Source organism: Anabrus simplex, chromosome 8, assembly GCF_040414725.1.
Source record: "Anabrus simplex isolate iqAnaSimp1 chromosome 8, ASM4041472v1, whole genome shotgun sequence".
In the NCBI taxonomy this organism is placed as follows: domain Eukaryota; kingdom Metazoa; phylum Arthropoda; class Insecta; order Orthoptera; family Tettigoniidae; genus Anabrus; species Anabrus simplex.
In genome coordinates, this window is record NC_090272.1 from 67,483,098 (window position 1) to 67,771,455 (window position 288,358).

Consider the following 288,358-nt stretch of genomic DNA (forward strand, 5'->3'; position numbering starts at 1 on the left):
ACATCTCCCTGTCTTAGTCCTCTCTCCACTAAAAACTCCTCTGACAGATCTTGCTCCACTCTCACCTTGCATACCGTTGTTTTCAAAGTCATTTCTGTTAATCTAATCAATTTCCTTGGGATTCCAAATTCTTTCATAATCTTGTAAATTTTACCCCTATCTAGACTGTCATATGCCTGTTTAAAATCAACATACAGCTGATGTAGCTGTTTGTCATATTCATAAAATTTCTCTAGCACTTGTCGTAATATAAATATCTGATCCAGAGTAGAGCGATGTTTTCTAAAACCTGCTTGGTAATCCCCTAATATTCTTTCCATCCATAATTCCAATCTTAAGGCTAGTACCTTACCAAAAACCTTGTACGTTCCATCCAGCAAGGTGATCCCTCAATAATTTCCACATACTGCCTTATCTGCCTTTTTATGTAATGGGTAAATTATACCCAATGTCCAATCCTTGGGTATTTCCTCCTTTGTCCAAACCTCCTTAATCAATTCATAAACAGCCATTTCTATTCCCTCTCCCCCATATCTCAACAGCTCTGACTCCATTCCATCTTCACCTGGGGCTCTATTATTCTTTAATGCATTAATTGCAGCTTTGACCTCTTCTAAGTCTGGCTCTTTTACTGATTCCTCTTCCAATTCTCTTTCTTCCCCATCAACATTTATATTTTCCTCCTCTCTATCATCTTCATTATTTCCATTGAGTAACTCATAAAAATACTCCTGCCATCTTCCAAGCACTTTGCTTTTATCACCCAGAAGGTTTCCATCTTTATCCTTGAAGAAAACAGCTCTTGGTTGAAACCCTCTCTTAATGTCTTTTGTTCTTTCATAGAACTTTCGTACCTCGTTTCTATCCTTCATTTCATCCAGTTTTTCGATTCTCTTTCTTTCAAAAGCTCTTTTGTTATATCTACATATCTTATCTGCTCTTCTTCGTTTCTCTCTATACTCTTCTACTGTTTGTCTTGTTCTCCTTTGAAGCATTCTGTTCCTAGCATCATTCCTCTCTTGGATTAATGTTGAACATTCCTCATCAAACCATTCTGCTCTCTTTACCAATTTCTTCTTTCCCAGGGTACTATCTGCAACTTCACTGATAGTTGTTTTCAGTATCTCCCATTTATTTTCCACTTCTCCTTTCTCCCATAATTCCCTTTTTATTGCCAAAGATTCAGCTATTTTCTTTTTGTATTTCTCTTGCAATTCCTCATTTTTTAGTCCTTCAATATTGTGCTTTGCCTTTCTTGTTACTTTTTCCGTTCTTGCCAAATCTATTTTTTGTCTGTACTTGACTCTAACAAGATAGTGGTCTGTATCTGCATCAGCACCTCTGCAGCTTCTAACATCCATAATATCTGATGCATGTCGCCTGTCTATGATAACATGGTCTATTTGATTTCTTGTCACACCATCTGGTGAAATCCAGGTCTCCTTGTGAATGTTTTTCCTAGGATGCCAAGTACTTTTAATTATCATCTGCTTTCCACTCACAAAATCAATCAATCTCAATCTGTTATCATTACTTACTTCATGCAGGCTTTCTTTCCCTACTAAGTGTTTGTACTCTTCTTCTCTTCCAATTTTTGCATTTAAATCTCCAAGGATAATTTTCACATCATGCCTTTGAACTTTATTAATTTCTTCCTCCAATTTGGTATAAAATGCATCTTTCTTCTCATCTTCTGCCTCCTCAGTAGGGGCGTACACACAAAACACAGTTACGTTGAAGAATTTTGCCCTAATTCTCACAGAGCACATCCTATCATTGATTGGAGTAAAGTTGATCACGCTTTGCTTTACTGACTTATGTATGAGGAATCCTGTGCCATTACTGCCTGCTTTTTCTCCACTGTACATCAAAATATGTTGTCCAGACATCATCATCCCTTGCCCTTTCCATCTTAGTTCCTGTAGAGCTGCTATTTTCACTCCATACTTATCCATTTCATTCCTTAATACTTTTAACTTGCCAGGTCTCTTCAATGTCTTAACATTCCACGTTGCTAATATAATATCATTTTTCCTTCTCTTTAGCCGTTTTTCTCGCCGGTTCGTCACCAAGTTTTCCAGTCCTGCATTATTCATTCTTAAGGTATCCGTAACAGTTGGTTTTTTTACGAGGTAGGGGAGTTAACCCTACGCTCAACCCCCAACCTGGAGGACCAGGGTATCACTCTTAGTCTGGATCATCACCTTAGACCTGTCCGGCTTGGGTGGCCCTACCAGGAGCAGATGCTCCCACCGGCATAGCTCTAAGGATCATTTGACCACGCAAGCCTCCAATAAACACCCGGCAAAATATATTTTGCCTTCGTCAAGGTGGTGATACCTTCGGGAGGAAGGAGACATCTACTAAAAAATAAAAACAATATATGCACTCTTGGGCTTATGCCTTGTCAAGAAAACAAAGTAAAACTCTACATTTTGCAGAGAACTTTGCTCCGCGTCTTCAGAAGAAAATCTCAACTGTTCACGAGGAAGACTTCTACAATAATGAAGGTTTGAATTTAGACTATAGTAACAGAAGTGTAAGTGGTATGTTCATTCATCATCAGATGGCTCACCGTACGCAATACAGCGTTAGCATTCGAAGCGGAAGCCAACGGCACTATCAGAATCGGTTTGGGAGGGGGGTGTACAACTGGTGTACACACATATGAAGGTATGATCCTGACACAAGCCTGGAATGAAACATCTGGTGATTAGGAACGTACGAATTTGGAAAACACTGAAATTAAATAATGGTAGTGAAAGGGCAGGGAAGAGAACTACCTACGTAAATCCTTATTGGCTGGCAACCAGGTATTACTTAATTGATAGCCAGTGTCCCTGTTGAAATTGTGAGGATTTCTACATATTTCCACAACTTCTCGTATAATCCTGCACCTGTAGTGTCTAGTGTGGAGAAGAGCTCGAACATCTTTTTATACGACATCATGACCTGACGATAGGGCGTGCTCAGCTATTGCTGATTTGTCTAGCTGGTTGAGACGGATATTTCTTAGGTGTTCCTTGATGCGAATCCCAATGAACCGGCATGTTTGGCCAATGTATACCTTGCCGCAATTACAGGGAATTTTGTCCACCCCAGGGTGTAATAGTAGGGACAACTTGTCTTTGCTTTTACCTAAACTGTGAGCAATTTTGGTGACAGTGCCAAACACGGTTTTTATATTGTGTTTGCGGAGGACCTTGGCAATTCAATCTGTGTTCTTGTGGATGTAAGACCGTGAAAGCATCAATGTTAACATTAAAAGAAAAAATGCCTATCCATAAATGCAAAACTAAAACACTACAACACAGTTATAAAATCGGAAGTCACATATGCAACAGAAACACTCTTCCACCTAAAAGAACAATCGATCGAAGACCGACAGACTCCAGAAGATGGAAAGAAGAATTGGAAGAACCTGCATCAATAAAAAAATGCCAGGAAGATGGACAGTGGCAGACAGTGCCCAACAAAGTTATATACAAAGAGTTGGAACCTATTACTGATACTATAAAATGAAATGGCGTTTGGCTTTTAGTGCCGGGAGTGTCTGAAGATATGTTTGGCTCGCCAGGTGCAGGTCTTCTGATTTGATGCCTGTAGGCGACCTGTGCATCATGATGAGGATGAAATGATGATGAAGACGCATACACCCAGTCCCTGTGCCAGAGAAATTAACCAATGATGGTTAAAATTACCAACCCTGCTGGGAATCAAACCTGGGACCCCTGTGACCAAAGGCCAGCACGCTAACCATTTAGCCATGGAGCCAGACACTGATACACATGATGAGAATGCAGGACTCGAGACTTCTGAAACAGCTGGTACAGTACAATCTTGACTCAAAAAAAAATACTACAAGAGGATGCAGATGGATCAAAGAAATATGGGAGCATCTGAAGGACACTGGCCTTACACCAAAAGACATCACAGAAAAGATAAAATTCAACACACACACAAAAAAAATTCCAGGACGCAAACATCCACTTCACACTCACAAGAAAGAAACTTGCAACATGAATATTTTCAACACTAGAAAGGGCATGAAGATTGGAACATATGAAAAAGTACTGGGAGCACTGGAAAACATGAACAGTCCCTTCAAAGAGACTTGGATAATGAACTGACTAATGTGATCCTATTTAAACCTCGTGATGGCAAATAAAGTTTAAAAAATGCCTTTCCTTGACCAAGTTCAGTACTGGAACTTCACCAGCACCATCGTATCACATAAGCAAGTAACAGGCCACTCCCTCGAGTAATCACTACCTCCGAGTCACAGCAACAACAATGCACGACTTATCAGATTCCGTTATCTAATCAACAAGAAGGGAGCATCTCACAACAATATCAGGATCAAAAATTCAGAGGGCAAGAATAATTTCTGAAAAATTAACATTAACATTTAGATTTGGTAATGCTGTACTGCATCTAATGCATGCATTGTATCTTCTTGTTCTTCAACTTAGCATTTTCCCCACAGGTGCAGGGTCCACTCTTTGGATAGACGAACGCCATTTTAGACGTTAAGACACAACGTTCGTTGTCAGCTAAGCAATCTTCATGTCTGCATCTAGGGTGTCTTGCCATCGTTTTCTTGGCCTTCCATGTGGGCGCTTACCATCAACAGCGAAGTTGTATGGATCACGAGCTATGGTACCATTTGCCGCTCTCAATATATGGCCGTACCATGTCAGATGCCCTTCTTGCATTTTTTCTTGAATGGGAATAACTTCCATCCTCTGCTAGATCATGTTGTTGGTTATGTGGTCAAGGAGTTAAACTCCACGAGACCAACGTAATATGCACATCTCCATGGTGTACAGAGAATGCTGGGTGCTTTTGGCGACTGGCCAGCTCTCAGTTCCATACAATGCCGCTGGATGAACTACAGTGCAGTACATCTTTGATCTGAGGTGGACCAGCACACGCCCATTGCATAGCACTCCTGTGACTCCCCTCCATCTAAATCATGCTGCATTCACTCTAGCTTGCACGTCCTCATCAATGCCACTGGTCACTTTGCAGACAGGATCCCAAATATTGGAAACAGTTAGTTTTCACCAGGTCTTGATGGTGGATGTGCTCGGTTTAGTTTCCAGATACTCGGTCTTCTTAACATTTAGATGCAGGCTGTACTGGCTTAGTACTGGCATGCATTTTATCATTAAATACATGTAATACATGATTCCGTTTTTGAAGTTTAAACTCTAAAAATGAGTACAGATTTATTATATGAATTGAGGTAAGGTCCATTTATTTAGACTGACAGAGGTTTTGCTGTATCTCTATCCGTGGCAGCTCTTGAACTTTGAAGCTGGTACATATTTTTGAAACTATGGTCATAAAATGAAGGTTAGCTCGAATATTAAAATAAATAATTGATTTTAAAAAATGAATACAAATAAATAGGTAATTATGAAAATGAAGTGATTTGTGGTGTGGATTCCTGTAGTCAAACCCTAGTCCAAACCATGGTCCTGAGAGTTGGCATACCAGTTGCCATGGAATAATGGTGGGCATGTTGGACATGCCTGGGTCTCCTTGTACTCAACCAGGTATGACTACCCAATCCATCAGAGTCTCTGAACCATTAGATTGAAACTTTTTCCACAGGAACTATGTGGAGAGCCAGCAGCCTGATTCTGAGAAATTTTTGGTTCAAGCTTACAGTGTCCTTAACCAGCCTCAGACCTGTGGGAGTGATGCAGTCCCTGTTCCATTTGACTAACCTTGGAAACAATTCAGTAAAAATGGAATCTGATAGAGTGCTATCAGTATTATTGGAGCTTTTGGAAGAAGAAATGTAGAACTAGCTGAATGAGCAAACAGGAGTTAGACGTATCAGAAGGAGAGATCAAGGATTAAATTACATGATGTTCTTAACAAGTGTTAAAATGGAAAAGACACATTATGGAATGGGATTATTTAATAGGATAACAATAATATGCAAGGTATATAAATGAACAAAAGATGTGGATAGACTTGGTTGGTTGCAGGAACTATACTGAAAACCTTTTCAGATATTCATCACATAAAGGAGCTGATGAGGATGAAGTGGACAAGCTTTATGAAGCACTGAATGACATTATGGTCAGGGTCAACAGCAAGGATAATAAGTGTTAACCACTCAACGTGGAGTGCCGTACACTGCACGCAGACTCCCCAACGCTCTCTGTCGCGGAGTGATGTGCATTGCACGCGCGTAGCAGTTTCCGATTTGTGCTTCCATCTAGCAAATATTTCTTGAAGTACTACAAATGTAGTAAGATATATCTACAGACGAAGCATCGATCTTTCATTTGATATGTATATCTATCGAATTTTTATCGATTACATGTGATATATCGCGTCTGAAAAACCAACAAGTTCTGTTGTTGACATCATAGTAGCTAAATGTTTTCTTGAGATTGCGAATTCGAAAATTAACGATGTTTCACCGAATGATGATATGGAAAGTTTAGTTTCGTTAAGCAAAGACTAGGATATATCATTTGAGAGTGAAAGTAGTGATCGTGACACTGATGTTGCTTTTGATACACAGGAAAATATCGGCTGTAATGCTGTTGATTGTGGGTTTGTGTGAGAAGACATGGATAATTATATAAGGCAAAGGGAAATATTTATGGCAAATTATGTGTCCCAGAATGCTGCAAAGAACTGCTTATAACCTGTGTGAAAATTTTCAGTTGTTTTCTACTGCCGAGTTCGGTGTGGCAGAAATACGTGACAAATTTCAAACGTAAATAACTCAGCAATGCAACAAGGCATTTAATGATTTATTGCACAGTTGGAAAGAGTACAGTTTGCCATTTGCATCACATACACACTAGGTTTTGAAAATAATGTCATCCAAATGCCGACCGTCCTGTTCGATGCACCTCTGAAGCCTCTCCTGAAGTTCCGCATGACTCGCTTGAGCATGTCTTGTGGTATTGCCTCGTTTTCTTCACAGATGGCAGCTTTCAGGTCATGTAGTGTTTGCGGCTTCTTACGTTGGAAGATGCAAGCCTTCAAATAACCCCAGAGAAAAAAAATTGCTCGGGGTGAGGTCAGGGAAACGGGCTGGCCATGGAACGTCACCCCATAAGGAGATGCGACATCCTGGAGACATTTCTCTGAGGAGACCCATCGATGCCCTGGCTGTGTGTGCAGTGGCACCATCTTGTTGGAACCACACAGCAGGATTCCCTAAATCGGTGAGTATCGGCTGCAGGAAGTTGCGTAACAGCTGTAAGTAACGATCCGATGTTACTGTTACAGTTCTGTCCTCCTCTTCAAAAAAGTAAGGGCCTGCAATTCTGAAATCAGCAACAGTGCACCAAACAGTAACACGCTCGCTGTGGAGAGGTCGCTCATGGATCTGTTGAGGATTGGTTGCAGACCAGTACCGAAAATTTTGTTTGTTGACGTAGCCTGTCAAGAGAAAGTGCGCTTCATCACTTGCCAGGGCACTGGTGTCAGCTGCTACAGTTTTCAGGATAGTCTCACAACACGCTCTGCAGTTGGCTCAATCACGTTCACTGAGTTTCTGAACACCCACCATTTTGTACGGATGGAACTTCATGTCTGTGTGTAAAACCCTCCTTACGGTGCGATCCGAGAGTCCCAGAGCATGTGAATGCCTACGCACTGAACGTTGAGGAGATTGCGTAACGGCGTGTCTCACTGTATGGGCGGTCTCTGTGTTCGGATGCTATGAGGCCTACCAGGCGGCTTTGTTTTCACACTCGAATCACTTTTGCTCAAACTGTTGACCCATAACAGAATGGTGTTCAGGCTCGGAACTTTCTCATGTCGATCTAAGCTAAAGTGTCTGCGAAACAAACGCTGTGTTGTGGTAATAGAGTCGGCATTTTTGAAATACTGTCTCAATCGCGAAACCTTGGTGTTCACTACTCCACACCATGCTAGCGATTGGCTGGCTGACTGACTAGCCCGGATGAGACGATGCACGTGTTCTCTAAGGCCAAGACCGCGCGCGCCACAACAATAACACTTGTTTGAAATCTGTGGCCAATACGACCTTTAGTTCGCTCCAATCTACTGTATGTGACATAAATGGCAAATCCTGCTCTTTTAAACTGCGCAAAAAAATTGTGAATGGCTTGTTGCGTTGCTGAGTTATTTACGTCTGAAATGCATCAGGTATTTCTGCCGTACCCTGTATGATAGTAGAATAGGCAGATATTTATGCTCAACATTGCATGCGGTCACACGGTATGTTATTTCCGTTTCAATCGAGGGTAAATGAATGTGTACCAGTTACTGTGGAGGAAATGTATGTAGTTTTTGCATTGTGTATGTTAATAAGCACAGTACAGAAACCTGTACTGGGATCTTACTTCTCAAAAAATTCAGGTACTAGCTACTTTTATATTTGGTTCAGCCATCTCTCTTGTTTGATTTGAAAGCTCAGAAGATTCCTCCACTTCATTGACCTTGGATAATTCCAGTAAATTATACTGTTTGTGTGTTCATGCAATAACAACAAAATGAACATTTTGGTAAAATCCATTGAACCGCTTGTCATTTACGCCTGATTAACTAAAATCCTGCACTCATAGCATGCTTGGTGCTATACTCCTCCCACAGTACAGGATAGCCAGGTAGTGAAAGTCGTTCCACGCTGAGAGGTTAAGAGGTGATTTCAGTACAAGAATTAGAAATAGAACCGAAGGATATGAAACAGTAATGGGAAAAAGTGCAGAAGATTTGGAAGTTAATCAGAACAAGAAGCATTTACTGGACTTCTGTACTAGTAGGGGATCAGCTTTTCTTTTTTTGAATTTGCTTTACATCGCACCGACACAGGGAGGTCTTATGACGACTAAGGGATAGGAAAGGGCCAGGAGTGGGAAAGAAGTGGCCGTGGCCTTAATTAAGGTACAGCCCCAGCATTTGCCTGGTGTGAAAAAGGGGAAATACGGAAAACCATCTTCAGGGCTGTTGAGAATGGGGTTCGAACCCACTATCTGCGGGATGCAAGCTCACAGCTGCACGCCCCTAACCTCACGGCCAACTCACCCGGTAGTATGGGATTAGCAGTTGCTAATTTATGCTCGAGCATAAGGCTACTTACCACTGGTAAAGTACCAGATCCATGATGGACTGCATCACAATAAACAAAGTTCAGGAAGCTATAAGGATTGTATGAAGGGCAGTCAAATGAAAACCGAACACCTGCTACAACGTGACTATGGAATGGTTTTATTGAAAAGTAATTACCAAAAGCATTAATACATTTATCCCACTGGGAGACGAGACAATCAATTCAAGTTTCGTAGAAAGAGGTAGGTCACTGATGGATCCACAACTGCACCCACTCTTGCACTTCCTTGTCCGAATGAAATATACATCCATGAATGTCTTTCTTCAGCTCATCAAAATTGTGAAAATCATATGGTGAAAGATCAGGGCTGTACAGAAGATGTTGAAGTGTTTCCCAACCAAATCGCTGAAGCGTAGCCTGGGTCAGATTGGAAGTATGGGGGCAAGCATTATCCTGCAACAGGATGAATCCATCTGACAACATTCCAGATGTTTTGACTTTACAGAGCATTCAGAGCATTGCAGTTTCTACAAAGTATCTTCATAGCGCTGGTGCACATTGATTATAGTTCCACGCTTGAGGAAGTCGACAAGCAGAGGGCCTCTGCAACTCGAAGAAGGTCATCAAGACTTTACCGGAACATGTGTGAGCAGATTTGGATTCCTTTGGAGGGGAGGAATTGCGATGTTTCCACTGCTGAAATGGTGGCATCACATTTTGACCCCTGTGTCGATACGGGACACAAATGCATACCTCTTCCTCATGGTACCACTGCATATGACTCAGACATGACGCCATTCTGTCAATCTTTTGTCCCTTTGTCAGTCGATGCGGAACTCATTGCCCACAAATATTGTGGAAATGCAAGTGATCTTTGATAATGGCATGCATAGAATTGTGGCTAATGCAGACCTGAACACAAATTTCTTTGTCCGTGATTCATCGGTTTTCCTGGATAAGACCATCAACCAGCCCTATCACATGAGGAGTAATGGCTCGATAGGCCTGTCCTGGGCGCACAGCATTTTGCAGTGGTGTGTGCTCTTCTCGGAATCTCCTATGCCAGTCGTGCACACTCGTCATAGACATGCAGTGTTCGCCATACATAGCAGACATGTGACGATGAGTTTCGCGCACTCCAGCATCCTCAGTCACTAGAAAACGAACCACACTTCTCTGCTCTTCTTTGCTTGCCTCCATTTCTTCTTCTGGTTGAACACACTAGACCAGTCTGTGCACTGCTTGCAGACAAATACAGGTGGAAAATCTCCAGGACGAGAAAGTACAGAAGTACATGGTATGATTAGTGAAGAGTTTCAAAGAATAAACAGTGAGCAGGTTCAGAAAATAGAAAGAGAACAAGGGTACCATACAAGGCTGCTGTAGATAAACGTCAGAAGAATGCATTCGAACAACAGTATATAAAGATGGGAAAAATTTATGTCTGTTGGTGGAATGATGAAGTAAACATACACAGAAGGCATATAAAAAATTGTTCCAAACAAGAAATGATATTGTTAAGGAAAGGTGTATAGAGGAAATAAATACAGCTGAGCAAATAATTGTAGAGTCCAAAAAAGAAATCATGTGATGCTTTTGGAAATAACCTGGAAAGAATGGCACAGAATCTATTCCGGACTGTAATAAAGAATCTATGAAAGGGAGGAGAATGGGAATTAATCATTACATTATAAAATATGACATGAACATTACAAAAATAACTATTAACAGAAAATACCATATAAGGCAAAGCCTTGTGAGTGGAATGTTACATACATTTAAACCAACAGCATCCAAATACGGTCTGCACTGTGCAGACAGTGTGTGTCTCGGAATAACAGCTGTGCATCCCCTCCCTTATCATACGTTCTTCCTTCCCTTCCACTCCTCGCGGTGGGAGTGTGTCCTCATTCAAGAAACATTTATAGGTCAAATGTTAGGTAACGAATGTATTTTGCAGTAAATGTTGTGGGAACACCGAACTTATTGTTCACAAAATATCATTTTCAATCAATCAAATTGCTTGTCATATGAAGGAAGGGGCTAGGAAAGAATGGCTAAATTATGCTCACGGTAACTCTGGACTGTTTCACGCACAAAATTTATATTTATTCATTTAAATTTCTCCATTCATATGTAAAAAGGAACAAGAATACATTTTTCCACTGTGCCAAATATCACACTATAACAGCTGTACAAAAAAACAAAATACCTAATGTTTCTACAACTGCAAATGTACAACTAATTTTATACACCAGTTAAAAACTAGTACCATACATGCTTGCTAATACACATAATGTTCATTGCTGTCCTCATTTACAATAATTCATGGTTTTTGTGAGTTGAGGGATGTTCCACCATTCAACACATTGCAAAAATATATTAAATTGTAAGAAGACCGGTTTCGACTCCCTTGGAGTCATCATCAGTTCCTGGTGAAAATTAAATTAAGGGGAATCTGATAACAATCATCATAACCAAAAACCATGTACCTATAGATGATTGCATGGAAACACATCACTGAGTTGATAGACATTACCTTGAAATGCAACATACACTTGGCAAGCAGAACTTGGAGCTTAGAAAGTTCTCAGTTCTGGCTCTAACAGTCTTGTGTTCATAGAACACAGAACACTGGAATTACATGTACTGGTTGAAAATATATACAAAACACAATGACACTTAGAATGGTGTGGAAACTTGGCTATCTAAGAGCATTCTTGGATTTGACAGTCCTGTTTCTGTCAGAAAAAGATTGGATGAAATACTCACAATGAAGCAAAATGTACAAAGACATAGTTCTAGCCTAAACTGTCGCGTGTTCATGTACACGGAACACTGGGAACACATGTATTGTTTGAAAACACGCACATTCGAATGAAAACACTTATAACCATATGAAATATTGGCATTACAAGAACGTTTATGGGTTTGACTGTCCTGCTTCCCCTGACTAAACTAGTGAAATTTATATGTATTAAATGTACAAAGATAAACCACTTGGTATTTAAAAATTCTGGTTTTTGGTTTCAAAAATTGTCATGTGTTCGTGAAACACAGAACAGAACTGCTGGTCCTGCTTCTATCTACTGGAAACTAATGCATTAATGCAGTTAGAATTAATTGAGTGAAAGTTTATACACCAATGCGAAACACATGGCACTTTAATGTTCTTGGATCTGAGTAAAAATGCTGTTGTATGTTTACACAACTTGGCATAGACTTGTCGAGCGGTCTTGTCACAATCAACCGGAATATGTGAAACCGGTCTTCTTATAATTTAATTTTGCAATGTGTTAAATGGTAGAACATCCCTCAAACTCTACATCTAAAAAGTTTGCTGACATACGGGGATATTTGAGAAGAGAGGAATTTAAACTTTGTGTCACCTATGTACTCCTGGATGGAGAGAGACAATGTCACTCCCGTAAGGGCCATCCATGGTCGAAGCCTGGACAATGTAGTGAGACAGAAACCTAGCACATCCTAAGCTCTTGTCCACATAGTGAACTCTTATGCAATGCTTGCCACCATCAAATTAGGAACAAGACAACAGCTTATCTTTCAGAGAAGAATTATGAAATTTTGAGGAAGTCCACTTGCATTGCTGACAATGGGAGTACAAGAAGAGTGTACATGACTGCAATCAACAAGAAAAACAAATCATGTTTTATCATTGATCCAACCATATGATTTGAAACAGACTCTGAACAGCCAAAAGAAGTTGAGCATGAGAGGAAAAAGATATAGTATATAAACCATTAGCAGCGTATTTCAAAAAGAAATATGCACTGAAGAAAGTCTCTGTCTTTGGCTTAATGATATAGATGTTGATTCCCATAGGGAATATGAAATATTTGTTCCGAATGAGTAAATTTATAATACCAATATAAATGGTCCGTTATTGGACATTATAAATTTTCCAGGTAACTCATTCCTGGTTGCCAGCGTTTCGCCCCCGTGTGCTAGGCTGGTGGCTACAATTAACCTACGCAGTGGCCTCCACAGTATGCACTAGCCAGCGTCTTGGTAGGTGTGCTAGGTACCAACTGATGAGCCCAGGCTAGCGAACAGGGGTGAAACGCTGGCAACCAGGAATGAGTTAGCTGGAAAATTTATAATGTCCAATAATGGACCATTTATATTGGTATTATTTGGCTTAATGATCAGCAGCTATGGAACAATTCCAAGGACATTTTAAACTTCTACAAGTTATGTTCCTACCGAGCTTGATAGCTGCAGTCGCTTAATTGCGGCCAGTATCCAGTATTCGGGAGATAGTAGGTTCGAACCCCACTGTCGGCAGCCCTGAAAATGGTTTTCCGTGGTTTCCCATTTTCACACCAAGCAAATGCTGGGGCTGTACCTTAATTAAGGCCATGGCCGCTTCCTTCCCACTCCTAGCCCTTTCCTGTCCCATCGTCGCCGCAAGACCTATCTGTGTCGGTGCGACGTAAAACAACTAGCAAAAAAAAAGTTGTTATGTTCTATTTCTAAGCACTAAAATTAAGAAGTGACCATTCTCGCACTGAAAAGTTTAATACAAATTCTGCGGAGTCATTTATATTGTTTACAAAGAAGATCTAGGTGTGGATAAATGCCCGTCACTTTAAAAAAAAAATTACTGCAGTAATGCAATATTACAATTTCAACAATATATATTTACCCATCATTAAAAAGTTACTATGGTGTTACAACTTATTCTAGACTGTCATTTCAGAAATTGTGCAAAGTTATTTAACCCTCCGGTGGGCAAGCTGGCACATGGAGTGCACCATAGCCTATTTTTCATGGGTTGTGTGGAGGGGATTACCACCAGTTTAATATTCCCTGCATATTCCTCCATTGGAGATTTCACCATCATGTGGTGAAGACGTATTTGTGTCAGCTCCATTTAGTGACCCGCTAAGAAACATATTTCTTTTCCTATATTCCACTGGTTTACTGAGGGCACCGCATGCCTGGTCGTGTAAGTAAAGGATATTTTGAACAAATAATATTTTTAGTAAAATTCTTTGATTCATAAGTAATACTCCTAGCTATTTACCATGGCATACTTGTTGTACAGTATAATCAAAATCATGTATGATTTTTTTATGGACATATTCAAGATTGCTCTGTTTCTCATTACACAGATGAAAAAATATTTAAGCCATCTCTCCACAACCTTCAAGTCATTGGTGAAATAGAAAAAATTTGCTAGTTTTCATGCTTAAATTGGTAATAATTTTTCAGGTTGATATTGCTTGATGATGAGGCTATCTATGAACTTTTAAGCAACTTGCAGGATGATCAGCTGGTTGAATCAAGCAAAAAGGACAGTGAAAGTGAATTTTCTAATGCAGAGAATGAAGCAGCTCCTTTTAGTAACCATCAGACTGACTCAGAACAGAGTTGTGACGATGACAATGATGATGCTGGTGAACCTGTATCGAGTGTGTTCTTTTGTGGGAAAAGATAAGGAAACAAAATGGAGGAAAACTTTCTTAACTCCAAGACAAAATGCAAAACAAAAAAACAAAAATATGAAGGAGAAATTGCCTTGCCAATACAAAAGTACAGAGATAATCATAAAAGAAGAAATTGAAATATTTTTACTGTTTATAGAATCTGATATGATAGATGAAATTGCTAGGTGCACAAAGTTATTCAAAACTCGTCAGCAAAATGAAATTCAATACTCTAAAGAAAGGGATGCAAAGGACACAATGAGATGTGAAATAATGGCTGCCTTCGGTGTCTTGTATTTATTGGGCATGAAGAAGCTAAACCATACTAACGTCAATGAACTCTGGACCACAGATGGAACTGGATCCATTCTCCATGCTTGCTTGAGTGCTTAGAGATTCCTCTTTATCCTTTGTAGTATGCAGTTTGATGATGAGGAGACACATGAGAAGTTGAAAAGTGACAGGCTTGTTCCTATTAGGTATGCACTTGACAGGTTTACTGATAAGTATAAAGGCTCGCTCCCACATAGTGGAATCAAACCGAATAGAACAGCTGAAATTTTGTCTCGACCACTCGCATCGAGGGGAACAGAATCGAACAGGATTCTACGGGAAATTTCAGGCTTGCAGTGGATAGTCCAACAGAAGGTGGGAGGAGGCAGAAAATTACAAGAGATCGGAGAAGTTTCTCGGTGCATGAAATTAACAAAAGAGCTGAAAGAAGAGTATTCAAACTTATTTTAATGTCTGTTGTGAGATGAAGCTAAGTCTCAATGGTACTTCAGAGTTACTGTATTTCAATTTCAACAATTATTTCAGATAGTAGAATTTAACAAAAAAAAAGTTCAATTTTACAGGAGGAAATGCTACCTCAGATGCAATGGAGTAAGTGATCATTTTTAAAACTACTTTAATGCAGTAGATTGCATCCCGTGGCAGGATGAAATCATTAATTGAGGTAGCCTCAACATTTTTTTCAATTTGCTTTACATCATACCGACACAGATAGGTCTTATGGTGTCCTTAATTATTTGCCTCGTGTGAAAATGGGAAACGACAGAAAAATATCTTCAGGGCTGCCGACAGTGGGATTCAAACCCACTAACTGCACAGCTAAATTTCTCGGCAATATTAATTAAGGACTGTGAAGTGTAATGTATTTATTGTCCACAGCAGAGCAGTTTCATATGCAGTGCTATTTGTTAGGAACACGTGTACAACAGTTTGAAAGCTAGGGAATTTCACTTACAAAATTGTTCACTGTAAAATATATAATAAACATTGAAAGATACATCCCATGTGAGATGTGATGTCAATTGTTATACTGATATACTGTATGTGGATTCCAACATAACATGATTTTGCGATAAAGTCAACAATAATTATGAAATAAATTGGATATAGACTACAGTAACCTATCACAAAATTGAATATTCTAATAAGTCTGATTTTTCATAGCCTTGCTTAATTCCTTTTTTGCTAGGGGTTTTTACGTTGCACCGACACAGATAGGTCTTACGGCGACGATGGGATAGGAATGGCCTAGGAGTTGGAAGGAAGCGGCCGTGGCCTTACTTAAGGTACAGCCCCAGCATTTGCCTGGTGTGAAAATGGGAAACCACGGAAAACCATCTTCAGGGCTGCCGATAGTGGGATTCGAACCTACTATCTCCCGGATGCAAGTGCTTAATTCCTCCCAGGCATTATTTTTTATATTGCTGTTGCAGTAATACTCATGGATCTTCTTGTAGAGGAAATTATATTTTTGAACGAAACTGATAAGTTTTTCTGTATACGGTATTAATAAGTTGTATAAATTATCACAATGCAGAACATTCCTGACCATATCCAAGAAACAGCTGACTTTCCAGCTGAGGCTAATACATATTTGCCGCCAAATAGCTGTCCCGATCATGTACAAAGTTGCATGAGTCTTGATAATTCTCTTGGATTCCGCTCTGCTAGACTAAAAATATTCTTGCCAGAGAATCCTGCCCATTCGATTTGATTTGACTTGTGGTCATCACCATCTCTATACCCATTTAAGTACCTGATAAAAGCAAATTCTGTTTGGTTCAATTCCATTCCATTAAGTGGAAGCAGGCCTTTAAACAGCTACTTTTTTTACAGCAGCAACATAGAAGTGTACTGCGGGAAGTTGCCAGATGGTCCCTTTTCTATAAAAAACATGCCATCTGCAATTGTCCACAGATTAGTTGACCCAATCAAAGGCTCAAACCAAAATTTAGCAAAGGATTTACTTGAAAAGAACATAACTTGTATTGGAACTGTTAAAAAAAAAAGGAACAGGAATAAACTGCCAGTTGAGTTCCCATCCAGAAAAGGCAGTATTGGGCTATCAAAAAGATTTTACTCTAGTATCTCAAGTTAATAAAAAAAAATTATTTGTTTTACTATCTACCATGCACAACAATGACACAATTGACAAAGACAGAAATAAGTAGCATATCATTCTGGACTATGAAATGAATTGAAATGGCGTATGGCTTTTAGTGCCGGAAGTGTCCGAGGACAATTTTGACTAACCAGATGCAGGTCTTTTGATATATAAACAGGCAACCTGTGCTTTGTGATGAGAATGAAATAATGATGAAGATGACACATACACCCAGTCCCCTTGCCAGCGGAATCGACCAATTATGGTTCAAATTCCCAATCCTCCTGGGAATCGAACATTGGACTCGTGTGACCAAACCATTTAGCCATGGAGCTGGACGTTCTAGACTATAATACCACTAAAGAGGATGTGGATACAGTGAACCTGATGTGATCATCATACACAGTGGCAAGGATTAAAAAAATATAGCCTTTGGTACTTTTTAATGCTTTGATGAATATGGCTGGTATAAATTCCCATTTTTTTTTCAATTCAACAAGAGCAACCCTAAAGAGAGGAGGAGGATTTTCCTCAGAAATCCAGCTCTTCAACTGATGAAAGAGCAACTGAGTATGTGTGCAATGATGTCAAACATACTCGCAGATATAAAGACATTTCCCATCATGGACCGCCCAGAAGGTGTGGAGGAACCTATGCAATACACACAGAAAAAATGAAAAAACATTCATACTACATACCTTTTCTTTAGGTGTCAAGGTGTTCTTGGATAACTGATGGGTGCTCACAGGAATAAGGCCTCTTAAGAAGAAATGTTTATTTGACTGATATCCAGTTACTTTGAATTCAGGATTTTCTCCTTCCTCTGTAGGGTATTCCTCAATTCCATCCACTCGAAACCTGCATTGAGAGGAAAAACAGTAACAATTTTGGTAGAATATTATGTACAGGCTTTGTTGTTGTTGTTGCCTCATGAAAGGATCATGGAATATCTTGATTTTTTATTTTTTACAAGTTGCTTTACGTTGCACTGACACACATAGGTCTTATGCCGATGATGGGACAGGAAAGTGCCAGGAGTACGAATGAAGCCATGGCCTAAATTATTGTAGAGTACAACCCTAGCATTTTCCTGGTGTAAAAATGGGAAACCACGGAAAACCACATTCAGGGCTGCTGACAGTGGGGTGGATACTGGCCACACTTAAGTGACTGCAGCTATCAAGCTCAGTATATCTTAATTACTGCCTGGTATACTTGGTATGTATGAGGCCGGTCTGTTAACCTGTGTTGCTGAGGTATCTTCTGTTATGTGAGTTTGAAAATAACCCTCTTGGAGCCAGGAGCCAATCTCATCGGCCACTCACCATCAGCTGGAAGAGGCCAGACCACTTCCACTCTACTACTGTAAAGTACAAGGCCATTTTTAGTGGAAATACATGTATTTTAAAATTTGCGTATATCTACCGATGTATGGCAAATACAGGCAAAAATTTTTCTACATGTCGACTACACAGAATAAACAACTGATTCAGAGTGATATAAAAAATCAAATACATTTTATTGCTGATATAATGGTTGTCAAAAACATTTATTTTTAGGAAGAGAAAAACATTTTCATACTTTTTCTCTCAATATCTACTTTGAAAAATCATTTGCGATACAAAAGAACATGCATAATGATGTAGAATGTATTTTTAAATATATTTCTATAAAATAATTACTTTGAACGAGAAAAATAAAAACAAAAAATAAAAGTTCAAACGTATGTCACTAGTGAAAACAAGACAATTTTACTCACCAATAAAATCTGTGTATGTATATCAATGTATGGCAAATACTGACAAGAAATTTTCTATGTGCAGACTACATAGTTACAAAAAAAAAAAAAAAAAAAAAAAAAAGCTGATATTATAGTTTTAATTTTCTCGTTTTCGGTTCCAGTATCTATTTGCATGTGTATGTATGTATGTATGTATGTATGTTGGGTATTCAGCCCGAAGGCTGGTCTGATCCTCCACAGTTCCACCAAAGTCTATCATAGAAAGCCTAGGCATCACTGAAGAGGTATACTAGGTGCTAAATCCCTAATGAGCCTTGGCATACCAAGCGACTGCTGCTCAGTCTGAAGACCTGCAGTTTACAAGGTGACACATGGTCAGTGAGACGAATTCTCTTGGTCTTTATTCTCGGTTTTCTAGACCAAGGTTGCCTCTCACCCTCAGATATATCCTCAATTGTAATCACTTAGTGTCACTTAGGTTGAATGGACCACGAACCAACCCTCAGGCCCATGTAAAAATCCTTGACCTGGCTGGGAATCAAACTCATGACCTCCGGGTGAGAGGCAGGCACGCTACACTCGGCCCGCAGGGACCAGTATTTACATAATGGTAGAGAAATTATTTCTGAACAGAATTTTTTACAATAATTACTCTGAACGAGAAAAAGTAAAACAATAAAAATACAAATTCAAATATAGTATGTCACTAGTAATAAGAAGTAAAATGACAAAATATACTCACCGAAAATTGTTGAGATAAAGACTTTTCACCAGATATATAATGTTGTTCAAAGTTTGAGACCACTGTTGAAGCACTTAGGGGTATAAATAAATTTCAGGATACTCAATAGTCAAAAATTACCAGTGTTTCGCCCCAGTGAGGCATGGGTAATTTTTGACGATTGAGTTTCCTGAATTTTATTTAGCTATCTCAATCGGAAGCCATATTTGTGGTCACTTAGGGGTATGGTCGTATATTTACACTAACGCTAATCACTTATCAGTTATTACTAACACTAATAGGAACAATAAGACAATAAAAATATTTAAGCCTATTGCAACTTTGTAAAAAAATCTGCATGTTTTTGTGTGTGACTGGTTGGGACAGCAAGAAGTCATCGAAATCTCTTTATTGTATTTTGAAAAACTCATTGTGTTAAAAAGGAATTAATTATGTAGTGTAAAATATCTATCTCTTCATTGTATTTTGTAAAACTCCTTTGGACATTTGAGAAACGTTTGTTTCAAAAATGTATTAATGGTTTTATCGTCTTGAACTTGTGGAAGAAAAAAAGAACATTTATATTGAAGATTTTTTTGTTGTACAAAATTATTATTATTAATATTTAAAATTTGCGTACATAAATTGTGAGGCAGTGTGTACCTACATGTGTCGCCTTTTGCTGACGAAATTAGTGTGTCACAACAGAAAGATCTAGAAAAACATTGTGTTTAGTAGAAATAAAACTGTTTTTAATTAGTGAATATGGATGTCGGGAGTAATGCGATTTCCCCATTGGTTACCTGGTGGTCGGACCAGTTTCCGTCTTCAGGATCCTCGTGAGAGTGAAGAAAGTTTTCCACGTCTTTGATTTCTGACCGGCCTAGGGAGCAAAAGTGCTTGTCATCTATCCCGTCATGGGGACACCAGCCTCTGGGGTAAGCGCTATTTCTGTTTTTGGACATTAAATGTAAATTTTATTTGGTGCGTCGAAGTTTGCCCTCGGTGTCCATATTTGCCAAATTGTTAGTTGAAATGACTTAGTTTTTAAACTAGTCATTAACATCCTATTTTTGGAGACAATTCCCTTTTTCAAAAAAGGCTTTCACAGCCGCAGATCTTAAAATCACAGGAATAGAACCAGCTTTTGGGTGGTTAGGCCGTGTGCATTATGCAGAGTTTCGTCCAGACGTGCCATTTGGACTCATCAGCTGGAATGGCACGCCCCTCCAGGACTCTGCTTAGCAGTGGCAGACCAAACTGTGTGGTCCCGCCGTGTTAGCAAATCAAGTTTGCTAACCTGCTAAAGGAGAAATGACTTCTCCGTTTAAAAAATGCTCCCCCATAATTTTAAATTGCCATCATCTGTAACTGTTTTTATATTTCTTAAAAGTCATTGGTATGAACCTTGTGTTTCCTAACACATTCATTTCTTTAATTTTAATTTACTGTTTAAGTTGTTCGTTTTTGTCACTGGTGTGTCACCAAGAAAGGACAGCAGAATTTCATTTTGGTCTTTAAAAAATTAGTATATTTTTCTTATTGTGGAAAATGAAGAAATATGGACTCTGCAGGAATTCTTTAGGGTAACTTGAAGAAAATGTTAATTTGCATGTGTTTTGAATATTATTGTAATATTTCTTTTATGCAATTTAGAGTAACCTCAAGAAAGAATTTATATTTTTCTGGACAGATCAAGAAATTATTTATATGTTTGGAACTGTAAATGAACATTGCAAGAACTATTAAGTGACCTTTGTATTTAAATTTCATTTAGTTGTGTTGTATTAGTGTTGTGTATCAGTTATTAATTTCAAGAAGTGTGAAGAAAAGACATTCTGGACTTAAGGAAGAAATTTGTTTTAATGTAACTTGAAGAATTTATTGGAAGTAATTTTTTTAAATTATTGTGTGAAGAAGAACTAAATGATATTATCAATTTATGTTCTGTACTTCAAGAATTGTAATATTGTAAAGTGTTTGAAAAATTTAAAAGGGCTTTATTTTTTAGGCAGCCTATACCGCATGTGCGGTTACTGCTGATGAAAACTTTTGTGTCGCAATAGAAATGTTTGAGAACTTGTGAAATTGCTAACTATCTTAAACTGACCATATATGGTCATGCAATTGTACTGGTCAGAATAACGACCTATCGAATAGGAAAAAAGCGGGACTCTAGAGAAATTCGGTATCCTATTGGTTAATTGTAGGGTACTGCCTGGCCGAGGCGGTAAAGGCGTGCTTAGTTCGAATCCCCGTCAGGAAGTCGTAAAATTTAAGAAACGAGATTTCCACTTGCGGAGGTGCATATGGCTCTGAGGTTCACTCAGCCTACACCAAAAATGAGTACCAGGTTAACTCCTGGGGGCAAAGGCGGCCGAGTGTAGAGCTAACCACTCTACCCCATCACGTGCCGAGGTTAACAATGGTGGAAGCCTTTACCTTCCACTCCTCCAAGGGCCTTCACGGCCTGTACGGAGGTGACTTTGCTTTGCTATTGGTTAATTGTTATTTGTCCATTTCCGGCCTTCTGCCAGCTTTGCGTGTGTGATTCATGTTGTCAGCGTCTTTTCCATCTGACCGTCCTCGTGAGCGCTCGCGCTCGAGGTCTCCCCTTGGGGAACTCCAGTCTCTCCTGGTAAGTGCTATTTCTATGCTATTTCTATTATGTTGATTTTATTAATTTCCTTCTAGTGTTTCTGTATTTTCTCATTTAATGTAACTTTCAGTGATTTAAATTCAACGTGTCAGAGTTTGCCCTAGATTCCCGTCATCACTAATTTCAATTTTCTGAATGACTGTTTTGACAGACAGTCACCTGCATTTTGTTATTGACAATATACTGTAATTCTGTATAATCTTACGATGTTAAACCTTGTGTTTTACAAATTTATTTAAGTATCCTGATTATGTCTTTATTTTGGCTTAGTGGATCTGTATCTTTTGTTAAAGTCTATTTAAACATCCTTGGTTTTAGTATGTTAAGTATCAGCTAATCTGCAATTAATTTATCTGTTTCATTTGAAGTTGTATTTTGTTAATGTTAATAAGTAAGAGTTTGAGTGTGAACATCGTGAACCTCTTCTTCCCCATAATGGCATACTTTCCCATGGACCTCAATAGGGCTTCCTTTCACGTTCCACAATCCTGTCCATAGTAATCATTGTTAGGCCTGTAAGTTATGAGTACCTTGCGTACGTATCAATTTTGCGTATTTGATTAGTTAACCATCACATTTCCAAGCTTAGATGTGAAACTGCCGCTACATTGATATTTTTCTATTTTCCCTATTTATTATATTATTATGTGTTCATTCTTATTTCCTTATTTTCATGTTATTATTTTTATTATTATTATTATTATTATTATTATTATTATTATTATTATTATTATTATTATTATTATTATTATTATTATTATTATTATTATTATTATTATTATTTGGTTTTTGTTGTTTTTAGTATTATTAATATTGGTGTACACACTCCTCAAGTGCTACAGTTTTGTTGTCGTTTTATTTTGTAACTTTTCTTCTGTTAGTTAATTCATTAAATTTAGAGTTTACCAGGATTCAAAAGCATGCATTTTATATTCATTGACTTTATACAAATATATATTCTTTTACCTTATAGTCTACTAATAGAAAAGAGACCTTCCATATTTTATAGGAAATGAAACTGACATTCTTGTATTTGCCGGAGTGGCTTCACAATGCAACGAAAACTAGGGCAATCATTGCCACAGAAAATTTGCGTGGAAAAACTGGAAACAATAGTTCACAGATTCATTTAGCACAAATCCCAGGTTAATTGGACAATAGTTCATGAGAAAGAGTTCATGTACCTTGGGTGTTTCGTTGTTCATTACTTGATCGTGTGCACCATGCGTTCTCATTCCTTATGTTATGTGTCCACTCACACTTCACTCAGTTGTCTTATTTATTCAAACATACTTACCCCTTTCATTCAAACTACAGTGTGCCATATTACGTGCCACACAATATCATATCTCAAAGTAACAGTGTACCAAGTAATTATGAGTCCTAAGAGGTTTTAAAGTATTGAAAGAGTTATAGAAATCCCCACCAGATCATGTCAGCATGCATATCAGTGGAAATATGGTAATTTATACTACCAATCTACCAGGTGTATGCATAAGTCTGCATACTGCATATGCATACTGCTGCAAACAGTATGCAGCATATGAATTTGACACATATGTCAGTTTGTTCATCTGACATTAACCTACCAACACACACAAGTTGAGTCCACCAAACACTAGCACAGTGGTTCCCAACCTTTTGTGGCCTATCTCCCCTTTCTGGAGGTTGACTAACACCTATCGCCTCCTTTTCATTTTCATCCTGTGCCTAATTTTAATTTGAAGTAAACTGTAAATAATAAAGCAGTTTTATTATTTTAAATAATTTTACTACCATACATAAAAGCAACCAAAGCAGTTTTATTCAGTCACTCTTAAATAAAATAGAAAAAAATTTAAATGTACATTTTTACAGATTTTTTAAGAACAAAGAAGTGAAATAATTAACTAAGATCATTGATGTACATTTAAAAACAGGTGCACATGTTTTCATTTTTAAATTGGAATTTGAAAAATTGAGAAAGTTGACAATTAAAATTTGAAAAAATAAAATGTTTGAAAAATTTGTTATTGTTTTATTTTACCTTTTCACTGGCTGCCTTGTGCTTGGTGGATTTTAGTTAAAGAGTGAATATCTGGCTTTATGGTCATCAAGTTCAGGTGCAAGTCTCCTTTGAGGCAAATGTCCAACTTATTTCTTTGTTTTGTGAGGAGCTGGACAACAGAACTAAATCCTTTTTCAACTAAATATGTTGATGGGAACAAAATGAAAAGTGGTTCAGTTTTACCCCACAGTTGTGGATAAGCTTCACACAGGCTAACTCGTAACCACTCTGCTTGAAAATAATTTTCACCTTACAGTCATACTTAAGGTCTAGAAACTCCGTCTGCAAAGAGTTATCAAGCTTATCCACAGCTTCAAATGAGAATGGATCTAGAAGCCAATCCGGAATTTGTAGCTTGATCAAATCTTCAAATCTTCAAATCTTGATTCCATGTCAGTTTTTAACTGGTCAAGGTGATCAGTAAAAATTAGAATTTTGTCTTCTGGGAGTTCAGGAGTCTCGTTATCTGATACTGAACACTTTTGCTTGGTGGATTTGCTAAGAAAAAGAAGTTATATTTGCGAGTAAGTTCACTAAAATCATGTGGCTTTTCTTATGCAGCAACCTAGGCGAGTGGTTCCCAACTTTTGTGGCCCATCTCCCCTTTCTGGAGGTTGACTAACACCTGTCAGCTCATTACAGCCAATATTTACCTTGTGAATATCAAACTTGGCGATGAATGATGAAATAATTCCTTTGGCCTTCATAAGGTTCATCGTGTTTCCTTGAAGCCTTATATTGACTTTGTTCATTTTTTCAAAAATATCTGTAAGGTACGCAAGTTCCAACTTGCGTTCCTTCAAATTCTCACTTAAAACAAAATCAGACATGTTAAGAAACTCAGTAACCATGTCAAATAATTCGAAGAAACGGCACAAACAGTTTCCTTTGGAAAGCCACCTCACGGCCATATGTAGATGCAAGCGTTCGAATTCCTCATCATTTTCATGGCAAAGTTGTCGGAACAGACGGTCATTGAGGGAATTAGCTTTGTTGGCACCAGTAATAACCAGTTTTAGGGTTTCGTACAGGGCACCACTCAATTTTTTTGCAGCTAAGTGTTGACAATGAATGACACAGTGAATATTGATGACCTCTGGCACTTTTTCCTTAAGGTGGTCCAGAAACCCTGCATGATGACCTGACATGACAGGAACACAAGTGCTCATGTTTGTTAGGGGAATCTCTTTTTCCTCAAAATAATCTGCACCACCTTAAAAATCAACGATCTGTTCACATCAGTGATCAAAGTTCTAGCAAACAACATTTCCTCTGTAATTTCCTTTTGTTCATTGATAAACCTCATATAAGCTAATAAAATTGATTTTTTATCAATCACAGTTGATTCATCAATCTGCAGTGCAAATTTACTTTTTTTTCAACAACTTTTCTTTTTTTGGTATCCAGTAAAACAAGACTTTTGCCAATTGTGTGAGGTCTACCACATTTAGCGATCAATAAAGACTCCTCATAAGAAGCAAGAAGACCTTTGGCAAGATCAGTTGCTCATTTTTTAAATAATTCACTCACATTAGGCCGTTTATCAGCTTTAGCTTTGAGGTGTTAAAAATAACTAAGTTCTTTACTCACTTTGTCACTGAGCACTCTTGATAAATGATCTTTCATTCACAAAGGCTTGAAGGCTTCATTACTAGTAATTTTAAATACTCAACTGAGTATTGATGACACTTCATCTTTTTTGAATCCATTGTGCATGAACTTCTACACTTCAAAACAAACACACAAAAACTGATGGTGAGGCACACAAAAGCTAGTTAAAACTGAAGACGAATGTAGGTCAATGGCACGTGTGTAGTGATGGTAGGAGGGGGAGGGATTTGAGTCACCAGTCAGGAACGCTGAGCAACAACAGGTGGGGACTGTGGGTGGACAGGGGTTAGTGCAGTGAACTTGCTGGCTGAGAATAGCCAGTGACTCATGCTGTCCGGCAACTTCTACTGTAGAGCACTATTTTAATTTTTCCTCCTTTGAATACTCATCATCCCCAAATCAACTCCCACTTATTTATTGCCCCCCTGATAACCCAAATCGCCCACTTGGGGGCGATCACCCCCAGGTTGGGAACCACTGCACTAGCACCTGTGTTGTATTGTATAGTGATCATGTCGATATTTGTGCCTGAAAAAGAACATTTGCGGCATGCACTGCTTTTTTTTATTTAATCAAAAGAAAAAGGCTGTGGCAAGTCATCTTTTGCTTGTAAAAACATATGGTAATTATGCTCCAACAATTAGAATATCTGAGACATGGTTTTGACAGTTTAAATATGGTGATTTCAATGTGAAAGACAGTGTGCACTCTGGTAGACCACAAAAGTGGCATTGTGTATTATGAACTCTTGAAGCCCAGTGACACCATTAATGCACAATGCTATCGCCAACAAATAATTAATTTAAATCATGCATTGATTGAAATACAACTGGAATGGGCCAGAAGACATTGAAAAGTGATTCTATTACACGACAGTGCGCTGTCTCACACAGCAAAATCAGTGAAAGACACCTTGAAATCGCTTGGATGGGACATCCTTCCGCACCCGCCGTACTTTCCTGAACTGGCGCCATCTGACTATTACCTCTTCGCATCAATGGGGCAAGCACTCGCAGAGCAGCACTTCAGCAATTTCGAAGAAGTTGGAAAATGGCTCGACGAATGGTTTGCCGCAAAAGACAAGCAGTTTTTCTGGCACGGTATTCATAACTTACCTGAAAGATGCACAAAGTGTGTAGAAGCCGATGGCCAATATTTTGAATAAACAAAAATGTATTTCCCTTGAAAATTACATGTTTTCTTTACCATAAAAACAGGCAAAAAAGTACGCATACACCTGGTACATAAGGAAACATTCTGTAGTGAAACATACATCCGCTAGAATGCAGCAGAAATTTAAGACTGTTTGTTCTCGAGCAGAAAGAGACCAGACTCATTCAAACTCTATAGAAAGAAAAAAGAAACATTGATTTGGGCTGATTCATACACAGAAGGAAGGCAGAGATCTTCAGCTTCAAAGATATACCATTCCCATCTCGAACTTTACACACTAGAACAAAATGAACAAAATGAACAAACTAGAACAGGGGTCAATACAATGCATGAAGGTCAGCAGCATGTGAAGAAAAGTGGTGGTGGTGGTGGTGGTGGTGGTGGTGGTGGTGGTGGTGGTGGTGGTGGTGGTGGTGGTGGTGGTGATTATTTTTTAAGAGGAAGTACAACTAAGCAACCATCCTCTACATAACACAGATCAGAAAGAAAAAATGGAAAGGATCTGACTCTTCAAAAAATGAAGGTATCAGCCAAAGGAAGACAAGGGCCACAAAGGGCGTGAAAATGAAAGACTCCCTAAGCTTACAACCTAATACCATAGAGGTCGAAAAAGAACAAGGGGAGGTGGGATAAGATAGATGAAAGTGAGGAGTCTGGCACAAGTGGAAGCAATGCCAGGACTCAGCTCATGACCCTGTGGTTTCCAACCTACACACCCAAGTTGAGAGCCCCTGATGCCCCTTTTAGTCACCTCTTATGACAGGCAGGTGATAACGTGGTGTTATTCTAACGCTCCCACTCACAGGGGTTTTTGAAGAAAAGGAGTTCTATACAATGTATGGAGATTGGTGTCAAAGGGTTAAGAACAGTATAAGGCAATGGATTTCACACCCATGTCCATAAGTTAAGGGATCTTCGAGATACTCGAGAAAACATTGCATCATGGCGATAATATGTGAACGAAACTGTGCCTGGATAACACAGAAACACATGACATACTGCTACATGGAACACTCGGTACGAGAACGATTAGTGCGCCTGAAACAGTCCGTGTAGGCAGAAGTCTTGGGTACAGCAGTTCTGACTGCATGTTCTGTGCATTTGGTAGACAGTATTCGAGTCATAGGGAAGCAGGATCACACAGCAACAAATGTAAATGGCATTACCTGTGGGCAGATCATCTGCTGATTAGAGGCCAGCTACAGTTAGCATGAGTTGGGCCGGAAGTAGAATGTTGCGCATTTCACGGTTGTGGAGAAGATTCCAAGAGGGAGGAAACATTCAATGGCAGTATGGGCAAGGTCAACCATGTGCTAAACCCCAGTTTCAGTATTGTTATCATGCCTTATCATGCCTGAAGATGAAATGAAATGGCGTATGGCTTTTAGTGCCGGGAGTGTCCGAGGACATGTTCGGCTCGCCAGATGCAGGTCTTTTGATTTGACACCCGTAGGTGACCTGCGCGTCGTGATGAGGATGAAATGATGATGAAGACAACACATACACCCAGCCCCCATGCCAGCGAAATTAACCAATTAAGGTTAAAATTCCCGACCCTGCCGGGAATCGAACCCGGGACCCCTGTGACCAAAGGCCAGCACGCTAACCATTTAGCCATGGAGCCGGACATGCCTGAAGATGTCTAACCAGCACAGCATCTGCATTGGTTAGAGACCTCGCAGCAGTCTCTGGGTCACATGTATTCCATTAGACCGTGTATTGCTCACTTTGAGATGTTGCCCTATACGCTCGGCAACCCTCCAGATGCATTACCCTCACATAAAGGTACCATGTAACTCATTGAATGTGGTGTCTTTTCTACCGTGATTGGACCCAGAAACAGTGGGGGTTGTGTCCTGTTCACAGATGAGTCACAATTTAGCCTGGAGAGTGATTCTTGTCATTTGTTCATCTGATGCTCCCCTGGGACACAATACAACAATGCTGTTATTGTGGAGAGGGGCCAATATAGTGCTCCAGTGTTCTCATCTGGGGAGGTATCATGTTAGGAGCACTTATGCCACTGCGCATGTTTCCTAAGGGTACTGTGAGGGGTTAAGTCTATGGGAACGATATCCTATGACATGTGTGACATTTTTTTGGTGCCTATGGACCTAAGTTCCATCTGATGGCTAGAAAGGCCAGCTTGCTTTCCCGACATAAATCTGATTGAACATGCAGGACATGATCTACACAAAAAGATTGCAGCCCTAACACCACCACCACAGACCATTATTGACCTCCAAAGGATGCTTGTCCAGCAATGGGATGCTTTACCACAAGCCATGATGGGCAGCCTGATCCACATTATGGAGAGCTGTTGTGCATCTTGTATTGCCATGCGAGGTCATCACACCCCATATTGACCTTTTGTATGCCACTGGCAGAGGGACACCACACACACGGTCAGTGCTACTCACTGTCCACATCACGTTTTCCTGTATACCTTGTATCTAACACTCTGTCACAAGTCACATTATTGCCAGGGCACCTTTTAGTGACACAATTGCTGTGCTCCATGTTTTTCCATGGATTTTGAAGATCCCTCAACTTATGGACATTACTGCACAATGAAACATGGTAATGGGTTTAAAATTGCATAGAGATAGAGTAAAATCATCTCAACTGTATGCTATTTAGAAAGGAAGAATGATGACAAAAATAGTGTCCACCTTTTTGGCTGAATGATCAACATAGTGGCCTTCATTTCAGATGATACTGGGTGCTACAGAGCAATCTACATAAACCTGAACTACTTTTATGAGTCATAACATTTGAATCAATAATAGAACAATTGTGCAACTTTGGGGGCTGATAATACACAATTGGGAGATTACACACACACACACACACACACACACACACACACACACACACACACACACACACACGCACGCACGCACGCACGCACACACACACACACACACACCAGTGATCCGGAAGAAACAATTTTTTTGAGATTAATCAGTCAGTAAAGAAACTGGTTACAAAACTTTGTTGGGAAATTCTTCATAGCAAATGTTGGAAGTGCCCTCCACCACCATCCATAAGCAACTATACTTGTTTCGCCATATTCTGCAACATTCTGTGAAGTGTATCCTTGCCATACATGGGCGCCCGCAGTATCTTTTCCAGAAGGGGGGGGGAGGACACACATTAACAATTTTCTTGAATATAAAAACCAATATAGCAGCAACATTAAATTGTTTACAGACATTTCCGGTTATAACAGATGCTAGATGACTGTCAGTAAGTTCCCTTTATGAAATAATCTGGTATGATATTAAACAATTGAACAACATTTTTAGAATTCCAGGGAGGGGCAAGCACCCCCCCCTCCCACTTGCGGGCTCCCATGCTTGCCAATGTTGCTTATTTTGTGCCTAATGGCCTCATGGAGTTCAGCAGTTGTCTGAGGTCTACTCTTGTACACTCTGCTTTTAAGATACCCCTATAAGAAAAAGTCCGGCGAGGTTAGGTCACATGATCTAAGGGGGGTGGGGTGCACAAATTTTTGGAGATGATTTGGTGATCAAAGAAACTGGTTACAAGTATGGAAACATTAGATGTATGGCACATTGCTCCATCTTGTTGGAAATAACCTTCTATCAGTTCGACATCATCCAGCTGCTCCACAAATGTATTGAAGATACCCGTATAAACTGCAGTGTCTACATTCGTATCAAAGAAAATGGGGCGAACAATGCTGGAAGATGACACCGCGCACCACACTCCAACCTTTTCATTATGCAGTGGTATTTTGTGGATGATATGGCGGTTTACAGCAGCCCAATATCGGCCGTTTTGTGTGTTGATGTAACCTGATAGATGAAACCATCTGTAAACCAAGTTATGGAGAGAATGTCTGGATGTTGAATAATGAACCCCTGAAACCATCGACAATAACACATTCATTTCTCATGATCTGTTTCTTTCAATGCTTGCATCATATGCACTGTATGATCGCAACCCCAAGTTATTTGCAGCTCTCTGACCCAAAATGCATGTGTCTCCTAGGTCGATTAACGCAATGATTTCTTTGGAGAGTTTGTGAAGTGTCTTCGAACTTGATCAATAGTCTCTGCACTCAATGATGGTCTATGTTTACCACCATCACTGTTTAGTACACCAGTTGTCTCCAGCTTCCCTACAATCAATAAAATTGTTGCCTTTGTTGGAATTGCATTGAATTCTCTTCGGAATGCCCATTGTGTTGTAACCAATGATTCTGTCTTCCAGTATGTCTTCACAATAAACACACAGTTTTTACTACATGTTTCCATTATGACCACCAGCTAAAAACTGTGAACGAATGAATAATTTGCCAACAGTGCTCCTTATTGTCACGACAATCAACAAAATTGTCAACAATGAGCAGAGGTACTGATTTTCTCAGAATCACTGAGATCATTAAAACAAATTTGCAGTTTCTATGGGCTTTCAGAGGGAAACAAGGGCGCCCATACCTGGGGACAAGGTGGGGTCACGGCCCCCCTCTAGCTCTCAGGGAAAGGCAAAAATGTCACGTGTTTACCTTTCAAGAAAATGACTTAAAAGTCAGTATTACGTAAAAGCAGTAGTACCGTCTCCCACCAACAGGCAGGGGGTACCGTGGATTATTCTACCGCAGAATAGAAATTGCCATTTATCTTCCAAAATATTAAAATTACTACGTACCCCCAGGTGTGGGCCCCCTCTAGAAACTCTCATATGGGCGCCCATGGAGGGAAATTATGACCTCTTAAAGTAGTTCAGGTTTATATGAATCGCTCTGTATTTCTGGTTGGAACAGGCATTTTAACCACAAATAGTTCATTCTTGTGGCTCAGCATCTGGGTGTTTGTGTTCATCTCAATATGCAACTCTTCGTGTACTCATAACACGCCACACTACCAACCACCATAGAGACACACAATAGTGAACGCATCTTTCTATATATGGTTAGTGGCAGGAAGAGCATCCAGTAGTAAAACTGCACCAGATCTGTATGTCACATAATTGGGAAAGATCATGGAAAAGAAGAAGGACATAATAAATGAGGATAATATAATAATGGTACATGGCCTCCAGAGAGGCCTGGTGCAGGTCTTTTTCTAGTATACAGCCTGAAGGCAACCTGCATGTCTGTGAGGAGATGATTTCTAATGATGAAGACAACACACACACACTCAGTCCCTGAGCCATCGGAATTAACCAATGAAGGTTAACAACATCCAAGAATCAAACCGGGACCTTATGGACTAAAGGCCAGCACACTAACTATTTAGTCATGCAGCCGGACATAAACGAAGATGATAATGGTGCACTGTTTGACTTTCATGGATTCTTACCTGGTAAGCTTACCTGTCAATCAGTAACAAAGCAAAACTCTTCAAATCCATGTCAAAATTTGGATGGTGTTCTATCTTTCGAATCAGTTCAATGAGCATTGTCATCGTCATTGGAAGACGATTCTGTCTTTTGTATATTAAAGGATTTTTGTAGCAATCCCATAAATGGTTTGGGATTTTAATTGTAGTCATGTTGTATAATTCTGCTGTTGCCATTGATATACCTGAAAATAGTAATCTTTTGATAATGACAGATTCTGTTGTTATGCACTATACTTGACTAAAATCTACAAATTGTTCTAAATTTAATCTGAATCTAGAAATTAACTGTAATTTACAAAATATGCTACTTAAGCAATACTAGCCAGTGGGGGTGGTGATTGTACAGTATAACGGGAGAACCATCTTCTCTTAACTGTAATCAGAAGAAGAAGAATGAAGAGGACTCACCTTAGAAAAAATAAGTTACGGCCAAGAGGACATGAAACAAAAGAGTACCTATGTCTTGCAAAACTAGACGAGGATAAGAGTAGACAAAGTGAGGTCATATAGGTCTTTTCACTCATGTTAACCACAACATTCTACACTAGAGGTCATTTTGTTAGATTTCCTCAGCATCCAAACTCCTATCTGTAATAGGAGCTAAAAGCCATACCAACAGGTAAATAAATTCAAATCAACAAGTGATGAAAAATCAAATCACAAATCAACATTTAATAATCAAAGTGCTGGAGCTTATGAAATATTATTAAAGATGATGGCTACCATCTTTTATCACTTTACTTTACTTCACAGCTGTTAGTTCATAATGGAGTTCAGTAGCATAAAAATGAGCTAAATATGAAAAATTCATAATGAATTACTCATCTCCTTTTCATTACTTATATTGGCCCACTGAGTTCCTTTATGTGTTTGTCCTGTTTTCTTGGGATTTTTTGCCACCCATACTCATTTTTATCCTTTTGTCTCTTCCTTTTCCTGTGTTAATCCAGCTTTCTTTTTATCCTGCACTCCCCACATCAAGACTGAAGATCTTTCAAGATGGCCCCTCAATGGAATGGAATGGCATATAGCTTTTAGTGCTGGAAGTGTCCGAGGACAAGTTCGGCTCACCAGATGCAGGTCTTTTGATTTGAAGGACGTAGGCGACCTGAGCATCGTGATGAGGATGAAATGATGATGAAGACGACACATACACCCAGCCCCCGTGCCAGGGAAATTAACCAATTATGGCTAAAATTCCCGACTATGCCGGAAATCAAACGCGGGACCCATGTGACCAAAAGCTAGCACGCTAACCAATTAGCCAAGGAACCGGACGGCCCCTCAACGAGCATTGAAGTCCAACCTCCTGATGAAGTTGGGAAGCAGAAAGAAGTTTCTCAGGGACCAAGAATAAATGGGTGTAGATTGATGAGGAGAGAGCCAATATATTTGAAGATATAGGTGAATAAAGAGGTGAAGATTTTTCTTGTCCTTTTCTACTTTCATGTTTATTCTTGTCTTATTTTCTATTATTGTCTCTTCTGATACTTTTTTTTTTTTTTTTTTTTTGCTAGGGGCTTTACGTCGCACCGACACATATAGGTCTTATGGCGACGATGGGACAGGAAAGGCCTAGGAGTTGGAAGGAATCGGCCGTGGCCTTAATTAAGGTACAGCCCCAGCATTTGCCTGGTGTGAAAATGGGAAACCACGGAAAACCATCTTCAGGGCTGCCGATAGTGGGATTCGAACCTACTATCTCCCGGATGCAAGCTCACAGCCGCACGCCTCTACGCACACGGCCAACTCGCCCGGTCTCTTCTGATACCAACCTGTCATTTGTGTTTATTCTATTATGTTTTCCTATTCATTCAACATATGATATAACATGGATAAACTGTTATCAATGGTTGCCATCGTATGTTGAATGGCTATCAGCTTTTAAATAGTATTTATTAATTAATTTTATTTATGTATGTATTGATTGATTGATTGATTGATTGATTGATTGATTGATTGATTTGTTTGTTTGTTTGTTTGTTTGTTTGTTTGTTTGTTTGTTTGTTTGTTTGTTTGTTTGTTTGTTTATTTATTTATTTATTTATTAAGTGGCAAAGTTAGGGCTCTTGGCCTTCTCTTACACTTAACCACATACAATTTTTTTTTTTTTTTTTTTTTTTTTTTTTACAGTATTAATCTAAAATATCATTGTAATCAATTATTGCTATTGAGATAGGCTATGTAAGTCAGATAAGGAATTACAATAATACAATTAATTATGGTTATTGCTGATGAAAAATTATAGGATAAATAGAGAGTGGATAATAACAAAAAAAAAAAAAAAAAAAAAAAAAAAAAAAAAAAAAAAAAAAAAAATTTATAACCTAAAGAATATATCTACAACTAGCTTAAAGGAAAACTTATTCAAATATAAGGCTAAAATAAGTTAACTGAATATTTGTATGTTACAGTCTGAGTGTACTAAAATCGATGTTACAATGTAGGCTATTTCTACGAACAGTCTATAGTCTTAAATGAGATTAGTAAGAACGTAAATGGGATAGCCTAAGAACTTAAATCTAGTACGTAATTTTTGGTTTCAATCACTTGTCGTTCACTTACATTCATTCGAGTCAACTGTATGTACTCTGGAGGAATTTACAGTAGGCTGTTTTAAATGTCCTAAACGAGCAAGACTTTTTCATATCTTCCGGGATCGTATTCCATAACCTCGAAGCAGAGACCAGGAATGAATGGCTGTAGGTATTTGTTTGATGCAGTGCTATTTCAAGTAGTGATCCGGAACGAGTGATAATTTCGTGGAACGAAGAAAGAGGCCTAAAATTGGACGATAGATAGGTGGGGGGCTGTTTGAAGAAAGCAACTGATAGACGAGGGTCATTTGGTGCGTTCTTCTACGGTCAGTTAAACGTAGCCATCCCAACTTTTTGTAGTATGGTATTATATGTGCATCATGTCGGAGCTGGAAGGCATATCGAATGCAAGAGTTCTGTACACGTTATAGCTTTGTTACTTATTCACAGGTTAGGTCAGTCAATAAACTGTCACAGTAGTCAAAAATTGGAAATAGAAGTGTTTGTATGAGTTTTAATTTAAGGTCCAGTGGGAGAACATTTTTATGACGCTTCAAAGGATAAATAGATGCATGTACTTTCCTGCACACATTAGTTATATGCTCATTCCAGGTCAGAGTCTCATTTAAGGTGACCCCAAGGTAAAGGAGTGGAATCAGAGGTAAGGCTTTTTGTGGATGATGTTATTCTGTATAGAGTAATAAACAAGTTACAAGATTGTGAGCAACTGCAACGTGACGTCGATAATGTTGTGAGATGGACAGCAGGCAATGGTATGATGACAAACAGGGTTAAAAGTCAGGTTGTGAGTTTCACAAGTAGGAAAAGTTCTCTGAGTTTTAATTACTGCATTGATGGGGTGAAAGTTCCTTTTGGGGATTGTTGGTAGTATCTAGGTGTTAATATAAGGAAATATCTTCATTGGGGAAATCACATAAATGGGATTATAAATAAGGGGTACAGATCTCTGTACATGGTTCTGAGGGTGTTTAGGGGTTGAAGTAAGGATGTAAAGGAGAGGGCATATAAGTCTCTGGGAAGACCCCAACTAGAGTATGGTTCCAGTGTATGGGATCCTCACCAGGATTACCTGATTCAAGAACTGGAAAAAATCCAAAGAAAAGCAGCCCGATTTGTTCTGGGTGATTTCCGACAAAAGAGTAGCATTACAAAAATGTTACAAAGTTTGGGCTGGGAAGAATTGGGAGAAAGAAGACGAGCTGCTTGACTAAGTGGTATGTTCCGAGCTGTCAGTGGAGAGATGGCATGGAATGACATTAATAGACGAATAAATATGAGTAGATCACAATATGAAGATAAAGTTGGAATTCAAGAGGACAAACTGGGGAAAATATTCATTTATAGGAAGGGAAGTTAGGGTTTGGAATAACTTACCAAGGGAGATGTTCAATAAATTTCCAATTGCTTTGAAATCATTTAGGAAAAGGCTAGGAAAGCAACAGATAGAGAATCTGCCACCTGGGCAACTGCCCTAAATGCAGATCAGTATTGATTGATTGATTGATTGATTGATCGATTGATCAATTGGGAGAATATTAAGCGGGATTCAGAAAGGGGAGATCCTGCCGGAACAAATCCTCAACCTTAAAAATCTCATAGCATACCATAAATCTAGGACAAAAACATATGTCATCACCTTTATTGACTTCCAAAAGGCGTACGACTCACTAGACCAGGAAAGTCTCCTTTCTGTACTCAAAGAATTCGGTCTAGACAACAAAACAACAAACCTCATTAAGGAAACTCTCACTAATACATTTTCCAAAATCAAATTCATGGGAGAATTGTCGGCTCCTTTTGAGATCAAAACTGGTGTCCGACAGGGTGACGAACTGTCCCCCATACTGTTCAATTGCACCTTGGAAAAGGTAGTCAGAGAGTGGGATAAGACAACTAGTGGTGGAATTTGACTGGGATTGGTAAACAAGGGTATCAAGATCAAATGTTTAGCTTTCGCAGACGACATGGCCTTACTAGCTGAGATGTGGGAGGAAGCCAAGGAGCAGTCCTTCGAACTGCTGAAGCAAGCAGAGAAGATAGGTCTCAGAATCGCCTTTGGAAAGACCAAAATAATAACTAACATTAAGAATCCTCCAAAATATTTGAAAGTGGGGGAACAAAAAATAGAGATCGTCACGAATTTCAAACACCTTGGTGAATGGATCAGTTGGAATGGTCTTGAGAATAAAGCAATGGAATCTCGACAAACCAAAATAGCAACAGCCTTCCAGCTTATGAAAGACACCTATAACAAAAAAAATCCCTCTCCTGGAATTCCAAGATCAGATATTATAATACAGTAGTCAAGCCTGAAGCCCTTTATGCTGCAGAAATGCTGTCTATAACTACATATGGTCCAATGGAAAAGTTGGAGATAAATGAAAGGAAAATACTATGAAAAATTCTAGGCTCCAAATTCCATAATAACGAACTTTCACACATCAGTAATGAAACCCTGTACAGGAAATCAGAAAGAACTTCCGACATGATAAGGAAAAGGATAATTGACTTCTGTGGCCACATCCTAAGAATGGACCCAAAAAGGATAACTAAAAGAATCTTAGACTATTTCCTTAATAAGAAAACCAAGCCGAACTGGTTTAAGGAAACTGAGAAGGACCTACAAGAATTCCAAATTACAGAAGAGATGCTTGTAGATGGATCTGCAAAGATAATAACCAAAAATAAAATAAAGAAATTTCAGGACAGGATGAAGCCCAAACGACTATAAAGAATTTGTAAAGAAGAGACGAAGGCAAGATTTGAAAGGATGAAAAAGTACTGGGAGGACAGGAAAACACGACTCACTAACCATTGATAGATCTATCGTACCCCAAAAAGGGTGAACCGGACAAGAAGAAGTTTAGAAATACATTGACTAGAAAAGGAAGTTTTATAAATACTCTTGCTCTTGAGCTGTAGGCTACTGATCAGCATTTAAGTTTTTAATTATAAGACTGAAGTCTAAAACAGAAAAAGAAACCTTGAGTGCAAAGATTAACATCAAATGTAAGCCACAAGTTGGCTATTAAATAATTACAAAAGACCAAAGTTTTCAAAAAGATTAACATTGAATGTAAGCCATAAGTTGGCTATTAAATCTCACAAAAGAAAGAAGTCTGCAAAAAAGTCTGATTTATAGGCTACAAGTTGGCAATTAAATCTCACAAAAATGCCATAAAAGGCAGTTAAACAGCATTCAAATGAATTGAGACATAAATCGTAAATAACTGACATGCGAAGAGCAGTGAAACTGCAGGTAAATTTTATGTGAAGCCATAAGCCAATTAATAAACAATTAAATAAAAGGTAACTAAACAGATCTTTGATTTCTTTTACAAAAAAAAAAAAAAAAAAAAAAAAAAAAGGCTAAACCCAATTGGTTTAAGGAAGTTGAAAAGGATCTAAGAGATCTTAAGATTACCGAACGCATGTTAAAGAATAGTACAGCCAAAACCGTGACCAAAAAGACAAGACTAAGAGGTTCCAAGTTAAGAACAACACCAGAAAACCAATTCAGATATCAGAGGAGGAAAGGAGGAGAAGATCAGTTAGAATGAAGAACTATTGGGAGAAGAAAAGAGCACAAGCATCTAAGAAGTGATTGATCTGACGTACCCCAAAGATGGGTGATTCGAAATGAAGAAGAAGAAATAGAAGGACTAAGTCCTGAAATTGAAAAGCTGTTGAGACTGTGTTAAATCCTACAAAAATGCCATAAAAGGCAATTAAACAGCATTCAAACAGTTTAAGGCTCAACAAAAATGTAGCAAAGCTGCATTAAGAATTATTAGTGTCACTAGTGACCACAAAGTTTGTACTGAGAACAGCTTACAATAATTTTAGGTTATAAAGCTAAAGCAGGAGAAAAGGTGCCTGTCCAGCAAGCATATTCACAAGGATTTTGAAGTCGACTGCATGACGCGTGGCCAAGCTATGCAGACAGGTTCATGCACAGTTGTTCAATGCGAAGGAGCACGCAAAGTCTGACCAACACTAAAGTAGAAGTTTACTGCTTGATAGTATGGGCTAAGTCAGCCCGAGTTTTCCTTATTGCTGAGACATGACATTGGCTTAGTCAGCCCCATAGCCGTTTGTTGAGTGACTTAGAGTTGCAGCATTCTGGCGAGGGCCTGATCAGCCCAAGTTGTCATGCTCAGAAAGTCAGGCGCAGTCCATTATTGGACCTATGGGAATCAACACCTATATCACGTATCACTTAGTCAAACAGCTCGTCTCCTTTCTCCCAAGTCTTCCCAGCCCAAACTTTGCAATATTTTTGTAACGCTACTCTTCTGTCGGAAATCATTCTGGTATTATTCATGATTTGTCATTTATAAGTTTGAATGTCATTGTCAATATACTTCCATTTTGCTTTTTCATTTAGCAGTTTCGTCTGCTAGTATATCATTCCCAGATATTCAGTATTTTTTTCTTCCTGTTATTTCTAGCTTTGTCATACTCTTTCATTACTGTTTACTCTTTGAAAATAGGTTGCTGGCTCTACACATAGTAACTGTAGTTTAGTTTTGGATTAATTTTAAATATCTACTTTACAATAACATTCTACCTTGTGCATACTACTCTGTATACTGAAAGGTGTAAAAGTGAGAAGAAGGATGTTGCCTACTGATATCAGACCTTTATTAATCTATTGTGAATATCTGCTGCTACAACTACTACAACTAGATGAAGAAGAAAAAGAAACACTTGTGAAATATAAACAATGAGAAGAATTGAATAGCGAAAGTAAGTACATATTTTAAAATATATTTTAGAGTCCTTTGGTGATTTTTGAGTAATTTCTGCTAGGTGCTAGTATTCATATTTTGCTATGGTTCCACTACAGTAGTAGTAGTAGTAGTAGTAGTAGTAGTAGTAGTAGTAGTAGTAGTAGTAGTAGTATGAAATATAAAATTTACTTACAGAGAATGGTAAGTACTACCGTAAGCACCCTCACTTCCTTCTTCTTCATGTTGGCTGTTGAAAGAAACCTGAAAAGTAATGCAGTTTTTTTTTTCATCAGATTTAAATATTGAGGCTTGTAGCAAAATGAGAGAATTCGATTTTTCTATACAATATATAGAAAGAGACTGACGAAAGGAGACTGTTACCGAGTCTTGACGGAAGGGGGTGTAGTTTAAGAGGAAGTACAAGTGGGCAACTATTCTCAAAAAGGCAGTTTGAAAATCATTGTCAAATCATACCTGCACTCTGACACTTTGACACCAAGGCTCTTTTACAACTCAATTTGAACAATATGACAGTATAAAGATACACAGGGGATGTTGGAACAAAGGCATGCACAATTTGGCTCCCTGAGCAGCGCTCCATCTCAGGCAGGAAAAGAAGCAGAATATGCACTCTGACGGAAGGTATAGTCTAGCAGCTGCTTGCATGGCTTGCAATAGCAGCTAGGGAAGGGACGGGTATCAAAACAGATTTAAACTTTTAACAGTTTGATTGTGACTAAATCTCTCCTTCTATTCAGTGCAATAGGTTATATGACATGTGATATCTAAATACTCCTTTGACAATTACCTGTAGTCCTGGAAATACAGTAGGCCTACATAAAAGCTTTTTATGAATACAGCATAAACAATAAATGACAAATGAAATGAATGACTGGATTGCATAAGCATAAGATATGCAGCCAGGTACATTGTTGTGGCTTTGCTTGCGCCTTGACTCCATACATCGCCATCTAGTCTTTACAGCACAAACTAGTAGACGTCAGCTGCTCCCGGCTTCTTATAAGCTCAAGAAGCGGGCTCTCTCACTGCCCACTTATGCTTTAAAAGCTCACATTGGGCAGCTAAATAGAACTTATGTCTCAACAGTAAACTATGCTTTGTCCAACAGGATGTGATTTTGACAAATAACTGGACAAACCACTGACAATAAACCAATCGCTTTGTAAGATCAGGTGGCTGCGACTTATACTTGTAGTCATGATATGGCACGTGTATGTTCTAATGTCCAGCCACTTGGATACGAGTCCATTGGCCTTGATTAAGGGTGGTTTGTGATCTTCATTTAATTGTGCAACACAGGGACAGGGTGATAAAATAATGTTATTGCTTTACGTCCCACAAACTACTTTTTTACGGTTCTCGGAGACGCCGAGGTGCCGGAATTTTGTCCTGCAGAAATTCTTTTACATGCCAATGAATCTACTGACACAAGTTTGACATATCTAAGCACCTTCAAACACCACTGGACTGAACCAGGATTGAACCTGACAAGTTAGGGTCAGAAGACCAGCGCCTCAATCAATCAATCAATCAATCAATCAATCAATCAATCAATCAATCAATCAATCAATCAATCAATCAATCAATCAATCAATCAATCAATCAATCAATCAATCAATCAATCAATCAATCAATCAATCAATCAATCAATCAATCAATCACTACTGATCTGCATTTAGGGCAGTCGCCCAGGTGGCAGATTCCCTATCTGTTGTTTTCCTAGCCTTTTCTTAATACCACATTATGTATAAATAAGCAAACCTTCAATCGTAACATATCTGACCGAGGTGCTCATCGGCTACGGTCTTGAAAAAAATATGCACGAGATTTCCATTGAAATAATGTGTCCAACACTCATAACTGTCCCTAACCACTTGCCTTTCAATACTGCAGGCTAAGGTTACTGTATGTTTGCACCTACATCCACGCGATTTTTCCGATGAAGACACCTTTTATTTTTTATTTTTTTATTTTTTAGAAATAGACCATATCAGTCAGCAATCTTTTACGCCACTCAGCCTGGCAGGATAAAACGAAACCCAGTACTGCCACATAAGCTCAAGAACCAGGCTGTCTCATTGCCCACTTATGCTTTAGAAGCTTACATTGGGCAACTAAATAGAAGTAAGTCTTATCAGTGAACTATGCTGTGTCCAAATCTGATAGGAGTATCTGATAAACACTGAGGGGTCTGTCCATCTGACAGACAAATTGCCATCAACACCATTGTGGTGACTCCACAATGGTTTCGAACTGAACTGGGGCTTTTGGTATGTCATCTAGTGATTAGAAACTGTATAACTTCATTGCTGACCAACATTCTTCTTATTCTTCACCTGTCACTTTTCCCACACCGTGGTGTCAATCAAATCAAAAGTCAGTCACTACTGATCTGCATTTAGGGCAGTCACCCAGGTGGTAGATTCCATATCTGTTGCTTTCCTAGCATTTTCTTAAATGATTGCAAAGAAATTGGAAATTTATTGAATATCTCCCTTGGTAAGTTATTCCAATCCCTAACTCACCTTCGTATAAACAAATATTTGGCCCAATTTGTCCTCTTGAATTCCAGCTATATCTTCATATTGTGATTCTTCCTATTTTTAAAGACACCAGCAAACTTTTTATCTACTGATGTCATTCCACATCATCTCTCCACTGACAGCTTGGAACATACCACTTAAGACAAAGAATGTTACAAGTGTTTTATTAATTTCCACCTATTTGATACCAAGTGAGTTCTGGTATTGAATTGGTGGAAATTAATAAACACTTGTAACATTCTTTGTCTTAACGTACATTTCAATATGGACCAAAATGAGAATTGTAATGTGTAACATACCACTTAGTCGAGCAGCTCGTCTCCTATCTCCCAAGTCTTCCCAGCCCAAACTTTGTAACATTTTTGTAATGCTACATTTTGTTGGAAATCACCCAGAACAAATTGAGCTGCTTTTCTTTGGGTTTTTCCAGTTCTTGAATCAAGTAATACTGATGAGGGTCCCATACACTGGAACCATACTCTAGTTGGGGTCTTACCAGAGACTTATATGCCCTCTCCTTTACATCCTTACTACAACCCCTAAATAGCCTCATAACCATGTGCAGAGATCTGTACCCTTTATTTATGTGATTACCCCAATCTTTCTTTATATTAACTCCTAGGTACTTACATTGATCCCCAACAAGAACCTTCACCCCATCAATGCAGTAATTAAAACTGAGAGGACATTTCCTACTTGTGAAACTCACAACCTGACTTTTAACCCTACTGTCCATCTCACAACATTATCGAGGTCATTTTGCAGTTGCTCACAATCTTGTAACTTATTTATTACTCTGTACAGAATAACATCATCTGCAAAAAGCCATATCTCTCATTCCACTTCTTTACACATATCTCTGATTACACTTCTTTACACATATCATTTATATATATAAGAAAACATAAAGGTCCAATAAAAACTGCCTTGAGGAATTCCCCTCTTCATTATTACAGTGACAGATAAAGCTTCGCCTACTCTAATTCTCTGAGTTCTATTTTCTAGAAACATAGTCACCCATTCAGTCACTCTTTTGTTAAGTTCAATTGCACTCATTTTTTCCAGTAATTCCCCATGATCTACCCAATGAAATGCCTTAGATAAGTCAATCGCGATACAGTCCATTTGACCTCCTGAATCCAGGATATCTGCTATGTATTGCTGGAATCTTACAAGTTGAGCTTCAGTGGAATAACCTTTCCTAAACCCAAATTGCCTTCTATCAAACCAGTTACCGCTATTAATTTTGCAATCATGTCTAATATAATCAGAAAGAATGCTATGGGAAAGCTTACGTGCAATGCATGTCAAACTGACTGGCCTGTAATTTTCAGCCTTATGTCTATCAACCTTTCCTTTATACACAGGGGCTACTATAGCAGCTCTCCATTCATTTGGTATAGCTCCTTCAAGCAAACAATAATCAATAATGGTACTATATCCCAACCCATTGTCTTTAATATATCCCCCGAAATCTTATCAATTCCAGCTGCTTCTCTAGTTTTCAACGTTTGTATCTTACTGTAAATGTCATTGTTGTCATAGGTAAATTTTAATACTTCTTTAGTATTAGTCACCTCCTCTATCTGGACATTATCCTTGTAACCAACAATCTTTACATACAGCTGACTGAATACTTCCGCCTTTTGAAGATCCTCACATACACACTCCCCTTGTTCATTAATGATATCTGGAATGTCCTTCTTGGAACCTGTTTCTGCCTTAAAGTACCTATACATACCCTTACATTTTTCACTAAAATTTGTATGACTGCAAATTATGCTTGCCATCATGTTATTCTTAGCTGACTTCTTTGCTACATTCAATTTCCTAGTAAGTTCCTTCAATTTTTCCTTACTTCCACAGCCATTTCTAACTATTTCTTTCCAACCTGCACCTCCTTCTTAGTCTCTTTACTTCTCTGTTATAATACAGTGGATCTTTACCATTCCTTACCACCTTTAAAGGTACAAACATATTTTCACATTCCTAAAAAATTGCTTTAAACCCATCCCAGAGTCTATTTTTATTTAACATTTTCCATTGATCATAGGTACTTTTTAAAATCTCCCTCATGCTTGTGTTATCAGCCAAATGGTACTGCCTAATAGTCCTAATTTTAATACCTTACTATCTTTCACATTTATTTTTAACTATCACAAAAACAGCTTCATGATCATGAATACCATCTATTAATCTGTTGCTTTGGTTTCTCTATAGAGCTCATCTGGTTTTACCAGCACCAAATCCAGAATATTCTTCTCTCTAGTTGGTTCCATCACTTTCTGAATCAGATGCCCTTCCCATATTAACTTATTTGCCATTTGTAGGTCATGCTTCCTGTCGTTCGCATTAACTTCCCAATTGATATTTGCTAAATTGAGATCACCCGCTACAATCACGTTCCTTTCCATATTGTTTCCCACATAGCTGATTATCTTATCAAATAATTCTGAATCAGCGTCAGCGCTACCCTTTCCTGGTCTGTGCACTCCAAAGACATCAAGTTGCCTGTTATCTTTAGAGATGAGCCTTACACCTAGAATTTCATGTTTGTCATCTTTAACTTTTTCTTAACTTACAAATTCTTCTTTCACCAGAATTAATACTCGTCCACACTCCAGTTCCATGAGAAAATTTCTGCATCTATTATATCATTTCTCAGCCATGATTCAACTCCTATTACAATATCTGGTAAGTATATATCTATTAAATTACTTAATTCTGTTCCTTTCTTTACAATACTTATACAGTTCAGCACTAACATTTTTATGTCATCCCTACTTGATTTCCAGTTCCCTGTTCCCTTATCAGCGCTCACTAGGCCACCCCGTTTCCCTGAATGTACCTCCCTATAACCCTTTCAAACAAATTTCCTAACTTATATGTACCACTGCAGTTTAAGTGAAGGCCATCTGAGCGCAGATCCCTATCCCCTTCCCACCCATTAAGATCTAGAAATCTCACTCCCAGTTTCCCACATACCCACTCCATAGTCTCATTTAAATCCACAATCACCTTCCAGTCAGTATCCCTCCTACACAATATTCCACTGATAATAATCTCTGCTTCTTTAAACTTCACCCGTGGTGCATTTACCAGATCCTACACATCCCCAACTATGTTGGTCCTTATACCTGCTTGTCTTACATTGTTAGTACCAACGTGAAACACTACTACTTTCTCCTTTCCCTCCTTCTTCTCTTCTACTTTCCTCAACATCTGCCTCAACCTAATTCCTGGATAATGCTCTACCCTAGTTCCCTTTCCTCCACACACTTTCTCCACATGTCTAATAATGGAATCCCCCATGACCAAAGTCTCAACCCTACCCACCTCATTTGATCCCTTCCCCTCCTGGTCAGTCTTATCTTTCCTGACAGCTGCAGAAGCTACTTTCTTCTCCCTCTTCTCCTTCCCATGACCCTATTCCACCTGTCTTTTCCTATCCACTATTCCATATTTCCCTTTCCTACCTTTTCCCTTCCTCCCAATTCTATGTGAGCAGTGTCTGAATTAGAGAGGAATCGCATGCGAGCGGTGAGCTCCGGTGTTACATGATTATGAACAAGCAGTGTAACATTAGAAGTTATGTTTTGTTCATGATAATAACACTAAAATAGTTCACTTTTGCAGTTAATGTTTACCTGTCTGATGTTATTGTTAATCCCCTGAGGAGAGATCAATTAAAATATTATCACATTCACTTCTTACGTAGTGTTCCCTGCCCGGCTACTCCTTCCTGCCATCTGGCTGATGTAAATTTCTGGGGAGAACACTGAATGTGATCACACAGTCTCTCAAGATAGACTACAAGGAGTTTTTTTTTTTAATGACACCAGTAACTACTGTATATGGTGACCTCAAGTACCTACAGTCATCTCTTTACATATGCATCTACCTACCTTCCAATTCTTTCCAGCATCTTTGCCAAATTCCAAGTGTTAGCTCCAATGGTTCACTGCTAACATAGGGCATTTGGACATTTCATGTGAGATAGAGTTTCATGTGGTTACATTCTGTTCCTGTGTGTTTCTCATGATTATGCTTGTCATTTGAACATATTTCTATTTGCAATGATGATTATTTACAAGCACAAAATCTCCATTAATTGTCAGAGGAAAATAATAATGTGATTTCAGATAATTTAAGGGGAGGTTTTTAAATATTGTCTTATTTGTTGACATTTCATCCTCCAGAATAACATTAACATTAAGTGGTCACTAAGTAAACCACCGCTTATTCCTCGTACAATTAACACGGCTGAGAACACAGGAAACATGGTCCCCGGCAGACATATGTATTATACTGGAAATGGTCCAATCACCACCAAGAGGTGGCTGTTGTCATGTCACGATGATTTTCTGAAACCATCTGTGAAAGTTTTTCAGGAAACAAGCATATTATCAGAACAATGACAGATTAAATACTGTAAAATGGGGTGAATAGGATCATAAAATGATAAAGTTATTGACTTCACTTTTCAACGAGTAAATGACTTTCCATTTTAAAGATTTCCAGCTATATGCAATTATATGCTACTTTCTCCTGCGAATCCAGTGAATTTCATGTTACCTGCCATGACACCAGTACGTTTTCCCATCATTTGTGTCACTGTGACAATATATGTGTGTGAAATAACTTTGTATGGATCTCAGAAACTATTAGATTCCCCAAAATCACAGTGAGCATTTTTTATTCAAAATAATTTCCAGAATCATGTGTGAAATAGGCAATATTTTGCATCTGTTAGGGTTTCTGGAATTTAGGTTAACATCACTTTGTAATTTTTATAGGTGTGTTTGGGGTGAATGGGATCACCATATCAAGAACTTACAAACAAGATACGCATGAAAGGGCTTACAAGAACCATCATCCTGAGAACATACATTTGGCTAAGGATACAATTAGTAAGAAACTAGGGCCAAGGAGAAAGGAAACGCCTATTCCAAAGACTGTTTTCCCATGCCTCTTGAACAAATTAACAAATCTGGATGGGAAGTGGATGTTCCAGCAGCTAACAGTGACATGGTATTTCTGGACCTTCTTTGCAAGGACAGAATTCAGAAAGGAATGCAAATAACCCAATAGAAGTTCCTACTGAGGAAGTTGAAAATGGGGACTGGCTACTGGTTTCTTTTCTGACCAGTAAACCAGGCACCAGTTCCAGTGATAGTCACTCTTTCATTGGTCAAGTTGTAGAGAAGAAAGAGAAGGATCGATTTATGGCCAATTTTGTGAGGCTGAAGTTAATTAAAATTCCAGTGTAATTTTCACTGAATTTTTACTTTGACAACAATGTTTCTTACCCCAATTAATTTTGTTTTAGTTATTTCAGAACATTAAACTATAAGAGAAAGTGTAGTCATGTGTTTTAACTATCAAACAACCGATCTCATTGACCCCGGTTATGATGTGAATGGAATAACTTAATATGCCTGATCCTATTGATCCCAGTAAAGGGGTAAAAAATATCACTTAAAAACTTGCTTAAAATCAAGGAAATATCAAGGAATTTAAGAATATTTGTGCATAAAGTTATAAAACATAGTAGGATTCATGTACTGAAACAAAAAATGGAGGATGATTCATTAATTATTTTGTTGCTATGTTAATGTTCCTCGTGAAAGTGATCCTTTTCACCCCATTTTATGGTACTCTCAAGCTTTATTTGTGTTCAGGTATAAAAATTATATGATTTCTGTTAATACAGAACTACGATACAGCAAAGATATCCACACACATAACACAAGATCAGCAAACCAGTTTTACAAAGATTCCACTAACACTACCAAATACGGTATTAAAAACATTTCTTATTCAGCAAGCACAGCCTTTAACAATCTACCTCACAAATTGAAACAAATCTATAAGTTTTACAGATGAACAATATGGTGGAGAGTAAATCCATAACCACTGTGTACCTAAGTTTATTTAATTTGAATATCTTTTTTTTTTTTCATGCAAAATAATGATATTATGATGTAAATCAATATTTGTAAAACATTCCTTGTTATATGTATACCTTATCAGTTAACTGAAAACTGAAAACTGAAAACTGCCAAGCTGTGATTGTAAAGAGCAGTCTCTCCTCAAGCCACTAGCTGACTGGGACATTCTATGACCGACTGACTGTAAAATATGCTGTGCAAAACTCTGCACCGTACTCAGACTGAATCATCTACTGCAGCTTCAGTCCAGCCCATTCTAGTCAACTCAATTCCATACAGGTGTATGCATCCACAGCTGAGAAAGACAATGCAGAGATCAAGTAGTTCTACAGTCGATCAAAAGCACATTTAGATCAGTTGCATGGAACAAAGATATTCAGAACTTTGTTTTGTAAGCTGTAATAAAAGTGGTTTTCCTGAAAACATCACAAGAAAAGTGATTGGTGAATTTCCACATAGCCAACATTTGCCCATCCTAATTGAAAGTGGTATCACAATCCCTGTAATTAGATCAACACCACAATCTCGTTGGAAGTTTTGTAAAGCTGACTAGATCAATTTCACAACAGAACTTGATAAGTGCATCCGATGGCTTCCTCCTAAATCTAACAATTATAGGCATCTTGCTGGTGCAGTTATAGGAACAACTAAGTTCATTCCAAGAGGTTACCGCAAAGAATATATCCCTGGATGGAATAATGAATGTGAAGCATTATACCAAGACTTTCAACGCTGCGGAGATCCTAACACAGCAACCAAGCTTCTGTCCAGTCTGGACTCATCTCGAAGGCATAAATGGATAGAAACAGTTGAGAGGATAGATTTTACTTGCTCTAGCAGAAAAGACTTCTCAGAAAATTAGGAGGAAGCCCACCAGTCTTCAGAGAACAGGCTGAAGTTACATCAGATCAAATTGACTCTCACATCATTGCAACGTCACGAGTTCTATGTGACAAGAAACACGCCAAATTCATTAGATGACAACTTCAAGTCTTGAATTCAACAGCATCTCAGTCTTCAGAATTTGCAAATCCCTTCACAGTATCCGAGATTGATACAGCACTGAAAGATCTAATAATAATAATGTTATTTGCTTTACGTCCCACTAACTACTTTTTAAGGTCTTCGGAGACACCGAGGTGCCGGAATTTAGTCCCGCAGGAGTTCTTTTACGTGCCAGTAAATCTACCGACATGGGGCTGTCGTATTTGAGCACCTTCAAATACCACCGGACTGAGCCAGGATCGAGCCTGCCAAGTTGGGGTTAGAAGGCCAGCGCCTTAACCGTCTGAGCCACTCAGCCCGGCACTGAAAGATCTAAAACGATTTAAAGCTCCTGGCTTCGATGGAATTCATCCCAAGTTCTGGATCAATCTGGGACAGAATGCAAAGAAATGGCTGACAAAATTTTTCACAGACATCTTACTAACTGGACACATGCAATCGGAGTTCAAAAAGGCTAAGATAATTGCAGTTTTAAAACCTGGCAAACCAATCAATCAATCAATCAATACTGATCTGCATTTAGGGCAGTCGCCCAGGTGGCTGATTCCCTATCTGTTGCTTTCCTAGCCTTTTCCGAAATGATTTCAAAGAAATTGGAAATTTATTGAACATCTCCCTTGGTAAGTTATTCCAATCCCTAACTCCCCTTCCTATAAATGAATATTTGCCCCAGTTTGTCCTCTTGAATTCCAACTTTATCTTCATATTGTGATCTTTCCTACTTTTATAGAGGCCATTCAAACCTATTCGTCTACTAATGTCATTCCACGCCATCTCTCCGCTGACAGCTCGGAACATACCACTTAGTGAGCAGCTCTTCTTCTTTCTCTCAATTCTTCCCAACCCAAACATTGCAACATTTTTGTAACGCTACTCTTTTGTCGAAAATCACCCAGAACAAATCGAGCTGCTTTTCTTTGGATTTTTTCCAGTTCTTGAATCAGGTAATCCTGGTGAGGGTCCCATACACTGGAACCATACTCTAGTTGGGGTCTTACCAGAGACTTATATGCACTCTCCTTTACATCCTTACTACAACCCCTAAACACCCTCATAACCATGTGCAGAGATCGGTACCCTTTATTTACAATCCCATTTATGTGATTACCCCAGTGAAGATCTTTCCTTATATTAACACCTAGATACTTACAATGATCCCCAAAAGGAACTTTCACCCCATCAACGCAGTAATTAAAACTGAGAGGACTTTTCCTATTTGTAAAACTCACAACCTGACTTTTAGCCCCGTTTATCAACATACCATTGCCTGCTGTCCATCTCACAATATTTTCGAGGTCACGTTGCAGTTGCTCACAATCTTGTAACTTATTTATCACTCTATAGAGAATAACATCATCCGCAAAAAGCCTTACCTCCGATTCCACTTCTTTACTCATATCATTTATATATATAAGAAAACATAAAGGTCCGATAACACTGCCCTGAGGAACTCCCCTCTCAACTATTACAGGGTCAGACAAAACTTCACCTACTCTAACTCTCTGAGATCTATTTTCTAGAAATATAGCAACCCATTCAGTCACTCTTTTGTCTAGTCCAATTGCACTCATTTTTCCCAGTAGTCTCCCATGATCCACCCTATCAAATGCTTTAGACATGTCAATCGCAATACAGTCCATTCGAAATCCAGAATCCAAGATATCTGCTATATCTTGCTGGAATCCTACAAGTTGAGCTTCAGTGGAATAACCTTTCCTAAAACCGAATTGCCTTCTATCGAACCAGTTATTAATTTCACAAACATATCTAATATAATCAGAAAGAATGACTTCCCAAAGCTTACATACAATGCATGTCAACTTACTGGCCTGTAATTTTCAGCTTTATGTCTATCACCCTTTCCTTTATACACAGGGGCTACTATAGCAACTCTCCATTCATCTGGTATAGCTCCTTCGGCCAAACAATAATCAAATAAGTACTTCAGATATGGTACTATATCCCAACCCATTGTCTTTAGTATATCCCCAGAAATCTGATCAATTCCAGCCGCTTTTCTAGTTTTCAACTTTTGTATCTTATTGTAAATGTCATTGTTATCATACGCAAATTTTATTACTTCTTTGGCCTTAGTCTCTTCCTCTATCTCGACATTATCCTTGTAACCAACAATCTTTCCATACTGCTGACTGAATACTTCTGCCTTTTGAAGATCCTCACATACACACTCCCCTTGTTCATTAATTATTCCTGGAATGTCCTTCTTGGAACCTGTTTCTGCCTTAAAATACCTACACATACCCTTCCATTTTTCACTAAAATTTGTATGACTGCCAATTATGCTTGCCATCATGTTATCCTTAGCTGCCTTCTTTGCTAGATTCAATTTTCTAGTAAGTTCCTTCAATTTCTCCTTACTTCCACAGCCATTTCTAACTCTATTTCTTTCCAGTCTGCACCTCCTTCTTAGTCCCTTTATTTCTCTATTATAATAAGGTGGGTCTTTACCATTCCTTACCACCCTTAAAGGTACAAACCTGTTTTCGCATTCCTCAACAATTTCTTTAAACCCATCCCAGAGTCTGTTTACATTTATATTTACCGTTTTCCACCGATCATAGTTACTTTTTAGAAACTGCCTCATACCTGCTTTATCAGCCATATGGTACTGCCTAACAGTCCTACTTTTAAGACCTTCCTTTCTATCACATTTATTTTTAACTACCACAAAAACAGCTTCATGATCACTAATACCATCTATTACTTCAGTTTCCCTATAGAGCTCATCTGGTTTTATCAGCACCACATCCAAAATATTTTTCCCTCTGGTTGGTTCCATCACTTTCTGAATCAGCTGTCCTTCCCATATTAACTTATTTGCCATTTGTTGGTCATGCTTCCTGTCTTTCGCATTTCCTTCCCAATTGACATCTGGCAAATTCAGATCTCCCGCTACAATCACATTTCTTTCCATGTCGTTTCCCACATAGCTGACTATCCTATCAAATAATTCCGAATCCGCATCAGTGCTACCCTTTCCCGATCTGTACACTCCAAATATATCAAGTTGCCTATTATCTTTAGAAATGAGCCTTACACCTAGAATTTCATGTGTCTCATCTTTAACTTTATCGTAGCTTACAAATTCTTCTTTCACCAGAATGAAAACTCCCCCTCCCACCTTTCCTATCCTATCTCTACGATACACACTCCAGTGCCGTGAGAAAATTTCTGCATCCATTATATCATTTCTCAGCCATGATTCAACTCCTATTACAATATCTGGTAAATATATATATATTAAATTACTTAATTCTATTCCTTTCTTTACAATACTTCTACAGTTCAACACTAACAATTTTAAGTCATCCCTACTTGATTTCCAGTTCCCAACAAGTCAGAAAATTATTGCCCCTTAGCTTTCCTTACCTGTTGCTACAAACTTTTCAAAAGACTCATACATAACAGAATAAGCAATGCCATTTTACAGCACATTCCCATGGATCAGGCAGACTTCAGACCAGGTTGTAGCTGTTGTGATCAAGTTTTGGCACTTACACCTTTCATAGAAATGGGGTTCCAAAGAAAACTGAAAACATCTGTTGCTTTTGTTGATCTCACTGCTGCATTTGACACCATATGGAGGGAAGGTATGGTCTATAAACTTCTTTGGGTCATACCATACAGAAAGATAACAAGGGCCAATGACCTTAGATGTTAGGCCCCTTTAAACAACAAGCATCATCAACAAGCAAAGATAGCAAGACTCATTAACAATATGCTGAGTGAAAGGAGGCATCAGGTTATCATTGGGAACAATGTGAGCATGGAGAGGAAGCTTAAAAATGGTTTGCCTCAAGGTTCAGTTCTATCGCCACTCCTGTTCAGCCTATATATATCTGATCTTCCTGAAGTTACATCACAGAAATTCTACTACTTTGACTATATAGCATTAGCTGTGCAACACAAAGAACTTGAGAAAACTGAAGAGATGTTAACAAGGGATTTGACCATTTTGAAAACTTATTTCAGGAAATGGAGACTAAGCCCAGCACCAATAAAATGGAGGTGTCTTCTTTCAATTTAAACAATCACTTAGCAAATACTAAATTGAATGTGAGTTTCTGCGGCAGGATACTTCACCACAACTGGAACCCAAACTTTGGATCAAACACTATCCTACAAACAACATCTCCTGAACTCCGCACATAAACTGAAAACACGTAACAACATCATTCATAAACTTTGCGGATCTACCTGGGGTTCTTCGGCAAGCGTTTTACGGTCTTCAGCTTTAGGCTTGGTGTATTCAAGTGCTGAGTACTGTGCTCCAGTATGAATGAACAGTCATCACACAAGACTTATTGATACTCAATTGAATTCCAGTATGAGCATAATAACTCGCACAATTTGATCTACACCAACACATTGGCTCCCGCTTTTATCTGGAATAATGCCATCTGATTTACGCAGATCCACCGCTCTCATCAAGGAATTCAATAAAATTTTAAGGAACCCTGATTTACCTGTACATGAAGATCTATGAACTACCAACCAAAACAGATTACGTTCATGCCATCCAACTTTATGTAACACCTCAGACATGGTGGCTAGAGGCTACAACCCACCTACAGAGTGGAAAAGATGGTGGGAAGCAGCAACAGAGATGCACCTGCAGAGTATGTTCTCGAATGCCAAGCTTCCAAGTGGATTCCAGCTACCACGTAAAACATGGACTGCTCTAAACAGAATAGGAACAGGCCATGACAGATGCAGGGACATGTTGTTTAAATGTAACAAGTTGCCGACATCCGCGTGTGACTGCAGAGCTGCATGACAAACCATACGCCACATTGTCAGAGAGTATGAAACGTGGGCATATATAGGCAGCAAAGTGGATTTTCTGATGGCAACTCCAGTAGCAATACAGTGGATCAATGATCTTGACATTCAATTGAAAGGAGTCTTTTCTTGTTCATTGTTTTCCTGTTATGTAAATATGTATATAATTTATTTTTGTATTCAACTTGATGTATGGGCCATACGCTAAATAAATAAATTGCCAACTTGTATTGGAGTCATAAAGCAGCAGTCAGGACTGAGGAAAAACCTGTCAGAAGAAACAGTTTTCTGCTGTAGTGTTCAACAAGGCTGTATATTATCACCTCTACTATTCAACATTTACTCAGAGGCTATCGTCGCAGAGTTTCTAGAAGAGTGATCTACCATAGGCATCAGTATCAATGGGGAACATCTAAACAACCTCTGTTACGTGTGTAACGGGCGGTACACCTCCACTCCGCTAATTTAAAAATTGCGCCAGGTGAAACTCCTCTGCTGGAGGAAGTCTGAACTTTATTGACAGTATTAATTTTCTACCTTCTCAGAAGATGTCACCACGTGGAAAATTCTGAGTTTTTGAACTGTGTTATTTTTGATGTGTTTTTGTTTCGCTTGAAGTAAGAAGTGTGAACTTTCTCTTCTAGAGGACACTACTGAAGATCTACAATAGTGCAACCTAGTGCGGAGTCAAAGAACTATTTTTTTGGAGAAAATTTAATTTCAAGAGTTTGTTCTTTGTTAAATTTCTTTCTATCATTGTTTAAGTTGGCAATATTTACCCCTTTCTTCCCCTTGTCTTGAACCTAACCAATCCCGAATTTCTTAAATTAATTTCTATCCAATCAGATGTATCTTCCCCCAACTTTAATCGGTTGCGGGGTCCTATCCAATAAAGAGTTTGTGGGAGGGTGTTTTCTTTCCCCTAACGCCTAGAAACTTCCGCGAGAGTATTTAAACTGCTGATTTTTGGGTCTCGAGGCCACTTCTGTTCCATCTTTCAGTGTGTTAAGTACATAGCAGGGGGCGGGAAGCGCCTCTTTCTTCTCCAGCCGTTCAACACAAGGTAATGGCCGATTAATAACTTCTTTCTTTGCTAGCTCAGCAGTTTAACTTTCGGGGCGGGTTCTAAGCGTTCAGCCATGTAACCTTTTCCTAAAATGTAACTACTCCTTTCATATATTCTCTTTTAAAACGACATATTGGGATAGAGAGTGCTAACCCTCTCGAGCTCCCACTCACATTGTCTTGAGGTGAACTTATTTTCTCAACCTATTTTTCGTTAATGTAAAACAAATTGTTCTTTTCTTAAGTCACCTCTTTAGCATGGGATTAGCCCTTGTATTAACAGCCTAGTGCCAAGTAGGTCTTAATCAAAGTGTATTAGGAGTGCAAGTTCGCCTCCTCTCAAATTGTTATTTTAGAGGTCATTTAATTAACCTGCTTTTCTTTTAATAGACCTCAGTAGATTGGGTATTTTACCCCTGTGTTTATGTCCGTTGAGGACAACTTGAAGGTGGAGTTTGGTGTGGCCTGGGAGAGGCTTAAATTTTGAGAGCGAGTGGCTCTTTTGAAAATTCTGGGTTGTATGCCTCATGGAGGTTTTTCAGTGTAATTTGGAGCAAGGGCTCCTAGGTATGAATGGGGTTTTCTCCCCCTCTGTTAAAACTTGTGTTTGGGGTAAAACTGAGCTGATTGCCCAAGCATTGTGAAGTCAGGGCGCGAAGCCCAAATTCTGTAAATATTGTAACTAACCCCTTTTGAATTGCTACCTTGTACCTGCCATGCTTGTTATTTCTTTGTTTTCGAAAAGAAAATATAACCTTGTTAAATTTTAAATTAATTTTACATTGCACTATAATTTCGTAGCTTGAAACCCATTCACACCCGCACCTTCTTTCACCTCTACCTACCACGGAAAAGTCCGTAACAAGTGGTAGCAGAGCGTGGTTGAATGGGTCTCAATTTAGCCCCTTTTGACGGCTAAATATTGTTTGTTCCGAACTCTAACTATTTTCCCAGTTGCTGGAATTTTTTGAGTTTTTCAAAATTGGTCTGTCATCATGCCCGGCCCTCGCGATGTTCTCCTTCTTAACTATTTGCGTAAGGAGGAGTTGATCTATGAATTAACTATCAGAAATGTGCAATCTGGAGGCACGGTTGCAATAGACACTAACAAGCTTAGAGAGTCCCTTGATTTGCCCATTTCCATCCCCAATTTGGGAGAGGAAGAAATTGATGACTCTCTTTCCACGATCACGGAGAATATTACTGGGCTAGCTTCTGTAGTTAGTTTTTTTGATGAAAACGATCCGTCTCCTAATCAAATTAAGCGTGTGCAAGGCAGGCTATATCATTTTTCGAATAGGGTTAACGATCTGTTGTCTCTAAAACTGAATGATGTTCAGAGGAAGGAAGCTAGTAAGCTCCTGGAAAATATTTCCGAATTATCTAGTAAGGTCACTCAATTGTTAACTGGGGAAGTTCCTCCCAAATCTGATCAACCCACCATAGTAAATGCAGGTAGTGAGGAAGCGCCTCCCAAGGGAGAAGTTAATAGAATAACCGTTGCTGCTCAAACTATCTCTGCCCCATTGGACAACGAGCCTGAACGCCGTGCATCGTTGAGTAACATCCGTTCTGAATTAACTTCCTTGCCATTGAAACCTTTACCTACTATGTCACCCGGGTTTAGTAGCTTGCCTCATCCATTGGCAATGTTGCTCAGAGGTATATCTAAGTTTTCCGTTAATACCACCAGTGACGTAATTTCATTTTTAAGATTTCTAGTGGAATTTCAGGATCATGCCCTTGTTTTTTCTCTTTCTCCATGTCAAATCTTGCAAATTATCTATCCGTATGCTATTGGTATTCTCTCTGATAAAATCGTAAGAGCCATTGCCGAGCAATCATCTATTGAGGATTTCCACGCCCATTTGCTAGCTAACTTCATCCCTGCTAGGGCCAGGTCCTCCCTTATTCAGAAGTACTATTATCGTGTACAGCGCTTGGATGAAAACTTGGCTGATTTCATACAGGACATTAAGTTTTATACTAGGGTGTTTGCCCTTCATTTTCCTGAAGATCAGATTGTACAGGCTATTGTAGAGGGAATTTCCCCTCCCTATAGGTCATATTTGTGTTTCGCGGCGTGCCCGCAAACTTTCTCGGAACTTGAAGCATTGGCCGTCTCAGCGGAAGGAGTTAGATACGCCGATTCTTTGCGTGTCGCAAAAGAACCCCCGCCTTCCATTAGTAATACTCGGCCTCCACCTCGCCGATCAGTCACCCCCCGTAAATGTTATGCTTGCGGGTCGCCTGACCATCTGCGCAATAAGTGTCCTCTGATCAAAACTAGTAGGGCAAATAATGGAGCTGGTTCATCCCAAGGCTGTTTTAAATGTGGGGCTTTCTCACATATCGCAAAGAATTGTCCCAATTCGAATAGCACCCCCTCCTGCTCAACTTCTGGTGTAACTTCCAACAACAATCAAAAGTGACTAGTGGCTGCGGCTGAGTCAACTAATTCTGCTTCCCAAGGCTCAGCCCCTGGCAAAAAGGTCGAGAATTCAGGGAACGATAAGTCTTCGAATACATCTTTTGAATGCCCCAAAGAGTGCCTTAGGATCGCGGCGGATACCCCCGCACCTGTTCCTTTACTTAAGATTGAGTTAAATAACGAGCCTATAACTGCTCTCTTAGATTCAGGCAGTGTTTGTTCGATTATTTCGGCTGAATTGTATTCTAAATTGAAATCGGTTTGTAAACTTCCGGACTATGTCTCTTCTCCTGTTCAATACGTTTCGGCTAATTCATCTCCATTAGAAATTCTAGGTTCCTTACTGGTCGAGATTCGTATTTTTAAGTTTACATGGAAAATTAAATTGTTTGTGGCTAAGCACCTGTCTTGCCCCATCATACTGGGAGCAGACTTTATTTCTCACACTGGTCTTGTGCTCGATCTTCAGAGTAAGTCGTGCACATTCAAATTTGCGTCCAATTGTAAAATTCCCTTGTTAAAGTGTAATTCTGTGTCATGTTCATCTATTTCGCCTACCCAGGATGAGATGTTGTTAGACCTTAGACATCTACCTGAGGAGCAGGCTGATAGTATTCGTAAATTATGTCAGTCATTTCCAGAGGTGTTCTCTGATACTCTTGGTGTTACTGACCTTATTGAATACAAAATTGAGGTCACGGATTCGATTCCTGTCCGTTTTCCACCTTATAGGCTATCTCCACCTAAAATGAAGGCTCTGAAAGAAATTATCGATCAGATGTTGAAGGATGGTATTATTAGGCCCTCTAAGTCGGCGTATTCATCGCCTATTTTTCTAGTCCCGAAACCCCAAGGAGGCTTCAGGCCTGTCATTGATTACAGAGCTCTCAATCGGAAGGTGGTGTTGCAATCTGTGCCCCTTCCTGACCTTCATTCTTGCTTTTCATGGTTTCGTAAGGCCAAGTTCTTCACTATCTTGGACTTGAATCAGGCCTATAATCAAATTCCCCTTGCCGAAGAGTCTAAACACCTTACAGCGTTTGCCACGGACTGGAATTTATACGAATACAACCGCGTGCCTTTCGGGCTCCCCACGGGGGCAGCTGTGCTCACTAGGCTACTAGATAGGGTCTTCTCCGACATCAAATTCGAGTACTTATATCACTATTTAGATGATGTCGTCGTATTTTCAGAGACTTTTGAAGAACATCTAGATCATTTGCGAGAAGTTCTCGATCGCCTTCGTAAGGCTGGGTTAACTGTTAAGTTGTCCAAGGTTGCCTTTGCTAAGCCCTCTATGTCATTCCTAGGACATATTGTGTCACCTGATGGTGTAGCAGTCGATCATTCTAGAACACAGGCCATCCGTGATTTTAAACCTCCCAAGGACATTAAAGGTATCGCCAGGTTCATTGGTATGGTGAATTTCTTCAGGAAGTTCATTCCTAACTTTGCTAATAGAGCGGCGCCCTTAAACCTTCTTCGTAGGAAAGGCATCAAATTCGAGTGGGGACCTTCTCAACAAGCCGCTTTTGAAGACCTTAAATTAGCACTTTGTAATGCCCCTGTACTTGCTATGCCTGATTTCTCGAAGAAATTCATCGTCCAAACCGACGCGTCATCGTCAGCAGTAGCTGCAGTCCTTCTTCAAGAGACTGAACTAGGGAGGCGACCTATCGCCTATGCCTCTAGGACCTTGTCGGCTCAAGAAGCCAAGTATTCCATCTATGAGCTCGAAGGTTTGGCAGTCTTATTCGCCTTAGAAAAGTTCCGTCTCTATCTGGAACACGTCAAATTCGACCTGGAGACAGATAATCTAGCATTAAGCTGGGTCTTAGGTAGGCCGCGTCGTACTGGTCGTATAGCCCGCTGGGCTATTCGTATTTCCGCCTTCCAGTTTGATGTTAGACATATCAGAGGTACCGAAAATGTTGTTGCTGATGGACTCAGCCGTATGTTTCATAACGACGTCGAGACCCACGAACCGGTCGACAGTTCATCACCTCCCGAGTCCATACTATCTGGTGTTAATGCCATCTCAACAGATGCTCCCATGCTTTTTAGGGATATTGAGAAATACCAACGTGAAGATCCGACGCTGGCTCCGATAATGGAAACCCTTTCTTCTGGGGAACATGTTGTCCCTTATGTTCTGAGGAATGGTGTTCTATGTTGCCCATCGAGGCATGATAGGATGATGAAAGTTGTCGTTCCAGCTGTTCTGGTACCTATGATCTTCAAGTATTATCATGAGACCCCACTAGGAGGGCATCTGGGTATCTTTAAAACTCGTGAAAAGATTCGTGAAATGTTCATCTGGAAAGGTATGGACGGTGAAATCCGTGAACTTGTAAAAGCTTGTAAATCTTGTTTGCTCAGTAAACCCACCATGTCCACCAAGGTAGGCCTTTTGTCTTCGCATCAAGCGTCGCGCCCCATGGAACATCTGTATATGGATTATGTAGGACCCTTCCCCCAGTCAAAGGGTAATGCTAACAAGTTCATCTTTGTGTGCGTAGATGGTTTTACCAGATTTTCTTGGTTATTTCCGACTAAGCTGGCTACCGCTCAGTCTACCATTACCTGCTTAAATTCTATTTTTGCTTCTTTTGGTCCGTGTCAATATATTGTATCTGATAATGCTAAGGCTTTTACATCTAATTTATTTCGTAAATTCTGTTTTGACTTATCAATCTCTCATGTAACTACTTCTGCTTATTACCCTCAACCATCTCTGGCTGAACGGGTTAACCGTAATCTCAGGTCCGCACTTATTGCCTATCATCATGAAGATCATTCCAGGTGGGACACGTCCCTGCATTGGATAGCTTTTGCTTTGAATTCGGCGGTTCATGAATCTCACAAGTTTACTCCAGCTTCTTTGATGTTCAAGTTTGTTCCCAACTCGCCGCTCTCTAACCTCTGGTCTCTGAATGACATTCTACCCGAGACAATAGATCCGGATAACATTAAAGATCTTTGGAAGAAGGCTAAAGCCAATCTTAAAGTGTCTCATGAAAAGGTTAGGGAAAGGTATGATCGTGGACGGAGACCCACCCCTTTGAAGGTAGGTGACCAGGTTATGGTCAAAAATTTTGTTCCCGCGGGCAAGCTTGCCCCCAGATTTCATGGGCCTTGTATAATTCTCGATTTCCTCACCCCGGTTACGTTGTTATTAAGCAATCCAGCCACCGAGAGGATATTTAGGGTTCACCTGTCACAGGTGAAACCAGTGTAAATTTTGTGTCAACTTGCTTCATATAATTTGAAAGGAATATGAAGGTTATATTTTTTTTTTGAGTTCAACTTTTAAGGCATTCTGCTCCTTCTATTTTATTTTATATGTAAGCATTTTTTGTAAACCTCCCCGATTGTTAAACTGCCATCCTGTCCTTGCCACGGCCATTACCACGCTCCCGTCTCCTGCTTCAATACACACAGTGTCTTGACTTATGCCATGGATATTTTCACGCCGCTGGCCCCTCAACCTCTCCACAAGCCTGTACCCTCAAAAAAGATGATGGTCCAACACAATTCTGCCGCCAAGCTTTAATGTTTCAGTGCCCCCGCAGCCGAGCGGCGCCGTGCAGCTACTGGAGCAGAGGACGGGCCCCCTCGGCCCCAGCGAGGACGACGTGTGCACGGCGAGCCGGAGCTCTCCTCCCGGCCAAGGCTGATGTGCGGCGCACGACCTGCTACTTGCCCGCAGCCTGTATATGTTCACCGCGGGCGCGGCGTGCTTCAACACCTCTGCTCCCCTCATAGTGCGGGCGAGCGGTATCTCAGGGTACTTGAGGGGTCCGAGCGGCCTCCTTTGGACGCAAGCCGCAACGGCCGGTCTTGCAATCCCACTTCATCACCATCTACTACATGAACAGATACCATAAGTAATGACTACACTTGGGAATTCAACTGCAATATTTGGTGGACCTTGAAATTTTTTTTTCTTCACTTTCAAGTATAAAAAGTTATCTTCAGAAATTCAACTTCTACAAATATAAAGACTTTACTTCATCTGCAACAACAAATTTTGAAACCAAATCAACCCCAAATTAAGAAAATCTTATAAATTTTTTGGCAATCAATCTTCATATCCACAGCATAACTTGGACCTTGTTTCAAACTGATTTCATGTGTCATCCCTGGAGGAACTTTTGGGGGGGGAGGTCTGTACCGGGCGGTACACCTCCACTCCGCTAATTTAAAAATTGCGCCAGGTGAAACTCCTCTGCTGGAGGAAGTCTGAACTTTATTGACAGTATTAATTTTCTACCTTCTCAGAAGATGTCACCACGTGGAAAATTCTGAGTTTTTGAACTGTGTCATTTTTGATGTGTTTTTGTTTCGCTTGAAGTAAGAAGTGTGAACTTTCTCTTCTAGAGGACACTACTGAAGATCTACAATAGTGCAACCTAGTGCGGAGTCAAAGAACTATTTTTTTGGAGAAAATTTAATTTCAAGAGTTTGTTCTTTGTTAAATTTCTTTCTATCATTGTTTAAGTTGGCAATATTTACCCCTTTCTTCCCCTTGTCTTGAACCTAACCAATCCCGAATTTCTTAAATTAATTTCTATCCAATCAGATGTATCTTCCCCCAACTTTAATCTGTTGCGGGGTCCTATCCAATAAAGAGTTTGTGGGAGGGTGTTTTCTTTCCCCTAACGCCTAGAAACTTCCGCGAGAGTATTTAAACTGCTGATTTTTGGGTCTCGAGGCCACTTCTGTTCCATCTTTCAGTGTGTTAAGTACATAGCAGGGGGCGGGAAGCGCCTCTTTCTTCTCCAGCCGTTCAACACAAGGTAATGGCCGATTAATAACTTCTTTCTTTGCTAGCTCAGCAGTTTAACTTTCGGGGCGGGTTCTAAGCGTTCAGCCATGTAACCTTTTCCTAAAATGTAACTACTCCTTTCATATATTCTCTTTTAAAACGACATATTGGGATAGAGAGTGCTAACCCTCTCGAGCTCCCACTCACATTGTCTTGAGGTGAACTTATTTTCTCAACCTATTTTTCGTTAATGTAAAACAAATTGTTCTTTTCTTAAGTCACCTCTTTAGCATGGGATTAGCCCTTGTATTAACAGCCTAGTGCCAAGTAGGTCTTAATCAAAGTGTATTAGGAGTGCAAGTTCGCCTCCTCTCAAATTGTTATTTTAGAGGTCATTTAATTAACCTGCTTTTCTTTTAATAGACCTCAGTAGATTGGGTATTTTACCCCTGTGTTTATGTCCGTTGAGGACAACTTGAAGGTGGAGTTTGGTGTGGCCTGGGAGAGGCTTAAATTTTGAGAGCGAGTGGCTCTTTTGAAAATTCTGGGTTGTATGCCTCATGGAGGTTTTTCAGTGTAATTTGGAGCAAGGGCTCCTAGGTATGAATGGGGTTTTCTCCCCCTCTGTTAAAACTTGTGTTTGGGGTAAAACTGAGCTGATTGCCCAAGCATTGTGAAGTCAGGGCGCGAAGCCCAAATTCTGTAAATATTGTAACTAACCCCTTTTGAATTGCTACCTTGTACCTGCCATGCTTGTTATTTCTTTGTTTTCGAAAAGAAAATATAACCTTGTTAAATTTTAAATTAATTTTACATTGCACTATAATTTCGTAGTTTGAAACCCATTCACACCCGCACCTTCTTTCACCTCTACCTACCACGGAAAAGTCCGTAACAACGTGGATAACTTGGTGTTACTAGAAGACAACGCAGAGGACCTGCAGATATTATTAGACAAAGTGAACATGGCTTGCAGCCAAGGAGGACTGAAAATAAACATTACGAAAACCCTGTTGAAGGTCATCAGTAAGCAGCAAGATAACCAAGTGTAACTCGCTCTTGGCAATGAGATCACCGCTAAGGTTCAACAGTATAGAGGATATTACCTCAACTATCATTGGGAATAATAATAATAATAATAATAATAATAATAATAATAATAATAATAATAATAATAATAATAATAATAATAATAATAATAATAATAATAATAATAATAATAATAATAATATTAATAATAATAATAATAATAATAATAATAATAATAATAATAATAATAATAATAATAATAATAATAATAATAATAATAATAATAATAATAATAATAATAATAATAATAATAATCACCACCATTATCATCATCATCATCATCATGTCCGGCTCCTTGGCTAAATGGTTAGCGTGCTGGCCTTTGGTCGCAGGGGTCCCGGGGTTCCATTCCTGGCAGGGTCGGGAATATTAACCTTAATTGGTTAATTTCGCTGGCACGGGGGCTGGGTGTATGTGTTGTCTTCATCATCATTTCATCCTCATCAAGACGCGCAGGTCACCTACGGGTGTCAAATCAAAAGACCTGCATCTGGCGAGTCGAACTTGTCCTCGGACATTCCCAGCACTAAAAGCCATACGCCATTTCATTTTTTTTCATCATCATCATCATCATCATCATATGACCTCAGCTACCAGGTGCAGACATTTCAATTTGATGCCATCTGGCTGTCTGCTCGTGAATTTCGATGTTCGGTTTTACTCTAGGCCTACTAGATGGCAGAGAGAGTAAACTGGATCTCCCTTGGTTGTCTGTGGCTGAGATTTAATTAATTTTGTTGGGTAAACACCAAATATGTCACCAGAGATCTCTTACATGCCAATATCGTATGACATGGAGTGTCAAATGGACTTTTTTTCCGACCTTCAAAAATCCGACTACCTCTGTCGGGTTTCAACCCACTATCTTGGAATCTGGAGGCCGAGACTCCACCACTGATCCACAGAGGTAGCTATCATTGGGAATTAAATAAATACAGATCCGCATAAAGTGTACGAGAAGTATCTTCAAGCAGATAAGGAAACTGCTCGAAACCCAACAGCCTACACCTGAACCTTAGGCTCTATTTGTCCGTACCTACACCTTTCCAACTACTGTACTGAATATTTGACACTTGCCCAGACTTTCTGCAAGAAACTTGAGGCATTTGAAATGTGATGCTCCGCATTTCATGGACAGATAGAATCTGGAATTCCAAGGTGTAGGATCAACTGGGAAAAAAGACTGAAATCAAGTTGACCATCGAGAAGAGGAAGCTGGAATATTTGGCTTTATAATATGGACCTGGTATATGAAGAAATTTATGACCGAAGAATCTCATGGACTGGTACTGGTTGAGCAGTGTCCCTGTTCCACATCACTGCATCCAAACCCAAGATTGCCATGTTGATTGGCAATCTTCGCCAGAAGATAGCATATTAAGAACAGGAAGAGGTCACTAAGACCTTGCATCTTTGTTAGTGTTGCAAATAACTACGCCCATGATATGGGTTAAGCAGCAGAGTTATGAAAGTACAAACTCACCTTTCTTGCTAAATATTCCATGAATTTCCTCTCAAATTTATCCTTTGATGGGGTGATGTGGATAGGAACTGTATGATGAAACTTCTGGAGACTATAAGAGCACAGAATGAGCACAGACAAGATGTCCCACGAGTTTGAAGACAGTATGAAAATCTCTCTCACCTGGGGAACACAAAAACAATGTCTCAGCTACCATAAAGTTCTTAAAACATGACCATGGTGGGTGCAATATTTTTTACAAATAAATAGCCTAATAGTGATTGAAATTGTAATTAGCAGTGAAAACATATCTAGCAATAAACTGAAAAAAGTGATAATGAAAATGAAAGGACGAGTTCAAACTGGAGTGAGTGTGATTAATCTAAGTACGGGCAAAAATCCTCACCTTTATATCTAGTGACTTATGAAATGAAAGAAGGAAGCATCTAGTAATGCAAATATATACTGATGTCTGAGCAGTAAAGATTAAAATAAAAAGGCATTCAAATAAAAATATTTCAAGACAGTTTCAAACGAAGTATTCTTCAAAGCAGACTTAGGTGTATAGTCCATTGGATCCTTACCAGTAACTTTTGAGTTGTAGCAGAGCACTTGCTTTTGTCTTTTAACACACTTAAAAGCCTGCAATTCTGGTAGCATGTTGTTACCAAGCTGGCCCTTGGCTGCTCACTTTCAGTGCATTTGTTTTCAAAATGCTTCATAATAGTCTTAGTTAGAACTTAGACACAGTTAAGTAAAAACCTACAAGAAAAGAACTAAAAAGAACTACAACACACGTGTACTGCTTTAGAAACTAGGATACACTAAAGTCATTGTGGAGGAGAAAAGATATTTGGTAACAACACTTGTTTACAAGAAGCCCACCTGCATCACTTAGAGGATAAGCCTGCAAGGTATTAAGACAAGTATGGCCCTGGTATTATTCGAAAAGAGTAGGCTATGTGCCAGCACCAGGTTTCACCCCTTCTTTTCCTACTACCATATATCACATCTCATTAACTCCTTTGATGAGGTTATAATATAATTATAATCGTGAAAATTGAATTGTTATTATTATTATTATTATTATTATTATTATTATTATTATTATTATTATTATTATTATTATTATTATTATTATTATTATTATTATTATTATTATTATTATTATTACATATTTTGCATCATTATGCCCTACTTAGGAGCTTAATTGAACCAGCTTAGCTGATATGTTGGCCTTCTTCTCCTCCCAAAATCTCTTCATCCTCTTGCTGATGATTGTCGATTTTGGTTCTGAATTGACATATGTCCTGTATAATGTCTTCCAAGATGTTGATTTCTTGGAAATCTGTTTCAATTTCACGAAGCCAGCTGTTTTTTGTTTTAGATGAAAGGGCCAGGTTGAGAATTATTTTAGTTAGTCTGTTACTGTTCATTCTGATAATGTGTCCATAAAATTTCAGTCGTCTTTTCCGAAAAGTGTGAGATATTTTTCCAGAATGACAATATATTTCCTGGGATGATATTTCCTCCATATTCCCTCTATACAAACTGAGCCAAAAATTTTTCTTAAAATTTTCCATTCCTGTTTCTCTATGTCTTTGGTTAGAGATTATTATTACTGAATTTAAAATTAAATTTTAAAATTATAATTTGTTATAATGTGTACATTTAAATCAGGGGCGTATTCTCCTTGAATGCAAGGCATTCATTGCATGCGTTATGATAACACAAAGAACTGTCTGATTTACGATTTTAGGTTGTTTCAGGTCAAATATTAATGATTTAATCTCTCAGAAGTTCAAAAGGTCCGCGCAACTGTACTAGTTCCGTTGCTTGATTACGTGTGGTGCTGGTGTAGTCTCGCCGTCTACTCCACTCTCGGAAGAAAGAGACAGCAAATGCAGGAGTTAACGACGTAAGGCATTCAATCTTAAAATTGCATGCAGTGGCAGACGTAGTTCTGAAACCCTCCGAACGATGTCGCTGCAATTGAAACTTGGTCAGAATTTGTCACCCCATACCCGTGCTACCCTCTGCCATCTGTTAGCAACTTGGAGAAAGTCGACATGTTTACAGCGAACGGGACACACAGATTACCCCCTAGCGAGAACCCAACGTGACGAAACTGACCAATGCCACTGGGGTGACTTACCTTCAGTGCTTAAGTTGTGGCTAACTAGTGAGTTAATTCATTGTGTGTTTTGCTGATTGGTGAGTTCATTCTGTGTGTGTGCTGTTCCTGTGCTATTCGTCGTTTTCGGTGTTTTATTATATTTTGCGCAATGTGGTATTAACGATGGATGACTCTAAAACGGATATAATTGTAAATCAGTTTGAAAAGCCATTTACTGGCCGTTCGTTTGATGAAAAGATGCAAATAGTTAAAGCCGCGAGACCTCTACCTTCCCTTGTAAATTTCTTCTTCTTCTTCTTCTTCTTCTTCTTCTTCTTCTTAATCTGCTTACCCTCCAGGGTTGGCTTTTCCCTCGGACTCAGCGAGGGATCCCTCCTCTACCGCCTCAAGGGCAGTGTCCTGGAGCTTCAGACTCTGGGTCGGGGGATACAACTGGGGAGGATGACCAGTACCTCGCCCAGGCTGCCTCACCTGCTATGCTGAACAGGGGCCTTGCAGGGGATGGGAATATTGGAAGGGATAGACAAGGAAGAGGGAAGGAAGCGGCCGTGACCTGAAGTTAGGCACCATCCCGGCATTTGCCTGGAGGAGAAGTGGGAAACCACGGAAAACCACTTCGAGGATGACTAAGGTGGGAATCGAACCCACCTCTACTCAGTTGACCTCCCGAGGCTGAGCGGACCCCGTTCCAGCCCTCGTACCACTTTTCAAATTTCGTGGCAGAGCCGGGAAGCGAACCCGGGCCTCAGGGGGTGGCAGCTAATTACATTAACTACTACACCACAGAGGCGGACCCTCGTAAATTTAAAAAGAGATAACAAGAATTGTGTACGCACGTTCAATCCAGAAACTTACAGTAAAACTGTTTGGCTCGAGTTCACCTACATGTAATTAGGGTGAGTAGAATTGAAATTTACTTAATACATTGTGTTAACTGCATGGTTACTAGTTGCATGCCTCAGTGGAGATTTCAGGATACGCCACTGATTTAAATTGTGCTCTAATCTTTGCTGCATACTTAAATAATTGCACCATCGTTCGATCTATAGGGCATGAGGTACAATTATATGCAACAAACAAATATATCGGACATTTAAGTTGTTTTCCACTAAAAACATGCCTATGTAAGAGTTTTGACACATCAAGTGCCTGGCCTTGCACAATTTTATATGAGCAGTAGATATGGCATCAGTGTGCCCTATTTAACATGTAATGTCTTTTAAGGTAGAGACTCACTTTTATAACAGCGTAGATGCAGAGTGCTGTCATTATGTCAACTCAGCGCTACCGTTGAATAATCCTGTTACTGGAAGGCCGTAACCAGAATTAATCAGATAGATTGGATTTTGATTGTCACAGAAAATTACTGGATGGGACATGCTCTACTTGTCTCCCTCCGCCCCCTCCAACCCCCTCCAATGATGCCATGCCTCCACTTCCTACTAGGGTGTGTGATAAATAGCAAACAATGAAGAATAATGCTACATTTTTAGCTGAGAATCTTTAGTCTATTAAAAAATTTCTTGGTAACCTGTTGGAAACTAATGTTTTTACTTTCTTTTTACAGTGATAACACCTAGAATGTCACTTCAGTTTGAACTTAGAGCACTGAACGAAAGTCGCTGAGAGTATGGTAGGCTCAAAAATACATTATGTAAATGTACCTAATGCAGGTTTGACCAGAAGGTGATTTGAGGAATAGTAGCAGCGATTGGCAGGGTGAGGGTGGGGGGTGGTGGCAAGTGGGGACACTTGCAACCCCCACTTTGTGGAGAAAACATTACATTTTTATTCAATTTTAGTCGGCTGAAACTAGGAATTGGTATAGGAATTATTGAAAAAAAAAATGAAAACCTACAACCTGTTTTCCAGTCATTGACCAGGTCAGGGATGTAATGAATGAAGCATATATAGGCTGTTAGTATGATGGGGTCGCCACTCCCAAAGTGATTTATTAATGACTGATAGATGCTATGAAATGAGAATGGAGAGTGTTGCTGGAATGAAAGATGACAGGGAAAACCGGAGTACCCAGAGAAAAACCTGTCTCGCCTCCGCTTTGTCCAGCACAAATCTCACATGGAGTGACCGGAATTTGAACCACGGTATCCAGCGGTGAGAGACCGACGCGCTGCCGTCTGAGCCACGGAGGCTCCTATAGGAATTATTAAAACAAGCAATTTGTACATCTCCTGTTGCCTTATCAGCTAATTATTTCCTTTAATTGTTAACAAAATTATTACGCAAAATATATCGTTTATCATGGCTAACCGATTTGTATAGCACCACAGCAAGTAGTGGACACTTTGCATGTGCAGAGAGAAAGGGTAGCAGGGTTTTCTTTTTTGCCAAGCACATTTGTCAGTCTGGCAGTCCCTTTAGTGTATGTTAGTTTTGTAGTGTGTAGTCAAATACTAAATGATTTTTAATTGTATAATCATGCCGGATTTCTATTTAATTGTAATACATGTGTAATATTGTTCCCTTGGCAAGGGCGCCCATACCTGGGGGCAAGGTGGGGCCGCGGCCCCCCTCTAGCCCTCAGGGAAAGGCAAAAATCTAGTGTAGTTACGTGTTTTCCTTTCAAGAAAATTATTTAAAAGTCAGTATTACGTAAAAGCGGTAGTACCATCTCCCACCAACAGGCAGGAGATACCGTGGGTTATTCTACAGCAGAATACAAACAGCCATATATTTTCCAAAATATTAAAATTACTACGTACCCCCAGGTCTGCCCCCCCCCCCCATAAAAACTGTCATATGGGCGCCCATGTCCCTTGGTTAAATTTTTGTTGTACCGGTATAGTATTAAATGAAAATCTCAAAAAACTATTATCACACTTAAGTTAGTGAATTGTCAACCTTTACCGCTCTGTCTAAATTCGCTCAGAGAGCATCAAAAAACTTGCCATTTTGTAGCTTTATTCCACAAATACCGGTACTGATACACCCCTTCTAATTCTCAATCGCCACTACTGTATCCAGATTTCAATAGAATTCCGACAAAATAAAAAAGGCGATGTAACGGGCTATGGATTGACTATGTTCTTGTTATTTCGTTTGAGGCTTGATTAATCGTGACTGATTTGACGCAGAATACGTCTCGCCCGAACGGTCCCTACAGGAAAATGCCTGTTACGATTTCTTTAAAGATTTGAAATAAATACAGTAATAACTTGGTCGCTATGTATCGCGCATCGTTCCTTTCGACAGGACATTTGAAACCACTCTCCTGAGACGCCGTCCGGCCTTGATAGCGCGCGATCGATAAATGTGTCAAAATGGTCGCTGGCGGATCACGTTGCGCTTGGTGGCTTGGACGTTGTTCTTCTTGGTGTCAAGCAACTCAATTGGATCAACTGCGTCGATTAAAACCCAAGTCAAAATCGTGGAATGTTGGATCAAGAACAACGATAGATTGTAGTTGGTTTTGGTTGAATTCGCGAAATATCGCAACAATCAGTTTAGAGTTTGTGAAGAAAATTCACAAAAATTCAAGGCGAGCCCCAAAACGGATAATAAGTGCGGTATTTCCGAAACTTCCAAAAGCGATAATGGGGGAACACAGCAGCTATAAGCTAGGCAATTCCAAAAATACGCCCCCACGACGGCTATAGAGCGTTGCCTATACAGAGCGGAAACGAGCTGACGGGAGCGAGTCAGAGCGCGGAGCCAAACCGAATATTTCGTGGCAATGAGTTGATGGTCTTGGAACTGCTTCTGTCATTATATTTTTTATGTTAAAATCAACTAAAACAAGAATATTGAAAATAAACTGCATTATATGGCAGGGATGTAAAATATCTGGATTTGATGACAAGGCCGAGGGGATCATGATGTTCAATTGTATAGGCCTACTTGTACCAGTACCGTAACGGTAATTACTTCTACTCGTTCAGTACCGGTATGTCAAGAATTCGTATCCTACTTGTACAGTATTCTTGTAACGTGTCGAATCTGTAACACTTCCAGCTAAAGCCATGTCGTAATCAATAAATTGTCCGGCTAAATGGTTAGTGTGCTGGTCTTTGGTCACAGGGGTCCTGGAGTCGATTCCCGGAAGGGTCGGGAATTTTAACCAAAATTGGTTAATTTCGCTGGCACGGGGACTGGGTGTATGTGTCGTCTTCATCATCATTTCATCTTCATCACGACATGCAGGTCGCCTACAGGCATCTGGCAAGCCAAACTTGTCCTCGGACACTCCCGGCACTAAAAGGCATACCGTACGCTATTTCATTTGATTTTTCATCAATAAATTCTTTCATTTCACATCTGACTGTTATGGATTTTAACGACAAAACAACTCGATTATCATCTCCTCGAACTCGAACCGTAGGAGAACGCGAAAGAGTTCCGGTCACTGGAAGAGCGAATGACGTCGGCTAAGGAAAACTGAAGGATTGTGAAAGGCGAGGAAAAAACACCGGTCTAGAAAGCCAAGAATAACGGCCGAGAGGATTCGTCATGCTGACTACACGACACCTCGTAATCTGCAGGCCTTCGGGCTGAGCAGCGGTCGCTTGGTAGGCCAAGGTCCTTCAAGGGCTGTAGTGCTATGGGGTTTGGTTTGGTTTGGTTTTGAGGAAATGAACAACTCCCTAGACGCTGGAAATCTCATAAATAGGCCTACTGCCGGGGTCTGAAAAAGAGAGAAGACTTTACTAGGAAGGTTGGATAGGAAAGATTAGTACTATACGCGAACCTTTTCTTGAGCCCTGAGCTCTCTAGTGCTGAATCGGTAGACCTCGGTTATCTTCGACATCCATATTGGCAACCTTTCAAACACAAACTATGAATCGCTTATTCATCGCTAGTACTGTTGTTTACACAGCAAAGCCAAACTATATAATTCATGCTAGTAACAAGATTCGCATCGAGAAATGTTTTATAATGTTAAATAATGTATGTGTGACACAGTGTTGTTAACGTAAGATAATAAATGTTTAGAAAATTCATATCGATCGATCATATCATCGATTCAATTCAGATTTCATTTCCATTCAGTTGGCAGTATAACCGGAACCGGCAGCGCTCCCTCCTTACTCCTCTCCCCGTAAAAATCGGGCTCAAGAAAAGGTTCGCGTATAGTACTAACATAAATTTGCTTAATATTACTAGGCCGGGCTGAGTGGCTCAGACGGTTGAGGCGCTGGCCTTCTCACCCCAACTTGGCAGGTTCGATCCTGGCTCAGTCCGGTGGTATTTGAAGGTGCTTAAATATGTCAGCCTCGTGTCGGTAGATTTACTGGCACGTAAAAGAACTCCTGCGGGACTAAATTCCGGCACCTCGGCGTCTCCGAAAACCGTAAAAGAGTAGTTAGTGGGACGTAAAACAAATAACATTATTATTAATATTACTAGGCTATAGTCGTCGACCGTCACGTCGTCCTCTGATAGGGTGCTCGAGGAGGGCAGAGGAGAGTATTTAAAAGTGACAACGCTGTGTCGTTGACTTGCAGTAACTACCCCTCTTTGGCAACTCCCTTCAAATCTATAGCAAGTGAAAGGGCGTTACCGGAATATAAATAACATTCTGATCACAATTGACATACATACCTGTATGGTGCGACAATCTGGGAACTGCTGCCTGGGAGAGTATCACATTTGGACTTTACGGTTTCCACATCAAGAACAAATTAACCGTACCATCACACGTCGACGGAGATATACGTTGTTAGAAAAGAGCACTTCATGGCATTGATACGTCTGTCCTGAAAAATGGGGAATGAATTTAAGAATATTATTTGTAGTAAGATTAATTAATTTTTTTCTGTTGAAGTAGGTACCTACGGTACTAGAGATTATTTTAATTTTAACCTTAAAGAAAGCAAAACACTCACCAATATTTTAAAACATTGTGCATTTTGGAAGAAAGTAAAATGTGTTGACATTTCTGTTACTCCAAAGAACTACGAGGAGAGCGGTAATGAAAAATAAAAGCGTAAATTCATCAGAACTAACTATAAATCTTCAACGGTAAAGTAGGTTATTGAAATATTGCCAAAAAAAAAAAAAAAATAATAACAGAATATCGGCTCTTGAAGACAGTTGCCGGCTGGAAAAGCGCTCAAGTGGTATATGCTAGAAAAAATGTTGCGAGTTGAGAAACGGGTTTGGGTGATGATGACAGCGTGTTTCATTCCCCGCCCGAAGGCGGGGCGGGTCCCTTAAACGGTGACGCCGTCTCTCGGGCCAGAGTTGTTTGGAGAAAGGTGGTGTGATGGGAAGAATGTGGTGGAAGGACGAAGTGAATAAATTGTGAGGTGGCAACGATGGGAGGAATGATAAGGGATTTGTGAGAGAGGATGCGTAGAAAATGAGTGGGGTTATACAAGAGTGCCAGGGTGTAGTTGATTGGAGAGGAGTGTGGCGGCGATCTTGTTAACGAAGTGGTGAAGAGTCTGAGAAGGGCAGCTTGCAAGAAGGAACAAATGGAGAGAGGAGGTGGGCGAGCAGAATATCGATATTGGGGATGAGGGGCTGGCTGGGTGCGACGTCGTGCGGGTCTCGGTGATGTTCGAGGAAGGGAGCGGGAGGGTTCAACTTTATGGCGATGACTGAAGATGTAGACTCCGTTGAGAAGAAGATGGCGGATGTTTGCGTCCGTAGGCAGTTGTAGCCTGACCAAGAATGTAGGTTCAGTGGGATTCTTGATTCTAAAAGCTCTGTGTGCCGTAATGCGTGCAGCATGGAGTTCTCATAATATGGTTAATACAGAGATGGAAGGGTCGACACCTCGGATGACGCAACTATATATTTCTGGAGAAAACGGAGGTGGCGCTGGTAGTTGTGCGGCGGTGATATGAACTTGTGGGGTAGCTGGTACGTCTTGGAGTAGCGGACGTTGCAGTTGAGTCGGGCGGTCCGGTGACATAAGTAAAAAGGAAGACATGATCGGAAAAGGATGAGCAGACGTAGTTGTAGTGAGAGAAGCAGGAAGAGGGATTCGACTGGAGGTTGTGGTTGTGGGGAGGGTGGTGGTGATCATTGTGAGAGGAAGGAAAGGAGCCTAAACGGGCAGGCCAACTGCCAATGCGGAGTCAGCCTGTTTGCTCTCTGAGGTCGGCGGGAGCTGTAATTAAAGATGAAGAGCCACCCAGCCGAGCAAAAATAGAAGGAGTTTAGGAGATAGGAGACACCCAATAATAGCGATGTCGACTTGTGCGATGTGTTGCGTGTCGACGGGTTTGGGTTAGAGGTTGGACAAACAACGGCCGGTATCGTACGTCGTATGGGAGAGGTGTCTCTTTGGGAGAAGTAGTACAAAGTAATATTGTCAATTACGCGACAGTATTGGGTGGCGCTTTGGTACCGGTACCCATCCCGCATGCTTGAAATCGTAGAATCGTAGAAAAATGTTTTGCCATCATTATCATTATTATTATTATTACTTTTCTTTCTCAGCACTTCTTGATTTATTCAGGTAGGGATGTAGGACTACTCACTATTGCGTGTTTCGCATTGTAACCGAAGGGCTCGACGCTGACCATGGAACCGTATTATTATTATTATTATTATTATTATTATTATTATTATTATTATTATTATTATTATTATTATGCACACTTTCGTGGTAATGATATTCAAGCAGTTGTACAGATTTTAGGAAATCAAAGCACAATGAACCTTAATTTACGCTACACTTTTACGTAGAATTTGAACCCATAAATTTCCGAACAATTCCAGCCATGGAATTATTATTATTATTATTATTATTATTATTATTATTATTATTAGTATTATTATTTATTTATTTATTTATTTATTTATTTATTTATTTATTTATTTTTATTCGCCGGCCTATCGGTCTACAGGTACGAGCCTACCTCTTACCCGGAGCAAATACAGTAGAGACAATACGCGACACTTACGGATTTAGCCTTGTTAAAATGGGAGACAATTCGACGGTGGCGCTCCTAGTGACTTGACCTGAAAAGTCGCACTAAATTCAAATATCAATGGAAATGCATATACGAAAATGGATAAATAATTTACGTCTAGAAAGAAAGTATTATTGAGATATTAACTTCGAAGTTGCTAAAGCAATTCTGGATAAATGAATGAAGAATTATATAAAAGGTTATTATTTAAAGACTGAAATTAGACATATAAACAAGATGTAAAATGGACTGCTGTGAAATGGCTTGATCTTTCATTTATGCATTAGTTTTTTTTGCTTTAGCATACCTGCCTGAACTTTTACGGTTAGATTTGTCTTTTTTTCTCATTTATAAAGCATTGTATCATCACATTAAGACATTTGTCAATAAAAATATCTGCAGATTCCATACATGCATGATGCAATGAATTAACATTTAAAAGCTGGACAGTTTTCCTCTTTAACATGAAGCCTACTAACAGAAAGAAAATCTATAAAATCCCGGATTTAATCTGAGAAGAGGGATAAAAGAAAGAAAAGTATGAAAATGTTGTCGATAGTGATGCTTTGAGGAATATTTACGTACAGTTAGAGAAACTGTAACACACCCTTGGCTGTATAGTTGAGGATTTCTAAAGTTGCTGGCCTGGAAATGATCTGAACAGATCTTATAATTCTTATATTAGCGTAATGTCCCTTCTTTCTTGTACACCTTATCCAAATCACTTCTGTGACATTTCAAAACCCACATATCACACCTACAACAACACATCGGTATTGAAGGTTTACTGCTGCACTATACAATAAAATATGCATATTATATTTTAAGCCAGTTAAAATACGGGTCGAGCAGGTCAGAAGATTATGAAGTACTATAAAAATCTCTTTGTCACTGGAAGAAAATATATGCAAACTCAATATTACTTACATTTTCTTGTCACGAGAGAAGTGAAAGAAAGACCGCGCATTCTTCTCTACTTCATAGTTACTGCAGGCAAACACAGCACATACCTTTCCCCTCATGTTGAGAGGAGATATCAAGGAATGACACGCGCTACTATTTAATTATGTCAGCTCACTGAAAACGCATAAATAACACCAAAAACTTCACACAAAAATACACGTGGTCTTATGACAGAATCAGTAGTTCTCAGGTCTACCCACTAGAGAGAGCTCTAATAGCTGTTCCTTGATATCTTGCTGAGTGTCGCATATTGTCTTTACTGTAATTGCCCGGAGGACCTAGGTTTGGTTATTATTATTATTATTATTATTATTATTATTATTATTATTATTATTATTATTATTATTATTATTATTATTATTATTCGGACCTAGGTTCAGTTCTCGGCCAGGTCAGGGATTTTTACATGGATCTGAAGGCTAGTTTGAGGTCCACTCAGCTTATGTGAGAACAACTGAAGAACAAATATGATGGCGAGATAGCGGCCCCAGTCTGGAAAGCCAAGAACTATGGCCGAGTCGATTTGCCATGCTGACCATGCATTACCTTGTAAGCTGAAGGCCTTCAGGCAGAGCACCACTTATTTGGTAGGCTAAGGTCTGTCAGGGCTGTAGCACCTTGGAGTGTGGTATTATTATTGTTATTCCATTAGTGTTCATTTATAAAAATTCTACTGTACCTCTTACCTCTTACTACCTTATCCTGTGGGGCATAGCTCTTGAAGAGCCTTGGTCTTCCTCATGATTTTAGCCCATTCTTCACTGTTGTACGTGTTCTGTCTCCATTGTGTCACTTCTAACCATCTCCACATTTTCCAACCATCTCTTCCTGGATGTTCCATCTTTCTCCTCCCTCCTGATTTTCCTAAAAAAACATTTTCTTCATAGCCCAAGTCATCTTGGTCTTGCTTTCTTAATTTATGTAACTAAATCTGGATTTCTTTAGGTTTGCATTTGTTCTTATTCTCCATTCACCACTCTTCTTGTCTGGCTCCATGGTTAATTGGTTAGCATACTGGCGTTTGGTTCAAGGAGTCCTGAGTTTAATTCCTGGCAGGGCAGGGAATTTTAATTCTTCTGGCTATGGAACTGGGAATTTGTGCCTTCTTCAGCATTAGAATTCATCCTATATCGGACCCTATCCTCACAGATGCGTAGGTCGCCCACGGACGTCAACTTAAAGGACCACCAAGATTCTACGGAGACCATACACCATTCATTTATTATCATGCTGCGATATTGCTCCAAATATATTCGTAAGTACTTCCCCTTCCCAAGTATTCATAGTTGCTTAATATCTTTTAGTCTTATACCAACATCCTGTCCCATATAAAAGAATTGAATGTTGGTTAGCCAGTTTGAGTTACGCTGGCGGAAAAACAATTTCATCATCAGAGTATTAGTCAGGAGGCGGTGGTATACAATTTCTAATGACTAGATTGTATGACAAAAGCCTAGATTCAATTCCAAAATATCTCTCCTATGATGCTGTTGATGGTGATTCATCCATTGGATGGAGACGTTAAGCTTTGAGTAGACCCTGAGGTGTTATTCTACAGAAGTAGGCTCTGTGCTGACACCAGGTTTCAGTCTCTTCCTACCTCATTATTACCATCTCACACCAAGATGTGCAGGTCACCCATGTGCGTCAAATATAAACCTCTGCATCAAGCAATCTGCACTTATCCATGGACAGCACTTAAAGCCACACACTAAATTAGAAATATCCTACTTAGTTTGCATTGTTTCCACCTTGCTTGTACCAGCTCCTCACTCTTCTCTTTCCTGTCAGATCTCCCTTGATCAACTATTCTCTTTTGATTCAGATGGAATTATATTTGCAAGGCCCAGGAAGTTTTTGTTTTCATGTCCTTCCCTTTCTTTTGCTGACAGCCATATTCTTCAATGGGTTGAAAAATCTTCCATATCTTCCCCTGATTAGTTGAGAAGGTGATTGCCTGGTTTTTACCTCTTCTTAAAAAATATAACTACTGAGCTCGATAGCTGAAGTCGTTTAAGTGCGGCCAGTATCCAGTAATCGGGAGATAGTGGGTTCGAGCCCCACTGTCGGCAGCCCTCAAGATGGTTTTCCGTGGTTTCCCATTTTCACACCAGGCAAATGCCGGGGCTGTACCTTAATCAAGGCCACGGCTGCTTCCTTCCACTTCCTAGACCTTTCCTATCCCATGGTCGCCATAAGATATATCTGTGTCGGTGCAACGAAAAACAAATAGCAAAAAAAAATAAAAATATAACTGCCATCTTCCATGTCATTTCCTCATGCCTTTATTCATCAAAGGGTCAGAATCCTTCCTTTTACTTTTATGATTGGTGTTAAAATTGAATGATTGCCTCGTTCTACATTCTCTTAAAATTAATGATCACTAAATCTCTGGTGGGTGGGGGCAGTATAATATGTCCACAATATCTGCTGCCTTTCATACACATACACATCCCCTGCCTATTGTAGGGGGTAACTAAAAGAAACTCTCAACTAGGGAACACGATTTGGGGACCACAAGGTATCTAGCTGAGGCTGACATTACTTCCACTTACTTGTGCCAGGCTCCTCTCTTTCATCCTTCCTATCCAATAACCCTTGATAAACACTTGTTCCCTTCTGATTCCAATGGTTTTAGGTTTGCTAGGCCTAAGGAGTCTTTCGTTTTCCCACCCTTTGTGGATCTTTCCTTTCTTTTGCTGATATCTTCATTCTCTGAAGCATCAGACCTCTTCCATTTTCCCTCTGATTAGTGTTAAGAAAAGATGGTTGTTAAGTTGTATTTCCTCTATCCCGCAGAGCAGCAGCAACAACAACAACAACAACAACAACAATTACCACAGTAAACATCAAGGCACAAAATCATACTCCATCACTAGTTAGATCAGGTATGGCTTCATAATACAATCTGCAGACCTGCATAACCATCAGAATAACAGATTAATACACAGCAATGAGCGATCCATCCTTCATATTGTGTATTGTTATTGAGCCAAAGATTGATACCTTTTCACTTACTGGTCATCTGGCAACCTTGCTTGGATCAGTGAATGACAGGACATTAGGACAAAATCATGGCAGCCCACTTAGCCACCTATCGGAGAAAACTGTAGTAAAATGCAAGCTTTGCAGTATGGCTAGCTTATTCATGTGTATTAGAGGAGCTGTGTTGCAGAAACATCCCAATTCCTGGAATCATTGAAACTTACCCCAAGTGCAGCTGTAAATTATACCTTTCCCTCTCTTGAACTATTCACCCTTCTAGGGATGAATTTGTCTTGCAGGATGTGAAAGAAAAGAGAGGCCTTTAGACCTGGCATGATAGTGTGTATTGAAATATCATTGCTCCAGGTTGGCATCTTCTATTAGATTGTGCTGTGGTGAAAAATTAATTCAACAAAGGTGTTAATATACAGTCTTCCAATCTTCATAATACTGATGGCAAAATAAGATAAGCCGTAAAAGTAATTACGTCAGTATCTGAACAAACATTCTACAAGTAATCATGAAGATGTTTCTCCATAATGGTACAGATGAAGGTGAATTCTTCAAAATTAGGTAGGTCTTGTCATGAAAATTAAAATACGATAGTCAGTATCATCAGATGATGATTTCTCCCTCCATTTAGATAGCTGGCTCTGAATGTTGTATAGGCCTACAAATCTCAGAACTTTGTAAATATAGATGTGTTGATACTAGATCAAAATTATTTTCGAAGAGGGAAAGAAAGATGATATAGATGTTGATTCCCATAGGGAATCTGAAATATTTGTCCCCAATGAGTAAATTTATAATACCAATATAAATGGTCCGTTATTGGACATTATAAATTTTCCAGCTAACTCATTCCTGGTTGCCAGCGTTTCGCCCCCGTGTGCTAGGCTGGGCTCATCAGTTGGTACCTAGCACACCTACCAAGACGCTGGCTAGTGCATACCGTGGAGGCCACTGCGTAGGCTAATTGTAGCCACCGGCAGTGCCAATGCAGTATGAGAGACCCTGTCTCACTACTAAAAATTGATGCCTGCCTGGCCATCAGATGATATAGATGTTGATTCCCATAGGGAATCTGAAATATTTGTCCCAAATGAGTAAATTTATAATACCAATATAAATGGTCCGTTATTGGATATTATAAATTTTCCAGCTAACTCATTCCTGGTTCCCAGCGTTTCACACCCATGTGCTAGGCTGGGCTCATCAGTTGGTACCTAGCACACCTACCAAGACGCTGGCTAGTGCATACCGTGGAGGCCACTGCGTAGGCTAATTGTAGCCACCGGCAGTGCCAATGCACTATGAGAGACCCTGTCTCACTACTAAAAATTGATGCCTGCCTGGCCATCAGATGATATAGATGTTGATTCCCATAGGGAATCTGAAATATTTGTCCCGAATGAGTAAATTTATAATACCAATATAAATGGTCCGTTATTGGAAATTAAAAATTTTCCAGCTAACTCATTCCTGGTTGCCAGCGTTTCGCCCCCATGTGCTAGGCTGAGCTCATCAGTTGGTACCTAGCACACCTACCAAGACACTGGCTAGTGCCTACCGTGGAGGCCACTGCATAGGCTAATTGTAGCCACCGGCAGTGCCAATTCACTATGAGAGACCCTGTCTCACTACTAAAAATTGATGCCTGCCTGGCATTGGCACTGCCGGTGGCTACAATTAGCCTACGCAGTGGCCTCCACAGTATGCACTAGCCAGTGTCTTGGTAGGTGTGCTAGGTACCAACTGATGAGTCCAGCCTAGCACACGGGTGCGAAATGCTGGCAACCAGGAATGAGTTAGCTGGAAAATTTTTAATTTCCAATAACGGACCATTTATATTGGTATTATAAATTTACTCATTCGGGACAAATATTTCAGATTCCCTATGGGAATCAACATCTATATCATCTGATGGCGAGGCAGGCATCAATTTTTAGTAGTGAGACAGGGTCTCTCATAGTGCATTGGCACTGCCGGTGGCTACAATTAGCCTACGCAGTGGCCTCCACAGTATGCACTAGCCAGCGTCTTGGTAGGTGTGCTAGGTACCAACTGATGAGCCCAGCCTAGCACATGGGGGCGAAACGCTGGCAACCAGGAATGAGTTAGCTGGAAAATTTATAATGTCCAATAACGGACCATTTATATTGGTATTATAAATTTACTCATTCGGGACAAATATTTCAGATTCCCTATGGGAATCAACATCTATATCATCTGATGGCCAGGCAGGCATCAATTTTTAGTAGTGAGACAGGGTCTCTCATACTGCATTGGCACTGCCGGTGGCTACAATTAGCCTACGCAGTGGCCTCCACGGTATGCACTAGCCAGCGTCTTGGTAGGTGTGCTAGGTACCAACTGATGAGCCCAGCCTAGCACATGGGGGCGAAACGCTGGCAACCAGGAATGAGTTAGCTGGAAAATTTATAATGTCTAATAACGGACCATTTATATTGGTATTATAAATTTACTCATTCGGGACAAATATTTCAGATTCCCTATGGGAATCAACATCTATATCATCTGATGGCCAGGCAGGCATCAATTTTTAGTAGTGAGACAGGGTCTCTCATAGTGCATTGGCACTGCCGGTGGCTACAATTAGCCTACGCAGTGGCCTCCACGGTATGCACTAGCCAGCGTCTTGGTAGGTGTGCTAGGTACCAACTGATGAGCCCAGCCTAGCACACGGGGGGCGAAATGCTGGCAACCAGGAATGAGTTAGCTGGAAAATTTATAATGTCCAATAACGGACCATTTATATTGGTGAGGGAAAGCAATGTTTTAATTCTTGTAACTTTTAACCATTGCTTTCTTTTTTCAAACAAGTCATTTGTTTATATCGTTGAAGTCACTCAAAATAAGGAAGTCTTTGAAATTGAGATGTTTGTTGACCTGTATTTTTTCTGTAAATTTTTGGGAACTTCAAAGACATGGAGGGAGAAGGACTCATTAGGTGTTTCCACGGGGTTGGAGGACAGATCCATGTGAGTTACAGAAAAGGATAAAGGTTTCCACCTGTTCAATACAATAATATAGTGCAGTCATTCGAACATTACATATTTATTATCTTTCATTTTAGGACCAGTTTCAGCACTTTCCTGTGCCATTATCAGCCTAGGAAATTGTTGCAAGGCTTTTTTAAATAGCTGCATAAAGTACTTGTACCAGTGTAAGAACATGAACAGAGCCTTCTATGCTAGGTTGTAAATTTCTTCAACATTAATAGAGTGATATATCTCTAAGGACAGATTTATATTGACTGAAACTGCGTTCAACATTGGAAGAGGTAATGGGGGCATAATTCAACTTTACATTATCTGCTGGGGTTAATTCCAGTGTTAATTTTACACTTAAATCTCCACACAGCATTGCAGCAACCTTTGTCATTTCTTCATATCCAGGGTTCTTTAAAAGTACAGTGGCCATGTTCATGTTTGCTACATCTGTAACTTTACCTGTGCCACGATTTAGTTGTTCCACAGTTTTATTCTCAATTTCACAACTTTCAGAAAGTGAGAGATGCGAGTTTTGGAGCCTTTTCAGTGTTTTTGTAATGCATGAAAAATTATGCTGAATGTAACATAAGTAATTTCTCACACTTATATCGCAGACAACTGTTTTTACGGCTTCAATTGAGGCTGCATCTTCAGAGTCCATGGCATGCAGAACATTCTTAATACAGTCTATATATTCAACACAATATTCAAACGCTTGCAGCCACGCACCCCACCTAGTTAGAATCGGCCTAGGCGCCAATGGAATCCCTGGGTACATTTCTTTCAAAAGATGAACTCTTCTGTGGGCTTTGAGAAAAACTTTTTTTCACTGAGGAAATCAATAAATCTACTTTGGGGTAACTGCCTCTTACCACTTCTGCCACATGATGAAAGGCATGTGCTGCACATGTTAAATGAGTCATCTTAGGATCTACAACACATAATGCTTCTCCGGCTTTTATCATATAAGGTGCGGCATCGCTAATAAAAAGTAACACTTTATTATACTTAACGCCCTGTGGCCAGAGGATACCCATAGCCTCATTGAACAGTTTTGCTATAGTTTTGTTATCACACTTTTCTAGAACATCACAGTGTAAGAGAATCCATTTACAATAATCTTCGCTTAACAAACCAATGATTACATTGCCAATTAGCCTGCCTTCTTTGTCTGTTGTCTCATCAATGGAAACCCAAATTGGACCGTCTTTAATCTCTTGCCTTATCTTCTGAACAGTTTCATCGTATATGGCAGAACAGTATGTTTTTCTGAATGTTGACTCATCCGGGATGGATCGTTTAGTACATTTTGCGAGGAATTCACTGAAGCATTGATTATTCATTTTAAAGAGAGGTATATCAGCAGAGATGAGAACATGGCAGAGATCGGTGCTGAACTCGGACGTTACACTGGAAGTTGCTGGTTCTGTCAGAAACAACTGTCTCTGCTTGGAAACTTGTTGTTTGTTAGCCTGGTGTTTACTGGTTGAAACGTGCTGTTGCACAAGGAACCTTTGAGTAGATGTCACTGTACAATGACACAAATTACAAAATAATATCTTACTGTCAGTTGATAAAATATCTTCTTTAAATTCTGATACATAACTTTTCAATTTTAAACTGGTTGACTGAGCTACTTTAGGCATATTGTAACAACGTTAATGTCTTCAATGAATATCAATATACAACTGCACACACTGAACGTACAAGAACACAATGATCCGTCTCACTGCTAATTCAAACCGTGAATGACTGGTAGTGAACTAGATGGAGTTATGAAGCAATCAAAGGGAATGCCCGAATTACGAACTAATCCGGAAACCACCAGCACATTGTCAATGAATGAGATTTCCCTACTTACGAAATTATGGCACAGACACAGTCGATGTTATGTAATGCAGCTTATCAGTGCTGTAAGTGTGATTCAGATAGTCATGGTACTGACCGATTGATCTCCACCACTTCCCGGCTCAACCTCTCTCTTTCTTCCTACTGCTTATCAGCTTATTTTATCAGCCCAGACATAGACAGGCGTGATAATGACCTCCACACCAGTTAAAATATTAATTTTTCGAATATAGATTTTTAATTTATTTCTCCATTATTGAGAAGACTGCTAATTTAATATAATTTAATACTTTTTAGCAAAAATATGGACTATATTGATTTTAATGATGAATAATATGGAACATATATGCTAAACTCCAAAATGTGGAAAAATATGGAAAATGAATACTCCATTTTTCAACTTCACACGTCATGATTCGTAAAGATAATGCAAAATATAATTAATTTTAGCTTCCTAAAGAGATATGTATTTACATATAAATCCATTCATTGGTGTTCACATATTTCAATAAGACACACTTATAGGTATTATTCTTCATCTAGAGGCACCGGTAATTAGAAATTATATTTTCACAACAATATGCAACTTGCTGTTAAATGAAGTCTTATATAGAAAGATAGAAACATCAAAAGGAGCATATAACTAAATAAATCCAAAAGAAGAGGAAGAAAAGAAATAAAACAGAAAAGGACTATAGATCATTCCATGTTAAGAAAACAGTATTGCTCTTATGGACCAACAATGAGCTAACAAACCCCCTCTTAGACACCCATAATTCCTTGTGATTAAGGAATATTATCATGTCATTTATACTGTATTATGAAAGAAAGAAGGATGTGGCAGTTTTTGCCCATGCATTATCAAAATAACTATTGAAGCTTTGCTATTTCATAAATACATTTGCAGGGAAGAACCACAATGGTGGGAACAGCCACCGCTTTGTTGCCTTCCTTCAGTTTCCTTCTCTGTCGCTGTGGTACATGTAATGCGTAATCCATTACTCTGAGTCCTGGCAGTTTATTATTGTTGTAGAGAAGTCGTCTATTTATGTGATGTGTATGTTTTATCAGTGCATACTTGTCTTGTGCTGAGTGAGTGTTATGTGATTAATTAGCCTACGAGTGCGATTTCTTTCTTCAGCATTAATAGAGTGATATATTTACTCAATGGATGAGGCTGGAAAATAAACCAAACTAAACTGTGCTTAATTTGCAGGTTATTTTCTTCCCCCTTTTATCTTGAACTTAAAAACTGAATTTCACAAATTTCCCATAAAGCTGTTGAGCAGAGCCGTTCGAAATGGCAACCCTGTTGCCATAAGAGGAATACTGTTTTCTTAACATGGCATGAGTTATTGTACAATCTCTACATCTTCAAATGCTGCTGTCTTCAAATAGATTTGGCTCTCTTCTCATCAGTCCTTTGTTTAGGTTGTAAGTTTCAGAAAGAGAAAAGTCCTCTAAGTTTTATTTACTGTGGGGATGGAGGTAAAGTAGTTCATGAGGATCACTATAAGTACTTCCATGTTTTAAAAAGAAGGTTACAGATCTCTTCATATGGTTATGAGTGTAATTAGGGGTTGTAGTAAGGATGTAAAGGAGAGTCAGTTATACATTGGCTGAATGAATCTAGAACTAGCCCCCATATCCAGATCAAAATGCCTGACCAAGCCAAGAATCGAATCTGGAGCCTCCAGGTGAGAGGCAGACAAGCTACTCTTAGACCACGGGGCCAGCTTTTGATATGAATACATTTGAATTATTTAACATGTATACTGTTTGTTTTATTTCTAAACACACAGGGGTCCATGAAATTTTAAATTGTTTTCAAAGAGTCTACAGACTGGAAAGTTTGGGAATGACTAAGATAGTGTTTATCAACAGGACTTTTTTTTCTAACAACAAGTTTACCAGAATTCCTCATATCATAACACAAGGAAATAAAAATATGTCTGACCTTTGTGGCTCTAATTCTTTTACTTTTGACAAATTGATGTTATACTATGTTGAAATGGATGTAAAACCTCAAACCTTAAGGGTACGTTTATGCTGCAGCTTCGCTGCTGGCTCATGGATGCTCGCCCTAGCACCTCGCTGCTGGCTATAACCTCGCTGCTCACCGTGGAGCTTATACCCTACAGCAGTCCAGCGCGCACGCTGCTGGCAGCTCTCAGCTGTAGTCGAAAATTCAAAACAGAGGAACTGATAGTTAAGGCGGTTTGTATTTTGCATAATTTGATTATAGATATAGAGGGCATGAACAATTAGACTACCGAGCTCGATAGCTGCAGTCGCTTAAGTGCGGCCAGTATCCAGTAATCGGGAGATAGTGGGTTCGAGCCCCACTGTCGGCAGCCCTGAAGATGGTTTTCCGTGGTTTTCCATTTTCACACCAGGCAAATGCCGGGGCTGTACCTTAATTAATGCCATGGCCGCTTCCTTCCATTTCCTAGGCCTTTCCTATCCCACCGACGCCGTAAGATATATCTGTGTTGGTGTGACGCAAAGCAAATAGAAAAAAAAAAATCCACTTAGACTACGAAGACGTACTTCCAAGAGCTACCCCGTTGAGGAGAAACAACACAGCTCCAGCTGAAGCTTCTGAAGTGCGGAATAAATTCAGAGATTTTTTTTAACAAGTGAGTCGCAGTTCTGTTGGCGAGTGTATCTTACAATAATTTGGTGTACTGAATGTGAAATAAAAAGTGTAAAATGCTTCGCCTGGATTTTTCAGTGCAATTCTACTACGGGAGTTGATTGAAGAACGAAGCTACAAATGCTTCATTTCGTAATTAAATAGTGTACTTTTGAATAATGTAAAATAGGGGGTTATGGAGTATGTCATTTTGACTTTAGTTAGGTCTCCTTAACAAAATGTGTTTACCGTTTGAAAAAATAACTGTCGAACTTTCCATGAAAAACAAGGTACTTTATATAAATCACCTGCTTGTAATGATAGAGGTCCCCAAAATGGCAAGAATAAAAGAACAAAGTTGACGCAATCGTTCCGCATTCTTTTGCCACGTCATTCCATAGTTTGATGATGATGCTTGTTGTTTAAAGTGGGCTAACATGTAGGTCATCGGCCCCTGATGGTACGAGATGTGATGAAATGGATTAAAAGTTATAATTAACCCACTGACTAGGATTAGAAAAATGCTATTTGCTTTACGTCGCACCGACACAGACAGGTCTTACGGCGACGATGGGAGAGGAAAGGCTTAGGAATTGGAAGGAAGCGGCCGTGGCCTTAATTAAGGTACTGCCCCGGCATTTGCCTTGGTGTGAAAATGGGAAACCACGGAAAACCAACTTCAGGGCTGCCGACAGTGGGGCTCGAACCCACAATCTCCCGATTACTGGATACTGGCCTCCCTTGAGCGACTGCAGCTATCGAGCTTGGTAGATTAGAAAAATGATAATGATGAGGAAAATTATTATGAATTTAAAATAAGCAGTGGATCTAATTCGCAATGCCTTATTTTCTTCTAAAGTTACAAAAGAGTAAAACGTAATAAAATTGAATACGGCACTGACATAGAAGTAAAATAATATATTTAATTCCAATTAAAAATACAGAAAACACATAGTCAATAGAAAAAAAGGTTTTTTGCTATTCGTTTTACGTCGCGCCGACACAGATAAGTCTTATGGCGACGGTGGGATAGAAGAGGCCTCTGAATAGGAAGGAAGCAGTCGTGGTCTTAATTAAGGTACAGCCCCAGAAGTTTTCTGGTGTGAAGATGGGAAACCACAGAAAACCATCTTCAGGGCCGCCGACAGTGGAGTTCGAACCCACTGTCTCCAGGATGCAAGCTCACAGCTGCTCGCCCCTAATCGCATGACCAACTCGCTCGGTAGAGTAAAAGAATAGTTAACAATAAACCAATTAAAACACAAATAGAAACTTTACTTTTAAACATGATAAAACAAGCCACTCTCCCTCATAAAACGTAGGAAAAGGTCTACTGGCCGCTCGTCATCTCGTCACTCCTTTTATCTCATATGAAACTCTTGTGATGATACACATGCCGCTGGCTCCAAATCGCAATGTGTTCGAAGACAGGGTCAGATAGCAAGTGAGCAAGTGATCACTGAACATGTGTATAGAGTGTGAAGAGAGGAAGAGAGGAAGAGTGGGAGAGCGGGTGACCTTGAAAGAACCAATCACAGTCCATGTTACAGGATAGCTGGCGATGGGCCAGGCTCGAAAATCAAACGTGTTTGAGACCATGGATGTGGCAAGGATAGCAGCCAGCAGTGCAGCTATGAGCCGGCCTCCAGGGTAAAAGCACCAATTGAAATCCATTGGTTTGTTTCATCATCGCCTAACATCGAGCAGCGAAGCTTGGCGATGTGCCAGCAGCCAGGCTGCAGCATAAACGTACCCTAATGCACAAGTGGAAAAATGGTTTAAAATGCCTTAATTTTCACAGTCGCTTCCATCTTCACAAGAGTTCATTCCTCATCCTTTGTGTCTTACCAAATGTCTGCCTTCATTAACCAGGAACTGATATATGGTAGGGCTTGAAAAACATGCAGAGGAAACCCAACTTAATGAACATCAATGTACTCCCTGCCTTCATTTGTAGAGAAGCTCCTGTTGGTGTGATAATCAGGGTTCTTCGTCTGGTAAAAGCCATGCTCATATTCAGCAACAGAGATGAGAATGCTCTTGATAGTATTTATTAATGCCAATAGTGTAGCAGACATTTTCTTCTCTGTCAGGAATTCACTAAAACCTCTAACAACCTGTCGTTCCAGAATTCTTAGCCTCGAACATAAAATGTTCACTTCAGTCAGACCAAAAATAACATTCCTTTAAACACTGTCTGGCCAATATTCTGAATACAGCACTTTTAGCCATTTGCAAATTTGCATCTCTCCTGCAGATGGAAGGCAATTTTGAAAAGGCTGTTTCAAGCAGTCATATTTTTTTTAAAAAATTTAAGTTGGAAGGTAGGAGCTGAATATCAATATGCAGAAAACCTTAAAATAACAACCATAATTTCAAATCACATTTACTGCATGGTTTATTTTTATTAAAAAATGTATTTCAAAAACATGTATGAACTTTTACATTGACCTGTTTTCAAAACAAGACAGTGAGAGACTATTTATAACAAACTACAATTGTTTACTGTACAGCTGGAGTAAAATTCTATTTTACTTCAAGGATTAAGTTAATGTGAAGTCAGTCAAAATGGCATCTTCTTTCTTTATTAGAAAGCTTTATTCTATGCAGTACAGATTCACTTTTGTCAATTTGTTTCTATCATTTTATTTACTTTTAAAACATAATCGGTTTGTTCACATTTCAGCCATCTTGATACTGTTCCATGAATTTCTTTTGAGATTTTCTCATGAAACTATTTTAAAATACCAATGAAAACATATCTGGTCCATTCCTTAAGGAACTACTGGTAGGTATTGCATTTCTTGAAATATAAATTCTGGGTGTTAAAACTGCATAATTTTGATCATTATTCAAGAAAATATTTAAACATAATTGACAATGGACTTAAATGAAAGTTGATTGTTTCTTGATTCATCAGTCTTAAGTAAATTTGAATACATTTTAAGAATTATTTTAGGAACATAATTTCTTAATTGTCTCGACCCTTAAAAACAACAACCATGATTACTACCACCACCATCATTTTTCTTCCCTCTCCTCTTTACAACCACATGCAAATAGGATTAAAAGTTGATGTTGAGCACATGGTAACAAAAAGAAAAGAATCCTTTATTTTATTAGTGGACGATGTTATAATTATTTTCCTTACTCTCAATTGAATTCTTTTCATATGCATTGTTAAATGTGCTCTGTTTTTGGTTACAGTAGCAGTACTAGATTTTTAAAACAAATTTAAATTTCATCAGATTTTTTAAATGAAAACAAAATGATTAGTATAAAATTTAAATAATTCTTATAAAGTGAACTAAATATTGACTCAATTAGGAATATATAAATCTAAAACATACAATATGCAAATCTTAGAGAAAACAAATAAATAAAAATGTTCAATCAGTAGTCATATGTCTTAGTGTAAATGCTAGTTCTTCACTGGTTTTATTTTTGGTGGAGGAGATCATTTAAATATTTCTGATAATATTTCCCAAAGGGAAGATTGTTCATTGTGATAAAAGGAGGTAATTTAAAAGTAAAACAACACTCAGAGAGCAAGTCCTTTCCTATGGTTTATGGAACACTCTATCATGGGAAACAATTTTTCTACATTTCCCTCTGACATTTTGTGAACTATGTACAAAATTTCACAAACAACAAGTTATTCGTATAAATATTTCTACTTTTCATCTTCTACATCAAACTAACTGCTTCCAAAGAATGACTTGAGTGCCATCAGCATGACTCCAAGTGTCAGGGTGAAGGGACTGGCTAAGAATCTTCCCACTCCACATGTCAGTCCAGTGTGTGTTACAGTGTACAGCACGTCGTCTAGATCTCTGCAAGCTATGGAAGAGGAAAAAAAATTAAATCAAACAACATACATCATGAACTAGTAAAATAATGCTATATTAAATTTAAAAACTAACTTGAATTGAAAGCAAATTTACAAAAATCTCTTACTAACTTGCTAGGCCGAACATAATCAAGGTTTTTTTCTGTTGGGATTAACTCACTTAGCATTTAGCAGTCCCCTGACAAACCAGATGAATTTACATGGTACAAAGTCTTCATTAGTTTGTCTGGTTTGGTATTGGTCACTCAACCCTATGTCAGGCGGTTTCAAATAGTACTGTCTACTGTCACGTATGGTAGCAGGATGTTCCTGAATTGACCTTAATAATATTGACTACAGTTGCGAATTTTCCTATATCATCAGTTGTGTTATGTTGCATGTTTCAAGTACAGTGAGGGAATAACAGTTCGGTTCGTGAATGATTGACAGAAAAACATGAAAATTCTATGGACAGCAGACAGCAAGAAATATTTCATTAAGAATGATAGACCTAAAGTATGACGATTGTTGAAACTGAAGCTATCAATTGTCTCCCACTTTTCAAATGAATAAAAAAAAAAAATTTAAATAATTCATATAAAGTGAACTGAAATACTGACTCAGTTAGGAATATGTAAATCTAAAACATGCATTATGCAAATCTTAGAGAAAACAGATACCGGTACATTAAAATGAAAAAAGCCTGACATATCATCATCATCATCATCATCCTAAACCATCTCCAGTTTCCCGGGTGTGGTATACGAGCCTCCTCCATCTCATCCTGTCCTTGTACCATTCTTCCTCCACCAACTTGTCCCAATCATGACCTCTCAGCAGTACATTATTCTTAACTAAATCTATCCATTTCCTTTGTGGCCTTCCCAAGGGTCGTCTTCCTTCTACTTTTCTGTCAAATTCCTTCCTTGCAGTTCTGTTTACTGGCATCCTCTTCATATGACCAAACCACTTCAGTCTTGATATCTGAATCTTATTGAGGAGAGAATCATCTATTCCTACTTCTTCTCTAATTTTCTCATTCCTAATCTTGTCTTTCCTGGTTTTCTGGATCATAGTGCGAAGGAATTTCATTTCAGCTGCCTGAAGTTTGGAATTATCTCTATTGGTCAGTGTTGTGGTTTCGAGACTGTATGTAAGAATTGGTGTATAATAGGACTTGTACAATGTCATTTCTGTTTTCATAGGTATTTGCTCATCCCACAGCAGGTGTCTTACCTGGTGGTAAAATTGTGTTGCCTTATTGATTCGATTGTTCACCTCATGTTTTGCTAGGTTGTCATTTGATATAACACTACCCAAGTATTTGAAAACTGGAACGCTGTCCAGTTGGGCTTCATTTAACATGACTATTGGTTCTGCTCCTTCCCCATACACTTTCATCACCACCGTGTTGGTCTTGCTGATGTTTAAACCATATTTTTTAAACTCCTCATTCCAGCTTTGCATTCTCTCTCCCAATTCCTCTTCTGAGTCACTCCAGATCGTAACATCATCTGCAAATGTGAAGGCTTTGATATCTCCATGTTCTTTCCTTTTAATGGATTTCATTACTGACATAAAAAGCCTGACATAAATGAAATTATTGAGGCCATTAAATGAATAGCCGTCAATACAGCCCTGAACTGGGCGGCGTCCTAGTTGGAGCTCTCAAAGATAACATAGGCTAAGAGATTATCACTCTCATCGCTACTACAATGTTATCACGTGAATTCATTCCCCCGTATAGAGTATATGATTCTTAGTATCCGATGGGAGGTACAAAATTTCCTTTAAGGAACTTTTTATCAGAACAACATCAGAATCCAAGTGAAACTTAATTGGGATTTTGTGAAGCAGTGTAGTTTGCCGGACGAGCAAAATTGGAGAAGTAAAGCAAATTTCTGATGTGGCTGAAATAATTATTGTTTTATTAAAAACAACCTCCCAGAATCATGCACGGACTGCCACAAGACAAAGTATACTAAACACTTCTTAATTTTTCATTTTTATTCTATTTTGTTTTTCTTTTTTGTCATTTCTGCCATGTCTATAGAGAGAGTTCCTCAAAATAGCCATTAAGACAGAACTGTTTAAACATCATTCTTTGAAAGAGTTGGAACAGAAGAGGACTTGTTCTTCTAGCTTCTTTCAGTATTCCTTTGATTGTGATTTCAGATAGCTGATACTTCTCTTTGTAGTAAGGAACTGCAGGAGAGTGGATATGTATTTTCTTGCAGTCAACTACTGTTAACTCTCTAAGAATGAGTCTTAAAATGCAGTGTGGGTTCAGTAATCGTTGCAGTCTTGGTTTTTGGTGAGATTGCAATAATGTCAGTATGGTGCATGTTTCCATTAACCTCTCACTGTGGGAGGACTTTTACTACCTGGCTACCCTGTGCTGCAGGAGGAGTATAGCACCAAGCATGCTCTGAGTGCAGGCATTTATGTAGTTCATCAGGCATAACAGACATAAGTTTCAATGGATTTTATCAAAATTTTCACAGTTTGTTAATAATAATAATAATAATAATAATAATAATAATAATAATAATAATAATAATAATAATAATAATAATAATAATAATAATCGTATGGCCTCAGCTACCGTTTGCAGACATTTCGATTTGACGCCATCTGGCTGTCTGCTCGTCAATTTCGACGTTCCGGTTTACTCTGTCTGCCATCTAGCGGACCTAGAGTAAACCGGATCTCTCTTGGGCGTCTATGGCTGAGATTTTAATTAATTTTGTCAGGTAAATACCAAATGTATCACCAGAGATCTTTTACATGCCGACATCGTACGACATGGAGTGTCGATTGGACTTTTTTCCGCCCTTCAAAAATCCGACTACCTCTGCCGGGTTTGAACCCGCTATCTTGGGATCCGGAGGCCGACACTCTACCACGGATCCACAGAGGCAGCTACAGTTTGTTAATAATACATAAACACACACATAGCATAAGTTACTGAAATTATCTATGGATATTTACAATGTGCTGTGAACAATTCCCTTTGCTCTCAGCAATTACCCATGTCATTCCACACAAAACTACCATCAATAATATTATGGCTGATGTTTTCCTGCACATCACAGTTACCATCTCTACTTTCACTCTCAGATTCTATATCCAAGTCCATGTTTAACTAAACCAAAATTTCTGTACTATTATCTGCTAAAACATTGTTCATTTCTGAATCCGCAATCACAAGAACACATTTAGTTGCTATGTCAATGAAAAAATTATCTTGCTCTTTCAGAACTGATGTACATAATAATCGATACACACTCGATAGATATACATATCAAATGAAAGATCGATGCTTCATCTATAGATAAATCTTGCTACATTTTTAATATTGCAAGAACCAGTCACCAGTCGCTGGATAGACACACAAAGCAGACACTGCTATGTGCATGCATGCATGTCACTCTACGACAGAGAGCATTGAGGAGACGGTGTGCAATGTGCGGCAATCCACATTGAGTGGTTAACAGCTACATCATGAACTTCCTTATATACAGTTAGTTAGACTTTCCTTTCAAAGGGAGGAAGTAATGAAAGGTGTTATTTTATTTTGCCCTGTATTTATGTGTTGCAGTTAGGGTAATGTAGCTCTGAGTTAGCTGCCTCTGTGGATCAGTGGTAGAGTGTCAGCCTCTGAATCCCAAGATAGCGGGGTCAAACCCGGCAGAGGTAGTCAGATTTTTGAAGGGTGGAGAAAAGTCCATTCGACACTCCATGTCATACGATGTCGGCATGTAAAAGATCTCTGGTGACACATTTGGTGTTTACCCGACAAAATTCATTCAATCTCAGCCATAGACGCCCAAGAGAGTTTCGGTTTACTCGGTCTGTCATCTAGTGGGCCTAGAGTAAAACGGAACATCGAAATTGACGAGCAGACAGCCAGATGGCGTCAAATTGAAATGTCTGCACACGGTAGCTGAGGCCATACGATTATTATTAGCTCTGAGTTTGCAGCTGTGAGCTTGCATCCGGGAGATAGTAAGTTTGAACCCCATTGTTGGCAGCCCTGAAGATGGTTTTCTGTGATTTCCCATTTTCACACCAGGCAAATGTAAAGCAAATTGTAAAGAAAATTTATGTGTGTTTGGTGGAGCAGCCTGGCTCAGTTTGGATTTGACCTAGGTCAGGCTCGATGCCCTTCCTGTCACTACATGCCAATCCATTAGAAAAATTCCACTGAATGTTGCCAGGATTCAATTCTAGAACACTTGATATGAGAGCCACTGCATCAAGGCATCAAGGCACCACCTCTTGTCCAACTGCATAAAATTATATTAATAATTTTGTAATTGATTTCTTATTCAGTTAATCATATTATATTTATTATTGGTGATCAGTAACTTCTGTTTGTACCCATTGTTGGCGTGTAAGGTGTAATTTTTAAGGCAATGGAAATGAAATGAGCTTAGCTGTCAACCTGGGGTGGTAGAATGCATCCACATTATCTCCTGACCGAGCTCGATAGCTGCAGTCGCTTAATTGCGGCCAGTATCCAGTATTCGGGAGATAGTGGGTTCGAGCCCCACTGTCGGCAGCCCTGAAGATGGTTTTCCGTGGTTTCCAATTTTCACACCAGGCAAATGCTGGGGCTGTACCTAATTAAGGCCACGGCCGCTTCCTTCCCACTCCTAGCTCCTTCCTATCCCATCGTTGCCATAAGACCTGCCTGTGTCGGTGCGACGTAAAGCAAATAGCATTATCTCCTGCCTGTCATTAGAGGTGACTAAAAGGGGCCCCAGGGGCTCTTAACTTGGGAGTGTGAGCTAGTGACCACAGGGCCCATAGCTGAGTCCTGGCATTGTTTCCACTTACTTGTGCTAGGCTCTTCACTTTCATCTATCTTATTGGACCTCCCTTAGTCAGTTCTTGTTTTTTTCTGACCCTGAAAGTATTAGAGGCCTAGGGAATCATTCATTTTCACGCCCGTCATGGTCCTTCTCTTTCTTTGGCTGGAATCTCCATTTTTTGAAGTGTCAGATCCTCTCCTTTTTCTTTCTCCTCTGATTAGTGTTAATAGAGGATGGTTGCCCAGTTTTACTTCCTCTTAAAACAATAATTACCACCACTACAACTAGCAAGCAACCTTGTGAATTCATTTTCAAAGACCTCCTTGTACAGCATTTTGCTGGCAGGTGCTCTGGAATGCATGCTTTAAGACGTAAAAGCATAATTTCCCAGAGAACAATTAAGATTACGAAGAAAATGCATACGGTATGACTGATTTTTGTAGAAAACAGAATTCCAAATACATGCACCGGGTTCACCTTCATGATAGGACTAACCATTTGCCCATTATTTCAGTTTTTAGGAGATAAAACATGTTCAAGTTCATTAAATACTGACATATTAACAACCACCATTTTGGAACAGTTTATTATTGAAAATTCAAGTGTTTGATGTGAATATTTCAGCTCAATTGGTTCTGGAGTTCAGATATGATTGAATGAGAAATAAACAGACACCATCTCATTTTAATCTATTACACCATCTTGTTTTTGTAAATAATTTGAAAAAATGTATTTTCAGGTCAATATTTTCTTATATGAGAATATTTGTACAAAAGTTCATGAAATTCCTTCCAGTGTTTTAGACATGATGTTTCTTCAACAAGGAGACAGGCAACATTTCCTTTTCATATAGAAGTACATGTCCAGCTTCTTGTCTGAATGGCCAGAATAGTGGCTTTTGGCTCAGAGGGCCCCAGGTTTGACATGGCTGTAAATGATAATCACCGAGAAAAAAAGAAAAAGGAAAAAATCCCTGGCAGCAACCAAGCTTTGAGTCTCAGTGGGGTCCAAATCAAGCCATTTTATCAGAAATAAAAGACTATAAGGAAATGTTAAAAATGTATTAAACAACGTTTTTAGCACCAGTATCACCAGAGTTATCTACTACAGGATTAAGTAGACATACCGCCAGTGCCTTAACGCCGAGTGTTGGTCAGCGGTAAGTAACCCGACTCTCTAAAGGCCTAGGGGCGGAGGTGGTCCTTTAGTTGGGTACTGGTCCCCTAGTGGAGGAAATTACACAGCATCTGTTCTTCACGTAAACTTCTTTGAACTTGTCCTACATGGCAGTTTGCAGATCATTGAATTCATTTGCAATGCTGGTTGAGCATCTTCAGTTTCATCAGAAAATGAGGGTTATAGAAAATCCTGCTCCTGTAAGTCTGAGAACTATTTCTTCAGATCATCAAGAGTTGTCATAGTAAACAAGAGTGGAAACTGTCAATCATGTTCACTCTTGAATGACTCACAACCAGCAAAATGGGAAAAAGTTTTCTGAGGAATGTGTCATTGAAAAAGTCTAAAACCTTTGACATGTATATAATGGTCACAGATAACACTGCACTCCCCCTGAATGGAGAACATCATCAGCTAAAAAAGCTAGTCTTCAAAGCCACCCCTTATCAGACAGGAAGTCCACTTTTTTTTAAAATCATTTAGAAATATTTCAATCTCTACTCTCAAACAAAGAAACCTTCACAAATGTTTACACCAACTCAGCCACCTAAACACTGTGTGCCTTGGGAGATCTGATGACAGATTCTACCTTTTTTAGAAAAGACTTGAACTGCTGATATTTGAATCCATGAGATCTTATGAAATTTACTATGGAAATCACAGGATTCATTACACATGACATGTCTACCAACCTCCCACAGAGAGCCTATGCATTTAGTCTTACAATGAAACATGCATTTTTGCCATACATATTTTTTCACCATCTGTTGTAACACATTTGAGCTAAGAAAGAAAGGTGTATTTCTCAGAAAGAAAGTTCAACTCTTCCATGAAAATATCCTCACCTCTTGTTGTACCACGAAGCTAATCAGATCTGCTAGTTCATTAGTAACTTCACACTCTCCACTAACACCTCTAAAAGTAGCAAAACTTGAGCTGTATTAGTGACTTCTCCATACTCGTCCCACGAACCTACTATGCTGGCGTAGCAGGGGAAGAGGTGATACTCCCACGTAGCGCATCCCAGGTGGCGGATAGGGGGTCCTAACCGGTTTGCCGGCGAACTTGAGGGAAATAAAATACCTCTCGCGGACCAAACACACAACCCCCTGTGGGTGGGGGATGCAGACGAAGAATACACCCACGGTATCCCCTGCCTGCCGTAAAAGGCGACTAAAAGGGGCGACTAAGGGATGATTGGATTAGAACCATGAAACTACTTGTGATTAGTACCACCACACGGGGAACACCCTGGGTCACTATTACTTGCACATAGTACCACTATGTAAGGTACCAAATAGGTTTGTGATTAGTAGCACGCAGGAGCACCGTGCGGTCAGGCTTTGCGGTAGCTGTGATTAGTAGCACTATATGAGCGACACCAGGGTTCTGGCTTGCCTATGATTAGTACCCACTATATAACGAACACCACAGGATAGTACGAATCCCTGTGGTTAGTACACTTATGTGATGAAAACCATAGGTTTGCGATGCCTGTAAATGGCGCCGCTATGTGCAAAACACCATAGGTCTGTATTACATGTACGAATTTCATTACCTGTGAGTAGTACCATAATGTGTGGAATACTGCGAGTCTACGATACTTTTGATTAGTACCGCACCATGACAAATACCATGGTTCTACTTCCCAAGCGATAAGTACCATTATGAGAGGCCGATGACCTATATTTTGGACCCCTTTAGTTTGCAAGCATCATGGATTCAGTATTGAGCTATAGAAGCAGTCCCTTGATCAGTATTACTGAGGCATTGTGGGTCAGCTCCACTGATTGTTTTAAATTCATATCCATCCGTTCATTTTTCGTCCTCATGCTTTGAATTCTGGTCAGTGGAGGATTTTGTATTTTTATTTTGTCAGTGCATTTCATCTCATTTCGAACCATCAGGGGCCGATGACCTAGATGTTCTGTCTGTCTGTTAGGTCATCAGCCCAGAGGCTGGTTGGATCCTCAAATAGCACCAGCAAAGGTTATGCGGTTATATGGAAACCCCAAAAACCAATGGCAGCACCAAAATGAGGCGTACTAGGCAAGATGAGGAGTGAGGTAGTTTGCCATACCTAGATGTTAGGCCCCTTAAAACAACAAGCAGCATCTATACTCATTTGGGACTGTTTAGAACCACAGAAATTTTGAAGCCTTTTTGTTAACTGAGTAGAAAGATTACAGCCATTGTCTTCAACTTGCCATGCCACTGTGTTTGCTGAAAGGCTAATTGCCTTACAGCGTTTGATTTTGTTAGCACACATTTCTTCAGTCATAATTAAAAACATACTTTTTTATGTAGTTACTGCTGGTGAATGGCTTGCCTCATTTGTGATGTCTCTGAGAGTAGGTAAATTTATTCCTTTTGCTCTCTTTTTGTATAACAAAATATTAACATTGAAGATACAACACTCACTGTCCACTTCCTTCCTTCTACTCTGAAGCAACATAGTGTACACATAGGCCTATTAAAAAAAAAAAATCTCAGATAAAGAGATAGTGAATACAACTTCCTGGATCGGTTGGTGAAGGTTCAGTTAACACAGTAAAAGAAAGTATTGCAGTCATGATGCTCCTGGCAACGTCTCTTTTATTTATGAACAAGTGAACAAGCTTTCTGGATGGTTGGAGGGACAGCAACACTCATTATAGTGGCCCCTTGTAGAGCTGGACAGACTATAAGAACTGTATGCCACATTTAAAAACAATCTTATTCCCTTGTGTCCCCTGATAAATCTTAGTTTTCTTATTAGTCAGTTTTATAAAAATTTTCTGAGCCAAGGGCTTTTTAAACTTTTTTGCAGGCTGAATGTGACCCACAGGCCATATTTTGGAGATCCCTGTATTAGAATATCAGGGACAATCCTCAAACCTGCACTATTATTAGGAGGTATTCTAACAAATTCTTCAAAAATTAATTAAAGCTTTAAAGTCCAGTAGTGTATTTTAGTTGCAATGAATATTGTTGAGGATCTAGTTTTCCAAACCATCTTCATTTTCAAACTGTATGTATACTTACCACTGTTGGTTGAACAATCATAGTTTCCTTGTGTGTCAATAGACTCCACAGATATGTACAATGGAGGACACTGGAGTACATATTCATAACCACTGCATATTCCAGACAGGTTGATGGAAACTTCACTTGATGATTCACTGGTTGAACATTGAGTACCATCACTACCAGTTGAGTTGTTTGGTAGTTTGGATCTTCTTGAATGACAAATTTTCAGCTTTTTAGAATCGCCTCTAATCTACAAATACAGAAAGATACAGGACTATTAATCTTGGTCAATAACAAAGACAATACATGACACTTCACAGGTTCCCAAAATGTAATTTATGAACTACATCAAATATGAAGGCTGAACATTTTCTACAGTTACAGACTTTGATGATAATAATGATGATATTATTTTATTTATTTATCATATGGCTTTGCCTTTGGGTGTGGCAAGCCCATCGTAACAATAGCCTATATGAATAAAGCAGATATGGTGCCTTGGAAAAGGTTACGGCATCCCCTGCTAAAAGCAACGCACAGCTGTTTGGGTGCTGGGGGAACTGTGAGAAGTGGACAACCAGCACCAAACTACATCAAGATTGAGACAGTTAATATCCTGACATTGACGGGAAAGACAGAAGAACTGGTTGACTTCATGAAAGAAAAAGATATAGCCATACTTGGAATGTGTGAGACCAAGAAGAGGGGTACGGGTGAGATTCCTCTGAAAGAAGGATAGAGGCTGCATTACAGTGGAGGACCTGAAGCAGAAAATGGAGTGGCCATCGTACGAGGCATGTTTTTTAAGTAAGTACGGTTTTGACATTCCGCCGATGCAGCGCTGCGGTCGGCATTCCATGCATTTATTGGGAAGGCTGAGACGCCATTACGGCAATAGTCGCCCTTATGTATATTTGTTGGCAAGCATTTGAAATGGCCTCGCCGATCGAGAGTCCCGCCGACTGTGAAGTCTGGTCTGTTATTCGTTTTCTGAGTGCAAAAGGTTTGAAAGCTATCAATATTCATCATGAGATCTGTGCAGTTTATGGACCAAACATTACAAATATGAAGTTTTGAAGCTTCTACCTAATCAATACATATATTTGTAGAACAATAATATGTAAATATGTGAATATAATAAATACAGAAATGAAACTTATAGATTATGAGGACCAAACGTGATAAGCGATGGAATGGTTAGGAAATGGTTTGATCATTTAAAGGTGGCCGCAAAGTTGTGCATGATGAAGAATGGAGTTGGCGACCTTCAGTCATTAGTGAAGATTTGGTGCGGGCAGTTGACTGAGCAGTGAGAGAAAACAGATGCTTTATGATTACATCGAAAATGAATAACAGACCGGACTCCATAGTCGGCGGGACTCTCGATCGGCGAGGCCATTTCAAATGCTTGCCAAGAAACGTACACAAGGGCGACTATTGCCGTAATGGCGTCTCAGCCTTACCAATAGATGCAGGTACACAGTGCGCATGCACGGAATGACGACTGCAGCGCTGCATCAGCGGAATATCAAAACGGTACTTACTTAAAAAACATGCCTCGTACTTAGAAAAGAAATCTAAGAATATGTGGAATCTACAAATTGCATCAACGATAGGATGATGGTGATGAGACTCTAGTTTGAAAATGGCATAAAAGATCTATTTCAGTTGTATGCCCCACAAACGGTTTGCATAGATGAACATCTAGAGGACTTTTTAGAGGAAGTGTAAAGACAGATAGAAGATAAGGAAGTACTATTAATGGGAGATCTAAATACACAAGTTGGAATGGAAAGGAAGATTTTGTAGGACCCTTTGGATATGGAAATGTAAATCCAGAAGGTGAGTTGTTGGTGGATTTTTGCATGAGGAACCAAATGATTGTTGGAAACACCTGGTTTAGGAAGAAGAACAGTCAGAAGATTACAAGGTATGGTTGGGGAGACAGAAAAACAAAGACCATGATTGTTTATATATACATAGAGAAAGAACACCAGAAGAACCTTTTAAATGTTACAGCCATGCCTGAAGAAGCCTTTGGTGGAGATCATAGAGTTATGATAGGAAAACTGAAAGTGGGAAAGATTGAAAAACCTCCATTAAGAAGAGAAAAAAGAATTAAAGTATGGAAGTTGAAGTAGAAAAGCATACAAAAATAATTTCAAAGGGAAATAATACACTTGGTACCCAGGACATAGATGAAAAATGTTGAAGAGGAATGGAAAAGATTTAAGGAAGCACTGGTGGATGTGCAGAAAAGGTATGTGATAGAACATTAGGAACTACGCAAGACAAAGGCACATTGGTGGAATGATAGTGTAAAAATTACAATGAAGGAATTGAAAATGACATGGAAAGCATGGAAAACATCTAAGACTGAAGAAAGTAGAAGAAAACATGTGGAGGCAAAGAATTTGGCCAAGAAAGTAGTGGAGGAAGAAAAGAGGAAAACCTGGGCCTTATTCACACAAATATTGAGATATGATATGCAGGGCAGCATGAAATTATTGTATGGTATCTTAGGAAACAAAAAAGAGAGATCAAGTAAACACCAGATTTGTGAAGGATAAAGATGGCATAATATTAACAAAGCCAGAAGAAATAAGAAATAGTTGGAGAGAATATTTTCAGAAGTTGCTGAACATGAGAATTAAAGACAGTCATTCAAAGGACCACCAGGAAAGGCAATTAGTTGATGAAGAAATGGATAAAGAAATTAAAATGGATGAAATTGAAATGGCAGTAATAAAGATGAAGAATGGAAAAACTGCTGGAATAGATAAAATTTCAGTGGAGATGATAAAGGCAGCTGGAGCTGTATGCCTGCAGTGGACATATCAAGTTCTTAGGATTGTCTGGGAGAATAAGGAGGTCGCTGAGGATTGGCAAAAAGGAATAATCATACCAATTTTCAAGAAAGGCAATAAGGAAGTATTGAAGAACTACAGGGGAATTACTCTGATATCCCATGTTGCTAAGATAATGGAGAGGATACTGGAAAGTAGGATAAGGTTGAGGGTTGAAATTCAGATACAGGAAAATCAGTTTGGTTTCAGAAGTGGAAGGTCAACTAATGGAAAAGCAAAGGAATTGGACAGGGATTAATAAAAATGGCAATGATAATGGCAATGTACCAGGAATGTTGTAGTTGCGTACAAACACAAGTTGGCAGGACAAGTTGATTCAAGATCATTAGTGGCCTGAGACAGGGAAGTGTTCTATCGCCAATCCTGTTTACAATAGTAATGGATGACATCGTGAGCATCAAAAGCAGCATATGGAGGAAGAGAAATGAACATGTTGTTATTTGCAGATGATATTGTGATTTGGGGAGAAGACGACATGAATGTTCAAGAACAGTTGGATGTGGTGAATGGGAAGATCGAAGAATGTGGATTGAAAATAAGTGTAGAAAAAAATAAAACTCTTGTTACGACTAGAAGGGAAAGGTGAGATTAGACGTGCAGACAAGTCCCTGGAAGTAGTGGAGAAGTTCAAATACCTGGGGAGTGAATTAATGGAGAATGCTCGACTGGATGCTGAAATTAGTAAGAGGATTCAAGCTGAAGCAGTTTCTATCATAGTGAAAGAAACATGTTATGAGACAAAGATGTGCCAATGGAAGAAAAGGAAACTATGTACAAGATGTATTACGCACCCATAACAACTTACGGAGCAGAAACTTGGACAATGACAAAGAAGGATGAGAGTCAAATACAGGCAGCCAAAATGAAGTTCTTGAGGAGTTTGAGACAGAATAGTAGAAGAGACAAAATAAGAAATGAGAAAATCTGGGAAGAAATTGGAGTGGAAAAAATGAATGATAGAATAGTGAAGAGCTGACTAAGATGGTTTGGGCACATAAAGCGAATGAGTGATGGAAGAATGCCAAAAAAGGCGATGGAAATGCAAATATAAGGAAGGAGAGGCTACGGAGACCATGATTGAGATGGAAGGACACAATACAATGCAGTATTGGAGAAAGAAACCTGGACTGAGACACAGTGTTGGAGGAGGAGTGGTAGAAAGACCGAAGAAAGTGGAGAGGAACCATATTTGCTCCTACCCGGCTACAGCTGGATAATGGGAAATGATGATTATTATGATTATAATATGGCTTTCATTGTCGGGAGTGTCCAAGGACACGTTCAGCTCGCCTGATGCAGGTCTTTATATTTGATGCCCACGGGTGACCTGCATGTCTGGATGTGGGATGATGATAATAAGGTAGGGAGAGGTTGAAACCTGGTGTTCGCACGTAGCCTACTCCTGTCGAATAACACCAAGGGATCTGCTCAAAGCTTTATGTCCCCATCCGATGAATGAATCACTATCAACAGTGTTATATGCCCTCACTACATATCTCCCTGTGGGTGGGGGTAGTAAAATAACACTCACGGTATCCCCTGCTTATCGTAAGAGGTGATTATAAGGGGCCCCAGGGGCTCTGAACTTTGGTGCGTGGGTTGGCAACCATGGAGCCCTTAGCTGAGTCCTGGCATCACTTCCACTTACTCGTACCAGGCTCCTCACTTTAATCTATCCTATCTGATATCCCTTGGTCAACTCTTGTTCTTTTCCGACCCCAGCGGTATTAGATGATTCAAGACCTATGGTGTGATTCATTCTCATGCCCTTTGTGGCCCTTGTCTTTCTTTGGCTGAAACCTTCATTTTTCAAAGTGTCGCACCCCTTCCATTTTTTCTCTCTGACTAGTGTTATATAGAGGGTGGTTGCCTAGTTGTACTTCCTCTTAAAACAATAATCACCACCATATGAACACTGTGGAGTGGTTTGAAATCGAATCCAGGCTTTTGATATGCCATCTAGTGATTAGAAATTGTATACCACTACCTCTCCTACCTTGTTGGCCAATATTCTGAAGATGAGATTTTTCAACCAACTGGACTCAAAACCAGCTAACCTCTGTGTCAGACCATACAGACCTGATGCCTTAATGATCATTGCGACTAGGCGGGCTTTTATTTTTATTATTATTATTATTATTATTATTATTATTATTATTATTATTATTATTATTATTATTATTATTATTATTATTATTATTATGGTAAACACCCTCAAATGCCACCAACATCATCTGGGATCAAACCGATGACCTTGGGAACAGTTCCCCGGTGAGGGGGGGGGGCATAGGTTACATCCATGGTACCCTCTTCCTGTCATAAGAGGCAAGTGAAAGGGGGAACTCACAGCAGCTCGTAAGTTTGGAGCAAAGGTTGGTGACCATGGGATTTCTAGCTGAGTCTAGTATTACTTTCACTCACTTGTATCAGGTTACTTACTTTCGTCTTTCCTATCTGACCTCTCTTGGTCAACTCTCACCCTCTGAAGGAGTTTTTTCATTTTCATGCCCTTTACAACCCTTCGCTTTCTTTTTCTGATACCCTCACTCTTCGTAAGATTGAACCTCTACCAGTTTTTCCTTGGATTGCCGGGCTGAGTGGCTCAGACGGTTGAGGTGCTGACTTTCTGACTCCAACTTGGCAGGTTCAATCCAAGCTCAGTCCAGTGGTATTTGAAGGTGCTCAAATAGGTTAGTCTTGTCTCAGTAGTTTTACTGGCATGTAAAAGAACTCCTGTGGAACTAAATTCTGGCACCTCAGCGTCTCCAAAAACCGTAAAAGTAGTTTGTGCGGCATAAAGCAAATAACATCATTAATTTTTAATTTCCTTGGATTAGAGTTAAGAGAAGATGGTTGCCCTATTGCACCACCATTACCACCAGCTCTTGGGAACAGAGGAAGAATGGGTAGCCAAATTTGCAACTGAAATCAGCTTCATCTTAATTTTTCTTTTACATTTTGTTTTATGTCACACTGACGTAGATAGGTCTTATAATGAAGTGAAAATGAAATGGCGTATGGCTTTTAGTGCCGGAAGTGCCCGAGGATAAGTTTGGCTCGCCACATGCAGGTCTTTTGATTTGACGCCCGTCGGCGACTTGCATGTTGTAATGAGGATGAAATTATGATGAAGACGACACATACACCAGCCCCTGTGCCAGCGAAATTAATCAATTATGGTTAAAATTCCAGACCCTGCCAGGAATCGAACCTGGGACCCCTGTGCCCAAAGGCCAGCACACTAACCATTTAGCGATGGAGCCGGACGGTATTATGATGATGATCGGATAGGAAAGGGCTAGGGGTGGGAGGAAAGCAACTGTAGCCTTAATTCAGATAACTTACAATCCCAGCATTTGCTTGGTGTGAAAATGGAAAACCATGGGAAAACGATCTTTGGGACTGCCGACAGTAGGGTTCGAACCCACTCTTTCCTGAATACAAGCTTACAGCTGTGTGATCTAAACTGCAGTCACTTCCATGGTTTCTTCTTCTTTTTCACATCATCGTTATAATTTTTTTAAAGCAAGCAGTAGGTTAGTTACCCCTTGTAGGTAGAGGCCATAGATTACATAAATTATATTCCCTACCTCTCGTAAGAGGTGTCAAAAAGGGGATTTAAGAGGCTCCCAATTTGAGAGTGTGGGGTTAGCAACCACAAGGCCCTTAGCTGAGTCCTTGCATCGTTTCCACTTACTTGTGCGAGCCTTTTCACTTTCATCTATCCTACCTGACCTCCCTTGGTCAGCTCTTACTCTTTTACAACGCTGTCAATATTAGGTTTGAGAGAAGTAGGGAATCTTTCTTTTTCACATCCTTCATGGCCGTTCCCTTATTTTGCTGATACCTTCATTTTATGAAGGATTGGATAGTCTGTTTTTCTTCATTTATATATTAAAAGAGTTTACTGAAAACAGGATTGTCCAGACCGTCCGTCTGTTTTACTGAACTAATTTGCTTCGTTTTTGTTTCATTCTCTCTGGAATTACCTGCCAAAGAATCAACAGGCATTGATTCATCTTGATATGTTGATTGAGAACTCACAAACATGTAATTCTATAGACACAAATGAAACAAAAAAATGAACAACTTAAATATTCATGTTAGAATAATGAGAAGTGCTTTTTTTAAAAAAAACGTTTGCAATTTAAACTCGTGTCAGCAGCGATTACAATTTACAAGCATAATATGTGTATTAATTGTCAAATGAAAAATTATATTATATTATAAAAAATTGATAGTTTAAGGGAGGTTTTTAAAAATAAAATTTGACTTTGACTCCTTTTGTTAATATTTTTAACATTATATCTTTAATATTAGCATTAAATTGTAACCGAGGCCTTACATCCATGTTAGTGTTAACAGATAGTTTATATCCAGTCACAGGAAAACTCTCTTGATCAGACACCTTTCCAATTACCAACTAAGTACTTATGCAAATCATTGAAGGCTATGCAGTATATGAGATTTGTGGCAGTGTAAAGACAGCAGTGGGAATTGATCCAAAATTTCTTATTTTATTGTATTAATTTTTTATAATATTTTATTGTTTGGACTGAAATTTTGGACTTCAAAGAATTTGTTTGATCTCATAAATCTGGACCTATCCTGATCATTTTAAATCATGAAAATCCACAGCCTGTTTCCAGTCATTTGACCAGCACAAATCTCACATGGAATGACCGGGATTTGAACCACAGAACCCAGTGGTGAGAGGCCAATGCGTGCCACCTGAGCCACGGAGACTCATTTTTAAACCATCTGTTTTGAAAACACTTATTTATGGGTTGTATCAACATTTATCATTTTATCTGTGGATGTCAATATTTTCATCTTTGGTCAATTAGTGTGAAACACCCTATACCTACATGCACAGTTCTGGAAGTGCATTTCCTGTTGTGTAAACAATGACTTTTCTCGAACGTGCCATTGTCGCACTCCTCAGGGGCAATGATTAATCAATGACAGATGAAATGAAATGAAATGATATAGGAGAGTGTTGCTGGAATTAAATATGACTGGGAAAACAGGAGTACCCGGAGAAAAACCTGTCCCGCCTCTGCTTTGTCCAGCACAAATCTCACATGGAATGACTGGGATTTGAACCACAGAACCCAGTGGTGAGAGGCCAATGCGTGCCACCTGAGCCGCGGAGACTCATTTTTAAACCATCTGTTTTGAAAACACTTATTTATGGTTTGTATCAACATTTATCATTTTATCTGTGGATGTCAATATTTTCATCCTTGGTCAATTAGTGTGAAACACCCTATACCTACACGCACAGTTCTGGAAGTGCATTTCCTGTTGTGTAAACAATGACTTTTCTCGAACGTTTATTATCACTGGATCAGCAAAAAAGAAGAGACTTTTGATTGGAGAAAATAAAAGTAAATGTAATTGGTGAACGCAAAACTCGAAGGTGAATTCTGTATTCTGATTGATTTTCTTTGGTGATTGCACCATTTCCTATTTTTTGATCTTACCTCACTTCTTCGGTGGGAACAAGGTAGCATCTGTGTCTTTGATCATCTGACCATCTTAGTGAGCGGACATGCTCAGGCTTCAGTCCCCTCGCGGGAAACCCAGTCTTAGGGTCAGCAATGTTCCTTCCTCTGTTTCGGTTTTTAACTTCATTTAAATATGATAATTTACCCTTTTACTTACATAGGAGTTTGCCCTCGAATTTTACGTTCACCACTAAATGCCAAAATGACTTAAATTCTCAGCTAAGATCATATAATATTTGTATGGAGGCAATACCCTTTTTCTTAACCTTTGTATTATGTTGTAATTATCCCTCGGGTTTGCCTCCTGGTATTTCTGTATCACCTTTCATATGTACGGGAAATCTATGCCATTTATCTGAAGTGTTTTAGATATTGGTGCGATTTTACTGTACCTCTATGTTTGGTTTAATTTCTATATTTGTTTGTGTAGAATCGACATGTATCGTCAGATTAAGATTTTGATAGGTTTGAATTTATTGAAAAAAAATTATTTTGCGCACTGTGCATGTCTGCAGGTATTTCTAATAACTCATATTTCCCTTTGTGAAGTCTTTCAATTTTTGAGTTTCTGATTTTTCTCTTTTTTAAAAAATAAATGTTGTAATCCAGGGGCAATTACCCTCTCCAGTTTCTTTCATAGAAAAAGGCTATGTTCCATTACCTCCCAGGTTTCCATGCTGCTTTCCACATCTATTCCATAGTTGTCATGTTTCCTAACCTGTTTGTTTATATTTTGTGCTGCGATGCTTTGTTGAATCTAATTGTTTACTAAGGTTAAAATTTAATTCTTTATTATTATTATTATTATTATTATTATTATTATTATTATTATTATTATTATTATTATTATTATTCAATAATGGTTACAAGATTATTAACCTAATCACTACCTACCAGAATGTTACAAACTGGACAAATATCATCATGCTTCCTACAAACCAGAACTGTGCTAATTCTTAAATCAGGAAACCTCAGTAATATGGAAAATTCTAAATTCCAATGGAGGGAATTAGAAATTTTTCACCAATAGAGCATGTCAAAAATGTCAAAAACATATCAGATGTAAGGCTTTTCAGGCGTTTGCTCTATTAACCAGCGTTTCGACTTAGGTCTTATACTAGACTCATCAGAGTGGGATGTGTCAGTCCCTACCCACTGACACTGGGGTGTATGCAGGTGAACTTATCAGAAGCCCTTATAAGAGGCACAGTCTGATAACTGATAATTGCAGTTCATTATCAGAATGGTGGTCATTCACAGGGAGCCAAACTTATGATGTGAGTGAGACATACAGAACCGTGGTTCACTGAAAAAATCGTACACTATAACAGACTCTGTCACTGTCCTCTTCTTACAGGGAGGTTTAAAATAATTGTTGGATTTATTTGGAGTGCTAAAAAGGTAGTCAAAGCTTAATTCCAAAGTAGGTAGTAAGTACGTTGGCTATTAGATTATTCATTTGTTAGTTTTAATGAATCTTCGTATTATAACTTAGTTGACATGTTGACATTTTGACAGTTAATTCAACTCAGCTCTCTAGCCTACCCTACAACTATAAGTCATGCTCATGGCCACTCAAAATTATCTGTTTTTATTGGGAAAGAACAGCTCAGTATTCTCTCAGTTTGTATGTCGCATCATTGTATAAGAATTCAATCATCGAATCACGAGATCACCGGTGTATGTGAACAATGAGTAAATGAGCTGACCGACGCAATAACTTATATATACAGTATATAAAAGACTTTGAAACAGGCAACCATGAATACAGTGAAATTTCCATGTTCTTTGAAATGATTTAAGGCAAACAACTGATAAGCTAAATGCAGATCATTGATGATTGTGTGTTCAGATATTTTTCATCTTATTCTATACTTATTTAATGGAGTTGTCACTGGGAGTAGAAAGACTTTGTAACATCAAAATTTGATGCGAGGAGGTGGCTGCAGGAGAAACCTGAATCTGAAAGCTGGATGACACATAGGAAAGCAGTTCATAGAATGAAGACCAGATGGCAGCAGCGAACATTGAATGCTGTTGCTGCTGTCTATCCATACACAGATTTAATAGGGGCAGTGACTCATGTGCCATGAATCAGATCACTGTATCGATTCAGTAATGTGAACGGAATCAAATAAATTGATTTGGTAAAATGAATCGAATATCCCATCACTACCTCCCGGTACTTACCAGGCTTGTGAACATTGCTGCAAGAGAATAACATGACAAGAATTGACATGAATTGTAAGTAAACCAGTGTTTTTAATCTAATTAAAGAGGTTATGCAGGGGTCTCCCTTATTGTCACTCTGTACAATTTCACAACAGATTGCATCCTTAAAGAGCTCTGCAAGCACAGAATAGCTTCCAGATTTGGTTAAGAGATAGTACCTGGTTTAAGGCCTCTAATAGCCCCGGAATTTGCAGATAACACTGTTATCATCGCAAAGGACAAAGCATCAGCAAAGAACATCAGATTGACAATTCAGAACTTCAAAAAAAAGTTTGGCCTAGTTCTGCAGCCCTAAAAATGCATATCAATTAATATCATCTAAGGAAAGCTTACCAGTAGAGACCTGAAGGTGTACTGTGACTTTAATGTAAAACGCATTTCTGTTGGGGACACTGTGAAGTACCTTGGTGTCACTTTTTCTGATTCAATCATCTTCAGTACATAGACCATTCTTCGCTAACTCAGAAATCAACTAGAATCCCTTGTCTCCCTTCCACTTTTTCAACCAGACCAGAAATTTTGGATACTAAATACCTCGATTTGTTGAATTCTCATATGAAAACCTACAACCTGTTTTCTAGTCAATGACCAGGTCAGGGATGGGATGAATGAAGCCCCAACTTGTGGCGAGGATATGAATTGTGCTGGCTGCCGAGGCCTGTCGCACTCCTCTCGGACAATGATTAATGCCTGACAGATGAAATGAAATGATAGTGGAGAGTGTTGCTGGAATGCATTATGACAGGGAAAAAACCAGAGTATCCGGAGAAAAACCTGTCCCACCTCCGCTTTGTCCAGCACAAATCTCACATGGAGTGACATTACTTACAAATGACACCAACCAAGCAATACCAAGAAAATTCTTGGAGGACACTAATAAAAGGATCAAATGTACACTGAAAGAAATATTTTGCTTACCATATGACACACCCAATGCAGTGCTCTACAGACATATTAAATTCAGAAGCCTCGGAATTTAGAACTACATGGTAAGCCTTCGTACAGGAAATAAATCCACTAAATGTTTTCACATGGCTAATAACAGTTACTTCAACAACACAAGATGACTTCATGAGGATAGTATCCATTGCCTGCAGGAAGTGGATGTACAACACAACAAAAATCTTTACCATAAGAACATAAACTTCTTCGATGCTAGAAAAGTATGCAGTGCTCTGAAAGATGCAAAATGTAGCAAATGCCATCTCCCTCAGAAAGTAGTCATTATTTTTAAGGAATACACCCAAGCCAACAAGTGGGTTTGAAACTACAAGGTCTCACTAGCAGTGAATGGTGCACTGGCCTTAAGATGGTAGGCAATGTGGCAGCAATACGAGTTATTCCAGACAGGTCCTATGACAGTAAGCGTTGTTGACACTGTCACAACGAGACCAAAACCCTCTCCTGCATCCTAAAACACTGCACACACAATGTAACTCTAATTAATGCCAGGTACCACAGCATTTGTGTCATCCTAGCCAAGAGCTTGAAAGATTGTGGCATGGTTGTCCGTGAAGAAGTTCGTGGCAACTCCACTGCTGATAAGCCTCATCGAATAGATATCATCGCCTTTGACGGAAAAAAAAAAAATCGAGTATACAATCAGCTCAACTACAAACAAGCCAAAAACCTAACATTTTCATGAATTGTTATACAAGGTGTCCGGGTTAAAGATATAATAATATAAAATTTAATAACTTCAGAAATAATGGAGATATTTATTGGTGGTTCATTTCTACAACTAGGGTAACTCAAAATGTTTTCTGTGTTCATTTGTGGTGGCAGTGGTATCACATGCGCATGTGTGTAACTGCGTTGTTCGCGAGAAGCACGCCAGTAACCATGTGGACTCCACAGCAGAAGGTGTTCTGTGTGCTTTCGCTCGCGGAGATAAAATACGTTACACTAGTACAACGTAGATTTCAGTGTGAGTATGGACTGTTACCAACTGATAACGTTCCCACTTATGTAACAATCAGGAAATTGGACAGGCACCTTCGAAAATCTGGGACCTTGCTGTCGAGATCGGGCCGCCATGTCAAGCACGCAGTTTCAGAGGCTACTGTTGATTTAATCCATGAGTCCTTCAAGCGGAGCCCTCATAAGTCAATTTGACAAGAAAGTAGGCAGTTACAGTTACCTCGTTTGACAGTACACAATGTTGTCTACAAAAGGTTGCGCCTACGGGCGTACAAACAGCAGCTTCGTCAGAAAATCAAACCTCAGGACAGGCTGCTACGGAAGGCACTCGTGGAGACAATTCTGGCAAAAATTGATGGAAACGAGGCATTCCTCGATTCAGTCCATTTCTTGGATGAGGCTACAATTGCTGCATATGGGGATCTGAAACCCCCACGCAGTGATAGAGTTGGAATGGGACTCTCCGAAAGTGAATGTGTGGTGTGGATTGTTGAAGGACAGGGTTATTGGCCCATTCTTCTTCACAGAGCCTACAGTTAATGGAACACGTTACCTAGACATGTTGGAGCAGTATGTTGTGCCTCAACTTCCTCGTGATGTGATCTTTCAGCAAGATGGTGCACCTTGCAATTATGCAGAAGTTGTGAGGGATTTCTTGAATCGTGAGTTCCCAGATCGCTGGATTGGGAGAGGTAGTCCATCAATTGCTTGGACCCCTAGAAGTCCTGACATTATGCCACTTGATTTTTTCCTTGGGGGTTTCTCAAGAATCAAGTGTACCAGACACCAGTTCGTGATCTACCAGATCTGCGTCATCGCATTCGTGCAGCTATCACAAATGTTATGCCTACAATGCTGCAGAACACTTGGAGAGAAGTGGAATACCGATTAGATGTCTGTCGCGCCACTAATGGTGCACATATCAAGGTTTATTAGGTATGTAAACAAACATTTTGAGTTACCCTATTTGTAGAAACAAACCGCAAGTAAATATCTCCACTACTTCTTAAGTTATAAAATTTTATATTATTATACCTTTAACCCAGACACCTTGCATTTTAGTTTATAATATGATCGTAGAAACACATGGAAGTATACAACTTGTTTAGCTGACAAGAAGAGTTATTTTTATGTACAGTATCTTAAAATATCCTCTTATTAACATCTTTCATTTTATAGAGGTATAAAATCTGGGCTGTAAAGAACACCACACATGTACTCGGGTTCTAAAATTTGCCACATGTGCTTAAGGGTTAAACATTAGATGATATTTTGAGTGCAGCTGTTACTGGTTTAGTTTACTAGTTTTCTCAGCTCTGTAGAACAACAGAAATGTCTTTCATAGTAGAGAGAAATACCTTCACTTCCTCAGAAAGCAATACATAAATTAGTATTTATAAGGCTATGAAGCTATAAAAAAAAACAAGATTTGATATTCATTAAGTTGATAGTTCATTTCTGAATAAGCAAAATATCAACTTACCTTAATATTGGCATTGCTTGCAGGGAACAAGTATCTAGGACTGACACGGTAGTAGTTGGTACCTTGAAAATTCACCGCTTCTGTGAACTGAAGTGTGTTATATTTTGCATCAGACGAATCTGGACCACAAGCAGGATTCTTGATTCTTCTAGGAACTGATGAGATAGAAATAATTAATTTCTCTTAGAAGAGAACCAGTTTAAGTGAACTGACAAATGTACACAACAGGATCAACTTACTGGAAAATAACAAAAATGGTCTTTATAAAAAAAAAATTAAAAGTTTGTTCTAAAGACTAACAAAGGAAGTGTCACATTCTTAAAGCCAAAATCTACCTTGAAGCTTTGGTGACATAAACAGTGTGCTGTGAAATGGTCTTGGAAGAAGATGTGACAATACTGGGCAAAGATTAAAGTACAACAGTTGAATAAATGTTGTGCCAAGTAAGACTATTTGAAAGAAGAAAAAGAAGAATATAATCTTTGCGAGAATGACTGCCAAGAAGATTTTAGTTTCAGGTAAATAAATAAACAAGTAAGTAAGTAAGTAAGTACGTAAGTGAGTGAGTGAGTGAGTGAGTGAGTGAGTAAGTGAGTGAGTAAGTAAGTAAGTAATTAAGTAAGTATATGGCCTCAACTACTGTGTGCAGGCATTTTACTATTACACCATTTAGGCTGCCTGCACATCAATTTCAATATTCCATTTTACTGTAGCAGGTGGCAGTGTGAACAAGCTCTCTGTTGAGCAATCTATGGCTGAGTTTTCATTTATATTGTTGGATAGTCACCAAATGTGTCACCAGAGATTTTTTACATGCCAACGTCATACAACATGGAGTGTCGAATGAACTTTTTATTGTCCTTCAAAAATCTGACATCCTCTACCAGATTTGAATCCAAGATCTTGGGGTCTGGAGACTGACACTCTATCACTGATCCACAGAAGGAACTTATTTGGGGTGACTCATTTCAAAACAGACTATTGAGATTTAGAATTGTTCTCAGCACAGAACAAGATAAGAGATAAATTAGTATTACCTTGCTTTAACCTTGTGGCCACAGGATTCACATTCACATTTTTACTGTCTGTGTACGTAAATACGTCTGTTGTTCTGTCCACTACAAGACCCTGGACGCTATCTGTATTTCCTGAGAGCAAGTACAGGAATGTGACGTCTGAAAGAAAAAGAAAAAAATTATTAACATTAATCATTCATGAAATTATTAAGAGTAGGCACTTTATCCAATGCATTATAGATACCGGTAGAAATTATGTGGGGGGGAAGAATGAATGAATGAATGAATGAAAAATAAATAAATACGTAGTGCAGTCATTAAGTTTGAGAATTGGCCACATTGTGTCACAGTGGTGTACATCAACAGATAGGTTGCATCTTCTTTGGTTGCATGGATATAGTGTAAACAGAACCGTGGCCTCTTTTATGAAAGGTACACTAGTATCCAAAAGTTAAGCATAATCACTAAACGGGGCCATACTGCCTGATAGGAATGTCAGACAGATTGCTGAATAAACATCTGACTCACACATCATATGTCACACAACGTGTCCAAGAAAACAGTGTGAGAAAGGTGCTGATAGCTAAGGTACACCTTTAACAATAACTAGCAAAACTCAGCAATGTCTTCCACAACAAAATATGCTCTTAATAGGGTGTATGGTTAACCCTAACAGCCACACATGCTTCGCAGCAACGTGGCATGCTCTTTTTCAGATGGTCCAAGAGCTCTTGTGGCAGTCAATCCCATTCCTCCGAAAGGGCAATGCGAAGGTCTTGGAGGGTCCTTGGTGGAGGCTGACGGGATGCAGTTCACCTCCCCAATGCATCCCAGGCATGTTCTATAGGATTCACATCCGTAGACCTCACTGGCCAGTCCATGCGATGAATGTCTTCCCCAGCCAGAAATTCATCCACCAGAGCAGCGCACTAAGAGGAACTCTGGACCAACCGCACCTCTGAAGAGTCGAATATGTGGTCTTAGTACCTCATCCCTGTATCTCCGAGCGTTAACAGTGTTCCTCGGACCACCCATGAAGATGTGCAGGTCCGTATGGCCATTCAACATGATGCCACTCCACACCATGACGCCACCACCACCATACATAGTCCTGTTCCATGATGTTTCTGTGGTTGTATCGGCTACCCGGTTCTCTCCAGATTAATGTGCGACAGGAATCGTTCTGCAAACTGAAGCGGGATTCATCTGTGAAGAGCACATACCTCCATTCGTTCATGGTCCAGTTTCGATGTTGACGGCTCCACAGTAAATGGGCCCATCTCTGTGCTGGAGTGAGCGGGACGCACACCGCTGGTCGTCAGGCAAACAGCCCTGCTGTTCTGAGCCTCCAGTACACAGTTTTCTGGGAAACAATAACCCCTGAGACAGCTGCAAGCTCTGCCAACAATTGTCTTGCAGGTGCACTCCGATTTCGTCGGGTGATTAAGGCCAGATATCAGTCTTGCTGTGGGGTGGTTACCCTTGATCGACCTGGTACTGGCTTACGACTAATATCTCCTGTGTCTCAAAATCGTCTCCAAAGCCTGGAAATGACACTTTATGGCACATTCAAGGATACGGCGACTTTGGTCTGTGTCTGGCCTGCTTTCAGGTAGCCGAGTATTCTACCCTGCTGGCTGTGTTTACCTTGCCGTTACGCCGCTAGTCAAAGCAGGGAACACTCCTTTCCTATACAGAGCAAACACATAAGGTTGGTAGGTGCATATGTCGTGTGATTTGTGGTCTATTTCCTGTTGCTCTGCTTACTCGTAACTTATGCTTAACTTTTGGACACTAGTGTAGTTGGATGTGAGTGAGGTTTTATAATTTGAGAAATGGGAAAATGTCAAGTTCTCCCAAAAATTAGGCAAAACCACTAGCAAAATATTTCAGATTATGAAGCTGTATCGTCACGATGGTATTAAGCCGCAGTTGTGAAGGTCAAAAGGCAAGGTGATATTTGAACTGCTTTTCGAATCTGTCGGAATTGAGCACATGGAGTTTGTTCCCACAAAGAGCAACTGTAAACAAGAACAGTTACAAGGAGATCCTTCACCACCTACGTCATTCAATTTGTCAAAAGCATCCCGAGTTGTGGCTTGGAAAGAATTGGCTATTGTTATGCGACAGCACCACTGCACATTTCTCCATGCTTGTCCAAGAAGACTGGCAAGGCAACGCGTCACCGCTCTGCCGCACCTGCCATACTCACATGATCTCGCACCATGGAATTTTTCTTATCTTTCCCTACTTGAGAGCAAAGCTATGAGGAAGCAGATTTCATTCTACTGAGATCATCACTGCCTCAAGAGCAGTTGTACAGGATCTTCCTGCCAATATCTTTCAGCAGTGTTTCCAAGAGCTATACCAACCTTCGAAGGCATACATAGCTGCCAATGGGAACTATTTTAAGGGATGATGTGGAGCTAAATAAGTGTATGCCATGTTGCATGGCTGCTTAGATTTTAGGTGCCAGTCCAGGAACTTACTGACAAATACAGATGTATCAAAAATTGTTTGATGGTCATTGTGTATGGTACGTTCTGCCACAGCAGACTTCTCTGGCAGGCAAGGACTTAAGTACCTGCGATGTTCCTCAACCCTCATGGCTACCTTCCTACGTGTTGGCCAATATAGAAACTACTTCCACTTGGAATCATTCGTGAGGCAATAGAAATTGCTAAACACCCAAATAATTTTAATAAAAGAGAAGGCTGTATACTGATTAGGTCATGGCTACCCTCCATAGTTAACTCTTCAACATCTTTCTCCTTGACTCTGGAGGCCCCGGAATGAACTACATTGCTAACAGCATTTTTCTATCTTGAGTCTAGATACTATGGAGTGACAATTTCCATTTACAGTTTTCATTCATCTTTGTTATTGCCTCGAAGAAGATGATCTTGGATGAGAGTTTGAAATGCGCAGCATACATTTTTAATTATTACGTGACCTAACATCCCCAAAATAATATAACATGGAGAAACAATATTTGTTGTGGGTATACACACAGGGTTTGTATCTACAGGGTGTATCAGAACTATACCAGCCATGTTCTTTGTGTTATGTTAAGAACGATGGTGCAGTCAGATTAATGGAGAAAATGAGTTAACTTCGTAACTTCCAGGCACGCGATTCAAATTGACAAACTCACTGTATTTGCTATGCCAGAGCACTGGGTGAGATGGCCATGCGATTAGGAGCACACAGCTGTGAGCTCGCATCCGGGAGATAGTGGGTTTGAACCCCACTGCCGGCAGCCCTGAAGATGGTTTTCCGCGGTTTCCCATTTTCACCCCAGGCAAATGCTGGGGCTGTACCTTAATTAAGGCCATGGCCGCTTCCTTCCAATTCCTAGGCCTTTCCTGTCCCATCATCGCCATAAGACCTATCTGTGTCGGTGTGACGTAAAACAACTAGCAAAAAAAAAAGTAGCTATGCCAGAGCAAAGCCGCTGCCTTGCTTCAGGGTAGAGAAGGGGAGGAGGGAGTGAAGTAGGGTGTATGATGGAGACAGATAATGTTCCGCGCATATGCACAAGTATCCTCGTCTTGCAAAGCCCATTTGAATTCACCCATGAAGTGATCTGATTGGCTAACTTCAGTAGCTGATAAAATTACAACGGTATGAGATATCAAATATTTTAAAAAATATTTATAAGCATGACCACCCCTATAATGCTCATATACCCAGTTCACTTTGTTTCTGACCACCCTCTATATATATATATAATATCATTGTCCACTGTCTCAGATGGATAGGTCACATCCGTTGAAAGAGTGAAACTAGGCTTCCTCATCAATTCCTGTATGGTGAACTCTGCTCTGGCACAAGGCATCATGGAGCCCTTTGAGGCATTTCAAGGATCAGCTAATGCATACTATGAAAAGAGCTGGAATTAACACTCAATCCTGGGATATGCTTGCTGAGAATCGTACACTTTGGCACCACACTGTTTCTACATCACTTACGGTGTTTGAAGAGGAACGATGATGACATGAAGAGGATAAACGACAAGCATGCAAGCTCCATCAAGCACAGCCCCATCCTCCCCCAACCATTCCATGTGATCTGTGTGGACGAATATTTTATGCCAAGATGTATGGTTCATGCTAAGTCATATGAAACATATTCAACCAATGCATATCAGCTACCAACTGAACAAAACAAATTCACATACTTCAAACACTCGCTAGCACGACTTCCACACAAGTCTCATCAAAACAACTCCTGTTAAACAATAATTCCACTCCACCATTGAGACTGTTTCTATATGTTACCTGGCTAGGCTTCTAGAAGGATATTACACAACATATTTTCTCGTAAATTCTAGAGTGCCTAATAGCCTAGTTATAAAGTAAAGAACTTTCTACAACTATCTAGTGCCAAAGATACGTTATTCTGGATATTACAGTGTGTTACACAATATTGTACCGTAGTGGATTATACATCATATATATACAGGTAATAATAAATTATATACTATTAATTATGTGTTCTTACATTAAATGAACTCATATTAATATACATGCAGCAGATGTTTCATGACATAACCTCACGACGTAACCTCACAATTAATACAATCATGATTTGTACCAAATAAAGTCCGGACATAACTACATAAATAATAATACTAATAGATGTAATGAATTTCACAGTCATATCTCACAAATAATAATAATAATAATAATAATAATAATAATAATAATAATAATAATAATAATAATAATAATAATAATAATAATAATAATAATAATAATAATAATAATAATGGTACAGTATAATACACTCTTTCTACCGGCCCCGTGGCTAAATGGTTAGCATTCTGGCCTTTGGTCCAAGGGATCCTGGGTTTGATTCTCGTCCAGGTCTGTGATTTTAACCTTCATTGGTTATTATTATTATTATTATTATTATTATTATTATTATTATTATTATTATTATTATTATTATTATTATTATTATTATTATTATTATTATTCAAGCTTGATATTGGCATTATTTACCCATGGGTTGTTTTCAAGTTATATCAACCAGCAGGTGCCACACCTAGAATTTGTCAATGCTAAACTAGTTCCAAAACTCGCCGAGTAAAGTGTAAAAACAACAAATGTTTCACATACATGTGCAATGTTGAGAAATGATCTTTATGAAATAGGTTAACCTCTCAGGATGGGAGCTTTCACTGCATGCATCGCTGGCTAGGGCGGGAGGAGACTGCTACTCACCATCTTTTAGTAGGCTAGTATAAAATATGCAATATTTAGAACTGCTGTGAGTTGATAGCTTCTACACATCTGCACACTCAGTTTTGGTACAGTATAATACACTTTTTAAACCGGCCCCATGGCTAAATGGTTAGCATTCTGACCTTTGGTCCACAGGGTCCTGGGTTTGATTCTCGTCCAGGTCTGTGATTCTAACCTTCATTGGTTAATATTCTAGTCGCTTGGGGGCTGGGTGTTTGTGATGTCTTCAGCATTGGAATTCTTCATAGGTAGGAAACTATTTGTGAAGCGACTGATTAAAGAACAAAAGGAAAAGTGTTGGGCTGAGTTCACTACCAGACTAACAGAAGACTGTGAAAGTAACAGGAAGTTGCTTTATAAAGTAATCAAGAACAGAAGAAGTAAGTAAACCAATATCCTTGCACTCAAAACAGATGATGGGAACCTGGTGAAGACAAATCAAGGCATCAGAAAAGTTATAAAAAAACTACTTCAATACTTTATTAAATAGAGGAAGTATTTGAAATTATACCACTGAAAACTGCAGTTTAAATGCAAGTGATGGAGCACAACACCAGCTAACATGGCTAGAAGTGGAGTCTGAGTTAAAGAACATGAGAAATGGTAAGTTCCCAAGGTTTGATGACCTCATTGTTGACATGATAAGGCATAAAATAGTTGTATGGAGTACTCTCTGTCATCTGGAAAGAGAACAGGATACCAGAGGACTGGATGAAAGGTGTCATTATTCCCAAAGTACAAAAAGGGAAACAGGAAGAAATGTGGAAATTATAGGGGGCATCACTTTACTTTCTCACTCACTTAAACTTCTGTAGAAGATAATTGAAAGAAGAACCAGAAATATAATAGAACCGTTACTGGAGGAAGTGCAACACGAGTTCAGGAAGAGCCGAAACACTACACACCTGATATTTACTGTCAGAATGCTAACAGAGAAGCACTGGGAATATGGTAAGAAGTTAGTGATGGTTTTCATGGACATCGAGAAGGCCTATGACAGTGTGCCTACGGAAATAATCTGGCAATGCCTAGAAGGTATAGGTGTGCCAAACTTCATCACTGATAAAGTAAAGATGCTCTATCAAAAATGCTTTAGCTGTATCCAAGTAGGGGATGGAAGATCATACTGGTTTGAAACCAAAGGAGGAGTCCAGCAAGGAAGCGCCTTGTCATCATACCTGGTTCATCATTGACATGGATCGGATCATAAAATCCATCAAAGAATATTGCAAAAAGCCTAACACTCTAATATTTGCAGATTATATTTTGACCTGAGGAGAAAATGAAGCAGAAGTATAAGAGAATCAAAATCTTTGAAATGACAAGTTTAAAGAATATGGATTAAATACCAGTAAAACAGAAACTGAGGAAATGAATATCAACAGGAAAGGCACAGATTCAAACATTTTCCTGGAGGGAACTCTGTTACAATCTGTTTCTCACTTCAAATACCTTGGACGTTTCATTTCAAAAGATAACACAATACAATGACTTAGCAAATGTCACAGGATAGTCAACTAATAGCATGTGACGCCTCCTCTGGCCCTGCGAACTGCAGTGAGACACCGTGGAAGTGAGTCGACAAGTCCTTGGTAGTCCTCTGGACACAACTGACACCAAATCGTTTGCAGAGCGGCCGCCAATGCTGGTCTGATAGATGTTGATTCCCATAGGGAATCTGGAAGTATTTGTTCCGAATGAGTAAATTTATAATACCAATATAAATGGTCCGTTATTGGACATTATGGCCAAGCAGGCATCAATTTTTGATAATGAGACAAAGTCTCTCATAGTGCATTGGCACTGCCGGTGGCTACAATTAGCCTACGCAGTGGCCTCCATGGTATGCACTAGCCAGCATCTTGGTAGGTGTGCTAGGTACCAACTGATGAGCCCAGCCTAGCACACGAGGGCGAAACGCTGGCAACCAGGAATGAGTTAGCTGGAAAATTTATAATGTCCAATAACGGACCATTTATATTGGTATTATAAATTTACTCATTCGGAACAAATACTTCCAGATTCCCTATGGGAATCAATATCTATCATCTGATGGCCAAGCAGGCATCAATTTTTGATAATGAGACAAAGTCTCTCATAGTGCATTGGCACTGCCGGTGGCTATAATTAGCCTACGCAGTGGCCTCCACGGTATGCACTAGCCAGCGTCTTGGTAGGTGTGCTAGGTACCAACTGATGAGCCCAGCCTAGCACATGGGGGCGAAACGTTGGCAACCAGGAATGAGTTAGCTGGAAAATTTATAATGTCCAATAATGGACCATTTATATTGGTATTATAAATTTACTCATTCGGAACAAATACTTCCAGATTCCCTATGGGAATCAATATCTATCATCTGATGGCCAAGCAGGCATCAATTTTTGATAATGAGACAAAGTCTCTCATAGTGCATTGGCACTGCTGGTGGCTATAATTAGCCTACGCAGTGGCCTCCACGGTATGCACTAGCCAGCGTCTTGGTAGGTGTGCTAGGTACCAACTGATGAGCCCAGCCTAGCACACGAGGGCAAAACGCTGGCAACCAGGATTGAGTTAGCTGGAAAATTTATAATGTCCAATTATGGACCATTTATATTGGTATTATTAATGCTGGTCTGTTCGTGGATGCAGCATCCATGGCACGGAGCCTGCGTTCCAGGAAATCCCAGATATGCTCGATAGGGTTCATATCGGGGCTCCTGGGTGGCCATGGCAGTCGTTGGACCTCCGCTGCATGTTCCTGGAACCATTCCCGGGTGATGTGGGAGCAATGTGGCGGCGCGTTATCTTGAAACACCGCAGAACCGTCTGGGCACTGGAAGGCCAAAAATGGGTGGAGATGGTCTCCGAGCAGCTCAACATACCACGTACCATTCAAAGTCTCATCCAGAACAACTAGGGAGCCCATTCCATACCAGGAAAATACACCCCAGATCATAACAGAGACACCAGCGCCCTGGACCACACCTTCGAGGCAGGCGGGATCCATCTCTTCATGTGGTCTGTGCCATACACGGTGCCTCCCATCGGCATGGTGCAGTTGAAATCGTGATTCGTCCGACCATATCACGTTCACCATTGTTCCAGTGTCCATCCCTGGTAAAACTGGCAACAAATGTGCGTCGTTGTGTCCGATGACGTTGGGTTAACAGTGGCACCCGTGTGCGGCGCTGGCTCCCCTATGCCATAGAACTCATGTTCCTACAGATTGTCCACTGCGAGACATGTCTAGCATGACCTGTGTTAAACTGAGCCATGATTTGTTGCACGGTTGCCCGTCTGTCACTATTGACAATCCGTCTCAGATGTCGCCGGTCACGGTCATCGAGGGTGGCTGGACGGCCGGTTGTTCATCTGTTGTGGACGGTGACACCCGCATTCAACCATTCACGATACACCCTGGACACATTCGATCGTGTGAAGCCGAATTCCCGCACCACTTCCGAAATCGCACTTCCCATCCGTCGGGCACCGACCACCATACCCCATTTGAACGGTGTCAGCTCACGACGACGTTCCATGTTACACTTGTCACATGCACAGCCACTGCTCACAAGATCTCCTATACAACTGCCGCTGGCACAGGGGGCGTGTGGTGCGCAGACAACACACCTGCGCATCAGTGCTCCGCTTTCCCATGATATTTGCTCAGTCAGTGTAAACCAAGAAATTAATATTGAATTTTCACGACCGCATTGTAATCTGAAGCGACTTTCAACCTATTAGGTCGTGTTATGTACATTTAGTACGTGTTAAAGAGATGTTAAGTACAGAACAAAAATAGCCAACCGGACACCAGTGGGAGGTTGTGGGCTTGGATCTGACTGGTGTCCAGTGGGCCATTTTTGTTCTGTACTTAACATCTCTTCAACGCATACTAAATGTACATAACACGACCTAATAGGTTGAAAGTCGGTTTCGAAGCCAAGAAATACTTAATAAGACTGAGAAAGCTTCTCTATTTTATTTTCAAGTGAAAAAGCTACTCTTGGATGATGATAAAATCCCCCCAAAAAGCAAAATTGATAATGTTTCATACCTACATCAATCCAATTCTCACCTATGGACCCAAAACATGTACCCTGTATGACAAGACTAATAGTAAAATCCAGATAATAGAAATGAAATTCATCAAAACAATGACCCAAAGACCAGGAAAGACAAAATTAGAAATGAAGCAAACAGGAAGGAGGCTTGCATCAAAATACCTGTTACTGAGCTTCTAGGAAAATGCAAGCGACAATGGTTTGGGCGTATTATGAGGATGGGCAGAACGAGAACAGCAAGGAATTATTTTGACAGAGAAGTGAAAGGGGGGGAGCCAGTAGGGAGGCCAAGGGATCAATGGATAGACATAGTGAAATTGGAGGTCAACAAGAGCAATGTCAAAAGGGAGGACATAGAGTAACAGAAACTATACTTTGACAGGAAGAAGTGGTGAACGCTTGAACACTGCACTTAGGAAACTGGAGCTGGAACATGATGATGATGATGATGATGATGATGATGATGATGATGATGATGATGATGATGATGATAATGATGATGATGCCTCATCCTCACAGACGTACAGGTCACCTATAAGATGTCAAACTGAAAGACCTGTACCAGGCTTCTCCGGAGAGTATATACATATACTCTATAACATGAGATTCCTTCTTTTATACCATGTGAGTAGACATACCTTCCCACTGGAACACACAGACACCTGTCGCACAGTTCAACATCACGTACCTTCCTTTCACATTCATTTCCATCACAGTAACATCACTTATCAACAAAATATTATCGGATTGAAGATAACCTTTACCTGAATCATCATAACTGTTGTTTAAAAGCAGAGAAACTCTCATCAGAGAGCTGCGCTTTTCCACTTTCCAACATGACTGGTTGTCAGAGCACTAAAATTGATGGCTTTCAAGATACTCAGATGAAAGGAAAAGGTTGGTGAATAGAATCGTGATATCCATCAAAAGAAGGAGGAGAAATACACTATCCCTACGTAAAAGAAAGTTTGACCTTAATTCATAATCACTATGGCAGATGGAAACAGAATGCAGAGACTGCACATTGCATAAAATTACACTACTCCACATCTGCCAACGTTTGGTGCATGCCATACCTAGCAGTGCACTCTGCACTTTTGGTTTAAATCTGAATCTTTTTTTATATAAATTGCTTCAAAAATTGTCAGCAGTGTAATTTGTTGTCATTATTTGAGGTTCTGTCCCCAAAAATTAGTTATGAGTCATTTTAGATATTTTATCATTCTTTTCTGTCAAAAACTGGAATTATTGCTCAATAAACACTTAACCACAATGACTGTGCTGGTACCTTACCAGAAAACGTGAAACAGACTTCTTTTTAAGTATTTTTTTCTCCTTTCCAGACCTTTAACCCATCTCAAAATTGTATTCTTAAAGACAAAATTCAACCAAAAGTTCTAATTGGGAAAGTTTTTAATTAATGCAGGGGAGTATCACAGGACACGTTTCAGAGACTATAAACTATATGCTCATGGTTTATTAGGTGTATACAATCAAAAGTTTGTACTGCACCTCGTACATGGGATTCAGATCTTATTTTATTGGTCTTTTCCTTCATATTTACCTCAGTGGTAATAATTTATAATTGTAGATGAGTTACTATTGAGAACAGTGATCTGATTTCTATAGCATGGAATACTATACCTGGAAGTTTTGTCCTGTAGTCTGTCACAGCCTTTCGAGCAGCTTCTAGGTCGCTTGCAGTCGGAGCAAAAGAACGTGGTATAAACAGGACTACAGTGCCAAAAGTATTTGTGAGGTCCGTTTTCAGTTCACGTTCCCAGTAGTCATTGTAATATATCCTCAGGTCGTCCTCAAGTAGTTTCTTCAAATTCATTCCAGGTTTGCCTGAAAATGAAAGTAGAAGGCATGGTTAGTTAAAAGTAACATTGTAATCCTAAAGTATAGTTATATTTGAAGACTGAATGTCAGGCAGGGAATACGAAACCAGAACAGGTGGTTTGTGATATCTGAAGCCATCTCTTTTCAGTTTCAACCTAGTTAATTTATAACTGTTAGTATATGAAATTAATTTCACTTTATTGGTCCGTATTGATGATTGACTACTTTCAACAGGATGGGTAGGTTCATCTATTCAGTACCATATGTTTTTACTATTATTAAGGTTTATTATAAATTAAGACTAGTTTCAACCTTTCCCTTAGGGGAAGATATAACATGCATACACACTTAACTTAATCTAATATGTCACATTTATTATGTCTACAACTACTTACATACATTAACTTTAAAGTCCATGTAATTTGATGTACGTAGGTGGTTTGAAAAGTTCTCGGAATGCACTAGAATTAAGTATCTTACCTTGGTAGAACTGCTTTTATTTTTCAACATAGTCTCTCTGTAGACTAATGCATTTGGTCCAGTGATGTTCCAATGCCTTGATCCCATCTCGAAAATGAGATTCCTCCAGGCCTGTAAAATACCTCTCCAATTTGGCTGTCAGTTCTTCCCTTGTAGAAAATCTCCGTCCACCGAGGAAAATTTTCAGCTTGGGGAATAGATGAAAGTCTAATGGTGCCAAATCAGGTGAATAAGGTGGATGTGGCAACAATTCGTACCTCTGTTCATGAAGTTTTGCCATGGCAATAACACTTGTGTGCGGCAGAGCGTTGTCCTGATGAAGGATGACCTTTTTCCTTGCCAAAGCAGGCCTTGTTTCACGTGTCTTTTCCTGTAGTTGGTCTAGGAGGTTTGCATAGTATTGCCCCATAATTGTTTGGCCAGTAAGAAGATAATCTATCAGCAGAATGCCTTTTGCATCACAAAAAACTGAGACCATTACCTTTCTGGCCGAACGCACTGCCTTTGCTTTCTTTGGTGGTAGTGAATCAATATGTTTCCACTGCTTTGACTGCTGTTTTGTCTCTGGGGTATAGTAGTGGACCCAAGTTTCATCTGTAGTCACAAACCGGCGCAAAAAATCTTGTTGGTTGCACTGAAAATGGGCCAGACTTTGTTCGGACATTTCCAATCTGGTGCGTTTATTGTCCAATATTGCGGATAATTTTTTCATACCCAATTCTTCGGTTAAAATAAAATATACCCATTCAGAAGACATCCCTACAGCTTCAGCAATCTCCCGCACTTTCAGTCAATGATCCTCCATGACCATTTTATGCACTTTTGCGATAAATTCTGGGGTCGTAACACTTTTTGGCCGTCCACTATGCGGATCATCATCCAAGCTCTCCCGACCAAATTAAACTCGCTGGTCCACTTGGCAATAGTTGAAAATGAAGGAGCAGAGTCCCCCAGTGTGTTCTGAAGTCAACACTGCTCGAATCTCAGTTTTTTCCATTGTCACAAATCACTACGCGGGAACAACAACAAAGAGTCATCACTACCACACTCCTGCAGCTAGAGCACTGACGCGCCACGTGTTCACTCACAAAGGATGTGTGATTATTGCACGGGAACCTCGTTGCTCTAGCACTGACATTTAGCGGTGATTCCGAGAACTTTTCAAACCGCCCTCGTATTTGCACACGTCTTAAAATTCTGGGTTAATATTGTTTGTTTTTGTTTGTCCAACCCTTGTCCTGTTCCTCTACAGGGTCAGTATGAGATGAGATGAATCTGTCGTGGCAGGTGTTTATGACCGGATGCCCTTCCTTGATGTCAACCTCATCAGAGGAGTTAATGAGACAAAATTAATGACGTGATATATGATAGTAGGAAGGGAGAGGGTGAAACCCGGTGCCGGCGCATAGCCTATTCCTATTACATGTGATAAAATTCATTTTTGGGTCCGTATTGAAAGTATTTGTATAAATAACACTAGTATGTTTTTATTATTCTCCCACCTATTCAATACAATACAATCTTAAAAGTTAGGAATTTGTCCTTATCAAAATGTTAACATAAAATTAATACATTAGATGGTACATGTTTCGCCTATCAATAGTAGGCATCATCAGCCATTTTTACCTTAGGAATAGATCAGGTACCTGATTGGGAATGACTTATGAATGCTGTTAAAAACTGTGTCTTGTAAAATGGATTAGAGATCGTGAAACAACTATTACAATTTAAAAAAAAAAAAGTGGTATACTATTACTTAACAATATTTGTGTTAATATTTGAGTCTAAAAATATACAACATAGGTGGTTGGTTCTTGATAATAAAAGATGTTACAATAAAGATAAAAATCAGAAAGTACATTCCATATAATTGTCAAATGACGTGTTAAAAACTTGAGAAAAGTTGAGCATTAGTAATGGTCGTTGGTTCTTGAAGTTAATAAGTATTGATTTTCATTTATATGCTTATAAATTTTGAAGAATTTTCATATGGCCTGGTTCTTTTTAAGATAATATTAGTTGGAATGCTGGTGCCATAGGCTATATTGAAGTTTGTGTAGACGTCATTAGGCCATCTTCTTTAATGTAGTATTTGTGGGAAGAGTTTGTTGTTGAGGTGAGCGTACTAGTCGAAAGGGAACGTTGTTGTCAATCAGTGGATAGCCAAGTGTGTGATGAAATTATATATATAGCCTATTCCTGTTGAATAGCACCAAAGATCTGCTCAAGGCTTAACGTCCCCATCCGACGGACGAATCACTATCAACAGCATGATATGCCCTCAGTCTGTATAAGCATTGCAGAGAGGTTTGGAATTTAATCCAGCCTTTTGGCACTCAATCTAGTGATTAGAAAATTGTATACCACCACCTCTCCTACCCTACTGGCCAACATTCTGATGGTGAACATTTTTTCGACCAACTTCCAATGCATCAAAAGCAAACTATTTCAGAAGCACAGAACTCAGTTTCCACCTGCTGTTACATTGTACAACTAAATACATTTCCAGATTTTGCACAGTAAAACGTTTTCCATTATCTCTCAAAAATAGCAGGAAAATGTACACTCCACACAAGAAGAAGTCATTGGAGCAAACTTAATTGAAGCAATAGCTCTTGGTCCCCATCGTACCTCGTCAGTATCTTCTTCTCCCTGAATTGTTGCAGACACATTCCTCATTGTTGAAAATCAAGGGTTCCGCTGTAGAATTTTGGTGAGCTTGAGTGAACAGGCTGCACCCACTGGTCCTGGTATTTCTTTCTTTGAAATGGAGTCCACAACTTCTATTGCATCTTTTAATGGCAACAATGCTGACTCAACATGCTCAATAGCTGCAAGAAGATCAGAAAAGTGTGCCCTAATTAAGGCAAGTGAAACAACATTCTTGTCTGTGAGAGCTGTTTTAGCCTTCACTATGCAGAGTGCCTCATTGACATCAAAAGAATTTATCATCATCATCATCATCATCATCATCATCATCATCATCATCATCATCATCATCATCAATGTCCCACTCCAGTTGTCCAGGTGTGGTTAACAACCCTCCTCCACTCATTTCTGTCCTTCCACTTTTCCTGCTCCATTACTTCTGCCACATCCAATCCAGCTTCTGTAATGTCCTTCCAAATCAGATCTATCTACCTTCTTCTCGGTTTTCCAACTGGTCTCTTTTCTTAACTTCTCTTTCCAATTCCCTTCTTGCTACCCATTCCTTTCCCATTCTTTTTACATGTCCAAACCATCTCAGTCTTCCTTTTTGTATGTTCTGTACTAACGGTTCTATGTTTAGCTCTTCTCTGATTTTAATATTTTGAATTCTATTTCTTCTTGTCTTTTTAACTGATGTTCTTAAAAATTTCATTTCTACTGCTTGATTCTTACTATCTTGTCTCTTATTAGTTACCGTCAAACGGGGCAATTTCGGATACAGAGGTGGTTTCGGACAGTATGGTAGATTTGCCTATTCTGTCGCATAACGAGCCGCCGGTGCTTTGCACTTCCGCGCGCATTTTAGTTTGACCTTGAGGTTATGTTTCCTGCGTTCTGTGCTTTTTATTACGAATCGACTTCATACTTTGGAAAATTTCCCATGTGCACTGGCATTGTTGAAAGTTCATGCATTATCATTAAGTGGATACTTTCGATTGTCGCAGTCGGAAGGAATGCATTATAACTATAGTTCTTAGTGAGATCAACTAACTGAAGTGTTTATAAATGATTGCTGTGGAATTTTGGTGTGATTTAGTGAAAAAATAGTGTTTTACGCACATTTTACTGAAAATTGAAAGCAGTCAGGGTGATTTCGGACAATGCCTAGAAATTATCAGAGGCAAAAAGAAGCTGCTTTGAGGGGTAATTACGAACCGAAATTATTATAAAAAGCTGTACGCGATAATAAAAGTGGCAAGTTGTCTTATAGGAAAGCATTTGATTTCTATGGTATGCCTTGGTCCCCCCTACAAAATAAAGTGCGGAATGTACATCCAAAAACTGGAAAGACAACCAATGCTAAATTAGGAAGAAGGAAATGCTCAAGGAAGCTCGTCACCCTCCGGCCATGCTCCAACTCAACACAACCTGCCACTTCCCGCCACCGCCGCAAATAAAATGTTCTTCCTGGGAAGTCGATTTTTGGCCGTGACTTCTGCTGAGATGAAAGCAGTGCAGAAACAAGTGATGGCGCTGGCAGCAACAGTGAAAATTAATGCGATGAAGCACACAATGAATGTAATGACATTCTGGTGTTGCAAGAAGAGGCTTTCCTTGTTGCAGATTATAAATACAAGTTGAGGAACAAAGAGCATACAAGCAGTATTTTGGCCTGGCCTGAAATATTCGTTCACGGGATGTGGATGTCATATACTTGTGCCCATATAAAAACAGCAGAAAAGTGGTGCTCCCTAACATCCCTGCTGAGGATACAATAGCTAAAGAATAAAATTTGAAAATACTTCCAGTCCAAATTGATAAGAGAGGAATGTTTATTTTCAAAGAAAACGTGTTTTAGATTTATAGGCCTTGGCAACTACATGTTCATTGTATCGACCTTTTTCTTTGCTCTGAGATTTGTATCGTTTGTAAGAAAAATTATTAAGATTTCTCAGTAGGAGCTCTGTACATTTATAACTATTAATATTTCAATTTAGACCGGAAAACTTTATATTTACCTTGTCAAAAAAAAAAAAAAAAAGATCAGTAACACATTACATTTATCATTACAATGATTTTAACCAGTAGTCATATTTTGGACACCCTCAGAACACTTTAAATATCACAAAACTAAAGCAAAAAGAACGAAGAATTGAAATAAAAGACTATTTATGTCCGAAATCAACTAATACAGTACGCTTTGAAACTTCAGACAGCGGTTTAAAATGCATGTGCATCCGAAATCACCCCGAAGAACGGGGTGAATTCGGACACTACTTTTTGTTTTCTCAGGAAAACCTGCATTGGCGTATATTTTTTGTTTGTAGGGTATTGCATTAATTGGATATATTCCTCATTATTAGGGTGATAAACAATACAATTTAAGATTCCCTTCATGAGTTAAGACGAAAATAACCTCAAAACCATCCGAAAACACCCTGCTTGACGGTACCACTGTTTCTAATCCGTATGTTACAATTGGTATGAAATACTGTTTATATAATGTTAATCAAATCAAATCAAAATCTCTTTATTTGCAAATGAGGTGTCTACCTCAGTGGCAAATGGTACACTAAAATACATTATTGTCAAGCACTAAATATTAAATTACCAAGAGAATAAAATTTTCCTATAATACAATATTATACAATTTACGCTAACAATTTTTTCTATTAAACACACAGCTCATCCTTAATAAATTTATATTGTTTACAAAATTCTACTTATAATATCTACTGTACTACTTACAAATATAGTCTACTGATATACAGTATGTGTAATTACTTCAAATGATACTATACAACTGGTATAAGATTAAACTTTACATTGCATTTATTTACTTTTTTTACCCATTCTGGAACCTAAGTAGCATAACGACCTGCTGCGTCTTAACCAGAGCCCCTTTTACCACCACTTTTCAGAGTTCCTGAAGGGCCTTCACAGCTACCGTAGCGGTCCCAGGGCCCTCGAAGTCCCCACTGTACTTCACCCCTACAGGCAGTCCCCTACTTTGGCTGTCCAAACTCCATGGACCAGGGGATGGAATTAATTTTTCACACACATTTTTTATTTACAATAGCCTGCACTGGTTGAATGCCCTTTAACATTTCATTTATTTTCCCTGTTGTTGTTTATTTTCTTCTTGAATATCTGTACAGATTTTGGAAAAGGATCAAACACTACCCCTGGTAAATTATTCCACTCCTTCACGCCCTTCCCAATGAATGAAAATTTACCCCAATTGCTTCTGCTAAAATTCCTTCTAATTTTATACTTGTGGTCAGTTCTGCCGATATAATTATTTTCCAACTGAAGCCTCTCACGGATTTCTCCCCATGCTTCTTCTCCTGTATAGGCTCTATATAATCTATTTAATTTCATTCTCTTGGGTACTTTGTCATCCCATAAAATCTCTCTGACTTGATGATAAAATGTTGTACATTTACTTAGTCTGTTATTAATTTCAGGGTTGATTTCATTACTTCCATTAATAATGCTACCCAGATATGTAAACTGTAAATTTATAACATTTTTTAATGTCTTCAGAGTGATTGGCATACCCTATGTAGTACACGGCTGCAGTGAGCCATGTCCCCCAACAAGTGATGACAGGTTCAGAGTAGTTTGAGGCAACATTTCCTTGAATGTGAAAATATGGCTAGGAGCATTAAGAAACACCTTTTTCACAAAATAAACAATACTGTTTACCCCTGGAAAATTATTTCTAACCTCCTCAGCCAATCTGTGTAAGCCAAGGGCTATGCAAGTTACATGCAGCATGTTACGGTAGAAACTCTTCAATTCTTCACCAGCTTTGATCATACATGCCGCACTGTCACTCAAAAGAAGTAAAAACTTGTCATCCTGTTTTTCTCTTGGCCAAAGAATCCAAAGAGCATCTTGGACGGTGCAAGCTATGGTGCTATGGTTCGTTTTTTTTCAGCATTTTGCACAGTATAATATGAGATTTACCAGGCTCTGTGGCATCTAATTTACCTACCACAATGTTTGCGATATAGCAACCACAATTATCTGTGGTCTCATCCTCTGAAAGCCAGATATAATGATCACCTATATCCCCTCTTATGTCTTTGATAGTTTTCTCATACATTTTTTCCAAATAACTTTTTCTCAATGTGGATTCATCTGATATCTTACAGCAACTGATGTCCTCAAGAAATTTCTTCAACACAGGATTATGTAGTGCATTCCATGCCATGTTTGCCAAAACCAGAGCTTCACATAAACGGATATTAAAATTATCCACCATTGAAGTGCCAGGAAAACTGGAAATTAGTGGCTGCTGCGATGGAAAATTGCTGATACAATATGTACTGTAGATTCCATGTGCTGCACAAAATGTGATTTTTGGTCACATGTCACCTGGAAAAATACGTAAATAAAATAATTATAGTTTATTGTGGACACAAGGTATGTACTATTTGCTCAACTTTTCATTTTGAGTGGACTCCCTAAGTACAATTACTCATCTGAGGTTTGCTTTGCAGCATTCGTCTTATGAGCTTTCAACTGTAATATTTATGTTAACTCACTTATAATTTTCTATAAAACTTGCTTTTCATTACAGTAATGGGGATTTTTATTAGAGGTATGTTAAATAATTCCTTACCTGCTTTTGGCAGACTTGCATCTGTAGTGAAGTCCAGATTGTTATCAATCCACTGGGGAATCAACCAACTTCGAGATGACTTGCCTTTAGGCATCGCTACTTCTGAGATGCGTAAGCTTTTTCAACTGACTCAATAATTTATTTATAGGGAAAATTAATTTTTTATTTTAATTTTAGTCTGTCACACAGTAATGTGTATAGAGCTAAACAGTGTACAGCGCAGTAGTTGGCGGTAGTCGACTGTACAAAATGAGAGATGCACTGAAGCTGGCAAGTTAGGCAGGCTTGTACCTACTAGATACAGATCAGTGAATGCCAGAGGGCTGCCTCTTGATTTGTGCTGTACCCTGGTGGAATACTATTGTATCACATTGTTTTGCTCACACAAGTTATACTTACAAACCACTTCCAGTTCCAAGAAATGAAGTCGTTTCAAAAAGTCGTGCATAATTTTTATTTTTTAAAAATCATTCCCTTTCATTAATATTTGGTACTTCTATTTCAAAATAACATAATATTGTCTTGAATAGCCCATTTAGATTTTTTTACAGTAGGTTTTTTTTTTTTTTGCTAGGGGCTTTACGTCGCACCGACACAGATAGGTCTTATGGCGACGATGGGATAGGAAAGGCCTGGGAGTTGGAAGGAATCGGCCGTGGCCTTAATTAAGGTACAGCCCCAGCATTTGCCTGGTGTGAAAATGGGAAACCACGGAAAACCATCTTCAGGGCTGCCGATAGTGGGATTCGAACCTACTATCTCCCGGATGCAAGCTCACAGCCGCACGCCTCTACGCGCACGGCCAACTCGCCCGGTACAGTAGGTTTTAACATCTTATTTAGCCATTTTTAGGTTTTATAAGATTCAAGTAATTTACTCCTATGGTAATGAATTGGATAAGTAAGTTAAAATACTGCAGTTAGCTAGCAAGGAATAAAATAGTTAAAAACCTAAAAATCCATACCCTAGTTATGTCCATTCATAGAGCGCGTTGGAACTTGTTCATTGGCTTGATGACTTTCGCCTTCCTATTCTTCCAAAATCTCTTCATGAACTCACTATGTTGCCTCTTCCGTTCTTCTGACCACTTTGTACCAGTCCTGCTACTAGTCTTGACCACAAATGTATGTTTATTTACTGAAGTCGTGAAGACTTTGCAATTTTTTGTGATGTCTTCCCCGTTGTTCAATTTATTCTCTTGTTTTGGGAATTTATTACATTGAATGACCTTTTTGTGAGTCTATTATTTATCCATCCTAAAAGTGTGTCCAAAAAATTAGAACATCTCCTCTGTACAGTACTGATGAAACTATCTGTGTAACTATAGAGATCTGCAGTTCACCTTTTGATCAAAATTCCATTTTCCTGTATGGGCCCAAAATTTTTTTCTAAGAATTTTACGTTCTTCTTTTTCAATATCTGCAATTTTTAGAATGACCTCCTAAGTTAAGGTTTCTGATGCATATAGAGCTTCCAGTAGAATAACTATTCTGTAATGTTTCAATTTAGCATTACATGATATTATTATTAATATTAAATGAAATTTTTGAATTCTACAGTATTACCAGCGGTTGTACCCATCGTTCACTGGTTTATTAGCTTCATCGGGAGATCAGTGGTGGTGTCCGACCCATGATCACGGGTTCAATTCTAACCAACAAAAGAGAAAACTAAACCTGAAAGATTTCATTTCATTTTAGCAAATCTACCTATAAAAAGAAAACTACATTACTCCTGTAACAGCAGCCCTGCGGTATCTTCATACAAGGAAGTAAAAGTAAACAGGAGTGAAATACTAGCACTCTCTTCTCTATATAATTAAGTCAGAAGTATGAGGTGGGGAAGTATATACGATGAGGAACGCATGGTTGTTAGTTAGCAGCGGCGATCTGATGGAGTGAAGCCCAGCACACCTATCCCCTTAGTCCCCGCAGCACTGGGCGAGTTGGCTGTACGGTTAGGGGCACGCAGCTGTGAGCTTGCATCGAGGAGATAATGGGTTCGAGCCACACTGTTGGCAGCCCTGAAGATGGTTTTCCATGGTTTCCCGTTTTCACATCAGGAAAATGCTGCGGCTGTACCTTAATTAAGGCCACAGCTGTTTCCTTCCCACTCCTAAACCTTTCCTGTCGTATCTTCACCATAGGACCTATCTGTGTCGGTGCAACATAAAGCAAGTTGTAAAAAAGAAGTCCCCGCACCTAGCGGACATACAGCAGCAAGCCACGTGGGGTGGATTGGGGGGAGAGGGATGCAAACACTTGGACTGCAATATCAGTCTCTGATGCCTTGCTCTCAGAAATACGTGCAACGTTTTTTCTCATTGCTTTCAAGTTTTGTAATTGGAACAATGTGTCAGATGCTTACAATATAATGTGCTTTAGATTTCCATCATTCTCATTTGAGGTTTTTGGCTACACCATAGCCTTGGTAGCTCTAGGTATACGTCACTGATGTTTTTACTTTCTTCTTATTTTAATGTTGTTGTTAACTGTCCAAAAGTTACATGTGGCACGTGCCAGCTGCAAGCATTGCCAACTCCTCACTTTCAGCACAGTTTCATCAGTCTATATCTTTGAAACTACACCTCATAGGATATTGGAACAAAGTGTGTTATGTTTCCTTTTCAGAGAAGTTTCATGCCTTTTCAGCTTGGGCTACCATTTACATGACACCTGTACATGTTATGTGAGCAATAAAAAATAATGTGGAGTATGTTTGTTTTGTAGTGGCATATAAAAAGCAATAATGGGGCTGTTTACTACCACACTCCAATTGACATTTTTGATATTTTTGCTTCTTACTTACCAACTTGTAATTACCATATTTTTCTTAAGTTTAGTAAAGTTATAAAGGAACAAATAAGGATTCCAAAAAATGGTACTTTCATTTAATTGGATCCAATCCTAAAATTATAACACTAGAAATTGTCTTAGGTGTCCAGAACTGCCCGACCTCCACCTACAGATTTCATATATTCTTTTAAAAGGGACCTCAGCAAAACTTTGACAGTGTATAGTCTCTATATTTATTATTTCATTACTTACAGTTTGTGTAATCTGTATAATTCATGGTCATGTTTGTAGAATTCATTAAATTCTGGAACTCAAAGCCTGAGTAGACAGTCAAGTTACTTCTTCTTGTGGAAACCCTTATTTGTTCACGCAGTGGCCTGGAAAGAAAATAAAACTTTGTGTCAGTCTTATAAAAATGAAGAATTGATATTTATATAACAGTATATAGCAGAGTTCAAGGAATGGAAATAAAGTTCTTAAGAAGTGCATTAGGAAAGATATGGAAAGTTAATATAATTAGGACATAAGGACTGTTTGGAACAAAGAAGTTACTGGATGAAGTAGAAAGATCCAGGATGAAGTGGTTTGGTCATTAGAAAAAATATGAAAGGGGCAAGAACTCCAAATTCAATGTTGGAGTGGAAGGTGGAGGGTAGAAGACCTAGGGGTAGACCAAGGAGTAGGCAGATACAGAAAGCGGAGGAAGCAGTGGAGCAGAGCGTCACAGATGGGCCCAAAGTTGTTGAGGGAAGAGTGGTGGAATAACAGTCGGAAATGGAGGTCGCTGAATCTACACAACTGACAATGAGTCCGATAATGGGAAAAGGGAATAAGAAGGATAGTATATTTGGATCACTCATGTAAAAACTACAGAACAGATAATATTTTGTCCACCCATTAATTTTGAGAAAAGTTTGTTACCTTAATGTTATTGGCCTTAACACTGAAGGATTAAGTTATAATTTTTAATTATTCAAATAGACATCACTTCACCTACAGTGAATGATGATAAGGATCCTGAATACTAAATTTATGTATGGTGGGGAAAGATGATCAGCAACTTGAAGTATGCAGGCAATACGATCAATATAGCATCAAGCACCAGGAAGTTGAAGATGTTCATGGACCAGCTCATGAGAATAAGTGGGGAATATGGACTGGAGATCAACATTGGAAAGACAAAGGTTATGGACCGAGCAAACAATAATAACCAAGACAAGTAACAGACTTTGAGGTGGTGGGTGCTCTTATAACAAGGAATGGGGGCTGCTTGAATAAGATCAGATATGCCGTACAGTGGCATGCAATGCGACAGTGAAGCTAACCAGGATTTGGACAGAGCCATCACTACCAACACCAAACTCAGACTAGTAAATGCTCTAGTTTTCTCCATTGCCACATTCAGGGCTGAGATATGAACAATTAATAACGCCGGCATGAGGTAAATTGATGCGATGGAAATGTGGGTGTGCCACCAAGTTCTATGAGTATCCTAGACCAAACGCAAGGTGAATGGTTCTGTTCTAAAAGAGCTCAAGATCAAGGGTAGACTGATGAAGATCAGCCAGACCTACACTTTGATCACTTATCAAGGATGACTAGAGCGATGGAGAAGCTGATCGTGGAAGACAAAGTGCAAGGAACAAAACCACGGGGAAGAGCTCTGAGGTTATTTGACCAGATGGAGGAGTTGATGGCAAGATCTCTACATCAAGTGATCCATCAAACACAGGATAAGAGAGCATGTCAAAAACTCCACAGTCACACATGATGTGTCACCACACCCTTTCAAGAGTACATGGTAGGAGAAAGTATGAAACAAAGACACTTGAGAGATATTGATTCATTTTCAGTGATAAAAGTTCTGTATAAGCAGGATAAGCCTGGAAAATATAGATAAATATTATAATGCCAGTCATGAATGCCTTAATAGTAAAATTTACTCCAGTATATTATGCTGGAATTTTAAGATTTTTATGATATCCCACATATATTTCATAACACTACCTCTACTTCCAAATAGCTAACCCTTCACAGACCAGTTTTATTTTTCAGGTAGCTTATAGATTTATTTATTCATACTTAGTTTCGTGAGACTGAATAACCTAACAGTTATAGATTAACTGAGTCAAAACTGAAAAGAGATGGCTTCAGATATCATATTGGAAAAATAACTGACAGAATAAGTCAGAGAGAGAGAGAGAGAGAGAGAGAGAGAGAGAGAGAGAGAGAGAGAGAGAGAGAGAGAGAGAGAGAGAGAGAGAGAGAGAGAGAGAGAGAGAGAGAGAGAGTGTGTGTGTGTGTGTGTGTGTGTGTGTGTGTGTGTGTGTGTGTGTGTGTGTGTGTGTGTGTGTGTGTGTGTGTGTGTGTGTGTGTGTGTGTGTGTGTGTGTGTGTGTGTGTGTGTGTGTGTGTGTGTGTGTGTGTGTGTGTGTGTGTGTGTGTGTGTGTGTGTGTGTGTGTGTGTGTGTGTGTGTGTGTGTGTGTGTGTGTGTGTGTGTGTGTGTGTGTGTGTGTGTGTGTGTGTGTGTGTGTGTGTGTGTGTGTGTGTGTGTGTGTGTGTGTGTGTGTGTGTGTGTGTGTGTGTGTGTGTGTGTGTGTGTGTGTGTGTGTGTGTGTGTGTGTGTGTGTGTGTGTGTGTGTGTGTGTGTGTGTGTGTGTGTGTGTGTGTGTGTGTGTGTGTGTGTGTGTGTGTGTGTGTGTGTGTGTGTGTGTGTGTGTGTGTGTGTGTGTGTGTGTGTGTGTGTGTGTGTGTGTGTGTGTGTGTGTGTGTGTGTGTGTGTGTGTGTGTGTGTGTGTGTGTGTGTGTGTGTGTGTGTGTGTGTGTGTGTGTGTGTGTGTGTGTGTGTGTGTGTGTGTGTGTGTGTGTGTGTGTGTGTGTTTTTTTTTTCTGCTTCCCAGCTTCATCAGGAGTGTGGGGCTAACTTGACAGATATTCAGTCTTGATGTGGGTAAGTGTAGAGGATAAGAAGAAAGCTGGATAAGAACAGGAAAAGAGAAAAAAACACTAGACAAAGATAAATACAGGTGATAAAAGAATAGGAACAAAGGATAAACACAAAAGAAGGAAAAGATCCCAATGGGATAATAATGTAAGTATAGGAAGGGAACTAACAAGTGTTTGAAGATCTGTCAAGATGGCCCCTCAATGAGTATTGATACCTGTCCTCCTGAAGAAGCTGGGGGAAGCAGAAACAAGCTCACTGGGGCTTGACAAGAGATGGATGTAGAAGAACTTGGATTGATGAGGAGAGAGCCTATCTATTTGAAGATGGCAGTGTTTGAAGTTATGAAGATTGTCTTTGACCTTTTGTGTTTCCATGTTTTTCCTCGTCTCCTATTTCTGTTGCTCCCTTTTCACACTGACTTGCCATTCTGTTCATCCTATTATACACTAAGTGGCCAAAGGTCATGAGAAAACACAGAATGTGATGCTAATAACAAGTTGCTCCTCCGTGAGCCCTCAAAAATGCAGCGAGGCATCGACTCTACAAGGTGTTGGAATCATTCTGGAGGGATCTGGACCCATGCATCTTGCTCTACTACTCACAATTGTTCTTGTGTTGTTGGTGCAGGGTTCATGAAGCATACACAAGCATCATCAGCATCCCATAAATATTTAACTGATTGGATTAAGATCAGGGTATCTTGAGGGCTAATCCATGGTCGTAACTTCACTGGAGTGCTCCTCCAACCACCTACGTGCCACCACAGAGCAGTGACATGGTGCATTCTCCTGTTGAAACATGGTATCTCCATCAGGATACTCTCGGGCCAGAAAGGGATGCAGATGGTCTGAAAGAATGTCCCCATAACGTGCACCTGTCAGCACTCCCTGCAGCCAGACAATGGGGCCTAATTGCGACCATGAGACCGCTGCCCAGATCAGAATTGAGCCACCTCCCGTCTGGACACAACCTTGTTGACACGCGGGGTCCATAGCTTCATGGGGCATACGCCACACTCTCACGCGCCCATTAGCTCGATACAACTGGAACCAGGATTCATCGGACCATACCACAGACCGCCACTGTTCCATGGTCTATTGCCAATGTCCGCGAGCCCATGCACACCACTGAGCTCTGTGTCGAGGTGTCAGCAAAGGGACACAAGTTGGTCGGCAGGTGGTGAAGCCTATGTGGTGCAGTTCCCTCCTTATAGTCCTGGTAGAAATGGGTTCCTGACTCCCAGCATTCAACTGGGTGGTGATCTGACTCACAGTAGCCCGTCAAGTGCCCGGTATATATCTGCGGAGGCGAAGTGATATCCGTTCATTAAACACCTGTGGTCTTCCTGTGCGGCGGTTTACATGAGTGGTAACAATCTCTCTGCAATATTGAAGATCCACCCTCGACACTTTTGACCTTGGAAACCCAAATTTGTGTGTAATCTCCGCAATGCTATGATCTATGCGCCATGCGCCGATGATCATCCCACGTTCAAAGTTGGTTAACTCGCAATGTGTTGCCATCTTCACGGCACTGGTGTCTGTGACAGTCTGCTCGGCTATGCCGCAGCTAGCCACAATTCTCAGGGGTCATACACAGCACATTTTCTAATGAGGCACCCCTTCCCGTGACTTTTAGCCACTCAGTGTGTGTGTTGCTTTGTTATCCCCTCTGCCTCTCTCTGATTTGTCACTTGTTTGTTCTGTTCCTCTACTTATATAACTGACAGATTAGGGAGACACTGGAGTCCCTTGGAGTAAAATCCACATACAGGCCAATGAAGAAAAATCAAGGTATTACAAAAGTCTGCCAAAGACAAGTGTCATCCTCACACCGCAGCAGGTGTCGACAAGATCCTGTGCAGCTGCAGCCAAGTGTACATAGGAACAACCAAACGCAGCATCACCACCCAACTGAAGGGACACAACTGACACAGCTTACTGGGGCAAACTGCAAAATCATCAGTTGCCTAACACTCGCTTCAAGCAGGCCATGACGTACAGTATGACGGCACCGAAGTACTGTCAACTACACTATTTTATGATGCCCAGCAACAAAGGGAAGCCATTGAGATATTGACGCATTGAGATATCTTCAACTGCAAGGAGGAAGCCTGGTTTCCAGTATTTAAAACCTTGAAACCTTGAGGACATGATGGCCATGGCGGATCAAATAAAGCAATAGGCAATCATTGCTGCATGAGACCAGCAAGTCCCCTACTGAGAAACAATTCCAAATGTCCCCGTTAGATGATTGCACTACTCTGCGGATGATTTTATTCCTGCTCTCTCTCCTCTTGCAATGGTAATTTCTTTCCATGCCACTAGGGTATGCCATACCAGACCATCCACAATATTACCAACATTTTGCCTCAATGAAAAACAGAAAATTTTTCAATGGAAGGAAGGAAGGAGGGAGTGAGTGAGTGAGTGAGTGAGTGAGTGAGTGAGTGAGTGAGTGAGTTGTGCAACTAATAAGTTCCCAATATTTACATATGCAGCAGGTACATGGACAACAACAAAACGAGATGAGAGTAGAGTTCAGACAGCCAAGATGAAATTCCTTAGAAATATTGTAGGGAAGGCAAAAAAACATAGAATCAGAAATAGAGAGATTAGAAAGAGGACTGGAGTTTCAAAACTACAGGACAGGATAGAAACAAGAACACTTAAATGGTATAGACAAGTGGTGCAACTGGCAGAAGACTGAGAGTTCCAAAAAAAGTATTTACAGGGAAACCAACAGGAAAGAGATTGCAAGGAAGGCCTCGCAAAAGGTTGATGGATACAGTGGCAGAGAGTGAAGAGAAGAGAGGAAGAAAGGTAGAAGATATATTGGAAGCAAGAAAAGACTGGTGAATAGAAAGCAATGATGGAGGTCCTTGATTCATAACCTGGCCCAGAAAAGAACTAGAAACAGGAACTGAAAAGAAGATTTACTTTTGGAGTATGATCATTTAAAATACTGTAACTTCCTGCCTTAAGTCTATCGCCCATGTTTATCTTGTGTCCATAATAATAAGCAGTTGGGTTTAACAGGTGTCCAAATAGGTGGTATCAATTATGAAGACATTTTACTGAGTGGTTTGAAGAAGATATAAATGATGTGGAAGAGGGAGACAATGAAATTGAAAGTGACCATAATCCTAATACTCAGTCAGAAGCTGAGGAAGAGTATCCTCATGGGAAGTGCAGGTACAAATGGTCAGTTTAAAGAGAGGTTTTTAAAATAAAAATTGTCATTGATTCTTTTGCCACCCTTGTAGTCTAAGGGTAGCGAGCCTGCCTCTTACACTGAGGCCTCGTGTTTGAATCCCGGCCAGGTTAGGGATCATTAGCTGGATCTAAGGGTTGCTTCGAGGTCCATTCAGCCTTTCATGAGGACAATTAAGGAACTACAGGGCTTTATTTACGCTTGGCAAGGACTTTCTCGCTCGACTTTGGCCGCCGATGACAGGCCGCTACCGGTCGCTGGTGCGCGCGGTTTCTGGCACTTCCTACAGTTGCTGAGAGCTGAGCTCCGAGATAGTAGGGTGTTCAATGAAGCTACTGCGTACTGTATGTCGTATTGTATAGTGTTTTATTGTGATTGTGTATAGTGCTGTAATGTATGTGAAATATTCGTTACGTGAACATGTATATCTGCACAATACTTACATTAAGTGCAGAAAATCGTGCGCTAGGACAAGACAAAAGTTTTGAGGGAAATTTCCAGGGAGACCCATTCCTATCAATCGGACAATAAAACAACTGGCCAAGAGATTCAAACGTACAGGTTCAGTAAACAATAAAAATGGACATAAAGGTCATTATCTCCTTACTGAAGCATGTTTGGTACAAGGATCATAAGTAAAAATCTGTGGCCCACTCGTAGCCCAGATTTAACGGCATGTGATTTTTATTTGCGGGGAATGTTAAAAAATGTAGTTTATAGGAACAACCCTCAAAAACTAGATGAACTTAAAGACAATATAAGAGCTGCAATTGCATCCATCAGTGCTGAAGAACTTGGTAGAGTAACCGAAAACTTCATTAGGAGATGCCGATTATTTTGGCAGCGCATGGGGAACATTTTCAGCATAAACTGTAAAAATGGTGAATAAAATGCATGATAACGATTTTGAGCACCGTATTCTGCCGTACATATGCACACGTGGTGGCCGGCAACTGAACCGTCACTGGCGGCCAAGGTCGAGCAAGAAAGTCCTTGTCAAGCATAAATAAAAACCCTGTACCATACAGGAAGTCAGCAACCATGGTCTAGAAAGCCAAGCCTGACTCTGTGTCACTTTGTAATCTGCAGGTTTTTGGGCTGAGCAGCAGTCACCTTGTACTTCCAAGGCCCATCAGGGCTGTCACACCATGAGGTGTGTCTTTTATTAATAATTAATCCTCCAGGATAACATTAACATTAAATAATCACTGAGACCTCATGTAAATGTTAGTACTACAGATAACCTATCATTGGTAAGAGATAAGAAATAAATATTTTTTCCATACTTACAAAAGAATTCCATGGATCTCATTATAATCCCATTCACAATCGATGACAACCATAAGATCCACATGTGGTATTACTTTATCTAGAGATGCTGATGTAGATGCAGCAGCTAGAGATGCTGATGTAGATACAGCAGAGAATGTTGATGAACAAGTGCTGCTAATACCTGTTGCTGTTAACAGAGTTGTGTAACATAGGTATTTATGTCTATTTTATTGGTAATAACATCTCATATGTACAAAGAAGAATTGAGAAATAAACTAGAACACTCCGCTTAATTCCACAATGACTGGTGCGTACAAGAAGAGGGAACAGCAGAATGATGAGACAAGGACAAATGTGAAAACGCAAGGACAAGTGCAATTTCCATATAGTGTAATCATATTCTGTCCTTTCCATATACACTGACTGACAGAGCAAGAAGGAGTGGTTCGAAAGGGATGAAAGTTGGGGAAAAAACAGAGACGGCACGGATGAATAATTGATGTTTATTTCAAACCGATATGCAGGTTACACAATGCGCACGGCATCGACTCAGTAGGATGTAGGACCACCGCGAGCGGCGATGCACGCAGAAACACGTCGAGGTACAGAGTCAATAAGAGTGCGGATGGTGTCCTGAGGGATGGTTCTCCATTCTCTGTCAACCATTTGGCACAGTTGGTCATCCGTACGAGGCTGGGGCAGAGTTTGCAAACGGCGTCCAATGAGATCCCACACGTGTTCGATTGGTGAGAGATCCGGAGAGTACGCTGGCCACGGAAGCATCTGTACACCTCGTAGAGACTGTTGGGAGATGCGAGCAGTGTGCGGGCGGGCATTATCCTGCTGAAACAGAGCATTGGGCAGCCCCTGAAGGTACGGGAGTGCCACCGGCCGCAGCACATGCTGCACGTAGCGGTGGGCATTTAACGTGCCTTGAATACGCACTAGAGGTGACGTGGAATCATACGCAATAGCGCCCCAAACCATGATGCCGCGTTGTCTAGCGGTAGGGCACTCCACAGTTACTGCCGGATTTGACCTTTCTCCACGCCGACGCCACACTCGTCTGCGGTGACTATCACTGACAGAACAGAAGCGTGACTCATCGGAGAACACGACGTTCCGCCATTCCCTCATCCAAGTCGCTCTAGCCCGGCACCATGCCAGGCGTGCACGTCTATGCTGTGGAGTCAATGGAAGTCTTGTGAGCGGACGCCGGGAGTGCAGGCCTCCTTCAACCAATCGACGGGAAATTGTTCTGGTCGATATTGGAACAGCCAGGGTGTCTTGCACATGCTGAAGAATGGCGGTTGACGTGGCATGCGGGGCTGCCACCGCTTGGCGGCGGATGCGCCGATCCTCGCGTGCTGACGTCACTCGGGCTGCGCCTGGACCCCTCGCACGTGCCACATGTCCCTGCGCCAACCATCTTCGCCACAGGCACTGCACCGTGGACACATCCCTATGGGTATCGGCTGCGATTTGACGAAGCGACCAACCTGCCCTTCTCAGCCTGATCACCATACCCCTCGTAAAGTCGTCTGTCTGCTGGAAATGCCTCCGTTGATGGCGGCCTGGCATTCTTAGCTATACACGTGTCCTGTGGCACACGACAAGACGTTCTACAATGACTGTCGGCTGAGAAATCACGGTGCGAAGTGGGCCATTCGCCAACGCCGTGTCCCATTTATCGTTCGCTACGTGCGCAGCACAGCGGCGCATTTCACATCATGAGCATACCTCAGTGACGTCAGTCTACCCTGCAATTGGCATAAAGTTCTGACCACTCCTTCTTGGTGTTGCATTTGCTCTGTCAGTCAGTGTATTATAACCATATGTTGCACCCATCACTGATGTGCAATGTTGCCATCTCAGCAGATTTTCCGCAAAAATTTGATGGAATTTTAAGTGGAACAGCGGATAAAATTTCCTTATAGCGGACAGCGGAATTTTTGACGGATTTGCAAATGTCTGTTAACAGTTTTCAGCGATAAGGATATCATATTTCATCATAAGGAAAAACAATAACATAGAAACTATATTTGCTGAACAGAACTTACCAGCAATGTTTGCTCCTGCAATTGTCACCGAAATAATGATGAACTGGGTGTGTCGTGTTTGACAGCGTGTTTCTATACCGAAAGGAAAGGTGCAGCAAAGTAACACAAGATGGTTGTCTATTCAAGTCGCAAGAAATGGTGTCCTTTCCGAATGGCTTGATTTAATAATGCATTTTCAAGTAACAAAGTAAAATGAAAAGTGTTTCACTTCCAAACTGATATCAATAAACTTTATCTTGTTTTTCTGAAACCCTCTTTGTCAAAACATTGGAGAATCAATGAATCATTCCAGTCAAACTCTGCAGACAATATCGCCAGAAGAATTGTTCTGAGATACTACAGTGATATTTTGACAGTAGATATTAGTAAATATAAATTTCCTTACATATATCTTGAAAACAATAAAATCTGTGATGAAAGTGAAAAACTCTCGAAATATATTTGAAAATTTCCTTATGTGCCTTGCTGGTGAGCTGCAAACTCGACAGAAAGTTTCTTTGGCTGCTCTGAAAGAGTTAGGATTTTGGTCTAATGCTATTGTTGAAAGAGCTCTCATTAGGTAAAAAAAAAAAAAAAATTTGAATGTCTACCGCTATTGTTTACCATACGAGCAGGATTGAAACAAGGGAACAAGTGTTGCAGTGATCATGACTTTTCATCAGATATTTCGAAAAGGAATGGTTCCATGGCTTCATATGAAACCACAGGAAAGGAGAAGATGATGATGCCCTGTTCTAAAACTGGTGAGTGTAGAGTTAATTTCCTCTATACAAAAAGCTGGTTTATGCTATTTTGATTTAATTCAAAATTTTGTGTAATTTAGCAGATTTTAAACTAACATTTAGCAGATAAAATATTCTTGGGTTGGCAACACTGCTGATGTGCTGGATTTTGTACAATATTGAAAGGCCCAGTGAAAAAACAGGGTGGTTCCGTTTATGCAGGGTGTAACAATAAGGTAGGACACATTCCTCACATATAGAAGGAAAGAAGTTATATGGACATGGGTCCGGAAACACTTTATTTTCATGTACATTTCATGTAAGAAAGAGTTTCATGTGGAATGCTGGTATGTTGTGTTCCTGTGATCAATGTAGAGTTGTAGAGAATGAATTAAACATGGAAATAAAGTATTTCTGGTCCCATGTCTATCATTATTATCATCATCATCATCATCATCATCATTATCATCATCATCATCATCTTTTCCCCTTATCTAGCTCCTGCCGGGTCGGGGTATTTATGGTACTTCTCCATCTTCCTCTTTCCTTCCACCATTCCTCTTCTATAATCTTATCTTCCTTCTTATGCCGCTCTTCACTGATTCAATCCACCTTGTTCTTGGTCTTCCTCTTGCTCTCTTGCTCTCGCACTTTGCCTCCAGCATCTGTCTTGGAATTCTATTCTCCTCCATCCTCTTTATATGTCCAAACCACCCTAGTTTATTCATTTCAACTCTCTCACTTAACTTTCCTATCCCAACTTCCTTCCTAACATTTTCATTTCTCACTCTGTCTTTCCTTGTCTTTCTTATCATACTTCTTAGAATTTTCATCACACTTGCATGAATTCTACTCTCTTGCCTGCTAGTCAAAGTCCAAGTCTCAACTGCATAGATCAGTATGGGTACATACTACATTTTGTACATTATCTCTTTACTTTTCTTTGGTACTTCTTTGCTCCAAACAAGTTTCCTTACACCTTGGTAGAATGCATTACCCTGCTGTACCCACCTGCTAATCTCCATGTCCACCGTAGCATTTTGCATTAATTCACTTCCTAGGTATTTAAAGCTGTCCATAATTTACAGACTCTGACTTCCAAGTTTCACAGTGCCCTTTCCCTGCCTTTCCCCTCTCAACATCACCATAGTCTTGCTTTTCTCTGTAGGCTACTGATTTTCATGCCATACTTCTCAATTTTTTCATTCAGTGCATCTAGTTGTTGTTGCACTTCTTTGCTGTTCTTTCCCCAGATCACAACATCATCTGCAAATAGCAGTATCTCCATCTCTTTATCTCCATAGGCTTCCATTGTTTCCTTTACAATTCCATCCATGACCATAATAAACAAAACAGGTGACAGCACACTCCCCTGCCTTAGTTCAGTCTTATTCCTAAACCATTCTGTCTTTCCAATTGGACGGAGCTCGATAGCTGCAGTCGCTTAAGTGCGGCCAGTATCCAGTATTCAGGAGATAGTGGGTTCGAACCCCACTGTCGGCAGCCCTGAAGATGGTTTTCCGTGGTTTCCCATTTTTACACCAGGCGAATGCTGGGGCTGTACCTTAACTAAGGTCACGGCCACTTCCTTCCCGGTCCTAGCCCTTTCCTGTCCCATCGTCGCCATAAGACCTCTCTGTGTCGGTGCAACGCAAAAAAAAAAAAAAAAAAAAAAAAAACCAACTTTCCAACTGGGGTCAGTACTCTGCTAACACAGTTGTTGTACATGCTTGCACCATTTCTAACACTTCTCACATTTCTCCCCCTTGTCCATATAACATACGAAGGTAATCCCAAAAATAAGGTCTCCTATTTTTTTAAATAAATACATAGACCTGTTTATTTCTACAATGGTTTACATCATTTTACAGCTTGAACATTTAGCTATTTTTCTACATAATCATCATTTTGGTCGATGAATTTTTGTACACGCTGTGTCACTTTTTGTATGCCGATATCATACCAGCTCACCCCCATGCTGTTCAAGAAGTTGTGAGCGGAGCTTCAGGAAACCTCAGGAACCAAAGTGCAGAGATCATCCAGGGTGATCCGCCGATCTTCAAGCATGATTTGCTCAACATTCACGACTGTCTTGACAGAAATTGACGGTCTCCTGCTCCTTCGTTCGTTTGTCGTGAATTTCAGTCCGACCGGCTGCAAACTTTCTACATCACTTACGAACATATTTGACATCCATGCATGACTCACCATATACTTCTGTCAACTGGCAATGGATTTCAATCGGTTCAGTACCTTTTGCGTTCAAAAACCAAATAACTGCGCGCACTTCGTACTTGGCGATATAACATCCAACGGGAGTTCCATTCTCAACGGGTGCCAAGCCAAGACTGAGTACTCAGCGCAGCGTGCGCATGTTTACATGCGAGCGCGGGAAACACTCTTCACAATATTGTGACCAACAGCCACATGAACAGAGTTCTGTATTTATAAAAAAATAGGAGGCCTTATTTTTGGGATTACCCTCATATTTTCTTCTTCTCTGTGCGAGGAATGTTTCCTGTAAGTTCGGCCGTACCTTATTGTCACACCCTGTACAAATTTGTGGCGAATAACAAAAAACTTCCCAGAAAATTCAAATGTTGACTTTTCCACAGCACCTGCTATTTAAGTACTGTAGTTGTCTTACTGCAACATACACTAATTTATTACAGTCTTACATTTATATGGATAAAATGTAGTCAAAAGTTGAAGCTGGTCACCTTTTGTATAAAATGGACAAAAATTTAGCAGATTTTCATTGAATACACTGTTTATTCTACTAACAGTATGAACTACAAGGAGAAAGAAACAGTATGTATTCAGCATAGTTAAGTGCCATATATACAGTGATGATATATCTATATACACCAACTGGCAAGTCACACATTAAAACATCCTTATATTATATTATATTATATTATATTATATTATATTATATTATATTATATTATATTATATTATATTATATTATATTATATTATATTATATTTAGAGGCTGCCTGGCTCAGGCAGTAAAGGGGTACTCGGTTCACCTGAAAGGACGTGGGTTCAATTCCCCACCAGGAAGTGGAAAAATTTAAGAAACAAGATTTCCACTTTTGAAGGTGCACAGCCTACACCAAACGTGAGTACCAGGTTAATTCCTGGGGGCAAAGACAGCCGGGCACAGAGATAACCACTCTATCCAACCAAGTACTGAGGTTACGGATAGTGGAAGTCTTTACCTTGCACCCCTCCAAGGGCCTTCATGGAGAAGACTTTGTTTTGCTTTTACTTTTGTTAAAATTATATTTTCTCTAGTCTGCAAAAACTAAAATGTGCCTATATTCTGTGTGTGACACTGCATTTTTGTATGGTGAAGTTCATTTTATGTGATGAGTAGACGAGTAGAAACCATGCAGCCTAACAACACACATAACTCTTTAAGAAGATCTAGCAAAAATGCAAGCCATCATCCTTGGATAACCAAAACTACTCGCGAAGGTCAATCGACCAGAGATTCCATCGATAAGGTTATGTAATACTAACATACCATTCACGTCATCAGTAAAAGTCCTAGGCGTTACTTTCGATGATGACATGTCATGGAAGGTGCATATTACGAACATTACCCAGAAAACATTCTCTGCATTGCACATGCTGCACAGGTATAAATACTTATTTCCTGAAAAACTAAAAAAAAATGCTGGTAGAAGCTCTGGTTTTCCCTCATTTTGACTATTGTGATGTGATTTATAGAGGTGCTGGGTGCAAGTTATTGAGCAGATTACAATGTGTTCAAAATGCATGTGTGAGATACGTCTGTTACCTATGGTACTATGACCATGTAACTCCTTCATATATGTAACCACCTATCTTGGCCCTGACTAGAAATCCGTTGCATTGTGCGTACCCTATGCCATCTCCATAAAATCCTAAAAATCCATAAATGCCATTTTACCTTACTTTATATTTTAAATACCTATCTTCTTATCACAGTCTTAACACCAGATCTACTAATAATTCCATCCTTGCTTTACCTACCCATAGATCTGCCACCTACGATAAATCATTCACAGTAATTGCCTGCCGTGAGTGGAACCTCCTTCCCGAAAGTATCAGAGGGTTAAGCGCTATTCGTACTTTCAAGGAAGCATTGTGGAGACATTTTATGCACCAGTAAGGTTCATCTGTAAAATTGATGCTGCTACTCACAACCATTCTATTGTCATGGATGTTCTGATAGAAGATTAGTCTAGAATTCTTACCCAATCTGTTTTTCAGATGTTATTAAATTCTATGTACTACCTCTTTTTTACATGTAGGATATTAGTTTTAAGAATTTATCCTTTTATTATATCTGATTTATTCCATCTTAATTTAATCTTATCACTCATCATTCTTGTATTACATCATCATCTTCCTTCCAAGTATTGGGCCATGTGTCCCATTACAGTCTTGCATTTGTCTTTTTGCAAGACTTGAAAGCAATCAAATGTCCTTCTGAGGGGTTGTTAGCCTGAAGGAAGTAAGATCATTGGTGGGGCTGCCACCTCTCAGCTAATGGACTAGCTTAAATTACAGCATTTCTTCCATAATTGATGTAATGGTTATACCGCCGTGACTCGGTCAACAGAGCCTCGTCTGTGGGAACAGGTTTGTTCATCTCAGGAAGGTGAGGTTGGCATTTGGGCAGGAGAGGTTATGTCATCATCATCATCATCATTATCCTTCCAAGTATTGGGCCATGTGGCCCATTATGGTCTTGCATTTTCTTTCCATCGCTTCATTGGACGTCCTATAGATCTCTGCCCTCTTGTTTGATAGCATAGGATCTCCTTTGGTAGTCTTCCAGATTCCATCCTTTGAATGTGACGTTTCCAGTTTTCTTGGTAATCATAGATGTAATTCATTACTGGTTTCACATTCAGTCCCTTAGGCACATCTTCATTTCTTATACGATCCCATTTTGTATAGCCTGCTGTTTTGCGCATGAATGTCATTTCACGTGCTGTAATTCTGGAAATGTCTAGAGTTCTTATTGTTCATGCCTCACTGCCGTAGCAAAAGGTTGGTCTGGCTAAAGTGTTATAAAGATGTAAGCGAGTGTGTTTCTGGACAAGAGATGGCTTCATGATGTGATTTATGATTCCTGTTGTTCTGGTAAATTTGGTTATTTTTGCAGAGATATCATTTCCCCGTGGTAAGATAAATTGTATCCCAGATAATTGAACTCATTGACTTTTTCCAAAATGTTATTATCTAAACAGATTTTACTGGGGATAGGGTCCTTCCCCTTAAAGGCCATTATTTCACTCTTTTGTGGTGAAATGATCATGTTGAATTTTGAAGAGACTTTCTGGAGATTAAATACTGACCACCGAAGATCATCTTCTGATGATGCTACCAATACAACATCATCAGCAAAGAGTATGGCATCTAGATGTGTGAGATATCTGCTGACTGGGATTGATCCATACCTTTCATGCCTCCATTCCTGCATTATGTTGTTATATAGATTATGAACAACAAAGGAGAAAGTCCACAACCTTGTCTCACACCTCTGCTGATCGGTTCCCATTTAGTCTGATGATTACCTAACTTTACTGCAATAAGGTTGTCACTGTACATGTTGTATATGTTATCTATTAATTGTTGTGGGACATTATCTTCTGCTAAGATATTAAGAAGTCTGTTCCTGTTAACTAGGTCAAAGGCTTTCTTAAAATCAACAAATGCTATGTGAGTTTCCAAGTTAAATTCCCTGCGTTTTTCTACTAAGATTTTCAAGGTAAAGTAAGCATCAGCACATGAGCATCCCTTTTGAAAACAATGTTGTTCATTTCCAATCACACTTTCATAATGCCTGAATAATTTTTCTTTGAAAATATTAAGAGTAAATTTTGTAACCTGAGTTGAGTATACTTATCCCTCTGTAACTTCCATAATCTTTCACACTGCTCTTCTTATAAAGAGGAATAACTATAGCTTTTTGCCAATTCTCTGGTGGTCTGTCGCCATTCCAAATTAAATTGATGAATTTGAGAAATCTTTGCTTGAAGATGTCGCTGGAGTACTTGAATAGTTCTGCATTTATTGAGTCTTCTTCAAATGCTTTTCCATTTCTAAGTTTTCTGAGTACTAGCTCCAGTTCTTCAAGTGTAATGGTTTCTGAAGACTTGTTAAGAGATGTTGGCAGGAGAAATGGCTCAATATTTGAACCCCTCCAAAGGTTCTGAAAATAAATGAGCCACTCTGTTAGAGGTATTGCATTAATGTGCGTGTCTTCTTTTACATCATTATTCAGTTTCTTGAGTATTTTATAGGTCTGTGGTTGTGGTCTTGTTATATCAGTCTCCAGGCATGAAACAAAGTTTTCCCAACTCTTTCTGTGCTTTTTCTGCACTTCCCTTTTTGCTATTGCACTCTTGTGGTGATACTCTATTTTATCTTCTAATTTACTAGTTGACAAAAAAAATTTATAAGCATTTCTTTTGTCTGAAATAACTTTTTCAATTTCTTCATCCCAGATTCTTAAACCCTTTTTTCTCTGCCATTTTTTCTTACCTCCCAAACTCTCAAAAGCAGACTGCTTTAAAATTGAACACAAATTAGACCACTCCATTTCCACGTTGTCACTAACTGGTGTCATCTGTGTAAGATTATTAAGTCTGTTCTGGTACAGTCATTTTATACTGGGGTCTCTTAATAGGTTAACCTTGTGAGAAGTTTTAATTTCTTGTGTTGTTTGTTTGTTTCTTTTATACCATCTAGGTCTCAGACGAATAGGTGCCACTAATAGATAGTGATCAGTTTCCAATTCAGGACCTCGATAGACTCTTGTATCCAAGACTAAATCTGCCAATTTACCATTACAAATTATATAATCTATAATTGATTTCTGATTTTGTGCAGACCTCGTGTACTTGTGGCTGTCGTTGTGTGGGAACATTGTGTTCATAATTTTTAACTGATTGAGGACAGTGAAATCTATTAATTTTGTTCCAGTGTTATTACAGGTTGTTTCACCATGGATTCCAATGTGATTCTGAATTTTCTTATTACCAAATTCTATTACAATTAATTTAATTAGTATTACATCTATTATTGTAAAGTGATACAATGTAATATATGAATATTTCAGTGCCTGGTTAGATAGAAGAGAAGGCTCTAGGCCTTAATCTTGCCAGGTAAAATAAAACATTACTAAACATTACTATCTGAGGTCTGGCTCACATAAAATGAACAACTTCACCACAAGAAAATGAGAGGAAGAATGGTTCCGCAGTGTGGCATGCAAAATACAGGCATATTTTAGTTTTTGCAGACTAGAGTAAATATAATTGTAACACTGGATTTTAATGTCAGTGGTTCAACCATTTTAGTTTTTGCAGACTAGAGTAAATATAATTGTAACACTGGATTTTAATGTCAGTGGTTCAACCATTTTAATTTTTGCAGACTAGAGTAAATACAATTGTAACATTGGATTTTAATGTCAGTGGTTCAGCCATTAGCTCTAAGTTACATGTACAGTTTTTATACTACCAAGGATGAAATATCAACATTTTAACAGTTTATTTTGTAGAGTACTAGTACGCAGGATTTTTTAGAAAGATCACAAGAATCGTTCTCTTGGAAGAAGAATAGGAAAGATTTTTGGACTATAACAAAGGGAAACTCTTGCAATATTGTACAAGTTTTTAGTGTGAGTGCTTATTTTAGTGTAAATAGTGTTTTAGGATCAAGTCTAATGGATTTTGGAACTTTGTTTTAAAGATAGCTAAGGAAGAGAACTGGTTGGTTCTCAACATGTTCAGTATAATATGTAATAAATAAGTTATATATATTTGTGTATGTAATTGTATTGACAAGGTGGACCTATTCATAGCCCTGTTTTACAGGATTCCCTTAAGTGATACTAATCAATACGGATCAAATGGAACCAAACATGGTCAAGTTTATTAACGCTGGTGTTGGTGATCTTGAGTTGCTTATGAAAACATCTTCAAATCAATATAGTTGGTCCGTTATTGGACATTATAAATTTTCCAGCTATTATAAATTTACTCATTCGGGACAAATATTTCAGGTTCCCTATGGGAATCAACATCTGTATCATCTCCAAATCAAGTACAAAAAAAAATATATCTGGGTACCAAAATGAGAAAAGTTCTCAGAGCTCAAAAGTGGTACATGAAATATTTTTGTGGTGATGGATATGGTGTTTCATTACATTTCAAAGAGTGCAAGATTGTGACAAAACAGTACAATGGGAGACGAAAAAGACAAGGGAGTTTATTTGGTTGAGAATGGAACCGTACTTATTTTTATGCATTTTTGTATATTAAAAAACATGTTACAGAACTTAGAGTAGTAAAATGTAATACATAAAGTATGATGATTAATTGCTTTTAAAAAGTATGTTAGTTTTTACAAAGTTCCTTTTCCTAATTCTCCTTATATTATCTAACACCCTTACTTCAAAACATGAATTTTCGGGGAATGGGAATGGAGGGGTGAGATATATGTAAGTAAATACGTTATATACTAACTCAAATAGAAGAACATGTAATACTGTATTTAATTAAGCATGAGAAATCTAAATACAAACATGAAAGAGTATACTCAAAATTTACTTTCAAAGTACTGTATTAGATTGTGTTCAGTACATATAGTAGATATCGAAGAGATCATAGAAGGGTATATTTTGAAGAGAGGAGACGTGTATAAACTACATGTAAAACAATTTAGAGCTGGTTAATTGTATAGCAATGACAAAATTGAACTCCTTTTGAGTGTGTTACTATTGGTATCCCATAAAGTAGATCATTTCATGAGTTAAATAAAAGAACAATTGCATATTACTTACGCACAGCACTATTCAGTTTTGAAATGGCAGATTCTGTGTATTGTCTAATTCCATCATCCTTAATGAACACTACATCTGGTGATGAGCCATGTAACATGAAAGCAAAACTTGTTGCCTGCAAAGAAAATTCAAGTTCAGATTAATGAGACATAATATACAGTCTGTCTGTCTGTTAGGTCATCAGCCCAGAGGCTGGTTGGATCCTCAAATAGCACCACCAAAGGCTATGCAGCTATAGGGAAACTGCAAAAACCAATGGCAGAGCCCAAATGAGGCGTACTAGGCAAGATGAGGAGTGAGGTAGTTTGCCATTGCTTTCCTCACTGGACCAGAAGGTGCCACTGCAGCACGACTGATCCTATGAGCAACACCTTTCCTAACACTCGGACACTAGTTGTGCCCCAAATGTCATTACTCAGCACCAACCATACCCCAGCAGCTTCCATATTGTCACAGCCATGGATAAGACTAGGACTTCGGTGGAAGCTACACTTTGCTCTAGCCTATGCCAAGAGACGGATACAAAAATACTGCATCCATCAAGAAATGGCAACAGGCGACAATATACAGTATTATTGTTTAATCACTTCTCATCTGTTTAATCCTTACATGTGTAGAATACTATTGATTATTACTAAACATATTTGATTAAATCACTGAAAACATGGACAACAGGTTGTTTTTCCCTCTGTAAAATAGACATTATTTGTTTATTTATTCTCAACAATAGAGACAAGCATACATATAAATTAGTAGAGCGACTTCATTTTGCGACTATATTAGCCCAATATAAGAACAGTACAGAACCAAAAGGTTCTGTTGTGATTTTAATATATGGTGAGTCTACCAGGTGGTGTGATATTCTGTTATTTATTACTTAGCAAGGCAGCATCATGTCACTCTGTGGCCAGACACGCACAGTGCATGCAGAACGAAGCTCTACTAATCTATATGTCAACTGGTTAAAAGGGGCGGCACATACAAGTATGGTATAAAATATAGATGGTCTGAATACAGGCACCACCAGCCCCATGGTGTAGCGGTAGCGTGCCTGCCTCTTACCCCAAGGCCTCGGGTTTGATTCCCGGCCAAGTCAGGAATTTTTACCTGGACCTGAGGGCTGGTTCGAGGTCCACTCAGCCTATGTGATTAGAATTGAGGAGCTATCTGACGGTGAGATAGCGGCCCCGGTCTAGAAAGCCAAGAATAACGGCCGAGAAGATTCGTCGTGCTGACCAGATGACACCTCGTAATCTGCAGGCCTTCGAGCTGAACAGCGGTCGCTTGGTAGGCCAAGGCACTTCAAGGGCTGTAGTGCCATGGGGTTTTTGAATACAGGCACTGAATTTTTGTGGAGAAAAAGTATTTTAATCTCATTATAGCTGGACTATTAGATTTTTATAACATCAAGACATTAATACCATGTATTTTAGTACGTTCAATATCTGCTGACTTCATCTAGTGCTACTATATATCAGTAGCATAGCCAAGATCACCCAATTACAAGAGGAGTTTGTAGTTCCAAAATGATGATAGAACATAATGTAGGTGCTTGTGCGTGTGTTTTGCGCACATGCATGAGTGTCATAAGGGCACTGATACAAGTATGGAATGAAATGGCGTATGGCGTTTTTGGAAAAGGCATTTAACAGGGGTGAAAAGAAGTGAAAAAAAGTGTTGTATTATTTTTTGAGAAGTTACAGATGTGAAAATTGGTATTTGGAATCTCCTTTAAAAATAAAGAATCATGTATTTTTATGTTTTGCAGAAAATCCACTTAGACGGGGTGGGGGAAGGACTGATAAAGAGGTTGAATTATTTTTATGGGGATACTTATATCTCAAAAACTGAAAATGTTACAGATGTAGAAATAAGCATTTTAAATCTCCTTTAAAAGTATAGAAATATGTATTTATTTTTTTCGACTTGAGAGAAGACTTTTTCTCACATGTACAGTTCTATGTCACATGGTCGTCTTAGCCCCAAAAGGTAATACCACAAACGTGGTTTACAAAGAGTTTCTGGTGTAAATGAAACTCAGTTTTTCGGTGAGTTTTTATACTTTAGGGATTTTCAGATAATGTCTTAGTACAATGCCGAGGAATGATTACTTTTATCAAATTACAAAATCCACGTGAGCAAAGCCGCGGGTAACTGCTAGTCTTAACATATAGTGACCCATCTTGAATGAATAAAGGTATCATTTCATCTGAAGAATAATTCAAACATTCCAATATTAGAACACTCATGATTTATTTCCAAGAAAACAGAACAAGATCTTCAGGAAACTTCAAATTTTTCTACCTGTTTGTCTTATTTCATATAGCATGTGTCCAAAAGACTATCCTGTCTGTTATTCTGGGTTATGAAGGAATTAAATAAGTGTATGTAGAAGTAGAAGCCAGCCCTGTGGTGTAGGGGTAGCGTGCCTGCCTCTTACCCGGAGGCCCTGGATTCGATTCCCGGGCAGGTCGGGGATTTTTACCTGGACCTGAGGGCTAGTTCGAGGTCCACTCAGCCTACATGATTAGAATATAGGAGCTATCTGACGGTGAGATAGCGGCCCTGGTCTAGAAAGCCAAGAATAACGGCCGAGAGAATTCGTTGTGCTGACACCCTGTAACCTTTGGTCTGAGCAGCAGTCGCTTGGTAGGCCTAGGCCCTTCAAGGGCTGTAGTGCCATGGGTGGGGGGTAGAAGTAGAAGTTGTGGAAGGAGAAGTAACAGTGGAGAAGTACCATCAACACCCCAACCTGGCAGGATCTGGACAAGGGGAAATGAAAATGATGCTGCTGATGATGATGTAATTTTCCTAAGTAAAATTATATATTTGAAACTCTTACCTGCTCTTTCATTGTTTCAGTGGGTGCCACTTTGGGAAGTAGATCCTGCCTCTTACATGCTTGATACTGGGGATCAAACACACCTATGGTTGAGTAGTATCTTTCCAGGACATTTGACAAACGTAGATAACCATTTGCCTTTCGATTCCATTCTTTGATGTAGGTAGATAATATCAAACCTATAAAGATTCAGTGAATTACTTACAGGAAAAAGGAAGAATATCAAGTATAGTTATTTCAGTTCAGATACCTACAGGATGGAAATTATCTCTACCATCAGAATAAAGAGAGGAATGAACAATACTAAGTTCCATGTCTGCAGCTTGAATAGTTTGCAAAAAAAGTTAGCATTCACTCCTCTTTCTAACCTGTCTGCCCCTCCATTAGCAGCTGCCATGCCTGAGCTCTTGCAATGCATCACACAGACTAGCTGCAATGTTGCAATTTCCAACTAAATGCATGCAATCGAAACCGACTTTCAACCTATTAGGTCATGTTACGTACATTTAGTACGTGTTGAAGAGATGTTAAGTACAAAACAAAAATGGCCAACAAGACACCAGTGGGATCCGAACCTACAACCTGGTGTCTGGTTGGCCATTTTTGTTCTGTACTTAACATCTCCTCAACACGTACTAAATGTACGTAACATGACCTAATAGGTTGAAAGTCGGTTTCGATTACAATGCGGTCGTGAAAATTCAATATTCATTAAATGCATGCATTTACAACAAATAGACTGGCTGTTAAGGTAACTAATATGCTTCCCTTTCTACGGTCATTTGGCTCGTGTTCTAAGCCATGTGTAAGGAAGATCGATGCAAACATTTGCCAATAGTTATTTTTTTCTACATAATTTTCTACATAATTTGCTATGAGTCATCTATTTGTAAAACCAGGCAGCTCCAAACAAAATTGAAATCGACTTTTTGTGCTGAATGTTTTCTCTGTTCACTTTTATACAAGACAACGAACTATTAGCTGCAAACTCGGCCTCTAACCAGCTTATCTTCTTCGTTGAAAATTGGAGTTAGGCAAAAGATGTTGAATCTCTACTGACTAAACATTTTGGGACTCAGTGGTGAAATGTAGAAGTGTTGAAGTTTTACAAAGAATTCATTGATAATAATAACCTTCAACAAAACAACCCAAAAGATGGAGAAGATGCATGTGAGCACAGTGTAGACAATGGCATTAATTAATGTTTAATTCTGGTTCATTTTGTGTAAATACATTGGCTTTTTACAGTGTATTCATTTCTTTTTAGTTAACTTTTAAATAAAGCATTTTTTTTGTATATTTTCATTCCTACAGTTTCTTTCGTTTGCTGCAAAACTGACCATCTCCAAATTTGTTATTTAAAAATAATAAAAATAATAAAACAGTGGTATTCTGGAACATTCATTACAATCTTATTTATAAGTGATTAAACAAATAAAAATAATTCTAAATCTCATTATTTAGATTTTATACATTTTTTCAGTTTCCTGAAAATTTTAACCATTTGAAGATGGCCGGTTTTACAAATAGACGACTCTGTCATGGAGAATAATCTCGTGGAGTGTGATAGTATTGTTACCTTCCATCCTGTATATGAGTTGATTTATAAGTAATGGTAACTATATTTTATCGTCTGAAAATTTTTCAACATTATGCTTGGAAGCATGTGAAATGTACTTTGTAATGTTGCCACCAGATGGAGTATGAGTTGTCTGGTCTGGAAGCGATTGCACTCCAAACATCACTTGTTTGAAGACAGCAGTGTATAATGGTAGTAACCAAAGTTGAACAGTACAAGGAAGTTGTACTTCACAGCTGCAGTGTGTCATGCTGAGCAGTCATACTAACTACACCCTAGCATCCTACATGAAGTACTCCCTTTCAAGTCAAACCTCAATCTGTGAAGACACATTCTTCTTGAAAAAAAAAAAAAGTTTTTATTTATTCTTCTTCTTAACAAAAAATGGCATAAGAATTTTTTATTCTGTTCCACTCGTTTGATCACATCATCATCATCATCATTGTACAGTTCCAGTTTCCCAGGTACTGTTGATGAGCCTCTTCCACTTCTTCCTGTCCATATACAACTTGTCATGGAGAACATCATTCACTGTCCACCCTCTGGCAACTAGATCAACCTTGATCATGTCCACCCCTTGAGTTTTAGGTCTTCCTGCAGGTCTTTTCCCCTCCACCTGGCTTTCCAAATTTATTCTGGCTGTTGTTATAGGCTCGACCCTCATCACATGCCCGTACCACCGTAGTCTTGATGTGCCGATTCTGTCTAATAGGGATGCCTTTATTCCAGCTTCTTTCCTCACCTCCTTATTTCTTAACTTGTCCATCTTCATCTTCTGGATGGTGGATCTAAGAAATTTCATCTCTGATGCTTGCAATCTTGATGAATCTCTTTTTGTGAGGGTGTACATTTCAATACCATAGGTCAATATTGGTATGAAATAGCTGTTAAACATCATCAGTTTGGCCAGTTTTGGAATCATGTCATCCCATAAAAGTGTTCTTACTTGTTGGTAGAATTCTGATCCCTTTTGCACTCTGTTTGTAATTTCCTTTCTGAACAAATTATCACTGGAGATTACACTTCCAAGGTAAGGAAAACTATCCACACACTCTAGCTGGTGGTCTCCTAGTTTTACACTTGCTGGACGACCTTCTCTGTTGATTGCCATCACCACTGTCTTGGTCTCGCTGATGTTGAGGTTATATTCCTGGAACTGGGATTACCATATGTTGATTCTGGTCGGTACTTCCTCTTCTGTTTCACCCCAAATCATGATATCATCAACAAAGGCCACTGCATTCAGTTCACCTAACTTTTCCTTGACGTTCTTCATTATTTTGTCCATAACAGTGATGAACAGCAGTGGGAACAGTGCACTTCCTTGCTGACTCCACACTTGGTCTCAAACCAATTTGTACACAGCTAGTACAGTCTGTGTACAACATCTGAATTTTCCTTACCAGTCCTTCAGGAACATTTCCTTCCCTCAGGCAATCCCAGATCTTATCTCTTATAACACTATCATAGGCCTTTTCTATATCCAGGAATACAATGGCCAGGTTCTTGCCTTTCTTCCAATACTTTTCCATCAGTATGCGGGTGCTAGAAATCAGATCCATTGTTGATATGTTACTTCTGAATCCATATTGCTCCTCCTCTAACTGTGGTTCAATGACGGTTCTCAATCTCCTTTCTATGATCTTCTCTAGAATTTTTATTGCATGAGACAGCAGGGTTATTCCATCTGCTGCCATTCTGAAACAGGGGAATTATAACACCCTTGCTCTAATCTGCAGGTATTTTAGTGTCTATCCATATGGCATTTAGTACTCTGTGCAGCCATTGTATACCCTGGATGCCTGCTGCCTTAATCATGTGTGCATTCACTTCATCTGCACCTGAAGATTTTCTTGTAGGCATAGATTTTAAGGCTGTCTCAGTTTCTGTCCAGGTGATGGAAGGTTCCTCATTGTAGGCATGGTTTTCCGGTTCTGTATTTTGTTCTTGAACTGGTCTATTCAGTAAGTGGTCGAAATGGTTCTTCAGGACTTCCCTCATTTCACTTTTTGTCCTAACAAGATTTCCATTTTCATATTTAAGTGCCATTATGGTATTCATTGGCTTCCTTTTACCTCTGATAACACTATACAGTAGTTTCTTATTGCCTCTGCTGTCTTCCTCCAGTTTCTGAGTGAATATATTCCATGCCTTGGTCTTTTCTTCTGTAACTGTTCTTGTAACATCCAGTTTCTTGTTTTGGTATAATTGTTCAAGGTTTCTGATTTTTGCCTCATCTCTAGTAAGATTTGGTTTATTTTTCTCCCAATCTCTTTCTTTCCAAAAGAGATTTGTTTCCCTGATTGCTGCTCTCACTCTTTCATTCCACCATGGTGTTTCCTTCTCCCTTGTTTTCATACTTGTCTTTCCACAAACTTCAGTTGCTTCCTTAATCAATGTGTCCCTTATTCTGGTCCATTCTGCCTCTCCATTTTTCCTTTCATCTCTTAGTAACAGGGTTTTTATCTGGTTCTGACACTCAGTTCTCTTATCTGTTTTCTGGAGTTCCCATACTTTGATTTTTGGCATTTTCCTGTTCTGTACTTTTGGCACATAGAAGTTTCTCAGGTCTGCTACTAATAGATGGTCATCTCTGTCAAGACTCTCGCTGGGTATTACTCTGACATCTGTTACCATTCTGCTCCTTTCTTCATCTGAGATGACATAATCAATTACAGTCTTTTGTAGTCCATCCCAACTGTATCATGTTATCTTATGCCTCTGTCTCTTCTTGAACCAACTATTTTTCACCACCAACCCATTCCTCATACAGAAGTCAAGGAGATGTTCACCTTCTATATTTCTTCCACCATATCCATGAGGTTCCATTACGTTCTTATATCCTGTTCTATCTGTCCCAATCTGTGCATTCAGATCTCCTATAATGATTACTCTCTCTTTACTAATAACTTTTTCCAAATCATCAAGAAACTGGTTCTTATCCTCTTGACAACCTCCAGTTTGAGGTGCATACACCTGTACCAAAGTTATTCTTTTCCTAAATGCACAGTCACCTTTATTATTCTCTCACTAACATACTGAATGTCAGTGACTCCTTCTAGACCTTTACTCATTATGAAACCAACACCGTTCCTCATCTCTTTGTCATTTCCATACCAATACAGTGTATACTGTTTTCTTAATTTCTTCATTCCTTTCCCTCTCCATTTGGTTTCACTCAGCCCCAGTATCATTCATTTCCTCCTTTCCATAAAGTCCACTAGTTCTTCACGTTTTCCTGTGAGACTGAGTAAGTTGATGGTCCCAATCCGTGTTAGTCTCCTCCAGGATTTTTGCATTTTTGCAAGACTCTGTCTATCATCAGGCCATAAACTATCATCCCTGACATGAGTCTGCTCATGCTGGCATCTTAATTTAGTTGATAAATGCGTTCCGAGGCTCTTATGTGTTTTGAAAGCAACTTTTTTTTTTTTTTGCTAGGGGCTTTACGTCGCACCGACACAGATAGGTCTTATGGCGACGATGGGATGGGAAAGGCCTAGGAGTTGGAAGGAAGCGGCCGTGGCCTTAATTAAGGTACAGCCCCAGCATTTGCCTGGTGTGAAAATGGGAAACCACGGAAAACCATCTTCAGGGCTGCCGATAGTGGGATTCGAACCTACTATCTCCCGGATGCAAGCTCACAGCCGCGCGCCTCTACGCGCACGGCCAACTCGCCCGGTTTGAAAGCAACTACAACTCTTTTACTGGCTTGCTAGGCCTAACATAATTGAGGATTTTCTTTCGGGGTTTACTCCCTTAGCCTTTGAGGATCCCTCCTCATCTCACAAAGCAGTGGGTTCCATCTGGACTACCCCCAGACGAATGGGTTGCCTCCTCTGCCAGCTCCACCATACCGAATCATAATCTCCGTTTTTGCTGTCGTTGAGGTCTTCACTCGTTACCCTGAGCTGGGACCCTTTGCCAGATGTTACACACTAAGTCAGTGTGCTCTGGGACTCACATAGGCAGGGGTACCACTCCCTGGGCAGGGCTGCCTCTAAGAGGGTCCCTACCTGTTACCAGATCACATCACTTATTGTAATTAGATGTTGGATTATCTAGAATAATGCCACTTAGCTGCAATAACAACATTTACTTCTTAGATAGACTACTTTTTCTATGTTTTTTTTTTTTTTTAATACAAAAAATGCTACTGACCATCTATTCCTCCTCTGATTTCAGCATCTGTCATTTCTGTTCGGGAAGCTTTTCCAATAAAGTACCATTTAGGGATTTTTGTACTGTTCCATCCTCCAGCTACACCTACTTCTACATCACTGGGAGTTTTTGGAACTTGTCTCACTGCAACTTCAGCCAGATCACCTGAAAGAAAACAGAAAAATTAAATACCTTTCAAGTCTAAATTAATTGTTATAATTAGGGTCCGGATGTTTATCACCTAAAAATATTAGAAATATGCAAGCATTTATGACCTTAAAAATATTAAAATATGACAATTAATATGACTTAAACATTTTTTGCCGGCCCTGTGGTATAGCGGTAGTGTGCTGTAATTTTTAACAAAACAAGCTGCATTATAACTGGCTATATGAAAGCTACACCCCTATGACAGGAGGTGCCTCTATATCAAGCACCTGAAGACCAGCTCACGAGTAAACAAAAAAATTCAAGGACGCTAAGACATAGAAGATTTTATTCAGAAAATTCCATATGACCAACCTTCACGTTTTTCGAGACGGTTCTGCAGTATACAAGTTGTAGTGAAATGGAACACAATATTTTATCAATCGCTCAACAAATTTAAGGACTCCACAACTGCTTGTTCATAAGAATATCATTTAACCAATGAATTTTTATTATACGACTGACTTGCAAGTCTTTTACTTGTCATAATCGTTTTTAATGAGTTAAGGTTTTAATTATAGATTTAATGGGATTTCATGCCAAACAATTTAAGACATGTCATGAATTTTAAGGTTGCCCATTTTCCGAAAAAAGCTGAAGATGATGCAAGTACGCGTCGAAACTAGTCCTGTGTAATTTAATATGTTGTAATTGAATAACAGCATTAAAATTGTATTGAATAGGTGGAAATATCAAGTTTATTTATTTTAATTCTTGGTTCAATACGAAAAAATGAAATTTCTTACGTTAACTGCATAGTCTACTGTTGCAATTTACAGTTTAACTGATTCCTGCTATGTTGCTTAGGTTTTTAGTTTACTGACAACTAATGCCCTCTTGTAAGACAGTGGGGAATTTATTATAAGTAGTTCAAGCTTTCCTCTACAAGATAGTGCTAAAATCTCAACTTTTGTCAAATGGCACATTATTTTGAGTTTATGTCCAGAATGTTGGTTTCCTCAAAAGAATGCCAGTGTCTTCTTCATTGTATCACAAAAGACAGATGTTTTGACAGGGGAAGGAAGAGTTTCAATTCAGCAGACTTTGTTTTCAAGTGATGAATGTTTTGGGTAACATTTTACCATCCTACTAATCCAACACAGCTGTAAACACAGGTAGCTGATTGGGCACCAGAAGGAATTTTGGCACCAAGACTTTTGGGAGCAACAAGTGAACAATAGGATCTCCAGAACTTGGAAAAAGAGGAAGATGCCATAAGTACAAGGATTTATGCTTGAAACATGTTTGGAAACTGTTTTGAAAATTAAAGTACTTGGCCTGGCTGTAACTCCTTTGGAGTTCATATAAACACTAGCAATTACCCATGGCTTCGTTCACGTGGATTTCATAATTTGATCAAAGCAATCATTCCTCGGCATTGTACTAAGACATTATCTGAAAATTCCTAAAGTATAAAACTCACCCAAAAATTGAGTTTCATTTACCCCAGAAATTCTTTGTAAACCATGTTTGTGGTATTACCTTTTGGGGCTAAGACATCCATGCGACATAGAACTGTACATGTGAAAAACAGTCTTCTCTCAAGTCGAAAAAATGAATACACGTTTCTTTATTTTTAAAGGAGATTCCAAATACCTATTCCCACATCTGTAACATCTTCAGTTTTTGAAATATACATAAGTATCCCCATAAAGAGAATTCAACCCCTTGATCAGTCCTTCCCCCACCCCCATCTAAGTGTATTTTCCAAAAACAAAAATACATGTTTCTTTATTTTTAAAGGAGATTCCAAATACCAATTTTCTTCAGTTTTTAAGATATAAGTATCCTCATAAAAAATAATTCTACCATTTTTCACTTCTTTTCAACCCCCGTTAATTGCCTTCTTCGAAAACAAAAAGGTACATGTTCCTGTATTTTTAAAGGACTTTCCAAATACCGAGTTTCTTGTCTCTAACATGTTAAGTTTTTGACGTATAATGTAGATATACCAGTACTCATTTTAAAATTTCACCCGCTTTTTCAATTCTTTTCAGCTCCTTAATTGGATTTTCCAAAAACAAAAAATATGTGCTTCATTATTTTTAAAGGAGATTCCAAATACCAGTTTTCATGTCTGCACATATTTAACACCTTCAGGTTTTGAGATAAATGTATACTCATAAAAATAATTCAATTTCTTCTTCTTACACTTCTTTCCACCCCTCTCCCACCTAAAGTGGACTTTCAGAAAACAAACAATATGCGTTTCTTTATTTTGAAAGGAAATTCAAAATCCAACTTTCATGTCTGTAACAGCTTCAGTTTTTAAGATAAAGTACCCTCATAAACATATTTCAACTCCTTATTTACTTATTTTCAACCCCACACACCTTACGTCGATTTTCCGAGAAAAACAAATGCTTGTTTCCTTATTTTTAAAGGAGATTCCAAATACAAATTTTCATGTTTTTAACATATTTATTTTTTGAGATATAAGTATCCTCATGCAAAGAATTCAACTAATTTTTCAATTCATTCACCCCCTTTAAGTGCATTTTCCGAAGAGTAAAGAACACGTATTTCTTTACTTTGAAAGAATATTCCAATATTCATGCCTCTAACATCTTCAGTTTTTGAGATATAAGTATCCTCATAAAAGAATTCAACTCCTTTTTCACCCCAGCCCGTTAAGTTGATTCCCCCCTTCCAAAAATGCGTGTTTCCTTATTTTTAAAGGAGATTCCAAATACATATTTTCACGTGTGTAATATTAAATTTTTGAGATATAAGTTTCTCCATAAAAAGAATTGAAATTTTTCACTTCCTTTCACCCTCCCCCCCTTAAGTGAATTTTACAAAAACCAAAAATACTTGTTTCTTTATTTACAAAGGAGCTTCTAAATGCCAATTATCACAATTGTAACATCTTCAGTTTTGAGATAAGTATCCTCATAAAAAGGAATTAAATTCCTTTTTCACCGCCCCCGGCCCCAAGTTGATTCCCCCCCCCCCCCCCCAAAATGCGTGTTTCTTTATTTTTAAAGGAAACTCCAAATACTAATTTCCCATCTGTAACATCTTTAGTTTTTGAGATATAAGTATCCTCATACAAAGATTTCAACTAATTTTTCAATTAATTCACCCCCTTAAGTGGATTTTCCAAAGACAAAATATTATGTGTTTCTTTACTTTGCAAAAAAATTCCACATACAAATTTTCATGTCTGTAACGTCTTCAGTTTTTTTATATATACGTATCCTCATGAAAAGTATTCAACTCCTTTTTCACTCCACCCCAGCCCGTTAAGTTGGTTTCCCCCCACCCAAAAGAATGCATGTTTCTTTATTTTTAAAGGAGATTCCAAATACGAGTTTCCACGTCTGTAACCTTCAGTTTTGAGATATTAGTTTCTCCAGAAAAAGAATTCAATTTTCTTCACTTCCTTTCACACTTCCCACTTAAGTGAATTTTCCAAAAACAAACAGTACCCATTTCTTTAAAAGAGCTTCCAAATATGAATTATCACGACTGTAATTTCAATGGGCTTGGCAGACTGATATGTAATAGCAATGGCTGGCTTGGTGAGGAAAGCAACGGGAAACTACCTCACTCCTCATTTCCCTAGTACACCTCTTCAGTGATGCCTAGGCTATTTATGACAGCTGTTGGCGGAGCTACAGAGGATCAAACCAGCCTTTGGGCTGAATACCCAACATACACTGTAGATATGCTAATTTTAAAAATTCACCCCTTTTTCAGTTCCCCTTAAGTGGATTTTTTGAAAAAAAATATTATGTTTCTTTATTTTTACAGGAAATTCTAAATACCATTTTTCAAATCTGTAATATGTTACATGTCTGAGATAATTTGCAGATATAATCTTTTTAAAAATTCACCCCGTTTGTCACTCCTGTTTACCCCCTATTCATCAGATTATCCAAAAACACAAAAATATGTGTTTCTGTATTTTCAAAGGAGATTACAAATACCAATTTTCATGTCTGTAACCTTTTTCAGTTTTTGTGTTATAAGTCTCCTCGTAAAAGGTGTTCAACTCCTTTCCCCCCATTTTTCACCCCCTTTAATGGGATTTTCTGAAAACAAAAATACGTGTTTCTTTATTTTTAAAGGAGATTCCAAATACCAATTTTTACATCTGTAAACTTTTAAGTTTTTGAGATATAGATATCCTCATTTTTAAAATTCACCCTCCCTTTCACCCCTTAGCAATGGAATATCCAAAAAGCTTCCCTTAGTGAGCACCTACACCCTAATATAAATGTATGCCCAAAATTTAATTTCTTTATGTCCAGTAGTTTTGGCTTGGCGATGATGAATCAGTCAGTCAGTCAGTCGGTCAGTGAGTCAGGACATGTTCTTTTATATATATAGACTAGCTGTTGTACCAGTGCTTCGCTACGGGATTCTCAGAAAGACTGACTTTGTGGTTTTCCTAACTGAAGTCAACATAGGTCATCACAAAAACGTCAGTAGGAATGTAGCAATTAAAAGCAATGTTATCATATAAAACACTCGATCAAATGAAAAACCGCACATTTTCTCACTTTTAACGAACAGTACTATAGTGCCGATCTAACAGTCCAAAGTTTCAGAGCTGGAATGACCAGGCCGCAGACAGCCGTGAACACTCCTCTGCCATTATTCCGTTAAATATGCACACTGCTCATTCCAATCAGTGCCTCAGAGTAGGGATTGAATAGCTCAAATGCTATGATGAACCAGTGTGTTACGTACGAGTAGTATCAGAAAACTTATGAACCAGAGGAATGGCACACTAAAGAAGAAAGTTATGTAACTCCCCATCAACTTCCCGCCAATATTCAGACAGGCTGTTACACTCGGTACGACCGGGCGTGTTGGCGTTTGTTTAGGGGCGCTCAGCTGTGAGCTTGCATCCGGGATAGTGGATTCGAACCTCACTGTCGGCAGCCCAGAAGATGGCATTCCGTTGTTTCCCTTTTTCACAACAGGCAAATGCTGGGGCTGTACCTTAATTAAGGCCAAGGCCGCTTCCTTCACACTCCTAGCCCTTTCCTATCCCATCGCCGCCATAAGACTTATCTGTTTCGGTGCAACGTACTACAAATTTTTAAAAAATATATGGTATGCAGCAGTAATCCTGTTTATCGGAGATGAGTGGCAACAGAAGACACAAAGCACATCACAACAAACAATGATCAATTTAATGTTATTGTCGATCAATTTTATGAGTTTTCTATATTGTAGGCCTTCACATTTAGTTTTCTTTCGACTCTGTGATATTAGGGCGCCTTAAAAAATATTTATAACGTACACTGTAGTTCATTGTTCTTCGACTTTACATACCGACTTTCATTAAATTCTGTTTACCAATCTTCTTGTGACCCGGCGCTAATATAGACTTAGTCACAAAAATCCAAATTCATGAATATCTCTGTGTTCATAGCTGGTACAGTAACAATGTATAAGACATAAATGATCGGAAATTTAATACTTTAGTCATGTAGTATTTATCGATACGACCACTAATAACAAATATTTGAGAATTAAATTTTTGGCCTTCCCCTAAACTACCATTTTACTCAGCGTGAATAAAATTATTTATAGTCTAGATTGTAGCGACTTATTCTGTGACTTTGCATACCGATTTTAATTAAATTCTCTTCAGCCGTTTTCTCGTGATGCGTGTACATACATACAGACAGAAATTACAGAAAATTTAAAAATGCATTTCCTTGTTACTGTGGGCACGACTGATGCAGAAATACCATCCTTTTTAAATTCTGAGCATTGTACAGAAAAAACTCTTATTTTATATATATATACTGTAGATTAATTTCTCTTCAGAATTATTTTTAGTGCTGGCCCTGCGGTATAGGGGTAGCACTCCTACCTTTTGCCAGAGGCCCTGGGTTTGATTGCTGGCCAGATCAGGGATTTTTACCTGGATATGAGGGCTGGTTTGGGGTCTACTCAGCCTACATGATTACAATTGAGGAGGATTCATCATACCGACCACATGACACCTCGTAATTTGCAAATCTTCGGTCTGAGCAGTGGTGGCTTGGTAGGCCATGGTCCTTAGGGGCTGTTGCATGAAAATTATGTTTTTAAAGTGGTAATTATTTTTTGCCATATTTATTCACATTAATATGGGCATTTCAAACCTAAATTTTAAGAATGTTTTCAATTTACTTTTTCCATTAGTCATTAGACGTAGGGTTCTTAAAAGTCTTGTTGCGGGCTGAGTAGCTCAGACAGTTGAGGCGCTGGTCTTCTGACCCCAACTTGGCAGGCTCGAACCTGACTCAGTCCGGTGGCATTTGAAGGTGTTCAAATATGTCAACCTCGTGTTGGTAGATTTACTGGCATGTAAAAGACTAAATTCTGGGTATTTCAAACCTAAATTTTAAGGAAGTTTTCAATTTACTTTTTCCATTAGTCATTAGATGAGGGTTCTTAAAAGTCTTGCCAGGCTGAATGGCTCAGGCAGTTGAGGTGCTGGTCTTCTGACCCCAACATAGAGGTTTGATCCTGCCTCAGTGTATTTGAAGATGTTCAAATACATCAGCCTTGTATTGGTAGATTTACTGGCACGTAAAAGAACTCCTGCGAGACTAAATTCTGGCACCTTGGCATCTCCAAAAACAATAAAAGTAGTTAGTGGGACTAAAGCAAATAACATTATTATTACTTAAAAGTCTCCAGGATATTGATATAATGTCATTATATTGTATAATATGTTGCTTAATGTAAATGAATTGCTAAAACAGGCTTAGCAATGTTGTTATTTTGGGCCTGCAACCCAGCTAGACTATTCATATTACATTTTCCTTCCTGCCCATCCTGGGATTAACTAGTGTTTTAAAGAGAATTAATTTCCTGATATAGATTGTACAGTTGGATGAAGAAAAAATTAAAATGCAAAACAATGTTTTATTTCACTTTTAAAGTAAAACTAGAATTGTGATACATACCTGCTAGTGTGGCAGCCCACTGGTTGTTCACCTTTATGTCAGTAGTACCATTGTATTTAGTAGGAATGTCAAAAATGGATACTTCTTGCTGGGCAAGCCCAGTTGCAATACCAGCAATGAGTGTCCCAGCAGATACACTGCCCCACCTTGTGTAGACCACTCCATTCTCTACAGGGCATGCACTTTCAGGAAGAGAAGATTTCTTTGTTGGTTGATATGGGACATATGCTCTGTCTCCATCAACATTCATCTGCATGTCACCTTTTTTATCTTTTTCACCACCTTTACTGAAAATAGATTTTAAATATTAATCAACTTAATCAAATAAATATATTTCCACATTTACAGTATCAGGTCTAGCCATCTTAATTTAAGCTGTGGTTTACCTGTTCCCATTAAGACCATTTGCAAGCTACTACATCTATCTACTCCCTTCTCAGCACCACAAATACCAAAATGAATACATACAAAATCAAAATAGATCTATTCATGCATTTTAACAAATACAAAAGCTTATCAAGATTAGGGGCATGGTGTCTATGTTGACTATGTTGCGGCTGGAAACATACAGAAAAATAGAAATTAAGTATATTTCTTCTCCATATAAATTGTATTTCCTATCTACAATCTAAATCCACCAAATTCCCATAACACATGTCATTAATGATATGAGTAACATCTAGCACCAAAGAACTGAACTAATACATAGTGCATACACAAAATGTTTTCCATGTTTTTGATTTACACCACGTGTTTCCTGCAGCGCTTCAATTACAAACTCGCCCAGGCTGGTTGTCAGGGACCTTCAGTGCCATGGTGAGTATGTCGCGCTTGGTGTTGTGCACCGTTTGCCATTTAGACGCAAAGGCAAACGGTGTTTTCTTCCTTCCCCTACAGTCCCCAAAGATGGCTTCTAAATTCACTGATGAAGCATTCTCCTACGATTGTGACTGTGTTACAGAGAATCTATTGAACTGTTCTTTAGGATCATACACATTTAGAGAGAAGGGTAATATTATTTCAAATGGCGGAGGGTGAAGTGAAGTGAAGTGAAGTGAAGTGAAGTGAAGTGAAGTGAAGTGAAGTTGGAGACAGAGGTAATGCTGGGTGCGAATGCACAAGTTTCTCTTTTGTTTTGCATAGTCGCTTCCCAGCCCCAGTAGACAGTGCACTGTTTGTTCTGCACAAATTTACTACTAAGTTATGTGAACCCCATGGAAAGAGAAGATCAACTTGTGCCAAGAATACAGGTAGCTTTCCAGGTTATTTGTGACACACCACTCATCCCGAACAGAGTCCAAAGGTCACTACTACACCGTTGTGAATAGCGCATCGAAGTAGGTTGGTTGATTGATGTTTGTTGTTTAAAGGGGCCTAACATCAAGGTCATTGGCCCCTAATGGTACGAAATGAGATAAAATGAAATGACATCTTAAAAGTCCAAAATCCTCCACTGACCAGAATTCAAAGCATGAGGACGAAGAATGAATGGCTGGATGGATATGAATTTAAAACGATCAGTGGATCCAATCCACAGTGCCTCACATGCACAGAAGCTGGCACAAAACCATAGTATTACTGACCAAGGACTGCTTATATAGCACGATGCTGAATCGATTATGCTTATAGTCGAAATGGGTCCAAAATCCAGGTCATCAGCCCCTCATAATGTATTTATCGCTAGGAAAGTAGAACCATGTGTAATGTTGCGGTACTAATCAAAAGTAGCGGAGACTCGTGGTATTCCACACATTATGGTACTATTCACAGGTAGTGTAATGCGCACATGTAACAAAGACCTATGGGGTTTCGCACATTGCAGTGCTATTTGCAGGCAACGCAAACCTACAAAGGCAATGCAAAACCTATGGCGTTCCTCACATAAGTGGACTAACCACAGGGACTCGTACTATCCTGTGGAATTCCTCACATAGTGGGAACTGAGCATAGGTAAGGCAGAACCATGGTGTCGCTAATCCCATGGTGTCGCTCATATAGGGGTACGAATCACAGGTACTGTAGGACCAACCTCCTGATTCACACACTGTCGCTACTAATCAGAAACCTATTGCGTACCTAACATAGTGGTACTATGGGCAAGTAAATGTGACCCATGGTGTTACCTGCGTGATGGTACTAATTAGAAGTAGTTTCATGGTTCTAATTGGATCATCCCTTGGTCGCCCCTTTTAGTCGTCTCTTACGACAGGCAGGGGATACCGTGGGTGAATTCTTCGTCTGTGTGTGTTTGGTCTGTGAGAGGTATTATATTTCCCTCAAGTCCACTCGCAAGCCGGTTAGGACCCCTCTATCCGCCACGTGGGAGTATTACCTCTCCCGCTGCTACACCAGCGTAGCATGTTCATGGGATTGAAGTAGAAGGGGACATATTGAACATCTACTGTAATCAAACCATTGGGTGCATTGTTTCCTTCATTCAGTATTTCATTCCATTTACAATGTTGTGAGCAAAGAAATACACAATTGTGGGGCAGTAGCCTTGCATCTTCGAGCATGTTAAATAATAAAAAATGTTACTGCTACCAACAGACGAGAGGAGAAATGATCTGGTGCATTCCTTGACTGACAAGTATGTCTTAATTGCACTGTGTTCTTGTACTGTGTATGCAGTTACAGCTGTTCAATAAACGAACTGTGGATATTGCCTGTAAGAGACAAGGACAATTCCGGGCTATTTGAACGAGGAAACTTGTGCATACATGCGAAGCACAATCTCTGTCTCCATCATACACCACACTTCCCTTCCCTCCCCTTCTCTTCCCTGAAGCACGACAGCAGCTTGTGCTCTTTCATAGAAAATACGAGTTCATCAATCTGAATCACAAGCCCTGAAATAACAAAGTAACCTCATTTTCTCTGCCAATCCGATTGTACTATTGTTCTCATCATAACGTGAAGAGCAAGCTTGATTTTTTTTGTTGGTATAGTTCTGATACAGCGTGTAGAATCACCATGGCTATGTGATAGTCAAAAATTATCGAGACTCTTCAAATAGCCTATAGTACCTTTAGGTAATTATTTCCACATTTGTTATGACTATTCTTATAATTCTATTATTCTTTGTGCAATTCTACACATTGGAGACTGTATTTGGAAAAAAAAAAATTCCTGCAAAACATCAATGGAACGCTTGGAAGAACTTCATTCCCTCCTCGACTGTATCAGTTTTGAACTGGCAACACCCAAAAAATTTCCACGCCATGCCACTGATCAGGATCTCCAAGTAACAGAATGTTTTAAGATGCTAATTACATTTAAAGACAAGCTCCATGTTCATGAGAAGATTATGATTTCAAGCCATCCATCAGAGTTCCAAGATCAGTATATACTGTATGAGGAACACCATTTTGTTTTCATTTGTTGCATGTATAAAAATACAGATTCATAAAAATACGTTGACCTAAGGCAAGAATGTAGCATTTTGATTTTCTAATTTTGTTGTTTTACTCTCAGGATACACATTTCAAAAATTCTTCTTCTGATGACCAATCTTTTGAGAGCAGATCGCACCAAAGAGTTATTATCTCAGCCTGAAGAAATACATTATCCATGGAGAAGATCCTCCTGATTTTGACATAGAATATGTCTATACTTTCAGAATCTCTCATGAGCTGGTGTAACAAAAGCATGAAAGTTTTAAAATTGAATGGCTGCAAGCAAAAATGGGCTAACCATCAAATTTGTGAAAACTGAGTTAGATGCTCCTACCTACTGTTAATGATATAAACTATATTTATTGCAGTGGGTGACCATCAGCGAATTACCTATAAAGAAACAGAAGGCTTCAAAGTTCTTGGGATACCCAAATCATCTTCACAGAAATGCAAATTCAGGCTAACTGATTGTTACTAAAAATTTGTGTATGATGGTACCACAATACTGACAGGATGGCACACACTATGGAATTTGGTAATCCATGATACATGTCCGTTTTGGTACAATGTTAATTCAAAATAGAATCAAAACTGCAGATATTATTTTAATAATACACCCTTAGAAGAGTATCCAGTGCATTAAATTAATGCAAATTATGAAGTTTTATATGGACATTTATTGAAGGAACATATCAAGGCCTCCATACCTTACCAGTAAATAAAGGATTACGATGAGGTATAATTTTATTTATTATTTCTGAAGTATTTTTCTTTACCTCCTTCTTCTGGGCTTTTTTTCATAGAAGCCTTTCACCCAGTATTGAATTAGGAAGACTTTGACCATGTTTCTTATTGGACATATTCTCTGCTTACAAACCAAGTAAACATGGCTTCTGCTTTTCAATGTGATGATAATTTATGTGAACATAATTGGAGTTCTACCAGTGGAAGTTACAGGAAACATAAAAAGGAATATCAGAAACTGGGAAAATGAAAAGCAGAAAAGGAAAAGGATAGTGATAAAAGTAAACTCGTGTCCTCATCCCGAGGTGATGCAGCTCTTTTCAGGCACACCCCCATTGGAGGTGAGCTGCATGTACCATTTCAACCACGTACCAGCCCTCCTGCCATTCTTAAATTTCTGGCAGTACCGGGAATCGAACCCGGGCCCCTGAGGATGGCAGCAAATAACACTAACCGTTACGCTACGGAGGCGGACAGGGTAGTGATGATTCTTATATTATGTACAGAGGTGAACCAGGGAAAGGGAAAGCTTGGGTGGAGACTGTAAATATGCATAAAAGTTAATACTATCATTAAAAAATGGTATAAGCATTTTCTGTTTTCACATTCTGGCCCAGTATTTTGTGTTCCATTCCATGTGTTTACTCATGCTCCGTAAGAGGACTAAGGAGCTACGACGTTCGGATATCAAGGTTCGAATCCTGGTGCTGACAGAGGCTATTCTGAGTGTAGTTTTACCCTGGATTTTTCAGCATACCCTCCAGGAAAATGCTGGGATGTTACCTTATTTCAAGTCAACATCACCTAATCCATGACAACAGTCAGCTATCATTTAAGGAAACTTTCTTCAATGTGTTGGATTATGATTAAGTGACTGCATCTGAACATAATTTGCCCCCACACTGTTGTGCTTACAGTATTAATAAAATGGATAAGTTTATGTCAATGTTAAAAAGAAAACTACTTCTTTAGATGAACACAAGAGATATGTTAATTTTATCCTCCAAAAATTTCTTTTTTCCATCAGTGAGAAAGTCTCTTTTCTCCAATTTAAGAAAAAGATGATTAACCGGTTTTTGCATGCACCAATTTACTTGAAATAATTTTGAAATAAGATGTAAAATGACAGTGTTCAATATCTCACTTTAAAGAGAAAGGACCAATGTGTCTTGTAATAAGAGCCGGTCCTCGGTATCACATTGTCGAGTGATACAGTAGCACCACAATTGTGCTGCGCTAAAATCTCCATACTGTGTGGCTAACAATTTTATTAGTGTAGCTCTGGATTCAGGCATGGTAGCACATTGGATGTGATTTGTCTCAGTGAGTATTTGAAAAAATTGTGGTGTGAAGAAGTTCAAAAATATCTTTCTTTCATAAAAATGTTGTGACACGCGGGCAATGGCTTCAAAATTACAAAAAAGTATGTTTTGACAGAATAGAGTCACTTGTCAGAACTAAAGAAAGCCCAAAATCACCTACACCAGTTTTCTCAAGAATTGGCTTACTGACAGTGTCTCAAAGTTAAGGTGGGTGAGTCTCATGAGGTGAGTATAATTACTGCCCCAGCAGTAAAAATAATTTAGAACTCATGATCTTGAAGATGTATACAATTATTTAGAATTCAGAAATAAAATTTCAAACCCACACTGACTAGATTTCTTAATTTTCAATCAATCAATCAATCAATCAATCAATCAATCAATCAATCAATCAATCAATCAATCAATCAATCAATCAATCAATCAATCAATCAATCAATCAATCCCGATCTGCATTTAGGGCAGTCACCCACGTGACAGATACCCTATCTGTTGTTTTCCTAGCCTTCTCTTAAATGATTTCAAAGAAATTGGAAATTTATTGAACATCTCCCTGGGTAAGTTATTCCAATCCCTAACTCCCCTTCCTATAAATGAATATTTGCCTCAATTTGTCCTCTTGAATTCCAACTTTATCTTCATATTGTTATCTTTCCTACTTTTAAAGACGCCACTCAAAATTATTCGTCTACTAATGTCATTCCACGCTATCTCTCCGCCGACAGCTTGGAACATACCACTTAGTCGAGCAGCTTGTCTTCTTTCTTCCAATTCTTCCCAGCCCAAACTTTGCAACATTTTTGTAATGCTACTCTTTTGTCGGAAATAACCTTGAAAAAAATAGAGCTGCTTTTCTTTGGATTTTTTCCAGTTCTTGAATCAGGTAATCCTGGTGAGGGTCCCGTACACTGGAAGCATACTCTAGTTGGGGTCTTACCAGAGACATATAAGCCCTCTCCTTTACATCCTTACTACAACCCCTAAACACCCTCATAACCATGTGCAGAGATCTGTACCCTTTATTTACAATCCCATTTATGTGATTACCCCAATGAAGATCTTTCCTTATATTAACACCTAGATACTTACAATGATCCCCAAAAGGAACTTTCACCCCATCAACACAGTATTTAAACTGAGAGGACTTTTCCTATTTGTGAAACTCACAACCTGACTTTTAACCCTGTTTATCAACATACCATTGACTGCTGTCTATCTCACAACATTTTCGAGGTCACGTTGCAGTTGCTCACAATCTTGTAACTTATTTATTACTCTACACAGAATAACATCATCTGCAAAAAGCCTTATCTCTGATTTCACTTGTTTACTCATATCATCTATATATAAAATAACTTGTCCTGACTGACTGACTGACTGACTGACTGACTGACTGACTGACTGACTGACTGACTGACTGACTGACTGACTGACTGACTGACTGACTGACTGACTGATTCATCATCGCCGAGCCAAAACTACTAGACATAATGAAATGAAATTTTGGGGATACATTAATATTAAGATATAGGCGCTCGCTAAGAGAGGATTTTTGGATAATCCATCGCTAAGGGGGTGAAAAGGGGGGTGAAATTTTAAAATGATTGTCTCTATATCTCAAAACTTTAATAGTTTACAGATTTAAAAATTAGTATTTAGAATCGTCTTTAAAAATAAGGAAACACGTATTTTTTTGTTTTCAGAAAATCCCAATAGGAGGGGTGAAAAAGGTGGATAAAGGAGTTGAATGCCTTTAATCAGGATACCAGTACTTACAGTATATCTCAGAAACTGAACATATTACAGACCTGAAAATTAGTACTTTCGATCTCTTTTAAAAATAAACACGTATTTTTTTATTTTTGGAAAATCCAATTAATGGGAGGGTGAAAAGGGGGGTGAATTTTTAAAATGAGTGTATCTATATCTCAAAACTTTGAAAGTTTACAGATGTAAAAATTGGTATTTAGAATCTTCGTTAAAAATAAACACATACTTTTTTGTTTTCGGAAAATCCCATTAGGAGGGGTGAAAACGGGGGAAAAACTGGTTGAATGCCTTTCAAGAGGATACTTGTATCTCAGAAACTTAAGATATTACAGTCCTGAAAATTGGTTTTTGGGATCTCCTTTAAAAATGAAGAAACATGTATTTTTTGTTTTTGGAAAATCCTATTAATGGGGGGTGAAAAGGGGGTGAATTTTTAAAATGAGTGTATCTATATCTCAAAACTTTTAAAGATTATAGATGTAAAAATTGGTATTTAGAATTTACTTCAGAAATAAAGATACATGTATTTTTTTGTTTTCGGAAAGTCCTTATACTGTAATAAGGGTGGAAAAGGGTGAAAAATGAGTTGAATGCCTGTAATGAGGCTACTTTTATTTCAGAACCTGAAGATATTATAGACCTGAAAATTGGTGTTTGGGATCTACTTTAAAAATAAAGAAACAGGATTTTTTTCGTTTTTGGAAAATCCAAATATGGGGGGTGAATAGGGGAGTGAATTTTTAAAATGAGTGTATCTACATCTTAAAACTTAAAAAGTTTACAGATGTAAAAATTGGTATTTAAAACCTCCTTTAAAGATAAAGAAACATGTATTGTTTTGTTTTTGGAAAAACCCAATAGGAGGGGTTTAAAAGGGTGAATAATGGGTTGAATGCCATTAATGAGGATACATATATCTCAGAAACAGAAAATATTATAGAACTGAACATTTGTACATGGGATCTCCTTTAAAAATAAAGTAACGTGTATTTTTGTTTTTTGTTTTTGGAAAATTCAATTACTGGCGGTTAAACTGGAGTGACAAATTGGGGTGAAATTTTTGAAAGACTATATCTACAGAATACCTGAGAAACGTAAAATGTTACAGACATAAAAAGTGGTATTTGGAATCTCCTGTAAATGTAAAGAAACATAGGTGATTTGTTTTTGGAAACTCCATTTAAGGAGAACTAAAAACGGGGTGAAATTTTAAAATGAGAATTTCCACAGTATATCTCAAAAACTTAACATGTTACAGAAGTGAAAAATTGTACTTTTTATCTCTATTAAAAGTCAAGAAACGTGTATTTTTAGTTTTCCGAAATACCACTTGGCTGGAGGGGGTGGGGGTAAAGTGACTGAAATTGGTGTTGAATTATTTTAATTAAGCTACTGATATCTCAAAAATGAAGATGTTACAGACGTGAAATTTGATATTTGGATTTTGCTTTAAAGTAAAGAAACACGTATTCTCGAAAATCCAATTAAGGGGGGGAGGGGGGAAAGAATTGAAAAATTAATTGACTTAATTGTATGAGAATACTTACATCTAATAAAAACTAAAGTTGTTACATACGTGAAAATTGGTATTTGGATCTCCTTTAGAAACAAAGAAAAACGCGTTTTTTTTTTGTGGGGGGGGAATCATCTTGGGGGCAGGATTGAAAAGGAGTTGAATTCCTAAAACTGAGGAAGTTAGTCATGATAATTGGTATTTAGAAGATCGTTTACTATTACAGAAACAAGGTTTTTGCCGGAAAATTCAATTGGGGGGGGGGGGGGGAGGAGTGTGAAAGGAAGTGAAAAAGTAAATTATTTTTATAGGGATACTTATATCTCAAAACAGAAGGTAATAGATGTGAACATTGGTGTTTGGAATCTAAACATAGAGAAACATGCCTTTCTGTTATTTTTGTGGGGGGGGGGGGGGTGGTAAATAAACTTAACGGCGGTGGGGTGTAAAAGGAGGTGAGAATAGTTGATTTTACCGTTCATAAGGAGCCTCCGTTGCTCAGGTGGCAGAGCGCCTGCCTCTCACAGCTGGGTTATGTGGTTCAAATCCCGGTCACTCCATGAGACATTCGTGCTGGACAAAATGGAGGCGGGACAGGGTTTTCTCCGGATAGTCCGGTTTTCCCTGTCATCATTCATTCCAGCAACACTGTCCAATATCATTTCATTTCTTTTGTCATTCATTATCAATTGCCCCAGAGGAGTGCGACAGGCTTCGGCAGCCGACACAATTCCTATTGCCGCCGCCAGATGGGGGCTTTATTCATTCCATTCCTGACCCTGTCGAATGACTGGAAAATAGGCTGTAGATTTCCAATGTACTTATTCTGTTCATAAACCGATCATTTTTTATCTTTCCTGGGTTCGTTTTCAAGAGCCATCTTTTTCTTCGGAGAACGTTCTTAGATTAAAGTACATTCTCCTGGCATAATTAAAAATTAAAAACCTTTGAAATAAACGATAGGAATGAGATTGACCGTCCAATTGTTCACCTCTATAATAAGATCAACAATGCATGAAATATGTCATTCTTATCACCAGAAATGCCGCACACTTGGCTATGCGCGAAAATGGTGCTGGTCACATTGTTAACAATGACAGTGGCAGCAGATGTAATTTACCGCCAAGTAGCGGTCTTGCATCTTGCTATGGGGTCCAGAACTTCTATAATAATAATAATAATAATAATAATAATAATAATAATAATAATAATAATAATAATGTTAATGTTCTGGACCGTCGTCAAATGTGCAGACCGCACTGGAAACGGGTCCTGGACGGGTAATGACTAAGAATGCAGTCCAGCCGCGGGTTCAGTACCGCCAAGGCACCCAAGAGGACACCACGCCGGATCTCCTGAAGGATTTGATCCATATTAAAAATTCTTATAGGAAAAGATGGCAAAGATTTAGGGTGGAATACCTGGACCTAGCCCGGGAAGTACGAAATCGATTGCTGGAAAGAAAGATTGAAAAATGGGAGGAAACTTGCCGTAATCTATTAGAAAATGAGTCAGATCGCGAATTTTGGTGGATTCTCTCAGATAACCAGTCAGTCGCGAATTTGGGCGGATCATATATAAAACAATAAGCATTCAATTATAAATTTCAGTATAATACCGTAGCAAAGCATGAGTATCTTGCTAGTTTATGTATATAAGAAAACATAAAGGTCTAATAATACTGCTCTGAGAAATTTCCCTCTTAATTATTACAGGGTCAGATAAAGCTTTGCCTACTCTAATTCTCTGAGATCTATTTTCTAGAACTATAGCAACCCATTCAGTCACTCTTTTGTCTAGTCCAATTGCACTCATTTTTGCCAGTAGTCTCCTGTGATCCACCCTATTAAATGCTTTAGACAGGTCCAGGATATCTGCTATATCTTGCTGGAATCCTACAAGTTAAGCTTCAGTGATATAACCTTTCCTAAAACTGAACTGCCTTCTATCGAACCAATTATTCATTTTGCAAACATGTCTAATATAATCAGAAAGAACGCCTTCCCAAAGCTTACATGCAATGCATGTCAAACTTACTGGCCTGTAATTTTCAGCTATATGTCTATCATCCTTTCCTTTATACACAGGGGCTACTATAGCAACTCTCCATTCATTTGGTATAGCTCCTTCAACCAAACAATAATCAAATAAGTACTTCAGATACGGTACTATATTCCAACCCATTGTCTGTAGTATATCCCCAGAAATCTTATCAATTCCAGCCGCTTTTCTAGTTTTCAACTTTTGTTTCTTATTGTAAATGTCATTGTTATCATATGTAAATTTTAATACTTCTTTAGCATTAGTCTCCTCCTCTATCTGGATATTATCCTTGTAACCAACAATCTTTACATACTGCTGACTGAATACTTCTGCTTTTTGAAGATCCTCACATACAGACTCCCCTTGTTCATTAATTATTCCTGGAATGTCCTTCTTGGAACCTGTTTCTGCCTTAAAATACCTACAGTATACATGCCCTTCCATTTTTCACTAAAATTTGTATGCCTGCCAATTATGCTTGTCATCATGTTATCCTTAGCTGCCTTCTTTGCTAGATTCAATTTCCTAGTAAGTTCCTTCAATTTCTTTCAATTTCTTCTTACTTCCACAGCCATTCTCTATTATAATAAGGTGGGTCCTTACCATTCCTTACCACCTCTAAAGGTACAAACTGTTTTCACATTCCTCAACAATTGCTTTAAACCCATCCCAGAATCTGTTTACATTTTTATTTACCATTATCCACCGGTCATAGTTACTTTTTAGAAACTGCCTCATGCCTGCGCTAGCAGCCATATGGTACTGCCTAATAGTCCTACTTTTTTAAGACCTTCCTTTCTATCACATTTATTTTTAACTATGAAAAAAACTGCTTCATGATCACTGATACCATCTATTACTTCAGTTTCTCTATAGAGCTCATCTGGTTTTACCTGCACCACATTCAGGATATTTTTCCCTCTAGTTGGTTCCATCACTTTCTGAATTTGCTGTCCTTTCCATATTAACTTATTTGCTATTTGTTGGTCATGCTTCCTGTCATTCGCATTTCCTTCCCAATTGACATCTGGTAAATTCAGATCTCCTGCTACATTCACATCCCTTTCCATGTCGTTTCCCACATAGCTGAATGATTATCTTATCAAATAATTCTGAATCCGTGTCAGCGCTACCCTTTCCTGATCTGTACACTCCAAAGATACCAAGTTGCCTATTATCTTTAGAAATGAGCTTTACACCTAAAATTTCATGTTCTTCATCTTTAACTTTTTCGTAGCTTACAAATTCTTCTTTCACCAGAATGGATACTCCCCCTCCCACCATTCCTATCCTATCTCTACGATACACACTCCAGTTCCATGAGAAAATTTCTGCATCCATTATATCATTTCTCAGCCATGATTCAACTCCTATTACAATATCTGGTAAGTATATATCTATTAAATTACTTAATTCTATTCCTTTCTTTACAATACTTCTGCAGTTCAACACTAACAATTTTATGTCATCCCTACTTGATTTCCAGTTCCCTGTCCCGCTCCCTAGGCCACCCCGTTTCTCTGAATGTACCTCCCTAACCTCCCTATAACCCTTCCAAACAAATTTCCTAACTTATATGTACCACTGCGATTTAAGTGAAGGCCATCTGAGTGCAGATCCCTATCTCCTACCCACCCATTAGGATCTAGAAATTTCGCTCCCAGTTTCCCACAGACCCACTCCATAGTCTCATTTAAATCCCCTATTACCCTCCAGTTCGTGTCCCTCCTACACAGTATTCCACTGATAACAATCTGCACTTGCTTAAACTTCACCCGTGCTGCATTTACCAGATCCCACACATCTCCAACTATGTTGGTTACTTATATCAGCTTGCCTTACGTTGTTGGTACCAAGGTGAAACACTACCACCTCTCCTTCCCCTCCTCCCTCTCTTCTACTTTCCTCAACATCTGCCTCAACCTAATTCCTGGATAACACTCTACCCTGGTTCCCTTTCCTCCACACACTTTCCCACATGTCTAACGATGGAATCCCCCATGACCAGAGCCTCAACCCTACCCACATAATTTGATCCCCTCCCCTCCTGGTCAGTCCTATCTTTCCCTATTTTGGCAATGTTTACCATGCAGTATGTATTCTACTTTGAAACTTAAAGCTATGATCCTTATACAGTCCCGTTCAAACTTTTTAACTTTCAGAAATCTCTATGCCTTGCAAATCTAATATAGTTTGTAATAAGAAAAATGATGTAATCAAGGGGTGGTGGTGGTGGTGTTGTTGTTGTTGTTGTTGTTGTTGTTTGTTTTAAGCAAAGTCAATGGGTGAGTGGTGATGGTGGTATATAGTGATGTAATGGGAAGTACTAGTAGATAACCATCCTCTCTCGATGCTGATTTAAAATAAACTAAAATGAAAATTACCATGGCCCTACATCCCTGGTGGACCTTGACCTACCAAGCAAACATTGTTCAACCCAAAGTCCTGCAGATTACAAGATGATGCATAGTCAGTGTGATGAAACCTCTTGGATGTTATTCTTGGCTTTCTATACCAGGGCCACTGTCTCACCATCTGATAGCTCCTGAATTGTTCTTGTGTGCTAAGAGAACCTTGAACCAGCTCTCAGATCCAGGTAAAAATGCCTGGCCTGGATTGGAACCAAGCCCACAACCTCCAGATCAGAGGTAGGCTTAGTACCCTTAGACAACAGTGCTGGCCTCTCAACCCTGATCTGTAGACATAAAAGTATGACACTTCAAAGAATAAGAAAGAGCCATGGAGGGTGCAAAAATGGGAAGACCACTGGGTCTGACAAAGCTAATATTATCAGGGTCAGAAAAGAGTAAGAGTTGATCAAGAGGGGTTAGGGGAGCCTAGAACAAAATAGACTTAACTTGGGATCTAGTGGTCACCATTTCACTTTCCAAAGTTTAGAGCTGTCACGGAGTTACCTCTCGCAACAGACAGGAGGTACCATGAATGTATTTAAATCCCAATGTACCTGAAGCCTTGAAAAGCAAAGCCTGACTCTACTGAGGTTGTCAAATGAATGCATAACAAACTGTGAGATCCTGCCAAAACTGTGGTTTCATTTATGATCAGGTTTACCAATGTCTTAGTGAACATTACAGTTGAATAGCACCTTTCATTCCTGAAAGCAACTATTCTAAGTGACAAATAAATAGTGTATTTATTTGCATTGCCATTGCATATATGACATACTCTATATTTTCTTGTGGAATTAAGGGAGAAAAATAATCCCTACATATATCACTTCCAAGTGATTGAATTTTTTATCATTTTGTAAATATTATATGACATGTTATAGAATGTAATAAAATGTAATACAATACAATTTATGAAAGTGTTATTCTTTATTGGCTTTAAATGTTAGTTTCAATCAAGATCGTCCTCCCAAATTCTCCAATATTTCAACTTAAATTTTCAAGATATAAGCCATCAAATATGGTAGTTTATATTCTCGAATTATTGAGGAAAGTCACATATAATGAAGATGTATTGAAATTTATAATTATACTTACGATAAATTGAACAGTCTGGGATCAACAATTTCAATATCTCCATCACTGTTGCCCAAATGATCATCATTCTGCAACTGTCCCTCATTGGGTGGCACTGGTGCAGATGTATTAGCAGTAGTATTTGCAGAAGCTGATGCATTAACCTCTTGACTAACATTTCGGGCATCTGATGTTGTAACATTAGTATCAATTCCTCTGTCTGATGATTCATTTTCGCTCTGCGATATTTCTGGTGTAATATCATCAGCATCACGTTTTGATCGCTGATTTCCAGAAATCACTGAACATACTGTGGGTTCATCACCTCTTTGCTTTGTTTCTATTGAACTGGATAGCATGAAGTGTAGAGAACACTGAAAAATAAAGGAATAGACAGCAGATTAATTATTGACTAAACATTTTAAATTTAAAACAGGTTAATTTTAGCTTATCCCAGATATTTTTGGGGTCACTGGAGCCACCCTGGCTCATTTTGGATATTTAGCTGACGATTTAATCCTTAGCAGTTAATAAGTTTAGCTGGTTATGTAACTCCACTTATATGTGTTATTCAGAAAAATCATTAATTCATTGCTATCGTCTACCTTTTTTCTTTCTTGATTAGTGGAAAAAGAACAAAGATCTAGTAGAAATTGGTAATACCAAAGAAACCATTCAGAATAGAACAAAATTCAGAAGCATAGAACTTAGTAACCAAACATACATTTGCAGAGAAACCTAAAAGAAAATATACAGGATGAACAGAAGAACACGGAAAGGAACTCAGTGAACAAATGAAGAGATTTATTTACAATTTGGTTTACGTCACACCGACACAGATAGGTCTTATGGCGACGATGGGATAGGAAAGGGCTAGGAGTGGGAAGGAAGCGGCGTGGCCTTAATTAAGGTACAGCCCCAGCATTTGCATGGTGTGAAAATGGTAAACCACAGAAAACCATCTTCAGGGCTGCCAACAGTGGGGCTCGAACCCACTATCTCCTAGGTACAAGCTCACAGCTGTGCGCCCCCTAACCGTGCGCCTAACTTGCCCAGTAAATGAAGAAAGACTGGGAAGGAAAAAGAACTAAATAAATTGAAACGTGCTCCTTAGTTGAGCATAACAAATCAATAAGGTTCGGAGGTAATTTTCCTGAGCTCATGCGAAATCTGTAAAATAACCGTGAATGATAGATTCCTGATCCTGTTTAAAGCAATTTTAAGATGCATATAAATGCATATTTCAGCCATTTTTTATTGCTTAGGTCATATTTTGCTCATTTTTAGTGATATAAGGTCATATTTGGTTATATTTTGAGCATTTTTTTAAGCATCGTTTTTAACATGGTACTGTACATGTTGACCAAAAAAATGGCTTCAGATTGAGATAGCTAAATAAAATTCAGGAAACTCAATCGTCAAAAATTACCAGTCAGTTGGATACTGCCCATGCCGCACTGGGGCAAAACACTGGTAATTTTTGACAATTGAGTTTCCTGAATTTTACTTTTGCTGTTTTTTTTTCCTTTCTGTTTTTTGCTTTTAGCTTTACATCGCACTGACACAGATAGGTCTAATATATATGGTCCGTTATTGGACATTATAAATCTTCCAGCTAACTCACTCCTGGTTGCCAGCGTTTCGCCCCCGTGTGCTAGGCTAGGCTCGTCAGTTGGTACCTAGCACACCTACTAATACGCTGGCCAGTGCATACCGTGGAGGCCACTGTGTAGGCTAATTGTTGCCACCGGCAATGCCAATGCACTATGAGAGACTTTGTCTCATTTGTCTCATTACCAAAATTAATGCCTGCTTGGCCATCAGATGATACAGATCTAATCTGAAATATTTGTTCCGAATGAGTAAATTTAAATACCAATATATATGGTCCGTTATTGGACATTATAAATCTTCCAGCTAACTCACTCCTGGTTGCCAGCGTTTCGCCCCCGTGTGCTAGGCTGGGCTCGTCAGTTGGTACCTAGCACACCTACCAATATGCTGGCCAGTGCATACCGTGGAGGCCACTGCGTAGGCTAATTGTTGCCACCGGCAGTGCTAATGCACTATGAGAGACTTTGTCTCATTACCAAAATTAATGCCTGCTTGGCCATCAGATGATACAGATCTAATCTGAAATATTTGTTCCGAATTAGTAAATTTATAATACCAATATATATGGTCCGTTATTGGACATTATAAATCTTCCAGCGAGGTAGGTGTGGTAGGTACCAACTGACGAGCCCAGCCTAGCACACGGGGGTGAAACGCTGGCAACCAGGAGTGAGTTAGCTGGAAGATTTATAATGTCCAATAATGGACCATATACAGTAGAATTCCGCTGTAACGAACACCAGTATAACGAAATTTTCAGAATAACGAATAATTTTTTTGGTCCCTTCCTTTTTCCCTATTTGTTGTATGTTAAAATATTTCATTTTAACGAATTTCGTAGTTTCAGTTTAACGAATTAAAATTGAGCTCTTTTCTTTTCCAGTTTGACCATATTTTCTCAAATTAAAACCAAAATTCATCCTGTTTTATGACCAACATTTTTCTTGTTACATTATTTCGTTATTCAGACGATATGATCGCCATTTTCCATACATGCACCGTACGCGATCGAGAAGGCGTATTTTGTGTAACCAATACGCTTCGCCCAGTTCTCACATATGGTATGGAACTTATTTGGGAAAGACTAACGGTGTCCGACCTTCGAACTATTGAAAATGTAAAGGCCAGATTTCTGAAACGAATACTGGGCATCTCCAGGATGTCACCATCACGATTTGCGTATGAATTATCCAAAGAAACTTTTTTACAGGAAGATTTGAAAATAAGAATGCAGCTTTCACATACGCAGCGAGTAGTAGTTCTCCAAGAGAGAAAGAGAAAACAAGCAAAAATCAGCCTGAATTTTTATTCAGCTGATGCTATGATTGACCGCAGATGGACCGGTCCAAATAATGACGTAAGAAGTGCTTTGAATAGGCTGGCGGTACATGAGTTTCACCATAGTCTATGCCGGCAATCAGACTTTCATGAACCGTCCCTACATTGTGTGATAAACATTGCGATCGCTATCATTTCAGCAAGTGCAACAAGAGAACAAAATCTTCACTAGAATATGCGAAAGATTAATGTATTTTTTCTTTTAATGCACATTTGTACGCTATTAAATAAATAAATATGCTTCGCCTGTCATCCAATGTAAGACGTCACTCTATTAGCTGAGTAGGAGCGCCAAGTTTGCAATCCACCAATGAACGCTACGCTTTGCGCAACCAATAGGCTTGGTCCATCAACCAATGTAAGACGTCACACTATTGGCTGGGTAGGATCGCGATGTTTGTAATCCACCAATGAACGCGACGGATGCATTGCATGTTTCTTCTTCGTATTTAATTCGCAAAGCCTATTCAAAGCACTTCTCACATTCTCACATGTCATTATTTGGACTGGTCCAGCTGCGGTCAATCAGATGAATAAAAATCCAGGCTGATTTCTGCTTGTTTTCTCTTTCTCTCTTGGAGAACTACTTCTTCTTGCTGTTAAGGTTATATCATTAAACTTGCAAAATTCGTGTGCATTTCGTTAAATAAATAAGTACCTAGGTACCGTACATATCATCGCAAATGGATAAGCAGAAGCGACAGCAGTTTTCGTTGAGTGAAAAACGTAAAATACTTGCGGAAGTAGAGAAAGGCGGAAAGAAAGGAGATGTAGCGAAGAAGTATGGCATTAGCCCGTCAACATTTTCTACGTTTTTAAAACAGGAAAGCAAGATAGAGGAAAACATTGATGCTGATGCCCTAGGTCCACAGCGTAAGAAGATCAGGACAGCCGACTACAAGGAGGTGCGGAGTAAAAACATTCCAATAAATGGCCCACTGTTATGTGAGCGTGCGCGATCTTTCGCACGTTCGCTTGGGTCACCTGAGTTTATGGGCAGTGCTGGTTGGCTTCATAGGTTCCGGGAGAGATATGGCATATCCCACAAAATTATAAATGGTGAAGCCAACGATGCCCCGAAGGAAGTTGCCTCTTCATGGCGGCTGGAGACTCTAAAGGATGCCTTGAAAGAATATTCGCCGGCAGACATTTATAATGCAGACGAAACTGCTTTATTTTATAAACTAATGCCGAACAACACCCTTGATTTTAAGGGAAATAAGTGTTTCGGGGGCAAACGTTCAAAAGAACGTATCACGGCTCTTTTGTTCACCAATTCCACACGGACGGACAAACTGAAGCCTTTCATAATTGGGAAATTTGGGAAGCCAAGGTGCTTCAAGGGGGTGCAACATCTGCCCTGTGAATACAGGCACAATTCTAAGGCATGGATGACATCTGTGCTATTCAAAGAGTGGTTGTTGGACTTGGAACGTCGGATGAAGGCCGGAAAGAGGAGAATTCTTCTATTATTGGACAATTGCTCTTCTCATAATTGTGTGCCTCGCCATTTGGAGCATGTAAAAGTTTTATTTTTGCCTCCAAATACAACTTCAATTCTGCAGCCGCTGGATTAGGGTATAATTCATGCAGTAAAGCGGCATTACCGAGCTCGTGTAGTCCGTCGAATGCTGTGCAACGTTGCCACGAATAGAGCCATTAACATCAATATATTGGAAGCAATGCAGATGTTTAATGCTGCATGGAAATCCCTGAATGCAGACATCATCACAAACTGCTTTAGAAAAGCTGGAGTGGTTTTTACAGAAGACGTCGCAGAAAGTGAAGTGTTTGATGATGTAGAAACCAAGGAGAATTGGAAGCGTTTGTGTACAACATTGGATGTGCCATCTACGGTAAGTCTTACCGACTACATCAATGTAGATAGTGATGTAATAGTCCACAAAGAAATCACAAATGAGGAAATTGTGGAGGACATTATGAATGATAGAGATCCATGCGATGAGGAGGAAGAGGAAGACAACCCCCAAAATGATTGTGATCGACAGAGCTTGACTCTGCAGCAGGCAACGAACATGGCACGTAGCCTTCAAGATTTTCTTGTGTCACGAAGTGATGTGCCAGAATCTGTTTTAAATTCATGTGCAGTGGTTGGTGACTATTTGGAACGAGCTTTTGTGTCTGGATCTGTTCAGAAGAAAATCACAGACCTTTTCAAAAAATGATGTTCTGGAACAGTGTGTGTAGGCTTGCTGGCACAATGTAAAAATAGATTTTCTGAAAACATCTGTCAGTAGCCTACTGTAACTCTTATTATTATAATGGTATTTTGAAGTTATATAGATCCTGAAGCTGATATAACAGGGCAGATGACCTCGTAGTTCTGGCCCTAAAAACAACAATAACTAACGGATATAATACTAGGTGAGTTCTTACGAATTGACTTATTTCAGTATAACAAAATTTCAGTATAACAAATTAATTTCAGAGGTCCCCAAAATTTTGTTATACTGGTATTTTACTGTATATTGGTATTATAAATTTACTCATTCGGAAGAAATATTTCAGATTAGATCTGTATCATCTGATGGCCAAGCAGGCATTAATTTTGGTAATGAGACAAAGTCTCTCATAGTGCATTGGCACTGCCGGTGGCAACAATTAGCCTACGCAATGGCCTCCATGGTATGCACTGGCCAGTGTATTGGTAGGTGTGCTAGGTACCAACTGACGAGCCCAGCCTAGCACACGGGGGCGAAACGCTGGCAACCAGGAGTGAGTTAGCTGGAAGATTTATAATGTCCAATAACGGACCATATATATTGGTATTATAAATTTACTCATTCGGAACAAATATTTTAGATTAGATCTGTATCAACAGATAGGTCTTACGGCGACGATGGGGATGGGACAGGGAAGGGCTAGGAGTGGGAAGGAAGCGGCCGTGGCCTTAATTAAGATACAGCCCCAGCATTTGCCTGGTGTGAAAATGGGAAACCACGGAAAACGATCTTTAGGGCTGCCGACAGTGGGGTTCGAACCTACTATCTCCCGAATACTGGATACTGGCCGCACTTAAGCGACTGCAGCTATCGAGCCCGGTCTGAATTTTGTTAAGGTACATGTTATCTGTGTCGAGTTTCAAACACAGGATTTCCATATACTGTAGTAGATGTATTTTCCCCAAACAGATAGACGGCTCGTTTACAAGACATGATTCTGAGAAAGAGATACTGTACTAATGTACGACAACAGATACCAAAATGCACAGTCTGCCTCCACTGCGTAATGGTTAGCACTATCAGCTGCCCACTCTCAGAGGCCTGGGTTTGATTCCCAAAAGTGCCAGATATTTAAGAATGGCAGGAGGGCTGGTTTATGGTTAAAATTATACATACAGCTTACCTCCATTTGGGGGGGGGGGGTGTTCTGAAAAGAGCTGCACCACCTCAGGACGAGGGCACCAATTTATTTACTGATAGTCAAGAACAATTGACTAATTGAAATTGGATGAGACCTCCAGGGAATCAACACCACAGGCAAAACTGTGAAAAATTTCAGTGAGAAGATGAAGAGATTTAAGGAAATAAGAGAACATAAACTCATGAGTTGAATAAGTTCAGCTGTGCTCCTCAGTAGGGCAAAATGATGTAAAAGAAAAATGTTATTGGTCGATGTTGCACTTACTATTTTAATTTCCAAAGACATAAAGGTGCCAGAAATTACTGGATGTCCTGTATGAGTTCTCTTATGTGCTGGTAAATCTATTGACATGAGGCTGGTATGTTTGAGCACTTTCAAATACCATTGGACTGAGCCAGTATTAAAATCTCCACCTTGGTCTCAAAACGCCAATACCTACTACAGGGATCACTGAACAAGAATTTATGGCAAACTCAAACAGGGCAAAGCTTAGTTTTTTTTTTTTTTTTGCTAGTTGCTTTACGTCGCACCGACACAGATAGGTCTTATGGCGATGATGGGACAGGGAAGGGCTAGGAGTGGGAAGAAAGCGGCCATGGCCTTAATTAAGCTACAGCCCCAGCATTTGCCTGGTGTACAAATGGGAAATCACGGAAAACCATTTTCAGGGCTGCCGACAGTGGGGTTCGAACCTACTATCTCCCGAATACTGATGGGAAGGAAAAGCTATATCCCCCCAGAACCCAACTGTTTCTTACCACCATTCTCTTCAAGAGGAAGGAATTAGGAAACAGCCTTGTTAATGAAAAGCAAGCAATGATATTTTTCTTTTCATGCCTTAATGTCATAGCAGCTGCTGAAAATGATTTCTATTTTCATTTATGCAGATCCAGCATCTTTGAAGGAAATTCCGTTACATATATTGTAATTCATCTTCTGTTATTTCACTCATCACTCTCCTTGTTTTGTTTTCCAAGGGCCTCAGCTGTATACAGGTTATTCTGATGGAATTTCTGTTTTAAAATTCCCTACAAATAAAATTCACACATATTGAGATCTGCGGTACGAGCTGTCCATTATCCTCTACTAATAATCCAGTCTCCAAACACATTTCTAATTCTGTCGTAGAATTACCTGCAGTGTGGGTCATAGCACTGTCTCTTCTTCAGTCAACATATTATAGAAGGGATGTAAAATAGTGTCCAGGTATTGTTCAGAGGTTGGTGAGTCATAAAAATATATGAGTCCAATTAAATTATTCTTTGTCCACTAGCTGCACACCAAACACCTACTTTTGTATCATGAACAGATACCTCCCTTGTGTATGACATGGGGATTTTCACTGACCCAGTGTTCTGAGAATTGATACCCACTGAGATGAAACCAAGCTTTATCGGACATGATTAAAAGTGAAGGACCTAAATCTCCATCATGCAGAAGTTAACACAAGAGACAGGATCTGCAACATTTAACTTGTGCACTACATAAAGCTTACAGGGAAAAAATCAGAATTTTAAGCTCTCTCAGCACTGAGGTGAATGAGCTACCACACTCCAGTGCTAAACAGCTAAATTGTTTACAAGGGCTAACCTGAAGTCTGGCTTGAATATCTTCTAGCATTTTGTCAATTAAGTCCTTCTTTTTATAATGTTTTTCTCAGTTTTAGTTTTTCAAATTAATGCTTGCTTGCATAGAACTTCCCAGAATTTGTTTGTAATACTTCTGCACACACTTACTATATGAATTCTTTTTTGATGGATATGTTTCAACAATAAATACTTTTTGCTCAATGATGTACTTAACCCTAATGAATAATTGTTACTCTGCAATTTATAATCACAATCACTTTGCTTGTCAAGTACATTTATCTTATTCCTTAGTGCCCATGGTATACTCTACCTGTTGTAAGAGGTGACTAAAAGTAGGGACCAGGGGCTCTCAACTTGGGAAGTGGGTTGGTGTCCACAGTTCCCCTAGCTGAGTCTGGCATTGCTCACAATTACTTGTGCCAGGCTACTCACTTTCATCTTTCCTATCTGATCTCCCTTGGTTAACTCTTGTTCTTCTCCAGCACCAGAAGTATTAGCTTTGTGAGGCCGAGGGAGTCTTTCCTTTTCATGCCCTTCGTGGCCCTTGTCTTTCTTTGGCCAATATATTCATTTTTTGAAGTGATGTACCCCTTCCATTTTTTCTCTCTGATGAGTGTTAATAAATGATGGTTGCCCACTTGTACTTCCTCTTAAAACAAGCACCACCACCACCACTTTAAGTGCTGGGAGCATCCGAGGACATGTTCTCCTGCAGCAGGTCTGAAGCATATGGGTGACCTGCAGGCCTCGATGTGGTATGATGATAATGAGGTAATGAGAGGGTGAAGTCCAGTGTTGCCAAGTAGGCTCCTCATGTTGAATAACACCAAGGGGTGTGCTTAAGGCTTAATGTCCCCATTTAACATCCCCCTGTGCGTGGGGGCAGTAGAATAACATCCACAGTATCCCCTGCTTGTTGTAAGAGGCGACTAAATGGGGCCTCAGAGGCTCTCAACTTGGTGACTACGGGGCCCTTAGCTGAGTCTGGCATTGCTTCCACTTACTTGTGCCAGGCTCCTCACTTTTATCTATCCTATCCGACTTCCCTTGCTCAATTCTTGTTCTTTTCTGACCCCGACGGCATTAGGTTTCCGAAGCCTAGGGAGTCTTTCATTTTTGCGACTTTCGTGGCCCTTATCTTCTTTTGGCTGATACTTTCATTTTTTGAAGTGTCAGATTCCTCCCATTTTTCTCCTCTGATTAGTGTTATATAGAGGATGATTGCCTAGTTGTACTTCCTCTTAAAACGATAATCACCACCACCACCCCATTCAACAGATGAATCACAATTAACAGCATCATATGCCTTCACTCCATATGAACAATGCGGTGAGGTTTGGAATTTAATCAACGCTTTTGGCAAGCAATATTCTGATGATGACATTTTTTTTTTTCCTCCAATGGGACTTGAATTGGCTAACCATAGTGTCAGACCATGTAAACTTGATGCCTCAATGATGACGGCCATCAGGCGGACAGCTCATCAAGTAAATCGCGTATCTCAGTACAAGTACAGACATCTACTGATGATGGAGCCTTACAGAACAGAAGATGGGACAAAGAAGCTGTTGTTTCCCACCAGGTAGCTCCATGCTCATCCTTTGAGTAGGAAAATACAGCCTGTCATTCCTGTCAACTCACTATGTGCCTCACATGAGTTTGCCATAAATTCTTATTTGAACGGTGACTGTATTAACGCCACTTCACCCAGTGAAATAGTATTCATTTGTGCCAGTAAATTACTTTATTATTACTTCAGCTGAAGATCATCAGAGGTATTTTCCCCTGAAGAATTATAAGTAATTGAAAGCCACAAACAGTTGAGAAAGCAAATCATACATAGAAAGATAGAAACAAAAAAAAAGAAACACATAATAGGATAAACACAATGATAAGTAAATATGGCAAAAATGAGCAACAGAAAGAGGAGAACTGAGCTTGTTAGCTGCAGTCTCTTAAGTGTGACCAGTATCCAGTATTCAGAGATAGTGGGTTCGAACCCCACTGTTGGCAACCCTAATAATAATAATAATAATAATAATAATAATAATAATAATAATAATAATAATAATAATAATAATAATAATAATAATTGTATGGCCTCAGCTACCGTGTGCAGACATTTCAATTTGATGCCATCTGGCTGTCTGCTCATCAATTTCGATGTTCCGTTTTACTCTAGGTCCCCACTAGGTGGCAGACTGAGTAAACCGAAACTCTCTTGGGCATTTATGGCTGAGATTTAATGAATTTTGTCGGGTAAACACCAAATGTGTCACCAGAGATCTTTTACATGCCGACATCGTACGACATGGAGTGTCGAATGGACTTTTTTCCGCCCTTCAAAAATCCAACTACCTCTGCTGGGTTTGAACCCGCTATCTTGGGATCCGGAGGCCGACGCTCTACCGCTGATCCACAAAGGCAGATTTGGCAGCCCTGACCTGAAGATGGTTTTCCATGATTTCACATTTTTCACAACAGGAAAATGGTGGGGCTGTTTCTTAATTAAGGCCACAGCCGCTTTCTTCCCACTTCTAGCCCTTTCCTATCCTATCGTCAACCTACCTGTGTCAGTGCGACGTAAAGCAACTTGTAAGGGAAAAAAACAAAAAAAAAAAAAAGAAAGGAGCTATGGCATACATTAATACACTGCCATCTTCAAGTAGATAAATTCTCTCTTTATGAATCTCAATTTATCGGGGACTGGGAAGTAATGAATATAGAACAACTGAGACGATGATGATGATTATTAGTGTTGTTGTTGTTGTTGTTGTTGTTGTTGTTGTTGTTGTTGTTGTTGTTGCAGTCAAAAGGGTAGATTATAAAAATCAATCAAAGGCATTTGATTAATACAACTTCCCCCATGAGGAGGCTGCCAAAAGGACAAAGTATGTCTACTACACAGGATTTTGTCTTCTAAGTTATTGGTGAGTTTGTTAGTACACCAGACAGAAATAACCACCACAGGACTCTGGAATAAATTTGGAATGTGGCATGATGTACAGCTCATCAAATCACAATTGAATTAAAATCTAGCAGGTTCCACCTTTTGTGATCTCAGTTCAATACGGATAAGAAATATGAAGTTCCTTACGTTTAACAGCTCATCAAATGTTATATAGCTGATTGCAGAGTATAGTTACTGAACCTCATATTGCAGCAATAGTGATGTTGTGAAGTCGTGTCCGGTTGAGACCAAGAGAATCCCATAGCTGTACAACAAACATGGGGATTGGGCCTCGAGCTCCGTTCATGAGTCCATGGACGGAAATATTGTCTAGGTGATATTTGTCTTTATAGTAGTTCATGGTTGGTGACTTCTTCTCGGCATCCACCACATTAGCCTGACCAACGTGCAACTCGAAGCGTATAGTGGGATCTAAGATTAGTCCTTGCATGCTATCTGGTTGAAAGACTATCTTGTCAATATGCCTGGTACTCCCATCAGTAGCTAGGCCAGAAACCTCTTCGTGCACTCTGAAACCGGGATCCCTCAGCGAGGTCGTGATCATGTGTCATATTGTATGATGGCGAGAATTTCTCAATACCTCCCCGTGAGGGGAGGCACCCAGGACATGGGCAAGAGTTTTGTGCTCTCTGTGGCAACGCCGACAGAGGGTGTTGTCCTGGGACCTTCCCGGCATGGAGCGAACGGCGCACACATTTGCTGTCATCTTGATGGCCTCTCTCCATTCAGCACAGGATAAGCCTCGGTGATTTCTTATCCATTTGCTCCTTGGCATGTATTCCTTGAAGAGCCCAATGCCCTTTCCTTTGTGTGGCAGCTTCATCCATGACTGAACTTCTCTGTCTCGTAGTATCTGTCGACCATCCTTATATTGGGAAGATGGCTGCTTTTGGACATAACTTGATCATTCATTTCTGTGCCTAGATCTTGCAATAAAATTATATGTTTTTGCTCCAAGTTCCTAGTTGCATTAATGTAGCCATTATTTGCAAGTGTTAATTTATTACAGATATGCTGCAGTTTGACTTCCCAAGTGGCGCAAAACAAACTGAGGACTTTATACTTCCTTTCATTGTACACCATATGACCCGGAACATCTGCTGGTAATTGTAATAATTCTTTAGTTTCAATGAATATTGAATTTTCACGACTGTATTGTAATCGAAACAGACTTTCAACCTATTAGGTCGTGTTACGTACACTCAGTACATGTTGAAGATATGTTAGGTACAGAACAAAAATGGCCAACCGTACACCAGTGGGATCTGAACCCACAACCTCCCGATTTCACTCTTTAATATTTTATCTGCATCTGATAGAACTGATGGTAGAATGAGTTCTTGGTTCAGGATACTTAGAGAGGTTAGACAAGGCTGTAATCTTTCACCTTTGTTGTTCGTAGTTTACATGGATCATCTGCTGAAAGTTATAAAGTGGCAGGGAAGGATTCAGTTAGGTGGAAATGTAGTAAGCAGTCTGGTCTGTGCTGATGACTTGGTCTTAATGAGATATTGTCCCAAAAGACTGCAGTCTAATATCTTCCAACTTGAAAATAGGTACAATGAGTATGGTATGAAAATTAGCCTTTCGAAGACTAAATTGATATCAGTAGGTAAGAAATCCAAGAGAACTGAATGTCAGATTGCTGACACAAAGATGGAACAAGTAGATAATTTCAAGTATTGAGGATGTGTGTTCTTCCAGGATGGTAATATAGTAACTGAGATTGAATCAAAGTGCAGTAAAGCTAATGCAGTGAGCTCGCAGTTGCAATCAACAGTATTCTGTAAGAAGAACTATCTTTCCATCAGTCTGTTTTCAGACCAACTTTGCTTTACAGGAGCGAAAGCTGGGTAGATTCAGGATATCTAATTCATAAGTTAGAATTAACAGACATGAAAGTAGCAAGAATGATTGCCAGTACAAACAGGTGGGAACAATGGCAGAAGGGTATTTGGAATGACGAGATAAAGGCTAAGTTAGGAATGAACTTGATGGATAAAGCTGTATGCATAAACTGGCTTGGTGGTGGGGTCATGTGAGGTGAATGGAGGAGGATAGGTTACCTAGGAGAATAATGGACTGTGTTATGGAGGGTAAGAGAAGTAGAGGGCGACTAAGACGGTGATGGTTAGACTCACTTTTTAACAAACTAAATGAGGCCACAGCACTAGTTGCAAATAGAGGATTGTGGCGACGTCTAGTAAATTCAGAGGCTTGCAGACTGAATGCTGAAAGACATAGTGGTCTATAATGATGTATGTACGTATGTCCAAAATATCTTCTTCACCAACAGGGTTAAAACGAAGCTCACCTTCATCGGTCTTTTGCTAATTGCCTTCCCCATTCACTGAATTTCGTCGATGTCAGCTTCCCTGCAGTTGATCATCAACCTCTCATTTATTGGCTCCAGCACTTTAACATCCTCAGGTTACCCATATATAAAAATATTTTCTTAGGTATTTCCTGCTGGAGATTTATCTCTTGCCAGCTCAATTCTCTTATCTCCTCTTCCATTCTCTTCCCATTTTCCCTCAAACTAGCTATTTCCTTATTGCTATGGAGCACTATCTTTGTTACCTTTTTAGCTCCTCTTTCATACAATCCTTTATTTCTCTCAATTCACTGGCTTGTTCCCATAGAAACTTTCTTGTTTGTCTTGCTTTGCAAGCCTCTTTGACAACTTCCCTTATCTTCTCCATCTGTTTCCATCCAACTGTACCAGCAGGACCAGGTCCAGAGTTCATTCCCACCCCTCCAATGACCAACAGCGCTGTCATTACTGAAGCTGCCATGAGAATTGAAGTAAGCTCCACTTGCTCTCTGGCATGGTACTGTATTCCATAGTACGTGTTGAAGGCCTGCCTCTACCATGCCAACGACTTATCGCTGCCCAGTACTGTTGAATTAAAATCACCATGTCAGCACTCATTCAATGAACAACCTTCCTCTTCACCTGCACAATTACAACTGTTGTTATTATTATTATTATTATTATTATTATTATTATTATTATTATTATTATTATTATTATTATTATTATTATTATTATTATTATTATTATTATTATTATTGAAATTTTAAATAAAGGGAAGGCATTCTTACATCTTTGACCTGTTCTGCACATTTTGTAAATTGCAGAACTCTCAGTGGTCTACAAATGATCATAGACTGTTTGACAATGATCTCTTATGTGGATACATTGTAATTCAGGTAGTGACTTACAATTAACTTTGGATATAATAATAATGTTAGAGAACGGAATAAACTATAAGATTATCAGCCCTTACAAATAACCTTGCCAAACTTACCTTTTGTATTGGTGTTAAACTTGCATTGGGAAACTGATGGCTGCTTCTAGGTATAAAACTCCTCATCAAGAGTCTGTACTTGTTTAACTGATAACCAGTCAGTTTGAACGGAACAGTGTAATCTGTTGCTTGAACTTCTTGATCTTCTTCAATACCATCCACTCGAAACCTGTGTATAAGAAAAGATTGAACAAATTGAATATCCACAAAAAGAACTGTAATCAGTAAATTTAAAAATCTACTCTTAGAAACCAAGAAAGAGGATAGGAAGACATACAAGGGAGAACAACAGGGTAGAGTGGACAAAGGAGCATCAGAATGATGTTGAGACGAGAACAAATTTCTGCTGTCCACATGGATGGACTCCTTCCTCGAAAATCTCAGTTCTTCCAGATTTATTTTGTGCCTCCCATCTTCACTAAGGGGCATTCACATTCTCTTCTCTTAATGTGGAAGTGTGTTACATTTTAAGTATGGTACTGATGATGCTGGTTCACACTTGAGATCCAGATGTAGAAATTAAAATGAGGAATGGTCTTGTTAGAAGTCTTCCTGAAATTGAAGCACCTTGTGTACAGCCACGATCTCCAATTTGAAAGCTGTTAGGGAAGTGTGAAAATGTGGCCTAAATAGTCTGCTTCCCTTCATTTTGCAAGTATTGAACTTTACATCATTTCCAGACATGACGGAGTACCTTCCCTCATAGTTGCCATGGTCTGCACAATGGATCTTGAACATTCTGAGATAAATCTACACTTCAAAAGCCTATAGTCAGTTCATTGAGGAAGTCTCTTTAGTGCCAATCCTTTGGCATGTAAAACAGCACTGGTAACACATGACATGCTAACAAGTTTTGAATCAGAAGTTACACGCAAGATGTTTTAATATTCATCCTACAGTTGATGACTATAGAGATTGTGATTTTAGATATGTCTACTTGTCTGGATGAAAGAATGTCATTCTGTGTTTAATCATATCATTTATGTATTTTATTTAAATTCTATGTTTTTTTTAATAAATTGTGTTTAACTGACTGGAAAGTTTCCTTTTACTTTCACACTCTTCATACATAGCCAACAACATGTATCTTATCAAATTTAATTTTGAGATTCACTTCTTATCCCCCAACAAGTTTACTTCAGCTTCTGAGCTTCATTTAAAGAGTGCTATGGTGTAAATACTAACATGTAATCTAATCATAGCTGATTTGCTTAGAAGAGAGGATTTTTTTTCATTTTTTCATGTCTTTGAAATCATTTAAGAAAAGACCAAGTAAACAACTGATAGGGAATCTGCCAACTGGGTGACTGCTCTAAATGCAGATCAATGATGACTGAATAATTGTTCTTGATACTCAAGTGATTGGTGGATCACATGCTTGAATGGAGCTTGCATGTTTGTTTTCTGGCAGTAATCAGGGCTGCCAAGATGTAACTCTAACATCCCATGCACTTATACTACCTATGTTTCTCAGGATTCCAATTTCATCTTTGGAAACTTCCAGTTAAAACTCCTATAGTATGTGGATGATTTTAGCAAAATTTTAAGAATTTTAAGGTAGGTTTCAATACAACTTCATTGTTATCCCCTTGTCAGTATTGGTAAGTGTCCCACTGTCAACTTCAGCAAATATGACCATACTACCGGTATATCATTTGACATATTCCCAGAATGTGCTTAGCCAGGGCTTTTTTTCCTGGCAGAACGCACCAGAATGGCGTTCCGGAACCTCCTCGTGGATACAAATCTAAAAAAATTAGACTTCAAATACGATTTTTTCAGGTTAAGGAATTTTAAAAATATTATTTTTTACTGTTCCCATGCTAAATGACCTTAGTTGAAAAGGAAATATTGCATATCGCCTTGTTATTTTGAGAATCAAAATCAATTGAAATTGAAAATATTCTTCCGGTTTGCGGGCAGCATGGATATAATATGGTATTCGTTCTTGTTCTTTCTTCACTCACTTTGTAGCTGTTTTGTATATTGGTCCCAGTTCTAGTTACGTTTTATCTGGATTGTTCGTTGATGTAGATAATTGCCTGTGTTTGTTGCATTCTCAGCCGTAGTTTGTACTAAATACTTCGTACGCGGCAATAGACATAACATAAATCTGTCAACCACGAGGCGAGAATGAAAATAATTTCAGAATATTTTTGTGTGCCTACCACCAAATGCAAAAATTGCCCAAGTAGCTCGTCAGTCCATCAAGCTGGAGTATCATCAAACTCAAGTGTGGAACTTGAAGCAACAGATGTGTTGACGAGTTCCATAACGGTCTGTAAAGTTCAAAGTGAATTTCAAAGTCTGTGGCCTAGTTGTTGGACTGTAGAACAAAAGAAAGATTTTGTAAAGAAAAATGATGACAGCAAGTTAGGTTGCTCAGTGTGCAAAAATGTTGGAAGTTTAGGTGTACAGAAGAATGTGGGTATGCGACTATCAAAAGAGTGGATAAACTGTGAAATTATGTCTTATGGAGAAAATCATAAACAGAAGCTAACATCTCTCAGGAAAAAGATTTTTGACTACAAAGAAAGTGCTGAACATAAAAGTGCTAATAAAATAACTGAAGAAGGGGGGAAAAAAAACTTGAGACAGTATGTCTAAAGTCATGAGAGAGAGGAAAGGAAATTACTTGTAAAGTATTTTGTACTGCTTATAAGGTGGCAAAAAGGAAGCAGTCTTTCTACAATTTTGAAACTGAAATTGATTTACAAGAATTGAAAGGGATTGTTATGGGTGGGGAATTTTCATTCAAGTAATGCCTGTATAAATATAGTAAGCCACATAGGCAGTGAACTGAGAACAAGATTGATAAAAAATGTACTTGTTTCGAAGAGCAAGTTCTCTCTTATTCTTGATGAATCAACTACTCTAAGTCAAAAGTCTGTTCTGATAGTATATGTTCGCACCTACGTTGAAGAAATAAAAATGGCAGAACCAGTCAACCTTTTCATTGATTTAATTGAGTTAGATGATGTAACAGCAAATGGAATTTACAAAAGCTTGATGTCTTCTATAGGAGCACTAGGGTTCACAGAAGATTTTCTAAAGGAAAATTTAGTTTCACTGACGTGTGATGGTGCTGCAGTAATGTTTGGAGTACGTGGAGGAGTTTCAAAACTTTTCAAAGACAGATTTCCTGCCATTGTTTTGTGGCATTGTGCTAGCCGTAGACTGGAATTATCAGTACATGATGTGAAAGAGATTTCTGGCATCAATAGATTTAAGAGTTTTATGGACAAATTATATGTTATATATCATTTCTATTCAAAGAATGCAAGGCAGCTCCAGTCATCTGCAGCTACACTGGAGATGCATATTTTAAAAATTGGAAGAATTCTGTCCACAGGGTGGGTTGCATCCAGCTACAGAACTGTTTTGGCTGTTTGGCAGGATTTTGAAGCACTGGTAAATCAGAGGTAAATCAGAAGATGATTGTGACAGAAAGGAAAAATGCACTTATGAAGGTCTTCACAGGAAAATAACATCTAAGGGATTTATTTTGGATCTGGGATTAATTTGTGATGCTTTGCAAAAAACTGTCTGAACTAAGCTTAGATCTGCAGGAGAGAAATGCTGATCTTTACAAAGCTCACAGCAAGATTGATTGTCTTGTTGATATTTGTGAGAAGAGGAGGTGTGTCCCAGGGCCTTACTATCAGAAAACTCTTGAGGCTGGTGCAAATCTACAGTTTAAGGGTGTTCCATTGCATAAGAAAAACAGAATTTATGATCCACCAATCTTCCCGAATGCTTTCTATGAACAACTTAAAACTTCTCTACAGAAAAGATTACTTTCCGAAGAAGACACTGAACTGTCAAGATGTGCAAGAGTTCTGGATTCTAAGAATTGGCCAGCAAACTCAAGAGAAAATATTCTGTATGGAGAAGCAGAAATAGGCACACTGGCAAGAAGATTCCAACTGAATAAAAGAGAAGCTATTCGAGCCTTCAGGGATTATCTGAAATTCAGAGAAGAAATGCCCAGCGAACTTTCTCGGGTTCGGAGGACTCGTAACACAATAGCTATATCTTCAAGTGAGTGTGAAAGGGGATTTTCTCAGATGAATTTGATTGTGACTCCAGAAAGCTCATTACGATTTATAAGAATTGTTGGACCTTCTTTGACGGTATTTGATCCAACGAAGTATGTCAAAATTTGGTCATTACAAGGTCGTCATTCAGCCATGGATACAAAAAGCAAGACCAGAAAACGAATTGAGGAGGATGATGAGATGTCGAAAACTTGGAAATTGTTTTGAGTTCAGTGTAAGTAGGCTTCGATAAAAATTACATGCTTTATTAAATGTTCGGTAAATCCCATGTCTTCTTCCTTAATTTCCCTCCTGTGAGTTCCAGCAACTCTTTTTTCAGAAAAAAAGCCCTGTGCTTAGCTAACTTACTGGCTTCCATGGTGACTGCACAACTGAGCCAGTTGATACCTGCAAATGATGTGTTCTCATTTACTGATATCTCTCCCATACCATTTGGGCCCTATGTCAAGCTAAAAGTGATGAGACAGCCAGCCAACAACTTGCATGGTACGGAACGTCTAATGGGAAGACTTCCATTTAAAATACATAGGGACGATTTTGATGGGACCTGAATCATGGATACTCAGCATGGCTTTGCACATGTAATGTGAATCAACCTTAAGAGTTATAAGAGGGATGCATGTCTAATTGTACTTTCCCTTACAAGTTGCAAGTTTGGGTTCATGAAATGGTGGGTTCGAAGATGGTCTTCTGTGATTTCTTATTTTCACACTAGGCAAATGATGGATCTGTACATAACTAAGACCATGGCCACAACCTTCCCAATCCTTGTCTTGTCTTCCTTGCCGCATCGTGTATTAAAAATAGTCTTGAGTTAGTGCAATGTTAAACTACTAGGAAAAATTTTTAAAAAATTATCACACTTGCACACAATCACAAATAGTCTAAAGGAGAAGTGTCTTACATATGAATCAATGACAGAGCTAAACTTTGCATGTCCATTTGGAATTCCGGATAGTTCTCTATAGTCCAGATCAGTTCAATCAACATGTCCATAGTCATCGGAAGACGATTCTGCCTGTCGTATAATGAGGGATTCTGGTAGCATTCTAGTAAGTGGGATGGAATATTGCTGATGTCATCTGACTGGACAGCTTCTATTGCACCTAAAAAACATAAAAACAAAATAATCAAATTCAATAAAATTGTATAGAGTATAACGTGTTAAATACTCTTGTTAGTGTTGTGGAAAACTGATAACATCAGACTTACAGAAGATGGCAACCGATGTAGCAAATACACAAAGAAGTTTCTTCACCATGTCTACTCAATGGAGAAACCTGAAAATTAAAAAGCAATTTTTAGTTTGAAAAGTAAACAATCAGGATATAATTGCATACCACTGGATATTAAGCAGGATTACAAAAGGTGGATTTTTTCAGTCTATGTGTTTTATTTATACAAATATACTAATTCATGTAAGGAATGCAAAGGGACAAACAAACAATGAATGAAGATTATATATATCTTTGTTATCCATCAGCAGTGGGACCAGAATAGTGCTGGATAACTGATTTTGCCAGTTAACTGAGATTTTTTTGTGTACTTGCTCAAACATGCATTATTATATACTGTATGACATGGACTCTGCATCATTAGTGCAACAATTCTTGGGAACATTACTTGTACTGGACAGTAATAATTAAACTTTCCCTACTTAGTCCACTTTATGATATAGAAGTTGATTCCCATAGGGATTTGTCCCGAATGAGTACATTTATAATACAAATATAGTTGGTTCGTTATTGGACATCACAAATTTTCCAGCTAACTCATTCTTGGTTGCCAGCGTTTTGCCCCAGTGTGGTAAGTTGGGCTCATCAGTTGGTAAATAGCACACCTACAAAGACGCATGGCTAGTACATACAGTGGAGGCCACTGCATAGGCTACTTGGAGCCACCGGCAGTGCCAGTGTGCTGTGCACTGTGAGAGACTTTGTCTCATTTTCAAAAATTACTAGCCATGTGTACAATTAAGTCTCTGTGAATGTTCAAAAGAGCCAACCCACTGAGTCAACTTTCACTTGTTTATTGTCACTTTCTGTTTATTTTCTTTTGCAAAAATTTCATGGCGGGGTGGGCAGAGGGGGTCTAACCCCCCAGTAACCCCACTGGATACATCCCTGATATCAATGGATAGGGAATTTGCCACCTAGGTGACAGCCCTAAATGCAGATCAATGATGATTACGTTTTGAGATGTGCTATCCATGCATGGACTACTTCCCACATGTTTTGGGTATTCAATGTGTATTGGGACAGTGATAGCTTCAGTCCAATACCATCCTCCTAAGAGAGGTGTCCCTTAAAATGCTTGATGCAGTTTCCAAAGACATGATGGGAATCAGTAGTGACGATTAGTGGTGGGAAGGGGGGGTAGTTGCTACCCCACTTCGTGGAGAAATTTTTTATTACATTTTAGCTACTTGACTATTTTTTAATTTTCAACAGACTGAAGAACCTAAGAGTTATTTAAAAAATCTCCTGGAACTAGAAATTATATAAAAAAGCAATTTGTACAATCCCTATTGTTTTTTTCAGCTAATTCCTTCCTTTAAATTCTTCAGTTATTAAGACAAATACTTAGCGGAAATACTCACAAAATGTCGTTCGTGGCGGCTAACCAATTCCTACAGCGCAGCAGCGTGTAGCAGGTGCTGCGATGAAGGGTAGCGGGGGTATATTTTATGCTAAAGTCATGAACACAGGTATGATTCACCCGCTTGCCACTCACATTCATCATTCTAGCAGTCTCGCTCAGTAAATGTGTCTGTGTATCTCTCTCTAGTGTCTGTAACTTTGTTAGTGTGTAGTCAAATACTAAATGACATTTTAATTGTATAATCACAACACACTCCTATTTAATTGTAATGCATGTGTAATTATTGTCCCTTTAATGAAAGTTTTCTTGTATAGTACTATTATTACCGCACTAAAGTTGGTAGACTCAACCTGTACGTCTTTATTGAAATTCATTCAGAGAGCATTAAAAAGGCTTACCTTTTTGTAGCTATATTTTTTCAATTTTTATGCCCTGCACCTCCCCACCACCTTCTCTGCTCCAGCCGTTAAACCCAGGTATGTTTTGCTGTCTATAAATTTTGTGCCCCCCCCCAACTTCTAACTCTCAATCACCTCTACTGATGGGAATTAGAAACCCATTTCAAAGAAAGGAATATATTTTTAGCAATTGGAGACCATACACCTGTGCAACATATTGCCTGTAATAAAAACAACGAAAATCTAATATAAACAGTGTATTTTTTTCAGTTTCATTGTAATATTTGTCCAACTTCTTGACTGAATGGTTAGTGAAGAGACCTTCAGTTCAGAGGTCAATTCCTGGCTGGATTGGGGATTTTAACTTTGTCTGTTAATTCCTCTAGCTCAGAGTCTGGGTGTTTGTGTTTATTTTGATACACATCTTCATTTACATACAACACATCACACTACAGGACACCACAGAAACACACAATAGTGAATACACCCTTCCACATAGGGTTGGTGCCAGTAAAAGCATCCAGCCATAAAATTGGGCTAAATCCATACAAAGTAGTAGTGAGAAGCTAGAGGAAGAGTTCCACTGCAATATGCACCTTAGAGCAATGATGTGCAATCCTGACTTTAACCTATCTTGTAGGGCTTAATAACTAGGATATAGTCACTACAAAAAAAAAAAGTCCACTTCTGTGGTGTAGTGGTTAGCGTAATTAGCTGCCATCCCCGGAGGCCTGGGTTTGATTCCCGGCTCTACCATGAAATTTGAAAAGAGGTATGAGGGCTGGAACAGGGTCCACTCAGCCTTGGAAGGTCAACTGAGTAGGCTGGGGGTTTGGTTCCCACCTCGGCCATCCTCAAAGTGTTTTTTCATGGTTTCCCACTTTTCCTGCAGGCAAATGTTGAAATGGTACCTAACTTAAGGCCATGGCCTCTTCTTTCCCTTTCCGTCTTTCGATCAATACGTGATTTAAATTAATCATTTGATGGCGATAGCGTTGTGCATTAACGGTTTTGCCTACAATTGCTCGTCTTCGGCACTTTCGTGGTCTACCAGAGCGCGCACTGCCTTTCACATTGAAATCACCACGTTTAAATTGTCGAAACCATGTCTCACATGTTCTAATCGATGAAGCGTGTTTACCATATGTTTTTACCAGCAAACGATGACTTTCCACTGCCTTTTCCTTTTGATTAAATAAGAAAAGCAATGCGTGCCGCAATTGCTCGTTTTAACGTCGACATGATCACTGAACGATACAACACAGACGCTGTTGTTTGGCGGTCTTAACTTGTGTGTGTTGGTAGGTTGATATCAGACGAACAAACTGACGTATGTGTCAAATTTATACACTACGTACTGTTCGCTGGTGCCATCTCTTAGTGAAACCTGAAAAGACTTATGCATACACCTGGTAGGTTAATTCCTGGAGGGCCGAGCATAGAGCTAACCACTCTATAGCACTTAGTGCCAAAGTTACGGATAATGGAAGCCTTTGCCTTCCCTCCTGTACGGAGATGACTTTGCTGGCATCCAAATGGGAAATCGCAGAAAGCCTTCTTCAGGGCTATCGATGGTGGGGTTTGAAACCCCATCTCCTGAATGCAACCTTACATTTACACGGCCTTTGCTGCGCAGCTGTTCGCATCCACCATACCACGTCGCACGCCACACATTTTTTCGGCTGGGTGGCTCTCTTCTCAACTCCTACTCAGCCGGCCTAAGAATAATTTATTGGCAGGCACCTAGTTGGCTGTCGCCTCCCCATTTTCACCATGTATACTTGTCTCATCAAGGGCGTGGACTCTGCTTTCTCTGATTCCTTCATCTGCTTCGATCTTAGTATGTCCGGCATCCCAGTCTACGACGTTCTCCGGCTACGGGATGAACACACTGATGCTTCCCAGTCAACGGGGGTTCTAGTCTACTTACAAGATCCTGATGCAATGACAGCCCTCATCACCCGTGGCGCGGTCATCAACACAACACTACATGAAGTGGTCCCTACGCCTGAGTCTCTTCTTCAGCACGCGCTTCAGTCTCCTAACCCCCTTCGCAATTCATTTTGTACACCCCAGCAGTCTCCATCGCCCCCCATTATCACTACATTAACAACAACCTCTACCACTTTTACCATCTCTACCACTTCTGCTCAGCCTTCTTGGTGTACTTCTCCCCTCACTCCTACGACAAGTCAATCTTCTCCTATCATGTCCACCTCCACCTTCTCTTTACCTGACCCCTCCCTTGTTTACAGCAACCTCCTGCCACCTCCACGGAGACCGCCTCCACTGCTCGGCCCGTCAACCAAGGATCAGCAAACGTCGCCACAGACTTACCGCAACATCCGCCTCTGAGCTGTGTCATTCGGGGCATTGATCCTGCCATTCCTGAGCAGGACATCCTGACAGAACTTCAACAGGCAGGCATCCCGGCTCGTCGTGCGATCCGCATCTTCAACCATCATGGCCAAACATTCATGATCCGTCTTCAACTCACATCTGACGTCGACGTAGAACATCTCATCGCCACTGGTGTTTGTTTCCGCCGACGAACCTACCGTGCTGAGCACCCTCGCTCCCCCCCCGTCCTGACCTCTCCTCTTCTCCTACTTCTCCTCCTAGCCCTCCACTTTCCCCACCACCCACCCCACCCCCGCAAGCTATTTACCTACCCCCTCCACCACCCAATTGCTTCCTACTGCCCCTTTCGATATTGGACCTTCTTCGCCTACTTGCCACCTCCATCACTAATATAACCACGACGCTCTCTTACCTCTTGTCCCAACATTACCCTACACCCTACTCCAACTTCACCCCGCACCTCCCTCCAGTACCAACTCACTAATTGTACATATTTGTAACTTTATGTAATAACTCATCCTTTTCGATTGCGCACCCGACATACGCCATATGTAAATTAAGTTTCGTCCTTTTTCTCTCTTGTTCGTAGGAGTCGGCTTGGGCGGGGTGCTTTGCAGGTCTTCCCTGGGTCCCGGCTTGTTGTCGCGGTTCCTTGCGCCAGTTCAATATTTTTCTTCCTCACCCTGGTATGTGCAAGACATACCACCACTTTCGACTTTTATTTCTCTGAACTTTCTCCCTTACCTATGGCCAAAGAGCTACCCGTTTAGCTGACGGCCCGCCCACTCCTCTTAGAGGAGTGGGAATGAAATAACTCTCTTGATTGATTGATTGATTGATTGATTGATTGATTGATTGATTGATTGATTGATTGATTGATTGATTGATTGATTGATTGGTTGATTGATTGATTGATTGATTGATTGATTGATTGATTGATTGATTGATTGATTGATTGATTGATTGATTGATTGATTGATTGATTGATTGATTGATTGATTGATTGATTGATTGATTGATTGGTGGCTGAGGAGGAAATACTTTCTAATGTTATAAGCCATTCTGAAACCAGTATCTTTCATCCTAATGTGAGGACACAAAAACGCAGAGGTCTGAAAGGACGTTTTATAGAACGACGTCAATTTGGAGAGTTATAGATTTAATTCCTTTGTAATCAAGCAACAATTACGGTGTGTACAAGGGCAAGGTTTGTTTCTTTGTTTCTTCCTTTTTAATTTTTGGCCAACAACATGGTTATCAAAACCGCAATTGCTGTGTCTTCTGCAATTATCTCCATTTCTGGTTTCCTAATAGTGTTTCTCCAATTAATAGGCTGTATTGACACGAAAGTGTTAGGCTTATGTTTCGAATTTCACGTTTCACTTTCTCTTAGGTGTGCGGTTTACCCTACCGTAGGTTCACATTCATGTTAGGGTGTGGTTTTAATCATTCCTCCAACAAACAAGATGTCCGTGCTCAAGAGATCATGTGAGCTTCACGAGCGATAACTTACGGAATGTTGGTGCAAATAGGTTTAGGAGATAGCACACTGTGAATTATCTGTCGTGGTTGGCAAAGTATACATATTTATCTATGAGTATCACAATTTAACAAATTCCGCTGAGGGTAATATTCTGTCAATTTGGCCTATCGTCAAACCGAAGTAACTGTTGAAACGAGCCGGCTGAATGGATGGTATTTTGCTATTTGTAATACGCCACATCGACTCAGAGGACTTATGGCGACAATAGGATAGGAAAGGGCTAAGACGGGGAAAGAAGCTCCCCCTGTGGGCGGGGGCGGTAGAATAACACCCACGGTACCCCCTGCCTGTCGTAAGAGGCGGCTTAAAGGAGCCCCCGGGTCTCTGAACTTGGGAACATGCGTTGGCAATCACGGGGCCCTTAGCTGAGTCCTGGCATTGCGTTCACTTACTTGTGCCAGGTTCCTCACTTTCATCTATTCTCCCTTAGTCGAACTTGTTCTTTTCCTACCCCGATGCTATTAGGTTCTGGGGGCTAGGGAGTCTTTCATTTTCACGTCCCTCGAGGCCCTTGTCTTTCTTTGGCCAATAACTTCAAATTTCGAAGAATCGGACCCCTTCCATGTTTTCCTCTGATTAGTGTTAATAGAGAATGGTTGCCTAGTTGTACGTCCTCTTAAAACAGTAATCACCACCACCATCCGGGAAAGAAGCGACTGTGGAATTAATTAAGGTATAACTCCAGCATGTACTTGGTATATAAATGGGAATCCACGGAAAACCGTCTTCAAAGTTGCCTATAGTGGAGTTCGAAACCACCATCTTCCGCATGCAGAGCCTAAGTTGACGGATTAGATTTCGAGTCAGTCTGGCGGTATAGTTACTACGTCAATAGGATCCGCAGCTGGTCTCAAAGCGAGTGGTAGGTCTTCGAAACCAGGTCGTACCCAGTGGTGCGCTAAGTGGGGAGTGCGAAGAGTAATCTAGGGGGCCGCTTCTAGCATCGGAAGTTCGTATGACGATGCAAACTTCATCTCATTTTTGAACAATTATTGCTGTCCTCAGATTCTTCGTACATTAAGTCAGGCTAGAATCCTATTCACGGAAACCCACTACCTTACTTAAAATTTCACAAGTGCTGACCAGAAAGGGCGGCAATTATACACTAAGCACGGAGATTAGGTGCTATCAAATATGTCAGTAATTACCGCACCGCCCTTTCAGATCCGAACCTACCATCCGTGGCGCAACTTCCACGCATTGTAGATGAATGTTAACAAGCCACTTGGCAACGTTACCGCCACCACCTCGCTAGGCGACGAGAATAGGTTCTTCTTTCTCAACATGAAACTCTAATTTTGAAAACTTTGTTAGCCGTATTAGTTTACCGTGAAGGAATTTCCACATCACCTTTCAGGAGTAATCATGATCTGTGTAGCGATTTACATTTCCGAGTTAGCTCATGCCCTGATTGTGAGGAGCTCGCAAACACATCTCTTGTTCACTTTTGATACCGACGGTAGTTTTGCAAGGTCTAGCGAATCCTCCACCTTTATTTTGAGTAATTACGGCACAACTCTTTATTCTGCTTCATTCTTGAAACTCATCGTATTGTTTTAATTTGTACGAACGCTATCACCTGATCATCACCCGGGAACTTGAGTCTCCAAAAACTGAAAAGTAATACAATGTAAATTATTATTAGTATTATTATTATTATAGCCCATCTGGTGGCCATGGTTATTAAGGTTTGAAGTCTCTACGGTCTGACACCGTGGTTAGCCGGTTCGAGTCCCGTTGGTCGAAGAGATTCTCTACAGGAATAATAATAATAATAATAATAATAATAATAATAATAATAATAATAATAATAATAACAATAATAATAACTGGTTTCCCGTCCCATTAACATCATTTGCTGTTTGCTGAGGTGCTGGTAATTCTGTGACGCAGGAGTTTTTTTTACATGCCCGCAAGCCTTCCGACACCAGGCTGACGTATTTGGGCAGTCTCAAACCACCAGGTAGAGCCTTGATCGAACTGGTCAACGTGACCGCGGATCTTCTGAGCTCAAGTTAGCAGGTTTGATCCCAGATTTATCCGGTGGTATTCGAAAGCGCTCTAATACGCCAGCTTGGTAATGACGTACTGCCACAAAAAAAGAAATCTACTGGGACAAAATTCCGGCACACTTCAGGCCCAAAAACTGAAAAGGAATAGGATGTAAAATATTATTGTTAGTATTGTAGCCCATCTGGTGGTCATGGTCGTTGAAGCCGGTTCGAGTCCCGTTGGTCGAAAACATTTTCACCATCAGAATGTTGGCCGGCAGGGTAGGGGAGGTGGTGGTGTACAGTTTATAATCACTAGATTGCGTTCCAAAAGCCTGGAGTAAATTCCAAACCTCTCCGCAGAGCTCATATGGAGTGAAGGTATATGACGCTGTTGATGGTGATTCGTCCGTCGAATGGGGACGTAGCCTTGAGCAGACGCCCTTGATGATATCCGACAGGAGTCGGCTATGTCCCGCCACAGAGTTTCACCCTCTCCCTTCCTACTGTCATATATCACGTCACTCATTTAATCTCATTAACTCCTCTGATGAGGTTGACGTCAGGAAGGGCATCCGGTCGTAAAAACCCGCCAAGACAGATTAATCTTACTTCATACTTGAGCCCGAAAAGAAATGGGACAAGGGTTGGAAAAACAAACAATTCTTCTTATTATTATTATTACTATTATTACAGCCCATCTGGTGGCCATAATCGTTAAGGTGTCAAGTCTATACGGTCTGACTCCGTGGTTAGTGGTTCGAGTCCCGTTGATGGAAAAAATCACCATCACAATGTTGGCCAGCAGATTGCGCGCCAGAAGCCTGGGTTCAATTCTAAGTATCCCCGCGGTATTCATATGGAACGAGGCCATATGGCATTTTTGATGATTCATTCGTTGGCTGGAGATGTTAAACATTGAACAGACCACTGTTATTCGACAGGAGTTGGCTGTGTGCCGACACCAGTTTTCACCCTCTTCCTGCCTCATGCCGCACACACACACACACACACACACACACACACATATATATATATATCTCATCACAAAATGTTGGCCGGCAGGGTAGGGGAGGTGGTGGTATACAATTACTAATCACTAGAACACGTTCCAAAGCGTGGATTAAATTCCAAACCTCTCCGCAGTGCTCATATGGAGTGAGGGCATATGACGCTGTTGATGGTGATTCGTCCGTCCGATGGGTACGTTAAGCCTTGAGCAAACACCTTGCTTCTTCTTGACAGGAGTAGACTATGGGCCGGCACCGAGTTCCACCCTCTCACTTCCTACTATCATATAGCACGTCATTCTTTTCAACTCAATAACTCCTCTGAGATTGACGGTAGGAAGGGCATCCGCACGTAAAAACTCACTAATTTCATTGCCGACCCCGGAGAGGAACAGGACAACGGTTGGGCACCTGTACCGCCTCCGCTTTGTCCAGCACAAATCTTAGGGCTAAATGGGATTTGAACTACGGAACCCAGCGGCGAGAGGCCGGCATACTGCCGCCTGTGTCACGGAGGCTCCATTGTTATTATTATTATTATTATTATTATTATTATTATTATTATTATTATTATTTTATGGCCCTTCCGTTTCTTTATCCGTCACCTTTGTTCCAGCAAGATTTGGACCTCTTGCTTATTCTTCTATCTCTTGTGTCAATAGAGAGAGATACTTCCTCAATCTTCTTTGATCCCTTTCGACACCCTGGTGGGATTGTGGTAGCGAACTGTGTCGCACATGTGGACTTGGCCAGGTTTTACGGCAGGATGCCTTTTCTGACGCCACCCTATGTGGAGGAATGTATTTACTAGGCCTATTGCTGTCAGAAGCAGATCGCCCCCCCCCCCCCCCCCCCAATGTGTGGTGCAAAAATTAATTTTTTATTCCATTTTAGCCACCTGAAACTGGGAATTATTCTTTTTAATGTGCAAACCCTGTTTTCTTTTCAGCTCTTTCCTTTCATTTATTTTATTATTAAGACAAATATTTAGCGAAAATGGGCACAACATGTCGTTCGTCGCGGCTAACCGAATTGTACAGCGCCACAGCAAGTAATGGAGACCCGCGGAGCAATGTGTAGCGTGCTCTGCCACGAAGGGTAACAGGGGTATAATTTTACTAAGGTTACCCGCGTTCGTCAGTCTGACGGTCTCACTCAGTAAATGTGTCTGTTCAGTTCTATCTAGTGTCTGTTACTTCGTTAGTGTGTAACCACGTACCACTTTTTAATCGTAAAATCACGCCGCACTTCTATTTAATTGCAATATATGCGTAATTATTGTTCTGTTGGTGAAAGTTTTATTGTATAGTATTTTTATTACCGCACTTAAGTTAGTAGACTGTCAACTTTTACGTCTCTATCGAAAAAATTCACTCAGAGAGCATCAAAAAGTTTGTTTTTCAATTTTGATGTTTACACCCCCCCGGCTATATCCATTGGACACGGGTACTTTTTGTTGTCTACATATTTTTGTGCCCGCTCACTTTTAATTTCCAATCGCCGCTACTGTCTGCTGTTGTTGGTAGTTTGGTGTACTGTGTCTGTATGAAGGCGGGTGTGCTGAGACAAATACACACATCTAATACACCGACGTAGCGGAACTGACATTTCTTTAAAAGTACACCTAACAGATTATTTTATTGGCACCGAGCTCTATAGCTGCAGTCGCGTAAGTGCGACCAGTGTCCAGTATTCGGGAGATAGTGGGTTCGAACCCTACTGTCGGCAGCCCTGAAGATGGTTTTCCGTGGTTTCCCATTTTCACACCAGGCAAATGCTGTGGCTGTACCTTACTTAAGGCCACGGCCACTTCCTTCCCACTCCTAGCCCCTTCCTGTCCCATCGTCGCCACAAGACTTATCTGAGTCGGTGCGACGTAAAGCAACTTGTAAAAAAAAAAAAAAAAAAAAAAAAAAAAAAAGGCAGTCTGCACAAAGTAGGAGACAATTTTTTTGTTTGCCATGTTAGTTTACCGTGAAGGAATGTCCACATCACCTTTCAGGAGTAATCATGCTTGTTGCTTGTTGTTTTAAGGGGCCTAACATCGAAGGTCATCGGCCCGGAGTAATCATGATCTGTGTAGCAATTTACATTTCCAAGTTAGCTCATACCCTGATTGTAAGCATAGCAAAGCAAAGTCATCTCCGTACAGGCCATGAAAGCTCTTGGAGGAGTGGAAGGTAAAGGCTTCCACCATTGTTAACCTCGGCATGTGATGGGGTAGAGTGGTTACCTCTACGCTCGGCCGCCTTTGCCCCCAGGAGTTAACCGGGTACTCATTTTTGGTGTAGGCTGAGTGGACCTCAGGGCCATATGCACCTCCGGAAGTGGAAATCACGTTTCTTAAATTTTACGACTTCCTGACGGGGATTCGAACCCACGTCCTTGCGGGCGAACCGAGCCCTGATTGTGAGGAGTTCGCAAACACTTCTCTTGTTCACTTTTGATACCGACGGTAGTTTTGCAAGGTCTAGCGAATCCTCCACCTTTCCGCACTTCAACTTAACCTTCCCTCGAAGATTCGGACCTCTACCTCTTTCTCCGATGATCAATGCCAAGACGAACTAAAAATCCAGTTTTTTCTGTTTTGTTAAGAACAAAAGTTACCACTACTACAGACTAAAATAAAATAAAGCACTATTAGATTGAAGATAATGGCAATTACCTGAGTTTCTCACAAAACACTTGTAAAGAGCTCGCGATGTGTTAGAAGACTTGAGGATCTGAACTGAGAGTAGCGCTCGTTATCTCGTCCAGATAAAACATGAGAAATGTTTATCACCTGCGCTCGCACACTTTCAGGGAAGGGCGATAAGCACTGCCGTGACGTGACTTAAATGGAATTTGATACACCTCGCACGGAAATATTGCCACACAGGAAATTAAATTAATTTTACAACATTGGACGAATTAGGAATGATTTATAATAAATGGGAAGATTTCGACACCATGTCAGAGAATTCTTTGTCCCAAATTGAACAACCAAGAGATTCGGAAAAAGTATGATGCTGTAGGCCTACTATGAAATGTTTCTAGTATTTCATAAGGGTTCATCCATAAAATACGTTTGCAAAAATGCCATAAAATGTAACCCGCTCACCCCATTATGACACGTTGTAACAATTCTTAATACACCCCCTCCCCCCCACCTCCACCCATTGTCTGGGAAAACGTAAAACTTAATAAGAGTTAGTGCGAACTTCACAACAAAACTAATGAAAGAATTCTAAGCACATAACCTTAATGCTGGTTTAAATATGAGTTTGAAAAACTTCTTACCGAACTGTAAGGTTATGAAGTTAACTGTAACTACAAGGTTTCATACAGACATTATACGCAATGCATAACGCAAAATAGTGTGAATTTCCTAATGAAAGAAATTGTGAAGATAAATGTACATGCATTTTATTCTTCATACTGTATTTCTATTAGAATTTGCATTTGGCAGACGTGTGTCAAAACTGGTCATAATGTTTTCCAAGAGAGAGGAACGCGAACAACTAATTTTTTTTTTTTTTTTTTTTTTTTTTTTACAGTTTTGGTTTACGTCGCAGCTAACCGCACGGCCACTTGCTCGATACTGAAGAAGAGAACGAAGGCAGACTTATTTATATTTAACCCCTCCCCCATTGCACTACATCCCTTGAAGGGCCTTGGCCAACCAAGTGACCGCTGTTCAGCCCGAAGGCCTGCAGATTGCGAGGTGTCGTGTGGTCAGCACGACGAATCCTCTCGGCCGTTATTCTTAGCTTTCGAGACCGGGGCCGCTATCTCACCGTCAGATAGCTTCTCAATTCTAATCACGTTGGTTGAGTGAACCTCGAACCAGGCCTCAGGTCCAGGTAAAAGTCCCTGACCTGGCCGGGAATCGAACCCGGGGCTTCCGGGTGAGAGGCAGGCACGCTATGCCTACACCACGGGGCCAGCTGTTTATTTTTAGCCGGAATAAAAACGTATAGGCCCAATGGAAGGGTCAAAGAAAAAAGGAAAGTTCATTTGGATTTTGCAAATCGGGTAATAATGAAAACAACTGACAAACGTTCTCCCCCTCCCCCTCCAAATTACCGTGCACTTTTGTTACATTCTTGTAAGATCCTGCATTCGAACTAACGTATTTTATGGATGACTTCTGAATAATAGAATTGATCATTCTGATCTCCTAGAGCTCTTAATCGTTCATATCCAACGCGTCGGTCCTAGAAGAAATGTGACATTTCGAACGGAGGCATTTAGAAGATCTGCTCTCGCAATGTCTCCCGTCCACAGCCTATGGTACTATCTACAGCAATGTAGTTCGTCTAACTTACTAACATATTTTAGGGCTGTCTCACAGGTGGCAGACTCCCCGTCATTTGTTTATCTAGACTTTTATTAAATGACTGAGTTCTTGGAAATTTATTCAACATTCCCCTTGATTAATTATTCCAATCCCTAATTCCTCTCCTTCATCGTTCCTACCTTTAAAAGCTTCACTCAAGCTTAGTCGACTACTGTCATTCCACGCCATATCTTTCCACTGAAAGCTTAGAACATATCGCCAAATCGAGCAGCTCGTCTCCTTACTCCCAAGTATTCTTAGCCTAAAGTTTGCAACATTCGCCGGGAATCATCCACTGTAACTTAAAACAATCCTGTAGAATTAAGATCTGAGTTTACGAGTGTGTCCGCTTCAGCCGATTAGACGCGCGGGAAGAACAGGCAACGGAAAAGTTTAGCACAGGGAAGAAGGTAAGTATTATGAAGTTTGAATTCTTCTCTGCGAAGGAAAGCGCTGGTTCCTTTTCAGTAACGAGTCTCCTATCCGAAACATAATTTTGCACGCCGTAATGTCATTTATTTAGCAAAATTTCGATATATTTATCCGTTTCAGGCCAATTCAAATTCAGCTTTTGTGTCTGTCTGTTTGTTTGTTTGTTTGTTTGTTCCACCATCACAGGTAAACGGCTGAATAGATCTCGACCAAACTTCATATTTAAAGTCTACTCATCCAGGAGCAGGTTTCGATATGCATATCATTTAAAGTAAAAATCACTGAATAGATTGGGGATTTATAGGAAGATCAGAAGAGGTTATTTTTCAATTACTCATCCAGGAACAGGGTTCAATGTGCATATCATTTAAAAATCACTGAAGAGATCGGGGTTTATAGGAAGACTTTAAGAGAGTTTTTCAATTTCTCTTACACTATTGATTATATTTCGACCAAACTTCATATTTAGAGTCTTCTCATCCAGGAGCGAGTTTCGACATGCATACAATTCAAAAATCACTGAGTAGACTGGAGTTTTATACCAAGACCAGAAGAGATACATTTTTATCATTTTCTCTTACACTATTGATTATATCTCGACCAAACTTCATATTTAGAGTCAACTCATCCAAGAGCAAGATTGATTATGCATATCATTTAAAATCACTAAAGAGACTGGGGGTTTAAAGGAAGACCAGAAGAGTATTTTTAAATTTTCAGTTACACTATTGATTATATGTAAAATCTGTAGACTATGTGTGAAACGCTCCTTTATTTAAATAACTTTTGTTATGCACGTAATTTCTTTTACTCTTCAAACGACGGAGAAAATTACTATTTGCTAAAGGCTTCGTGCTTTGCAGCCAGTGACGAACACTCTCGCAGACCTGCAGTTATTTAACGGGCCCATAACAGGAGAAAATCAGAGGATGCATCATATTTCTTTCGGCTTTAAACTTATCCTCACCTAATGTATCTTAACACCAAGGTAACATGAGGTAAAACTTTTCCCGCCGTGCGCGTAGAGGCGCGCGGCTGTGAGCTTGCATCCGGGAGATAGTAGGTTCGAATCCCACTATCGGCAGCCCTGAAAATGGTTTTCCGTGGATTCCAATTTTCATACCAGGCAAATGCTGGGGCTGTACCTTAATTAAGGCCACGGCCGCTTCCTTCCAACTCCTAGGCCTTTCCTATCCCATCGTCGCCATAAGACCTATCTGTGTCGGTGCGACGTAAAGCCCATAGCAAAAAAAAAAAAAAAAACTTTTCCCTTTGGTGTCTGTCTTGTTATCTATCTGTTTGTATATTCCTAAAAGGGGAAAACTGCTGGACATATTTCAACCGAACTATACGTATTTGGATTCTACTCACTCAGGATTGTGTTATCAGGTGCACATGATATTATGGTAATCACATGGAGTTGATATTTATAGGAAGATTATTCTCAAATATTTTCGTTAAAATTAGGTCTATCAAAAGACTGTAGGCTATACAACATACGTTTAAGAATATGTCATTTCCGTTCCTTTTTGCCATGTACGTATTTACCTTACGACGGATAATAACGCAGATGATTACGAACAATTGGATTTTTAGTCTAAGTCCCGTGGGCCACGTCGCGCATGTCACTTCAAGGTGGGCAACGGGGAAAACTTACGTTCTCAATGCGATTTCATTTTTGTGTACATAAATATCACACGAGATACGTTCACTTCCTTACATAACACCACTTTATTGCCGCTACGTCTATTCTGTAACAATACACAGTTATACACAACACTGCGCTGTTAAGGGAAACATACTGAAGCAATTTACTATCGATTCTGTCATGTACAGATATCAACAAGTTCTCACACTGGTTATTCACTTCACCATCACACACTCGATTCTGAGAAGTACAGATATCAACAAGTCCGTACACTGGTTATTCATTTTGCCATCACAAAGCATCTCACTCAAGTTGATTCTGACAAATACATAAATCAACTCACTCTAACCCACAATCTACATTTTCTTACTGCACTGCCTTTCTCTATCACTGTTTCACTGACTGACTGACTCTGTCTGACTTTACCACGAAGTCCATCTCTGACTCTTGAGTCCAACACTGACTCCACCACGGAGCCCAACACTGACTGACTCTCGGCCTGTCAGCTCGATATATATACTGTTCGACAAACAGTCTAGAAATATCTACTTCTGGAAATGTGCTGCCAGCACTATAAACGGACAAGACCGACTCCAATCCTCAGACCGTAATATAAAAACAGCATGGCGGCCGAAGTAGTCGGATTGTCGAGATTGGCTAACGTGAAAATATCACGTACATTGGCGGTAATTTAACGTGATAAATGTAACGTCAAAGGGAAAATATTTTTTTTCACGTACGAAAACGCTTCGCCAACGAGTATGCACCACATATAATAAACTAGAATCTCATAAGAAACATATTTTCTACTAGAAAAGAGAACAAGCTGATTATTTAGAAATTTCATTTTGTCAAATGACGTTTTCTTTTATATTTCACTTCGCTGGATAGATGAAAATACGTGATAAAACTGTTAAAATTATATTTATAACATAATTTTGAATGTTTAAAAATAAATTAAGGTGCCAGATTCCTCAATTTATTCGCTCTCATGAGAACTATGAAACATATTTTTTGCCTTAGTTTTGAAGTCGTGGAAAATTTCTTATATTCAATACCAAATGAAAGGGAAGTACACCTGAAATAATAATGTTATTGGCTTTACGTCCCACTAACTGCTTCTTTTACGGTTTCCAGAGACGCCGAAGTATCAGAATTTAGTCCTGCAGTAGTTCTTTTACGTGCCAGTAAATCTACCAACACGACGCTGATGTATTTGAACACTTCCAAATACCACCGGCCTCAGCCAGGATCGAACCTGCCAACTTGGGATCAGAAGGCCAGCGCCTTAACCGTCTGCCAGTGAACGGCCCTGGCAATGCTACCATAATGTTGGCGTATGGCATAGCAACACTTCACACAATGAAGGTAACCTTAGTAATGAAACGTTCAGACACTAAAGGTATAATAAATTTTTACCCATTAAAGAACATGAGTGCAAAATCTCTATTGACTCTAAACACGGATATTTAACCACATGGACGAGTTCCACTTCGGTGTAGTCTGCTTGATAACACATAACCACAACATGAATCGGAAGGTGTTGGTAGTGTAAAACCCTGCGTTACAAACCCAGCTAAGCCAACCAAGTCACTATTTCTTCTGTGTAACAGTATACAGATTGCTCCATCTGTCACACTTACAAGTTTTTTTAATACTCCAAGATCCAACCAAACATTTCCTCAGGCAAGCACAGATTATTGTAAAATACACTTGCATCTAAATCACTCGACTCTTTAAAGCACATAGACATTGACGGAATATCACAATATGAATTATGTTCTATCTAAATAAATATTTTTTGAGGAACACGAATAGTTTCACCGTTTGGAAATAGAGAAAAGTCTTCCATAACCTCAGACTTATTCTCAAAATAATACCGGTATATGCACACTACAGTTTTATCATCGACTCCAACATAATTACGATGTACATACATGCCAACATTACAAAACAAAAAATCAGGAGATTTCGATATGAAAATCAGGAAAAGTCGGGAGGAATCAGGAGATACAATTGCTCAAAACAGCTTATTCTACATGTCTTGCGCAATACAGGAGTTCTATGGTACCGTATATTATAACACTTATTGTCTCAAAACACGACTGTTGTTATATGAGGCTCACGGGAAGTATGTGAGTGAAATGATCGGTCTCTGATAAATCTTCCGAAAATAGTAGAATCAGTCATACACTTAGATGCCATTACTTAGAAAATGCATAGATTAATGTACTGCATCACGCACCCGCACGATTACGAGAAGCGCAATATTAATTTTCTCAAGTAATAAATTAAAACTCGCCCAGAATTGTCTCCAAATGGCTCCTAAAATCACTAGAAAAGTCATTAGTCGTTATCTTTGAAATTCTGTCACTAAATTACTAAAAAAGGACTCCAAATCTAGCGACTAGTCTCTAGAATCGACTAGACTGATGCGAACGAACAGGAACATAGCACGCGAGAACGAGAGATTGACAGTCGATATACGCGTCGCGATACACAGGTTTCAATAAACATCGCACATTCGTGGTCATTTCTCGTATTAATAAACGTGGATATTTTTCATTTCAAAGAGGCCAATGAGCGAAGGACTTTCGGTCACTTGCGTACAAAGCTGAAATTGTGGGATTTGAAAACAAATGTTTAAAGTTCACTAAAATAAGCTAAAATCGGGAGAAATATTAGAATAATCGGGAGGCGAGAAAAACTGTCGAAAATCGGGAGAGTCCCGCCTAAATCGGGAAAGTTGGCAGGTATGGATGTATATTCCTAATCCATTTCTCTCTTAATGTTTTATTCCGAAGAAAACTTAAGAATAGCTGTATGAGAGGCATTGGCATAATTAGACTTAAACCTGGTTCACAACACGATCAAAATAAACACCATTCACACATTACTGCACACGATTACAGATCGTGTGTGTCCACTGACTCATATAAATACACTCGCACACTTATATTCTACAAAGAAACTAACATTTATCGTCAACTTTTATGAAATGACACCGGCTACATACGATAACAACAAACCAAAACAAACCCACATTTCCAACATATCCGGCTACTCGATTCGCCATCTTTGAACGATCGAGGATTGGAGTCGGTCTTGAAACGGTACACACCCGAACATCAATCGATGGACCGACCTCTCGATTGGAGTAGATCAAACTCGAATGTTCGATTACCGTTTATAAACACATGTGGACATGTCCACAACATTCCTAATGTTTCTACATGCATCTGGATAATAAATCATTTGTGCAAGTTACCAGAAACTTCCATATGTATCAGAATGATAGTGGATATCCAATATAAATATTTATATACTAGCTGATGTACCCGTGCTTCGCTACGGGATTCTCAGAAAGACTGACTTTGTGGTTTTCCTAACTGAAATCAACATAGGTCATTACAAAAACGTAAGTATGAATGTAGCGATTAAGAGCAATGCTATCATATAAAATACTCGATGAAATGGAAAGCCGCACGTTTTATCACTTTTAACGAACAGTGCTGCGGTTAGATTGCGGTGCCGATCTAATAGTCCAAAGTTCCAGAGCTGGGATGACCAGGCCGCAGATTGCCATGAACACTCATATGTCATTATTCTGCTAAATATGCACACTGTTCATTCCAATCAGTACCTCAGAGTAGGGATTGAATAGCCCGAATGCTATGATGATCCAGTGTGTTACGTACCAGTAGTATCAGCAAATTTATAAACCAGGGGAATGGCATGCTAAAGAAGAAAGTTATCTAACTCACCAGCTACTTCCCATCAATATTCAGGCAGGCTGTTACACTCTGTCCGACTGGGCGAGTTGACCGTGTGGTTAGCGGTGCGCAGCTGTGAGCTTGCATCCGAGAGATAGTGGATTCGAACCCCATTGTCGGCAGCGCTGATGATGGTATTCCGTGGTTTCCCACTTTCACATCAGTCAAATGCTGGGCCTGTACCTTAATTAAGGCCTAAGGCACTCCTAGCCCTTTCCTATCCCATCGTCGCCATAAAACCTATCTATGTCGGTGCGACGGAAATCAAATAAAAATTACTCTGTACGCAGCAGTAATCCTATCTTCCGGAGATGAGGGGCAACAGAAGACACAAACATCACGACAAACAATGGTCAATGTAATGTTATTGTTGATCAGTGTTATGAGCTTTCTATATTGTAGGCCTACACATTTAGTTTTCTTTCGACTCTGTGATTTGTAAAATATTTTGTACCGTAAACTGTAGTTTCTTATTCTCCGACTTTACATACCGATTTTCATTAAATACTGTTTACCCATTTTCTCGTTACTCGGCGCTGATATGGACTTAGTAACAAAAATTCAAATTCATGAATATCTTGGTGATCATAGCCAGTACGGTAACAATGTATAAGACATGAATAATAGGAAATTTAATACTATATAACCTTAGTTATCTAGCATTCACCGACTACACTTCTAATAAGAAATGTTTGAGAATTACATTTTAGGCCTTCCCCTAAACTACCATTTCACTCAGCGTGAATAAAATATTTTACAGCCAAGACTATAGCGACTTATTTCCTGACTTTGCATGCCGATTTTCATCAAGATAGGACTACTAATAACAACAATATTTGAGAATTAAATTTTAGGCCTTCCCCTAAACTACCATTTTTCTCAGCGTGAATACCATTATTGACAGTCTAGATTCTAGCAATTTATTCCCCAACTTTGTATACTCATTTTCTTTAAAATACGCCCACTAATAACATAAATAGTTGAGAATTCAATTTTAGGCCTTCCCCTCAACTACCATTTCACTCAGCGTGAGTAAAATTATTTATAGCCTAGATTGTAGAGGCTCATCCCCCGACTTCACATACCGATTTTCATTAAATTCTCTTCAACCGTTTTCTCGTGATGCGTGTACAGACAGACAGACAGACAGACAGACAGACAGACAGACAGACAGACAGACAGACAGACAGACAGACAGACAGACAGACAGACAGAAATTACGGAAAAGTAAAAAGTGCATTTTCTTGTTACTATGGACATGACCGATACAGAAATACCATTATTTTCAAATTCTGAGCAATGTACAGACAAAACTCTTATTTTATATATATAGATTACAGAACTTTCCACAGTTTTCGACTACACAGATTTTGAGATTAGACGTATTAACAATACGTATTAGAGTTTATACAATTTTACAATACATATTTACAGCGTATAACATGCAGATGTAGCAACAACGCCTCACAAAGTCCATTTGATTTCGCCCGCGAAGCGATCTGATTGGCCAACTTCAGCAGCTAATAAAATGACAACGGCGGGAAATATCGAATTATTTATTTTTTAAATTAGTTATCATCAGTATGGCCAATACACTAACGCTTATATACCCGGTTCACGTTTTTTCCGACCCCACGCTGTGTGTGTGTGTGGCACAGCTGAGGGCTTTAGATAATACAGGTTTGGAAAATTCACATCGATCATACTACCGATTCAATTCATATTTCAGTTCCGTTTAGTTGGCAGTGTTACCGGAACCATTGAAGATTCCTACTTGTCCCTCACCCTCATATCTATGGTATCGGCTTTAGTGCCGGGGGTGTCCGGCAAGTCTGGCCCAGGTCTTTCTATTTGACATCCATGGGCGACTTGCGAGTCTTGATCTGGGATGATTATAATAATGAGGTAGGGAGAGGGTGAAACCCGGTGTCGGCTCGTAGCCTACTCCTGTCGAATAACACCAAGGGATCTACTCAAAGCTTTACGTCTCCATCCGAAGGACGAATCACCGCCAACAGCGTCATGCGCCCTCACACCATATGAACACTGAGGAGAGGTTTGGATTTTAATCCAGGCTTTTCGCACGCAATCTGGTGATTAGAAATTGTATACCCCTACCTCTCCTACCCTGCCGGCCAACATTCTTATGGTGATTTGTTTTCCGACCAACGGGACTCGAACCGGCTAACCATGGTATCAGACCATACAGACTAGGCGCCTTAACGATCATGGCCACCAGATGGGCTCACCCTCATAAAACGCCTACTGTTGGTGGGGGCGGTAGAATAATACTCACGGTATCCCCTGCCTGTCGTAAGAGGCGATTAAAAGTGGCCCAGGGGCTCTCAACATGGGAGCGTAGGGTGGCGACTAGTGTCGTGCAAAACACGCTCTATGCTTGGTTCATATTTGGCGAGTATGGCTATGACCGAAGCTCGCTTCTCACAGGCGAGGCGAGCTATGCTCATTTGAACTTCCCCCTTCATACTCGCTCCTCCACGCGCAGTCTCAGGCACAGGTAGAAGTGCTCGTTTCCCCTCGTTCTTATTTAGCCGTACTCTGTTGTTGTTTCGCGCACCTTTATCTTTCGAAACATTCACTTTTGCCTCATTGGTGGACTTATGACGGGGTATGTATCTGTCAATAGTTAAACTCGTATTTTTAGACTGTGATTCTACAATATACTGAACTCGGGCGGTCTCGTATATATAGGTAAGCAATACTGGAAAATAATGTAGTAAATATGGCTCCTGTCTGAGAAATGGTTAATGAATTCCACTTGCAGCCACGTGTATTCCTCCTGGCTAGCGTACTTTACTGCTTTTATACGAAAACTAAATACACGTTATTAATGCATAATCTATATGTTATTTCACTACTACCAAATACATTTTATATCTACTGTTCAAGTTAAGTCACTATAACACATAAAGTTAAATATTAACCTCAAAAGTAATTTAAAATTCTTCTTTGTTCAATGTTTTCTATGGCTAGTGCACAAACTATAGCCCCGAACTGGCAATTAATTGCAAACTAATTATTTATTCTTCTGATTGTTATGAATTAATAACAAGTCATTGAATTGGTCTGGGTCTAGTTGACTCCTCCGACACGTTAAAAGCATTCCAGCTTTACTAAAATTTCTTTCGCTATTTTCACTGGTTGCTGGGACACAAAACGTACGTCTGGCAATTATTGACAGAGTAGGCAGACTGGTTTCGTGTTTTTTCCACCATCGCAGTAGCTCATCATCTTCACCAGCATTCACATTGCAGTACATCCCTACGTACTTCGTCGCTAGCAGCTGAGCTGTCGCTTATCCATTCACGGAATTTGTTCTTTTTCTTCGGAGGTTCTTGTAGGCTGGTCGATGCACGCACAGTGCGACGTGAATGAATCTACAGCGAGAGAAATATAAAATTCGAAACTTAAGGAGATGTTTGATGGACGTTGTAATACCATCACTAGTAATTACACACAGCAAATTATATTACGAACCTGATATATCAGATGTTATACAGATATGTCTGACTTCGACCATTATGCCCTTACTTTCGTCTTCTTCTAACATTTTCAGGTGGCGAAACGGAGGCCATAGAAATGTGGCCACTTTGTGTATAGTTGAGATATGTACCTTTTCACTTAATAGCTTGTGAGCTCTGACTTTTATTTTACGGATTTCGTGAAAGTGAAATCAAGGTTCAACATAATAATGTAATGACTATATGAATATTACTTAAGTGACAGAAAATGAAGAAGTCAATCATTAACAAATACCTCACTGTCTGATTCACTGACTGAGCAGTGCTGCCCCAGTTTATGGAACCACAAGATTACTAAGTGAATTGTTGGTGCTGTGTCATGTTCCAGATCATCGGTTGCTGCTTTTAAATGGTTTAACGAAAGCTACCATCTCTTCTGTAACCTCATAACTGAAGCCATCTAACTTTTGGAATGCATTATGATTTCGCAACAGCGCAACAATTTGATAACACTGCTTAAAAACAGACTGTAACATCGTATAGAGACTATTCCACCTCGTCATTACTTCTTGCTGTACCGTTGTTTGAAGTTGGGCAGCAAGACCACTTTTTTCAGATACCTCACTACTGCCTTTGCGGCGTTTATTATGCTTTGCAGATACTGGAGCATCTTCCACAAGAAATCCCGTTTCATCGAATACGTGCGCAAGTGCTGTATTTATGCAATGAGCAGCACAAGGCAGACGTCTATGTTCTTCGAAAGCTTTCTTTAGGTTTAAACACTGATCTGTTACAAGAAACATGTCTTCATAATCACACTGAGGAACGTTTAACTCGGATATTCTTTCTTGAACTTCCTCAATTATACTTGAACTTGTTTTCTTTGTATCTGGAAATTTTGTAGTACTGATCAGCTTCCACTCTCTGTCTATATGCTGCGTAGTCAGCGTCAGACAAAGGGTTTGGTAGTATTGGTCAGGCCACATATCAACAGTAGCCGAGCAACATTTGTCATGCATAGCAGAAATAATCCGTGGCATTATTTCGCTTCGTATTTCATCTGCCTTTGTTTGGACATTCTACTGACGGTGGAAGGATGCGGTAACACATCAACAATATCTACTTTTCCAAAATTAGTACCGATATTAATCAGTTCTTGACTTTTCCGGCAACAGTGTTAAATGGTCGGAAATCTTTGGCACACATGAAAACAAGCGCGCTAGTTATGGTTTGCTTTGTAATGCCGGGAAATACATGGCGAGAAAAGCCAGCATTACATTTTCAAACGTGTTTTTAAATGAGTTGTACCGGATTTATATGTTAACAGTGCATTGCACATTTCACATGAAACATCCCCTGTCTGCTGACTATCTGCAATGACCACAAGGAGGGACTTCTTTCAAATATCAGAACTAAGCCCATCTCTCTTGATTAGTTTATATTCACTGCTTTGAATTTGAGCCATAACGCTGTCCGTCAATTCACGTGGCATGGTGAACTTCAGCTAAAAACTAACGGGTAACTCAATCATTCCTTCGCCCCTTTATACCTCCGAATTCTCGGGCTTTTCTCTATGTAAACAAGGGATTCCCTATATCTGGAGGAACCACAGTGCTTGCAACGTCAGTAAAGCAAGCAAGACCATCCTCCCAAGTCAGCAAGCTTCGCTTCGAACATGCCCTGTCGAACGAATTGGAGCAAACTCGGGCATTTACGTTTACACGCTCCACTCATGCGTGATACTGGTTGCATATGCAGCAAGGCACATGATGTTCTGTCTTGGTTACCCGTCTAAAGTTCGAATAATGCACGACACTAGTGGCGACCATGGATCCCTTAGTTGAGTCCTGGCATTCCTTCCACTTACTTGTGCCAGGTTCCTCACTTTCATCTATCCTATCCGACCTCTCTTGGTCAACTCTTTTTCTTTTCCGATCGCGGTGGCATTAAGTTGGCGAGACCTGGGGAGTCTTTCGTTTTCACGCCCTTCGTGGGCCTGGGTTTCTTTGGCCGACATCTTCATTTTTCGAAGAAAAAGTGTTATGTAGAGGATGGTTGCCCAGTTCTACTTCCCCTTAAAACTATAATCACCATCACCACCATATCATAAAATGAAATGTCACTAAACGTTTTTCAGTTAGCACAAATTCATTTTTTGTCGCCATGGTTACCGGGCTGCCGGCCCCGTGGTGTAGGGGTAGCTTGCCTGCCTCTTACCCGGAGACCCCGGGTTCGATTCCCGGCCAGGTCAGGGATTTTTACCTATACCTGAGGGCTGGTTCGAGGTCCACTCAGCCTACGTGATTAGAATTGAGGAGCTATCTGACGATGAGATGGCGGCCCCGGTCTAGAAAGCCAAGAATATCGGCCGAGAGGATTCGTCGTGCTGACCACACGCCACCTCGTAATCTGCAGGCCTTCGGGATGAGCAGCGGTCGCTTGGTAGGTCAAGGCCCTTCAAGGGCTGTAGTGCCATGGGGTTTGGTTTTTTTGTGGTTACCGGGCTCCTTGGACCCTGGGCTAAAGGCTTCGTCAATGAACTGACATCAAGCCTTCGAAATGTAGATGTGTAGCAGAATGTTGAAGATCTCATGGCTAGAACTCGTCACGAACGACAAGGTACTCCGTGGCGTCAGGAAATCACGTGAATTCTTAACGCTAGCAAAACACAGGAAGGCAACCTATTTCGCTCATCTTCCAAAATGACAAATACAGCCTGATGCAACAATAATGATCACAGATGTCAAGACTGAAGAACACTTGGATGTGGATGAAGAAGATTATCCTGGACGCGGAATCTCCGACAGTGATTCGACATCCACGATACGGCAAGTCTGAAATGGGGAACACAACAAATCTGACATAGTTCCTCTGCTACCCAGAGAAGCATGGATATTTTTTTAAAATAAGAATTAGAAGGCAAGGTGGCGCAAAACTGTCCACGCAAATTGTAGATAGACCCCCCAGTAGGAAAACTTTCTACATGGTGGTCGAGACTCTTCTGGGAGAAGACAGGAGAAGAAGGAGATGATATCTTCATGATGCATTCAAAATGTCATTGTTTAGGACTACATAACAGGAATTTCTATACAATTAAGAAACAGTAATGTCATGAAAATTCTATCACTAGTCCTTTGCCTTATATTGCCGAAATAGAGAGTGTATCAAAATTCAATGCTCAGACTTCAAGGGTTGATAAAAGAGACAAAGGCAGGCATCTTTTATTAAATAACCATAGGACAGAAATCATCAGTTGAAGTACATTTTGAGGTGGCTGGGAATAAAACTATTAGGCCTACGTGTCAATGTCGTTGTAATCTTCAACAAATGGTATTCAAAAGTGCGTCCTCCTACTCCAATACAAGCTCTGCAATGACGTGCAATTGCCTTTCGTTCGTTCAAAAGCCCCAGGCATGTGCTATAGGGAGTACGGAGCTGCAAGCACCGGAGCAGATTCAGTTGGAGTCTCATACACTCTCTCGCTCTGTTCTAAACAAACGAAAACGTACTGCGTGTTGTCACACAGTGCCGTATGCTGGTATCAAGAGGTGGGCTACCACTAGACTTAGGCTACCCCTTTTCGATAGTTGGTTTAGGGAACATCAAGTCTTAAATATTTTTAGCTGCAGCCAACAGCCAACGGAGTTGCCCGCTGTGTTCTCAAGGCTGCTTCACAAGCTACTGCCCTGGCCTCTGCCACCGTCAATACTCAACACCTGATTAATCGAGTTGGTAGCCTAAGGTTTAGCAAATTGAAGTCCAGCTTTGAGGCTAAATGGATAGAATGCTTGTCTTTGGTCCGATGGCCCCGGTCCAATTTTCAGAATCAACCCTCTCATAGTGTAAATTCCCCTGACTTGGGAACTGGGTGTTTATGACGTCTTCGCCATTCATTTTATCCTTATTAAGTCACCACCAAGCCTAGGTAGATGCCATGCACCATTATTATTATTATTATTATTATTATTATCATTATTATTATTATTATTATTATTATTAATATTAATATTATTAACATCATCATTATAATCGTTAAAAAATAATATTGAATTTTACAGCGGTCGTACCCATCGTTCAATGGTTAATTATCTTCCTCGGAAGATCAGTGGTGGTGTCCGACCCATGATCACGGGTTCAATTCCAACCAACAAAAGAGAACACTAAACCTGAAAGATTGCGTTTCATTTTAGCAGATCTACCAATAAAAAGAAAACTATATTACTCCTATAACAGCAGCCCTGCAGTGTCGAGAGTCTGGGCTGCAATATCTGTCTCTGAAGCCTTGTTCTCAGAAATATGTGCAACGTGTTTTCTCATTGCTTTCAAGGTTTGCAAATGGAACAATGTGTCAGATGCTTACAATATAATGTGCTTTAGATTTCCAGCGCTCGCATTTGAGGTTTGGGCTTCACTGATAGCCTTGGTAGCCCTCAGTATACGCCACTGTTGCCACAGCTCTTACATTGCATTCTGACTTTATGGAATGTTTAACAGAAAATGTATTAATGATGGTTTTGAACAATGAAAAATGAAAACCTACAAGCTGTTTCCCAGTCATTGACCGGGCTAGGGATGGAATAAATGAAGCCTTCATCTTGCGGCGAGGATGGGAATTGTGCCGCTGCCGAGACCTGTCGCACTCCTCTGAGCAATGATTAATTATTGACAGATGAAATGAAATGATAATGGAGAGTGTTGCTGGAATGAAAGATGACAGGGAAAACCGGAGTACCCGGAGAAAAACATGCCCTGCCTCCGCTTTGTCCAGCACAAATCTCACATGGAGTGACCGGGATTTGAACCACGGAAACCAGCGGTGAGAGGCCGACGCGCTGCCGTCTGAGCCACGGAGGCTGGTTATGAACAATGAGAGTCATAATTCATTTATACCCTTAGAGTACAGTTTTTGATTTTAGCAGATTTCGTTCCAGACCCATGGTTATTTGTCCAAAAACTTTTGTTTCTGTCTTTTCCATCATCACTAGAAGTTGGAGTATAGAATTTTGATGCATCCTGTATGCCCGTACTTTTATTACAATCCTTGTATTAAGATGCAGAAAAGAAATAATTTAAGTGATTTAGCGATATTTGAAACACTCCAGAATTTAGGTTAGATTTTGTCTCCTGGTAAAATTACTTTCTTTCTTTCTTAATCTGCTTACCGTCCAGGGTTGGTTTTTCCCTCGGACTCAGCGAGGGATTCCACCTCTACCGCCTCAAGGGCAGTGTCCTGGAGCGTGAGACATTGGGTCGGGGGATACAATTGGGGAGAATGACCAGTACCTCGCCCAGACGGCCTCACCTGATAGACAAGGAAGAGGGAAGGAAGCAGCCGTGGCCTTAAGTTAGGTACCATCCCGGTATTTGCCTGGAGGAGAAGTGAGAAACCACGGAAAACCACTTCCAGGATGGCTGAGGTGGGAATCGAACTCACCTTTACACATTTAACCTCCCGAGGCTGAGTGGACCCCGTTCCAGTCCTCGTACAACTTTTCAAAAATTTCGTGGCAGAGCCGGGAATCGAACCCGGGCCTCCGGGGGTGGCAGCTAATCACGTTAACCACTACACCACAGAGGCGGACTTGTAAAACTACTACTAAACTAAAATGTTTTTCTAGAGGGAGGCGCCTTCTCTCGGGCAAGAAGGTGAGCTCCTGTGGCCTATAAAACGAACTGTCTTGGTATTAATCTTGTTAGTGCAGGAGAATGGAAAACCAGAAAACAAAAAGTCATTCCCAGGGCGGCGGACGGTGCCTCCCGAGTGTTGAGCTGAAAAACCACAATAAAGCCGTGGCCATTGTTAGCCGAAGATACTCTGTTCGGTGCCTCGTAAAGTCATGGATTCAAAGGAACTGAAGGATTAATCATCATCATCATCATCTGTTTACCCTCCAGGTTCGGCTTTTCCCTCGGACTCAGCGAGGGATCCCACCTCTACCGCCCCAAGGGCAGTGTCCTGGAGCTTCAGACTCTCGGTCGGGGGATACAACTGGGGAGTATGACCAGTACCTCGCCCAGGCGGCCTCACCTGCTATGGTGAACAGGGGCCTTGTAGGGGGAAGGGAAGATTGGAAGGGATAGGCAAGGATGAGGGAAGGAAGCGGCCGTGGCCTTAAGTTAGGTACCATCCCGGCATTCGCCTGGAGGTGAAGTGGGAAACCACGGAAAACCACTTCGAGGATGGCTGAGGTGGGAATCGAACCCACCTCTACTCAGTTGACCTCACGAGGCTGAGTGGACCCCGTTCCAGCCCTCGTACCACTTTTCAAATTTCGTGGCAGAGCCGGGAATCGAACCCGGACCTCCGGGGGTGGCAGCTAATCACGCTAACCACTACACCACAGAGGCGGCTGAAGGATGAATCGATATAATAAAATCCCTGTTCCGACTGTCTTTCACAGCGATATTGAGAAAAGAAGAACATTTAGAAGGCTGAAACTGACACTAGATATAGATTGGGAGAATTTTGCAACGATGACCATCATATTTTAACTGTTTAATGAAAATGGCCTTCTTTAAGTGAAGCGAATGAACCATCTTCACCATTCTGGCGTGCGCAACGACATTACCTCCGTCTAGAATTCTTACCACTGAGTTCGGTAGTGACATCTAATAAATGTTGATCTTGGGTGCTTCGTTGTGCAGTTAGGTATTTTAATGATAGAGATACGCTTCATGGGAAGAAGAATTCCGTATGATTGGTTCTTTGTCTCACTCAGCGAGATCATTATATTGATGCAAGTAGCAACATTAACATCCGGTGTTGCCAACTTATATTTTTAAGATCCGCTAAATCATCATCATCTGTTTACCCTCCAGGGTCGGCTTTTCCCTCGGACACAGCGAGGGATCCCACCTCTACCGCCTCAAGGGCAGTGTCCTGGAGCTTCAGACTCTTGGTCGGGGATACAACTGGGGAGAATGGCCAGTACCTCGCCCAGGCGGCCTCACCTGCTATGCTGAACAGGGGCTTTGTGGAGGGATGCGAAGATTGGAAGGGATAGGCAAGGAAGAGGGAAGGAAGCGCCGTGGCCTTATGTTAGGTACCAGCCCGGCATTCGCCTGGAGGAGAAGTGGGAAACCACGGAAAACCACTTCCAGGATGGCTGAGGTGGGAATCGAACCCACGTCTACTCAGTTGACCTCCCGAGGCTGAGTGGACCCCGTTCCAGCCCTCATACCACTTTTCAAATTTCGTGGCAGAGCCGGGAATCGAACCCGGGTCTCCGGGGGTGGCAGCTAATCACGTTAACCACTACACCACAGAAGCGGACCAAGATCCGCTAAATACTACTAAAAATCCGCTAAAATTCCGCCAATAAATCCGATCTCAAATAATGAGCAATTAAAATGAGCAGTAATAATAATAATAATAATAATAAATATACCGGGCGTATTTGCCGTGCGCTTAGGAGCACGCAGCTGTGAGCTGGCACTTGGGAGATAGTGGGTTCACACCCCACTGTCGGCAGCCCTAAAGATGGTTTTACCGGGCGAGTTGGCCGTGCGCGTAGAGGCGCGCGGCTGTGAGCTTGCATCCGGGAGATAGTAGGTTCGAATCCCACTATCGGCAGCCCTGAAGATGGTTTTCCGTGGTTTCCCATTTTCACACCAGGCGAATGCTGGGGCTGTACCTTAATTAAGGCCACGGCCGCTTCCTTCCAACTCGTAGGCCTTTCCTATTCCATCGTCGCCATAAGACCTATCTGTGTCGGTGCGACGTAAAGCCCCTAGCAAAAAAAGGATGGTTTTCCGTGGTTTCCTTTTTTCACACCAGGCAAATGCTGGGGCTGTACCTTAATTAAGGCCACGGCCGCTTCCTTCCCATTCCTAGGCCTTTCCTGTCCCATCGTCGCCATAAGACCTATCTGTGTCGGTGCGACGTAAAACAAATAGAAAAAAAAAAAGTAATAATAAATGTCTCCACTCACCTCATGTGTGAGTTTCACTGGGATTACCCCCCTGCCTTCGAGCTAAAACTTGTAGGCGTTTTAGTGCCGGGTGCAAACTAGGTGAATCCCCTACCTCAAGGGCCACACGCAGAACAGGCCAGTTCATTAAACGGTCTTCCTTCATAGCATAAATATAAATGCTACTCTCTCACATTTTCATCATCTGTCGTCATTCGTCAACTAAGAGAAAAGTACCCTTTCCCCACGCATTAATTATTTATGACAACATGATCTCATAACATCAAATCCAAATAACATGTTTTCCTTATGTGACTGCTAGGTCGTGATAAGAAACACGGAATATCTTGGAGACAGACTGGAGTACAAATTTGAAAATCGTAAAATGGATAAAACACTAACTTCCGCTGTAATAAATCTGGAATTCCTCCAAAAAAAATCCGCTGTCCGCTAAATGGTATATTTCTCCGCCGTCAGTCTTTCAATTCCACCAAATTTAGCGGAAAATCCGCAAAGTTGGCAACACTGTTAACATCATCTACTGTAGTGAATACGACTGTTGACGCTGTGTGAGTTTTATTCATAAAATACATTACCATGCTCATTTAAAATTTCCAATTACTATGTGAAACTCAGCTCCGAAAGACAGGCTTACATACTATAAGATGCATTGCCAGCAGGGGCGTATCCTGGAATCTCCACTGAGGCATGCAACTAGTAACCATGCAGTTAACACAACGTATTAAGTAAATTTCAATTCTACTCACCCTAATTACATGTAGGTGAACTCGAGCCAAACAGTTTTACTGTAAGTTTCTGGACTGAACGTGCGTACACAATTCTTGTTTTCTGTTTTTAAATTTACGAGGGTCCGCCTCTTGTGGTGTAGTGGTTAGTGTAATTAGCTGCCACCCCCGGAGGCCCGGGTTCGATTCCCGGCTCTGCCACGAAATTTGAAAAGTGGTACGAGGGCTGGAACGGAGACCACTCAGCCTCGGGAGGTCAACTGAGTAGAGGTGGGTTCGATTCCCACCTCAGCCATCCTCGAAGTGGTTTTCCGTGGTTTCCCACTTCTCCTCCAGGCAAATGCCGGGATGGTACCTAACTTCAGGCCACGGCCGCTTCCTTCCCTCTTCCTTGTCTATCCCTTCCAATCTTCCCATCCCCCGCAAGGCCCCTGTTCAGCATAGCAGGTGAGGCGAGGTACTGGTCATCCTCCCCAGTTGTATCCCCCGACCCAGAGTCTGAAGCTCCAGTACACTGCCCTTGAGGAGGTAGAGGAGGGATCCCTCACTGAGTCCGAGGGAAAAGCCAACCCTGGAGGGTAAGCAGATTAAGAAGAAGAAGAGGAAGAAATTTACGAGGGAAGGTTGAGGTCTCCCGGCTTTAACTATTTGAATCTTTTCATCAAACGAACGGCCAGTAAATGGCTTTTCAAACTGATTTACAATTATATCCGTTTTAGACTCATCCATCGTTAATACCACATCTGCGCAAGATATAATAAAACACCGAAAATACAATGAATTAACTCACTAGTTAGCCACAACTCAAGCACTGGAGGTAAGTCACCCCAGTGGCATTGGTCAGTTTCGTCACGTTGGGTTCTCGCTGGGGGGTAATATGTGGGTCCCGTTCGCTGTAAAGATGCCGACTTTCTCCAAGTTGCTTACAGATGGCAGAGGGTAGCACGGATATAGGGTGACAAATTCTGACCAATTTTCAATTGCAGCGACATCGTTCGGAGGGTTTCAGAACTACGTCTGCCACCGAATGCAATTTTAAGATTGAATGCCTTTCTTCCTGAACTCGTCCATTCGCTGTCTCTTTCTTCCTAGAGTGGTGTAGACGGCGAGACTACACCAGCACCACACGTAGTCAAGCAACGGAACCAGTACAGTTGCGCGGACATTTTGAACTTCTGAGAGATGAAATCGTTAATATTCGACTTGAAACAACCTAAAATCGTACATCAGACAGTTCTTTGTGTTATCATAACGCATGCAATGAATGCCTTGCATTCAAGGAGAATACGCCCCTGATTGCCAGAAGGAAAGTTGAGTTTTAGCTCTGTATAGTTTTGATACCCTACTGTCAAGCCTGGCGTCGTTTATATTCACTATGTGGGTGTCACTTCTTTTCCTCCTACTCACGTTATTATCTTGGAATGGGTAAGTTTATTTCGGTAACCATTTCGAGGTTGAGTTTATACGAGTGTCATATCTCGAGCCCGGTGGAGATACCAGAACGTCAAGTAGTTGCGCAAACTTATGCCTGACTCAGATGACTTTATCCTAGGAACTGATAATCCCGTATACGTTTAAAGAGATACCGTTGATCACATGAACACACCCTGATGTGAACTAGGAGAACTGTATATTGAAGTCATTCTTCTTCTACTTCTTCCTCCGCATTTTCCACACCTTGGTGGAGTTACCAGTGACGTGGAATTGACTCTGTTTTGTGGTCGGACGTTGTTGTTGTCGCCAACCCTATGTGGGGAGATGTATTAACTATTGAAGATTTCTGTAACGGCTGATAACCTAAATGATAAACATTTGTTGAGTAATAACCGGCAGAAGGTAAACAGAAGCATTTCTTTCACATCTTCCTTGATGTCTTTCCTTTCCCCAAGCTTGACTCGTAAGTCCTACCATAGCAGTCACTCAGGTAACAGATTCCCTAGTATTTTTTTAAACGATTTAACAGAAGTTGGAAATTTATTGGAAGATCTCCCTTGGTAAATTATTCCAATCTCTAATTCCTCTTCGTAAAAACGAATATTTGCCCCACTTTGTCTTTTTTTAATTCTATTTCTACCTTTATCTTTTCTATCTTTAAACCTCCCTTCAAGCTTATTCATCCACTGTTGTCATTTCATTCCAGCTCCCTATTAACACCTCGGAACATACAGCTGAGGCCCGGTTTCATCAACATGGGTTAAATACACTCTAACCCTGGGTTTGTTAACTTAGGATTAATATTTTAACTCATTCTTACGAGTCACGTGTTTCACCAAGCTATTTCGGTAGAGGGTTAACCAACACCGTATTAACCCTTGCCGGAAACAACTGCCGTATCGATCAAGGAGGCAGTGACTAAAAATTAAAGAATATGAACCGTTGCCTATGCCATAATACAAGGCCTTGAAATGTACTCATGGAAATGGGTGGCATCCTAGTTCACCATTCAGCCGCTAGGATCGCGTTCTTGCCCCCCTTGTATGCGCATGGCTGTATATGTCAATAAGTAAATTATATCCTAAATAAAAAGAACTGAATGTTTTTGGAGTATTGATAGTACTTTATTTTTAGAGCGGTGCTGCATTGGCTTGGATATGTCATTGAAGTTTCAAAACTTTCCTTTTGAGGGGCTTCTTGTCAAGTTTCAAGACTTTCTCTCTTTTACTTGAGTGGCTCGAAGCAATGTTGCCTAATAGAGGTCTTAGAAATTTTCATAGTAGAAAAAGAGGTAGTTTATCGTCTTTACACTTTCTACACTTAATTTCACTGTTGAATATGTCTTTCGAAAAAAAAAACCTACACCTTTTAGCAACTCTCTTCTGGGCAAATACTGCGTAGCGGAGGTGACAAATTCCGTCGTTCAATGCAGAAGTGCCACAGACGATGATTTTCGGACTCTGAGGGCTCCTCGATCTTGAAAACGAATAAGACACAATGTTTGGGTAGCTGGAGAAGAGATGTGTTCTAAACAGCCTTTTCAGTCTGTTTATTCTTTTGCCGCACAAACCATAATGTCATTTTATTCCGCTTGGCGTCCTAGGTAGCTGAAGAAGAGCTCGATGTCAACGCTTGTTAGGTTCCTCTTCAATGCATAATGCAAATGTATACTTATGAGGTATTTTACGCAGGCCACCAGTGGATTGGGTAGTCAAGATCTATGCCTGATACATTTCCCTCATGAATCTTTTTTACTTTCTCTGAATGCATTTGAATTTTCTTAATATATGACAGGAAATCATTAAATAACCAAATGAGGCGTTCATTTTCAGTACTAAAAGATGCTCGTTTGTTCTTAATTCTGGAAAATGTCCCATGTGAGGTATTGCAGTCGTCATGCGCATCGAACAATTTCATAAAATGCTCCACAAAACAAAAACTGTATTTAATGCTCTCGGGACAAACCACCTCCATACTTTTCAAACCAGAGATTGATTCAGGGGAAAATACAATATTTTGAGCTCTTGCTACATTCATTTTCTCCAAATTTGTTGGACAAATTATTTTTCTGGTTGATTTCCTAATTTAAGATTTCTGAGTTTGAAGAGGCCTCTCAAATGATCGCCGATCACGGTAGCATTGTTTACAAAAAAGTCCAGTGACAAATTTTGGGATCGCCCGATTCTTACGACGTAACTCGAATCAAAACTTAGGAACATAGGCCTAATTTCATCAGCCTGAAGTATCTCATGCGTAATACTTCCTCTGTATAATGTTTCGAACATTTAACATTCACTGGAAGCTTGTGAAACGAAATTCTACTACCTTTAATTTCTCGCGAATAAACCATGACTCTAACTACGAATGCTTAACATCAGACGAATACATACTATATATTCACAACCAACTCAGTTAATAAACAGGTTTAAAGGCACGAACCTTGTAGACAGGGGGCAAGAAAGCGATCTTACCGGCCCGGCATTGAACTTCAGTGTGACCACTTCGATAGCGTTTTACGGGCTCTATTTCCAGGCCTTGTATTATAACTGTACCGGGCGGTACACCTCAGCTTCGCTAATTCAACATTGCGCCAGTTGAAACTCCTCTACTGGAGGAAGCCTGAACTTTAACTATAGTGTTAATTCTCAAGTTTCTCAGAAGATGTCCCTACCTGTAAATTTTGAAGTGTTCTGAACTGTGTCGTTTTCGATGCATTTTTGTTTTGCCTGTAGTAAGAAGTGTGAACATTCTCTTCTAGATGGTACTACTGAAGGACTACAATTATGCACCCTAGTGCGAAGTGAAAGAACTGTGTTTTTGGAGAAATTTTGTGTTCATAAGTTTGTTCTTTGTTAAATTTCTTTCAGTCATTGTTTAGGTTGGCTGTATAACCCTTCACTTTCCGCCAGTTTTGAATTCGACCAATGAGTAATTTTTGTAATTAATTTCCCACCAATCCTGGTTTTCTTCTTCAATTCTGACATGTAATCTTTTCGTCGTCCAATAAAATGATTGTGGGCGGGTGTTATCATTCCTGAAAGGTCTCGAATGTTCCGCGAGGGTATATAAACTGCTGATTTTCTGGTCTCTGCGCCAATTCAGTAGCATCTATCTGTGTGTAAATTATGTAGCAGGGGGCGGGAAGCGCCTCTTTCTTCGGGCAGCAGTTCAACCACCAGGTAATGGCCGTTTTATAACTTATTTTCTTGCCAGCTCAGCAGTTTAACCCTCGGGGCGGATTCGAAACCTTCTACCATGTAACTTTCCTCTAAAATGTAAAAGTCTCTTGATTTAAATTCTGCCTCTGTAACTACATATGGGGATAGAGAGTGCTTAACCCTCTCGAGCTCCCACTCATATTGCTTTGAGGTGAACTTATTTTCACTACCATTTCTTCCCTTCTAATGTAATGTAAATCGTTTTCTTATATAAGTCACCTCTTTAGTATGGGATTAGCCCTTGCATTAGCGGCCTAGTGCCAAGTAGGTTTTAATAAGGCGTATTTGGAATGCGGTTTCGCCTCCTCTCAAGTTGGTATTTTGGAGGCCATGTAATTGTCCTGTTTCTTTACTTAATAGGCCTCAGTAGGTTGGGTATTTTTACCCCTGTTTTCATGTGTTTGGAGGTCAGCTTGAAAGTTGAGTTTGGTGTGGCCTTTGATAGGCTGGAACTTTGAGAGCGGGTTGCTATTTCAAAAAAGGTTTCTGTGTGGCTCGAGGAGGCTTTACTGTATAATTGCGAGTAAGTGCCCCCGGGCATGATAGGGGTTTTCTCCCCCTTTTGTTGAATCTTGTATATTCGAGTAAAGTTGGGCTAATTGCTCAAGAATTGTGTGTCTGGGTCTCAGAGCCCAAATCCTGTAACTACCGTAATTGTACATTCTTGATTGGTTGCTAGGCTACTGTGTACCTGTTATATTTGTTATTTATTGATCTTGAAAAGAAAATATAACCTTGTTAAATTTTAAATTAACTTTAATTTCGTAGATTGAGACCTATTCATCCCAGCACCTTCTTTCACCTCTAACTACCACGGATAACTCCGTAACAATAACGTAGGCAACGATATGAACATACTTCTTGCATGGTATTTAGTTGTCTTCCTCAGTTCTTTGGTACTGGTAGATATTATTCTTTCGTGATCGTGAGAACTGATTGCAGTGATCGAAAAATGGGAGTAGTTCAGAAGAGAAATAGGAGCACGTATTTTTTCTGCTTTAGAAAAATATTACTTATTGAATTAGCCACCAAGTACAAAGCATTATAGAATACAGGAAGACTGACGGTGTAAAATTAAGGGAAAAGGAGGACATATAAGAAAAATTAACAGGGAAATTTAATAGCATTGCCCACGTTACAGGTCATCTTGCAACTATATAACGAATTTTGAGGTTAGAATCACTGATTACTTGACAATTGATAGGAAAATAATCCTTGTTATCTCCGACGACCTATGGTATAAAACCTTAATGCAATCAATACATTCAGTATAGGAGAGAGAAGCCTGTTTCGATCAGTTGTGTATTCTAACATCTCGCGAATTTCATCGACGACGGTTTTTGACAGAAATTGTTCCTCAGATAGATTTTGAAAGTCGTTTCTTCCTTTTATAGGCCTATTTCTATTAGGAACACCGTTTAACAAATCTAAATAAAGCAATTCTGCATCAGACGCATAATTTACGGCGGCCATTTTGCTTTCAACCTCGAGTTAACAATTTACCCCAGGTGAAAGGAGGGGTTAACTAAACTCCCGCCTTAACCTAGAGTTAAAATTAACCCTCCTTGATGAAACAATGAATAGTCAAATTCAGAGTTACAACTGTACAACTCGGATTCAAGGTTTAACCCACGTTGATGAAACCTACCCTCCTGAATCGAGCTGTTCGCCTCCCTTTCTCCCAGATCTTCCCAGCACAAAGACTAATATTTTCGTAGCACTACTCTTTTGTCGGAGATCACACAGAACAAATCGTGCTGCTTTCCTTTGGATCTTTTCTAGTTCTAGAATTAAGCAATCCTGCCGAGGTCTCTACACTCTACAGAGAACCATACTCTTACTGGTGTATGAGTAGGCCTACACACACATAAGCCTATCATAAGTTAATTTGAGATTCTGAAAGTGATAGGGATTAGATATCGAGAGAGAAAAATTATCTACAATCTGTACAAAAATCAGTCTGCAGTATTAAGAATCGAGGGCTATGAAAAAAGAAGCAGCAATCCAAAACGTAGTGAGGAAAGGCTGTAGTTTGTCCCTTTTTCATTGCTTATATACACTGACTTAGCAAATGCCATGGGATAGTCACCTAATAGCGTGTGGGGGCCTCCTCTGGCCCTGCGAACTGCAGTGAGACGCCGTGGAAGTGAGTCGACAAGTCCCTGGTAGTCCTCTGGACGCAGCTGACACCAAATCGTTTGCAGAACGGTCGCCAATGCTGGTCTGTTCGTGGGTGCAGGATTCATGTAACGGAGCCGGCGTTCCAGGACATCCCAGATCTGCTCGATAGGGTTCATATCGGGGCTCCTGAGTGGCCATGGCAGTCGTTGGACCTCCGTTGCATGTTCCTGGAACCATTCTCGGGCGACGTGGGAGCGATGTGGCGGCGCGTTATCATCTTGAAACACCGCAGAACCGTCTGGGCGCTAGAAGGCCAAAAATGGGTGAAGATGGTCTCCAAGCAGCTCAACATACCGCGTACCATTCAAAGTCTGTTCCAGAACAACTAGGGGACCCATTCCATACCAGGAAAATGCACCCCAGACCATAACAGAGACACCAGCGTCCTGGACCACACCTTCGAGGCAGGCGGGATCCATCTCTTCATGTGGTCTACGCCATACACTGTGCCTCCCATCGCATCGGCGTGGTGCAGTTGAAATCGTGATTCGTCCGACCATATCACGTTACGCCATTGTTCCAGTGTCTATCCCTGGTAACTGGCGACAAATGCACGTCGTTCTGCCCAATGACAGTGGCACTCGTGTGCGGCGCCGGCTCCCATACCCCATAGAACCCATGTTCCTACGGATTATCCACTGGGAGACGTGTCTAGCACGACCTGTGTTGAATTGAGCCGTGATTTGTTGCACGGTTGCCCGTCTGTCACTATTGACAATCCGTTTCAGATGTCGCTGGTCACGGTCATCGAGGGTGGCTGGAAGGCCGGTCGTTCGTCTGTTGTGGACGGTGACACCCGCATTCAACCATTCACGCTACACCCTGGACACGGTTGATCGTGTGAAGCCGAATTCCCGCACCACTTCCGAAATCGCACTTTCCATCCGTCGGTTCACAACGATGTTCCACGTTACACCTGTCACATGCACAGCCACTGCTCATAAGGTCTCCTATACAACTGCCGCTGGAACAGGGGGCGTGTGGTGCGCAGACAACACACCTGCGCATCAGTGCTCCGCTATCCCATGACATTTGCTCAGTCAGTGTAGAACAGGCGGTGAAGGAAATCAAGGAGGAATTTGGAAAGGGAATCACAATCCAAGAAGAGGAAAGCAATACTCTGAGATTTGCCGATAATAATATTTTATAAGAGTCTGCAGAAGTTCTGGAGAAATTGCTGAATGCTATGGACACAGTCTTGGAGAAGTACAAGATGAAAATAAATAAATCCGAAAGAAAAGTAAAGGAGTGCAGTCGAACGAAACACGTGATGCAGAAAACATTAGATTAGAAGTCCTAAAGGACGTAGATGAATATTGTTACTTGGGTAGCAGAATAACCAATCTCACAGAAGTACGGAGGACATTAAATCCAGACTAACACAAGCAAGGAAGACCTTTCTTAAGAAAACAAATTTGCTCACTTCGAACATTGATATAGGAATTAGAAAGATGTTTTTGAAGACTCTCGTCTGGAGCGTGGCTTGTATGGAAGTGAAACAAGGAGGATAACTAGCTCATAAAATAAGAGAATAGAAGTTCTTGAAATGTGGTGTTACAGAAGAATGCTGAAGGTGAGACGGGTATTATCGAATCACGAACGAAGAGATACTGAATCCAACTGAGGAGAACTATTAGGCTAAATTTGACCAGGATAAGAGGTAGAATGATAGGACACATCTTCAGATACCCAGGACTTGTTCAGTTGGTTTTTCAGGGAAGTGTAGGCGGTAAGAACTGCAGGGATAGACCAAAGCATGGATATGACAAACAGATTAGAATAGATCTAGGATGTAGTAGTTATGTAGAAATGAAAAGATTAGCACATGATAGGGTGGCATGGAGAGCTGCATCAAACTAGCATATGGACTGATGACCCAAACAACAACAAAGAAATAAATGATCTAAAATGCATAGTTTCCCAACAAAAAAGGCGAGAAATCCACACAAAGTACAGAATGTTATTCACATTTTCATTTCCAGATTGCTCTTGTACTTAATAATCTACCTATCTCGCTCTCTCTCTCTCTCTCTCTCCATGACAATCAGCCACTGCAATAAGTTGTTATAAAAATCAACATGTTGTTGTGGGATATACTGAATGAAATTCCTTATGTCCCTCAATTTTTTTCTTGAAGTGAAATGTATGCTTTTTTTTTTCTGTGGGCATTGTTGATATCTTGATTGCCTTTCCAAGATTAAATAAATGTGTCTCTAATCCAATGGATAATGAGCGCACCATGGCGTTCAGTATTAGAACCGCATGAGTCCGGGACTCAATATTATTTTAAAATTGTAGAGAATAGTTAGTTATGACATGACTCATATTGTTTTGACTGGAAATGATGTGTATACCCCTAGGACTGGTAACTCATTTTGGTGAACATGGGGATTCTTGGCGTTTTACAAATGACCGATTTTATTAAGAACACGACCGATTCTTTCCCAGGTTTTACCGGAAACTGTATTAATAGGACGTTAAACAGATATTCGTAACAAAGGAAAAAGAAAACCTGAATGTAATTCAATTCCCTAAAAGTTACATAATACTATATTCCTTCCTTATGAAGCTGCCTGGTTTTCAACTGATAATGTGTGGAATATTACTCAGCTATCGGAAAGATAATTCTGTTGAAGATGAAAGTGCAACGTCTGGAGATCACTTAATACTCATTTCCAAGAAATAATCTCGTCAATGTCACTTAGTCACTTTTACTCCCTATCAATCATACACTTCGTATGACTTTACATTTCTATAGTAGCGGACTATTAAAACATATTTTGAAACCGATGATGAAAGTATTTGGTGGCGGTTTTAGCAGTAGGTAGTGAATAAACAGTTCCCAAGGGACTCCCACTCAGCGTTGCCAGCCGTATAAAATTCCTGTGAAGAGTACTGTGTTCCAAGTACCGTACCGACTAAAACACAACAGATCTAAGACAAGTAACAGTTGTTCAGTTTCTTCTCATCCTAGACTTAAAGGGAAAATATTTTCTTCAGTCTGTTTTCTGATCTCGTGTGACTCCACTCGTGAATGCATTAAGGCGACACTTTGGAGATAAAAATCGATATTTGGTCATTTTTGTGACATTTGTTGTATGTCTGAAAGTGAAATGACTGGGCTTCTTCCTTTTTTTTTTTTTTTTGCCACGAAGTTATTCCGCTGAATTTGAACAATTTATCACTGCAATAATACTTTGTTTGCCAATTGTAATTTTACATTTAAATCCCATTTTTCTCCCTTAATATTCTGCCAAGTCCGCCTCTGTGGTGTAGTGGTTAGTGTTATTAGCTGCCACCCCCGAAGGTCCGGGTTCGATTCCCGGCTCTGCCACGAAATTTGAAAAGTGGTATGAGGGCTGGAACGGGGTCCACTCAGCCTCGGGAGGTCAACTGAGTAGAGGTGGGTTCAATTCCCATCTCAGCCATCCTGGAAGTGGTTTTCCGTGGTTTCCCACTTCTCCTCCAGGCAAATGCCGGGATGGTACCTAACTTAAGACCACGGCCGCTTCCTTCCCTCTTCCTTGTCTATCCCTTCCAATCCTCCCATCCCCCACCAAGGCCCCTGTTCAGCATAGCAGGTGAGGCCGCCTGGGCGAAGTACTGGTCATTCTCCCCAGTTGTATCCCGACCCGATGTCTGAAGCTCCAGGACACTGCCCTTGAGGCGGTAGAGGTGGGATCCCTCGCCAAGTCCGAGGGAAAAGCCAACCCTGGACGATAAATAGATTAAGAAAGAAAGAAAGAAAGAAAGAAAGAAAGAAAGAAAGAAAGAAAGAAAGAAAGAAAGAAAGAAAGAATATTCTGCCAAAAGTACCAACACTAAATGGTACATGTATCACAGCTATATTAAGAAACATGCGTATGTAATTTTTAATTGTAGAATTTTTTTCAAGTAGTAGGGATTTTAAGTCCAAAATTTTAGAATGTAAAAATTACACAAACTTATATAAATTATGTACAGAAAAATCGATATGTAATGCTTTCAAAAGAAGTATTATCTACCTAATTACGAATCTAAATTAACACGTTAGTGAAATTTCATGAAAAAGTGGAATTAAAAATTTCAAAAAAATTATTTTGGAAAACTATTAATTGTATATGAAAGAAATGTTCGTGATATCTTTGCTTTTATGTAGGTGACATTCCCACGCAGTTTCGTGAAAATCCATGCATTAGGTAAAAATATCTTTTTATCTCCGGAGTGTCGCCTTAAACATGTAAAGTTCGACAGTTTATGTGTAGTTTGTGTACGAGTAGTTTTCAGCCGGGCTCAGTGGCCAAGACGGTAAAGGCGCTGGCCTTCTGACCCCAACATAGTAGGTTCAAACCTGGCTCAGTCCGGTGGTATTTGAAGGGGCTCAGGTACGCCAGCCTCGTGTGACAAAATTCCGGCACCTTGGCGTCTCTGAAAACCGTCAAAAGTAGTTAGTGCGACATAAAAACAATATTGTAAAGGATATTTAGTTTTTATTTTCTTGTTTTCGTTCGCATTTTTTAAACAAATATGTATTTCTACTTCAAATATATTGTTTGACTTTTACCTGTTATGAGTTCAATGAATGTTAAAATCCTCCGACTTGGTCAGGAGTCGAACCCGGTATCCTTTGGACTAACGGTCATCAAGCGAACCAGTTAGCGACGGAGTCTTCTAGCATTTAAAGAGATGGCTAAATGGTTAGCTTGCTGGCCTTTGGTCACAGGGGTCCCGGGTTCGATTTTCAGCCGGGTCGGGGGTTAATTCCTCCAGCTCGGGGGCTGGGTGTTTGTGTTGTCTTAATACACATCTTCATTTACATACAACACATCACATTACCAACCATCACAGATACACGCAGTATTGAACACATCCCTCTACATAGGGCTGATGTCAAGGAAAACATCCAGCCGTAAAAATAGGCTAAATCCATACAAAGTGCCGACCCTGGGTAGATATATAACCATTATATTTTATATAAACTCTTAATTACCCCCATTTAGAATTAACTAGCAGGAAGTAATAGAATAGTTTCGGCAATAGCATAGTTATCAGAGCCATCTACAGTTAAAGCCGGAAGGTACGGTTTTTGGAGATGTCGAAGTGCCGGAATTTAGTCCCGCAGGAGTTCTTTTACGTGCCAATAAATCTACTGACACCAGGCTGACGTATTTGAGCACATTCTATCTGTCAAGCGGAGGCTAGCGAAAAGGGGGCGTGTCCGATTTTGAATGACTTCACCCATATTCACTACATTTAGACCAACCCGGTGATTATGATAAATGCACACTCTTTGTAAAATGGTACGAAGAAACACACACATCAGTAAATGCATTCATTGAAGTTAGAAGTACACATTTTACACGAATAAAAACAAAACACTTTAAGAACAGTACTCGCAAGCTCAATTATTGTGTAGCGTTGACAGCTTCCTCCGCTCAGTGTTTTTATCCTCACTGCTGACATAACTCATGTTCTTCATCTGCTTTCAGCACTTACTTAACACGACATTGGAAATTGTAGACAATAAACAATCTATCGCACCATTATTGTCACGCCCACAATGACGGCTTTCAAACCAGAACTATTGATTGCCATCTCTTCCTAAAGCAGCTCAGGATAGAGAGAACAGAAATTCTTTACAATTTTCACAATCCAGGTAGTCTTCGCACACCACTGTTCTGCAGACACACACAACACAATGTGATGGCACCACTAACCCCCCTCTGAAGTTTTTCAAAATAGGGATCACCTGTTTCATTATTCTGCAGGAGACCTAAACAAGTGTCACAGCTTATCCTTCTGGATATTGTCCTTAGTATATACCGAGAAATGTACAGAATTTTACCCCTGACATCTCAAAATGCCCACAAAAACCAAAAAGAGAATTCACATGATAAAAGTGAGTCTAACTTGTTTATTACTTCCACACTGAGCCCAATAAAATCTGTCTTGATGGAATCAGACATTTCTAATTGCTGCAGCCAAATCTCATTTTTCCATACCATCACCACCACCACCGCAACCCTAGAACATCCTTAATCCTAATTTTCATCTCACTTCCTAGGGCTTGAAGTGCAGTAACATTGTAGTTACAACCAATAAGCTATAAGTACAGGTACTGACTAAGCCTTCTTTCTAAGTTATCACTTTGGAACATTCTTGGCAGCAAATAACTTACTCTCACAGTTCCAAACGAAACTTTTTGACTAGGGCCTAACTCTTCTTCCTTTAAGTACTACTACTACTACTACTGCTAATAATAATAATAATAATAATAATAATAATGTTATTTGTTTTAAGTCCCATTAACTACTTTTACGGCTTTTGGAGACGCCAAGGTGTCGGAATTTAGTCCCTCAGGAGTTCTTTTACGTGCCAGAAAATCTGACACCAGGCTGACGTATTTGAGCACCTTCAAATACTACCGGACTAAGCCAGGATCGAATCTGCCAAATTGGGGGTCAGAAGGCCAGCGCCTCAACCGTCTGAGCCACTCAGTCTGGCCCTTTTAGTGCAAAGTTCGAATTATTCCCTTTAAAATATGAGGCAAGACAGAGAATGTGCTTTCACTGCTTACCTCACGATACTCTTATGCTACTGTGAAGCATTTTAATAGATTTATTTGTACACATTTAACACTAACACTACAAGAAGTGACTCCTATATAATTTAAAAAATATGCATTTAGCTGAGACCACTTTGATATATTACCATCTGCTAAACATGTCATTTCCTTTTCGATGACAAATATTTTTGGCAAATTTGGGAAAATAATTGGACATGCATCAGGGAGAAGCTCATTAGGTTTAAGTGGTAGTATAGTTACGTTGACTTTACCGTCACAAATTGTATCTCCTGTTGAAAAACTTTCGTGTGTGACAGGTTTTATGCATACGACTGAATCCTTCCCACGTTCATTATCCCGTTTAAAATGACAAATCCATTTTTGTTTTAATTCCTCGTCTGAAGGAGAACTAAACGAGGTAACGAAGCCTTTTTTTAATGCTATAGTTGTTACGATACAATGAAAACATTTTCTGGGCATCTGCAAATACACGAAACATTGTATTAATAAGTCATATTCAGTCTGCACCTTCACAAATAATAACGTTATTGATTTAACGTCCCACTAACTACTTTTACGGTTTTTGAGAGACGCCGAGATGCCTGAATTTTGTCCCGGAGGAGATCTTTAACGTGCCAGTAAATGTATGTACTGACACGAGGCTGACGTATTTGAGCACCTTCAAATACCACCGGATTGAGCTGGGCTTAGAAAGCCAGCTCTGCAGTCCAAGCTACTCAGCCCTGCTTAGCCTTCACATTATTTCAATAATAGGCTCTACGCATGCTTATTCTATCACTTATCTTGTTATATATACTCGAACCTATGCGTGAAAAATTAAACGAAACACGAGACGAAGTTCACTAGACATCAACATACACGGATAGATCCCGCGCTTTCACCTTGGCCTCCACTGGACGTTGCCAAACTTACATGACTCCAGCTTGTAACTGTAGTCGGCTATGATAGTTATATAATGATAGCAGCTTTTCGCTTCAGCAAATTGGCAACGCTTGCTCACACTCCCCTTTTGATGAGGGTAATAAGAATAAGTGTGAGAAAAGTAAAGAGACTACATTCGAAGAGAACCATAATCATAAAATTACATATTGAAAATAAAAGTTGCCGAGAAATTAGCAGTATTGTTAGATAGGCGCCTTCTATATGATACACATAGAACATTTACTATTGAAATAAACTGCTACATTCTTCAATCTGTGTAGACAAACCCAAGAATAAGTGCTAAGGAGTTGTTTACCTCACTAGCTCAGGACTTACGATTGAATGTTACACCTCAAACAGTCCAAAATACAATCAATGCTGTAAAAATGGAGTGCGTGTAACTAGAAGAAAGCCACATACATCTGTAGCAAGTAGGAAAAAACGGCTACTATTTGCTAAAAAGTACCAAAATGAAGCTTTGGAGTTTTGACAGAAAGTTGATTTCTCGGATGAGACTAAGATAAGCCTATATGGGAGTGATGGGTATCATCATGTGTGGTGAAAGAAGAATGAAGCTTTTAAAAGAACAGAACCTTGCTCCAGCTGTGAATATGGAGGGAACTCAGTTATGATTTGGAGTTTTATGAATGCTAATAGGATAGGTAATGTTGATATCACCAACGGCATTATGGACTGGAAGAAGTATTTAACTATACTAAAGACCAATTTGAAGGCAAGTACACAGGAACTTCGATTAGATGATAGTTGGATGTTTCAACAAAATAACGATCCCGAATACATAGGATAAGTTACTATGTTCGACAGTTCTCTACCTCGAAACTTCACCTCATAACCCGGATTTAAATCCGATTGGGAACCTGTGGTGTTTGCTGACGGAAAATGGTACGCGTACGCCAGCCTTCCAACGGAAGAGAAATGTCCAAGAGAAGTGAGCAAAAATGAACGTCAACATTTGCCAGAAGCACATAAATTCGATGCCAAAACGCCTTAAAGCTGTAATTGCAGCCATTGTCTATCAGACCAAGAACTGAAGTGGAATCTGTTTTCTATGTGTCCAAAATGTATTTTGCGGGGAAAAGGGAAGGCTACGTGTTCAGTTTAATTTTTATTTTATTCCGGATAAGTTATACCAAATTATTGTTAACTTGTTTGTACGCAAATGAAAGAAATACATGTTATGTACCTAAACTGTACAAGACACAATATGAAATAATGTATTTTATTTTTTAAATATACACATATTTAAAAATTGTTGTTACACGTGTCTTAATTTTTACTCACTGTATGTTTCCCCTTACTTTTTGTAGATCTAATTAATATATAAACAGTATATTACTCTATATGCAATCGTCTGGGAATAGCAGAACATTTTTCTCTATTCTTTTTACAATTTGCTTTACGTCGCACCGACGATGATGGGAGGTGGTGGTGATTATTGCTTTAAGAGGAAGTGCAACTAGGTGACCATCCTCTGAATAACACTAATCAGAGAGAAAATATGGAAGGGATCACGAAAGGCGTGAAAATGAAAGCCACCATAGGATTCACAAATCTAATAGCGTCGAGGTCGGAAAAGAACAAAAGTTGCCCAAGGGAGGTCGGACAGGATAGATGCAAGTGTGGAGCTGGCACAAGTAAGTGGAAGCAATGCCAGGACTCAGCTATGGACCCCATGGTCGCCAACCCACTTTCCCTATATCAGAGCATCTGGGGCCCTTTTTATTCGCCTCTTACGACAGACAAGGGATACCGTGGATGCTATTCTACCGCCCCCACCCACAGAGGGTAGGCGACGATGAGATAGGAAAGGCGTAGGAGTGGGAAGGAAGCGGCCGCGGACTTAAGGCATGGTGTGAAATTAGAAAACCACGGAAGCAGAACATTTAAAGGTCAGTTTCAAGTCTTGTTTGAGTTATGCTTCTAGTATATAACTTAGTATTTCAGGTGATAATGTACCGTACTTAAACGTACACTAAATTTCATTGAAATATTTGAACCGTTTTCGAATTATGGTGGAGCAAACTCATAGACAAACAACACTCCCATTGTTCATACTTTACGGCTATCTTGAGAACTAAGCTTTTAATTGAAGTATAAGTAAAATCATCAACATAGAGTTAGTTCCATCATCTACAGACAAACTAGATATTATTAGCTACACTGGAGAAAAACTACCTGGAGGTGTAAATCTCTTGGTGTGAGTAAGAGTTAGGCAGCTATCAGGACTTAGCCGTGATATCCATTTTCAGCAAATTCTCGCTTTGGATGATTACAGCCTGCAACCTGTTCCGTCTATTCGAAGCAGTGTTGCTAAGCATTGCTTCTTATCTACACATTGAGCTAATCTAGGGTGTGTGCTACGTAGAATACTGCGAACAAGTTTCAGCTTCCGAGAAATACCTCGAAGTGCCGGATAATTTCCCCTTCAGGTAATACCGTGATTGTGTTACACGGAAGTCTTCGAACGGAAATAACCTTTTATATGACGGGCAAGTTACTTGCTACTTTACCAGTAGATCGTAGAACCAGCTCATAAATGATAATTAACCACCTGAGTGGACATCGACTTGATTAAATGTTTTTTAAGAGTTCATTTATACATCGTAAAAGCTGTAATGAGTCAGTATCTGTGTATTGTAAGAGAAGAATGGTTAAGAAGCTAGTAGGAAGTCCTACCCCAAGGACTTGGACGGATAGTTTCATTACAGCGCAGTCTATCACACTGTAATGGAACAAATTTGTGAACCAGACGCTATTTGCTGGGTTGAACTACAGTATATGATCAGCCCAAGTTATTGACAGTAAACAGATAAAAGGATGAAAGATAGTGTTTATCTACTGATAAGGTAAGGCCGTCATCAGTCAGAAACCTGCGTGTGATAGCAGGTTTCAAGGCAAACGTAGACTCGATCGATGATAATACCGAGTAATATTACAAAAAAATAAAATGGTTTAGGAAAGAAAAATGTATCGATTGATTAAATGATTGATTAGCCTCCGTGGCTCAGGCGGCAGCGCGTCGGCCTCTCACCTCTAGGTACCGCGGTTCAAATCCCGGTCACTCCATTTGAAATTTGTGATGGACAAAGCGGAGGCAAGACAGGCTTTTCTCCGGGTACTCCGGTTTTCCCTGTCAGCTTTAATTCCAGTAACACTCTCCATTAACATGTCATTTCATCTGTCAGTCATTTATCATTGCCCCAGAAGAGTTTCCATTTCTGACCCGGTCGAATGACTGGAAACAGGCTGTTGATTTTCATTTCATTTTCATTGTCCAGGTTTAAATCTTTACTTTGAGGACAGAAGACTGATGAGCCGGGTTAGGATTATTAGGTGAAAATTTCAGATGAAAAAAAGGAAAATGTGCTGAAATGAGATAAAATTCAATTACAAACAAGTACGGTACATCAAATTATCACTCATCAAAAGAAGGAAAAACATAAAGCTGTTGTACTTGAAGACCTAAGCATCTCCACATTTTTAAAAGTAAGTCTGTTCATATTAGGAGACAGAATGTCTATGTAGATGCTAAAGCTTCTTTCGACATCCATAGAAACCAGTGGGCCAAACCTTGTATTCACTCGGAATGGCAACTCTAGAGATGTGGCGAATTCCTCAATGTCTGGATTTTTCTGAAGACTAGACTAAAGTTTGTCTTTGGCAAAGCCATCTAACTGCTCCCTCACGGAAGTAAAACTATCCCATTGTTTTTCCTTTTCCAGACCTTGTTCTTCTAATCGTTTAATAACTGCAGTGAGGTACTTGTAACTATGGACACAATATAGTTCTGTCTGCAAATTATGTATTTTCTCCGGTAACAGAAGTTGCTGTGCCTAGGAAATTGCATCTGCGACGGCTGTATCCAAAAAAGCACAAACTCTCTAATTTTGTCATAATTCTCACACAGCATAGCAGCACGCTCAGTCCACGATCCCCAGCGAGTAATGACCGGAAAATCTGGAAGGGGCAGGCCAGTGGTTTCCCTACAGGCAACAACACGACTCGGAGCTTTCAGTAGAATCTTCTTCAGGGCAGAGATGAATTGATTTGCGATGTCGCATTCGTTCCTTATGGATTTACAAACCCTGTGAAGGGCATGAAATAGAGGTTTCAATTGGTTAACAGCTGAAACCATGTATGGAGCTTGGTCCGTAACCACAAGAAGTTTCTCAAACTCGATACCAGTAGACAAGAGTTTTTGGCAGACGTCCATAATTAGTTACATTGCTGTACTGGCATTGGCTTTCTGCAGCTCATATTTTTTTAACAACATTAGCTTAACGTTCTCACCTGCTAAGAGAAACAATAAAATGTTCAAAACATATCGTTCCATTGAGTCTATGGTTTCATCCACAATGATTCCCACATCGCAATAAGACACTTTCTCCTTGATTCTTTGTATGGTTCTTGGCAAACAGGCTCCATGTAGTTTTTTCTTAAAGTACTCTCTTCGGACATTGTGTCCGGCTCCATGGCTAAATGGTTAGCGTGCTGGCCTTTGGTCACAGGGGTCCCGGGTTCGATTCCCGGAAGGGTCGGGAATTTTAACCTTAATTGGTTAATTTCGCTGGCACGGGGACTGGGTGTATGTGTCGTCTTCACCATCATTTCATCCTCATCCCGACGCGCAGGTCGCCTACGGGAGTCAAATCAAAAGACCTGCATCTGGCGAGCCGAACTTATCCTCGGACACTCCCGGCACTAAAAGCCATACGCCATTTCATTTTTTTTTTTTTTTCATCGGGCATTGACATCTTTGTGTATTTTTCAAGAAATCCCTTGAAGGCTGGATGGTTCTCCTTATTGAGTGGAATTCCTGCTTGTGTAAGAGCTGCACACAAACCAATGTTAATTCCTTCAAATTTTGGTTTTTTGAAGAACTCTCTTGAAACGCATTTCGTAATAGAGGTGGTCGCGATTTGTTTGCTTGAACAGTCTTATTCATTTGATGCTTAGAGTTGGAAATGTGTTGTTTGATGCGATCTCGCTGGTGTTTTTCATCTACCAAAATTCTTGAATCACAAATAATACATCGCATAACAGTTCCATCAGTGTCTATGAAATCATGTTTGAATTCCTGAGCCAGAGCAACAAATCAGGCACTGGACACCTTCGGCATGGTAAAATTTAGTAGTACACTCGTTTAGTAATGTAACAAACTGCTAACACCAGTTCACTTGCTAACTCAATGCGACTATCTCACAACTCACTCTTACGCTCACTTGCTAACTTGCTCTCCACACTCTCTTATAATACCGCAACAGTTACCAGAATGTTCTCCTTGTCCGACTCGTTAGCTGAACAGTCAGCGTACTGGCCTTCGGTTCAGAGGGTCCCGGGTTCGATTCCGGCCGGGTCGGGGATTTTAACCTTAATTGGTTAATTCCTAAGGCACGGGGGGTGGGTGTATGTGTTGTCTTCATCATCATTTCATCCTCATCACGACACGCAGGTCGCCTACAGGAGTCAAATAGAAAGACCTGCACCTGGCGAGCCGAACCCGTCCAGGGATATCCCGGCACTTAAAAGCCATACGACATTTCATTTCATTTCATTCATCCTGGAACTGCAGTCTCAGCGATTTCTAGTGGTGTCGTGCCAGATGCGACCGTGCCGCATGCGACCCGTGCTACTAGCGACCGGCGTTGACAAGCAAATTGTCATTTAATAAGCTGTGGCATTACCCAAGATAGGGTACGCTAAATCAGAAGCAGAGAAAGTTAGAAAAATGGCCAAAAATTGAGAACACTGCTTACGGGGTAGGAAATGAAATTGTATTTCCTCTGTTCAACCACTAAACCGCAAACTGTGCACAACATTAATGTTCACTGAATTATTCATCGGGAAATACAACCTATACAGCTCTTTACGGAGAACAATTCGAACGATTCCATGAAAGGCTCACAAATAATAATGTGAGTACATTTCTTTACGAAAGTTTAAACAAAACATACCGTATTTCACACACGTAATATCTAAACCCTATTCAAGAACTCGTTGTTGAAATATGTCAGTGTAATGTATAATTTGGAATGCAATAAACCGAGGTATTCCTTACCCAAAGAAAACATAGATGGGTCATAAATAGGCATAAAACAAGATATATTTTAAGGACAAAATCCTAAAAAATTGGGGGAAATGTACAATCAGGTTATTTTCTACTGAATACTAGAATAACACAAGTTCGGTTACATTTTAACAAAGATTATTTGTTTCACAGTTAACTAATCTATAAGTAGGCCTACAGCTCTTGGGGATCATCAGGATCAGTCCCTGGATTTTCCTGCCCTACTTTACGTAACACCTGCGGGAAACTCGTTGTTTTTAACAACACGAAATATGATGAAGCGTTTGCGTCTTTTCCTAAAATATGTCCATATACGGAGCTGCGTTTCCATGTCTGGGAGAAGGTACCAAGCAGGTTAGGTCAGTGCGTGGTGGCACGACTAGTTACAGCTACTTCGGTAGGCTGCTGGGTTCGAATACCCCGTCGGCCATCCTCGGAAATGGTTTCTCTCGGCTTTCCCATTTTCATTTTCTGGAAAATGCCTTGATGGTACCTTCCTCAAGGCCAATGGCCTTCCTTCCAATTTCTAGCCCGTGCAATTACACTCACAGTCAACACCCTCACGAACATAACGGGAAGACCGGCAACATCAGTATCATCTGGAGTGTGTTCAGCACTATCGGAAAGAAATTATGCACCGCAGATGGCATTCAAGACTTCATGAATCATCCAATCGATTTCAGTTGGGAAAACCACAAAGACAGTCTTTCTGAGGATGTAAAAAGGCAGGTGGAGAGTGAGTGTCTGCCATTTTCAACAAACTGCCCAACTCGACTGACTGGCAGTAGGCAAGAGAACCTGCCATCATAATGAAAACTCCCCAAGGTCATTGTGACTGATAGTAGGCAAGAGGACCTGTCATTATAATTCCCTAACCCAGTCTTCACATGAGAAAAGACGTATGGGGACTTTCCCGTCACTTTTCTGGGTAACTTTAAGAGCTATGCAATTTCATATAATCTTACACACAACGTGTACAGTACTTAACCCAGAATTCTGAATACAATGTAGGATTCCGTAGCAAAGCACGGGCACATCAGCTAGTCATATCTAAATTTGTTTCAGAATCTAATTACGCTGTACCGGGGACTCCGAAGTTGAGGTTGAAACCCTATAAGAAAACAATCGATAATATTTGATAACAAAACACACGAGTAGCGTTACGAAAATGTTGCAAATCTTGGGCTGGGAAGACTCAGAAGTAAGAAGACGAGCTGCTCGACTAAGTGGGATGTTCCGAGCTGTCAGTGGAGAGACGGCGTAGAATGGCATTAGTAGTGCTGATTTTTAAAAGCAGGAAAGATCACGATATGAAGATAAAGTTAGAATTCAAGACGACAAATTGGGGCAAATATTCCTTTATAGGACCAAAAGTTAAGAGTATTTACATGGACTGTTTAGCGTTTGCTGATGGTATGGCACCTATTGCCAAAGACATCTCTGATGCACAGAAACAGATTGCTATACTGAAAGAGCAAGCAACAAAAGTTTGACTTGAAAAACTAAATTGATGACAAATATCAAAACTGCTCCCCACTTGAATTTACAATTGATACGAATAACATTTTAAGAGTAAAGGAATTTAAGTGCTAAGGTGAATGGAACACTGAAAATGGCAATTAAAATAAATCGGTAGCTTCAGGGATTCAAGGGAATGGAAATTGCTTTTCAACACACAAATAATGTTTATAACAAATAATAATAATAATAATAATAATAATAATAATAATAATAATAATAATAATAATAATAATAATAATAATGTAATACCAGTAGTAAATAATTAAATACTTAATAATATGACTAAGGAAATTGTAAATAACGCAGTGGCGGAGTATTCATATCGAAACATGACAAGTATCCTACGATACGCAATATTAAACCAAATACAGGGAACACTTACAGGCCTAAAAATGACAACTAAGACAGGATAGTGGAAGGTACGGGAAGCCCTTATGAGGCCCATGGGAACGTATGACGTTATGGGGGAGAAAACTTACATGAAGCACCCTCTATCTCAATTATATTAAAAATAACAAATTAAAAAAAATTACAAGAGACTAAGGTACATAACAGAGCAGCAGATACTTTACACATTTGACAAACGGAATAATTACGAAACCAAAACACAAATGAAAGGGTAGTTGATTAAAAGACAGGAGAAAGACTTTAAATTACGAGAGCGAGAATCTAGGGCCAACTCAGACACGTTGAATATTAAACTTTGAAAATTACATTAAGCAAGAAAATACCGAAACGCAAAGGAATTAAATTAAATCAAACGAAATCAGAAAACATTGATAATAACATGAAAATAGCACTGAAATAACACTTACCTCGGAAAGGCAGGGAGTTCCCGAGGGTAGCCCTCGAGCGCGAACGCTCGCTAGGGTGGTCGGATGGAAAATGACGCCGAGCATACGCATCATTTTTCCAAAGCCGGCAAGAAGACCGGATATGGCTCGATTACAATTAACCAATAAGAAACAATTTCCACTAGATTCTCGTCCGCCAATACATTCGCATGACCATATATGGTCATTTCCTGGCTACTGACGCTAGAGAAATTACATCACTTATTTCAACATCCATAACCGCGTGTGCGGTATAGGCTGTTTCAAATTAAAGCACCTTTACATTTTAGAATGTCACCAATTACATCATGATATACAGATCACTTTATCACTCTTGCAATGTTAACAATCCAATCTTGAGGTTTTCTTAAATTACATTTTATTAGTTACATAATTTTTGAATCAAAATACTTCTTGCATCTCTCAATACAGTTCAACATTTCTTGCCTATTGACTAAAAGAAAAATTATTACACACATATTTAAATTAATATTTCTCGCAGTTATATAAAATAATTCCAGTAGAGTCCAGAGTTCTTATTTCTTCATTTCTCAAAATATTACAAACAAAATAAAATCCTTCAGATATGTTAAAAATTTTTAAAAAACTTTTACATTTCCAAACTGTAACTTCTTGCAACACACAACATCCAGTTCCAGTTCTCTATCCCACCACAGCTTACATTTTGGAACAGTAAAATTCATCATTACTTAACAGTGATCAAACCTGAAGCTCTTTATGCTTCAGAAACGCTCAATTTACATCATCAAAATGTAAAGAAACAATTAGAGATTTTATGTATGTTCAGTCTTCAGCCCTAAGGCTGGTTGGATCCTCAACAGCTCCACCATCAGCTGTCATACATGACCTAGGCATCACTGAAGAAGCGCACTAGGGAAATGAGGAGTGAGGTAGTTTCCCGTTGCTTTCCTCATCGAGCCAGAAGTTGCTATTATATATCAGTCTGCCAAGCACATTGAAATGAATGCACCAACTAACCCTATGAGCAATATTTCCACACCATTCATAGCAGGGACTGGCTGTAGAAAGAATGGCATTACTAGCATCGCTCACACCTCAGTCACTTTCATATTGTAAAAGCCAAGGATAAGACAGAGACAGATCAGATAAAGCAACAAAATTGCTCTAGCCCATACCAGAAGACATAGTGCACTTTAAACTCTAAGTCCTGCCAGCAAAGGCATAATTAGAGATGAAATGAAATGAAATGGTGTATGGCTTTTAGTGCCGGGAGTGTTCGAGGACATGTTCGGCTCGCCACGTGCAGGTCTTTCGATTTAACTCCCTCAGGCGACCTGCGCGTCATGATGAGGATGAAATGATGAAGACGACACATACACCCAGCCCCCATGCCAGAGAAATTAACCAATGGTGGTTAAAATTCCCGAGCCTGCCGGAAATTGAACCCGGGACCCCTGTGACCAAAGGCCAGCACGCTAACCATTTAGCCATGGAGCCGGACATAATTAGAGATCAAAGAAAAGAAAATCATGAGAAAAATCTCAGGGCCAAGAATTAAAATTGGAATACATTACCTCAAACCCAACTCGGAAATATATTTTAAAATACCTAAACTTACAGATACAATGATACTGCGACAAATTTATATAAGCCATTTGGAAAGAATGAATGACAACAGACTTACTTATCAAATACAGGAATTTTTGTAAATCAAACGTACGAGAGCAAAATGGTATAAGCAAATAGAGAAAGACCTAACTGAATTAGGATCACCAAATCTGCAGGATAGAAATATAATAAGAAAAATTGTTCACTCAGGGGGATGTGAGAAAGACGAGAAGGAATCAACACGACGTACTTGGTCGGAGGAACATAAATTACAACAATCAATGGAAATGAAGAACTATTGGGCAAAGAGGAAAGCTCAACAAATGTTGATTCCGCGTGGTCCAAAGTGATCCACTCGGGCAGAAGGAGAAGAAAAAGGAACTACTGTATAATAACGCTTTTGAATGGGTAAGATATGAAAATGGAGCAATCCTCAGACATGAACCCACCACCACTTCTCTTCTGATTTGGTGCTATCTCCTTACAGAAGGTTGGCGACCATCAGGAAGTAATTTTTTCTTATTCATTCTGTATGTTGAACCACTAACGGAGGTTCCGCTCCACCCTCGTCCACGTTCCCCTTCTATCTTGCCTTCTATGATCAGTTGTATCAGTCTCTATTTGTCACGTCGGAAGATGGGTCCGAAATAGGCCGCTTTCCTGAGTTTTGTGAGAGTTAAAGCTTTACATGAACCGAGCTCGATAGTTGAAGTCGCTTAAGTGCGGCCAGTATCCAGTATTCGGGATATAGTAGGTTCGAACCCCACTGTCGGCAGCCCTGAAAATAGTTTTCCGTGGTTTCCCATTTTCACTCCAGGCAAATGCTGGGGCTGTACCTTAATTAAGGCCACGGCCACTTCGTTCCCACTCCTAGCCATTTCCCGTCCCATCGTCGCCATAAGATCTATCTGTGTCGTTGCGACGTAAAGCAAAAAAAAAACCCTTTACATGATTTCCGAGCTGGACGAAGAATCTGCGATATATCCGCATTTCATAGGCCTACTTTATCTATCCATCCTTCAACACGGTAAAACACCACCGGTAACATGACACGGTGGTGAGGTCACGGTTCGCACGAGACGTTTTAACTGCAAGAAAGACACAAAATGAAACAGGATGATTCTCTAGATCCCACAAACCTAATATCGTCAGGATCGGATTTTTAAATTTTTTATTTATTTACAGAGCAAGTGCCTGTGCAATTTGGGTCACGTAGCTAGTAGCTTGCAATCGCCAGATAGTGGGTTCGAACCCCACTGTTGGCAGCCCTGAAAATGGTTTTCTGTGGTTTCTCATTTTCACACCAGGCAAATGCTGGGGCTGTACCTTAATTAAGGCCATAGTCGCTTTCTTCCCACTCCTAGCCGTTTCCTATCCCACCGTCGCCATAAGACCTGTGTGTGTCGGTGCGGTGTAATGAAACTTGTAACAAAAACTTTTTTTTTAAAAAAAATAGAGGTTTAACGTCGCACGCCATGCTGGGTAAAGTAACGGCCGTGACCTTAATTAAGGCACAGTCCCAATATTCGCCTGGTGTGAAAATGGGAAACCACAGACAACCATCTCCAGAGTTACCGAAGGTAGGATTCGAAGCCACCATCTCCCGAATGCAACCTGACAGCTGGGCGACCCTAACCGCGCGGTCAACTCCCTCTTTTTTTACGTCGCACTGACACTGATAGGTTTTGTAGAGTCAATCGGACGGGATAGGAAAGGGCTAGGAGAGGGAAGAAAGCGTCCGTCTCCTTATTGAGGTACAGTCCCAGCATCTGCTTCCTACTCCTAGCACTTTCCTATCCCATCGTCGCCATAAGACCTATTTGTATCGGTACCACTTAAAGGAAATGGTAAATTTAAAGAAAATGGTAAACCATCTTCAGGACTGCCGAGAGTGGGGTTCGAACCCACTATCTCCCGATGCAAGCTGATAGCTGCGTGACCCACGGTGGCATGGCTACTACTATTACTACAAAAGTGTCATACACTGGTGGCGGTACGGTGGGCCTCCTGGAGGGTAACTTCCTCCCCCATGCCAGGAGTTGGAAGAACAAAGACCAGAAAGTGGGATTTTGTCTGTGACTCCACTCTATGTGAATGTGGTGAAGAACAGACAACAAAGCGTGTGAATTAGCTGCATATTGGTCACACCACATTCAATTACATTTGTATTTATGTAGAGCTTAATCACATCGTTACCTGCCATCTTCAGAAATAATTAATGGTTATAGTACCAGATTTGTTATTGTCCTGATATTATTGTAAGTTATAATGTATGGTCCTGACACGATTAAATAAATAAATAAATAAATAAATAAATAAATAAATAAATAAATAAATAAATAAATAAATAAATAAATAAATAAATAAATAAATAAATAAATGCCAGGAGATGTGTTGCGTTGATTTGAGATGCGGAGAAGGGCGAGAGGGGCAGTGGCCCTGGTCTACAAAAGGAACTGTCCCGGTATTTGTCTTAGGGAGGAGAATGGAAAACCACGGAAAACCATTCTCAGGACAGCCAACAGTGGGACCACCCCACGCCTGCCGAATGCAGAGTTTCTGTGGCCACTGTTAGGCAAAGCCACTCTGCTCGTTCGGAAGAGCACAAGAGCTGACCAGAGGAGGTCAGACATTAAATAGCCTATGAGAATGAGGACGCTGAAACAATGCTAGACTCAGCTAGGGGCGCCGCGGACACAAGTTAGGAGCCTTTGAGTAGTGATCCCTTTTTGTTGCATCTTGCAAGAGGCAGGAGATACCGTGCATATACTGTATCTATCGTCACCCTCAGGGGAGGTATCTTCCCGGCGGGCAACTTATCATAACCTTGGACATTTATCAGAAATGACCTATTACAGATCGTATTTCAATGCTGGACACGCCCTTTATACAAGTATTCGTAAGTTACTTCGTGGCCTGTATAACACTACCAAATAACCAGCAGATACTGGAATGTCAGGTGATCAGCGTAACGACCTGGACACCGGCAGAATTACTTGCAGAAATGGTCGGGGTGTAGTTCTCCTCTGTCTGGAGAGAGTGCAGAGCGAGGAACTTGGAAATATTTTTAAAATTGGAAATATTAATGGCGTGATTTAAAGTAATGTTGTCTCTTCATATGAGTCCGACTCGTTGGATGAACGGTCAGCGTACTGGCCATCGGTTCAGAGGGTCCCGGGTTCGATTCCCGGCCGGGTCTGGGATTTTAACCTTAATTGGTTAATTCCAATGGCACGGGGGCTGGGTGTATGTGTCGTCTTCATCATCAGTTCATCCTCATCAAGACGCGCAGGTCGCCTACGGGAGTCAAGTAGAAAGACCTGCACCTGGCGAGCCGAACCCGTCCTGGGATATCCCGGCACTAAAAGCCATACGACATTTCATTTTACTTCATATGAAGGGCCAGGAAAGAAAAGATAAAACAGACTCACTCCACGTGAGATTTGTGCTGGACAAAGCGGAGGCGGGACAGGTTTTTCTCCGGATACTCCGGTTTTCTCTGTCATCTTTCATTCCAGCAACACTCTCCAATATCATTTCATTTCATCTTTCATTCATTAATCATTGCCATCATTGCCCTAGTGGAGTGCGACAGGCTTTGGCAGCCGGCACAATTCCTATCCTCGCCGCTAGATGGCTTTTTTTCTTGCTAGTTGCCTATCGGGGCTGTTGTGCTCTGTTTTTTTTTTTTTTTTTTTTTTTTTTTTACAGTGGACCAGATGGAAGAGCACTGGATTTATGACACTGGCTCAATAAAACCACTAACATCAATATCATTTGTCTGTCTGTCTGTCTGTCTGTCTGTCTGTCTGTCTGTCTGTCTGTTTGTCTGTCTGTCTGTCTGTCTGTCTGTCTGTCTGTCTGTCTGTCTGTCTGTCTGTCTGTCAGGTCATCAGTACAGAGGCTGGTCATATTCTCAAATAGCACCACCAATGGCCATGTTGTTATAGGGAAACCGTAAAAACCAATGGCAGCGCCAAAATTGTGCGTGCTAGGCAAGATGAGGAGTGAGATAGTTTGCTATTGCTTTCCTCACTAGGTCAGACAGTGCTATTGCAGCACGACTTACCCTATGAGCAACACCTTTCATAGCACTCAGACGCAGTGGTCATGCTCTGAATGTCATCCCCCCCCCGTGGGTGGGGCCGGTAGAATAACACCCACGGTATCCCCTGCCTGTCGTAAGAGGCGACTAAAAGGGGCCCAGGGACTCCGTACTTTGGAGCGTGGGTTGGCGATCACGGGGCCCTTAGCTGAGTCCTGGCATTGCTTCCATTTACTTGTGACAGGCTCCTCACCTGCATCTATCATATCTGACCTCTCTTGGTCAACTCTTGTTCTTTTCCAACCCGACGGTATTAGATTACTCGAGGCCTAGGGAGTCTTTCATCTTTACGCCCTTCGTGGCCCTTGTCTTCCTTTGGTCGGTATCTTCAATTTTCGAAGTGTCGGATCCCTTCCATTGTTTTCTTTTTCGTTAGTGTTATATAGAGGATGGTTGCCCTGTTGTACTTCCTCTTAAAACAATAATCACCACCACCACCACCACCACCACCACCACCACCACCTGAATGTCATTAACTCAGCATCACCCACACCCCAGCAGCTTCCATATTGTCACAGCCATAGATGAGACTGGGACACCGGTGGAAGCTAGATTCTGCTCTGATCTGTGCGGAAAGACAGAGGCTAAAGTACTGCACCCAGTGATTTAGTTGGAACAAACTATTTACAGGAACTCGCCTTATTAATTCAGTAATTTCCAAATGGACTAGTAGTGGGTGTCAAAATCAGCGGCCTCATGTTTCCGACAAGTTGTTTTATCAGCTGAACGTCTCCCCTTTTGTAGCCATGACTTGACGTATGGTTGTGGGTTAAATATATGCACAGGAGGTCCAACGCTGCTTGTGAAAATAATTAATGGTACTGAAAGCTCTTTCAGCTTCTGCTGAAGAGATGAGAAAGGTCTGTACAGTCTTGAAGTTTGTACACCGTAGTGTCAAGAATGAACTCATTCAAAAACGCAAGGTTAAAAGGGATTTAAATGCGTCTCATCTCGGATTTTCTGAGTATGAAACGGTGTATATAAACCACAGTTTTACGTCCCTACGAAGAAAGGTCCTTGGCGAAGCTCGAAAAATTAAGAAGGAGAGAAATTATGCTTTTCTATGGGTAGATCATGGAGGTAACATTAAACTCCGAAAAAGAAAGGGTGATCGGCAGGTGTTTAATCTAAAAACCCTGGACAATGTGAATGGATTAAATGAGACTGTGTAACTTTTGTATTTTGAGAAAAATTATTTTTAATGCAATTAATATTTACTACCAGAATGTAAGAGGGTTAAACACTAAAATTTCGGAGTTTTATGTTAACAATAGTGAATCAGAATACGATATTGTGTTGATTACGGAAACATGGTTACAATCTCATGTTGCTAACAACGAACTGTTTAGTAGGGATTTTAATGTGTATACAAAAGATTGTGGAGGTACAAGGAAAGGAGGAGGCGCATTAATAGCTGTTAAAGGTTCTATAGTATCAAGACAAATAACGTTAGATTTGGTGATACTGAATCAGTTTGTGTAAAAATTATAGTTAATGGTCACAGTTATGTAATAATGTCAGTGTATTTTCCACCTGCAACCAAATTGGAAGCATATTTGGACTTCTATAGATTGTTTGAAGTTAATAAGGACCTTTCCAATTTAGATCTTATTATAGCTGGTGACTTTAATTTGCCATTAATTACTGGTGAGCAAAGTAATCTTGTAAATTTTTGACCTGCATATAGATCCTTAGCTGAGTTTATGTCACTCTATCAGTTGCACTTGGTCAATAATATCCTTAATGTAAATGGAAATACACTTGATCTTATTATTACGAATTAACACATTAACAGTATATAGAGATGAGTGCCCCTTAATTAAGGAGGATAGTTATCATCCTGCAATTGCAGTCACGCTACTATTAAACAGAGAGCGTAGCCATGTTTCACAACAACCTGAACAACCTAAGTAGTTAAAAGGGCTAATTTCTTTCAAATGTATAAAACGTTCGAGCGAATGGATTGGTCTAGGATTGTAGAATTTACAGACGCTGACCAGGCTGCTGAGTATTTTTATGCTCAGGTACACTCTGTATTTTGTGAAACGGTACCAATGAAGAATTTTCACACAAAGAAAAGATATCCTCCATGGTTTACTAAAGACATAATAAATAACTTGAAACTGAAGGAAATCCAGAGAAAGCGAAGGAAACATTCAGAGTATAGTAGGGTAATATTTAACCAGTTAAGGAGAGAAACGAAACATATGATCAGTAAAGCGTATAAAAATTATATTTCTAGACTTGAAGAGAATATCAAAAGTGATGTTAATCAGTTCTGGAGCTATATGAAATCACTAGCCAGTAGGCGTGGAATAGCTCAACAAATTTATCTCTATAAGATGGTTAATGCATTAATTGACGATAATAGTTCGCTTCATGAGTTATGCTTTAATGTTAGAAAAGGAAATTTAAGATTTCGGAAATCGTTTATTACTCCAGTCTCCAAAACTGTATTGTTTAAGAACTCTCCGTTTATCAATATGTGTGAAACATACAATAACTTAATTAATAAGTATCATATAGATCTTGACTTTGCTTATGGATATGACACATATGTAAATATATTAAAAGAATTTTTCTCGTCGAAGTGATTTGTTTATATGTATAATAATTACATGATTTTGTTACAATTTTTTTTTGTTTGATTTATTAGCAGGCTTCTGTATATGATATATTGTTTCATCCATTTCATACAGAGCATCATCATCTCATTTACATAGTGTTTTCACATTTTCTTCTTTTTGGTATTTCTATGTTATTTGTTCAAATAATTTGTAAAAGCCACCTATAATTGGAGCGTGTCCCTGTTGGTGGCACATTTATTAAATAAATAAATAAATAAATAAATAAATAAATAAATAAAAAAAGCTTCAGCTCCACTGGAATTTCCTTGATCTCGATATACTTTCTAAAAGCATTAATGTACCTCCTCTTGTCTGACATGTAGAAAAAGTCACAAAGGTTGCCAACACTCTCATTACCATAGCAGATATCCAAAGCAGAAGTCGAGGGCCAATTATTTTTGTATAGTACCTTTGAATCACTGATAACGTTTGTCACTGCTGACTAGAGCTGGAACCAAGATGAGATGATGTGGACACATTTTCCATAAGCCTGTTATTTAAATTGTTCATAAGACTTCTGAAAAACTGCTTTCTATCAATTTTTACAACTTTTTTAGAATCATGTAATCCTATGTTTCTAAACTTTTTGTTTTCTGCTGCTTTAAGAACTGTTCTGTAGTATTCTCCAGAAGTTGAGTTACACATAGATTCAAACACTTTTATAGTGCGCTTGATTGCATTTTGAGCCTCTGTCAGACTTGTCTCTCTTTTCTGCAACTCTAAAGACAAATCAGCTAACTCAACAAGAGCATCATACATAATTGCAATATTTTAAAGAAATTTTACACATGTTAACATATTTTCTAGACCTTGGAATTTTGCCTTTTCTTTGGAGTCTCTCTGGTGGTCATTTTTGGCCTCACTAAAATGTTGTACTAGTGCACTATAGTTTTCCCAGACAGCTTTTACAGTTCTCTGGCTTGATGCCACCCATCTTATTGTAAATATTTTCCCAATCTTCTTAACTCTTTGTTCCAGTGAAGCAGCACAAGTGTTGAGTTCCCTTCGATTTTTGGGAGACATGCTGTATAAAGAATATAATTTGTCAAAGGAAGAATGGAAATGTTTAACGCCTGTAACTTCATTTCTTGTATCAGAAACGGCCAATTCCGAGCGATGGTTTAAACAGTGCCAGATTACTATATCTGGAAATAACTTTAAAAGCTGTGCTCCAACTCCATTTTTTCTACCTAACATCACATGCTAGACCAACTACTATATGTTCTGTCAGAAAGTTTTCATTCATCCCATATGAAGAAAGATTCTTCAATATCTCTCGAGTAATAACATCTGCTGTAGCTGATTCAAGTTCTATCAAGTCCAAGAAAAAAGAAACAAATTCAGAATTATCTGAAAGAGCACATCTCAAACATAACACTAAAACAGATTTTACACTAACTGTTGTTGATTCGTCAATCATAATACTGATTCTCCTCTGATTTTCTGTTATAGCTTTTGCTATTTTATTTCTCATTTCCTGTGAAATGTGTTCAATAATATTAGCACAACTAAAATTTGTATGAAGAACTCGTCCCATATCTAAACCCTTTAATTGTTAAAGTTCAACATAAGCCTGTAAGTCTCCGAAGGGTCTATTTCTTTTCGTAATTGAGTATGCTGTTCGAAATACTCGATTGGTGGTTTCTAGGTGTTTGACATTCATAGTGTCCAAACAACTTTCAAATATCTTTGTATTAGATTCTGACTTTTGTAACATAGCTTTTCTCTGAGATTCTGAATTTTTGTGCTCTAATTTTTTTTTTTCCCGAAGTCTTATTTGTTGTCGATTAATATTATTTGCGTTGGGATGAACCTTGCATTCTATCCATAGTTTCATTAGCTTAAGTCCTGCCCCTTTAGAAACTCCTAATCCTAATTTACTTTCCTCTTTATATATATATTGCAACCTAATTTTTTATTTTATGCAAATTACCACTTGTCCTCTGACAAAAAATAACGGTACTGAGACTCGTTCCAACAGTCTGGAAAATCTTGTTTTCGGTAGCTGGGTCCTTGAATTTCACAGTCGATGGTAGAAGGTTTATAACCATAACCTAGATTCTCCCTTGAACCTGTATCACACGTTTCGGCAACATTTAACACAGGCTCAGGCTTTATACTCACGTTTTTAATGAAACTAATTGTCCTCCGAACTCCATTCAGTTTCGTTTTTACTTGAGCCATCACACACCTTTCTAGTATTGTTTGATTCTTCATCTTCATCCCAGCTCCAGCACGTTTCTTTTTTTGTTTTTTTTTTAAATCCAGCCACTTCAGTAAACTCATGGTCACACTTAGAACTCACTTTCACAGCCACTGGAAAACTTGGAAGGTAAGTTACTACGGAGCTACTGATGTTCATCAACTGCAGAGAGATTCCATAACATCTGCTTCACAGCAACACATTGAGAAAAACATAAAATAAAACTTGGATTCACACAAACATAACGTGTGGAAGAAAGTTGTTGTGCTCACTTCCCGCTCTCCGAATCCAACAGCAGTGTAGCCAACCTTAGAGGACCAGAAAACCGCCCAGGAGTGTAAAAGCGACCATATCCTATGAACATAAAACCGTAAGGTTCGATATTAGTCCGCTAGAGTACACCCATGATGTTTCAGCACTATGTATAGGTTATAAGATTTTCTTACTGAATGTAAAAATGGTACGTCATTCTAAAGCGGGAAAATATGTTTCCATTAAATCAACAATCTCTGCCATAACAAAGGACTGCTCACTCGCATTATATTGTTCGTTAAGACAATTGTTACAAACATCTGAAGTCATGTAAGTTATTTTCAGTAACCATAGCGACGTTTACTTAAATGTATTCCATTCGTAGAGAATATAATGGATAGAGAAAAGAACGAACAACTCAATCCTAAATGAACTTAATGTACAAAGAAGACTGTGCTCTGTATGCTAGCAAAACCTACTTCAGTTGTTCGGGAATGTATTCATTGACAAGATGGCAACGTAGTAAAAGTCACCTTCCAGGGTAAAGCTGCAGGACAAAGAGCTTTTGGGAGATCCATTGCGGAAGACAGAGCGCGTGGATGAGGAAGTGTGTCTGCCACTGAGCCAGGTGCTCTCCGTGAACAGAAGATCGGGTGCGATGAAGACTGTTGCACATGTCAAATGGTGAGTCACTAACATACAGCACTGAAAGACGGAATAACGACAATGGTCTACTTTTACGGGTATTTCCATTATTTGTAAACAACTGCCTCTTCTGGTGGCGGCGGCGGTGGTGGTGGTGTGGTTGGTGGTGGAGGTAACACAGAAGCGGTATTGGAGTGTATAATAATAATAATAATAATAATAATAATAATAATAATAATAATAATAATAATAATAATAATAATAATGTCTTCCTCTGTGGTGTAGTGGTTAGTACAATACGATTGGCTGCAACCCCCCAGAGGTCCGGGTTCGATTCTCGGCTCTGCCACGCAATTTGCAACGTGACACGAGAGCTGGAACGGGATCCACTCAGCATCGGGAGGTCAGCTGAGTAGAGGCAGGGGTTCGATTCCCTCCTCAGCCATCCTCGAAGTGGTTTTCCGTGGTTTCCCACTTCTCCTCCAGGCAAACGCCGGGATGGTACCTAACTTAAGGCCACGGTCGCTTCCTTCCCTCTTCCTTGTCTATCTCTTCCAATCTTTCCATCCTCCACAAGGCCTCTGTTCAGCATAGCAGGTGAGGCCGCCTGGGCGAGGTACTGGTCCACATCCCCAGTTGTATCCCCGACCCAATGTCTCACGCTCCAGGACACTGCCCTTGAGGCAGTAGAAGTGGGATCCCTCGTTGAGTCCGCGGGAAAAACCAACCCTGGAGGGTAAACAGATTAAGAAAGAATATATGTCTTACTATGCAGGGTCGAAACATATCTTTGTAAAGGTTCGTCTTAATTGAGCGTAAATACTGTTAGCATTGACTAGGAGGACAATCCAAATAATTCTGTACAATTTCGTAAGAAGTTCAACATTTATATTCAGTTGTCGACAATTAAAGGAGTTCACCATTTCTTAACATAATAATACGGGCCCTAATCATAAGGTATTAGACAATGGTTCTGACTTTTAAACACTGAAAAAGTAACAATCGCGGTCGTGTGAGTAGAGTAGTAAAACGCAAAATTATCCGACGAGGATGGGATTCGAACCCACGCGTGCAGAGCACATTGGATTAGCAGTCCAACGCCTTAACCACTCGGCCACCTCGTCATGTCTGCTGGGGAGATTAATAACTCTACTAGTATAGTAAGCTTGCGGATGGAAGAAGTAAATGTAGAGAAATAGTTTGAAGTTACATCAATCGAAAGAAATTTGCCTTTCTTTTCTCGAATCAGTGACAAGATAGCCTCTGTAGCAAAATGAAACGGATATGTTTCGGAAGATTAGAAAGACCTTCTCATAAACATTTTCTAAGTGACAGTAGGAGAAGATATCAGACTGAATTTTTTCAATTTCCTGATTTCATCAGATTTAAGCCACTGGCAACTAAATGTCCGGGGAAAGTGGGAAAATCTTCAGGAGAGCAGCGCCATACTGACAAGGAAAAAGATCCTACCGGTACATCTTAGTTTTCGTCTGATAAGTAACATAAGAAACAATTATTGTGAAAAACTGCCTAACCTATATGAAACTCCTTTTGAAAACCGGCAGTCACCGTACCAATATTTCAGGTGAAAATGCAAGCTATAGCCTAGTAATTCGCCAACTTTTTATCAACCTTGAATGAATGAAGTAATTATTTTCTTCTTTTCTGAAATGCATTCTGAATTCATGAGAAACTTTATCTATACATTCAGATATTCGCGTACATTGTATGTTGTGAATTACTGTTATAATTGCATTCCTGAAAACATTTTTAAATAACTACAAACCAGTAAGCAATTTGAGCTACGCTGTGCAATTCAAGCTCTCAGTAGTTTGGCCAGTTGCTACTAGATGTCATCCATGGCAATGAAGCTGGGCTCTGTGGGAGTCGATGTAAGAATATCGATACTCTCGCAGCCGCGAGAAGATAGTTCGTGCAGCAGTCAACAGGTGACTATAATATGATGTCAACATAGATCTTTCTTTTGGACAGCTTAAAATAATAAAACGACTCCCATTACCGCACTTTGTTCATGATACGTTCCTTCCTGCTTTCAAAGGCAATTTAAAGAATGAATCACTTTTTTTTAATGAATCAGCTCTTACAATATTTCCCACTCGAAATCAAATTCCTCTCCTGTTGTAGCTGATGATGGTAGTATAAAATACTTTCTGAACTCCTGTGGATCTTATGCATTCTAATTTATGTATTCAGATATTGACACGGGAATATATGTTACCGGTACATTTCAGTTTTCTCGCTTTCTTCTCTGCTGTTGTCTGGTCTTGTTGTCTTCCGACCACAACGGTTCTAGGTTTGCGAGGCCTAGGGAGTCCCTCACTTCCACCCGTCTGTAACCCGTCTCTTTCATTTGTTGATACCTCCATTCTTCGAAAGTTTCTTTCCCCTTTCTGATTAGTGTTAAGAAAGGAGGATTGTTAATTTCTTATCTTATTAATATCACGTCACACCGACTCAGATCTTACGGTGAAAATGAGGTAAGACAGCGCTAGAACTGGGATATACCGGGCGAGTTGGCCGTGCCGTTAGGGGCGCGTAGCTGTGAACTGGCATCTGGGAGATAGTGGGCTCGAGCCCCACTATCGGCAGCTCTGAAGATGGTTTTCCGTAGTTTCCAATTTTCACACCAAGCAAATGCTGTACTTTAATTAAGGCCACGACCGCTTCCTTCCCATTCCTAGGTCTTTTCTATCCTATCGTCGGTGCGACGCGAAGTCAACTGTAAAAAAAAGAAGAACTTGGATGAAAATATTTTTGTAATTGCATGTACACTGCTTGCACACACAACTGCAATACGATACAAAATTTTATCTCTACTGATAACTTTACAGTCATTGCTCTGTTAGGTTGTTGGTCTGTCTTCAGAGTTTATTTCGATAAGCCATGTTACTTTCAGTGATAGTTCTATATAGGCCTATACTGTTCTTTAGGGGCTAAACATCGAAGTTATCACAAATTATCGGTATTGACTAACGGATTGGAATTGTTTCAATTATCAAGTCCAGTATAAACGGCGTGGAGATTTGTAAGCAGTCAGCAAAGCCACGTGTCGTGCGGTTAGGGTCGCTCAGCTGTGAAATTGCGTTCGGTATATACTGGGTTCGAACCCCAATGTCGGCAGCCCTGAAGATGGTTTTCCGTGGTTTCCCATTTTCCCATAAGACAAATGCTGGAACTGTAGACTGCACTTCAATATCTTTCTTTCTTAATCCGTTTACTCTCGAGGGTTGGCTTTTCCCTCGATCTCAGCGACGGATCCCACTTCTACCACTTAATGGGCAGTGTTCTGGAACGTGAGACATTGGGTCGGGGATACAACTGGTATGGAGGAACATTACCTCGCCCAGGCGGCCTCACCTGCCATGCTGAACAGGGTCCTTGTGGGGGGACGGGAAGATTGGTGGAGATAGACAAGGAAGAGGGAAGGAAGCGCCCGCGGCCTTAAGTTATGCACTATCCCGGTATTTACCTGGAGGAGAAATGGACAACCACGGAAAACCACTTCGAGGATGACTGAGGAGGGAAACGACTCCCACTCCTCTACTCAGTTGACCTCCGGAGGCTAAGTGGACCCCGCTCCAGCCCTCGTACCACTTTTCAAATTTCGTGGCAGAGCCGGAAATCGAACCCAGGCCTTCGTGAGTGGCAGGTAATCACACTGACCATTACGACACAGAGGGGGATACACTTCAATATACGGGAACAAATTATCGGTGTTGACTAACGGATTGGAATTGTTTCAGTTATCATGTCCAGTATAAATGGCGTGAAGATTTGTAAGCAGTCAACAAAGCCACGAGTCGTGCGGTTAGGGTAGCTCAGCTGTGAAATTGCATTCGGGATTTACTGGATTCTGACTCTACTGTCGGCAACCCTGAATGTGGTTTTCCGTGGTTTCCCATTTTCACACAAGTTAAGAGGTGGAACTGAACCTTAATTGAGGCCATGGCTGCTACCTTCTCACTCCTAGCTCTTTCCTACCCATCGTCGCCAAAAGACCTGTGTCGGTGCGGCATAAGGCATACCGTAAAAAGAAAAAAAATGATCTCTAATACAAAGCCTTATGTGCCGCCTGTGACTGTTTCATGATAGATCTCTTGGTGCAAGCCAGAGAAAAATGTTATTTGTGCCTGGCTCTTCACTTCCCTCTTTCCTATCCGACCTTTGGTCAAATTCTTGCTTTCTTAGGTTTGCGCGGCCCAGCAAGCCTTTCATTTTCACGTCCTTCGCAGCCCTTTCCTTTCTTTTGCTAGTACCTTTAGTATTTGAAGGTTAGGAAAATCATCATCTATATTATTTCCTCTGAGAAGTTGTTCTGCCCAAATGTACTTAGGCCCTACTCTTAAAACAATAATCACTCGCCAACCAGTGAAAAATGTCGGTTCCACTGAAGAGTATGTCCAAACCTACGGGGTCGGGTATGAGTGAAATGAATCTTCGTAGCGAGTTTTTACGACCGGATGCCCTTTTTGTCGTCAACACCAGAGGAGTTTATGAGATGGAATTAATGACATAGTTTCTTTTCATTCTAATTGGACTACTAGCATGATGTCCGACTCGTTGGCTGAACGGTCAGCGTACTGACCTTTGGTTCAGAGGGTCCCGGCTTCGATTCCCGGCCGGGTCGGGGATTTTAATCTTAATTGGTTAATTCCAATGGCACGGGGGCTGGGTGTAGGCTATGTGTTGTCTTCATCATCATTTCATCCTCATCAAGACGTGCAGGTCGCCTACGGGAGTCAAATAGAAAGACCTGCACCTGGCGAGCCGAACCCGTCCTGGGATATCCCGGCACTAAAAGCCATACGACATTTCATTTTTCATTACTAGCATGATATCTTCAATAGGAAATAACTGCATTCAAATGAATAATAATGTTATTGATTTTACATCCCACTAATTACTTTTACGGTTTTCGGAGACCCCGAGGTGCCGGAATGTTGTCCCGCATAAGTTCTTTAACGGACCGGTAGATCTACCCATACGGAGCTGATGTATTTGAGTACCTTCGAATACCGCCGGACTGAGCCAGGATCGAGTCTGTCAACTTGGACGCAGAAAGCAAGCGCCTTAACCATCTGAGCTACTCAGCTTGGCACCAAGGCGCCTGCTCGAGGCTTCACGTCCTCATCCGACGGACGAATCACCATCAACAGAATTACATGCTTTCACTCTATATAAACGCTGCAGAGAGGTTTGGAATTGATTTCAGGCTTTTGGTACGCAATCTAGTGATTAGAAATTGAATAACACCACTTCTCCCACGGGCGTGCTTCTCCTACCCTGCCGATGGCGATTTCTTTATTCCACCAATGGGACACACACCGGCTATCCACGGTGTCAGACCTCAACGATCGTTACCACCAGACGGGCATAGAGAATGAAGAATGAAAACAAATACGAACAACACAACAGAGATAACTTAGCTTCACTTCTTATTATCTTTACACTCCGAATTTATTATTTTATTATATTTTATTTGTTGAACTCTGTTTTCTTTCTTCATTATATGTTGTCCAAATCTGTAATTTTTAGTTTATCTTTGATTTTATAATAGAATAGTACATTTCTTTTATATATGTATTATCTGTTAACTAATTATGTGGTTAAGTGTAAGAGAGGGCCACGAGCCCTAACTTCGCCACTGCTAAAGTAAATAAATAAATAAATAAATAAATAAATAAATAAATAAATAAATAAATAAATAAATAAATAAATAAATAAATAAATAAGAACCTGTCGTTCAAGAAGAGAACCGAACAATCATTATAAAGTCCAGTATGACCAATCAGGCAAATGCTGTCCGGAAATATAATTATAATGATAATCCACAGCTTGTTTCCAGTCATTCGACTCCGTCAGGAATGGAATTAAACCTGTCGCACTCCTCTAGGGCAATGATTAATGACTGGCAGATGAAATGAATTTATGTTGTAGAGTATTGCTGGAATGAAAGATGACAGGGACAACCGGAGTACCCGGAGAGAAACCTGTCCCGCTTCCGCATTATCCAGCACAAATCTTACACGGAGTGACCACGTAACCCAGCGGTGAGAGGCCGGCGCACTGTCGCTTGAGCTACGGAGGCTCTTCTCCGGAAGGAAAGGCGCTAAAATTAGAAAACAGAAAGAAATCATAGCCAACCAAAACCCATCGTTCTTAACCCCCTAGAAAAATCCCCAAGCGTTTGACTCTCCTATGCGCCTGAGGTCCATACTTCAATTTCTTCCTCTCATTACGTTTAGAGGGAATGGTTGCCTGGTGTTCTTCCCCTTCGACTAATAATCACTTCTACCGCCGTCATCACTCATCCTATAGTCCGCACGTTTTAGGACGCAAAAGGTGAACCACATTCGACTTCATCAACCAGCTGTCATTCGTTTCAGTGTACTCTTCATTTTGGCAGACTCCAGTGTTGCTGCGCTAAGACATGCCGTATCGCTTTCTCACCCGTGTTTCTCTAAACATTTTCAGCTTGCTCTCTCGGGTGCTTTCGGTCGATCGCGCTCTCACCCTTTAAATATTTCATTTTATTGATGGGAGTTAAGGGACTATAAGTTGCTGTTTCTCTCTCACTTCCTTGCATGTTCCCTATTAGCTCCATCGCCGGCCCGACGAGCGGCTCGCGTGTACAGCCAAGCCTCGGGAAACTAAAGTAGGACATATGAGTTCTACTTTCTTCCCCAGCCTACTCCTTTTTTCTAGAAATATGCCTTTTAATTTCCTTTCCCCCTTTTTTAACAACAGATGTATATAAAGTGTACCTTTTTACTTCCTGTAACGCTCTTAGTACGTTCTTACATTTCTACAGTAACTTGTACTGTTTTAAAAATAGGTTTGCGGCAGGCTGGTGTATACCCCCTGTAGGTGGGGGTGGTAGAATACATCCACAATATCCCCTGACTGCCTTAACAGGCTACTATAAGGGGAATCCCAGGGTCTCTGGGCTTAGGAGCGTGGGTGGGAGACCACAGGTTCCTAGCTGAGCCCGGCAATGGTTTCATTTACTTGCGGCTGGATCGTACTTATCCGACCTCCTTTGGTTAACTCTTGTTCTCTTACGACCTCGACGGTATTAGGTTTGAGAGTCCTGGGGAGTCTTTCATTTTCACGGCTTTCATGCCCTTTACCTTTCTTTTGCTGACGCTATCATTCTTCGAAGTGTCGAATATCATCCACTGTCATTTCTGATGGTTGTCCCGTTGTGGTTCCTCTTAAAACAATAATCATCACCACCAACATCATCAAGACTTTCCCTTTCATCCTTCTATAGCAGTGATTCCCAGTCGGCGTTCTGTGATATTATTTTAGGGGCTCCGCGAAAATGCATCCGGAGTACATATTGTGTTGACATGTAACGTTGGAAAATGTTTCCTCTCTTACCTCAGTTTCAGTCTTAAAGAAACACGCATTAAGATCATAAAGAGAGGTGGTGGCCTCTTATACGACAGGCAGGGGATACCGTGGGTGTTATTCTACCACCCCCACCCACAGGGGGTCATAAAGAGAGGGTTTATATGTGTGCACTGAGTTTTAAGAAGTTCAACAATAAATGCATATGAACCCCTCCCCGTGGGTGGGGGCGGTAAAATAACACCCACAGTATTCCCTTTGTGTCGTAAGAGGAGACTAAAAGGGGCCCCGGGGGCTCTTAACTTGGGAGCGTGGGTTAGTGACTACGGGGCCCTCAGCTGAGTCCTGGCATTGCTTCCACTTACTTGTGTCAGGCTCCTCACTTTCGTCTATCCTGTCTGACCTCCCTTGGTCAACTCTTGTTCTATTCCGACCCCGACGGTATTAGAGCACTCGAAGCCTAGGGACTTTTTCATTTTCACGCCCTTCGTGGCCCTTGTCTGGCCGATGCCTTCATTTTTCGAAATGTCGGATCCCTTCCATTTTTTCTCTCTGTTTAGTGTTACATAGAGGATGGTTGCCCAGTTGTACTTTCTCTTAAAACAATAATCACCACCACCACCACCACCACCCCCACCACAAATGCATGTGACAGACACGCTCCTTGTTTTCATTTTCCGTATCCGTCTTTCAACACGAGATTTAACCGAAGCGCTCGTCGCCCATTGGTGTCAATTGGAAAGACCTGCGCCAGGCTTTTTATCATCTTCCATATCCTCATACCTTTCTAGGTAAACTCTTGTTTTCCTCCGATAGCGCCCGCATTAGATTTGCGATGCCTAGGGAGCCTTCTATTGTTATGCCCTTCCTGACCCCGTCGATACATTCAGAGTGGGTCTCGGCCAATAACTGACCACGGCTGGTCCGTAGTCCAACAGCTCTGCACTCTGACCCGCCAACTGAGCAGAGGAGGGGTGGCCACGGCTCTACCGTGGCTCTACTCCTCTGCATTCGGGAGACGGGACAGGGCTGGACCTCATGGCTGGCCCCAACCGTCGAGTGTCCTGAGAATGGCTTTCCGTGGTTTTCTACTCTTCTGCACTAAGGCGAATGCCAGGACAGTTCCTAGTATAGGCCACAGCTGCCAACCCCCTCACCTTCTTCGAGCATCTCCTTCACCGTAACAAATCTCCCGGCCTGAGAGACGGCGTCACCGTCTAAGAGGCCCACCTCCCCCTTCAGGGGAGGAATGAGAACATTTCTTGTAGTACAGTAGTAGTTCCTGACCCTTCCCTTTATTTTGGTGATGTCCTGATTCTTCAATTCATTCTTCCATGACTTTCCTCTGACCATTTTTTTTTTTTTTTGCTAGGGGCTTTACGTCGCACCGACATAGATAGGTCTTATGCGACGATTGGATAGGAAAGGTCTGTGCCCATTGTTAAGAAAGGATGGTTGCCTACTTGTGCTTCCTCTTACAATAATCACCACACTACAATCTATCCCATGAAGGGCTGAGTTTACGAATAGGTGAGGACTTTCCTTCCTCCTGGGGGTGGGGACGGTAGAACACATCCACGGTATCCCCGGCCTGTCATAAAAGGTAATTAAAAGGGGCCTAGGAGCTTTCAATTTTGGAGCGTGGGGTGGCGGCCACGGGGTTCCTAGCTGACTCTGATATTGCTTCCACTTTCTTGTTTCAGGTTCTTCGCCTTCATCTTTCCTATCCGACCTCGCTTGGTCAAATCTTGTTTTCCGACACCGACGGTATTAGAGCACTCGAAGCCTAGGGAGTCTTTCATTTTCACGTTCTTCGTGGCCCTTGTCTTTCTTTTGCCGATACCTTCATTCTTCGAAGTGTCGGACCTCTTCCATATTTTCCCTTCACACATGATTGCCGTGGAGCAATATCGAGCCGCAATTGGAAGATGGCTGAGAAGTTTAAAGAGAACAACCACAAGGAGAATGGAGTACAAGGGTGATTTGAAGGTATGAGTGAGGTAGTGTTGGTGGCAGCTGCGGTGACAGTGTTACTAGTTATTGGGGACGTGGAATTGAATCCCGGCCCGAATACAAGTGGAAATATCAATTGGGATGACATCGAAGCCATTAAGGTGGTGGTTAAAGAAGAGTGTCGAATGGACCAAATCAAGGAAATGATACAGGATCAATCAAAAGAGTTTGATGACATAAAGAGGTGGATCCAAAAAAAAAAAAAAATAGAAATGGGTGAGACAATGCCCAAGGTGGGAAATAATGAGGAAGAAATTGTGCTATAGAGGAAGAAGATAAAATATCTGGGAGAGGAGGTGGTTAAATTGAAGAAAGAGGAAGCAATTAGTAGTCAGGAACGTGCGAGGAAATGTATATTTACATATGGTGTCCAGGAGGGTGCGAAGGAAAACAAAGTGGACATAGTATACAAAGTGGTGAAGGTGATACAAAACAAAATGAAAATTAATTTCTGTGAAGTTGACAATGATGATGTAGAAAGGGTAGGCAAAATGAGAGGTCATAGGCCAATCAAGGTCAGGTCGTTATCTACCTTGATGGCCGATAATGTAGTGAGAAACACTGGAAATTTACACGGAGAGAAAGTATGGGTGAAAAGAGACTTGGGAAGTGAAGGTAGCAAGAGCTTGGAAATTTTAAGGAGACATCTAGTGAAAGCTAAGCACCAAGGAATGAGAGTGTACATCAGGGGCCAACAGGTGGTTGTGAGAAATGGTAGATGGGTGAGAACGTGGACAGTGGCTAAGCTTCAAGAAATGGATGAGAAGCTCAAACAGCAAGAGTTCATGGTGACGAGGCAAGGTGATAAACAGGTCGCAGAGTGATCGGAGGGACGTGACGAGGCAAGAGGTAGGCGCATGGCAGAGGTTAGTGTCCAGTGCAGTTCAGGAACGGAAATGAGAATTCAGTAAGTGTTGGTGAAGGGAGAAACTTAAGAATCTGTAAGAATCGTCAATAGTGTGCTCGTGCATGGTGAAGGTGAAGGTGCGTGAGAAGAAACAGAAGGAAGAGATGCATTCAGCAAAGGGAGAAGTCTGAGTTTGAGGGACCTGTGGGGAAAGAAAACTAAAGGTGTAGAGGATAAGGCGGACAAAGAGCGTCTCAAAATTTCCAAAAAGATGGAATGCAAGTGGAAAGCGAGAGGGCCATTGTGACGAGAAGTAAATAAGTAATGTGGCAGAGGGGAATAAAACAACGGAGGGAGTGGAGATGCAGGGGAGGTTAGGTTATAACTAGACTGGAAGATAGGATTTGTAAATATTGGAGGATTGTTAAGTAAGATGGGTAATGAAGAAGTAATAAAATTAATAGAAAGTTTCGATATCGTGGCGCTCCTAGAAACGTGGCTAGTAATAGGGAAGATGTTAACGTGGAGGGGGTTTGTGGTCAAGTACAAATCAAAAAGAAAATAGCGGACCAAGGGCAGGACTCCGGGGGATATTGTTGTTTTAATAAAGGAAGGAATTAGTGAGTTACTTGAAGACCTTGATAATGAGATGGAAGAGATGGTCTGGGTCAGGTTCAATATGGGGAAGGAGAAAGGGAGAGAAAAGAACGTGTGCTTGGCTTTTCTATACTGTCACCCCAAGGGCTCTACATTCGCTAATGACATTTTTTGAGGATTTATTATTGGAACAAGTGTCATAGGTGGGAAATATGAAGATGGAATATCCTATTCGGTGATTGGAACGCTAGGATAGGTAATCTTTGTCCAACGTACAGCAAAGAGGGTAAGATGATGATGAGGGAAAAAAACATGTAGCGATGATAAAGAAAGGAATAGTTATGGGTTAAGAGAATTATGTGCCAACTGATAAAGGGAAAGGTGAGAGGAATCTCCCGAGTAATTATAGAGGTATAACCTTACTGGACTCTTTGAGTAAGATTTATACAGGTTTACTAGCGAACAGACTGAGGGACTAGGCGGAAGAGCAGTCGATACTGCCAATTTTTCAGGGTTTTTAGAAAAGGTAGAAGGACGACAGATAATATAATGACAGTCACGATGATCCTGGAGAAATATCTGCATAAGGAAGGAGGTAAAGTATATCCAGCTGCCATTGATTTAGAAAAGGCTTTCGATACAGTGAGTAGAAGCGCTTTAGTAGGGAAATTTGGAGGGTGGAGGTTTCAAGAAAGATTATTCGAGTGATTGAGGCTATATGCGATAAAGTCTATTGTTGTATTAAATTGGAAGAAAATTTAGTGAGCAATCTGATTGAATTTAAGATGGGATTAAAATTGGGCTGTAAGCTATCGCCGATTTCATTTCTATTATTCATAAATTATATTTTGCAAGGTCACGGAGAGAATAACTGGGCATCTCCGGTTGTAAACGAGGTAGAGATCCCAGGATTGATTTTTGCTAATGATGTGATACTAATGATCTTAACCGGGTGGGGTTTACAGAGAAGTTTAAATGCTGTTTTCGAATATGCGAGGAAGTGGCCCCTGAAAATTAACTGTAATAAATCGAAGGTGTTGGTAGTTCGAGAGAATAGTTCGAGAAAGAAGGAGATGAAATGGGTGGCCCAGCGAGAGATGATTGAAGAGGTAGACAAGTTGGAATAATTTGGAGTGCTTTTAAACAAAAGAGGGGGATAGGAGGATAAAATTAAGGGAGCGAAATGGAAGGGTGCGGCGGCTGTCTCAGTTAAGATTTTGGAGACAAAGTACCCGGGTACTAGTGTTGAGCAGAGTACTGTATGGAGCTGAGCTATGGGGTCTAGAGGAAGAAAGAGATATGCTAAATCAGATTACTTGTAAATTTAGTAAGACGTTGATGCGACTCCCGCAATGTACAGCAAATGCGGGGGCGTTAGCAATTTGTGAGTAGTATATCGAAGTTGAATGTGTGATGAGGTACTTAATTATTGGATGAGATTTAAGAGAGGGGATGGGGTATAGTGTTACAATCGGCTTACCAGCAACAGCTGAAAAACATGTATGCTGGGAGCTGGCTGGCGAAGATCAAAATGTATGTGGAAAGGTTGGGTATGGATTTACATATGGCATGTGGTTTGGAATAAAATGGATAGCAGAAGTCGGAGAACGATTTTAATTAAGGTTTAGGATATTCAACTGCAACGACAGATGGAGGAATGTAGGAAGAGAGCATCCCTAAGTATATTTAATAAGGTAAGCCAAGTATCAAGGATAAATATTGGTAATGTGGATAGAATTGTGAGGGAGGTTTACTGTGATGGATTTTGGGGTTATATAAAAATAAGGGGTGGATTAGAAATAAAGATAATTCATTATGTATATTGTGTGAAGAAGTGAATGAAGACCTGCACTTGCTAGGTCGATGTAAAGAAACAGAAAAAGTGAGAGTGAAAATTCTGAGTGTAAGTCAGCAAAAGCTATTAAAACAGAGTAATGAGCAGAAAATTATTGGGTAGGTGATTAAAGAATGACACAATGTAGGGAATCTGAACTGGTATTTAAGTACTGTAAACAAATATGTTACAAAAATTTAAATAAGTGGTCGTGTAAGTGGGCTAATAAGAAATTATGTGTTGAGACAATTGGACTCGATATTGGGTACCTAGGTAGTAAGTTAAAAGTAAAGAGGAATGAAGGCATGACGGTTTCCATTTGTTCGGACCGTTTGAAGAAGCTCTGGGAGGGCAACGATTTGAAGATGACGAGAGCGTGGAAGTCTTCGTGCGCAACTGGCTGGTGATACGACCCTGTTCTTTTTACGATGCGGGCATCAAAAGGCTGCCCATACGCTGGGAAAAATACATTTTCAATGCAGGAAACTAAGTGGAAAAGTAAATTGTAATTACCTTGTGTTCTCAATAAACGAATTTAAAGAAAAAATAAAATCCCGTTTATATTTGATCCCACCTCGTATTCCCAAATATTGTGTTAATACAACAGGTGAGATTATCAACACCTGTAATCGTTTCATATCTCGTAAATTAGGTATGGTATTTTTTTATAAGTAGACTTAAAATGTGATCAAAGTGGTCAATGCATAACGATTGATTTACTCCACCACCTACCTAACAATTCATACTCATTGTGCATTAATAATAATACGGAGACAACGAATGTACAAAAATAATAAGGCTTTGCCACCGTACCTCCAGTGCAGCGGTCGTGGGTTCCTTTTCTTGGAACTTCTGGCACTACCTTCAAGGAACTAAGTTGTATTGGTTGTTACACCTAAATATTGTCTACTAGCAATAGTTTAATTTAAATTGTTTAAAGCATCTGTATACTAATGCCAAATCATTTAACAGAAGGTTGGGTTTTATAAACTGCATTTAGTTCTACACTTTAGGCTGGGTTTTGCTTTAACTTCGCACGTTCTCAATATTACCTAAACCAAGAAATAATACAAATGTAGGTTCACTTGGTTACTAATCATCTGGGTTACTTTTAGACTTGTTGTGTATCAACAGCAAAAACGCTACAAATCTATACCTGTAAGAAGAAGAAAGTCAAAAACTGAACTCATCATCAGGTCGAGAAATGAACGAAACACGTAATAGTTAGGATTTTCGTCTTCCATATATGTATCTTGCCCTCAGTTAGAAAGAAATGAGAATATTGGTGCATAGTCACTTGTACAGTTGGATTTTCGTCGTGCTGCACACAACTTCTTGGCATTGTCACTATTTATTTAAATCTGCAACACATTATATTTCCAAAAAACGTGCCATACAGTAACAATGTAACGAATAAATTCCTGGAGAATCATTATGTTCGTTGAATTTTCATTGCTTACGAGGTGAAAATAACATACCTAATCTAAATTACAGTATAAGGTCTCATTATCTCAATAAGAACTGTTTACGTAAATCCTGAAGTGAAAATGAAATGGTGTATGGCTTTTAGTGCCCAGGGTGTCCGAGGACATGTTCGGCTCGCCAAATGCAGGTCTTTTGATTTGACTCCCGTAGGCGACCTGCGCGTCTTACCTAGACAGTATCTTTGCTGAAGTCTAGAGCTATTAGGAACGTAGATTATATTTATAGCATATAAATAATGAACCATCATATTCTACAGTATTTAAATTGCATGTTTTGATAATATAATATTAATGTCACGTTTCCGGGGTATCCGATGAACCTCTATAGCATGACCGAGAAGTCTCTCTTTTGTTTTAAAGGTCCATGTATTGCCGTAATGTTCCTAACATTAATTTCAGGCCATTCTTTCTCTGTTCAATTCCTAAATAATTTAAGTGTTAAATTTGGTTTATGGTGTTTTCTGGTCATTTCTTCATTCGTGCTTTCTTTTAAAACTAACTAACTAACTAACTAACTAACTAACTAACTAACTAACTAACTAACTAACTAACTAACTAACTAAATAAATAAATAAATAAATAAATAACTCCATGTCACTACAGCCCTTGAAGGTCCTTAGCATACCAAGCGACCACTGCTCAGCCCGAAGGCCTGCAGATTGCGAGGCGTCGTGTGGTCAGCACGACGAATCCTCTCGGCCAATATTCTTGGCTTTCTAGACCGGGGACGCTATCTCACCGTCAGATAGCTCCTCGATTATGGTTACGTAGGCTGAGTGGACCTCGAACCAGCCTTCAGGTCTAGGTAAAAGTCCCTGACCTGACCGGGAATTGAACCCGGGGCCTCCGGATAAGAAGCAGGCACGCTACTCCTACACCACGGGACCGGCTTTGTGCTTTCTTTGTGTTTTATAATTCAGTCATCCCGGGGAAAACCAAATGAGTCAATTTTTTCGTTTTTTTTTCTTTCCATTTTTGGAGTAAGCTACTACAGTCAAATGCTCTCTATTCTTTGCCACTAACAAGGTAAGTAATTTCATCATAATATTGAAGTAATAGTCGAATTTTATTTCCAGATTATTCAAGAATTCAAAACAGTCCCCGGTAAGAACCAGATAAGTTGAGTTAACTTGTTAATATTCTGAACAGTGGCGACGCGTGAAGTTTTGAAAAGTGTTACCACACTCCCTCTGAGAGGATATCTATCTAGATCGTCCACACCGTTTTTATTTCAAGCATTCTTTTCTGAGGAAAATATAATACTTGGCCAATGGTACAGTTTATTCATTTTTGCACAACCACATAACCAATCCGGATCTATGAACCACGAGTCATGAAAATATCGTACTGTTCTTTTCGATTCCTTGACTAACTTTTTCAATTATGTTCAATTATGTTTTTCTTTTCTTAAAATGTTCTTAACGAAAATGGCGTGTTCATTAAGCTTTCTATTAAACATGAACATTCTGGGTCCGGCAACTCGCTTATGTTCGAGGTGGAAGTGACAGCACTCATTTTAATGTTTAATACGTTGTGCAGCTCTATAGACTCGAGATGGCTGAAAAATAACGTAGCAGTTACTTGGTCACAGTTACATGCCTGTCACCGTTATGAGGACAAAAATAACAGGTTACCGAGTAACGATAACAGAATAACGTACTAGTGAAAACAGTAGCTGAGAAGTGAGAACTGTCACTAGTAGCAGCTTACATACACCGAATGTGACCTTCAGAGTTCAGATAGTACGCATGTCTTCCAAGTGAGAACACTTTCGTAGGAGATTGCTTTAAGTCAAATACACTGTAGTGTATAATATACTCAATAGTGTATTTGTTTAAGTGCTGCTGTCATGTGGTAACTAACGTGTGAACTGTTATGACATATTCAACTGCCCAGACATCGCGCAGGGCTACCTATATTATTACTATAAGTTCCACCCGTATAATTTTTCTTGTACCATAAATAAATTAGTATGCTAACTATCCATATTGATATTATGGATAACAAAACATTACTTCATTTTACTTAATCGATCCTCTTGTAACCGTTTGTGTCGAGGTTTGGCAGACAGAACATCATGTTTTCTTGTCTTCTATCCTTGATCGGTGCATTGTCAAATTCACTCCTCTAGATTTCAGAAAAGACGCTATGCTGTCTTCACATTTCATCCGTTGTCTGCCTGTCGTTAACTTTATAACAAATAGGAGTGCGTGTTTTGCTGCACCGACTTTCAACAATGTAGTGATGAGTGCGCACATGTGCGAGTGAATGAATGGGACTTCGCAACACAACTGTAACGAGACAAGCTTGAAGCCGTGACCAGGCTGTGACCAATAAAAGGCGAGTAACGTTGGACGTTAATTTTAACTGTTACTTTTCACAGTTACTTTATTGTAGCAGTGACAGATGTAGCAGTTACACATAAATAACGGTTTGTCACAACTCTGCTATAGACTGTCCTTATCTAACATAAATTCACACTTTAACAAGAAAAGTACGATCTATTATAATAGAAAACAATAACAATAATATAACAATGCACCGCTGTGCGCGGCGGAAAGAACGAACAGAACAGCTCAGCACCGATAAGCTACAGTAACGTTTCCACTTTCGATTGTGGTAACACGACAAGAGAACGTAGCAGGATACATCTCAGTGTCGAGGGGAGAGGGCCCTTGCTTGGCGTAGGCGCAGTAATACAGTACTTGCCTATCTGGTAGAAGAGATTCAACGCATAACCACTGCATGGAGTGATAACAGCCTCTTGCTCAGCTTTGGCGGTGACGATTTCTTGCAATAGCGTTCTCACGACACATCCAGGCGAAGAAACAACAATATTAAATATTAGTATTAAATAATATTCGATTTTTATATTTTCAAACTGTTACCAGTGATAACAGTGGATACTAGCACGCTTCTCCACTGATTCTGAATATTGTTAATAAAAGTAATAAAAGTGTAATATATTTTCTGTTGTTATTGTGGACGTAGACGTTATTATCTTGTAAATGAATTTGACAGTGAATTTACGCAGCCACCTTTGTTAAAGAATACTATTAAAACTTGCTAGCTAACAATACACAAATATGATTTACACGCTTTGGATTTTACTGGTCCACAGTAGAAAATAATACCTGGTCAATACATGACAAGTCATTTTCATTCACGATCAAAAGCAGACATTTCATTCATTTTTTGAATTAAACAAAATATTTATTTAACAAGCTGTTTCATATAACGTAGAATAGTTTGACAATACTTTGTGATTCGGTGATTTTGTATTGTTTAAAAACAAAAAAATGCTTCCCATGAGAACTTTAACTTTTTGCTTAACAAAAAAATGCTTCCCATGAGAACTTTAACTTTTTGACTTATCTTTTTATTCCCTGGGATGAGTGAATTATGCTACAGGATATCAAATTTTGTGTACTGCATTTATCAAAATAAGAAAAGATTACAGTAAATGATGCCCTCTCCCGGATCTGAGATTTCCGAGATTATGAGAGGAGTATTATCTATATATTAAAAAAATTGATAAAAACTAAAGTCAGTCAGTACGGCCATTCTATCCGGTCGATTTCCTTCATTTTTTAAAACTAAAAGGTATTCATGCACAGATTTGTCATCAGGCACTATAAATCACTTAACTTTCGCTTTCCTCAAATTATTTGATTTTTTCAATTTTTTGTCTCTTTGAAGCTATCATATCTTTGGCTCTAATTGAGGTACGGAGTTCGTTTTGATCTATGAACACTCAGTGGATCAAGATATTTCATTTAAGCTCTTAACTATTCAAATTTGTTGATTCTGATGAATGTTATGAGTGCACATTCAATTTGACGTTCCATTTCTTCAACATTTTTTTCTCATTGAAGCAATTAAATCTTTCGTTCTAATTGAGGTACGCAGTTCGTTTTGGTCTAAAAACACTCAGTGGATCAAGCGCTTTCTTTTGAGGTAATAACTACTTAAATTGGTAGATTCTGAGAAAAGTTATGAGTACATTTGTCTCCATGACGAAGATCTTTCAAGGACTTTTCAACAATTCAGCGCGTAGTGTTGTTCCAAGGAACGTTTAATTTAATTTCTTTGTGTGATGTATTTTCAAGTGTTTTGTTGTTGACATAAAGTTACATTCTATTACCACAGCAGAGCATGTTCTTTATTTCATTAACTCGAAACTTTGCAAATACGTCCGTGGGGATAGTAACGAACAACACCATAATTTGTACATTGCGGGCGGAGCCAGCGGGAAACTGCTAGTCTTATCTTATTAAAATTTATATTTATACTTCGTGTTCACATATTTGCTTGCTTAAATTTGACAAGGACAGAGAGACTTATAATCTGTAAATTAATCTGTTTCCAAGATATCATGATGTAGTCTTCTCCGTCATAAAATGTTTCCATGGTGAGGTAAAGCTGTGTATAAACATGTAAATGATATTCAAATATATAGTCATCTTGATTTTACTACACTGAAAATATTTCAAGCGTGCCTATGAACATTGTAGCGAAACTCATCGATTTTGTGCCTTACTATAGCGTGGAAAACGAACTTTTTAAAGCTAAGTCCGACCAGCCATTTATAGCACTTCCAACAAGTTTATGTTTATTTAAATATGATAAATTTAAATCACCCTTGGCACGCAATCTCCTAGCGAGAACACATTCTAAAGGTCGTGCTCAGGCAGGGCAAACCCCTTTTATCACTGGCTGCAGAGCACGCAACTGAAAACAGAGAAGCACTGCCTGTTGGACGCCAGAGGGAGAGGATTATTTCCCATACTTGAAATAGTGTTTCTTCTTTTTCTTTTTGGACATGAAATG

General features: G+C 39.8%; 1 protein-coding gene and 1 non-coding gene across 2 annotated transcripts; both read right to left on the minus strand.

Moving 5' to 3' along the window:
* Positions 1 to 88,494: 88,494 nt before the first annotated feature.
* Positions 88,495 to 215,668, minus strand: LOC136878793 (uncharacterized). Its single transcript, XM_067152267.2, has 16 exons — positions 215,553 to 215,668; positions 204,196 to 204,263; positions 203,888 to 204,089; positions 198,926 to 199,094; positions 184,740 to 185,092; positions 170,447 to 170,733; positions 163,320 to 163,484; positions 157,580 to 157,758; positions 154,738 to 154,852; positions 143,123 to 143,291; positions 135,925 to 136,049; positions 124,921 to 125,124; positions 114,002 to 114,139; positions 112,965 to 113,119; positions 98,968 to 99,202; positions 88,495 to 89,961 (listed from the first exon to the last, which is right to left on the minus strand). The coding sequence occupies exons 2-16, from the start codon at positions 204,242 to 204,244 to the stop codon at positions 89,819 to 89,821; spliced, it is 2,688 nt and encodes an 895-aa protein (XP_067008368.2). The 5' UTR covers positions 204,245 to 204,263; positions 215,553 to 215,668; the 3' UTR covers positions 88,495 to 89,818.
* Positions 215,669 to 270,421: 54,753 nt separating this feature from the next.
* TRNAS-GCU (transfer RNA serine (anticodon GCU)) lies at positions 270,422 to 270,503 on the minus strand. Its single transcript has one exon. It is a non-coding gene; the product is annotated as a tRNA-Ser (tRNA).
* Between the last annotated feature and the right edge of the window lie 17,855 nt (positions 270,504 to 288,358).

What these genes read in the sequence shown, in the direction of transcription:
- LOC136878793 (XM_067152267.2), bottom strand. Translation starts at nt 204,244, where the DNA reads ATGGTGAAGAAACTTCTTTGTGTATTTGCTACATCGGTTGCCATCTTC. An exon ending in CCCAGACTGTTCAATTTATC is followed by an intron (nt 170,734 to 184,739) that starts GTAAGTATAATT and finishes ATCTATTTTCAG; the next exon opens with TAAAGGTGGTGAAAAAGATA. An exon ending in TGATTGTTCAACCAACAGTG is followed by an intron (nt 89,962 to 98,967) that starts GTAAGTATACAT and finishes CCTCTTCCATAG; the next exon opens with CTTGCAGAGATCTAGACGAC.